The sequence below is a fragment of the Oryx dammah genome, unplaced genomic scaffold (assembly GCF_014754425.2).
Source record: "Oryx dammah isolate SB20612 unplaced genomic scaffold, SCBI_Odam_1.1 HiC_scaffold_26, whole genome shotgun sequence".
NCBI lineage: Eukaryota > Metazoa > Chordata > Mammalia > Artiodactyla > Bovidae > Oryx > Oryx dammah.
Genome location: NW_024070210.1, coordinates 44,634,802 through 44,881,281, shown reverse-complemented (window position 1 = coordinate 44,881,281; position 246,480 = coordinate 44,634,802). Strand labels below are relative to the sequence as shown.

At 39.7% G+C, this 246,480-nt stretch overlaps 2 protein-coding genes and 1 non-coding gene across 6 annotated transcripts in view; 2 read left to right on the top strand and 1 right to left on the bottom strand.

Moving 5' to 3' along the window:
* Nucleotides 1-9,177: 9,177 nt before the first annotated feature.
* MYO5A (myosin VA) lies at nt 9,178-207,858 on the top strand. Of its 4 annotated transcripts, XM_040226540.1 has the most exons (42): nt 9,178-9,283; nt 76,003-76,113; nt 79,077-79,248; nt 82,553-82,697; nt 99,149-99,305; nt 105,403-105,546; nt 108,621-108,702; nt 109,328-109,435; nt 111,477-111,583; nt 117,489-117,754; nt 118,376-118,457; nt 121,747-121,887; nt 124,559-124,684; nt 125,974-126,057; nt 131,740-131,901; nt 133,121-133,218; nt 135,274-135,360; nt 135,449-135,557; nt 137,774-137,985; nt 139,521-139,677; nt 145,617-145,856; nt 146,848-147,096; nt 149,909-150,002; nt 152,257-152,405; nt 158,482-158,595; nt 166,929-167,072; nt 167,299-167,352; nt 171,349-171,576; nt 173,958-173,966; nt 176,214-176,314; nt 179,066-179,146; nt 180,845-181,043; nt 183,348-183,422; nt 184,706-184,799; nt 190,125-190,271; nt 192,295-192,449; nt 194,432-194,521; nt 196,112-196,262; nt 197,408-197,690; nt 198,946-199,120; nt 201,147-201,227; nt 201,503-207,858. In XM_040226540.1, exons 1-42 carry the CDS (start codon nt 9,257-9,259, stop codon nt 201,653-201,655), a joined length of 5,643 nt encoding a protein of 1,880 aa, XP_040082474.1. In that variant the 5' UTR covers nt 9,178-9,256; the 3' UTR covers nt 201,656-207,858. The 4 variants fall into 4 exon arrangements, with proteins under 4 accessions (XP_040082474.1, XP_040082475.1, XP_040082476.1 ...); XM_040226541.1 differs by lacking the exon at nt 173,958-173,966 and having other exon boundaries at nt 201,503-202,803; XM_040226542.1 differs by lacking the exons at nt 173,958-173,966; nt 183,348-183,422 and having other exon boundaries at nt 201,503-202,803.
* Nucleotides 207,859-230,762: 22,904 nt separating this feature from the next.
* TRNAE-UUC lies at nt 230,763-230,835 on the bottom strand. The gene has a single exon. It is a non-coding gene; the product is annotated as a tRNA-Glu (tRNA).
* A 2,290-nt stretch (nt 230,836-233,125) lies between these two features.
* The window catches only part of MYO5C (myosin VC), a 100,742-nt gene continuing 87,387 nt past the window's right edge, over nt 233,126-246,480 (top strand). The window contains exons 1-7 of the mRNA XM_040227605.1: nt 233,126-233,287; nt 235,798-235,908; nt 238,593-238,758; nt 239,311-239,455; nt 242,790-242,946; nt 245,091-245,234; nt 245,940-246,021. Coding sequence (XP_040083539.1) covers nt 233,126-233,287; nt 235,798-235,908; nt 238,593-238,758; nt 239,311-239,455; nt 242,790-242,946; nt 245,091-245,234; nt 245,940-246,021 — 967 coding nt within the window. The remainder of the gene's footprint in view (nt 233,288-235,797; nt 235,909-238,592; nt 238,759-239,310; nt 239,456-242,789; nt 242,947-245,090; nt 245,235-245,939; nt 246,022-246,480) is intronic.

The window sequence follows — 246,480 nt, the reverse complement described above, 5'->3', positions numbered from 1 at the left end:
GCAGATTGAGTCTTTTCTACCTCATGTATAAAACACTCAAGTACTGTCAGGAAGGTTTAGGAGACAACCTGAGAAATTCTGTGTACACAGACTTCACCGCCAACTCTGGGATTGGTTGAAAATTTGTATATAACTTTACACTCTGCCCCCCTTATCCGTTGTTATACATCCACAGATTCAACCAACCTCGCGTGTGTAGTAGTATAGTACATATTTAGTGAAAAATACCACCTAGAGCTGGTCCTGTGCAATTCAAACCCACGTTGTTTAAGGGTCAACTTTTTTTTTTTTTAATGTGTGTGTGTGTGTGTGTGTGTGTGTGAGTCGCTCAATCATGTCTGACTCTGCGACCCCATGGACTGGAGCCCACCAGCCTGTTGTCCATGGGATTCTCCAGGCAAGGATACTGGAGTGGGTTGCCATTTCCTTCTCCAAAAGTTAATACAAGGTAGAAGTATTAACATTCCTTAAGAGAAGTAGAAATAATGTTCTGGGAAGTCTAGAGGAATACATTATTCAGTCTAGGGGATAAATGGGATGGGTAGTAATCGGGAATTTTAGAGGCAGTTTTGAGAGATAGGTTGCTGTAGTCATTGGTGGAAGAAAAGGGAGGAAGAAGAGCATTTTAAGTAGAGAGCTGTTATTTTCGAATAGTCAAGGAGCTAGGAAAATGTGGCTCTGTATAAGGAAGTTTGGTCGGAGATCATGACGTGTGAAGGTAACTTGATTTTTCCTTCCAGCCTTTAACTCAGTAAATGACACCTCTGTGCATTACTGAAGTACTCAAACCAACTTTGGAAGTTACCCTTCATTCCTCAGAGGCTGTGACCAACATCCACCAAACTACACACTGAATTTGTCGATTGCTCTTCACTGCTGGCACCATGCCCCGAGCCAGGATTTCTTACCTGGACAACTGCTGTAGTTCCTAACATGTCACTTTCCACTCCTGCTCCCTGTGCATGCTGCATCCCGCCCATTCCCCCTGCCCATCTCACTTTCATTCTTAAATCATATACCCAAGTTCTTTTTGCCTGTGTTGAATTCGGGTTTCTTTCCATTAAACAGCACTGGTTCATAGTTTGGCTAGCTCTTTTTCATTCTTAACTCAAATTTAACTTCCTTGGAGGAAGTCTTAATTTATTATTGCCTCCCTAGCACCTAGAAACAGCTTATACATACTCAGATGCTTGTTGAATAAAATGAATTGGAATATTTATTGGAAATTAAATGAGAAATCAGGTTAAGGATATGGATGCAGAGAGATTATGCTTGATTCTCCATCTTGGTCATGTCTAGTGTTTCCTTCCTTGCAGTAGGCCTTTATACCATAAAGTGGTTTTGTTGTTTGAACTCATAACTTTTTAGAAAAACTTTTTTTTTCATTTGAACTGAATGCAGCAAGTGCCTTCAGTGGGATGTCAATTGCTGGCATCAGAACGATAGAACCAAAACCTGGTTCTAAATTAATAATTAGATTTCTTTTCCTGCTCCTAGCTTTTTTAAAAGGTAAAACTATACTCGTAGTGATTCTGCAGTGAAGTACATAGTACATGGTACAAAGCTAGGGATCACAAAATACGCCTCCACCACCAAGCTCAGCTCCCTAGAGGGAGAACTACTGGGCACATTCAAGCTGTTTCACGTTTCTTCTGGTCATCGCCTCCATGGCTCTCACTGTTTCTTGATTTGTTAATTTTATACATAAATTAATAGTGTTCTGGACTGATAAAGGAGGATTAAGTTTACATTCCCTCCTCCTCCCTCCTTCTAAGATCATATCACTACTTCTGATTCCTTTATAGGCTTCTTTACAATGTCTAATAATATATTTTCAGCATTATTTCTTTACCTGTTGGCTGTCAACCATTTCTTGTCTCTAGTGTGTAAGAGGACAATTTTAACATCACTCTCCTTTCTTTGACTCTCTTTGCTTCTTGGCTTTTGTCATATGTTCTTACAATTCCCTTATTAAGGTCGGTAACTTGCCTTCTATTTTACAATCATTATTAATAGTCCTCTTAGGTTTATAGGTTGATAACAGTTCACTGCAGATCACAGGGCATACTCTGATTTTTAATTTCTTACATAGCTTTTTGTTTTTCTTGGTGTTTCTAATTATTTTTCCCCTCATCCTTTTGGCCTGTATCATAGCCACAATTATTTTAATGTCTTCCATCATATCAAGTATTCTGTAGAGTCATCCTTTTGGCTTCAATTCCTCTGTAGGCATGTCTCCTTGCTTCAGTCTGAACCTGTTGCTTTCTTATCCTAACACACAGTTGTCACCTTGGGACTTAGCTGCTCTCCCAAACTGAATCCATTATTTTCTAGGTTGTATGTATGGCAACATTGCCTTTTACCAGTATCTTGGGTCAGATTCCCCAGAAGTGGGAACTTCCCTAGAAGTTGAAGTTCTTTATTTTTTAAAAATGTCGTGGCTCTTTTGTTTATATATCACGAACATCTTTCTCCAGTCTGTGGCTTGCCTTGTTTTAGTTGGTGATATTTACTGATACATTCCTAGTTATATTTTAGAACTTAATTCAGACATACCTTTGAAATTAATTCAAACATCCCCTCTTGTACATCGTGTTAATTGTTTCATTTTCAGAGATAAAATAACCATTTCCACAGAACACTATTTTAGCCCTTAGACATGATACATTTTAATTGCCTTCATTCAGTTATCCTCTTTTCCAGGCAAAATATTTTATTTTGCTGTAGCACTTAGCCCAGAGTCTGGCTGTTTTAAGTGCCCAATAAATATTTTCTGAAAGAAAATTATACCCTTGGGATTGTAACCATTCCCACTCACCCCAATCACCCCATATACCACACTATAATGGTCAGTATTCTTAATCACAAATTCTTATTTCTGGCTTGTTTAAGGAAAGGGGGATTCATTGAAAGATACCAGGTCACTTACAAAATTGTTAGAAAGGCTGGAGAAACAGTCTTGATGTAAATCTAGGAACAACCCCAGAAACATGATACAACAATGGCCTGTTACAGAAGCTGCTGCCACCTCCACCGCAAGCCAGGAACTCAACGCTGATGTTTGTCGTCTCCCAAACTTAGCTCTCTCTGCTACTACCTTCACTGACCAATGGAAGTTCTGGGTAAGAGCCTATTTCTCACGTAATCTAAGTCTTGTCAAATGAAACTGATCTTTGTGGATAGGTCATACGACTGCATGCAAGATGCAAAAGAGGAGAGGATTTGCGACTATTGGGAGGCAGGACTAGTGTCGAAAATTTCCCCAAACAGAAAATAAGACAGACGAACACAAGTATGACAGATGCCGTTATACCTTCTGGTGTGTTGCTTCAATACAACATTTCAGTGTTTTCTACCTGAAGGTGTGAAAACTTCAGAGTTTATTTAATCTCCTTATTCATTTTGATCTGACATGCTTAGAAGCATTAAAAGAGGATCTTAAATATACAGCCAGGTAGTATACCCAAGAAGTCAATACATTTATACAGTCCTAAACTTTGAGTTATGTGTCCCTTCTGACTTGACTCCTAAGTTTGTTTCATTCTCATCAAAATTACTGTTTAAGAAGTCACTCAATTCTTGCTATATAAGTTCTATTTGATCTTGCTACATGGCAGAACCAGGCAGTCAAAGGCAGGGAGAGAATATGTGAGGACAGACAGGACTGAGAATTTGATTAATAATATCTTAAAATTCTATGGCACTATACAGTTTCCAGTCCATTTCCTCATTTATCTCACTGAACCCCTCAATGACAATACACACAGAAGTTGCTCTTTAAAAAAAAGAGGCTCAGGTTTTTCACTTTAGTAGAGTTTATAAGTAAGCTAGGGGATGAGGCAAGAGGGATCTAGGTGGTAACAGATATGGAGTTGGAAACGTCAGTATGAACTCTGGTTTAATATAGGGGGCTACATTACATACACAGGTTAGCATACACATAATTCCGTGCTCTGTTGTTGAGAAGGTCTAGAAGCAATAATACTCCTGTAGCAACAAGGCTGAGATCATAGCTTCTAATATTCTCCAATGAAATGTATCAGGACTTTTTGGAGAAGTGGCTGATTCTAGAACTGCAGCAGGGAGTTTACAAGATGAGTTTGTAGAATCTTGTAGTACTAGAAAGAAAGTGCTAAAAATATTACAAATAAAAACCCCAGACCTACACAGAATGATGGAGGGGGCGGGCTAGTATGTGAAAGGGATACAGGTATCAATTGAAATTTCCCAATAGCCAAAGCTTGAGCAATTTGAGCAGCAAAATAAAGTAGTATAACATTATAATGCAAAATGTAAAATAAATATACATGAGTCTGTATGTATAAGCAAATAAATGGTGATGAGAATCATCCATGTAGAAGAATTCCAGGTTTATGGAGATACTCTCTCCTCAAGGAGGTGGAGCATGACTCTCCCCTTCTTAAGTGTGGGCTGCATATGGTGACTTTATTCAAGTGTGTGGAAAGGGGGCCTGAATTACTTTGCTGGGGCTGACATAGGAAAATGCCATAGACTGTGGCTTAAACAAAAGAAGTTTATTTTCTCACAATCCTAGAGGCCTGGAACAAAAAAGGACACTAGGTAAAAACTAAGGAAACCTGAATAAAATACAGGTGTTTGTGGTTTCCAGGTGTCTTAACCTATTTAGGCTGCTATAACAAAATAGCATAAATTACTGGGTAGCTTTTAAACAATAGAAATTTATTTCTCACAGTTATAGAGGCTAGAAAGTCCGAGATTAAAGTGCCAGCACATTCAGTATATGGTGAGAGCTGACTTCCTCATATGTGGCTGTCTTTTCATTATATCCTTACATGGCAGAAGGGGTGTGGGATCTGTCATTTTCACTCCTGAGGGATTTCCACCATTACCACATGGGAGACGTGTGTCAGTGGTTATTAGAGGCATAGAATGAGAGTGGCTAATAAGTATTTGAAGTCAAGTAATTCAGGAAGATAAAGGCAATATAAAGCAGCTGAGTACTATGGATTTGAGCAGACAGTATTTCAAGATCTAGAACAAATAACTGCTAGAAGAAGCTAGGCTTAGAGAGGCAAAGGCTGCTTCAATAGCAGGTGGTCAGCACACAGGCTAGAAGACTGGGAACAAAAGGCCAGAGCTCAGAGATATTTTAGGAAACACAAGATTAGAATCTAGAATTAGAGTAATAGGTACTGGGAATAAAAATAATTGTACCTTTTGAGTTAAGTACGATCCTTTTTATCCTCCTTGCCTGGGGAGCCTTAAAGTGGGGCTAGGCCTAAGCTCCCAAGTGAGAGGAAGCTAGGATAACTGGCTGGAACTAGGGAAGTGCAGGGGTGGGCATTCAGGCACACCTGATATCTGCCTTCCAAATTTCAAGGCTTTTAGGTCAGTTTTTGTCTATTCTTCACTCTGCTTTTTCTGCTTCATAGCCTCATACCCCCTGGCTGTTCCTTTACATATCTTTTCAACGATAAATGACTCCCTCCCCAAGCAGGGTTGCAAAGACTTAGTGACTGAACACATAACACACACCCACACATGCACCCGAGTCCATATCATCTTTTGGATCTTTTAATTAACTGTATGAGGTTCCCACCCAAAGGTCACCTATGCCTATGCATAGTCCTCTGAAACATTAAAGATTAGGGTATGTAATTGCCAACAAAAGTACTGTAACCACTAACACTGTAATCTGCCTCTAGAGCTAGACCAATGTTACAGAATTAGAATTACTACTTTATGTGCCCATGCAGCATAGGCTGCCCCTTCCCATACCCCTTCAGCCACTTCTTCCAGTGAGCTCCCCCAGGCCAGGGACTATATTTCATTCATCTCTGTCTTTATGGTCTTCAGGGCTATTGTATGACAGGCCCTTAGTAGATTTTTTTTTTCCACTTTGAATAAAGCAATGACCACCCGACTAAAAAATGCTATTTAGTTGTTCTCTCTCTTCTCTATTTAGTTTTTCTCCATTGCACATGGTTAACTGTTGAATTGTGCCTCCTAAAAGATGTAGAAGTGAATGAGATTTTATTTGGAAATAGGGCCTGTGCCAATGATCAAGATGAAGGTACTAGTGTGGACCCTAATCCAGTACGACCATGTCCTTAGAAAAAGGGGAAATTTACAAAATACCACAAGAAGATGAAGACAGAGATTGATGCAACAGAAGCCAAGGAATGCCAAAGACTGCTAGGATGCCAAACCTTTAGGATGTAGGAGACAGGCATGGAACAGTCTCCCTTCCAGATCTCAAAAGGAACTGACACTGCCAACACCTTGTTCTGAGACTTCTAGCCTCCAGCTGACTCTGTCTAAAACCTCCAGGTTCTTTAATACGGCCCTAGCAAACTAATACACTTATCGTCTTCACTTTCTAACTTTATAATTGTCTGTCTTCCTAACTAAAATGTAAGCTCCATGGGGTCAGGGATTTTATTTGTTTTGTTTACTTTTTTTTGCCCCTTAGGCACCTGGGATCTTAGTTCCCCAACCAGGGATCAAATCCACACTCCCTGCAGTGGAAGCAAGGAGTCTTAACCACTGGACCACCAGGGAAGTCTCTGTTTTGTTTACCCTTGAAATCTTAGCGTGTAGAATATTTTCTGGTACAATGTAGCTCTCAGTGTCTGTTGAAACAAATACTTTGGAGGAAAGAGATTTTTCACAATAATTTGGACACTTCATTTGGAAAACAATCTACATGAAAAATTTCCCCCTTATAAAGCAATAATTGAATACTTTATCAATTTAAAATAGCATATAAAATATACTCTGGTTACTTCTTTGGGAGGGGGAAATCTTAAACCCTCAGAAGTTGTTCCTACTTCTGGTTTCCCCTGTTCGCTGATGGCAGAGTGCTTGGGACTATGAACATACATGGTTAAGGTAGGGAGGTCAGCCATCAGGACTTCCTGACTGCTTCTTCCAGCTTTTAAATCTATTCTCCTGAATGAATTAATGTAAGGTCCAGGGCAGAAAACCCTTCTCCTCTTCCTCAACCTCATTACCTTCCTCCTACAATGGGCCCAAATATTTGAGTGGTTCAACACCTGTGTTCAGGAATTAGAACATAATTCTAGTTTCTTCAGGGGAAACACAAAACAACCAGAAAACTTCACTGATGCCTACAACACTTAATTTTTTAGTTTTTTTTAGTTTAGGGGAAGAAAAAATTTTCCTCCACCCTCTGAGGGTCCCTGGCTGGGTCTGAAAATTAAACTGACAAGAATAGATTAATGCAAGAAAATCATTCTGATTCATATTTTACATGATACATGAGCCTTTACATGATACAAGAGCCTTCATAAGGAATTGAAGACCCACATAAGTGACAAAACTTACTAGCTTTTATACTGGGTTGAACAAAGAGAAGCAGTTGTGGGAAAGTGACTTAATCTGGGGAGGCTAAAGGAAGATAAGAATTATAACAAGGTCTTGCTCTTGATTTCTCGTCCTTGAAGATAAGAATGTTACTTTCCTTCTGGTACTAGGGAGAGTATCTTTCATATAGAAATTTCATTTTCTACTTTTGAGAAAAAGAAGGCAGGTCAGTATTTTTCTTGTATTTGATGTGTTCCAAGGTCCCCCAACTCAAAATAGCCATTATACCAAAGCAGCATATACCCTGAGGTGGTATACCCTGAACCCCTTCATTAGCACACTCCCTGGGAGGTAGGTTACTAGCTGCAGGGTGAGAAAACAGAGTGGTTACCCCCCTTATTCAAGGCATGGAGAACTGTGAGGGGTAGAATTCAAATCTCTTAAATCTCAATCCATTGCCCTTCCTGGTGTACTGCTCATAGCTGCACAGATATTCTCTTTTTTAAAGAAAGGGTGGGATCCAAAGATTTGGTTTCAGAACTGGAAGGTACAGAGAATTCTGCAAGTCTCTGTAGTTATTACCTCTGGCAGCTCCGAGCAGACTGTGGACAGACAGTGAGCAAGGGGAGGACTGGCTCCAAGTGTCCCCCCAACAGTGATCTTCCTTCAAATACACGTGCAGGAGACACACCACTACCAACGGCACCAGCCTTGAGAGATGCTTTCGATGGAAATCCCAGAGCCCCAGGATTGACACTAGGCACCACTTAAAGAGTTCAAAGAACTGAGGGAAGATGGCCACACTAAAAAAAGGTTGGGATGAAAAATAGGGAGATTAGCCAAGCTGGAATGAAAGTGTGGCTGGGTAAGAGGTAGGGGAAGAAGACGGCATGGCGGTGGAGTGGAAGGATCACATTCTTGTGCTTGAAGTGCAAGGATAACAGCGACTAGATAGAGAAAGAGGCTGGGACCAAAGGGTATTGTACCGCTATACAGGCGCAGGCCTAGGAGCGGAGGTTCCAGGGCTGCCCCATGGCGGCATCTTGGTACCAGGCGCACTTACAGTCTAAAAAAACCCTCTATGCTTTGGTTTCACGAAACAACCCTGTGGCAGATGCTGAAGTAGTCGGGGTGACCATGGTGATTATTTCTCTCGGATTCCCGGTTCTTGCTCACTCCCAGGCCTCTAAGGCTAACAAAGCTCTTCTGGAATTCTTGGTTATTCTGTGACCTTCCAAGAAGCCTCTCCCCAAATTCCTTTCTGTACAAATTCTGGGACGCACAGGAGAAGCACCCTGCAGACTCGCAATCATTTACCTGGCCACCCCTCAGTGACACAGCTATCACTTCCCCTCTCGTGGGCTGGGCTATTCTGCACCTTCCAGTGATTGCTTGGGGTCGGGGGCATCCAGGAGGCGACGCGCTCACGGGAAGGTTGTGCGAGCAGTGGGTGTCCTGGGGCGGGCTTCTGGGCTCTGCAGCGCGGGAGGAGGCGGCGGCGACCCTGGCTGGCAGGCAGATGATGCTCGGGGCCCGCAGCCGTTGGGAGGCAGCGTGAGCCCGAGAGAACCCGAAGCCGCCGCGGTGGCAGCAGCGCCGGAGCGCAGCCTCCTCCCGTTCCCATAATGCACAGGGAGGCGGCGGCGGCAGCATCACTGGCCGCCTGGGTGGCTGTGGCGGCGACCCGGAGGACCCCGGGCACGCCGCGCGCGCGCCACTGCTCGCGGCGAGCCCGGGAGTGATGGCGAGCCCCCCGCCGGCCGCCAGCTCCTGAGGCGCCCCGCCCCGCCCTACCCCGCCCCGCCCGGCGCGGCCCGCCCCGCCCGGCCCTGCCCTGCCCTCCTCCCCGCCAGAGGCTGCCGGGGCGCTTCCTAGTCGGCGCGGGCGGCCGCCCAGCAGAGGTGCGGCCTCCGCACAGGCGGGGGGCGTCGGCGCCCCGGGTCCCGCCATGGCCGCGTCCGAGCTCTACACAAAGGTAAGGCGCCCCGCGAGCCGCGCAGTGGGGAGGGGGCCGCGCCACCCGCCGCCGTCGGCTGTCAGGCCAGGAAGGGGCCGGGGCGCGGGGGCCCCGTGCGGCCCCGCCTGCACCATCCCCTTTCCGAGCCTTTCAAAATCCCGGTCCCTGCCCGTGGGTCAACTGCAGGGGCGCCTTCCTCTTTCGGGCGTTGATGGTTAAGGCGGCGGGGGCAGCCCTGCCTCGGGGTGCCTCTCTGGTCCCTGCCACGCTTCTGGGCCTGGAGCAGCGCGGGTCTCTAAGTGGAAAGAGGGCCCCTATGGATTTAGTAGGGCGGGCCTGGGTCAGGATTGCTCAGCTCTCAGTCTTGCTTTAGGAAAAATCCTGGCTGGTGGGAGATGCTAGATCTGGTAGATCTGGTAGATGCTAGATCTGGTCGGTCTCTCCCTTAGGAACACGCGCTTAAAATAACGTCTTGTGTTGGTATGCGGTGCCACTTGAACCGCCAGCCAACCTTTCTGTGAGATTTGGAATCCTGCAAACGGTCGCCAGTCGATTTTCGCCTTTAGTTGCCGGATTTCAGATTGCTTACCCTGGGGTGGAAAGCCTCTGGGGAAGATACGAATAAATGCAAGCTGATTTCACTGGGATGGTGGATACTCATTTGTCGCTGGGAATTTGCAATCTGCGTGTAATCCCTTAGAGCCTTGTTAGGCTCCATGTCTTCACCAGCCGCTGGGGCGAGCCTTCTCCTTCTGGGTTTAGTTCAAGGGAAGTGGCAGCCTTTCCTTTCTTATACTGACGCCAATATTCTCTGGTGCTGCTGATCTCTGAATGACATATTTTGGAGAACTTACCCGTCAAGACAGTGTGTGGTGCCCTTTGTGTGTGTAGTCATGGCATTTTATACTACCACTCCTGTATAGGTCAGTGTTTTGCCAGCTATTAATTACCTCTAATGCCAGTTAACAGAATTGCCTTAACTACTCAAGTTTGCTTTTGTGTCTTGCATTTCAAGTCTACATTTATGGTCTCAGAATAAATATGACCCAAGTACACACACACACACAGACACACACACAGACACACACAGACACAGACACACACACAGACACACACACGCAGACACACACACACAGACACATACACACACAGACAGAGACACACACACACAGACACACACACACAGACACATAGACACACACAGACACATAGACACACACAGACACACACACACAGAGACACACACACATAGACACACACAGACACAGACACACACACAGACACACAGACACACACACACAGACAGAGACACACACACAGAAACACACACACACAGACACATAGACACACACAGACACAGACACATAGACACACACAGACACAGACACACACACACACACACACACTCCGGCCCCCGTTCTTCTAGTCTGGGGCCTTTTCACCTACTGTGTGACCTTGGGCAAATCACTTAATCTCTCTGTACTTTAGTTTACACATCTGTAAATGGAGTTAATTTCACCTGCCCTGCCTCTCACAAGGCTGTTGTGAGTATCAAACTTAATAACAGATGGGATTGCTCTTGTAACCTGTGAATTTCTTTACAGGTATAAGGTATATTTCTTCAAGCATGAAATGAGTTTGCATGAAACATTTCCTGGGATCTCTTTGTTTCCAGCTGCAGATTTGAAAACTACACAATTGAAACTTCTCTAAACCTGGTCATTCTTAAGGCATTGTGGATTCTAACATATGATTGAATGCAATTGGAAATTGATCTGAATTTACTTCATTAAGAAACACTTATATAAAGCTAACTATGTGCCAGGTACTGTTTTAAGTGCTTTATACATATTAACTCATTTCTTAGAGGTAAGTGCTAAGAAATATCAGTCATTTTCACAAGAAGAGATAGGGTCTATAAATATTCCTCAATTACTTTGTATAGAGCCCATTCTTCACTGCCTGAGGAGTCTATCTTCAGCTGCCTGCCTATTTATAGCCTGCTTAACAAGACTGGTTGGATAATACGTTTCTCTTGGATTTTGGATCTGTATTCCCATCCCCTCCACACACACACCCCCAAATGATTGGCAAGAAAAAAAATTTTTAAGATCCTGGGATTTTTAAAATTGTAAGTTTCGGGGCTTTCATAGTAGCATCATCACAATCTTTTAAAATTCACCCTCTAGTCATTGTAAAAACAAACTGGTTTAGGCATCAATAAGGAAGTTGAGCTTAATTGTCTTCTCCTAAATATATTTGTATCTAAGAATAATCTGATCACTTGGCTTGTTGGCTTATTCTTTTTGTGAGTGGACCTTAGCTTAATGGCAGGCAGAACTATTTATTGAGCTCCTCCTGAATGCCAGGTACCCTGTGGAATGTTCAGGGGTTCTCACATGAACAAGACACAGTCCTTTTCCTCAAAGGACTCATAGCCTGCTTCTTTTATTTTTGGCCCAATTTGAATCTCCAAGGGCATAAATAACTTGCTGTTGCCTCAGGAGCAGGCAGACAGCTGGTATGATATTTATTTGTAGAAGTTAGGGAACAGGTTGGGACATAAGAAGGTCGGAATGATTCTAGAGATAGAGGCTTGGGTAGTGATTATTAGAGGAAGAGGGAAATCATTAGAAGTAATAGTGGATAAACACAAGGATTTTTCCCTTACAGAGAATTATAGGGAAGGAAGTTCTGGGGTAGTCTACAAAGAAAGACGTAATAGTGACATGCCATAATTATGATATTCAACATAAAGCAGTTAAATTTGTAAAGTGCCCTTTAAAAAAATGTCACTCAGAGCTTAAAGGCAGATTTAGATGTGTGATACAAATCAGCTCCTATTACAGTGAAAGACAAAAGATCATTCAGTTTATTCTTTTTAGCTACATTGATAATAGTTTTGTCACAGCAATTTAGCAGGGCTTCCTCTTTGTGAATTTTTCAAGCAGTATAAACATTTTCAAGGCAATAGCCTGGTTCCTAGGATACAACATTTCTGGAAACTAACATTTTGATTAAAACATGTTTGTTGTTGGTTAAAATAACAGCTTTATTGAGACAGAATTCACACACCATACAATTCACCAATTTAAAATGTACAGCTCAGGGCTTTAGTATAACCACACAGTTGTGTTGATTTGCTTTTAGATCCACCTGACTTCTTCCTGAAAGAATTACAGGTGGCTGTGACATCTTATTATATCTGGTTTTGAAAATATTTGCTAGTCATGACTTGCCAGTGGATATCTGAATCATGACATCACTTGTAACTACTTTCAGCAACTTCAAAGGATTCAGCATTTGTGGAACAGGGTTTATTAATTAGACCTGAATGGATCACCAACAGCAATACAATGGCATCCCAGTCTTCCTCTCATGAGGTTCCCAGACTCCACAGGCAGCACACAAATGCTGCAGAATAACCAGGATTACCTGAAGTTCAATTAGGAGTCCCATAGTTTGTCAGGATGCCGAATTTTCTAACAGTACAAAAGCTATCTATACCTCCAACTTGAGAAGCCAAGTAAACTTCCTTAGGTGAAACACCTGTTAGGCCAATAGATTGTATTCCGTAATCTTCCTTTCCCATTATATTTCTTCATACCTACCGAAGCCACATGGACTAGATATTTTCTGGGATAGTTCCAATTTTGTGTTCTATGCCATTGTCCCTTTAAGGCATCAATCCTGGAAATTCTAATACGTTGGTGTTGAAATTCCATTTCTCAGACTGCCTCCAACATCTTAAAGCAGAACAGAAATCGCTGCTATTGTGCCCTGATTTGGGGCTTTGGCAAGTATATTCGCCTTTCTAAAGTCTCCTGTCAGTCTCCTCTGTCTGTATTTCTTCCTAATGTTCTTTGGCCTGTTAATGGTTGGAAACCTCTGTAGCCTTTTCTTTGTCCAATTCTTCTCCTTTACTAATTGTAATTTCACTTGACATCCAGCTGACAGTTCTGTCTCGATGGCCTGACTTGTACACATTTTATCTTATTATAGCTATTTGTGTGTATGTAAGCCACTCCCATAATACTGTTAGCCCCCTGAGATGCTGATCAGGTTTGTTTACCTCCTATAGAGCCTAGCATAATGTCTTCCACACAGTAGGTGCTCATTAAGTATTTGTTAGATGCATGAAAGAATATTTTAACAGGAGAGAAACAGAAAATAATGGCTTGGGATGATTAGTCCACTTGTAGGACGGAAACAGAGTATAAAGAAATGGTTAAACAAGTCAGCACATTTTCAGGCATGTTGAACAGGGTGAGTAATAGAGAGGAGAGCTGGGCACCACGGAGACCAAGGAAACTGTTGGAAGAAACAGAATGGAAAGTGATGGACATCTACTAGACTGAGGTACAGGCAGAAGGTGTGAGAGCTCTCTGTGATGAAGCAGATTCAAGGTGGGAAGGAGAGAGAATAGTGTACGTTAACACCAGTGGCTCTAGCTTTAGAAACTGGCAGTTAATTCTCATTGTATCATGAAGTTTTGCTGACTCTGTGAAACTTGTAAGCTACTCAGAAATACTTCTTTAGGCTGCTTGAGCAAAGCAGAATAGTCTTGATTTCCTCTTGAAATTTGTTACTGTTTCTTGAAGTGTGACAGTTTGATGTATTGCCCAGTGGCTAAAAGGTTACCAAAAAGTTACAATTTTAATGAGAGTTGCTACTGCCAGATAAATAGTTTATATCTTCCTGGTGCTTTTTGAAGTAGGGGGGCATTAGGATGATCTGAATGGGGTTCCAGGGATTTAACTTCAGCTTCCAAAAGGTTGAGATGGGGTGGAGGGGGATAACGCTCCTATTGAGAGTGTGGAAGAGGCGGCAAAATTAGTCAGGAGACTCTAGAGGCACATGGCCCACTGGAGGATGGATTGGCTTTGTTTGTCCCCACTTTAGGTAGTTTTTAACAAAGTATGAGGTATTATCAGAAGTATAAACTCCTGGCTGATTTGCGGAATAAGACCTGACCCTAGGTGAAATACCAAGTGGGCAGCCCCACTCCACTCTGACGGGCCTATCCTCTCCTGTCCCACAGGGGTTTTCCCAGACTTTCTCCATTTGTCTACCTGGGAGGTGGTCTTCTTCCCTTCCCTCTGGCTCCTACCTCTGTGTCTGTCTTTCGCTAATCAACTTTATTTATGTATAATTTGTATGTAATAAAATTCATTTTAAGTGCACAGTTTGAGTTTTGATATGTACTCACCATGGTCATGTACTCACCATCACAAACAAGATATAGAACATTTCTGTCACTCTCAGAAGTTCTCAGGCTCTTGGGTTCTTCTCTTCCCCTGCTTATTCAAAGCATTTACTGGAATTGGCTCACCTGCAAGGGCAGAGGAAAGAGTTGTGTTTTGTTTTTTTTTTTTTTTTCAAAAGTATATTATAGTTCCACCTTGGAGCCCAACTGATACTGATAACAATACAGAGACCCACACTTCATCGACAGTGGGAGATGGGAGTAGATGGAAAGGAACTTAGGTGGTTTATTTAATCTTTCTTTCATTCCTCAGCTTTGCTAATGGTGTTTGCCTTTGATGCCTCATTTCCTTAGGTCATGAGTGTGCTAAAATGCCCTTTAGTCAATTCTGCCCTTTAACAGTTCTCTTGCCCCATCGACCTTGGTTGTAATGCCTGTCTGGGTTTGTACTGATAGAGATTTTTAACCTTTACAGAAACTTATCCCTGGCTTCTTCACACCTTAGATAGCCTCCACTTCTCTTTAAAGCCCTTTTCAGTTGAAAGTCTCTTTAACCAGCTTTCATTTGCATTAAATGTCTCCACAGAGGCCTTTTGCCAATTGTAGAACTTAGGGATAATGTGATTATGCTTTAATTTCAAAATAATAGCTGCAAACTTGATTGAAATCAAGGGAGAAGTACGTCATCCACTCCTAAGTGTTCATGAGGAACATTTATCTACCTCCTTTGGCCTGAAGTGCCACTGTGTTCATAAATGTGAGCACAGGGCTGGACTGGAGATGGGACATAAAAAAAACAGGTTTTGTCTCTCTGTTCACTCATACAAAAACGTACATTGTCTTGGCCAGGAATCCTGTGTCTATGGTTGGGGTTTTAACTTGATAAATATATTCTGAAGGAACTTCAGAATGGGAGAAATAAAATGATCAGGGAAGTGAAGAGGCTTGACAGAATAAAAAGACAGACTCTTCAAAAAGATGAAGGTAAACTGGGAAAATGGTGAATTATTTAATATCAAGATTAGAAGATTATAACATCAAACCCCAGTTTAGTAAGGATACTTGCTGGAGCTTGAAATAAACAGTCATTTAAAATGAATTTCTAATCTAACCATTGTTTTAGACATGTGAGACACATTGTCTCAGGTTATAATATCAGCTAAGATGTGTTAGATAATAGAAAGGGTCTGGTTAATTCATGGATCATAGTTCTGACACATAGACTTTCCAGATCTCTCTTTGACAGTTTATTAGCCAGAACTGTTTTAGTTGGAAGTGATGGAAACCCAGCTCAAAGCCAAAAGGGATTTTATTTGCTTAAATGTCCTAAAAGCCCAGGCATGGCTAGATTCAAGACTCAGACATGGTCTCTGGGATTCTCTGTCACTGGCTTTCATGTCAAACTGCTATTTGACATTGGTTTCATCCTCAGGACAGTTCTTTTCTGGATGAAAAAAGTGGTAAGTAGCACCCGCGAACCACATGGTGTAGCTCTGGGCCTGGAAGAAGACAGCCTGGTGGAGGATTTCTGATTGACCTTGCTTGTGGGCATGTGTCCTCTCCTGACACTGTGCTGAGGAGGTGATGGGGGAGGAAGGCAGTGAGCAGCCCAGTCTTGCTCATCTCAGAGGCCAGAGGGAGGATAGGACGTTGTGATTGATAGTCCCACTCAGACCTCGTGGTGTTGCTGAAAGCTGTTCCCCATCAGAAGGAATGGTGCTAGAGAGACAAAACAATATCCACTATGAATCAGTCACCAAAAGTGCCAAAGCGCCTAAGTTCTATCTCCTGTTCTGATTTTTGAGCAGATGAATGGGAGGGTTTTTGACTGGGAGGATATTGGCTATATTTCCCCTAGAGAATAACTTCCAATTAAAAGAAAAGCCGTGGCGAATCCATAACAGCAAATGTTGATAAAGCATATGAAGGGGGATAAGTAGGAGTATGAGAGTAATAGATGTATGCTACTATATATAAAGTAGATAAGTAGCAAGAATTTATTGCATAGCATGGAAACTATATTCAGTATACAACCTATAATGAAAAATAATCTGGAAAAAATATAAAATTGAATCACTTTGCTGTACTCCTGAAACTAACATAATATTGTAAATCAACTATACTTCAGTTTTTTTAAAAAAAGCATATTAGAGGTAGATGATTTTAAAATTATCTTTTATTCAGTCTTAATTAAAAGTAATTTTGTGTGAGTTTATATAAATCATTTTCTGCATATGTGTGTTTTAAACAAACACTATTGTGTTAGACTAATTTTAAATTAGGCTAGACTAGTTAGAACCTAATTTTTCATCTTACCATACTGGAGTGATTACAATAAGATAATCAGCTATTTCTTTAAGGATACACTGTCACTTTAAAATTTTTTTATAGCAGTACTTAAAACAACTTTTAAACAAGTTTGATCTCTCTATGCTCAAGCTGAAAAATATCTTCTAGTTTGCTAAGCATCATGCTCAGGTTGGAAGCAGAACTACTAGAGATATTTTCCATAAAATTAAGAAAAGTACTTCTTAATAATAAATTTGGGTCAAAACCTGGATTAAACTTTCATCAATTTAGAATGTGTATTCATTAAAATCTTATTTTGAAGATGGGAAGTTAAACCCACTAGAGCTAATATAACCCAGCCTTCCTGTTTATACTCATTTTGTTAATTCTAACAAACATTTCTCAGCTTCTGCACTATTCTGTTTTCTGGGAACATGTCCTGTGTGTTGTAGGATATTTAGCAGCATCTCTAACCTTTATCTGCCAGATCCAGTAGCATCCCCCACCCACAGTTGTGACAACCAATCCATGTTGTCGACAGACATTGCCTAATGTTCCCCAGGGAGCAACCCCTGCTCCCCTACCCCTGCTTGAGAACCGCTGCCCTAGATCTTGAGACTTAGATTAGGGTAGGAAAAGTGGGAAAGAGTTAAAAATAAAAATGGAGATTAATTGGAAAAACTTTTAAAATTTGACTTTTTAGTAATACCTCTTCTGCTTATAGGAATGTTGTATTATAGATAATTCAGAGAATATAGAAAAGCATAAAGGAAAATTTTGTAAAAACAAGTTATACCATCCAGAGATTATAATTTCCAACCATTAATTTACTTCTTTAAGTCTTTTATGTATTTATATTGGTATTTTTATGATTTTTAGGCTTAATATATATTGAGATAATTTTTATATTATAAATATTTATTCAAAAAATCTAAAGCAAAAATTTTTAGACTCTGCTGTGCAGCCTGTAGAATCTTAGTTCCCTAAGTAGGGATTGAACCCATGTCCCTACATTGGGAGCTTGGACTTTTAACCACTGGGAGTCCTATAACATATTCACTAAAAATGTTTTTTGTGGCTGCATAATATTCCATCACCCAGGTGTACCATAAATTGTTTACCATAATTTATTTTCACTGTGGGCTTCCCTGGTGGTTTTGTTGGTAAAGAACCCACCTGCCAGTATAGGAGACATGAGTTCAAACCCTAGGTTGGAAAGATTCCCCAGAGGAGAAAATGCCACCCACTCCCATATTCTTATCTGAGAAATCCCATGGATCAATGAACCTGGCAGTCTACAATCCATGGGTTGAAAAGAGTCTGACATGACTTAGTGTTTAAACACTACCACCACCACCACCACCAATTTTCACTGTAAAAAGAAATGTACTATGATGAACATTGTTGTACATAAATCTTTGCTTGGATTAGTAAGCTTTAGTCAATTTCAGACTCTACATCTCTCTGGCAAGGGTTGGCATTTATGATTTTTCAGTGTAGAGTATTGATAGTTATTTTATTTTAAAAATAGCACTTTTTATATATGTTGCTTCAGGGCTAGGATGGCCAGATGTCCCATTTCTGTGAGATGGCTTCTGCCATCTAGTACCTTTATTCTGTTTGGAAAAATCCTCTTAGAGTAGAATATATAAGTTTATTGAAAAAAACTAATCCTTTTGGAAATCTGAACTATTTACTTTTTCTGACAATTTTCCTTATTGTTGTTCTTATTCACTGTTTCTCCTTGATCTTGGGTGAATCTGGGTCAGAAAGCATAATAGAATTAGAAATATTTTTATTTTTATTTTTTTTATTTATTTATTTATTTTATTTATTTATTTTTTAATTTATTTATTTATTTTTAATTTTTACTTTACAATTCTGTATTGGTTTTGGCACAGATTGACATGAATCCACCACAGGTGTACAGATTAAAAAAAAAAAAACAATGAAGCTGCTGTCTTAAAGTATAAACAATTACATTGTAACTTGAAAATTACCTGAATATATGTTATTTCATTGTAAACAACATATCCTTCTAATTAGAGCAAACTACTATTTGTCTGGAGTGGTCAGAGGATGAGTTTTTCTTCAGTGAGCCATGAAGAACCTGAGAGACCTTCTGCACAATACCTGGGCTTCCCAGGCGACTCAGTGGTAAAGAACCTGCCTGCCAGTGCAGAAGACGCAAGAGGTGCAGGTTTGGCCTCTCGGTTGGGAAGATTCCCTGGAGTAGGAAATGGCAACCCACTCTAGTATTCTTGCCTGGAAAATTCCACGAACAGAGGAGCCTGGAGGGCTACAGTCCATGGGGTTGCAAGAGGTCAGACATCACTGAGTGACTGAGCACACACCTATTTTAAAGCAATTAGGATGGGACAAAACACACCAGTGATAAGGACATCACTGTAAAATGGACTCTTCAAACATAGAAGGTGTTTTGGGGTCTGTGAGGCCTGCTGGTATTGCTTGGTATAACAGCCCACTTTAAGGACTGGTAGCCACAAATGTGGTTGGAGGTCTACTGTGTGGAAATTTAGGTATTGAAGACATAGGAAACTTGAGTTGAAGCCTTAGCATCCTTGAAAGTTTTTTGCTCTTCTTCCTCCACTAAAACATAGAAATTTACCTTATTTAGTTTTCATTTTCTTTCTTCTAAAAACTGTGAATTGCATAAATGCATGATTCCAAGGCAGTACAGTTAACAAATCATAATGGTTAATATTTACTGAGGCCTTACTATGGACCAGAATGTTCAGAGGACTTTGTTACAACTGTTCCTTCCTTGGCTTCCACCTCTCCCAGTACCTGAAACTCAGGCAGTGCATCATAGCTGTCAAGGCACTCTACACTTGAATTCTGGTTTGAATCTTGGATTCACTATTCACTATCTCTGTGACCTTAACATTTCTGTGCCTCAATTTCATCATTTTTATAATGGGGATGACAATATCTACTTCATGAGATGGAGAAGCTCTATACAGTCAGCAAAAACAAGACCGGGAGTTGACTGTAGCTCAGATCATGAACTCCTTATTGCCAAATTCAGACTTAAATTGAAGAAAGTAGGGAAAACCACTAGACCATTCTGGTATGACCTAAACCAAATCCCTTATGATTATACAGTGGAAGTGAGAAATAGATTCAAGGGACTAGATGTGATAGAGTGCCTGATGAACTATGGACAGAGGTTCGTGACACTGTACAGGAGACAGGGATCAAGACTATCCCCAAGAAAAAGAAATGCAAAAAAGCAAACTGGCTGTTTGAGGAGGGCTTATAAATAGCTATGAAAAGAAGAGAAGCAAAAGCAAAGGAGAAAAGGAAAGATATACCCATTTGAATGCAGAGTTCCAAAGAATACCAAGGAGAGATAAGAAAGCCTTCCTCAGTGATGAGTGCAAAGAAATAGAGGAAAACAATACAATGGGAAAGACTAGAGATCTCTTCAAGAAAATTAGAGATACTCTTGAGAGTCTCTTAGACTGCAAGGCGATCCAACCAGTCCATCCTAAAGGAAATTAGTCCTGAATATTCATCGGAAGGACTGATGTTGAAGCTGAAACTTCAATACTTTGGCCACCGGATGCGAAGAACTGACTCATTTGAAAAGACCCTGATGCCGGGAAAGATTGAAGGCGGGAGGAGAAGGGGATGACAGAGGATGAGATGGTTGGATGGCATCACTGACTCAATGGGCATGAGTTTCAGTAAACTCGGGGAGTTGGTGATGGACAGGGAGTTCTGGCCTGCTGCAGTCCATGGGATCGCAAAAAGTCAGAGACGACTGAGCGACTGAACTGAATTAATGGACTTAAAAACGTTAGCGGTTATTATTGTTGCTGTTCAGTTACAGCTGTCATTCTCCTTTCTGTCATGCTGCTTTGTCTTCTTCATAAGCTCAGGTACCTCTTATTTCCCTTTGGAGACCGGGGCTCCTGGGCTCTGTCCTTGACCTTCCCTTCCTCCTACTGTGGCCTGATTGTCTCCTGATGAGTCAGGACCAGCCCTGTGCTGATGACTTCCAAATCTGTTTCTGACCTACTTGCTCTCCCTATAAACAACAGACAACTGCCTTATGGCCATCTTTAGAAGCATCTCAAACCTAAGGTATTTAAAATTGAACTTGTCATCTCCTCCCTCTTCATGCCACTGTAGCTACTTAACTTCTCCATTCTAGTTTTCTTATCTTTAGGATGGGATAATAGTAATGCTTACTTCATAGTGTTTTTTTGAGGATTAAATGAGATTGTTAATGCAGAGCACTTACAGGAATCCCTGGTACATATTTAAGCAATTTGAGCCACTCTGACTGTTGTTATTTGCATTCTTTATGTGGTGAATAGCATCAACATCTAATCCAAAACTCTAACCCAAAACTTAGAAATTATCTTGACTTTCTCCCCCCACCCCCACCATTCCCATCCTACTCTAACTGATCAGTTTCCATTTCCTGGTATTATTTTTACCTGTTTTCATCCTTTTTATTTCTTTCCTGAATCCCCAGATAGTGTCCTAAGCAATTTTTGGTATTACTTCCTGTGATCTGTTTTTCATTGCGCTACCAGAGTGATCTTTATGTAATGCACATATCTGATCCTATCACTCTGTGTCCTGAAATTCCTCAGTGATATCCCCATTAAATTTTGCCTTGAGAATAAATTTACTGATGTAGTGCTTCCTAAACTTTGGTGTCCATCTGAATCACTTGATCTCATTCAAGTTGAGATTCTGATGAAGATCGGGGGTGGGGTTGGGGGTGGGGCCAAGACAACTAACAGCTTCCCAGTGATGCCAGCGTTGCTGGGTTGAAGGCCATGCCTCCAGTAGTGAGGCTGTAATGCTCAGGGCTCTTCCTAACTTACCTTCACCCTGGGACTGCCTCTTCGCTCGTGTTTCCCTTGGGGCATTCAGGTCTTCACCTGAAGTCAGGAGCTTTCCAGGTGCCTTCTTGCTGCTTTGGAGCATTCCCCTTGCCTGGCTTTATCTACTCTTTGTGAGTTAGTTCCCCCAGACCCAGTCTGGCTAAGATGCCCCTGTGTCCTGACACCTACCACGCTGCATTACAGTTGTCTATCTCCTTGTATATTTCTGAGCATTGTAAGGACAAGGGAGATATCTTGTTTTGATTACAATTTTTATTGAGATATAATTTACATACAATGCAATTCATCTATTTAAAGCATGGAATTCAGTGGTTCTCACCTGTTTTTTGACCCAGCATCTAGACCAAGGCTTGGTCTAGTAACAAGCCCACAATTCAAAGAATACATTAATTAAATAACATTAAAGTACCACTGGCAATTTTTCTCTAAATCTTCCTCTCCATACCTGTATTTTTGGAATTGAACATTTTAGCATTCATATCATCTTACTTATTCACCAGTAACTCTTCATGAGGCTTTCCTGGTGGCTCAACAGTAAAGAATCCACTTGCAATGCAGGAAACTCAGTTTTGATTCCTGGGCTGGGAAGATTCCCCTGAAGAAGGATGGCAACCCACTCTAGTATTTTTGCCTGGGAAATCCTATGGACAGAAGAGCCTGGCAGGCTGCAGTCCATGGAGTCACAAAGAGTCAGACATGACTTAGTGATTAAACAACTATTAACTACTCTTACTGAGCTTCTTCCTCCCAGCCCACACTCCTCTTTTTGGCACCAGCAATGGGATCCACTTGATTTTTCTCTTGGTAAGTTTTGATGCATTGTTATAAATCACTGTCTCTTGTTCTCCAGTGCTTCCAGTTCTGTTTTCAGCTCATGCTGAAAACAAGCCGTACTGACCCAAAGCACAGATCTCAACATTCTGCTTTCTTGCTCAAGGCCCGTGCCTGGTCCCCAATCCACCCCCTCCCTCTCAAACTGCCTACTATTAGAATGAACTTATTCCTTAGCGTGACATTCAAGATTTTTTCTAGCTCTAATCTCTTATTTGGTGTTTTACAACACTGGAGTTCTTAGTCTGTCTTAGTTCTTATATGTACCAATCATCTGAAATACTTTTTAAAATGTAAATTTCTGGGTCTTGCCTCCAGAAATTGATACAGTGATTTTGAGAGTCCCGAGTATCTGTTTTTCACAAGTGTGCCAAAGGGATTCTGATGCAGGTGGTCTGTGGAAGCCCTCTCTCAGAAGCTGAAGCAAGCTTGCTGCTAGAGGCTGTGTTCCAGCTTTCCTTGACTTTGGATTTTGTTCACCATGTTTCCCTCTTGCGTGTACGTGTGTGTGCTCAGTTGCTCACTTGTGTCCGACTCTGCATGGGCTGTAGCCCGCCAGGCTCCTCTGCCCATGGAATTTTTCAGGCAGGAACACTGGAGCGGGTCTCTGTTTCCTCCTCCAGGGACCCTTCTCGCCCGGGATGGAGCCTGGGTCCCTTGTCTCCTGATTGGCGGGAAGACTGTGGACTGGCACCCGTGGGTAGCACGGGGTTTCCTGCTTGCCATAGCGAAGCTCAGTAAGAGTTAGTGGACTCGGCTCTTTGTTGAGTCGTGGTGATGAGCTTTTTTAAAAAGATGACATTACTGTTGACATATTTTCAGCCAATCCCCCCCCATGGCTATCCTTAATGTTTTACTTTTAATAGAATATGTGAGAAGACCTGGCACATAGTAGTGACCCAGTAAATCACTTTGCCGTTTTTAAAGGCAACGGGAAAAACTGCTTCACTTATGTTAAAACTTAATTGAGAGTCTTCTATGGTGAAAGACGTTCCATTACTTTTACTAATAATAGGTGTGAAATAGCATAAGAAATGACTTGCACAATTACTTTGGGAGCTTATTTATTTATAGTTTTTAAAATTTTAATTAAAAATTTTTATGGAAGCTTTTTAAAAAATATAACAAAAAAACTGTAAAAATAATGAATGTTCAGTGCAGAAGCTTTGAAAGTTCAGAAATACAAAAGAAAAAATTACATGTAATCCCACTATCCTTAGATGCTTTTAATATTTGATATAAGTGTAGTGGGTTTTTTTTGTGTGTGTGTGTGTGTGTGTATTTTCTTTAGCAAAACAATTTTGTGCAGACTATTTTGTAGCAAGATTTTTTTTCTCTAAAGAGTATGTTTTAAACATTTTCCTCTACCAATACTGTTTTGGTCTCCTTAGAGATCAATCCTAAAGGAAATCAACCCTGAATATTCATTGGAAGGACTGATTGCTGAATCTGAAGCTCCAACACTTTGGCCACCTGATGTGAAGAGCCGACTTATTGGAAAAAACCCTAATGCTGGGAAAAATTGAAGGCTGGAGGAGAAGGGGATGACAGAGGATGAGATGGTTGGATGGCATCACTGACTCAATAGATATGAGTTTGAGCAAACTCCAGGAGATGGTGAAGGACAGGGAAGCCTGGCGTGCTACAGTCCATGGGGTTGCAAAGAGCAACTGAACAACAGCAACAATACCAATGCATATTCTTAAATACTGTGTTTTTTAATGCTTCCGACTATTATGTTGCATGAATTAGTCATGTTATTCAACCAATCCCCCTATGATAAGTATGTTCAATTTTTTGACAATTTAACTAAAGAGAATCAAAAGCCTTTGTGTGTTCCTTTAAAAAGAAACCAATTGTAGTTGTCAATGAATCATCTGACTATAATTATAGAACATCCCATTTTTCTACAATAAAAATATTGGTGCAAAAACTTGATTATCATATCAATGTTAAGATTAATCCAGTTAGAGCTTAGAAGGACTAAAAAAAAAATGCAAGAGTATCAAAGCACTCAGGAATAAATCCTTAAATACAACTACATATTTGGTATATTAGAGTGTGTCAGCCACAACAGCCTGCTAGAAGGAAATTCTCCAGACTAGAGAGTTAGAAAGATCAAGGTTATTGATCAGTGTGCCAGGGGAATGAAGCTGTAGGTTAGCTCCAACCTAAGAGGACAGTGGGTCTCTTCCTTATCCAGGATTTTGGAAATCATATAGTGGAAGAAGGCAATGGCATCCCACTCCAGTAATTTTGCCTGGAGGATCCCATGGGCAGGAAAGCCTGGTAGGCTGCAGTGCATGGAATCGCTAAGAGTCAGACATGACTGAGTGACTCACTTTCTCTTTTCACTTTCATGCATTGGAGAAGGAAATGGCAACCCACTCCAGTTTCTTGCCTGGAGAATCCCAGGGACAGAGGAGCCTAGTGGGCTGCCATCTATGGAGTCACACAGAGTCGGACACGACTGAAGCAACTTAGCAGCAGCAGCATAGTGGGATAAGTTGTGTTGAAGTCAACACATTTCTGTACCTGCCTATTCTTGTTAGTCGAGGAGACTATCCTTGACTAATTAAAGCCATTTGAAATTTGCCAAGCTCCTGCATCCATATTTAATGATGGGACAGCCTGGTTGCTCTGAATATGTGGGATTTAGAAATAAAAAGTTGACTTAGGCTAAAGGAAAAAGAGTTATATAGCAGAGACAGCTATTTAAAACAAACAAACAAATCACATTTACTAAGTAACTTGGGAAATAATCTCTGAGACACGAGATCTTGAAAAGTCTGAAAAGGAGTCTTTTGTTAATGTATTTCAAATAGACCCCCTTGGTTTACAAATACTTTCTTATAATTTGCTTCCAACTGAAATATGTTGGGAAACTGGGCAAGGGTTCTTAGGGGCCAGCTTCTTCAGAAGACATTAAGTCCCTTTGGGGCAGAAGTGGTACTTCTTTGGGTCCTCTAGTTTTCTGAGTTGGTGTCAAGAACAAAGCCTTATCCTCAAGAAAGTTGGAATATTCTGTGGACCATGCAAAGTTGCCTCCTTGGTTATTGCCCAATGGAGTCTTCCAGGTCCAGTTTGTCCCTTGGAGCCAGGGCTCCCACTATGGTGTGTTTAATAAAGTGAAAGTAAAAGTCACTCAGTCATGTCCAACTCTTTGCAACCCCATAGGCTATACAGTCCATGGAATTCTCCAGGCCAGAATACTGGAGTGGGTAGCCTATTTCTTCTCCAGTGGATCTTCCCGACCCAGGGATTGAACCGGGGTTTCCTGCATTGCAGGCAGATTCTTTACCAGCTGAGCTATCAGGGAAGCCCCATGTTTAATAAGGATGTGCACAAAACACGCAGAGTGCAATTTAACTGGTTAAAGTAAGGATTGGGGTGTGTCATCTGAGTTTATGAAAACCTACATGGTGGGGTCATTTAGAAAAACATAGTACCAGTTAAAAAAATCTGTAAGAGTCCACTGTAATCTATATCATTCTGTATATTAAACCTAGATTCTTAAAATAATGTTTTTCTTAAGGTTGAGTATCTCCCATATTCTTATTTGGGCTGCATATCTGTTGGTTATTTTTCAGGATTTTCTAAGGTAACTATTATTATAGGCTGGTGAAATTTAATAAATCTGAATGGGTAGAGGCCGAATTAATTGTTATAAAATATATATGGATAAAATAGTGCCACTACACATGATTCTAGCTCGCAAATTTCTTCTTTTGGGTGGCAATTAAGATTTTGTAAGTCTGAAATTATATAGTTTGATTTTATTCAGAATGTGATCAGTATATAGACACAAAGTCACAGTCAGAGCACCAGAACTACCTCTGTGCATGCTTTTCACTTTGGTCAATTTAATTCCTTAAGTAGCCAGTTGTCCTTTGGTTTTCATTCTTCACTGTCACAGCGCAGTGACATCAGATGCAGCTGGAGCTTAAAGAAGAAGGGTCGTGTTAATTAATTCCAGTGAAACAAAAACTGCCTCAAATAATTAATAGAATGTAGTCTCATTAAAGACTTTAGAACTTTTTTTCCCCAAGGACTAGAGAAGGAGAATGGCACAGATTGTTCACTTGAGACCATTTTAAGCTATTGATGCATCTTACAGTTCTCATCTAGTGGTTCTGATTTCAACATGAATCATTCAGGCCATGTAGTTATTTTCTCTTGAGGCTCTCTCTTTGCCTTCAGTGACAGTTTTCAAGAAAGAAGTTCATGAACTTAGGCTTTGTCACAATCTAAAAATGGCCTCTATTTTATTGTTTTATTTATAGCTGTCATATTTTAGTTTAAATACACTTGACCTAGCAAGCAAACATTTGTGTGTACAAGTAGGCTGGCAAATACCGGGTCAGGTTGCCTGCTGGGTTATTGGAGGGAAGAAGAGGCTATGTATATTCCCATCACTGTTTCTGTCAGCTGATCTTGCTATTATAAGTTTTTTTTTTTTTTTTTGTCTTCCAAATAGTTAAGGAAAATGGGATTATTGGACTGAAAAGCCAGAGTTAGGGAAAACTGGGTTGATTAATAAGTAGGAAGATCTTTTTCCCATGTGATTAATTATCTTTGTTTTCCAACTCAATGTTTTATAATCAGTAAAAGCTTGCATTCTGTGACCTATCCTTTGAGGACACTGCCTTTGAGCAAACTAGAAAGTTTAATCTACTTTTAGTTTTAATAATAGTTAAAAGGGGGCTTCCATGGTGGCTCAGAGGATAAAGCATCTGCCTGCAGTGTGGGAGACCTGGGTTTGATCCCCAGGTTGGGAAGATCCCCTGGAGAAGGAAATGGCAACCCACTCCAGTACTCTCCCCTGCAAAATTCCACAGATGGAGGAGCCTGGTAGGCTATGGTAGGATTGCAGTGATCCTACATGACTGAACAACTTCACTTCTCAATAGTTAAAAGGGGAATAAGAGGAAATTAACACATAACATGTAGTTTACAGATTTTTTCTTTAACAGATAAAAAAGGTCTACGTTTTGTTGTGTTGTTGAAAACATGTTCAAAAGAGAATGGACTTATAGATGCACAGGGGAAGAAGAGGGTAGGACAAATCGAGAAACTTGCATTGACATATATATTCTTTGCTCTTGTTCAGTTATTAAGTTGTGTCTGACTCTTTGTGATCCCGTGCACTGTAGCACACCAGGCTTTACACTATCATGTGTAAGATAGATCGCTAGTGGAAGGCTACTATATATAACACAGGGAGCTCAGCCTAGCGCTCTATGACAACCTGGAGGGATGGGATGGGAGAAGGGAGGGAGGCTTCAGAAGGAGGGGATATATGTATAATTATGACTGATTCACATTGTATGACAGAAACCAACACAACAGTGTAAAGCAATTATCCTCCAATTAAAAAAATTTTTTAAAGATTTTATGTATGTTCCAGAGCTGCATTTTTGGTAGCATAATAATGAAGATATAAAGAAAAATACATGTAAACATATATACATATCATAAAAATGTATTTTAAAAAAGGCTGAAAAGGATGGTTTGAGACTGGGAGATTTGGGTATGATTGCCCACATATGTGTTACCATGTGTGGGGCAGACAGTGTTATGTCTGGGAAGGGAACCACCTCAGTAACTCAAGGAACCAATGACTTGCTTACAAGTAATATTGGCCCTTGTGCTGTAGAGATGGTACACTCAGAGTAGATGACACAGAGGAGGGGTCAGAACAAACAGGGCTAACAGAGGTATACAGCTCTGTTTCCACTTTTGTTTGTATGCTGTATTGGGATGTCTTTTTTTGTTTGATGCTTTGTTAGGTTAGTTGTAATTTTTATCTAAGCTTCTCTTGAATTATTTGTCTAGGTTTTGGAAAGGTGTGATATGATTGAAACAGCTCTGCCACTTTAGGATTTGTGTGAATCAGATACACTATGAAAAGTAGAGAAAAGACTATTTAAGTATGTAAACGAGAGTTAAGCTTTATAAAGCTGGATGCATTGAATAACAAATACATAAAACGAATGGGAAATACTGAGAACAAATAAGGTAACAGTAACGTGACGTGTTTAACAGTATGGTGTCCAGTATTAGGTTGAGTTTCTCCCAGTGTGACTGTAGGCAAATAGTGAAGGGACTCACGCATAGGGCAGCTCAGAGGCTTTATATATAAGTATGGATGTAAAGCCTTGGCCCAGCACTTGTTGCATCATGTTGTTGTTGCCCAGTTGTGTCCAACATTTTGGGACCCCATGGACTGCAGGACGCCAGGCCTCCCTGTCCCTCACCATCTCCCGAAGTTTGGGCTTCCCTGCTGGCTCAGATGGTGCATCATAATGGAGTCCATAATGTTAACTCTCCAGCTGATTTTATTGGCTTATGTATTTTAAATGATTTGTAAAAATTCATTTCCTTAAAAGAGAAATCATAACTCTAGATAGTTCTCTACTTACCATATTCTTAAAGCTTCTCGATGGTTTCAGGCATGAGTTATGTACCCTAATATAATTCTCCCTTCATTCTAGATGGTGTTTGACTAGAAATACTCTTTCAGTTATGTCTACAATTCAACACTGTCAGCATTTGACATAGCTGTAGCTTTCATCGCAGCCCCTTTATTAATGTTTCCTTCATCAGCATTCTCAACCTTTCTTTTTCTGCCAGAAAAAGGAACTTATTCTAAACCAGGGCTCTTGCAGGTCCTGCCCCCAGCTGAAATTAACCAATATAACTCACACTTTATGAATTATATAGATATGTGGCATAAGCTTAAATTTCAAAATAATAATGGTTAAATTTCAAAAACTAGACCCAACTCTATTTTTCTTGCCAGTATAAAGGATTGACAGGCAGATATTCCTTTTTCTAACTTTCGTTATAGTTAGAGCTAGCTGTGTGGTTCAGTTTTGGTCAATGTGATGTAACAAGAAATCTTCTAGAGGGCCTCTATGGGGTGGGCCTGGGTGGAAATTGCTTTTCAGATAAAAGGTACAGAAGCATAAAAATGGTTTGGCTGCATATCTTCTTTCTTTCATTCATAAGTGTGGAATATGATGTATGGGATTGTGGCAGCAAAATTGCAGTCGTGAGATAACAAGGTGGAGAATGGAAAGTTAACAAGCGGAAGTGGTAGAGCAGAAAGATAAAGAGTCTGGGTTCTCAGTGATATTTCTGAGCTCTCAGAAGAACTTTGAGGTAGCCTTTCCTGGACTTCTTGTTCATATATTATTAAAGTCCTAGTAGTTTAAGCTATTTAGTCAGACTTTTCTGTTCCTTGCAGCTGAAAGTATTCCTAACTTAAACAAGATATAGCAACTTTAATGTGAATAAAATTAATATAAATTTGTGAATTTTTTTCAATTTGTACAGTGATATTTATGCACAAATAACATGGGAATATGAAAGAATCCATGAACTGAAAGGGTGAATTCTAGTCACGCTTTTGACATTGCAAAATATGAGCAGTAATGTGAAATAAATTAGCCGTAGTCATAATTTGTAGGTATTCTGGCCGCTTTGGGAGTCTTTCCCATATTACCTATGACTTTGTGAAGTCTTGCTTTCCTGGGGCTTCACGACGTGAACATGACAGACGCACAGACTGAAGGTTTGATAAGGGAAAAGCTGGGCATGTGAGAACATGAATGGGTGGAAGACGCCAGTTAAAAGATGAATGTGTACGGACCACACCAGTCTTCCAGTCTTCCAGCCACGGTTGTCCCCAGGCTGTCGTGGAGTTCCATGTCCTGAATTCCAGTGGGGGAGGAAGAGAACAAGATATTTAAAAGGCAAAGAAGCAACAGCAGCAGCCATTGAAGGCCTGGAAGAATTCCTGGCAGATACTAAAAGCTCCTTCAACTTTGAGGTTCATTTCCACTTGGTCTCTCAGTCCTTATGTGAAGTTTATGGTGACACCATACCAACCATGTGCTTAATTTGATCCTTTCAGATTTTCTAATGGTGTTAAGATGTTTGGTAAGTGTGTCCATTTGGTATGAAACTTTAGAGGTAGGCAAGGAAAGGAGTACAGGTGGGAAAATATAGAGAACTCTTAAGGAGAAGAGTAGTTAGAAAATTAAGAAAATTTGACCGTATCATGAGATGAACATGGTGGTAGCATTTTTCACTGAGGAACTGCTCTCACTTAAATTTTGTCCTTTGCTGAGACTCCCAAGGAAATGCCTCTTTTGAGCATCTTTTAAAAGTTAATCATAAAGAAGACTAGTTTTTTGTGTGTGTAATTAAAGAAAAAAACAAAAATATTTTTTGCCAGTGGCACAAAGAAAGAATTATACTTTAAATGAAGGCTGGCACTTGCAAACTCCTATACATGTTCATTTGTTGGTCATCAAGCTTGACAGCCTCTCTGTTCTCTCACTATATGTTTGGGTCTTGACTGGCCTTACTGATCATGCGTTTCTGTAGATGCAGCCTTGTTTCTGGTACAGAGTGAGTGAGTGATAGTTGCTCAGTCTTTCCAACTCTTTGTGGCCCCATGGACTTTAGCCTGCCCCAGGCTCCTCTGTCTGTGGAATTCTCCAGGCAAGAATACTGGAGTGGGTTTGTAAAAGCACTCACTGTGGGCAGATGCTGAAGGGCTGCAACTGCAGCACTGTTAGATTTAGATCTTATGTATGAGTGATACAGTGTGATCACAGGCTCCACTTTCCATTTCCTCCTCACTCTGTTCTTAACAGACTCTTAAGTGCTTTTGATCTTATTAGAGTCTATTTGTCTTGTGAATTTTTTAAAATTCACTTTTTGTTTACATATATGGATACTTTCTTGACTGCTATTAAAAAGGTAATTAACATTTCATAATGATATAGATGGATGTCCAGGATGTATTAAGTAACAAAAACCAAATTGTAGTCTGTATATATGTGTGTGCACATATGCCTGTGTTCTGGAAGAATTTGTACTAACCTCTTTAAATTATTGAAAACAGTTATTTCTAGAGGTATGATTATGGGAGACCTTTGCTTTTTAATTTATCTATTTCTATAATATTTGGATTTTTATAATCAGCATACTTTTTTGTAATCAGAAAAAAATAAATACTTTCTGTCTCTAAGTAGTGGAAATGAAGATGTTTCATAGAAACTTTTTTCAAGTTAAGAAAAGTTTCTTGACAGTGTATACATGCATATATATTAATATACATATTAAAATAATTTATAATATATCTGACATGTTTGATGCTTTCAGAACTGAGAAGTCTCACTCCTTATACTTTTTAAGCCTTGGAATAAGCATCTTGGATTAGGCATGAACTAAGAACATTTTTAGGGAATAGGGGGAAAAGAGGAAGGCTGCCTGTTCAGTGTGACTTGAAGAATTCTGAGAGATGCTACAGATAAAGGAAAATCCATAAAGATCTCCCACAGCTCAACAACAAACAATCTGATTTTAAAATGGCCATATGACTTGAATAGACATTTCTCCAGATGTACAAATGGCTAGTAAGCCCATGAAAAGAGGTTCAATGTCATTAATCGTTGGGGAAATACAAATCAAAACCACAGTGAGATACTGCCTCACACTTGCCAGGATGCCTACTCTCAAAAAACGAAAAATAAAAGAACAAGTGTTGGAGACGATGTGGAGAAACTGGAACGCTTGTACACTGTTGGTGAGGATATAAAATAGTGTGTCCACTGTGGAAGGCTGTAAGACAGTTGCTCAAAAAATTAGCATAGAATTGCCATCCAATCCAGCAATTCTGCTTATGGGTTTATACCCAAAGAATTGAAAGCAGGGTCTAACAGAGATATTTGTACACCTATGTCCAACCACCACCACCATATTCCTGGCAGCATTATTCATGATATCCAAAATGTGACACTCCAGGTGTCCAGCAACAGATAGTTGTGTGTATATATATAAACACAGACACACACAACAGAACATCATTCAGCCTTAAAAAGGAAAGAAATTCTGACACAAGTTATAATGCAGATGAACCTTGGGGGTATTAGACCAAAAATAAATAGATCAGTTACAAAGTGATAAATACTATATGATTCCACTTAGATGAGGTATGAGGAGTCAGATTAATAGAGACAAAGTAAAATGGTGGTTGACAGCCCTGAGGGAAAGGAGGAACAGAGAATTACTGTTTAATAGGCACAGAATTTCAGTTTTGGAAGATGAAAAAGTTGTGTGAATGGATGGTAGTGATGCTATCACTGCAATGTGAATGTGCATAACCCTACCGAACTGTGTGCTTTTAAATGGTGAAGATGGTACATTTTACATTATGTGTGCTTTACCACACCTAAAAATAATAATAGTAGTAAATAAAACTCATTAATGCTTTAGAAGCTATTCTTTTCCTACTGTTCATGGGGTTCTCAAGGCAAGAACACTGAAGTGGCTTGCCATTCCCTTCTCCAGTGGACCACAATCTGTCAGACCTCTCCACCATGACCCGCCCATCCTGGGTTGCCCCACAGGCATGGCTTGGGTTCATTGAGTTAGACAAGGCTGTGGTCCTAGTGTGATTAGATTGACTAGTTTTCTGTCAGTATGGTTTCAGTGTGTCTGCCCTCTGATGCCCTCTTGCAACACTTACCGTCTTCTTTGGGTTTCTCTTACCTTGGCGTGGGGTATCTCTTCACGGCTGCTCCAGCAAAGCACAGCCGCTGCTCCTTACCTTGGACGAGGGGTATCTCCTTACCGCCGCCGTTCCTGACCTTCAACGTGGGATAGCTCCTCTAGGCCCTCCTGTGCCTGCGCAGCCACCGCTCCTGAACTGAACTGAACTGAATAATATTCTTAGATATTCTCTTTGCAAGTTGTTCTTTTATGAGCATAAATATTTATGATGTCTTATTGTGAGCAAGTATTAGTCCTTTCTTGAATGATAATGAGACAGGTAGTGGGAGGACATATCTGGATGGAGCTAGGGTTGAAGGTAAAAGGGCAAAAGTGAAAGTGTTAATTGCTCAGTTGTGTCCAACTTTTTCAGTTCAGTTCAGTCGCTCAGTCGTGTCTGGCTCTTTGCGACCCCATGGATTGCAGCACGTCAGGCCTCCCTGTCAATCACCAACTCCCGGAGTTCACTCAAACTCACGTCCATTGAGTGGGTGATGCCATCTAACCATCTCATCCTCTGTCATTCCCTTCTCCCACTTTCAATCTTTCCCAGCATCAGGGTCTTTTCCATTCAGTCAGTTTTTCACATCAGGTGGCCAAAGTATTGGAGTTCCAGCTTCAACATCCGTCCTTCCAATGAATATTCAGGATGGATTTCCTGTAGGATGGACTCTCAAGAGTCTTCTCCAACACCACAGTTCAAAAGCATCAATTCTTTAGCACTCACCTTTCTTTATAGTCCAACTCTCACATCCATACATGACCACAGGAAAAACCATAGCCTTGACTAGACGGACCTTTGTTGGCAAAGTAATGTCTCTATTTTTGAATATGCTGTCTAGGTTGGTCATAACTTTCCTTTCAAGGAGTAAGCATCTTTTTCATGGCTGCAGTCACCATCTGCAGTGATTTTGGAGCCCCCCAAAATAAAGTCTGCTACTGTTTCCGCTGTTTCTCCATCTATTTGCCATGAAGTGATGGGACCAGATGCCATGATCTTAGTTTTCTGAATGTTGAGTTTTAAGCCAACTTTTTCACTCACTTTCATCAACAGGCTCTTTAGTTCCTCTTCACTTTCTGCCATAAGGGTGGTGTCATCTGCATATCTGAGGTTATTGATATTTCCAACTTTTTGCAACCCCATTAACTGTAGCCCACCAGGCTCCTCTGTCCATGAGATTTCCCAGGCAAGAATACTGGAATGGGTTGCTGTTTCTTTCTCCTGGAGATCTTCCCAACCCAGGGATCAAACCCAGGTCTTCTGCATTGCAGGCATATTCTTTACCATCTGAGCTACCAGAGAAACCCAAAAAGGGCAAAGGAAGGAAGAAATACTTTGAGCCACTAAAAATAATTTAAGTTGCATTACAATTTTGCCTTCACCTGTCCTAGCCCCACAAAGCCTTGATACAACAGTATCAAGGAGATACAATAGTATCTCCGGTGTAAGTAAGAATCTAAAGTGGTATTTTATCTTTGATATGCTTTATAGAATTTTAGACTGCATTCCTGGACCAGCAAGTCATTTATAGAGATTCATCAAATATTTACTCATGTTTTTCCATTAGAAGTTAAAGCAGTTTATTTTTTTAGATAGTAATCTTGGTATTGGGCTGATTTTTCTTTATTAGATATATGCTTTGACATTGAATTTTTCAGCCTTCCTCCTTTTGTAATGTATAATTTGAAGGCTTAAATTTCCCTCAAAGCACAATTTTGGTGATAGTCTTCTGTTTGTTTGTTTGTTTGTTTGTTTTTTGGTTGAATTTTTATTATCATTCAGTTTTAAATAGTTGTATTTACCTTGAGAGTTTCTCTCTGACCCTTGGGTATTTAGAAATTTATTGTTTTATTTCCAAAAATGTGGAAATTTTCTAGTTATCTTCTGCTATTGATTTGTAGCATAGTTCCACTGTTGACCGTGAACATATCCTGATATCTGTGTAAGTGCTTTGAAATTTGTTGAGACTTGCCATCCTAACCCCCAATTCCATCTGCCACCAGCTGCTTTTAAGGCTTTTGTTTGGTTTTGGTTATCAGCAGTTGTACTATGATCATATCCACATATGGTATCCATATATATGATTTTCTTTTCATTTTTTCTATTATGGGTTGTTAAAGCTTTTTCGTATGGCGTAGTGTTTTTAATCAGTTTTGGAAAATGTTTGGCTGGTGTCTCTTCAACTAGTTCTGCCCTATATTCTCTGTCCTTCTAGAACTCAGCTGCATATAAGTTAGACTGTTTCACTTCATTCCTTATGTCTCTGATCTTTTATCTATTACTTTATCTTTTCTATTTTTGGTTCAATATGATTATTTTATACTGACCTATCTTTTAACTCACAAATCCTCTCTTCTGCTGTGTCTCATCCACCTACTGAATTCTTGATTTCAGTTATATTTTTCAGTTCTAAAGCTTCCACATGTCTTTTTTTTTTTTTTTTTAGAGCACAGTTGCTTTGCAATGTTGTGTTAGTTGCTGCTGTACAGCAAAGTGAGTCAGTTATACATATGCATATATCCACTCCTTTTTAGGTTTCCTTCCCATTTAGGTCACCATAGATCACTGAGTAGAGTTCCCTGTGCTATACAGTAGGTTCTTGTTAGTTATCTATTTTATACATAGAAATTATACAGGTTCTACTTGCCTTTTAAAAACTATTCAAGCTCTCTGGTAAAATTGCCAGCTATTTGTATTTTTAAAATGTATTAATCATTTATTGAGGTATAATTGACAGATAGCATTTGGTACTTTCAGGTATACAACATGATTTGATATTTGTATGTATTGCAGAATGATCACCACAATAAGTCTAGTTAACATCCATCACCATACATAGTTAAATTTTTTTTTTCTTGTGATGAAGACTTTTAAGATTTCTTAGCAACTTTCACATATGCAGGATAGTATTAACTCTAGTCACCATGCTATACATTACATCCCATGGCTGATTTATTTTATAACTGGAAGTTTGTACTGTTTGACCCCCTTCATCTATTTTGCCACTTCCTACCCCTCTGCCCGTGGTAGCTGCCAGTCTGTTCTCTATCTGTGAGCTTGGTTTTCAATCATAGTTTTTTGAAAAAAGTGTGTGCTTGATCACTCCAATATCTGAGTCACCTGTGTCTTCTTTCTTGGATTTTTGTCATTTAGTCCTTTTTTCTGTCGTGCCTGCTAATTTTTTTATTAAATGGAGCACATTCTATATGAAAAATTATAGAGGCTCTGGATGGCAACTTCCAGAAATGATTCAATTTTCTTCTGGCAGCCAGACTGATAGCCTTGCCCACTTAGAGACTGAGTTGTTTCACTGTGTTTCAGGCTTTGTAAGGGCAGTCGGTTTCCAGGGGCCATATCTTATATAGGATGTTTTAAGGATCTCAGCTGTTGATAAAAGCTGGAATGTATTCACAGACCTTTATTTCTAAACCTGAGCTCTAATTTTTGTTTCTTCACCTCTTGAGTTGCCAGAATTTCTCCTTAGCTGTTGAGCTTCTTAATGGTTGCTTTCTGCTTGGTTTTTCAGCCACTATCCCTTCACAACTCTAGCTTGTGTGCTTAGTTGCTTAGTCCTGTCCTTGTAGAAACTGACAAAATACTACAAAGGGAAATCATGAGCAATTGACACCATTTGTTTTTTTCTAAGATCCTGCCCCTGCCCCCCCACCCCCAGTCTTGGAGTTCAAGGCTGATTCAAGGTCCAGCTAGTTTTTGTCTTGTTAGACCAGTGAGACTATTAAGTTCCATGCTAATCCTCTCTGCTCAGCTTCCATACCCCATAAAGTGAATGGGCAAATGACCTGAGGGTAAAAAGTAGTAGTAACTGTAGGACTCACCTCAGTCTATTTCCCTTCTTTATCAGAACTTTGCCCTTAATATCATGATTTTTTGGTTTCTCCCAACACTTTTAATCAGCTGTTTTGTTTTCATTTGCTTTTGCATTTTATCCATCTTTATTAATTGTTCTCATTGAGAATACTAGTCTGATATAAGTTATCATATCTAGAACCAAAAGTCCTTTGTTAAGCTATTTTATAAGTGTATATTCTAAATACTTTTGTTATGGATATGAGGAATTACTCAGATGGTTTGATAAAAAATTTTTTTGAGTCATTTTAAAGAAACTTTCTGGTAGGTAAAGTCACAGTTTATGAAAATTTTGTTTTGGGTATCTTATCAATCATTCGAAAGATGTATATAACCCAGCATATGTGCATGTGGGTGTGAAGTAAGTCCTAAAATAGCTTTCTACTTTTAGAGACAGATTAGTTTTTCCTAATATTTTTAGAATCTTCACATTTTTGTTCATTGTATAGTGTACAAAGTGAAGACCTAATTTTGACTGGTATTGACTTATGATCTATTTATGAAAAGGTTGTTTGTATATATATATATTTATAAAAACCTTATATTTATTTATTTATTTTGGGTTGCACTGGGCCTTTGTTGCTATGCATGGGCTTTTTCTAGTTGCAGCGAGTGGGGGCTGCTCTCATTGTGGTGTGCAGGTTTCTCATTGCGGGGGCTTCTCTTCTTGTGGAGCAAGACTCCAGGGCATGAGAGCTTCAGCAGCCGCAGCAGGTAGGATCAGAAGTTAATGGTGCCAGGGCTTAGTTGCTCCATGGCATGTGGAATTTACCTGGACCAGAGATTAAACCTATGTCCCCTGCTTTGGCAGGTGGATTTTTATCTACTGCGCCACCAGGGACGTCCTATATTTTTTAATAATGTTTCTTAGAGGTAAATTTGGATGATTTGTTTAAATTTTTAAAATAATCAAACCTTAGCTATACATACTACATACATACTAATTTTATAATTAAAATTTCTCCATACTAATAATTACTTCTGTCAAGCAAGTTTATTTTTCTATTATATTAGTTATAACTTTTTCTAAAATCCATTATTAAAAATAGGGTGTAATTTATTTTTTATTTGGAAAAGACAGAAGACCCTGGTGAAGAATTTTTTTAAAAAATTAAAAACTACCCTTCAAAGACAACCAATGCTAATTTTTGAATATAGTCTCTGTTGTAGATACTGTGCTGTCCTGCCTAGATCTGTCTTTGAGAACTTCCCAACCCTTGTGGCTCAGCTGGTAAAGAATCTGCCTGCAATGCAGGAGACCTGGGTTCAATCCCTGGGTTGGGAAGATCCCCTGGAGAAGGGAACAGCTGCCCATTCCAGTATTGTGGCCTGGAGAATTCCATGGACTGTATAGTCCATGGGGTCACAAAGAGTCAGACACAACTGACTGACTTTCACTTTATGTGACTTCAACTCCCTCTTCCCAGCTGCTGTGAGGTGCCTGGGAATTTTCTCAGTGTAGGAGAGACATTTTGCCCAAGGTCATACTCTTCTAAGGCAGCCTATATCTGAAGACCGGTTGATGCAGGCGTGCCTGCGTTGCAGGTCAACTTCTCCTCTGTCCAGTGCTTCCTTCCCTTCCTCCTATAGCAATAGGTCCAGGAGCGCTCCCCAAAAACTACCTGCACACTAGACTCCATCTCACACTGTGCTTCCTAGGGAACACAAACTCTAACAGTCCCTTTCTAGCTGTTTTCATTCAGTTTTTAAATATATATAATATATATTTTATATATTTATATATATTATATATATTTCAAATATGTATGTATACACACACATCATCTGTATTTCTGTGCAGTTTTTTCCCCTATTTATGACATGAGCATTTCCCTTGTTATTTAAGTTAATTTTTCAGATTATTGTATGAATTGGACATAGTTTATTTAACCTTTGCTCTATTGCTAGCATTTGGGTTATTTCCATAGGTTGGGTATTATAAATAATGCTGTTATGAATATTTGTAAAATACATTTTTATGTGTGTTTTAGAATATTTTCATAGAATTGATTCCTAAAGATAGTTACTGAATATTTTAAGACACTGTGTATATAATGCTAAACTGCTTTCCAGAAAGACTGTACCAGCTTATACTTCCATCAGTAGTATGTTAATGACTGTCACCAAGTGTCCCATTTGTATAAGTATTCTCTCCCTTCTAAAGAGAGGCTATTGAATATAATTTAAGCTTTTCTGAGTGATGGGGCAATGAGATATCATAATAGAGGTAACAAGTAATGCAGTGGTACAATGAAGCTCTCATAGGCTACTAAGCTAATATACAGGATATTTTCCCATTTTAGAGGGCCTGCCGTCTTGATTATGAGGCTATAAAATCTCACTTTTTACTATTTTCTAAATACCTGAATTTTTCCAGCTTCTCTTCCTTTGCAATGCATACTCTTTTGAGCATCTTCCTGGATTGTGACGGACCTTCTTTAATCCTCAACCAGTTTGCTTAACTTGACATCCTTTTTCACCTTAGCCACCAGGGGTGACTAGACTAGAAGTGGCAACCTCTTCTATGTTGACCCTTCCATATCCATTTCCTGGGACTTTCTCAGAGGAGGGAATCTCACCCCCTGTGGTGAGACCTGTAGACTGGACACTCAGGATGTGTGTTGGGCATCTTTCACCAGTCATGGGACCCAGAAAGCAGTGGTTGCAGATACACACAAAGGGGCAGAGATGAGAAACTTGAGAAGGACTGGTTAGCTGTCCAAGTCCTGTTTCCAGTTCTGTCTAAAGCACTCTTCCTATTGTTAAGGCTTCATGAAGAGCCCTGTATCCTTAAAATCCTCCTTACCTGCCTAAATTAACTCAATCCTATTAGGACAGCATTACTTTTCCATCTTTAAACTGACATGAACGTGGGACAGATAAAATTATAAAATAAAACTAGAGGAAGAGTCTTTCAATGAAAACTTGAGCAATTCTCCTTCAAGTAAAGCTTAATAAAACCTCAGTCTTTTCTTTTGAATACTCAGAGCCATTAATGCCTTTTATTCTTAGTAGTATTCTGTTTTTTAAAAAACAGTATTCTGGATAGTTGAATTTTAGCCACTTTGTAAGTCAATTTAATTTTTTAAATACTTTAGGCCAAGATATATTTTTCATTGCTCTCAGGAGTGACTCATCACTGGCTAACATTGGGTTTTCTAAATAGCATGAGGAAGACTTATTATTTATTGGATGTTGTTGAGAACTATGTAATTGTCAACCTTTAACATTTATTTAAAAGTCTCTACAGTAGTTGGTTTTCTTGGTATTGAAGTGCTCAGGTAGATAAATTCGGCAGACTCATTAATATTTGCCCAGAACTTGGCATTTAGATAACATATTACAAGACATACATTCTACCTCTTGTTTAATCAGAATAACTTGCGTTTTGATAACAGGTATCTGGAGGGAACTCTAACTAAATACTGGAGTGTATTTGTTACCCACTGCTAAGTGTTGATCATAGGCTTTATGGAGTTGATATGCTTTTCCATTGGAAGGACAGATCTGTGGGTTTTAGTACAGGGTCAACCTAGACAGCATGTTAAAAAGCAGAGACATTACTTTGTCAACAAAGGTCCATCTAGTCAAAGTTTTGGTTTTTCCAGTAGTCATGTATGATATGACAGTTGGACTATAAAACAAGCTGAGCACTGAAGAATTGATGCTTTTGAACTGTGGTGTTGGAGAAGACTCTTGAGAATCCCTTGGACAGCAAGGATATCCAACCAGTCCATCCTAAAGGAAATCAGTCCTGAATATTCATTGGAAGGACTGATGTTGAAGCTGAAACTCCAATACCTTGGCCACCTGATGCAAAGAATTTATTTGAAAAGACCCTGATGCTGGAAATGATTGATCGTGGTAGCAGAAGGGGATGACAGAGGATAAGATGGTTGGATGGCATCACCGACTCAATGGACATGAGTTTGGGTAAGCTCTGGGAGTTGGTGATGGACAGGGAAGCCTGGCATACTGCAGTCCATGGGGTCACAAAGAGTTGGACATGGCTGAGCAACTGAAGTGAAGTGAAGGAGACCCTTTGCCCCTGTTCCATCTGTAAGTATTTTTCTGGTTTCCAGTCCAGAGATTTCATCTTATGTTTCAGTCATATTGGCAGTTGCATAATGTGTAGGTGGATTAGTGGAAAGCCATCCACAACAGTAGGGAATGTTTTATTGATGATGAGTCATTGATGATGAGTCAAAAATGCTCTTTGTTTGGAAACCAAGGATGGCACTGCTCAGTGACTAACACCTGTTTGCTTCATATAAAACAGGAAAAATGTGTGAGTCTGTATTCCTGGTTTGGGCTGGTCCTCCCTGCATCATTCTTTTTCATCCATTATGGGTTGAGCTGTCATATTGTAGGGCTGTTAGAGCCGGGGCCAGGCCGTGAAGCTTGTTACGCTGATAGTTCATCCTTGGGCTTTTAGTTGTTTTTTTCACCTTTATATTATTATTAAAATCAGATTGCTTTGTTTCAGAGTAAAAAAGTATATACTTTTACTCATATTTCCCCCTACCTCCTATATACCCGCCTAAGTAAACCAAAATTCAGTGGTGTCTGTGGAGACTGTGTAGCTGTGAGTCAGAATGCTCAGAATGTCTGGAGTTTAGAACTCGTTACCAAGGTGATAGATGCTCTGAGTCTAGTGTTTTCCTGAGTACAGTATTATATGAGTAACATGTTTTAGTGCTAAAGAGCACATTTTTAAAATGGAAGCATTTTCCAGTCTTTGTTATTATGCTTTGGGAAAGAGTGGCTTCATGTCTATTTTATGGCTCAGCAATTAATGACTCAAAATATAATACACCTGATTTGCAAAACTCTCTAAATTAAGATCATTTGTCAGCCACTTAATCTGTAGCTATAGTTAAGTTGCTCTTAAACTTTTGCTTTGATACATAGTTTGCCTTGGACAAAAGACTACTTTTTCTGTCCCTTCCCCCTAGAAAGAGACATGTTAACTGATTCTTGAATACCAGGGTTCACAGTCTGTTCACGTGGTCTGGGACAACCACACTCCTTGAAAAGTGGTAGCAGCCCAAGGGTTCTACAAGCTTCAGTTCTTATCCCCACAAGCCCATATAGCTCTGTTGATTCACAGCCTAAGCACTGCTTCTGAGTTTTCTCCTATGATTAAAAACAAACAAGGCATTTCATAATGGAAAAATCTAACACATGCTCTAAAGTAGAAAAAAAAAACAGTAAGTTCCCATGTACCTATTCTCCATCTTCAACAATATCAACTCTATCCCCACTCACTTCTGCTCTTCCATATTATTTCATAGAAAATCACAGACCTACTGTCATTTCATCCCAAATGTTTCAGTATATGCAGAAAGGAATTATATTAGGCATGGCTGTTATCCATTGAAAGACTTGCTTACAAGTTTGACCCTTGGTTAGCATCTGGGAACGTGGATTTCAGGAGGGTTCTCATTGTCTTAACTCACAGTGATGCACTATGCCTAAGCTTTGTGTACAAACAATATCAGTTTTGCTCAACACTTGCTTTCCTTCTGGGAGTCTGGAATCTTGGTATGTGCTGGAGAGAGTGGGCCTCTATAATCAACCTCCAGTGAAACTGTGGGTAGGCAATATTGTACAAGTCGTTGCTGGGGGGAATTAAGCACATTCTCTGTGACTGCACTGGGAGAAGACTCTTGGAAGCTCAAACTTGGTTTCCTGTAGACGTCACCCCATGTATCTTTTCCTTTTGCTGATTTTGTTTGGTATTCTGTTGTTGTAATAAATCTTAGCTATGAGTACGGTGTATACTGACCCTTATGAACTGTCCTAGGGTATCACTGAATCTGGAGATCTCTTAACTCAGCATCACTAACACAAGCACTTAAAAAATATGGATATACATGTGATAAACATATAATCTTTACAATATCTTTATATATTAATATAAATAAATATATTAATATAATATCTTTATATATTAATATAACTAAATTATATCTTTATAATTTATTTATGAAATATTCATAACTTTTAATGACATCAAATGTGAAATTGATATTTGCACTTCCTGTTGTATCATAAACTGAATCAAGGTTCTGACACTACACTTGGTTGGTATTACTTTTAGTTCAGTTCAATTGCTCAGTCGTGTCTGACTCTTTGAGACCCCATGAATTGCAGCACACCAGGCTTCCCTGTCCATCACTAACTCCCGGAGTTCACTCAAACTCACGTCCATTGAGTCTCTCATCCTCTGTCATCCCCTTCTCCTCCTACCTCCAATCCCTCCCAGCATCAGAATCTTTTCCAATGAGTCAACTCTTCCCAACAGGTGGCCAAAGTACTGGAGTTTCAGCTTTAGCATCAGTCCTTCCAATGAACACCCAGGAGTGATCTCCTTTAGAATGGACTGATTGGATCTCCTTGCAGTCCAAGTGACTCTCAAGAGTCTTCTCCAACACCACAGTTCAAAAGCATCAATTCTCCATTGCTGCTTTCTTCACAGTCCAACTCTCACATCCATACATGACTACTGGAAAAACCATAGCCTTGACTAGACGGACCTTTGTTGGCAAAGTAATGTCTCTGCTTTTGAATATCCTGTCTAGGTTGGTCATAACTTTCCTTCCAAGGAGTAAGCGTCTTTTTATTTCATGGCTGCAATCACCATCTACAGTGATTTTGGAGCCCCCCCAAAATAAAGTCAGCCACTGTTTCCACTGTTTCCCCATCTATTTGCCATGAAGTGAAGGGACCAGATGCCATGATCTTAGTTTTCTGAATGTTGAGCTTTAAGCCAACTTTTTCGCTCTCCTCTTTTACTTTCATCAAGAGGCTCTTTAGTTCCTCTTCACTTTCTGCCATAAGGGTGGTGTCATCTGCATAGCTGAAGTTATTGATATTTCTCTCGGCAATCTTGATTCCAGCTTGTGTTTCTTCCAGCCCAGCGTTTCTCATGATGTACTCTGCATAGAAGTTAAATAAGCAGGGTAACAATATACAGCCTTGACATGCTCCTTTCCCCATTTGGAACCAGTCTGTTGTTCCATGTCCAGTTCTAACTGTTGCTTCCTGACCTGCATACAGGTTTCTCAAGAGGCAAGTCAGGTGGTCTGCTATTCCCATCTCCTTCAGAATTTTCCACAATTTATTGTGATCCACATAGTCAAAGGCTTTGGCATAGTCAATAAAGCAGAAATAGATGTTTTTCTGGAACTCTCTTGCTTTTTCCATGATCCAGCGGATGTTGGCAATTTAATCTCTGGTTCCTCTGCCTTTTCTAAAACCAGCTTGAACATCTGGAAGTTCATGGTTCACATATTGCTGAAGCCTGGCTTGGAGAATTTTGAGCATTACTTTACTAGTGTGTGAGATGAGTACAATTGTGCGGTAGTTTGAGCATTCTTTGTCATTGCCTTTCTTTGGGATTGGAATGAAAACTGACCTTTTCCAGTCCCGTGGCCACTGCTGAGTTTTCTGAATTTGCTGGCATATTGAGTGCAGCACTTTCACAGCATCATCTTTGAGGATTTGAAATAGCTCAATTGGAATACCATCACCTCCACTAGCTTTGTTTGTAGTGATGCTTTCTAAGTCTTAATCTACATGTTCCCTTTCTTTCCTTCTCTTTTTCCTTTTTCTCTTTTTTAAATTTATTTGTTGAAGAAACTGGGTCATTTGTCCTGTAGACTATCCTACAGTCAGTTTCTTCTGATTATTGTATTGCCATAGTGTAGTTTACCGTGTTCCTCTTTAAGTTGGTAATTGGATCTAGAGGCTTTTTGTGTGTTTTTGAAAGCCCATGCCTTCATATGTCTTGAGGCTATGCCTTAATTTCTATTTGATTAATGTTTGCCAACCACTTTGAGGTTCTTGGATTAAAGGGGTTTTAACAGTAAATATCTTTGTTTTCATTAGCATGAGACTATATCTTCTGACACTTGGATCCTGACTCATTGCTCTTTACAGAATCCAATCAAAAGTGCATGTCGCAGTGTTCACTGCTTGTCTTAGGGTACTAGCCATGGCAGAGTTCCCTGGGCTAAAGCTGGCTTTAGTTATTTAGGGTTGGTATAGTGCCATGGGGAACAGATATTATGATGTAAGTGGAAATGTAGTTTTTTCTTAAAGTCTATCTTACTATTCTTGAAGATCCTAAAATTTAAAATAGAAAGTGTCAGAAGCCGACTAAAATCTGTAAACCCAGCATTAAATTTGCTATTTGACAGAATCCTTTAGTATCTCAGTAACAAAGTTCTAATTAACATTACTAAGTTGTTCTTACTTCAACTCAGTAGGTAGGAATAGTCGGACAACAGGATCTAATGTAGGTTTCATAGGCCAACTTTAGCGATGTTTTTTTTTTTTGAAATGACCATGTATTAGGGCATTTAATAAACATTTAAAATACAGATGTACACTTTAATTTAAAAATTTTTAACAATACACACAAAGATTCCCATTTTAACCATTTGTACATATATAGTTCAATGGTATTAAGTATATTCGTATTGTGCAACTATCTTTAGAACACTTTTCATCTTGCAAAATTGGATCTCTGTACACATTAAACAAGAGCTCCCACTTCTCCTCCCTCCAGCCCCATGGCAACCACTTTTCTACTTACTATCTATGAATTTGGCTACTCTAGATGTCTCATATAAGTGGAATTATACATATAAGTGAAATATATTTCTGTTTTTTTGTGACTGACTTATTTCACTTAGCATGATATCCTCAGCCATCCTTACGGTAGCATGTCAGAATTTTGTTCCTTTCCAGAGCTGAATAATACTGCACTATATGTATACATTGTAGTCCCCCCTTATCTGTAATTTCACTTTCACAGTTTCAGTTACCTGTGATCAACCAAAGTCCAAAAATATTACATGGAAAATTTCTGACAGCAGATTTGGCAATCATTTCTTGGATATGAAAATGTTTCATAAGTTTTAAATTGCATATTGTTCTGAATAGTGTGATAAAATCTCACACCATCAGGCTCCTTCCTGCTGAGGACATGAATCATCCCTTTGTCTAGCATACCCCGCCTGTTAGTTACTTAGTTAGCCATCTTGGTTCAGATCTGCAGTCCTAGTACCTTGGTGCTTGTGTTCAAGTCCCCCTTCTTTAATAATGGCCCAAAGCACAGAAGCAGTGATGCTGGCAACTCAGATAGTCTCTTACTGTATCTTATTTATAAATTACTTTATGATAGATATGTGTGCATAGGAAAAAATTAGTGTATATGCATTCAGTTCAGTTGCTCAGTCATGTCCAACTCTTTGCGACCCCATGAACTGCAGCACGCCAGGCTTCCCTGTCCATCATAAACTCCTGGAGTTTACCCAAACTTATGTCCATTTAGTCGGTGATGCCATCCAACCATCTCGTTCTCTGTCGTCCCCTTCTCTTCCCGCCTTCAATCTTTCCCAGCATCAGGGTCTTTTCAAATGAGCCAGCTCTTCACATCAGGTGGCCAAAGTACTGGAGTTTCAGCTTTAGCATCAGTCCTTCCAATGAACACCCAGGACTGATCTCCTTTAGGATGGACTTTAGAGTCCAAGGGACTCTCAAGAGTCTTCTCCAACACCACAGTTCAAAAGCATCAATTCTTTGGCACTCAGCTTTCTTTATGGTTCAAATCTCACATCCATACATGACTACTGGAAAAACCATAGCCCTGACTAGATGGACCTTTGTTGACAAAGTAATGTCTCTGCTTTTTAATATACTGTCTAGATTGGTCATAACTTCTCTTCCAAGGAGTAAGCATCTTTTAGTTTCATGGTTGCAATCACCATCTGCAGTGATTTTGGAGGCCCCCAAAATAAAGTCAGCCACTGTTTCCACATCTGTTTGCCATGAAGTGATGGGACCAGATGCCATGGTCTTAGTTTTCTGAATGTTGAGCTTTAAGCCAACTTTTTCACTCTCCTCTTTCACTTTCATCAAGAGGCTCTTTAGTTCCTCTTCACTTTCTGCCATAAGGGTGGTGTCATCTGCATAGCTGAGGTTATTGATATTTCTCCCGGCAATCTTGATTCCAGCTTGTGTTTCTTCCAGCCCAGCGTTTCTCATGATGTACTGTGCATAGAAGTTAAATAAGCAGGGTGACAATATACAGCCTTGACATACTCCTTTTCCCATTTGGAACCAGTCTGTTGTTCCATGTCCAGTTCTAACTGTTGCTTCCTGACCTGCATACAGGTTTCTCAGGAGGCAGGTCAGGTGGTCTGCTATTCCCATCTCCTTCAGAATTTTCCACAGTTTATTGTGATCCACACAGTCAAAGGCTTTGGCATAGTCAATAAAGCAGAAATAGATGTTTTTCTGGAACTCTCTTGCTTTTTCCATGATCCAGCGGATGTTGGCAATTTGATCTCTGGTTCCCCTGCCTTTTCTAAAACCAGCTTGAACATCTGGAAGTTCACGGTTCACGTATTGCTGAAACCTGGCTTGGAGAATTTTGAGCATTACTTTACTAGTGTGTGAGATGAGTACAGTTGTGCGGTAGTTTGAGTATTCTTTGGCATTGCCTTTCTTTGGGATTGGAATGAAAACTGACTTTTTCCAGTCCTGTGGCCACTGCTGAGTTTTCCAAATTTGCTGGCATATTGAGTGCAGCACTTTCACAGCATCATCTTTGAGGATTTGAAATAGCTCAACTGGAATACCATCACCTCCACTAGCTTTATTTGTAGTGATGCTTTCTAAGGCGCACTTGACTTCACATTCCAGGATGTCTGGCTCTAGGTGAGTGTATATGAAAGTTTGGTACTATTCACAGTTTTATGCATCCTCTGTGGGTCTTGTAATGTATGTACTAAATTTTGTTTACTTTCATCTGTTAATGGATACTTGGATTGGTTTTACCTTTTTGAATATTATGTATAATGCTGCTCTGAACATAGGTATACAAATATCTCTAAGCCAGCTTTCAGTTCTTTTGGGTATACACCAAGAAGTGAAATTACTGGATTGGGTGTTGATTTTATGGTTTTTTTTTTTTTTTTTTTAAGAACTGCCAAAAAAAAAAAGAACTGCCATATTGTTTTCCACAGCAGGTGTACCATTTTACATTCCCAACAACAGTGTGCAAGGATTCCAGTTTCTTCACGTCCTCTTTAACATTCGCTATTTTCTTTTTTTTTTTTTTGAGAGTAGACATCCTAGTGGGCATGAGGTAGTATCTCATTGTGATTTTCATTTACATTTCCCTCTTTTGGAGAAAAATCCATTGCCCATTTTTAATCAGATTGGTTGTTTTTGTTGTTGTTATTGTTGAATTGTAGGGGTTCCTTATATAGTCTGAATATTAGCCCCTTGTCAGATATATGATTGGCAAATATTTTCTCCCATTCTCTGGCTTGACTTTTCACTCTTGGCTGCATCTCAAGACATGTGGGATCGAATTGAACCCATGCCCCCTGCATTGGAAGCACGGAGTCTTTACCATTGGGTCACCATAGAAGTCCTTGCCTTTTCACTCTTGATTGTGTACTTTAATGCAAAAATTTTTAATTTTGTGGTAGTCCAGTTTATTTTTATTTTTCTCTTGCTGCCTGTGGTTTTTAGTGCAAGAGCCAAGAAATCATTGCCAAATCTAATGTCAGGAAGCTTTTCCCATTTGTTTTCTTCCAAAAGTTTTATGGTTGTAGGTTTTACATTTAGATCTTTGGCCTGTTTTGAGTTAGTTTTTATATGCAATGTAAAGTTAGAGTCTAACTTCATTCTCTGCAGTTACACTTTTAAACTTTGGCTTAGTAATGCATGGACAATGCCATCTCAAAGGCTGGGAGAGGACTCTTGAGTCAGCTGCTTGCTGTAGGAAACTTGCCTTAGTTCCTCTCCCCATGGGCAGTCTTACTAATCTATCTCATTTTTCTCCAAAGTAAGATTTTTGTAAGTTTTAATAAAGTAAGAGAAATTGTTAAATAATATTTATTAATTATAAGTAGTGGTTAATTTATAACTTATAGGTTAGATTCTTAAAGCTTTTTCTTATGAAAAATTTAAAATATACAGAATATAAAGAGAGTAGTAAAACAAATTTCCCAGCACAGAGCTTCATCAGATATCAGCATTTTGCATATGTTGTATCTTCTCTTTTTCACTTTCATGCATTGGAGAAGGAAATGGCAACCCACTCCAGTGTTCTTCCCTGGAGAATCCCAGGGACAGAGGAGCCTGGTAGGAGGCCATCTATGGGGCTGCACAGAGTCGGACATGACTGAAGCGACTTAGCAGCAGCAGCAGCTTCCCTCTCTCAACATTTTTTGTTTCTAGAGTATTTTAAGGGAAACCTCAGTCATTGTTATCATTTTGCTAATATTTCTATGTTTAATGTAAACATGCAAAGTTCAAATCAAGCATGTATTGTGTTATAGTGTGGTTTTTCTATGTGCTTTATAGTAGAATACTTGTATAATCAATTTATATTGTTTTAAAACCTAGGACTTAGACCCGTCTCATGGAAACAGTGAGAGACTTTATTTTATTTTTTTGAGCTCCAAAATCACTGCAGATGGTGACTGTAGCCATGAAATTAAAAGATGCTTGCTCCTTGGAGGAAAAGCTATGACCAACCTAGACAGCATATTAAAAAGCAGAGACATTACTTTGTCAACAAAGGTCCATCTAGTCAAGGCTATGGTTTTTCCAGTAGTCATGTATGAATGTGAGAGTTGGACTATAAAGAAAGCCGAATGCCTTAGAATTGATGCTTTTGAACTGTGGTGTTGGAGAAAACTCTTGTAAATCCTTTGGGCTGCAAGGAGAATCAAACCAGTCAATCCTAAAGAAAATCAGTCTTGAATATTCATTGGAAGGACTGGTGCTGAAGCTGAAACTCCAATACTTTGGCCACCTGATGCAAAGAACTGACTCACTAGAAAAGACCCTGATTCTGGGAAAGATTGAAGAGAGGAGAAGAGGATGACAGAGGATGAGATGGTTAGATGGCATCACTGACTCGATGAACATGAGTTGAGTAAGCTCCAGGAATTTGTGATGGACGTGGAGGCCTGATGTGCTTCAGTCCATGGGATCGCAGAGTTGGACACAACTGAGCAAATGAACTGAGGACCAGCAGCATACTTTTGACATTTGAAATCACTTCACAATTTTATAATTTTGCATATTGCTTTATGCCATTTCTTTGATCATATCTGCAACTAATATGCCACTTTAGCCTCGGGAACCCAAACCTCAGTAGAAACATTGCTCTTTTAGGAAAATATGAACTGCTTTACAGCTCTCCACATTAGAGTGTGATTTCCAAGAACTCATTATTTACAGTTATCAGCTACATAGATTTCTAAACTGCTCATTTCTAATGAGAACTCACAGGAAAGATTACAAAAATTTGCTTCTCTTTTTTTCACCTTCTCTTCTGATGTCTTAAATCCTGGTGAATATCATATAACGAGTTCACCCACCTGATTCATTATTCTTTCAACCTCTTACTTTTTTTCTTATTAAACTGGAGAATTTAATAGGTTCAATAAAGTGGAAAACTTTTTGCTCTAGAAGTTCTGTGTGGAAGTTAAGAATTCAGAAACACATGACCATTGAATTGAGAGATAATTAAGGGTCTTCCATTGTTATAGAACCCAAAGATGGACTCTGGATAGGTCACCTCAGTAGGCTGTTTGAAGCAGGGCTGTATCGAACTGGGGAGGAGGGATGAGGGGGTCAAATAAAAAAATAGGCAAACATTGCTCAATTGTGTCTGACTCTTTGTGACCCCACGGACTGTAGCCCACCAGGCTCCTCCAGGCAAGAATACTGCAGTGAGTAGCCACTCCCTTCTCCAGGGGGATCTTCCCAGCCCAGGGATCAAACCTGGGTCTCCTACATTGCAGGCGGATTCTTTACCACTTGAGCCACCAGGGAGGTATTTAATATACAAGTTAATTCCTTTAATCAAAGGAATAAAGACCTTATACAGAGTCTGAAAAGTCAAGAATGATGATCAAGAATAAAGCAAAATTGAAACCAACGAAAGCCCTAAGTGTGAAGCCCATTTTTAACACACTCTTCCATATACACCTCAGATAGTTTTGTGTCATATAATACATTTCTTCTCTTTGAGAGCCACCGTATTTTGAACATCAAGGTTAAAAATGCCTGTCACAGAGTCTTCTGAAAAGATAGTTAAGAAGCATTCATTCATAACACAAATACTAATTCGTTACTTTCTTAAGAAAGCCCACATTCCCCACACTGATATTTCAAACTCTGAGTGTCTGCTTCACCCATGTGCCTAAAGGGGTGTGTATTTGTGGGGACACTTGCACAGAGACTTGATTGTGAGCATCTAATGACTCCAGGAAGCAAGACAGTGTGACCCCCACTCCTCTTGGCGTTTCTGTGAATGACAGGGGCAAGGTATAATGCTGTTTTATTTCTTTCTCTTCTTTTTCCCCTCCTGTTTTAGAAGAATTTCACCTAAGTTATAATTTGAAAAAAATGGCAAAAGACTTTTTTTTCCCCAACTGGAAAAGCCTCTCACTATTTATTAATGGATTCAGTCTCTTTAAAAATGTGAAGAAAAAAAAAAAACACTAATATAAAATGATGGCCTCTCTGAGATGGTGACATTTGAACTGAGGTTTGAATAAGAAAGCTCCTATTAGCACAGTATAATGTGTGCTAAGTTGCTTCAGTCCTGTCTGCCTCTTTTCGACCCTATGGACAGTAGCCCACTAGGCTCCTCTGTCCATGCAATTCTCCAGGCAAGAATATGGGAATGGGTTGCCATGCCCTCCTCCAGGGGATCTTCCAGACTCTGGGATCAAACCTGTCTCTTGTGGCTCCTACATTGCAAGCAGATTTTTTACCACTGAGCCCTAGCTCAGTATCATGTGAAGTGAAGTGAAGTGAAGTCACTCAGTCATGTCTGACTCTTTGCTACCCCATGGACTATAGCCTGACAGGCTCCTCTGTCCATGGGATTTTCCAGGCATGAGTACTGGAGTGGGTTGCCATTTCCTTCTCCAGGGGATCTTCCCGATCCAGGGATCAAACGCAGGTCTCCCACATTGTAGGCAGACGCTTTACCGTCTCAGCTGCCAGGGAAGCCCCAGTATAATGTAGAGGGGTCAAATCCTGACTGCACCATTTAACTAGACATGTTATCTTGGCTACCTTACCTCACCTCAGTTCAGCCTAAAAGATTTGCTGTAGTGTTTTCAAAAGAATAACATTCAGAGCAGACAGATAGGTTTGATTGTTGTTTATAGGTATGACTTAAGAAGTTTAATTATTTAACATTACCATAATGTTAAAAAAAAGGAGTGGGGTGAACCTAACAGTCTTTATTCTTGTCTTCTCTGTTAAAGTTCCAGTACTTTTTCTACCAAAAGTGTTTTGTTGTTTTTGTTTTAAAAGTAGTCTACTCACTTCACCTGTATAGTTAGTATCCATGGACAAGAATACTTAATAAATCTAAAAAAAAAGAGAGAGAGAGAAAGATTATGCTAATTTATGTTTTCCTTGTTATTTCATTTCAATAGCATTGATCAGTACAACCCAGGGTAAGAATTTCTAAAAGGAGACTTTGTTATGTGGAGAATTCAGTATCTCATGATCTCATCAGAGGTTTCATGGAGAGATCAACTGACTTCTTTTAAACCAGCTTCTTAACTCATGTGACGGAAAACTTGACCTCTCCAGAGTCCCCTTAATTCCAGTAGTGATTGTGAATCTACTTTACTTTGTTCAAATCCCATACCCAAAACATTTTTTGACATTGAAATGATTCATCATCTAACAATCCTTTTTCACATAACAAATGCATATTTTACTCTCTTTTAAAGATTAGTGTTCTATCATTGACAGATCATTAGTAGAGGGGAAGTAATTTAAAGTATTGGGAGCTTCTGTGTCCATTGAAGACTGATTAGAAATGAAGATAATTTTTAGTGACAGATACTTAAGTATGAGAGTTCTGTAATTATTCAACTCAGTCTCTTTGCTTGTTATGCTCACTCAAAAGAACAGTTTATTCAATTTTTAAAAGACCATATTGAGTCAGGAAATGAGATTGCTGCAATTTTTTATTTTGTCTACAAAATTGTTTTATTACTTTAGAAATATAAAAATACAGTGTATATTCTATGGCATCTCATGTAATGGTTACTTAGAAATATTTATGTCTGCAAAAGCCTGTGAAAAGTGAACAAGTGGTTAGGGTTAAAGTTCATCTCCTGCTCTGTCTTTTTCTGGTAATAAAAAGAATTTAAAAGGTACAGTGTTTTCCCCCTAAATATCTACTTCCTCCCTTCCTGGCTATTGGAATAGTTTACATTCTTATGTTTTTTAAGGGGTATGTGTGTATGTGTGTGTGTGTGCGCACGCATTTGTGTGTGTCTTCTGTTGTAGCTACCCAACTAGCCAGGGCCTCTTGTGTTCCAATTCTTTGCATCTAATTCAGCTAAACTTTTGAGAAAAATGTCATGTGTAAAAGCAAGACACAGCTATAAAGTGTTCAACTTTCAGAGTACCTTTGATTCTTCTTGTATAGTCACATTTGTTCATTTAGTGAATGAAACTAATCAACTTATTTTTCCTTAAAATGGAGCTTCAAAGGCCACTGCCTTCTACCTGACCCAGAGCTCAAAATTCCCACGTTCACTAACAAATCTTTGAGGAGGGATAAAGAAAGTGGTTTCTCTAGTGCTGACTGATTTCTTAGGGAGACTTTCAGAGCTCTGGTGTGGTTTACTCATTTAGTCGTGTCCTGCTCTCTGCAATCCCATGGACTGTGGCCCTCTAGGCTCTTCTGTGCATGGGATTTTCCAGGCAAGAATACTGGAATGGATAGTCATTTCCTTCTCCATGGCATCTTCCCGACCCAGGGATCGAACCTGGGTCTCTTGCATTGAGGGCAGACTCTACCAACTGAGCCACCAGGGAAGCCCCTCCAGAGCTCTAGCTACCGTAAATGCTTGGGAGACATCTGCTTGCAGCTGCTTTAAGAAAGGATTAGCACCACCAGCAGCAAGGCTTTTGGTCAGAACTACTCATTTTTGTAGTGTGATATTAGCCATATAGACCTGTTTTTTTTTTAATTTATTTTTTTTAATTGGAGGCTAATTACTTTACAAAGTCCTGTTTTTCCAAATTACTGTAATGATAAAAGTTGAAGAACCATAGTTAGGGCTTTGATAAAGATGTGGACACAACCATAAACTAAGGAAAGTTCATTTAGGAATGGACCTTCAAATCCTTGCCATTGTGTCTTTTAAGATCATTTGCTCAATTAAAATGTGTGCAGGACCTAGGATGCTGGGGAGAGGGGTCAGATGTTTTTCTAAATTATGGGATGGGAGTGGGTGGGGAAGGATGATTCAGGAGTGTCTAGGTGTGTCCTGACTGCTAAAGGCCTCATATACAAACTTTTTTTATTGCTAAGTCTCTACTAACCACCCCGACGTCACTTTTTCCTTCTTCTACGACTGAGACTTCTGCCAGAGCATTGCCATCATCAGTGGATCATAAATGAATTCACAGTGCTTGCCATACCCACAGTTCCTTCTGAGGGCAACTGTCCTCCCCTGCTAGGACTCCTGCTGAGGAAACACATGACCCAGCCTCTCTGGCTGAGTGACTGGACCAGAGGAGGACCTGACCCAAGGATAGCTCACTCATAGGCCAACTAAGCTCGTGTGATGTTGCTTGATCTCAAAAATTCAGTCTAAATAGAGACAGTAGTATTTAACCAAGCCCTTCAGATATTCTGCTTTGGGAATCACAACTGAGATAAAAAAGATAAACTAGAGAAGAATGATATAGACATATGGGCTAAAATGACCCCATTAACAGTGGTGCATAAGAAAGACCACAAATCCCTACCACTGAGCTTCCTGAGGCTGCCTTGGAATCAGCACTGTATATCACTGTCAGTTTTGGCCTCTGTGAGGCCCAGCCCTTCTCTAGGTCCTTATCCTTTTGCTTTTCCATGTGTTCTTTGTACTCTGTGCTCTTCCTGTTCTTCACTTGAATGAGTTTAAGTGAGTCTCAGCTTCTTGTAACCTCCAGAGCCCAATTATAGGCCCTTCGGTACACAGAGGAATAAAAACAGGTAGGTGGTCCAGGGGTGTCAGGGGTCAGAGTTTCAGTTCAGGGCCAGGGATTAGGAACCTGACCTCAGGCTCCCAGCTTTAAGCTGCTTTAAAATCTATGCTAATGGACTTGTCATATTTTATTTTGTTTTGTTTTTAACAGATTTTATGTTTTAGAGCACTTTTAGATTCACAGCAATATTGAGCAGAAAGGACAGAGATATACCTACCCCTCCCGACCCCGCCACACAGACACATATACAGCCCCCTTTTTAAAATATGCACTGTGAACAGAAAATCAGTGTTATAGATATCAAAAGGTTCAATTTCACCTTGTTGAATTGTTTTTGATGTTTATGTTGAAAGATTTTTAGAATTTATGACCAGTAGTTACAGTATCTGCCACCCTTATTAACCTCAGTGCTTCTGTTTTCTTATCGAAAATGTGTTCTGACCCAGAGTTCCTATATTTCTCAATATGGAATTCTTAGAGTATAGAATGTATTAACATCCTCTTCTACCAGCTCTGGATGTTCTCTTGCCTCTTCAATAGCAACAAACAATTCAAGCCCACTCAAAAAACAACCATGAGGGATATGAATTCTATTCCTTCCCAGTTCAGGGTTTCCTCTGTGTGAGGCCTTGAGGAAACACAGGTACTGTTACAGACAATTGATTTATTTATATGGGCTGTTCCTAGGCCAGTGGGAGAAAAAAGACATGGTTGCTATATCCAAGAAGCTCTCAAGCTCACAGATCCTAAGCGTACCCTTCTTACCTTTTTACATATGATCTCAGCCTATGTCTTCTGTACAGACTCCACCCCAGCTCTTCCCTCTCTTGTGGTCATAATATCAACACTGCCCAGTCACTTCCTGTTTCTTATGCCTGCATCTCCAAGGACCATGCTGAGGGAGCCACATTCTTGCTGACTGCCTCATTTTCTTATAATTGTACTGATGCATTATATTCTGTTTCTGCTAACAATATGGATATACAAAATTTGCCCAAACATATATAACCATGTAACGATACCTTTTCCTTGATGAAAGCTCCAGCCAATTCTTTCATCAACCAGTAGTCATTGAATATTTACTATATGCCAGGTGTGAGCTCTGGGTATCTCTCTGGTTTCTTCTCATTTCCTGTTGTTCTGCAAACATATTTCATTATGTTTCACATCTTCATGCTGTCACTCATGTTGTTTCTGTCTGGAACACACTTCCCCCAGTTGCCTCGCTAATACCTTTTCATCTTTCTAGTCCCAATTCAGGTGTCCCCTCCTTCAGGAAGCCAGTGCCCACAATGGGTGATGTTTGCCTTCACTGGGCTCCCATGTCCCCTTGTGCATACCTACACCACCACCATTACCACATCAGGGTAACCATATCTGTGTCCATCTCATCAGCAGACCCTTGAGGGAAAGGCCAATATCTTACTGCTTTTTGTTTCTACAGTTCTTAGAACAGTACATGGAATAGAATATACACATAATAAATATTTGTGGAACCAGACCATATCAATCATGGAATAAAGCCAAACAGAAAATCTTGTAGAATCACTGGGTAGTCCATGGTTACAGTTAACTTTTTTTTGTCTTTATTGAATTTGTTACAATATTGCTTCTGTTTGTTTTTTTTGTTTTTTTTGTTTTTTTTTTTTTGGCCATGAGGCATGTGGGATCCCAGCTCCCCAACCAGGGGTTGAACCCACACTTCCTACATTGGTAGGTGAAGTCTCAACCACTGGACCACCAAGGAAGTCCCCTCAACATTATTTATTATTGCTTGAGACCATTTGCCCAAATCCTCAGCAAAGACAGCCCTGGTATTCGTTCTAGCAATATTGTCAAGCATGAGTAACATGCACACCACCTGGTTTTTACTGTACAAGAGCTGGCTAGGATTTGGGCAGTATGGATTAATGCTCTTGAATCCAGCACTGGTCTCAGCCTCCAAAGGCCATCAGTAGACATGATTATGAAGACTCTTAATATATGATGAATGTGTGCAGTATGGTCCATTGCACAAATGCCATGGCTCTTGCAGATCCTCTGGTACCCCCAAGTGGAGGACTATAAGGCAACCCAAGCATAAGCCTAGCTGCCAGTGCAGATGCTATATCCCTGGACCTAGATCTGAGCCTGGTGTAGAGTTGGTGTTCAGTAAATACTTGTTGAATAAATGAGTACTTTTGGATAAATGGATTTAGTTATATATACCTGTGAAGGGAGCTATGATTTTTCACTTTGTAGCTCTGTAGATTTTGCTGGAGGCACAGCTTAGGGTTAAAATTAAGAGGAGATGATGCAAAGAAAAAAGTTTTCTTATGGGACTTCTTATTCCACAGTTTTCAATAATTGTTTACTAGGGGGAAAGACTATAGGAAACCAAGTTGTGCAATAATGAAAGAATTTAGTTGAGTCTTGATTTTTCTTTCCTCTTGCCATCTGTGCTGCTGTACCATTTCTTACAGATCTGTTCGCTCTGACTCAGAGAGGGGGTTGAAGGGAGGGAGGCAGACAGAGGCAGAGGAAGCCAGAAAAGGACTTATGACATTCTGGGGCTGGATTGAGCCAGCTTTGCAGTTGAAATGAATTGCCCTTGGAACTTTACATTTCTTTGTGAATGAGATGTTTGTCCAAATCAGCTTTAACCTCTCTTCTGGTTCTGAAATTTCACACTCTGTGTCGTTTGAGAGAGTTAGGGGTTTTCCTAAATTCTGCAGATGTTTCCTGGGTGGATTAAAAGCTGAATATAAATAGATGTAGTGGAGGTTCTTTGAGTTTTAGCTAAAGACTTTGTAGTTGTTTAACAGTGAAGTTTCCATGGTGATTAGCATTTAGTTCTTATTCTCATATGCTGTACAAAATCAAAGGAATCAATTTCTTTCCTGTCATAATCCCTATTAGTTATTATTAGAGCCAACACTGCAATTGATATGAAAAGACAGACCTCATTTACGTATATAACGAATATGAACAAAGTGGGTAACCTTTTTTTTAAGACTAATTTTTTTTTTTAGAGCAGGTTAGAGTTCATAGTAAAATTGAGTGAAAGGTACAGAAATTTCTCATATACTTTTACGCAAGCATAGCCTCCTCCATTATCAACATCCCCCACTAGGGTGGTATATTATAGCTGAAGAACCTACATTGATACTTTATAATAACCCAAAGTTCACAGTTTACATTATAGTTCATTCTTAGTGTTGTACATTCTTTGGATTTATATAAATAAATAATCACATGTAGCTATCATTATGATATCATACAGAGTTTTTGTTTTTATTTTTTTCCTTGAAAGTGAAAGTGAAGTCGCTCAGTCCTATCCAGCTCTTTGCGACCCTGGGGACTCTAGCCCACCAGGCTCCTCTGTCCATGGGATTCTCCAGGCAAGAATACTGAAGTGGGTTGCCATTTCCTTCTCCAGGGGATCTTCCCAACCCAGGGATTGAACCCAGGTCTCCCACATTGCAGGCAGACACTTTAACCTCTAAGCCACCAGGGAAGCCTGTCATTTTTTTTTTTTTTTTTCCTTAAACTTCTCTAAATATCTTCTGTACTGTTGGTTCATCTCTTCCCATCTCCACCCCTGGCAACCTTTGATCTTGTTATTGTTTTCCTGTAGTTTTGCCTTTTCCAGAATGCCATTTAGTTGGAATCATATAATGTGTAGTTTTAAGATTCCTCCCTGTCTTTTCATGGCTTGATAGTCCTTTCTTTTTAGTGCTGAATAATATTCCATTATCTAGAGATATGCTAGTTTATTTACCCATTCACCTACTGAAGGACATCTTAGTTACTTTCAAATTTTAGCAATTATGAGTACAGCTGCAATAAACAGCTGTGTTTGTTTTTTTTTTTTTTAATATTTATTTGGCTCTGCTAGGTGTTAGTTGCAACACATGGTATCTTCCATCTCCAGTGTGGCATGTTGGATCTTTAGTCAGCATGTAAAGTCTTCGTTGCAGTATGTAAGATCTAGTTCCCTGACTAGGGATTGAACCCAGGCCCCCTGCATTGGGAGTGTGGAGTCTTAACCACTGGACCGCCAGGGGAGTCCCTGTGTATAGGTTTCTATGTGGCCATGACTTTTCAGTTCCTTTGGGTAAACGCCACGGACCACCAGACTGTATTCTGCAGTTGCTCTACCACCTTGATCCCTGCCAGCACTGAAGGAGAGCTCCCGTGGCTCCCCATCCTTGCTGACATTTGGTGCTGTCAAGTGTCCCAAATCTTGACCATTTCAGTGAGTGTGCAGTGGTGTCTGCTGCCTGCATGCTCAGTCGCTCAGTTGTGTCTAGCGCTTTGCAACCTCATGGACTGTACCACAACAGACTCCTCTGTCCATGGGATTCTCCAGGCAAGAATACTGGAGTGGGTTGCCATTTCCTCCTGCAGGGGATCTTCCTATCTAGGGATCAAACAGTCTCCTGCATTGGCAGGCAGATTCTTTATCACTGAGCCACCTGGGAAGCCCAGTGGTATCTCACTGATATCTTAATTTGCATTTCTGCCTTGATGCATGATGTGGAACATCTTTTCATATGCTTATTTGCCATTTTATATCTTCTGTAGTGGAGTGACTGTTAAGGCCCATTTTTTAGACAGTTTGCTTTTTCGTATTGTTACGTTTTAAGAGTTCTTTGCATATTTTGGATATTAGTCTTTTATCAGATATATCTTCCTGCAAATATTTTTCTCCAGTCTATGATCTGTGTTTTCATTCTCTTAACATTGTCTTTCACAGTGCAGAAGTTTTAATTTTAATGAAGTCCATTTTATTAGTTATTTCTTTCATGGATCATATGTTCGTTGTTTCACCATACCCAGGGTCATCTAGGTTTTCTTCTGTGTTATCTTCCAGGAGTTTTGTAGTTTGATATTTTACGTTTTAGGTCTATGATCTGTTTGAATTTATTTTTGTGAAAAGTGTAAGATCTGTGTGGGTTTCCTAGGTGACTCAGTGGTAAAGAATCCACCTGCGAATGCAGGCGATGCAGGAGACAGAGGAAGAAAATGGCAACCCACTCCCCTGTTCTTGCCTGGGAAATCCCATGGACAGAGGAGCCCAGCAGGCTACAGTTCGTGGGGTCACAAAGAGTCGAATCCAACTAAGCATGCATGCACACAAGATCTGTGTGGATTCATTTTTTGAGTTTGGATGTTCAGTTATTCCAGCACCATTTATCGAAGACTGTTTTTTCTCCATTGTGTTGTCTTTGTTCCTTTGCCAAAGGTTAGCTGACTACGTTTATGTGGATGTATTTCTAACCTCTCTGTTCTATTCCATTGATCCATTTGTCTTTTATTTCACCAGTTCTGGTCTCCTTTCCCCAGAGAGGTCTCACAGAGGGTGTCACTCATTCATGACTGGGCAAAAGGATGAATGTTTTGATGACACAGACTTTAAGTATTGTTCACAAGAGTGTAAACCATGAATGAAAACCTGTTGACTGTCAAGCCATTATTTTATAGGATATATGAAAGTGTATTAAACAAAAATAGAATCATAAAATGATGCCATTTTGCACTTGCCCTTTTCCAATCCGCAGTATCTTTCCACATCAGTACATGTAGACCTATCTTACTGTTTTTTTAGTATTCCATTATATAGATATACCATAAATTATTAATTATATATTATACTGTAAGTTCTATGTATTTCTGTAATTATATAAACCTTTATATTAATACAGGTACATATTAGCCTTTATATCATTGTATTGTTTCTAAATAGTCACTTTTACAAACAGTGCTACAGAACATTTTTGGAAATAATTATTTGTATTTTCTAGTATTTCATGACAAAAATTCCTAAAGACTTTCTGAATCAAGGATGTATATATTTTTAAAGCTTTTGGTTTTTATTATAAAACTAATACTTATCAAAAATGCAAAATATAGAAATACATAAAATACAAATCAGATGTCTACCTGCATCCCAGTTTGATATGCATCCCTGAAATATGCATTTCATATTGTAAAAGAAATTACCCAATTGCTATCTAAAAAGGTTGTACCTACTTATATCACCAGTATATGAAAATGCTTATTGTCCACTTTCTTCCCAACCTATGTTATTATCTACTCTAAGTCTTTTCAAATCCAGTACACATCATTTTAAATTGTGCTTTCAATTTGCATTTCTTTACTAGTGAATTGGACACCTTGTGTTTAATTTTTTTAAATGATGCTCCTGTGAGTTGCCTGTTTTGTTTTGCCTAATTTGCTATAGGGTTATCTTTTTCTTATTAATTTGTAAGAGCTCTTTATACAATAAGGGAATTAGTTTGCTACAAAATTTTGAGGAGCTGATTTTTTTTTTTTACTTTGTTTGTGATGTATTTTGCCACCCAGAAGTTTTACATTTTTCTAAAACATCTTTTGAGCCAGCCTTTTTTTTTTGTCCAAATATAAATCCTAGGACAACTTTTTCTGCTGTTCTTCTCAGCTAAAATTTAGTTAAAAGGACATTTCCCCCTCCCCCTTTTTTTAGAGAGGCGAATAGAATAGGAAAATGCCTGGAGCCCAGGGATCGTTGGTGCTTTCATTCAGAGGCAGGTCAGCAGGATTCTTTTCCTTAGGTGACTCAACCAGTCTGCAAGGTGTCTTGCTCAGTTGCCCTCTCAGAGCTGGCTTATTCAAGTGTCCTTCCCTTTATCCCTGCTGTTGAACTCACTCCCAAGGTTCTTGTTTTCAGGGTAAGAATCTCTCCTCTAGCTCCCAACATTCATAAGGCAATACCAACTGAACTGCCCTCCCAGCCCCTGCCCTTTGGCAAAAGTGACTCTTTCTCCCTCCAATGCAAACCCCATTTGCCTAATATGAATGGTATTCTGGAAGCAATTGTGTATATTAAATAAATTCTGTCTACATTCAGAATGTGAGGGACAGTAGTATACACACAACTTGGGGCAAGAACAACTAATCACAAGCAGAAGTTGTACAAGATGTGCTTTTGACTGTTTACAGAACTGCCTATTTAGGCTGTTAGAATATCTGGTCACTCATTACCCAGTTTTTAAAAAAGCCTTTGATGAATCCCTGTCTTCTGCAGTACAAAGACCAAACTACTTAACATGGAATGTGAGGTCTTCCACATCCTCGTCCTGACCTATTTCTTCAGCCATGTACATATATGCTAACCACCTTATCCAAATGTTTATCAGTTTTTTGCCAGGAATTGTTCTAGGCTCTAGAATTTGTGGTTGTCCCTGCTTTTACATGGCTTTCAGATTAGCTGGGGAGACAGACAATCCCAAGTAAACAAATTGATTTATAGGGTGGCCAGGGAGGAACTTTCCGAAAAGGAGACATCTAAAGTGAGACCTGAAGAATGGGAAGGAACCAGCTGTAACAAGAGTTGGGAGGTCGAGAGAAAGATGCTATCGGCAGAGGGCACAGCAACAGCCTTGAAGTTAGAAAGAGTTGGAGTGTTCTAGGAGTAAAAGAAGGCAGGCATAATCAGAGTTCAGACAAAGGGAGAAGACCACAGTGAGGTGATGTTAAACCCAAGGGCAGGGGCCAAGTTGCACGGTGCATTGTAGACTATAGTAAAGGAGTTCAGATTAAGCCAAATGAGGTGCTTAAATCTGGGGTTGGGATGAAATAAGGGTGATGACAACATAATGTAAAGGTCTTTAAAGTTTAGTTCATTTATCTGTTAACAACTCTCTGATGTGAGTATTATTAGTAACTAGTTTTATGGATGAGGTCCCTGAAGAAGGAAGTTGGGTAATTTACTCAAAGTCTTCCGATACAATTGAAGTATTGAGTCACTGGATCTGCTTGACTCCAAAGCCCACGTGCTTAACCTTGACTCTAAATTCTCATTTGTCTAATTGCTTTGTTTTGTGAGAAAATTAAAATTCAGAGATTAAAAATAAGCAAGAATGAAGCACTGTTCAAAAAAATCAGACCCTTCAATCTGAAAGGATTAAAGAATGAACTTTTTATCTGGCAGAAGCTCAGAAAGCTGGGAAACACAAGAAGAGGGCATCATAGACTTACTCACTGTGTACATGAGAACTCAGGGGCATCTTTTGAAGCTTCAAAGAAGTAATTATAGGTCAAATAAAAGAAAGTACTTTTTATACAGTGAGGAGTAAATAGAAGGAGCTGATTATCCCAGATACAGATTGAAAATAAAATAAATTTAGAGTAGCTTTTATGAAGGCTGTAGAGTGAGTTAGTAAAACAGAACCTCTTTTGTATGAAGCATGACAAAATTGTAACAGAAGCTTAAATGACTAAAAATATTTGGAAAAATTAGTAAGGGAAAACTAATTCTATGTACAATAATGAAAAAGGAAAACAATTTTAGGTGTGATAATTTTGCAGCATTTAAAAATTTTAGTTTTTTATGTATTGAGAAGAAATACATAAACTCATAAAATTTTGTTAAGAGTAGGAAGCCACTGTAAAGGGATAGAAAGACAGACTGTCTTCCTGGGTCATCACAGACAATAAAATGCTTATTTCCAGGGAAATCCATTTTGTTAGACTAGAAGGGTGTGGTCACATCAGTTCCAGGATCCCGACTTGACATCTGAGGAAAAAGCTGAGGCCCCAGTTCTTTTAGAACCTTTGCTTGCTTGTGCTGCATTTATCTTTCAAAATGTTTTTCCAGCTACATGCAGTTGAAGTTAACTCTTGCTTAAAAACAAATGTCCTTTATTCCATAAATTAGGAGATTTTTACAGCCTAAAACTGAGCAACAGTGGGACTTGAGCTCTGTCTTATCCCCACTGTCCTGTCAGTTCCTGTCAGTCCTGTCGAGACTCCCCAGCCTCTCGGTGCAGACGCTCTTGTCCTTTCAGTGCTGCCCTCTAGCCCCTTACAGCTGCCACAGTTGAGGGGAGAAGAGTGTACACTCGGTCTCTCTAGAAGTCTGGGAGCTGCTGAGTCAGAGTTTCATAACCTCAGTATCTAATGGTTTCTGCTTCTTGGTTTTCTAGTAATTGTCTCACCACAGTCAGGTTGCAAGCATGGCCAGAAGCTTCATGGGTCCAGCACCACTTCTGTGGTTCTCCTCTTCCTTCAGGAGATCTGTGGGGTTACCTGCCTCCTTGGTGTGCATCCCACGCCTAGTTGAGCCTTCAGCATATCAAGTGAACACTGCAACATTATATTGATAGCCTAGTCTGTTGTATATGCAATTTAAAATGTTAATGCTACGAAGTCAGATTGTGAATTTTGTTCAGACAGTTTTTATGGGAATTCTGCCATTAAAAAAAAGTCTACCCAAGCTTTGGAAAAAGGGATAGTTAGCACATAAGATATAAATATGGATATGTTCTTGTAACATAGAGGCTCTTCATGTTTATGCATGTTCTGTTCATTATCTTTAAAGTAATCTCCCGTTGAGAAATGCTGGGCATTTCATTTGGGCAAGCCAGGCTTGTATTTTTAAGTGTGTGTGACAGGACTGTTGTTTCCACTCATGTTTGTACTGGTAGCTAATGAAATTATTTTTGATTCTCTTCTGTGACTTCTACCATGATTGGTTTTCTGTTTTAGTATACTATTTCTTCAGATTTCAAATCCATGAAAGTTCTGTGGTTCCTAACAACTCATCATTCATTCATTTTTTATTTATTCATTCATTCAACTGATCTCTCCTGAACATCTACTTTGCTAAACACTGGGCCAGGTGTGAGGATGATGCCAATGGATATATCATAGATATTGTCCCCAAGGAGGTCACAATCTAGTTAAAGAGACAAACCTATGGGGAAATAATTACAATTAAGTTTAAGATGCCTATGAGACATTTAAATAGAGATCTTAGGAAGTTATATGAGTCTGGGTCTGGAGTTCAACAGAAAGGTCTGGGCTAGAGATTGATATTTGGGGAAAATTGGTATTCAAACTCACGAGGGTGGATACGATGCAGTGTAAAATCAAAACTAACAATAGTAATATCTAATCATAATAATAGTATTAATGAGGATGGCTAATATTAATTTAATCCTCATAGTAACTCTTTATCATAGGCATTATTATTACTTTTTTTGTAGATGAGGCTCAGAGAAGCCTCAGTGTTAGTAAACCACAAAACCCAGTCCAGTCCTACAGCCTGCCTCTTAATCCTGCACTAGAAGAGAGAAAAGGCTTCTCTGGTGGCCCAGATTGTAAACAATCTGCCTGCAATGCAAGAGACTTTGGTTCAGTCCCTGGGTTGGGAAGATTTCCTGGAGAAGGGAATAGCAACCCCCTCCAGTATTCTTGCCTGGAGAACTCCATGGACAGAGGAGTCTGAAAGGCTACAGTCCATGGGGTCACAAAGAATCAGACATGACTGAGCGACTTTCACTTTCAGAAGAGAGAAAAGACTCAGCTCAGAGGTCCAGGCAATTCCTGCATTTAGAGGTTGGACGGTAGAGGCAGACTTGTGAAAGGAGTGATGTGATGGGTAGGAGGGAACCAAGAGAATAGGGAGTCTCAGAAGCCAGGCAAAGAGCATTCCAGGTAGGTTGCCAAGGCCAGCAGTCAAATGCTGCTGAAAGGTGGGTACTTCTAAGACACAGGCATGAACTGGGTGATGAGGACAGGGAAAAGGTTTGCCAGGCTTGGAGTTTAACGTGAATAAAGAGATAGGTATGGAGGAACCAGATGTCATGAGAGGGTTAAACACAAGCAGGAATGGTGAAAGATGATACCGAAGACATTGTCAGAGGCCAGATCATGAAGGACCTGCAATACTCCAAGGTAGCTCCAGACCATTGATCTCTGCCAGAAATGTGCATCCCCAGAGCTGGGGGCAAACAAAAGTGAGCTGCCTGTTATAAACAAGAGGGAACTATATATCTATGTTATCCCATATAATATCTGTTTTGTCAGATTTCTTCAAAATTTAGTGTGTTGAATGTTGATCATTTTCAATTTATAGGCATATTGAGTCATTGTGTTGTGCACCAGGAGCTGTCTTAGTATTGTAGGTCAATTATACTTTAAAAATATACAGACTCATGGAAAAAGAGATCAGATTTGTAGTTACCAGAGGTGGGAGGTTGGGAAATCAGGAATTGGGTGAGGGTACAAACTTCCAGTTATAAGGTAAATAAATACTAGGGATGTAAGACACAGCATGATTAACATGATCATGTTAATAACATAACAAATAATATAATTAACACCATTGTGTGTTATAAATGAAAGTTGTTAAGAGAGTAAATCCTAAGGGTTATCATCACAAGGAAAAATATATTTAAATTTTTTCTTTAATTTTGTATCTATATGAGATGATGGGTATTCACTAAACTTGAGGTGTGGTAATCATTTCATAGTATATCCAAGTATATAAGCCAAATCATGATGATGTACACCTTAAACTTATACACTGCTGCATGTCAACTCAGAGAAGGCAATGGCACCCTACTCCAGTACTCTTGCCTGGAAAATCCCATGGACAGAGGAGCCTGGAGGGCTGCAGTCAATGGGGTCACTGAGGGTCAGACACGATTGAGTGACTTCACTTTCACTTTTCTCTTTCATGCATTGGAGAAGGAAATGGCAACCCACTCCAGTGTTCTTGCCTGGAGAATCCCAGGGACAGGGGAGCCTGGTGGGCTGCTGTCTATGGGGTCACACAGAGTCAGACATGACTGAAGTGACTTAGCAATAGCAGCAGCATGTCAACTACATCTCAAAAAAACCTGGAAGAAAAAAATTTACCATGTTGAGACATTATAATTTCAGATTTAAAAATTACCCATGACTTCTTTCAGCACCAAATCATTTATCAGACTGGTAGATGTTCTGTGTGGAAGGAAGACATCTATATACAAAGGTACATAATTAGCATGACTGTTTTTATACTTCTTTCTATATTGGGAGCAAGTGTTGAAAGTGGTAGGAAAGTGTGATTTGTTTTGCTTAATTGGGCAACCTTGATCACAATCAGGGGAAAGTGATTCATTGAGTTTCTGTCCTTCATTGTACATCCTGAACAGTTTTGAAGTCAGAGATTGTGCTGGGTTTGAATTCTGCCTCTGTCACTTATTAGCTAAGTGACTTTGGGGTCAGTTACTTAACCTTTCTCAAGCTGTTTGTTGAATGAGAGACTTCTTTAATAAACAATTATAAAGCATATTGCAAGAATTAAGTAAAGGATATGAATTAGGAATTTCCTTTATCCTAATCGAACAAAAAGCCTTACAGTGAAGATGATCAATAGGATTCCTTTCTTTGTTTTTGATTCTGTCTTGCCTTTGGTTATTTTGCCTATTTAGATTTTGTAATTTATCCTTAAATACCTGTAGCTAATTGTCGATAGAAATAGTAATTTTTTCTAGATGTGGATTTGAAGACTGTGCTTATAAAGTGAGACCTAGTTCCTAAAATAATCTTTACAGGAATCTTAAAGAACTGTAGTATCTAAAAATATTCATTCTGAAGCTCTACCATATCATATAGAATTCTAGAGAAGATTATTTAATTTTTGCTACTTGATGGTGACAAAATATATTCATTAATTTTCAAGGTTCTTGTTTTCTTCATGAAATTAAAATAATTTCATTGCCTGCTGGAAGCTGACTTCACAGTACATGCAGGGTAACTTTAAGAGTTACCAAAAAATTAAAAATCTTAAATTAACCCTGTCATTTTGTCATTTATAGAAGTAAATGAACTGGAATCATTCATTTATTAAAATCTCAGCTCTTGGCAGATTTATTTATTTATTTATTTATTTTGCTATTATTCCCTGAACTCATTTCTTGGCAGAGCTTCATTCTATGGTCACAACCAGTTGGAATGCTGAGGATGGATGCCTGGCTGACCACTGTGGCTTTGACAGATTGTCTTAGATGAGACATCCTTAAGTCTCATCTGATGAAATGGACCAGTTTAATAGCACTTTTCATTACAACACGAAGGGGATCAATTTTGGAGTAGGGGAGGGAAGTTTCTTTCTGGGATCTACTTTAATTAGGGAGAAGAGAGGTAGAGTGGAAAGGATGTCTGGCTTATAGAGTAGACATGGGTTTGGACTCAAGCTCTAACACTTTTAAGGTCTAAGCCTTGATGCAAGCATACCTTAGAGATGCTGTGAGTTTGGTTCTGGGCCACTGCAATAAAGTGATTATCACAATAAAATGAGTCACAATAATGTTCTGGTTTCCCAGTGCATAATGCAAGTTATGTTTACACTATATTGTAGTCTATTAAGTGTTCATAGCATTATGTCTAAAAAAAAAATGTAGACACCTTAATTAAAAATTACTTTATTGCTTCCCTGGTGGTTCAGTGGTAAAGAGCCTGCCAATGCAGGAGATGCATTTTCAATCCCTGGGTCAGGAACATCCCCTGGAGAAAGAAAGGGCAACCCACTCCAGTATTTTTGCCTGGAGAATCCCACTGACAGAGGAACCTGGCGGGCTACAGTCCATGGGGTTGCAAAAGAGTCAGGCACAACTTAGTGACAAAAAAAAAAAAAAAAAAAGCTAATCATCATCTTTGCCTTCAGCAAGTTGTAATCTTTTTTTTGGTGGAGGGTCTTGCCTCCACGTTGATCTTTGCTTACTGATCAGGATAATGTGGCTATGGCAGTTTCATTAAATAAGACAACAATGAAATTTGCTGCATTAATTGACTTGCCCTTTCATAAACTATTTCTCTGTATCGTGCAGTACTGTTTGATAGCACTTTACCCGCAAGAAATTCTTTCAAAATGGGAGTCAATCCTCTCAAACCCTGCTGCTTTGTTAACCAAGTTTAAATCCTTTGTTGTCATTTCAACCATCTTTGCCAGGAGTAGATTCCCTCTCCAAAAAATACTTTCTTTGCACCTCCACAAGAAGCAACTCCTCATTTAGGTTTTATTGCGAGATTGCCCTAATTCAGTCACATCTTTAGGCTCCACTTCTAATGCTTGCTATTTCTATCACATCTGCAGTTATTTCCTCCACTAAAATCTTAAACTCCTCAAAGTCATCCATGAGGATCGGAATCAACTTCTTCCAAACTCCTGTTAATGTTGGTATTTGACCTCTTCCCATGAATTACGATTAATGGCATCTAGAATGGTGACCAGAGAAGGCGATGGCACCCCACTCCAGTGCTCTTGCCTGGAGGATCCCATGGATGGGGGAGCCTGGTGGGCTGCAATCCATGGGGTCGTTAAGAGTCGGACATGACTGAGTGACTTCACTTTCGCTTTTCACTTCCATGCATTGGAGAAGGAAATGGCAACCCACTCCAGTATTCTTGCCTGGAGAATCCCAGGGACGAGGGAGCCTGGTGGGCTGCCATCTATGGGGTTGCACAGAGTCGGACACGACTAAAGCAACTTAGCAGCAACAGCAGAATGGTGACTCCTTTCCAAAATGGTTCAATTACTTTGCCCAGTTCCATTAGAGGAATCACTGTCTATAGCAGTGAAAAGTGTTTCTTAAAGAATTTTTTTTTAAGTATTTCTTAAATAAAAGACTTGAAAGTCAGAATGACTCCTGATCTGTGAGCTGCAGAATGAATGCTCTGTTAACAGACATGAAAACCACATCAATCTTGTTTTATATCTCCATCAGAGCCCTTGCGTGGTCAGGTGCATTGTCAATGAACAGTAATGTTTTGAGAGGAATCTTTTTTCCTTTGAGCAATTGGTCTCAACAGTGGGGTTAAAACATTCAGTAAACCATGTTGTCAACAGATGTGCTGTCATCCAAGCTTTGTTGTTCCATTTATAGAGCACAAGCAGAGTAGTTTTAGCATAATTTTTAAGGGCCCTTAGGATTTGGGGTATAGTATATGAGCATTGCCTTCAGTTTCAAACTACCAGCTCCATTGGCCTCTAACAAGAGAGTCAGCCTGTCCTTTGAAGCTGTGAAACCAGGCATTAACTTCTCTCCAGCTATGAGAGTCCTAGAGGGCATCTTCTTCCAAAATAAGGCTGTTTTGTCTACACTGAAAATCTGTTGTTCAGGGTAGCCACCTTCAGTATTTTAACTAGACCATCTGGATGACTTGCTGCAGTCTACATCAGCAGTTGCTGCTTCACCTTGCACTTCTTTGTTATGGAAATGACTTCTTTCCTTCAACCTTCACATTCTTCTTCTGCAGCTTCCTTACCTCTCAGCCTTTATGTAATTGAAGAGTTAGAGCCTTGCTCTAGATTTGGCTTTGGCTTAAGGGAATGTTGTGGCTGGTTTGATCTTCCTTCCAGACCACTCCAACTTTTTCCATATCAATGATTTGTGTGTTCTTTGGAGTAGCACTTTTAATTTCCTTTAAGAACTTTTTCTTTGGATTCACAACTTGACTATTTGGTGTCAGTGTTTCTGGTCTAGCTCAACCTTCAATGCACCGTCCTCACTAAGCTTAATCATTTCTAGCTTTTGACCTAAAGTAAAAACCTGTAACTCTTCCTTTCACATGAAGACTTAGAGGCCATTATAAAGTTATTAATTTGCCTAATATCAGTATTGTTGTGTCCTAAAGAATAGGAAGGCCCAAGGAGAGGAAGAGCCAGGGAAATAACCAGTAGTTAGAGCAGTCAGAACACACACAGCATTATCAATTAAGTTCACCATCTTACGTGGATGTGGTTCGATGCACCACGAAACAATTACAATAATAATATCAAAGGTCACAGATCACCATAACAAATATAACAGGAATGAAAAAGTTTTAAATTTTGTGAGAATTATCAAAATATGACACAGAGATGAAGTGAGCAAATCTTGTTGGAAAAATGGTGCCAGTAGACTTGCCTGACACAGGGTTGCCACAGACCCTCAATTTGTGAAAAAGACCCCATCTGCAAAGTACAGTAAAGCAGAGTGGAGTGCAGTAAAGTGAGGTATGCTTGTATCTGTTAAAAAGCCTCAGAGGGGCACAGGACACTTCTGCTCTTCACTTCCAGCCCCATCCAGAATGCCCCTTTTCTTCACCCCCAGCTGTTCTCTTCTCTTTCCCCCATTTTGGTGTGACCCTCTTTCCCTGCTCCAACACCTTGGCTTACCTTTCTTCCCATCCGTTCCCCACTTTGCTGCTGTAGGAGATGGTTGGTGGAAATGGTGGTCACATCACCTCTTTTCCTTCTGGGTGGTGGGATTGGGAGTGGGTCTCTCTGTTCTGGAAGTGAGGTGTAGCTTCCACTCTACATAAATTATGAAGGGATGGAGGTCTGTTTGGGGGAGGAAGGGGTGTTTCATTACTTCTCTGCTCCGTTCCTGTCTGGCTGTTTTTCCTTCTTTCAAACCAAAATTTCCTATATAACTCAGCTCTCCAAAGTCACTTTCATCTTTCTCTACTTCTATAAATTAGAGACCCTTTATAAGATTCTGAGAGCCTCTTTCTGATACTTCTTTTAAGCTACCTTCTTAGAGTATAATGAGTAAGGCCAGGAACATTCATGTAATAAAGATTTATTAAGAAATTATTAGATGGGCCCTGTGTTAAGTGCTGAAGAGACGAAGGTGAATGAGATGCACTCTTCCTCTCAAGGAACCAACAGTCTATAGAGGGAGATAGGCAAGCAGAGTCATCGTTTAGTGGGATGAAAATTGCATGAGGTAATGGGGACATTGAGAGTAGAGTGCCAAATGATGGTGGGAAGTCAGGAAGTTCTTCTTAGAGAAGGCAGTACTTTAACACAGATGTGAAGGATAAATAGGAGTCTGCTGTTTGAAAGCAAGGGCTTGTTTACGATACAGCAAACCCATAGTTTGGCATGACCAGACAGTGGCAGTGATGATTGAAAATGGAGGGAAAATGAAATGTTTAAGAATATATTCCACTGAGAGGTAAGGTTCTAATCCTGAACCTAGGTGTGTAGATGGGAATTTATTATGTCAACAGATACTGTGTGTGTGCGCGTGTGTGTAGTTTCTTGAAAGTCCATCATGTGCTTTAACATAGTAGTTCCTAAATTTTCTACCTGAAAAACATGCCTTTAGGGTTATTTGAATTACTTAGTAGCCATTTGGCTATCAGTGTTAATGTGAGGGATCGGAGGAAAGGGTATTGATGCTTCAGGATTTCTCTTCTGCTTCAGTTCATAGCCTAGAGGAGCACGTAGTTATTATAGGCTTATTTGAATTGTCACCTAAAACATTCATTTTTGTGAATGTTTTCAATGGGGTATTAACATTGAACCAAGTAGATTCCTTGTTGCCAAACTGCTATGACTTAATAGGGGAACTAGAAAGATGTGCAGATGTGCTGTCTGTAAGCAAATAGCATGCATGGGGGTTTGGGGAAGGGAGAGCATAACATGGATCAGATTTTGGGGATTTAGGGACTAGCCATTTACTGTCAGGCTTATTCCCAAGGTGTCTGAGGCCTCAGACACTATTATTCTGAGTACTCAAACTTTTGGGTTCCTTGACTGACAAAATGCAAGTTCACAAAACTTCCAGTGAGTCACCTGCATTAATCAAGGACCTCTTGAGTGTTGTCATTGTGGTAGAATACAATGAGAATGATGACTGCTGCCTCCTTCAGCACACAGGGCTGGGTGTAACCCCTGAGAAGCCATGCTGTTTGGTGCCCCTCTCTGCAGGGACCAGTGCAGGCATGTCCCCTGAACCCGCCTTTCCAGGGCTCTCCCATTAGACTCAGTCAGCTGTACCTCATCATAAATTATGCTGTATGACAGATGGTTTTTATTTTCCTTGCAAGCTACTAATCTTTGTGTATTTATATTTCAGTGTTTTCTGTTTTAAGCCTTTTTCTCTTTTCTTCATGTCCTACAGTTTTTGTGGCTTTAGTCACAAAATATCCCAAATCCTTGTTTTCCCTTCTTCTACAGTTTCTGCATCAGTGTTCACTCTTTCTTTGCCTACTGTTCCACGAGTCTCTTCTCTGAGTCTCTGACTCCTACCCCATCTCAGCTGTGCTTTGTGGCTTCAGGAAAAATCCTGAGGTGGGTCTGTGAAGTTTGCCTTTGCTACTTCTCTTCACCATTCTCCTAACTTTTTCACCTTCCCTTGCCCTACCTCTGCCTTAAATAGAATCAGCACAAATGTCCCACTAACTGTGGTCGAGGAGGTGAGCCAATCTAGATGGGTTCAAAGACGGCTTAAGGAGCATGCAGTCTAGTGTAGGAGGCCTGAGGTATCGTAAGGGAGGCATTTGAAGGACTCACAAGGTAATGAGGGATAGAGTAGTGTGAGTTAAAAATGGAATGGGGAGCACTGCAGGAAAGCTTCACCTTTTATTAGCTAATGGAGACAGCTGGTGACAGAGTTGTTACAAGACATTGGACCTTCCCTTGTCTTGTCTTGCTGGGAACTCTGTCAGGGCTGGTTCACTTTGGCTAGGATTGTCTTTCACTAACTGCTTCGGTTTCACCAGGTACCTGGGCAGACTTAGTGGGTAGGCATATCCACTCCTATTTCTGATTCCTCCCTGACTGTTGCTAACACATCTCTCTTTTAGGTTCTTGTGTGATGTCGGGACCTTGCCTTCTTGTCTTCCCCTTCAGTCTTCACATTGGATGTAGCTGAACAAGCTTAGTCATCTTCATCAGGGCTACCATGTGTATTTTCTGTGGGGGCCTAAGGGGACTGTGGAAAGTAGGGTTGGAGGTGATAGAGGCAATAGGAAGGGGCATTTTCAGGTTGAGATTCCTCTCTGTTTCAGCATCTAAGGTATATATATTTCCCAACTGACCTAGTTCTGTATAGTTGTTTCTGCAGAGTCACTGATCCTCACTGATTAAGATGGAAAAGAATAATAAAGAGACAGTGGTAATAATAGACTGACTTCTGACCTATTTCTCCTTGGATACTTTCCCCAGAGATAGAGATAAAATAAAGGGGAAGTTGGTTGTCAGAGTGATGTTTGGTATTTCAATATCTTGCCTCTGCTGAGTGTAAGGGCCTTAGCCTCTGTCTTCTATCTGTAAGTGTTGTTAACATCTGGCTCTTGGAAATCAAACCTTTGGCAAAGTACCAGCTCGTTACTGCTTCCAAAATACTTGTAGAAATCTGAGCTAGAGCTTGCTATGGACAAAACACAAAGGCACGTCTTTCTAGAGTTAGTTGAAAACTCATGTTTAGAGCAGGTCAGCCCTGATTCTACACACTCACTTGGACCCATTTTGCTTTTTGTGTTGTCATCAGTCAAGGTAGTAGGTTATTTCATGACTCTGAATCTCATGTTTTAGACATCTTTTTTGGAACTAGTATATCCTTTCAGAAAAAGTTATAGAAATACTGGCTTTCTAAAGTAGGCTTCAGAGTGGAAGCAGTTAGTAAACAGAAATGTTCAATTTTTTTAACTTATTTTTTAATTGGTGGAAAAGCTCTTTGCAATTTTGTGATGGTTTCTGCCGTACAACAGTTATGGCAAATCGGCCATGATTATACATGTACCACCTCCCTTTTGAGCCTCCCAGAAATCTTTATTGAATGAATAAGATTTTGATAATGTATATGGATGTTACTCAGTTTAAGGGGCTGTATAACTGAAGGAAAAGTTATGAAATAAATTGTAGTAACATATTTGATATATAACATTAATAATCACTTCTTATGGAAAAAACATTTAGTAACAATCTCAGCCTATACTTAGATATTGGTTTACGCTTTCACAGAGTTTCTGTGTGTATAAACCTTGGAGATGGACTAGATGAGTCTTGCTGTCATCCCCCATCTTGCAGATGCCTGCAGTAAAAGCTAAAAGACCAATATGGTAGTCCTGCGATTGGAGCCCATAACTCGGCTTGGTACTCTTTTCTCTACAAACTATTCAGACCAAAAATCTGCATAAATCTATGGTAATAAGAGATAAATAAAGCAAGGGGTGAGGTTTTGTTCTGTTTTTTCTTTTTTTTATGTTCACTTTTATTCAATTTAAGGATTGGCATTCTTTTAGCAAATACTCAGGGCCCAGCTGTGAACCAGATACACAAGCACTTGATACAGTGTTGAACAAGACAAATATGGAACTTATATTCTAACAAACTAAGAAAAATAGTAAATACGTAAACAAGAAATAACATAAGTAAATTCAGGTAGTAATAAAAGCTCTGAAGAAAATAGAGAAAGACTGGTGTTGGTGATATTTTCATATGTGATATAATTCCTAAAAATGGGCACCAAGGTTTAGTGTACATATATATGTTTTAAAGGGAGATTCCTTTCTAGACAATCCATATAGTCATAAAACACCTCTTCATTGTGGTGTTTGGAGGACCCAATCAAAATTGATCTGAAGTTCAAAATTGGCTTAAGTCCAGAGGGTGTAGTTAAGGCTAAAGATTTGCTGTTTTAGAAACTCCTCTTGATACCTCTTTCATGATATTGAGGCTAGGATGAATATTCCATTTTACCATTTTCACTCATCTTTATAAAATAATGAGGACAAAATATAGACAGCACTGCCTTTTTATTTTTTAAAAATTAGCAACAGAACTTTCTCCAAAGCAAATTCCAGACGTCCAGTATGTAAAACAGCTGTGGCTTCTCTGCTCATACCATAATGATCCCCCACGAATACTGAGAAATCACTAAGGGTTTGCAGAACACAAGATGAAAACTACAATAAAAAATTCAAATTTTAAATCTTATGATTGAAAAAAATAGCTGTGCTGCTGAAACTGGCACAGCCGCCACACCAGAGCTTCCAAATCTTGTTCTTAGACCCATGAAAGTCTGCATTCAGTGAAAAAAATAGGTTTATACATACATTTTAATCTAAAGTTAAATTTTTGGGTAGCATTCTTAATATAAGGCAAAGTCAAATTTTAATCAAGGCTATTTCTTCAGAGCATAGTTCCCCCCACTTCCGTGGTGTTCTTGAGATAGAATTGACATACTGCACTGTATAAATTTAACATGTATGGCATAATGATTTGAACTACACATATTGTGAAATTATTACCACAGTACAGAGCATGCCTTTTAATAATGTGGGTTTGATGGTACTACTGAGGCTAAAGTACTTTTCATCTGCTAATTTTAAAGTTAAATTTCATATTTGCTGGGTTTTATTTTGTTCATAAACTGTTTAATTATAAATACATCCATGATTTTTTAATATCATTATAAAGTAATTGAATTGCTGGTTTAAATATTCTTTTCTTCATGTCTTCTAGTTTGCCAGGGTTTGGATACCTGATCCTGAAGAAGTTTGGAAGTCAGCAGAGCTGCTCAAAGATTATAAGCCAGGAGATAAAGTTCTCCTGCTTCAACTTGAGGATGGAAAGGTAGGAATTCTGCTTTTATTTGTTGTTATTGGCATAAAGTAAAGGAAATTCAAAAGGGTAAATTTGCTGTGAGATACTTAACTTCACTTGGAAGTTAAATTTTTAATTAATCTAATATTTTCACTTAACTGATAAAAATGGCAAACAATTTTCCATCCCAAAGGGTTAGTGAAAATAGCAGTTACTTTAAAAAATCCATTATTTTGGCTTATGAATTTATTATGACCTGATTTAGATTCATATCTAATCCTCCCATAGATATTCCTGTTTATCTGTATTTTGTTTAGGATATCACTTAAATAATTTATATTAACTAAGAAAACAACATTTCAAGAGCCAGCTTGAGATAGGATATTTGCTGGAAATAGGTATTTGAAAAATATTTACTTAGAAGCTATTATCTATAAAACCCTTTGCTAGTGGCCAGGAAAACCTATAACCAGTTGTGTCTCTGTACTTTCCATCTGCATTCACTGCAGAATAGACTCTTAGTTCCACCCTTTTTATTCTCGCCACTGCATTTGGCAGGACATGTCACACTTTTAGCGTGACATTAATTTCCTCTAAACAATTTATAATCTAGCCAGGAGAATGCAGGATGTAAAAAGTAGTTCAATACTGCAATACTAAAAATGTCAAAAGATGAGCTTATGATTAATTGCCAAGTGAGTAATACTGTCCTGACAGTTAATATGTATTGAACACTTACTATGTACCAGATGTAGTTCTAAGTCCTTTATATCCTATAACTCACTTAATCCTCACAACAATCCTATGAGGTGGGCCTGTTATTATTACCACTTTATGGATGAAGTACTGAGGCTCAGAAAGTTTGGGACTTGCTCAGAGTTATGCAGGCATTAAGCCAGTAGATTGTCTTTATGGTCTGTGCTCATGACCACTGTGCTGTACTGTAAAGACAGTGAGGACTTTAGGGTCCCAAGAGAGGCACTGTGGGGTGCTTCAGGGAAGGCTCCCAAGAGAAGAAAGAGTTTTGACTAGACAGAATTTGGATTAACAAAGAGAAAGAGGATAGACTTTGTGAGGCTTGGAATATATTTTGCAGATAGTGAATATCACAAGTTGACTGAATAGAGATTTAAAAAGGTATGTATTCTAGTTCAAGGCTAGTATGTTAAGGTACCTGCTATGTATCATGTTAAGAAGAGGCAAAAAATATGTTCTCTGACATTAATGTCAAATAAGAAAGTACATATACTTATGAATAGTGTGACATATGATATAATAAATATAAATAAGAAACAAAAATAGAACAGAGTGGAGACTGGTCAGAGGAACATGAAGGCTAAGAGTCAGAGAGGTATCATCTAAAGAATGAATAAACAAGGAGGATTGCGTTTCGGGGATCTGGAGGAGCCTCGGCAAGAGCAGGGAGGCATGCACAGTATTGTGCATTTGGGGAACTGTACAAGTTTCGTGTTGTTGGGATTTGACGGGAGAGGACTGGCAGGAATATGGGGGGTGGGGACCAGATCATAGAGAGCCTCGTGTTCATGCTGCAACTCTTAAACTTCAACTGGTATATCTGGGAAGTGATTGTAGTGTTTTTAAACAGAAGAAGAGTGCCAGGTTTTCTGTTTTAGAAAAGAGTCACTGGTGGTGGAGTGGAGAATGAATTTCAGGAGATCAAAACAGAGGCAAGGCAATTATTCAGAAAGAAGGCAGGGAAGAATTAGACCAGATTAGAAGGGCCTTGACTATCAAATAAGGAATTAACTTATTCAATATTCATTGATCATCCACTCTGTGAGGCACGTTAGGTACTTTAGGCTATATTTTCTTATGATAATTCTCACAGCAAACCTGTGCGTTCGCATGTGGTATTGTAACTATTTACCAAATAAGGAAGCCCGGACTCAGAGACATTAACCAGTCTGCCTGAGATCACACAGCCAATTTTTGTATGGCAGGAGCCAATGCAAAGACTAGTCAGCTTTGGTAAAGGACATTAGACCCTAATAAACAGACAAAGAGAAGTTGAGGGTCAGACTGTAAAAATTTCCTCATTTTGCAGAATTCATTCCAACCTCATTTGAACATTTGACCACTATATATCTCTTTAGTATTAACAAAAATATTAACAAAAGTCTTTTTACAAAACTAACTTGTCCGTCTCTGTGATTATATTGCTGTTTTTTTCCTTTTCGTGTGTTGTATGTTGTTTCCCCTTAATACATAATTGAGTGACAGTCTCCATGCTTGACTTTGCCTTAAAGCCATATTCCTTAAAATGAGTAGTACTTCTTAATTTGGAGGGCCAAGCACTTCATTAAAAGTCTGATAAAAACTATGGACTGTATTTTAAAGAAATACACATATGTGTATGTACTTACACATACATGCATAGATGCAAAGTGTTAACATCTAATTTTAAGGGATTCTTGGGCCTCTCTGGGTTCAGGAGTTCCCAAGTACTTACCACATACCAAACATTGTCTCCTCTAATTTTTACCATACGCCTGTGAGCTATTTCCATTATGCCCTTTTTACAAATGAAAGATTAAGGTTAAATAATATTCACAAGACCACACAAGGAGTAAATAACAGTTTCAGGACTTGAACCTGTGTTGATCTGGCTCTAGAGCCAAGCTTTTACCACTCTCTTATCTTGTCTGTCACTTATACCAGGTAAAGAGGATAAAACAAAGAATTATTCTCCCATAGAAAATGATCTGGCCTAGTAACTAGGTAGAAAAAATATTCTTGACTTTGACTTTTCAAACTGTATTAGCAAAAAATGTTGCTGTGAGTTAATACATCTAGTGAAGATAGACTCTCCTTATTTTTTGCTGTTTCCACCAATTTCTGTGGTTTTGGGGGGTACCAGGAAAAAATGTATTTAATAACTGAGGAACAAATCAAGAATAGGAAATGTATTAATACATGCCTGTATCTGGTTTTTGCCATGGTTTATCCAGATGCTGTATCTTGTGCCTTTTCAGGATTTGGAATATCGTCTAGATCCAAAGACCAAGGAACTGCCTCATTTAAGAAACCCTGACATACTTGTGGGTGAAAATGACCTCACAGCCCTCAGTTATCTTCACGAGCCTGCTGTACTCCATAATCTCAGAGTCCGCTTTATTGATTCCAAACTTATTTATACATATTGTGGTGAGTGTGCATTGCTGTCTGAGTGAACTGTGAATTCTTTTTTGCTAATGGACATAACCATGGAAATAATGTGCATGAGAAAGAAGGCTGGGGTGGATCTTTTCTTAGAAACATATTAACAAGATTTCAGTTCAGTTGCTCAGTCGTGTCTGACTTTGCACGTGACTCTTTGCACGCCAGGCCTCCCTGTCCATCACCAACTCCCAGATTTACCCAAACTCATGTTCATTGAGTCGGTGATGCCATCCAACCATCTCATCCTGTGTCGTCCCCTTCTCCTCCTGCCTTCAATCTTTCCCAGCATCAGGGTCTTTTCAAATGAGTCAGTTCTTCGCATCAGGTGGCCAAAGTATTGGAGCTTCAGCTTCAGCATCAGTCCTTCCAATGAATATTTAGGACTGATTTCCTTTAGGATGGACTGGTTGGATCTCCTTGCAGTCCAAGGGACTCTCAAGAGTTTTCTCCAACACCACAGTTCAAAAGCATCAATTCTTTGTTGCTTTCTATATAGTCCGACTCTCACATCCATACATGACCACTGGAAAAACCATAGCTTTGACTAGACGGACCTTTGTTGACAAAGTAATGTCTCTGCTTTTTAATACGCTGTCTAGGTTGGTCATAACTTTCCTTCCAAGGAGTAAGCATCTTTTAATTTCATGGCTGCAGTCACCATCTGCAGTGATTTTGGAGCCCCCCAAAATAAAGTCAGCCACTGTTTCCACTGTTTCCCTATCTATTTGCCATGAAGTGATGGGACTGGATACTATGATCTTAGTTTTCTGAATGTTGAGCTTGAAGACAACTTTTTCACTCTCCTCTTTCACTTTCATCAAGAGGCTTTTTAGTTCCTCTTCACTTTCTGCCATAACAGTGGTGTCATCTGCATATCTGAGGTTATTGATATTTCTCCCGGCAAATCTTGATTCCAGCTTGTGTTTCTTCCAGCCCAGCGTTTCTCATGATGTACTCTGCATAGAAGTTAAATAAGCAGGGTGACAATATACAGCCTTGACGTACTCCTTTTCCTATTTGGAACCAGTCTGTTGGTCCATGTCCAGTTCTAACTGTTGCTTCCTGACCTGCATACAGATTCTCAAAAGATTTACCAGTGTTCATTAGCTAGTTGCATTTTATGTTGAATAAACTCTTTTATGAACTTACATAATATTACTCAGAATACAAAGAACTGGGTCCATCTTTTGCTTTTTCTCTGCATGGAAGTCGTATGCCATATTCGATACTGATTTACAAGTTATATTCATCTCTTACAAAAACCAATACTTGAAGAGTAGACATCCAAACACTTAGCTCTGGGGTGGGTTCAAGATGGTTTTTTCTTTTTCTCAGTTGCTTAGCAGTGAAGGACTGACTTGAGTTGCAGTAACACTTCTTGCTTGATCTGCTTGGCTGGGCCCCTGCTCATTCCAGTACTAGCTGCCAGTGACCCGGCCCAGGATTATTTTTTTCCCTCTCCTAGCAGTTAAGCATACATGTGTATGTTCCCCCTTTCCTTCTTTTTCTTCTTTCTCTGTTTCCTTCTTATTCTTCATTTTCTCTAGCTCTTTTTTCTCTACTGACTTTTTATCCTTCTTTCACTAAGTATTATCTGCTGAGTCTCAGGTCTGGGATTTCCATCCCTTTCCTTCTAAGTCTCTGCTGCATGGACCCAACTTGGTGCTCAACATTTCTTCACTGGGCTCCAGTTTGGGGCAGGGACAGCTATCTTCTCTTCTTAAAAGAATTTATATTTTTTATATCCTTGATATTTCTTCTTTTTCTTTCCTACCTATTAAGTCTTTTGCTCAATTTTCATTTTTTCTTCAGTTTATATTTCTTGCTCATATGCTACCTTCTCAGTGAAGCCTTTCCTGTCTACCCTATATTTTCTTCTCCTAGGCAACAATATTCCTTCTCTGTTTATCCCCCATTTTCCTTACTATCTGTCCTGTAATATATATATATATTTTTTTTTCCTTATTTATTGTCTGAATTTCCCTCTAGATTACAAGGTCCAGGAGGACAAAGATTTTTCCTCTTTTAAAAAAAATTTTTTTTTTGAAATATAGTTGATGTGGTGGCTCAGACGGTAAAAAATCCACCTGCAATGCGGGAGACCTGAGTTTGATCCCTGGGTAGGGAAGATCCCCTGGAGAAGGGAACAGCTACACACTCCAGTATTCTTTCCTGGAGAATTCCATGGACAGAGGAGCCTGGTGGGCCCCAGTCCGTGGGATCACAAAGAGTTGGATATGACTGAGCGACTTTGACTTTCACTTTACAATGTTATATAACTTACAGGTGTACAGTATAGTGATACACAGTTTTTAAAGGTTATACTCAATTTAAATTAGTCTTTTTTTTTTTACTGCTATAAATATAGCACTTAGAAAAGACTCAAAACTTAATTGTAGTCAAATATTTGTTGAATGAATGACTAAAGTTAACATATATCTGCTATAAAATTTAAGGAAATACCAAGAAAAATATTAAAAAGGAAAAATAATTACATGTAATTCACCACTGAAAAATAACCAATATTAAGTTGTCTTATATCCTGTGTGTAAATGTAAAAGAGTATAAATAAATATAAAATTGGAATCTATAAAATTGGAATCAGTCTATAAAATTGGAATCAGTCTATATATAGTTGTGTGTCGTTTTTTCCTATGGCACTTAATATTTGTCACAAACATGATCTGGATCACATGGATATAATAATACATATTAAACCACTCTCCCTTTTTTAAAAAAATTATTGAAATATAATTGATTCACAATGTCATGTTTAGTTTCTGTTATATAGCACATGACTCAGTTATACATATGTGTATTCTTTTTCTTGTTCTTTTCCATTGTGGTTTATCACAGGATATAGAATATAGTTTCCTGTGCTATACATAAACCACTGTCCCTCTGTTATGTATTTTGTTTTTACTTTTCACTGTTATGAATAACATTATAATAAACATCTTTATTTTTTTTAATCCCTTTACATGAATATATGTTTATTTCATTTGGATACATTTCTAGAAGTAGAATTTTTGGTTTAAATATTATAAAAATATTTGAAGTTCTTCCAGTATTGCCACAATTTTTACTACTTTAAATAACCTAGTCTTGTTTGTAAATGGTGTTTTAGTTAGGACTTAATGGTTCACAGGCAAATGCTATGGTATATTTTGACTCTTAACAATTTGTTAGTTTGATATTAATTGAATTTTAACTGTTTCTCACTTTACCAAGTTTGATATGCCCATTAGAATATTATTGACTTCTTTTGTTTTTTTACCTTTCTTCCCAGGTATAGTCCTAGTAGCTATAAATCCTTATGAACAGCTGCCTATTTATGGAGAAGATATTATTAATGCATATAGTGGTCAAAACATGGGTGATATGGATCCACATATCTTTGCAGTAGCTGAAGAAGCTTACAAGCAAATGGCCAGGTTGGTGGAAGCTCTATTACTATTTCATTACTTTTATTGGATGTGATCATTTCTTCTTTACTGAGTCACAGATATTTTAAAATACAGTGAATAACAACTTGTAAATTATTAAATAAACAGCCTCAATTAATTTGTTTCAGGTGGCCTGAATTATTATCCAAATAAACTAACATTTGTAAAAGGATATAAGTTTTTAAAAATTACCTTTGTTATCTCACTATAATCATGTGACTATTCAAGGACAGATGTCATGTTTTATAGATGAATGGGTCAAAGTTTGGAAGTATTAAGTGACTTGCCCAATGTTATTCATCTAGTCAGTGGCAGACCAGAACTAAAAGGCCTAAATGCTGATAGAAATCTGTCTGTACCTGGGGTAATTAAAACAGGAAACTGTGAGTTTTAAGTTAGTGAATTTTAGGGCATCAGTGATCCTGAACAACGTCAGGAAAATGTCTTTGATGATAACTGTGGAACCCTAATAATATTTTTAGAGTGGAGAGTGAGAGAAAAATCTACTTTCAAGACTAGATTATGCTCTTGGTAATATAATTTAATGCAAAATTATGCATGCATTGAAGAATAGTCTATTTTTAACCTATTTCTCCAGTCTATAGGTAAGGATGTGGCATCTTATAAATATGATATTGGAAACCCTCAAGCAGTTTATGGAGAGAAAACTAATACTGAAGAGTTTTTTATTTTCTCCTTTCCAACAAGAGAGAATGTTTGTACATAATTGGACCAGTATGTGACAGAATTTTAGAATTATTTCAATGACAGAATCCATAGAAGTCATTATACCCTTTTGTTAGTAAAATAGTATTGATACTTCTAATGGCAGTTCAGTTCAGTTCAGTCACTCAGTCGTGTCCAACTCTTTGAGACCCCATGAATTGCTGCAGCTCTCCACGCCTCCCTGTCCATCACCAGCTCCCGGAGTTCACTCAAACTCAAGTCCATCGAGTCGGTGATGCCATCCGGCCATCTCATCCTCTGTCATCCCCTTCTCCTCCTGCCCCCAATCCCTCCCAGCATCAGAGTCTTTTCCAATGAGTCAACTCTTCACATGAGGTGGCCAAAGTACTGGAGTTTCAGCTTTAGCATCATTCCTTCCAAAGAACACCCAGGGCTGATCTCCTTCAGAATGGACTGGTTGGATCTCCTTGCAGTCCAAGGAACTCTCAAGAGTCTTCTCTGACACCACAGTTCAAAAGCATCAGTTCTTCGGCACTCAGCTTTCTTCACAGTCCAACTCTTGCATCCATACATGACTACTGGAAAAACCATAGCCTTGACTAAACGGACCTTTGTTGGCAAAGTTGCTTTTGAATATGCTCTCTAGGTTGGTCATAACTTTCCTTCCAAGGAGTAAGCGTCTTTTTATTTCATGGCTGCAGTCACCATCTGCAGTGATTTTGGAGCGCCCCCAAATAAAGTCTGACACTGTTTCCACTGTTTCCCCATCTGTTTGCCATGAAGTGAAGGGACCAGATGCCATGATCTTCGTTTTCTCAATGTTGAGCTTAAAGCCAACTTTTTCACTCTCCTCTTTCACTTTCATCAAGAGGCTTTTTAGTTCCTCTTCACTTTCTGCCATAAGGGTGGTGTCATCTGCATATCTGAGGTTATTGATATTTCTCCCAGCAATCTTGATTCCAGCTTGTGCTTCTTCCAGCCCAGCGTTTCTCATGATGTACTCTGCATATAAGTTAAATAGGCAGTGTGACAATATACATCTAATGACAGGTAACAGCTATTAAGTACTCTTTCTCTGCAAGGCACTGTTTAATTGCCTACCATTTACTAAGTAGTTTTATCCTTATAGGACTCATCTAAGGTTGGTATTATCATTTTATAGATGAGAAAGCTAATGATAGAAATGAACTTTTACAAATCAGAAACAGAGTCGCAAACATAGAGAACAGATTTGTTTCCAGGGGTGAGGCAGAGTAGAAGAGGGATGGACTGGGAGTTAGGATTAGCAGATGCAAACTATTATATACAGAATGAATAAACAATAAGGTCCTATGTATAGCATAAGAAACTACATTCAGTATTCTGTGATAAACCATAATGAAAAAGAACATTAAAAAATAAATTTTATTCGTAAAATGATTTCAAAATCAATTAGTCTGACACTATGAAATATTGACATATTAAATATAAAATGACAAAACATGGTTTTGTTCTACATGTCATATTATTTCAGATTCTGCTTTAGAATAGTAACCAAAAGTTTACTTTTAAGTTTAAAAGTGAGAAAATTCCATTAATTGATATAATGTTTTCCCCCTGAAATATTGGACTGGCCAGAGTTCATTTGGGTTTTTCCACTACATCTTATGGAAAAACAAACTTGAATGAACTTTTTGGCCAGCCCAGTAGAAAAGCCTGCCAGTATTTTATTTGTTTGGTATTGAGCTCTGCAAAACTATGTTAGCACCTTACAAGTTGAACCTGAGAGCTACTGGGCAGAGAGGGGATTGCATGGTATTCCCTACCAAAAAATAAATCCCTGAAAAATTTTTTACTGTTCATAGAGAATTATATGACTTTTTTGAAAATACTATTTTTAAACCTTGTTACTGGTAATCTGCAGTTTTAGGTTTATATGAATATTTCTAGCTTTTTACCCTTTGATTTGCTTTGGTTTCTTAATATTACCTCCTTAATATTTTCCCTGTGACTCCAACATGACTTCTTAATGGCAAGTTTGTTTTCCCTTTGTTCAGTTTTGTTTTTAGATAGTTTTAAAATATGTATCAGTCAACGATGGTATTATGTTTGCCGCTTATATGAATTAATCTACACCCATAAAATGTGCCACAAGCCCATGCATTGGGAGCGTGGAGTCTTAACCACTGGACCACTGGACCCTAAGGTGATTATTTTAAACTTTGAAATTAGTAAGTACCTTGTGGGAAAATACTTTGAGACTATGCAAATATCCTATTTCTCATAATATACTTTCACCACTAATTTTAACATCCATCAGCGGTTCTTACCTGCAGTAGTTATTACTGAGTGATTGTTTGCTATTTCCATCATTCCTTCTGCAGGTATGAATAGGAAGTCTCATCTAAGGAAAAGCTATTTCTTTCCTCCCCAACTTACTTATTATTTATTTTGTATTTGTATCAGTATGAACTCATGAACATGTATTTCATACTATGGATTATTCTGCATTCACGTGTGTGTACTTAGTTGCTCAGTCATGTCCAACTCTTTGCAACCCCATGGACTACAGCCCGCCAGGCTCCTCTGTCCATGGGTATTCTCCAGGCAAGAATACTGGAGTGGGTTGCCATGTCCTCCTCCAGGGGATCTTCCCAACCCAGGGATCGAAGCCAGGTGTCCTGCATTGTAGACGGATTCTTCACCTACTCTACATTGCTATCATTATTTATTTTGTTCAAACTGTCTCAGATTTGGCCATTGAGAGCTCTTTCCAGTGTCCTTTCACATTCTCCATCATCTTTTGAGCATTTCCTTACTTTCTAGCAGCACCTGACTCATTTTCTAATTTTCTTGCCCCAACCCCCAATGAATTCAGCCATTTCTTCAAGGACCTTGTACTAAAGAAATGGTACTTAGGAACTAAGATCTGGGTGCTAGATGCATTCACTACTTGGGTATCCTTGCCTATAAACCTTCTCAGTGCTCACAGCTAAGAAATATGTTGCCCCCCACACCTTCACCAACAGAAGGTGTTGTCATAATTTAAAATTTCCACCAAACTGACAGGTGAGAAATGGTATCCTAGTGTTGTTTTAATTTACTTTTCTCTAAGTAGCACCTTTCTCTAATGGCAACCCACTCCAGTACTCTTGCCTGGAAAATCCCATGGGTGGAGGAGCCTGATAGGCGACAGTCCATGGGGTCTCAAAGAGTCGGACATGACTGAGCAACTTCACCTTCACTTTTCACTTTCACGCACTGGAGAAGGAAATGGTAACCCACTCCAGTATTCTTGCCTGGAGAATCCCAGGGACGGGGAAGTTTGGTGGGAGGCCGTTTATGGGGTTGCACAGAGTCGGACACGACTGAAGTGACTTAGCAGCAGCAGCAGCAGCAGCAAGTAGCACAGACTTTGCACATCTTTACACACACACACACATGCCTATATCTATATAATGTATATATATTTAAAACATAAAACCATTAAAATTACTGATTCCTCTAATTTAAGTTCAACATCACAGTTTTTATTTAATTTACATTTCATCTTTATTTTTTAAATTTTTATTGATGTTTATTCTTGCTTTGACTGGTGTTGGGGTACCATATGGTGATCTTCTGTTTTGTTTTTATTTATTTATTTATTTTTTGGTTAAATTGGGTCTTCGTTGCTGTATGCGGGCTTTGTCTGGTTGCAGTGAGTGGGCTTCTCGTTGTGGTGGCTTCTCTTATGGTGAAGCATGGGCTCTAGGTACACAGGCTTCAATTGCTGAGGCTCGTGGGCTCTCGTTGTGGCGTGTTGACTCAGTTGCCCTATGGCATGTGGAATCTTCCTGGATCAGAGATTGAACTCAGGTCACCTGCATTGGCAGCTGATTCTTAACCACTGGACTACCAGGGAAGTCCCAAAATCATAGTTTTTATTCTTGATTTATTTTTTCTTCTTTTAACTTCTTTCTTTGATCTTGAGAAACCTGACTGTCCTTATCCATAGTATATTTACTTGTTTGCTCATTCCTAGAATATTCTTAGTTGTAGAAATGCTAACCCATAGCCCTGCGAAAAGCAAATTTACCACTCAAGTGCAGTATTGTGTCCAGGTCATTTTGTCTTTAGTCTTACATGATATGAAGAACCAATTTCCAAAGTTACCTAGGTTGATTCATTTTTTCCCCACTTATTTTATTAATTTGTTGAACCACTCTCCCATATATGATCACTTAGATTATTTGCAACATTTTGCAATTACAAACAGTGCTACAATAAATAAGTTTGTATATTTATTATTTATTATATACATTTTTATATTTGTATTTCTTTATTTGTTTCTCTTCCAAGTTGCTTTTAATGAAGTCTTGGGAACAAAATATACAGTCTGACTCAGATACACCATGGAGCAAGGCCTAGATAAAGAGATAATTTTGCCCACATCTTGGAGATAAGGGTGATATATATGTCTTTATGAAAACTATTTTTTTTTTAAGTGTAAACTCTGTACAACATTCTCCAGGAGCTAGAGCCCAAGAGAACCCACTGGCAGTCTATTATCGGTAGGACCTCAGAGGCATCTCAGGGATTGAAGGAGAGGTAGGCAGTTTTTCCACAGCTGGAGGAGGCTGCAGCTGTCCTCATCTCTGCCAGGAATACCAGGCAGTGGCAAGCAGCATTGGAAGAACGGAGTGGGGCAGTGGTATTGGGCAGCCCTCAATATCTTGATCATAAATATTTGGAACAATCCATTTGGTGATATTTATTGCCAATGGGGCCAGAGCTGGAGGGAGATTTCTCATCCAAAAGGGGCAGAGAGTGCACCTCAGGAGAGGTGATGGGAGCAAAGAGATAGAGCAAGGGACTCTCACATTCTTGGCTACCTCAACTGGACAACTGCCACAGGGCCATGAGCAGCTTAAACCACCCAACTGCTTTTGGGAGGAGGGTGCAGAATCTAATCACTGACAGGCTTTGGTAGTTTAGGTTCATACCTGTTTCAGAGCTTTTCTCTACCAACTTGTTATTACAGGAATTCCTCAGCTGGGGTAGAAGGTCTGGTTGAATGTGTCTTCATGTCCAACATTGGTGCTTTTGCTCCAAGCCAGGACCAGTTGCTCTTAGAATCTATGGCTCCCATGTCTAGCACAGTGCTGTTTGAACTGAACACCATGGCCTTGGTGACTTGTGACACAATGGTTTGAAAATCAAGATCGCTGTGTAAGCAGATGGAGGCATTGCTGGGTTTGGGGCCTATCAGCTAGTACATAGCAGAAGTGGGGTTTGACTTCACATTGTACACGGTCTTACCCGCAAATCCTAATTGCTTGCATTGGGTTACACAGTGTTCAGTGCTAATGCAGTAACCTTGACCAGCCTTTAAGAAGACAAGTTAGAGGTGGAGCACATTTTTGTATTTTTAAAAGTGGCATTGGTAGGTCAAAAGGTAGGTATAAATATATTGCCAGATTCCCTCTAAAAGAGTTGTTCTGGTTTGCATTTTTGCCTAAATTGTTCAAGAGTGTCTATTTCCCCATAGCTTTATCAACAAAATATGTAATCTTTGTGTGTGTGTGTGTGTGTATGTGTGCGCGTGTGCGTGCTTAGTCACATATGACTCTTTGCGATCCCATGGACCATAGCCCGCCAGGTTCCTCTATCCCGGAACTGTCCAGGCAAGAATACTGGAGTGCGTTGCCATTTACTACTCTGGGGGATCTTCCCCACTCGGGGATCAAACCTGCATCTCTTGTGTCTGCTGAGTTGGCAGGGGATTCTTTACCACTGTGTCATGTTCTTGCCAGTTTAGTGGTATGTTAATGTTGTTTTCATCTGCATTTCTTTAAATATGAGTAAGTTTGAATATCTTTTCATATGTTTAAGAGCACTTTCATTTTTTTTTTTTTTTTTTTTGTTTATGGGCTGAATTGTTGATTCAACTTTTTCCATTTTTCTGTTGCTTTTGGTTTTTTGATCCTCAATTTTAATAGTTATATATATATATATATATTAGCCCTTTATCTGTGTTATATTGCAAATACTTCCTCTCAATTTTATTTTGCTTGTAATGTCCTTTTCCAAGCAAATTTATTCATCTTTTTTATTTCTTTGAATTTTAAGTCACTGTTAGAAAACCTTTCTCTACACCAAAGTAAAAAAGATTTAATTCTCTTTTCTTCTAGTGTTTGTATTGTTTTTATAGCTTACCTTTAGATCACTGATCCCATTGGAGTTTATACATTTATATGATGAGAGATATATGGATCTAAATTTGTCTTTTTTCCAAATGGCTACACAGTTATCTCAGTGTCACTTATTAAGAAGCCCATCTTTGGCCCAGTTATTTGAGATGCCACCTAAAATTTATCATGCCCTCAATTTTCTTATGTTCTTGGTTTAATTTCTTGGCTATATTCTTTCCTCTTTCTTTATTCATGTCCCAGTACCACACTTTGATTATAGTGATTTTATAGTATGTTTTATGTTTGTGTGTCTGATACCATTAACCACCCCTCCCCTGACACAGTGTCTTTTTCGTTATTTTCCTGGTTATCCTTAGGCATTTGCTTTTATATGTAGATTTTGATATTAACTTATCCAACTCCATAAAAAATAAAGCTAACTTTTGAGTAATAAATAACATGAAGGAAAGGAGGAAGCAAGCCATTCAGATATTGGAGAAAGAATATTCCAAGCAGAGAGATTAGCAATTGCAAGGACCATACAAAGCCTTGAGGACTTTTGTAGCATATTTGACTTTTTCTCTGAGTGTGGGTTTTGAGCAGGGGAATGACATGATCTGGCAGCTGTGTTAAAAATTCATGATAGATTCCGACCAAAAATGTATATCCTGAATCTAATCATAAGAAAAACTAAATGAGGTGTATACTGAAAAATAGCTCTATATACTCTTCAAAATTATCAAGATCAAGATAGTCAAAGAAAGGCTGAGGAACCATTCCTGATTAAAGGAGAGGGTGGAAACATGCCAGTAAAATGCAGTGAATATTTAGAATTGAATCCTTGATGATGAGGGAGACAGGGTAACTTTGTAAGGGGCAACACTGGATGATTGTAAAATAGGAATATAGACTGTAGATTAAATAATAGTTTTTTGTCAATTTTACATTTCCTGATTTTGATCACAGTACATACATAAGAGCAATGTCATTGTTCTTAGGAAGTGTACTCTAAAATATGTAGGAGTCATCAAGTCTATAATCTACTCGCAGATGTTTCAGAAAATATCAAAATAAGAGAAACAGAGACATTTATGAAACAAATGAGCAAAATCTAAACAATTGGTGAATCTGAGTAAAGCATGTACAGGAATTCAGTTTACTCTTTTTGCCATTTTCTGTAAGTTTGAAATCATCTCAAAGGTAAAAATACAAACAAAACAAAAGGACTGAATGTAATGAAATAAGGGTCAATTCCAGGTAACTAGTTAGGAGGATTTTGTATTGATCCAAGCAAGAGCTAATGATAACCTAATAGAGAAGAATACAGTCAGAGATGGTGAGAAGTGGATAGGCTCTGGATAAATTTTTAAGGTAGAACATAAGATGGCTTGCTTATATGGGGGTATGAGAGAAAAAGAGAAGTCAGGGATAGGGGCAAAGTGTTTGGTCGGAGCACCTAAAAGGTTGGAGTTGCTGTTTACTGAGATGGAGGAAATTCAGACAGAGCAGGTTGTGCATATAGGGGTGGAAGAGTTGGAAGAAGAAGGGGGTGGAGTTCCATTTTAGATATTTAAGACTGAAATGGCATTTTTGACATCTGTCCTCAAAGCAGAGTTGACACAAGTGATTCTTGCCCCGTAGATACATGTCCAGTGATAGCAACATAACTAGGATCTGTGGCTCATTACTTCCTTCTCAGCATGACGCTTACAGAGAATAGTGTCCTCATAGAAGATTTTCATAGACTAGCCTCTTAATTTTAACTGTCCTGTCAGCTTACAGAAGAGAAGAACTCAGTGGGGTGCTATGTCTCATATTTTTGTTTCACATTCTTATCAGTCTTTTCTGATCCTGAAACTGATTGCTCTCTGATAATTAAAGCACAGTATTATTTTCCTTAAAACATCAGGGCTTTTTTTTTTTAATCTCTTTTTTCTCTTTAAAACCAAGTAATATTGATTGCTTGATTTGGTATTGTTTTCCTCCACTGTGAATGGTAGAGCAAATAAATTTTATTGTTTCATTTATGGGCTTTCTTAAAATAAATTTGAGAGTTACATGCATAAAGTGTAAGGGAAACAATATCCATACTAGCCAAAGCTACATAAACAAATAACTATATAAGCTTAAGTCTTCTGGTCTCCCTGGACCTCGGCTTTATTATCTGAAATAGAAAACTTGCACTAGATGACGTAGCTTTACACTGAAGGCATTCTTTGGTGTGCATTTGTTTTCATTTGGTTCATGGAGATTAATGCAGAAATCTTTTACTCTTTCCAGTGAAGGGCAAACCATGGTGAGGAGCCTGCAGAGACACAGAAGGAGCATAGTATAGACTTTTCATCTGGAAACTAAGAGATGTGGAGTGTACAACTTACCGCTGCTTTAACCTTGGATAAGCAGACCTCTCTGCATCTGACCTCTCTGCATCATTGTTTCCCCCAACCAAGAAAAGAGAATATTTATCATGCTTACATCAGAGATGAAAATTACCTTAGATGATAAACATAAAAAGCATTTTGAAAGATACTATTTAAATCTAAGCTGTTACCATCATCACAGTCTTCATCATCCTGGAGTCTCACAACTCTATTGCTAGGCCTTTGCTTAGGGTGGGCCCTTTCTGCATTTGTTTAGGCAGTCTCTGAAGCTTCACTCTGAGTTTCATTGGCCAAGTGGATGCTGGCTGTTATAGATCATAAAATCTCTCCTGTTACTGCCTGTGACTCACCAGCCATGTGGTATCAATTATTTCTACTTATGCAGATATGAAGTAGCACATGCTATGTGATAAGGAATTTTATATATGATATATCTATATATATATATACATGTGTATGTATATATATATATATATATAGGGACTAACTTCTATTAGTAATTAGGAGCTACCATGTTTAGAAATATACTGTGTGCCAAGCATAAGGTCAGGCATGTTACCTCTAATTTCATTATACCCCTGGAAGCAAACATCATTAGCCCTGCTTTACAAATGAGGAAACTGAGGAAAGTAACTTTCAGACCATTGTGCTAATAGTATCTGGGAACTGAGGTTTGAATCCAGCTCTGAGTCTCCAAAGCCTATCTTCTTTGTTGTTTAATTTTCTTACTTCCAATTACATGACCCTATTTATATATATCCATTACTGGACAAAACAGGCTATTTCTTTTGTGGCATCTTTACATTAATTTCACAGCCTCTATAGAAATGGCAACCCACTCCAGTACTCTTGCCTGGAAAATTCCATGGACTGATGAGCCTGGTAGACTATAGTCCATGGGGTCACAAAGAGTTGGACACGACTGAGCGACTTCACTTCACATCCTGATGAAGGGCTTCCCTGCTGGCTCATTGGTCATCTGCCTGCCAGTGCAGGATACATAAGTTCAACCCCTGGGTTGGGAAGATCCCCTGGAGAAGGAAATGGCAACACACTCCAGTATTCTTGCCTGGGAAATTCCATGGACAGAGGAGCCTGGAGGGCTACAGTCCATAGGGTCACAAAAGAGTTGGACATGACTTGACGACTACACAGTAACAACACACTGATGAAACAGGGAAGTCAAATTGACATGAGAAGAACTGACAGTCATATGACAGACTTCTCAGCAGGAATTGGGTGTATCTCTAAGGAACACTTGTTCTCATTTCCTGAGTAATCTTTCTGCCTCTGTAGCCCAGCTTTCATTGGTGCACCAGCACAGTCTTATAGCAAATATTTCTACTTAAAAACTAATAGGATGTATTGTCTTATTTACTTATTATCTAGTAAGTTTTAGAGTTTAAATCTTTTCTTCTTGGGATTAATCAAAAGCAGAAATCTTGGAGAAACAGAGCAGAGCCTATCTTAATGCTTGGCAACAATAAAAATGTAGAAAAAACCTTGTACCTTCTAACAAGAGAAACAGAGACTACAGTCTCAAGTAAAAGCCATATCACAGTAAATATATAACTTTGGAAGAAAGCATTTTATTACACTAGCTTAATATTTTTCTTTTTTTTTTAATCAAGGGATTGAATAAGGGAGAAGCAATTAGATTGAGTGCCTGTAAAAAAATAAACCTCTAGATTTTGTTAGATTTTGTTTCATGAGAATATGTTCACTTATAAGGTAAAAGTTAGACCATGGCAACACCTGAGAGTTAATACTGAGGTGAGTGGGTATAGTAAATTGTATTCTGTGTGAGTCAGGCTGGCATTATTTAGTTTCCTCATTAATGACTTGGATATGAATGGAAGGTATGCTCATTAAGTTTGCAGAGAACAAGATGATGGTCTTGGAAATATGAATAGTATTCAGCATGAGCACAACAAACTAGAGAGATTATGTTTTTAAACAGTAAAGTTCAGAGGAAAATGTGTAAAATAATACACCTGATACAAAATGAAATCTTGATAGATGTAATCTAAGGAAAGGCTGGACAGACCAAACAGATACAGATTGAAGGAAAACAGACTAAAGTATAACATCTCTCTCTTTCATCAACCCAGAGTGGACATTCTATCCTTGAATAATTTAGTTCCTGGGGTTTCAGGTGCTTCTCCATAGTTTAATTCTATTGCCTTTTCCCGTACAACCTTGTTTCTCATTATTATTATATATGAGTCAATTCAGGCATCACCTTCTCTAGAAAGCATTTCCTGGCATCTCCTCCTCATGTCTCCCTCTCCTTCTCCATGCTTTCATAAGATCCTGGGTAGACCTCTTTTCTTGTAATTGTTGTTGTTGTTTAGTCGCTAAGTCATGTCTGACTCTTTGCGACCTCATGGATGTGTAACCCGCCAGACTGCTCTATCCATTGGATTTCCCAGGCAAGAATACTGGCATGGGTTGCCATTTCCTCTCCAGGGGATCCTCCCAATCCAGGAATCTAAACTGCATCTCCTGCACCAGCAGGCAGATTCTTTAGCACTGAGCCACCAGGTCCACTATATTTTGACTGTACTTTTCAGTCTGTCTCAATACGCCCTGACCATAGAGTCTTTTATCTTCATAAAGTGTTTGGCATATTGTGACTACTCATTTCATTGTTTAATGAATGAATGAAGCAGTATTTTGGGGTGGTAGCTTTTGATTCACATTCTAGACTCTGGAAGTACCATTGACTAAACAGATCACAAGAGTTCACTTTTACTTCAGGGCACCCAGTACCCAGGCCATTTAGGATCATTGCAGAGACACTTGAGAGGACTGGCTAAGCCAGAAATCATAAGTTCTCAGTTCCTGCAGCCTTAGGATGCTCCAGATTGATTTGTCCTTGATGAAGAATGGTAAATCTGTATTCCTTAATTTGGTTTTATCAGGTCCTTGAAATGATATCTACACCCCAGTAGTAAATGAAGGGTCTTATAAGGATGCGAGTGCCTTAAGGATCAGCTAATCAAAATTTGGAAGAACAATAAATTATTATTTACATATTTGCACACTTTCAACATTCTAAAACTTAGAGATCAAATAAGTAGAGTAGGATAGACTCTGATATTCACCTTAAAACCATAAAATTTTTTGTCCCTTATGTTTTTGGCTGTTTTCTCCCTATCTCTATTATACTTTTCCTATTTTTCCCTTTTCATGTCTTTATTATGTATTACCCTTCTTCCTTTTATGTCTCTAGTTGTCTTTCTTACTTCTACCTATCTCTGCTTTTGTCTCTTTTTGACATTTCATCCTGTGGTCACATATAGCTGAACAACATTTTAAAGATGACTGTATCACTGCAGATGGTGACTGCAGCCATGAAATTAAAAGACGCTTACTCCTTGGAAGAAAAGTTGTGACCAACCTAGATACCATATTGAAAAGCAGAGACATTACTTTGCCAACAAAGGTCCATCTAGTCAAAGCTATGGTTTTTCCAGTGGTCATGTATGGATGCGAGAGTTGGACTGTGAAGAAGGCTGAGTGCTAAAGAATTGATGCTTTTGAAGTGTGGTGTTGGAGAAGACTCTTGAGAGTCCCTTGGACTGCAAGGAGATCCAACCAGTCCATTCTGAAGGAGATCAGCCCTGGGATTTCTTTGGAAGGAATGATTCTAAAGCTGAAACTCCAGTACTTTGGCCACCTCATGAGAAGAGTTGTTGACTCATTGGAAAAGACTCTGATGCTGGGAGGGATTAGGGGCAGGAGGAGAAGGGGACAGCAGAGGATGAGATGGCTGGATGGCATCACCAACTCAATGGACATGAGTTTGAGTAAACTCCAGGAGTTGGTGATGGACAGGGAGGCCTGGCGTGCTGCGATTCATGGGGTTGCAGAGTCAGAAATGACTGAGCAACTGAACTGAACTGAACTGTACATATTTTATACACATTTCTATTTCCTGTTCTTCATTTAAAAGCAGGTAGAAAGAGCTTACATTTTTTTCTCTTTGTAGCCCTGTGTTGATTTTGACCATCTCAGATTCAAGGGTCCTACAGAGAAGAAATGTTTGGCCATGTCAAACATAGCCCTTTAAGACCATCTGAGCATCTGTCGGCCTGTCCTATTCCAATTGTACTTGGTCCCAAGAGTTTACTTGGCTTAGAGTACAGGTTGTGGCATATCCAACATCTTAAAAATCAACTCTGGAGTTAAACTTTTAGTTTATAAGTATTAATAGTTTAGAATTAAGAAGGACTTTGGGTGCTATTTAATCATTAAAATGAGGGAAACTGTGACCCAGAGAGGGTATGCAGTTGCTCAAAGTCATGAAATTGGTAAATGACAGGTCAAAGATCAGAGCCTGATTCAGAGAAATTTCTATAATGGAAGAGTGGTGCTTACTTATATATTGGAGTGCTCTTCTAGGCTTGGGGAAGAAGAGAAGCCTTTGCCCAGAAGCAGGGGGATATAATAAATATTGGAGTCCCTTAAAAACTGCTGGTCATGTGGATCCTGGATCCCAAATCTCCTGGAAAAGAAAATGTATCTGGTGTGTGCTTGATATCACTGTGTGTATGTGTGTATTTGTACAAATATGTGTGATCCATCTGATCAATCCTCAACCGTATCTCCTTTCAGAGTTCTCTTTTTCCCCATGGTATAGGAAAGGGCTTCTACATAATGAAGTTTAAATTTTTTGGTATAACATTTTATCACACATGCGGGCATGCTCAGTTGCTCAGTCATGTCTGACTCTTTGCAATGCCATGAACTGTAGCCCACCAGGCTCCTTTGTCCATGGGATTTTCCAGGCAAGAATACTGCAGTGGGGGTGCCATTTCTTTCTCCAGGGGATCTTCCCAACTCAAGGATCAAACCTGCATCTTATGCATTGGCAGGTGGATTCTTTACCACTGAGCCACTTGGGAAGCCCCAACTTTTTATCATAAAGACTTGAAATAGTATTTTAAAGGCAGTACAGTTTAGGATAAGAGTTCCCACTAATATTTCCTTTTCATCAGACTAGTGGAAGCCTCTTCACCTTGTTTATTGTTGGAAAGCATGCTGGGAAAATTTGGTCAAGGTAGCTGTCACACAGGGGATAGTGACAGAACTGATCATGCAGGAATTAAGAAGAGATAATTTGTCTAAATATATTATAGAAAGGAATCCAAAGACTGCCGATACTGTCCTTTGATTAATGTATCTGAGAACATTAAAATGTTCTAAATGACTGAAAAAGAGAAAGGTGGTACTGGTCCTACAACGAGAACTGGTTAAGAGTGATTTATCTTGAAATCATTTGTATAGAGGCAGTGAGAGTATCTGAGTCTAGAAATTCAAATAAAAGGGAATGAATTGATGACTGTAAGATTCAAGGATTTTTTTTAGAAATGAGAATTATATGCAAGCTTTTACTGTTAAGTATTAAATATTCCTTAGTGACACCCTCGGTCCTAATTTTCCCCATAGTATGGGAGTCAAAGTGTCAAAACAGGCTGTTTACCTGCCCTGGTAGTGTGATGTGAACTACTTAATCAGGCCTGAGTTGGATATTCCCATTGTACTTTTCAAATTTTCTAAAATAATGTGGTAACTCCCATTTCTCAATGAAAAAACAGCCTTTATCATAGAAAAATCTTCGTACTTTGGAAACTTATTATGAGTACTTTTGATTCTACCACTTTGGTGTCTCTTAAACCCACCTGCCTGTCTCAGTCAAGACCACCACAGTCTTTGTTCAGACTTTCATACCTTTTCATCTGGACCCCCTGCCACTCATATCCACATTGCTGCCAGGGTGATTTTGCTGATTGGATTGTTTATTTTCTGTTTAAAACCCTGAAGTAGCACTCTGTGACCTGTAGGTAAACTTCAAATTCCTTAACATCTCATGTAAGATCTTTGTGATCCACTTCTTACTAACCTCTGTGGCCTTATCTGTCATTACTTCATGTTCTAGCCAAATGTTCTCCTTTCCCTGGAATGTTTCTTTCCTAACTTCTTCCCTTGTTTTCTCTTACTCATCTTTCTAGACTTTGCTGGATCATCTCTAGGGAGCCTTCCTTGATCACCTCTTCTTCTCAGTACCTCATTACACTTATTATAGTCTTTAATTATTAGTTTGTCTTTCCTCTCAGACCATCAGCCACTGGAGGATACAGATCATAGCTTTTTAAACTTGTATCCCTTGTATCTAGCACTGTGTTTTGTGTATAGTAGGTGTTTGCTAAATGCTTGTTGGATAAGTAAATCTCTTTTAAAAGATGAAAAGGTCATCTTCTGTAGTGAAATAACTTCCCAATCTTGTGGTGTGTAGGATAGTTCCACTAAAAACCCCTGAAGTCATCTTGTCTCTCTGTAAATTAAGGGCACAAAGGATACCACCTTTATGAACTTGTTCAGTTAATTTGATGGGTTGTAGCTGATTGCTAGTTTCATCTCAGGAAGTTTTAGTTCCTGCTTCTGTCCCAGTCAAAGTCATAGCCGAGGCAGATTTATTCCTAGACTCACTTTCACTCAGTGCACATTTACAGCATTTGTGATGTGTAGACTCTGGACTAGGTGCTGGATATTAACAGTATGGTAACATAGGTCCTTATCCTCAAAGAAATGTTAGTCTTATGAGCAAGTTCATCACCTAGAGTTTTGAGTCACTGTATGAGTGAATTAAAGATGTATGTAATAATAGATAGTCTTTGAGTTCTAACATATTTGAATAAATCAGCCAGCAAATGAACTGTTTATTCTCTGGTAATGAGGGTACTTTAGTAAGAACTGGAATTTGTGAGAGATACTACTTTATGGACTGTTAGCCAGTAGACAATTTGTCTTTTTAATTAAGTAGTATTTTCTTCTAGGTTCACTTGCTGTAACTCCTGTCTCTTCTGAAGGTGGTTGACAACAGTGCTGTAATATACAAAAATCATTTTGTTTATTAATAAAGTAATATATTTGAGATATGTACCCACAAAAAATTCAGACTGTTACAGATTCATTCTTAGATGCAATGCTCTCAAATTTAATGCTTGATATCTTCTTCTCCTTCTCTATTCATTGTTACTTGGTAAGTTATTATTTTTATTAGGAAATGTTGTTCCTTGGGTTCCTCCTCACAATTTTGCATATGTAAACCAGCAAGAACACACCTTGGCTCATTGATGAGAACACAGAGAAACTGATGTTAATCACATTTAGAAGTGGGCAGTAATGTCAGTTACTCTTCTTTGTTTTACAGAGATGAACGAAATCAGTCCATCATTGTAAGTGGAGAGTCTGGGGCAGGAAAAACAGTCTCAGCTAAGTATGCCATGAGATACTTTGCAACAGTCAGTGGTTCTGCCAGTGAAGCCAATGTTGAGGAAAAGGTATTGGCTTCCAACCCCATCATGGAGGTAAGACAGTAGCAGCCACGGCCTTCCAACTGTATCCTCTCCATAATAACCACACTGAAGAATTTGATTGAAACAGCCCATGTCAGAAAGTTTGGGACCTCCCAACCACTAAGAGTAGGAAAATACTGTTCCAGATATTAGTAAGAGATCTAGGAAAAGTAAAAATTCAGTAAAGTAGACATTTTAAGTAAAGTCCAGCTATAAAGGATTCCACTATATTCCATATCCTGTGTTTTTAACCTGCCACTACATTGTTGCCTCCAAGTAGCTGGCAATAGCACTTCTTTTCCTCAATTAATGGAGTTGTATCTATTGCTGCTTGTACTGGAAGTATAAGCTACTCCTTTCCCCCCAATCCTGAGCTTATTTAAGCTCCTTCTAAAACGTAGGATTCACTATGCTCAAGCATGAATGAGTTTTATTCTTCCTTTACCCACATTTCATTTTCTGTATGTAGTCTAATGTGTTTAGCTGTAAGTTTTTATATTTTTCCAGGTAGAATTATAAACATAAATCATGATCTTGGAAACATTTTTCTGCATGTTTCTTTCAAGCATATCACACAGTTTTAGATTAGAAAAAGAAATTTACTAATATAAATTATTGAAAAAAGGAAGATCTGTGAAAAGATGTCCTTTTCCCCCCCTTTTGTTTATTTAACTTAAAATTTTTTTTATAATGTTGTGTTGGTTTCTTCCATTCGGCAACACAAATCAGCCATAATTATATAGACATCCTCTCCCTCCCTAGCCTCCATCCCATCCCCGCCTCCATCCCATCCTTCCAGGTCATCACAGAGCTCCAGACTGGGTTTCCTGTGCTACACAGCAACTTCTCACCAGCTATCCATCTTACACCCAATTGTGTATATATGTTGATGCTACTTTCTCCATTTGTCTCACTCTCTCTCGCCCCCAAGACCATTCTCTAATGGAGTCCGTCTGTATCTCCATTCCTTCCTGCCAATAAGTTCATCAATACCATTTTTTCAGATTCCCTGTGTATGTGTTAATATATTTGTTTTTCTCTTTCTGATTTACTTCACTCTGTATAACAGGCTCTAGGTTCACCCAACTCACTAGAACTGACTCAAACTCATTGAAAAGATATCCTTTCAAAAGTAGACCATATAGACAAAGTAGACATGCTCTGACCAAAGAAAACAGACCTTTTCATGTGAAAATTTGAGTATTTTAGGATTTGTAACTGGAGGATTATTTGTGTATTGATTTGATTTTAGGAAAGATACATTAAATGGAGAAAATAAGTCTCAGTAAATGGAGAGAAATGACTTTGGACATGCAGAAACAAACCTTTTCTTTTTCTTTTTTTTTACTGATAATCCTAGTCAGCATTCTCAGCATTATTTATTCCTGTTTCTTTCCTTTTGTCAAGTCTTATTTGTCACCCAAACACAGATGGCGTTTAGAACTGGCCTGGTGCACCAGTGATACAAGTGGTTTTTGCACTAATCAGTCCAGAGGTAATTGTGCCTGGTGTGCAGTGCTGTGTGTGACACTTTATTATAGTATGCTGTGACTCCTTGCCCACAGGGCTACCTTCTAGAGCAGCAGGACTTCTGTTCTTGGGGTTGACAAAATAAGAGATGCTGGGGACGTTAAGAGCCTCCTGGACTGGAGGAGCTATGGAAAGAGAACTGTTTTCTGAAATAGCATGTACAAGAGAAAACAGATGCTTATGTCAAAAGAAAGCAGTAAAGATCTTAAGAAAATATTAAGATTTTGAAAGAATTTAAACTATATAGATATAATGGTGGATCCTACTCATGTTACTATTGTGATAATATAGTCTGTATAGCCCATTTCTTGTTTTGGTTTAGATAACAGCAGGGATTTACTTTCTGTTGTTCTTTTTACTGTTTTTGATTGTAACAACAAATTCTTGGTGTTCAACAGTAGTTTAGTCCATTCTTAGTCCCTAACATTAGAAGATACCAAAGTCCTGATTATGATGGCATTAGGAAACCCCATCTCTTCTAGATTCAGACCATATAATAACGTATAAGTCTGGAATATGTCTAGTTGAATGAAATATTTTATGAAAATAACTACATTTTTTCCTACAACACAGATTTGTGTTATGTAGGAGTGATATTTAAAAATTTGAAATGGCTACAGATACTACTTTTTAAATACAATTATAAGGAATTTACCTCATTCGCTAGGAAGAACAAAAAAAGATAAAGACAGCAGTTATACATTTAAAAAAATTAATTTATTAAAATGTTTAATGACAGCAGTTATGCTTAGCTGCTTCATTCTATAATATTGTTTAATTTCTCTGCAGGAATTTGGATTAATAAAATTTATTAAAGAGATCACTACTTTTCAACAACTACAAATAAGGGCATCCCAGTTTGAAAGGTTAAAATGGAATATAGGGCTGAAAAATGGTGACAAAGAGTTTACAGTTACAGGAAGAAAACATAGGTAAAATATTGAATATGTGGCCTAGAAAATTTGTAGCTTTTAAGCCTGCCTCGGGATTATGTCTCTGTATCAGAGCCCTTTACAGTGATGTCAAGAAAGGCATGTCTATGTCTCCAGTGATTACAGTCATCCCACACCTTGAACATTGTAGCCCAGTGACTTATGAGATTTGCACATTATCCTTTGGAAAGCCAGCAGCTCCTCATCCTCAGCATAGACTCCTTTTGCAAAATACAAATGATGTACAGAGAAATAAATGATTCTTTTTTGCTCAATTTTATGATATTTGCTTTTTTGCCCTTCTTATTTCCTAGAAATTTTTATCCTAAGATAGGGACCAGGAAAGTGATGGGGGCACACTGGGTCTTAATAGTTCTTTTTACTCTTTAATAAATTGTAGTTGAAGATTTCCATCTCCATTTAGTAAAGAAGAATAATGCACTCAACATGTCATTGAAATCAGTAGTGAAATCAAGACCACAAAACTTCTTTCCTTTAACAATTTCTTGCTGATTGAAATGAAAACAGCATTAGGGAGGCTGTTATAAATACAGTACTTGTAAGGCTGATGAAACACTTAGGGGGAAAGGACAAAAGGCACTATTTATATCCAGAACCTTGTTTCCGTATTGGGTTAAAGGCTTAGAATCATATAGTTTTATTTTTGAAAGGGATGCTACTGCTCATCTATTCTAGAAGCTGAAGCTGAATGGTTCTATGAAGACCTGCAAGACCTTCTAGAACTAACACCCAAAAAAGATGTCCTTCTCATCATAGGAGACTGGAATGGAAAAGTAGGAAGTCAAGAGAGTACTCTGTTACCTGTACTCCAGTTACTTGGAGTAACAGGCAAGTTTGGCCTTGGAGTACAAAATGAAGCAGGGTAAAGGCTAACAGAGTTTTGCCAAGAGAATGCACTGATCTTAGCAAACACCCACTTCCAACAACGCAAAAGATGAGTCTACCCATAGACATTACCAGATGTTCAATATTGCAATCAAATTGATTATATTTTTTGCAGCTGAAGATGCAGAAGCTCTATACAGTCAGCAAAAACAAGACCTGGAGTTAACTGTGGCTCAGGTCATGAACCCCTTATTGCCAAATTCAGACTTAAATTGAAGAAAGTAGGGAAAACCACTAGGCCATTCAGGTATGACCTAAATCAAATCCCTTATAGTTATACAGTAGAAGTGACAAATAGATTCTAGGGATTAGATCTGATAGACAGAGTACTTGAATAACTATGGACGGAGGTTCATAACACTGTACAGGAGGTGGTGATCAAAACCATCCCCAAGAGAAAGAAATGCAAAAAGGCAAAATGGTTGTCTGAGAAGGCCTCACAAATAGCTGAGAAAAGAGAAGCGAAAGGCAAAGCAGCTCCTTGGGTTTTGAAATCACTGCAGATGGTGTCTGCAGCCATGAAATTAAAAGACACTTGCTTCTTGGAAGAAAAGCTATGACAAACCTAGACAGCATATTAAAAAGCAGATATGTTACTTTGCTGACAAATGTCTGTATAGTCAGAGCTATGGTTTTTCCAGTAGCCATGTAGAGATGTGAGAGTTGGACCATAAAGAAGGCTAAGCATCGAAGAATTGATGATTTTGAACCGTGGTCTTGGAGAAGACTCTTGAGAGTCCCTTGGACTGCAAGGAGACCAAACCAGTCAATCTTAAAGGAAATCAATCCTGAATATTCATTAGAAGGACTGATGCTGAAGCTAAATATCCAGTATTTTGGCCATCTGATGCAAAGAGCCGACTGATTAGAAAAGACCCTGATGCCGGGGAAAGATTGAAGGCAGGAGCAGAAGGGGATGACGGAGGATGAGATGGTTGGATGACATCACCAACTCAATGGACATGAGTTTGAGCAGGCTCTGGGGGATGGTGAAGGGCAGGGAAGTCTTCCGTGTTGCAGTCCATGGGGTCGCAAAGAGTCTTACACAACTGAGCCACTGAACGACTACTGCTTGTCTAGTCTAGTCAATTAACACATGAGGACACTAATGCTCTTCAGAGGATTAAATGATGCAAGTTGGTGGTAGGGCCTGCTCTGATACCCAGATCTTTAGACTTGTATTTCATTTACTCCTCTACCATTCTTTGCTACATGTTCATATACCTTATATTCAAAGACAAAAGGATCTGTTTCAACCCTGGCAACTCACTGCTCCTTCTCACAGAGTGTAGTGATCTTGGCAGGTCCACTCCACACTCTGAGGAGATCCAAGGGAGGTGACATGTGGAGGTCAGGATAGGAGTCGGGAGGGAGGAGAAGCTGTGGACCACCCTCTCCCAGCTTGCGCAGTTGCTGGGGAAGGTGCTGAGGTCAGCGCCCCAGAAGCACTCAGTGACTCTCACTGCTCTGCCGCTGCTACCACATGTAAGCTCATCTGCTCTTTGACAGAGTGTGTTGTGTTGAAAGAAAACTTTGCATTGATCCATTAGTTTCATTTTCTAAACAAAATAAAATAATAGGAATATATGGAGGCTTTTTGTTGTGTATTTTGTAGTGTCAAGTTTTGCTGGAAAAGTAGTTTCCAGCCATTCTTTCCATCTTTAATGTTAATCTTAAATTTAGCAGTGTTCTCATTGTCAGAACAGAATAGGATAATACCTGTCATATTTCAGAGACTAAACGTTTTCTTTGATTGATCAGAGATTCTAATGTGTTAACTTTTGTGGCTGTGCTACCACTGTTTTCATCACTTGTGCCTTTTTTTTCCTTATACTGCTTTCTTAATGCTGCAGAGCATTCTCATATCTTTCTGCTGTGGTTTCAGTGTACTAATCCTAGTAGTCACAGGCTTTGCATAGGGAAAGATGTTAATTATATGAAATTATCTAATTAAGCGTTTAATATATGCACTGTGTGAACCCTTGCTTTTCTAACTGTAGCATGCTTTTTGCTTTGCCTTGAAGGTAAAAATTATAGAAGCATGTCACCTAAATCAGAAGGCAGTGCATATGCCATTTAAGTGTTTAAGATTGTATTAAAAATTTAGCAGAAAGTTACATTCTCTACATTCTGTAGCAGATGTCTTGCAAGTTAGATACCACTATCAAATTCAAAGCCAAATTTTACTGTCTCTGGTTTCTGAAAATTGCTTTGAATTGAGGGGGTAATTACTAACACTCCACTAATAAGCAATTCAGCTGAAACAAAGAGACCCTGAACACCATGGCAATATTTCCAGGAAAATATTAATTTGTTTTAGCCAGTTTTTTACATGAAACAGACTACATTTCAAGAAATCAAAAACCTAGTTATTTAACCAGGATGACTTGTGCCTAGGCAGCCCCTGGTCCCATCCGTTCTTTTCCTTTGCTGACATGAATGAGTGTGTTCCATGCCTTCTTCCGTGGTGAAGACCTCCCAACCGCTGGCCTCCTGTCTGCTGTTTCTGAAAATCACTTGTGTGAAAATAACAAGGCCGATACCGACTGTTAGTATATACCTGTGTCATTGTGCAGTGACAAAGCATGCAGCCTGCAGGGGCAAAATTGGTTCTGTTTTTAAAAGAATCACTTTTAAAGGGTTGTGTTCACCTCTGTTCTGTCTCTCCCTGAACAAATCTGTTCATGTCAGGGCATGAATGGCACTTCTAAAACCGTATTTTTTTTCCCCTTGTTTTTCAGTCAATTGGAAATGCTAAAACAACCAGGAATGATAATAGTAGCCGTTTTGGGAAGTATATTGAGATTGGTTTTGATAAGAGATATCGAATCATCGGTGCCAATATGAGAACTTACCTTTTAGAGAAATCCAGAGTGGTGTTCCAGGTAAGCCAGGCCAGTATACATACAGATTGCTGTATCATTCCAGAGCTCACTTGATTCCCAGATTCTCTTGAGCGTGTTATGTCAGTATCACTACAAACTACACCTGGACGGAAACATGTGAAACAATGCCTGTCAGAGAATACCCCTTAGACTAATAGTCTTGGGACTGGACAGTGATTTAGGTTTAATGGTTTTTACCGTTTCCTCCAGACGCTTGTACGAAAAGATTAGTTAAGAAGAGGTGCTGATAGTTTAGTCTTGCCTGTCACATTTCCCAGTTGATAGGGAAGACACTGGTCTATGCTTCAGGGAGTTATGAACTCAGCTTGAACTCAGTTCAAAAAAAATGTTCTTGACCTTTCTCCTTCCTTCTTTTCTTTCAGAATATGGTATTGTTTAGATGGAATGTTGGGAGTTAATAGATCCTCATAACTCAGTTGTGAACCACTGTCAGAGAACACACTCAAGTCTACGTATTGGTATAAGACTTTCATTCACACATATGCTCTTAGTCCTTTTGAAGTGGGGAGTGGGGGTGGCTTCCAGGATCTCAGTTCCCCACCCTGGGATTGAACCCAGGCCTCGGCAGTGAAAATCTGGAATCCTTCCCATCCCCAGGGAACTCCTGCTCTTACTCCTTTTTTATTTGTAAGTGGGAAACACTATACATTACAACACTGACAGACATGTTTATGCTCAGGGAATGTGGACCTACCATTGGAAAACTCCTAGTATAGGACTCCTGGTGACCCACTGCAAACTGTGAGATGGGGTTCCTCTAGCTCCTTCACTGGATGCCTGCCTCATGGAGATTCCAATAGCCTTGGCACTGCCATATAGCTGAGTCTATAGTTTCCATCAACAAGTCTATTAAGGCTTAGAACGTGTATAGGAAAAACATACTGAAAGTCATGAGTTTGGGCAGCCTAGAACTATTCAGGCTTTGACTTTAGGGATGTGCCTGATTTGTGGCTACCTAAATGTAATACTGTGAACTGTGGTGTTGGAGAAGACTCTTGAGAGTCCCTTGGACTGCAAGGAGATCCAACCAGTCCATTCTAAAGGAGATCAGCCCTGGGTGTTCTTTGGAAGGAATGATGCTGAAGCTGAAACTCCAGTACTTTGGCCACCTCATGCGAAGAGTTGACTCATTGGAAAAGACTCTGATGCTGGGAGGGATTGGGGGCAGGAGAAGAAGGGGACAACAGAGGATGAGATGGCTGGATGGCATCACTGACTCGATGGACATGAGTCTGAATAAACTCCGGGAGTTGGTGATGGACAGGGAGGCCTGGCGTGCTGCAATTCATGGGGTTGCAAGGAGTCGGACACGACTGAGCAACTGAACTGAACTGAACTGAAATGTAATACCTGATTTGTATAGTAAAGCAATAGTTACCCTCCTCCATTGTTCTAATATCTAGATACACGCAGAACAGTGTTATTGTACACACATGTATGCTTGAATGGGTTAAAAAATATTTAGTAGCCAAAAGAAACAATGGGGGAAATATATATCTAAGAGAAGACTGAATCTAAATAGTACAAATTTGATTGATAGGTAGACAATGAAAGGGAAAATTGGTATGGTGACCAAACGCTAGTAGTGGGGCCTAACCCTTCTTGTCTAGAAACTGTGAAGCAGTTCTAGCTGTTCCCCAACCCTCAAGGCTATATAATATTGAGGATGTTTGGTTATATCAAAGTGAGTCAGAGAGTACATATTTGATATTCCTTCATGTACAAACATGATCAAATCATTTCTGTAGATTCTCCAGCTTTTCTAGTTGTCTGTGTACTGAATCCTCTAAAATATTGCCTGAAAAGTGAAAGTGGCTCAGTCATGTCCGACTCTTTGCGAGCCCATGGACTATACAGTTCATGGAATTCTTCAGGCTAGAATACTGGAATGGGTAGCCTTTCCCTTCTCCAGGGGATCTTCCCAACCCAGAGATCGAACCCAGGTCTCCTATGTTATGGGCAGATTCTTTACCAGCTGGGCCACAGGGAAGCCCAAGAATACTGGAGTGCATAGCCTATCCCTTTCCAGCGGATCTTCATGACCCAGGAATCAAACCAAGGTCTCCTGCATTGCAGGTGGATTCTTTACCAACTGAACTATGAGGGAAGCCCTCATATTGCCTATTCGTGCTTATAGTCATTGGTGTATTGTTTTTTTGTTTAGGGTCTTCTGTCCATGTAATAAGTTTTCTTTACCAGACACCAGCCCCCATTATGCAGGAAACCTGACCTTGGCCTTACTTGCTGTATTCTTCTGTCAACTGAGTTCAGCTGGTAGAGAATCTGCCTGCAGTGCTGGAGACCTGGGTTCAGTCCCTGGGTTGGGAAGATCCCCTGGAGAAGAGAAAGGCTACCCACTCCAGTATTCTGGCCTGGAGAATTCAATGTACTATATAATCCATGGGTTCACAAAGAGCGGACACAACTGAGTGACTTTTACTTTCACCTTCTGTCAACTGAATACACTGCAGAATTCAGGAATATGATGATAGAATATAAGAATTATGTTTTATATGAGCAGTATTATTACATTGTATTTTGAAAGTATATATGTGGAAGAAGGCAGTCAGAAAATACTAAGAAATGGTCTTAGAATTGTACACAATTTATTTTCTATCTGAAATATATTTTTATTGATTTTTAAATATATAATCTACATTGATATGGATGATGTAGTGCATTCATGGATTTCTTACAAACAAGTACAGTAGAGGGTCCAGTCTAAGATATGGGAAAGATGGGACTTTTTCCCCAGAGTGTTAGGAAGACCATGAACCTAAGAGGTACTGTGAGAAAATATGAGTATTGGGCCAACAGAGATTTTAGTTTCCCCAAAAGTCACTGATCTCTTATGACAGTGCCATATAGCAAGCTGTTTACTAGTTTAAAAAGCATTACTATCACATATATTATGTTGAATGTGACCAACAGATACACTCACACAGATGCACATAGTTAATAAATCACTTTTCAATAATCATAGATATTAAATATAAAACTTTTCTGAGTTTTAGATTAAAATTCTCTAATTGAAAACTCTTCTTATTTCAAAGGCAGAAGAGGAGAGAAACTATCATATCTTCTATCAACTTTGTGCCTCAGCAAACCTACCTGAATTTAAAGTGCTGCGATTAGGTATGAATATGACATTAGATTTATTGTGCTGGTATTATCTTCTGTTTATTTCCAAGTTCATAACTTTACTTCTTAAAAAGGAGATTATCTTGTACTGAAATATTTATGGATGAAATAAGAGGTCTACAATTGGCCTCAAGATAACCCATGGGATGGATAAGGGGTAAGTGGCTGTATAAATGGAACAAGATTAGTCTTGAGTTGATACTTGTTTAAGATGAGTGTGATGAGTACACAAGGGCTCATTATACTAGTTTCTCTACTTTTGTGTATGTTTGAAATTTGCCTTGTTTAAAAGGAAAGAAAATATAAAGGAGTTTATGTGGTAGAACCATATGAAGTCTCTGATGAAGTAAGCAGGAAAGTGTTTGAAGAAATTATTCTAGCATGTAGATTGAAATAAAACATTTAGGAAAGGACTGTTCACTTAAACTCTACAAACATTTTGCTCCATTATTTAATTTGAGTCTTGTATTAAAATGTAACTAAAAATACAGACAGTCAGACTCCAGACTCTATACAATTAATTATGCTTTCACTGCCTCTAAAGCAGAGTGGACATAAGGGCAGAAGTCAAGGCCTTTCCATAGACTGCAGATCTTTAAAATTTTTCCCTTACTTGCAGGAGATGCAAATAACTTTCATTACACGAATCAAGGTGGCAGTCCTGTGATTGAAGGAGTAGATGATGCCAAGGAGATGGCACATACCAGGCAGGCCTGCACTTTGCTAGGTATGTAATCTTATCCTTGAATTCTTGGAAGCAATAGCTCTCTGACTCAAGCAACCTTTGATTTGGAATCTTAGCTTAGCTTCATATTAAGTGGTGAAAATTTGGGGGAGATTTAGCACTTTTTTTTTCAGATTTAACATTCTTCATAAAAAACATTTAGACATCAAATGGGCATGGAGTTTCTCTTGGGGATGATGGGAACTATACTGAAAATAACATGGTAATGATTGTACAACTTTGTAAATTTACCCAAAACTTTTGAATTGCATACTTAAGATGGATGAGTTTTATGATATGCACATTATTCTTCAATAAAGCTATTTAAAACATACGTTCAGGGCTTCAGTGGAAAGATATGGGACTGTTTACTTAAATTTTTACAAAATCTGAAACGTAGAGCTGAATGAAATGGGTCTCTATTCAGAAACTCATGTTTTATAGGATTTTTTTGTGTATTTGTTTTTTTTCATTTTAGGTATGTTTTTGAGGCCTGGAAATGTGGTTGAGCTGGCTTGGTAACAAGATAATGTATTACATGTAGTTTATTTGTTTCTGAAATGGCTCAGGTCACTGTTTTGTTTCTAGATTTAAAAAATATATTGGATCTACATATAAATAAATTGACCTTTAGAAATGTAGTATACAACTTTTAGTGCTGAATTATTTATTTAAATCTTTCAGCATATGAATAACTCTAAAGTCATATATTGGTATTTTGAGGAGTAACCTGAGATGAGTTAATTTAATTTAAAAGTATTGCTAATCAGAGTACTCTTGCCTGGAAAATCCCTTGGACGGAGGAGCCTGGTAGGCTGCAGTCCATGGGGTCGCTAAGAGTTGGACACGACTGAGCGACTTCACTTTCACTTTTCACTTTCATGCATTGGAGAAGGAAATGGCAACCCATTCCAGTATTCTTGCCTGCAGAATCCAAGGGACAGGGGAGCCTGGTGGGCTTCTGTCTATGGGGTCGCACAGAGTAGGACACGATTGAAGTGATTTAGCAGCAGCAGCAGCAATCACAGTATGATCCAGGACCACTACGGAGCTTGTAAAAATTTAGACTCTCAGACTACTAAACTAGAATCTGCATTTTAACCAGATCCATTGGTGATTCACATATGCATATTATAGTTTGAGAAACATTGCTTTACTTCCAGTGCTAACTCTGTTTATAAACAGAAAATTGTGAATTTGAAAAAGCCATAACACAGGAGATGGTAGAAACATTCCTTGTAAAATGAACTCTGAATTACCTGTATGTGATTGCATTTTTGGAAATAATTTTAATTTTTTTATGTAAACATAATATATATCTAATATTCTGGAAAAATCTTACCTTACTGAAAAGTGAAGCCTCATCTGGTAAAACACCAACTGCATTCTCATCCTGCCTGAACTTTCAGGTCCTGCTCTAGTTCTTTGTTTAGGTACTCACTTGTCAGGCTGGGGCATAGCCCCAGCCTGAACATTTTTAATTGTGTGGTCTCTTTGAATTATGCTTGGTCTGTAGTTAAAAGAAGTGATTGAATAATTTGACTTAAAACAATCTTACTGAGCCACAACTTGCATTTAGAGTAGAGCTAAATAGTAGTGTTAGTGAGATACTTAAATCGTGTGATGAATTTGTTTAGCACTTACCATGTGTCACACAGTGTGTTAACTTTACTAAATGTATTTTCTCATTTAATGTTTACAAACTCCCTTTGAGATAGTCTCCAATGTCCCTGTGTCTCAAATCAGAAACTAGAAGGGTGAAGGTGTCTGCCTGTGTGAGATGGCAGGTCAGGAGCAGAGCCCGGCTTCCAGCTGAGGTCTGTCTTATGGCACAGCCCATGGTCTAAACCATAGTGCTAAAGTGCGTCATGTATTAAGGTCAACAAAGGTGAAAGTGTTGTTAACTATGGCACATTATAATGTGTACAACATCTGGCAGTATTCAAGTGTTAAAAATTAAACTCTTAAAAAGTTAAATTATCTGCTTTAATTGTTTAGTTCCTATTCTGAAATTAATCACTGTTCATTTACTCTGTTGTTTCAGGAATTAGTGAATCTTATCAGATGGGAATTTTCCGAATACTTGCTGGCATCCTACACTTAGGCAATGTTGTGTTTATGTCTCGAGATTCAGACAGCTGCACAATCCCTGTGAGTTCAGAGCAAGCTTCCTGTGATGACAGTTGATTTGTGTTTTAGTTTTGTTGATTCTTTATGGAAACAATGTGTTTGAAGTCTCTCTATTAACTAACATTAATAATTATCAGAGAGATAATTACTAGAAAGATACACTGTCTAGAGTAGAATTTTGAACCGTCTATAAAGAAATGTGGATTCAGATCCCTGGTTCACAGTGATTGCTTGTGTGTGTGGGAGGGATAGGGGAGGAAAGAACTTGGGTATATGTGTGAGCTGTATAAACAGAGGCGGGAAATATTAGATGTGAAAGTTGGATTGGTGAGTCTACAGTGAAGATCTTGTTTGGCCCATGACACACATACCAGAATTGATAAGTTTATTTGTCCTGTGGAATATGGATTAAAAGTTACTGAAGAAATTGTTAGCAGTGATTACTCCTGGGAAAAGGAATTAGATGACTGGAGAGATATGGTGTCTTCACTATGATTTACATATTCTTCCCCATGTAGAGATGACTACACACTGAGAATTAAAATCCAATTCATTTGTTTAAACTGTAATAAAACCTAATAGTCTCAGAATGTTCTCATTGGGCATTGTGATTTGCAGTATTTTCTGATCATCCCTATCGAAGATCACACACAATGCACACATTCACACATACATGTAGATAAATATTAGGTGTTTTTTAACTTTATTAAAATGGAGGCAGTTTTAATATTATTAACTCTTTTTCCATCTTGCTTCCTCAAGGATTATAATAGGAAACAATTCTGAGATTTATGTTTCACTCTTCAGACACCCAAATTGATATTTGCAAATCTACATGTAGATTAATTCATGTGACATAAATTTGGGTAAATTAGACTTTAGTTTTGAAATACATGTTTCAGCATCTCCGCCTGGGTCCAATCCCAGCTTTACTATTTATGTACTCTATGTTTTGGGGTGAGTTAGTTAGCTTCTCTGAACCTTAGTTTCCTCATTTTTAAAATGAAAGAGACTTTGTTTTTTACCAATTTTGGACTGGTTGCTCTGATCACACTTCATACTGGATAAATTATATTCTATAAATATTTGTAATTAATATATAAGAACTTTAATACATACATAAGAAATATTTTAATATATATATATAAACTGAGTGAAAATAGGAACTTGGAACAGAGCAGAACCCTGAAGCATGGACTCACCTGAGAGGCGTTTGCTGAACCCAGTGACGTTGAGCTATGGTTTTCATAGCCAAGTGAAGTGCGGAAGACAAAAAACAAAGCCTCAGACTCCTATAAACAGGGGAACAGGAAGGCAAACTTCTGCCTAAAGCTGAGACCCTAAATGAGGAACATACCACCTCCTCCAAGAGTACAAAGAAAAATCAAGTCTTTAAGCTAGGTGGGGGGTAAGGGGGAGGGCAGAAATAGTTCCCTAAAAATTTAGAGCAATGAGCTGCCCCTCATACTTATTTCCCAGTTTGTTTTCATAGTTCCTGGATGGTCCCCAACAGCAACATACACAAAACTTAGCTTAAATTGATCCTGGATTGGTAGTGCCCTGGATGCCTGACAGAAGCAAATGCAAATCCACCTTCAATCCAGGCCTCGACAGAGTCCCATGAGAAGAGTTACAAGAAATACTGACTCATAGTCAAAAATCTCAAATCTCATGATAAAACAAAATAGAAAGAGCTAGGCAAAACAACAGATAGCAGTCAAACCTACTAAGAATGCTGAAAGAAATGAATAGCAGATTTGACACAACTGAGTAGATAAATGATAAGCTGAAAGACAGACATGAAGAAATGATCCAAAATGCAAGATGGGACCCACAGATGGAGCCCTTAACAATAGTTAGAAGAGATGAAGAATGGAGTAATAGAATCTAATTTTAATATAATGAGAATTTCTAAGGGAAAGAAAGAAGAGAATGAGGCAGACAAAATGTTTGAAGAGGTAATTACTAACAAATTTCAGAACCTGTGAAAATGACACTACACCACAGATTTGGAAAGGAGAAAAAATCCCAGATAGAACAAATAAAAAGGAACCCACCTCTAGGCTCACCATAATGCTACCATAGGCAGAGAGAAAAATCTTGAAACAGAAAGAAAGATAAGACATACTAGTGTTGAAAAAGTAGCAATTAAACTGATTGCTCACTTCCCAACAGCAATAATAGAAGTCAGAAAACAGTGGACCATCTTCAGTGTTCTAGAGTAAATAATTACCAACTTAGAATCATATATCCAGTAAAGATATATTTTTAGAATGAGGAAAAGATAGATTTGTTTTTGGACAAATAGAAACTTGTGAGAATTTGTCACCAATAGGCCCTCACTAAAGGAAATATTAAAAGACATGGTTAAGACAGAAGGAAAGTGATCTGGATACAAGATCTAAAATTCCAGAGGGAATGGTGAATCAAAAAAAATGGGCAAAATTTGATTAATTGAAAGAATAATAATTATGAATTGAGCTTCCCAGGTGGCGCTAGTGGTAAAGAACCCACCTGCCAGTGCAGGAGATGAGATGTAGGAGATGCAGGTTCAGTCCCTGGGTCGGGAAGATCCCCTGGAGGAGGGCATGGCAACCCACTCCAGAATTCTTGCCTGGAGAATCCCATGGACAGAGGAGCCTAGCAGGCTACAGTCCATAGCGTTGCACAGAGTCAGACACAAATAGTGTATTGGGCCACAAAATACTTTTTACAAAAAACTCATTACAGAGGGAACGGTAGTAGAGAAACCTCACAGACATTTCTGTAACCAAGCAACCAGTCAGCATCACATGAGTTCTAATGCAGCCTCCTGAGGAGGGCGCCACACGCTTCCCTAGTATTCTCGCCAGAAAGGCATGCCGAACCTGACCATGAGGCAGCATCATACAGACCCACACTGAGGGGCACACGACCCTTCTAAAGTACCAAGTTCTCAAAAGACAAAACAAAACAAAAGAGTGAAGAGCTCCTCAAATTAACAGAGATTAATGAAATAAGATAACTAAATTCAATGTACGATCCTGGACATCGAAGTGCGATCCTGGTCCCTAACAACCTGATTCTCAGAGGACATTAATAGGGCAGTCAGTAAAATTTACTAGGTAATAGCGACTTAGCAGCAGCAGCAGGGTTGTATCACTGCTAATTTTCTGATTTCATTCATTGCACTATAATTACATAAGATAATTTTAGGAAAATACACAGTAGAGTATTCAGTACCAAAAGGGCATCATGCTTGCAACATGCTCTCAAAGACTCTGAAAAATAATATGTATGTAGACGTATGTGAAAGAGTGAGAGAGAAAGAGCAAACTCGGTAAAATGTTAATATTTAGGGAATCTGGATGAAGGAAATACTTTGTACTTTTTTTGCAACTTTTCTGTTAGTCTGAATTTAGTTTAAAATAAAAAGTTTAAAAAACTAAAGTAAAAAAAAACAAAAAACTAAAGTGCGTCACCAGCCCTTTCTTCCTCCCAAAAAGATAATAAAGTACTGGATAGCAAAGCTTATAGATTGGGATTGAGTGTTTGGAGTTCATGTTATTTAATTACATTAAGATAACTAATGTATCAATTCTTCTATCATAAAAACAGAAACAGAAAGTGAAGCTTTCAAACTAATAAAGAGGAAAACGAACTAAAAGAATAATGCAAATATAGCAAGAAAAGGAGAGAAATTTTTAGAAAAAGAGGGACAAGTAAAGGCACAAAAAGAATACTAATAGAAATAATTACAAACGAATGAATGTTTTAGTTAATATGGATTGTCAGACCAGTTTTAGAATTTAGGTATATACTTTTGAAAGAAGCATTCCTGAAAAATAAAGGTACAGGTAGTTTGAAAGTAAAAAGTTGAGAAAAGACACACCATAATAGCTAGAAAAAAACCTGGTAGAGCTGTATTGATACTGGACAAAATAGACTTTGAGGCCAAAAGCAGTACTAGAGATAGAGTCACTATGTACTGATAGAGACTTTTATTCACCAGGAAGATGTAATAGTTCTAAACTTGCATGTACTTAATGATGTAGTCTCAAAATATATAAAGCAAAAGATTACCACAAGAATAAAAAGAAAACCTGTCATAGTGGGATATTACTGACTTCTCTCAATTACTGATAGGTAAAGAAGTCTAAAAATTAGTTAAGTTATAGAAAATTTGAACCAAACAGTTAACAATGTTGACCTCATAGAACAAAATGGTAGAACCATTCAAATAAAATGTTTAGAGTGCTGATCCACTTCTAAATGATGTCACACAATTCATATATAAATGAATGAAATCAGCTCCTTATTCAAGGGAGTTGATCCATGTTGATGGTGATGGTGCTGATTTGTGTCTGAAGTGATTACTTGGGAGGAGGGAACATGAAAGAAAAAAGGGACTGCTTCAGTGGGAAGGGTCAGGGGAGGAAGGTGTCAAGAGACCTAGGGTTTAATGACAATTCTGACATAAACTGGTGGTGTGCTTTTTGCCAAACTAGTCTTTTGGATGTTATGTCCTAATTTGTCAATTAGAGATAGCAGTGTTCACCCTGCCAATGTTATCAGATGCAATTGAAACATGTGAGTGAAGATGTTAAAAAATATAATGTACTAACATGAGTTAAGTATTTTTAATTTATGAATACTTTGCATGCCTACTTATGCAAAACCTATGGAAGACATTGTAGGGGATACAGGGATCCCTATAGGTAAGGGGTTCCCAACCTCCAGGATCTAATGCCTGATGATCTGAGGTGGAGCTGATATGATAGTAACAGAAATAAAGTGCACAGTAAATATAATGAATGCTCTTGAAGCATCCCCAAACCATTCCTCCACTCCACAATCCATGGAAAACTTGTCTTCTACAGAGTCAGTCCTTGGTGCCAAAAAGGTTGGGGATCCCTGTCATAGATGATGCAGGGGATCCTTGGATTAGAAACACTAGTCTAAGAAGCCACACAAATAACTATTAAGTTGTCTGTTTATAACCTTTTAGTATCTCCACTTCACATCTCCCTGCCATTGGCCCTCATTGCTCTTAGAGGAAAACCAGCCATGGAACAGCCTCTGGCTTCATCCCCTACATTATCCCCCTCACGTAGCTTCAATCCCTCACATCTCTGGTTTCCCTCCCACCACATTTTATACCAGATGTCCCCTCTACTTGGAAGACCCTTTCACCAAGTTAACCCCTTCTTATTCTTCAGATCTCAACTCCATTTCTCAAGGCCACTGTCTCCTGTCTCCCTGAATAGGGCACATTCCTTACACATGGAATCTTAGTATAGTGTCCTCCTTTGTAGTAATTTTAATTTTAGGGAGCAATCATTTAGTTAATGTCCATTTCCCCTAGTGACTATAAGTTCTAGGAGGACAGGGTGAAAGTAAAAGTGTCAGTTGTTCAGTCGTATACGACTCTTTGTGACTCCATGGACTGTAGCCCACCTCAGTCCATGGGATTCTCCAGGCAAGAATACTGGAGTGGGTAGCCAGTCCCTTCTCCAGGGGATCTTCTTGACACAGGAATCAAACCCAGGTCTCCTGCATTGTAGATGAATCCTTTTACTCTCTGAGCCACCAAGGAAGCCAGTACATGTCTATTTTTTTCTGCTGGCATATAATATATTTGTAGACAAGCTGACTCATTTTCTGACTGACTAAATGAATGTGCCTGAAGATGGATGCAAATAAGTACAATAAAGAGACAAAGGAAGAGGTCATTTTTTGAAGTGAGTCCTAGAAGAGATTACAAAATGCTGCCTAGATTCTGGTTTGATGGATGGTTGTGATTATCACTGATCAGCTTCAGATGTTCTTGGTGTTTGTTGTAGCAGAGAAATTGTCAGGTTTAATTGTTACCTCTTTGTAATATTTTTTTAGTAAATTCTTACTTGATTGATCTGGTCCTAGGAAATAACCCATTCTCTTTTGTCAGCCCAAGCATGAACCCCTCAGCATCTTCTGTGACCTCATGGGTGTGGACTTTGAGGAGATGAGTCACTGGCTCTGCCATCGGAAGCTGGCCACTGCCACAGAGACGTACATCAAGCCCATCTCCAAGCTGCAGGCCACGAATGCCCGTGATGCACTGGCCAAGCACATCTATGCCAAGCTCTTTAACTGGATTGTAGATCATGTCAATCAGGCACTCCATTCTGCTGTCAAACAGCATTCTTTTATCGGTGTGCTGGATATTTATGGGTGAGTGTATTTGGCTTAGTGGTCTGAGCATTTCTTTCTAGACATTATCTAGTAACTCCAAGTAGGCATTTGATTATGTCTCCTACTGGTGAGCTAAAGGGAAAATTAGAAGATAATTTTTTAAAGTCTTGTTTCATTTGCTAGTTTGCCTTCTCTGGGTACCTTTCTTTAATGTTGAACCCCTTCCTATACATTTGTGCTTTTTGATGCCTAATTTTTCATCATCTGGTTCACTTTTCAAAAAAAACTATGATATTTCTATTCCCCTCCTTTCTGTGTTTATGTAAACATTGTGAATCTGTGAACTGACAAGAGCAGTAGCTTTATTGTAATTCTGATTGTTCCCTACTTGGGGATGAATATGCCCTCAAAAACTCATACTATTGAATATATTCACATACTGCAGCCTTGAAAAAAAATCTCTGCCACTTTGCTGATGTCTATCTGCTGGGTACATATTTCGTGTTACTAACTTAGAAAGCCTTATCTTCACTGATGTGGAAAGTAAGTTTTGCAATATTAGGGAATTTCCTATTTCTCTCTAATGTGCACATTTTAAATATTTTTTAAAAGCTATTTTTTCCTTTTTCTCCTCTTCCCATATTATTTTTGATTTTACAGATTTGAAACATTTGAGATAAATAGTTTTGAACAGTTTTGCATAAATTATGCAAATGAAAAACTACAGCAACAATTCAATATGGTAAGAATTTTCTTGCTTAAATAATGTTCTGCCAAAAATTATTCTTTGAATTCCTGGTATGTGTTTAAATACTGGCTCTTGAACTGAAGTTATGAATTTCAGTTATTATCTATGGTTTAAAGCAGTTAAACTGCTGAGGAACTTATGATTAATGAATGATGCAACCTTGGAAAGATGTTTATGGTCCAGATTGGATTCAAGGTCATCTGCTGTCTGAGAATAGTAAAAATTTGGTCCAAATAAATTGAGAAAAGGAAGCAGAAAATGTTTTAGATAGTGACATAGGGATGTGAAACTTTGACCCCAGGGATATCATTCAGTTGGTCGTCCCTAAGGCTAACTATATGTGGAGTTAATACTATCTTAGCCCTGGGTGTTCTTTGGAAGGAATGATGCTAAAGCTGAAACTCCAGTACTTTGGCCACCTCATGTGAAGAGTTGACTCCTTGGAAAGGACTCTGATGCTGAGAGGGATTGGGGGCAAGAGGAGAAGGGGACAACAGAGGATGAGATGGTTGGATGGCATAACTGACTTGATGGACATGAGTTTGAGTGAACTCCGGGAGTTGGTGATGGACAGGGAGGCCTGGTGTGCTGTGATTCATGGGGTTGCAAAGAATCGGACACGACTGAGCGACTGAACTGACTGACTGAACTCTTATTGCTGTATTAAAACCTTTAGACTATTTGATCTTTGTAAAATATTGCATAAAATATTGTACTTGGATAAAAATTTGGACCCTCTTTTTAGCAAATTAAGCCACTTAGTATAGGGAAATAATGTAGAAGTGATCTTAAATTTTTAAGCTGTTTCCATAAGAATGTGCCTAGTATATTTTGTGTCTCTGCATAAGGAATATTAATAAAAACCTGTCAGACACTAAGTGGAATATTATTTTTTCTCAAGGTTTTCCTGAGTTTCTCAATACTTTAATCAACAGTGGAGCCTTCTGCTCTTTCCCAGTATATTTTGGCACAAGGTGACTGGAAGTATTAAGGAACTAATGCCAGCCTCATTAGGGACTGGCTAATTTGTTTATTTCTTGAGGACCTCATGTCTCTGCATGTGTGTTTCTGACTTTCTTGTTTCCCTTTCCCTCTTTCTGTCTCTATCCATCTGTTTCTTCTCTCTTTCTCTTTGCTCACACACACACACACACTGCAGCTTAGCCTCTCTCTGGACGAGAGAGACGCTTCTCTCTTTCTCTTCTTTCTCTCTTCCCTCCCTCTTATTATCAGATGGCATATATTTTCCTTCAGATGGTATATATTTTGTCTAGGTTTTTGCTTTCTCACTTATCTCACACTTCCTGTGAACAAGCAGTGGTTGAGGTGCTTCTATCTTCTTAACTTGCTTAAATCCCATTCATCTTGACTTCTTGCAGCATCAGCTTTCACTGTTAATTGTTTCCCAGTTCTTATATCTGAGAAAAGAGAATGTGATTAACCCAGTTCATTTGTTCATCAGAGATCTCTGGCCCTTGACTAGCTATGTCTTGGAGCATGGGGTCTTACAGTAAAGAACTTGATGCTCAGGCTGCTCCCACAGCAGGGGCTGTGGGGTGGGCGGTGGGCAGGAGAAACATGGTGACTGGCAGGTTTAGAGCTTGGAGTCATTACCTTATCGAGTAAGCATCTCTTGTCATATTGAATCTCATGCCCTTAATTTTGCAATTAAGAATGGAAAATTTTTGAGGTCCCATGGATCTTGCCAAACTAGACATAGAGACTTGTATGAGAAACAGGCCCTGAAGTCTGGAGCAGTGTTTCTATTGTCAATGTGAAGACCACACTGCATATAGATTAATGAATTAAAGGAAGATAGGACTCATTTGTGAGGAATTATTGGTACCATCAGCCAGGGCATCTTGCTGACACATGGTGCTCCATTTGCCTTCTCATTAATCAAAAGAACAGAAGAAATTTGCTTTCTAATTAGCATTACATAAATATTCATATGTATGACAAGTTGTTTTTTTTTTTTAACTAAAGCTTTCACACCTGGTTAGACTATGAATGCTGCAAATGAGCCAAGAACAGCATTATAATAAGTATAGAATAAAGTGGGAAAGTTCCAGATGTGTGAGGAGAATAAAGTATCAGAAATCTTGGTAACCCTTAGGTTTCATGGGGGTTTGGGTTCTAGGAAGTACGTGTTGTCTGGTAATAGCCACAGAGGGATATTCTTCCCAGAAAAGTTGCAGGACATGTGAGAGAACCAGTGTGACAAAGGAGACAAGAAAGGAAAGCAGAACCCTGCAGGAAGAAATGGGTACAGGTCATTAGCACCTATAGAAACTAGAATTTGTGGGTTGGCGCCATTGGCTGATCAGCTTGATGCAGCGCTTCTATTGCCCTTCCTTCCTAGACCAACCTAACTACCTTTCACTGCAGACCTCGGGTCACACAGCCCTTCCTCAAGGAAGCCTTTTCTTGCTACCATGTTCCAAATTAGTTGGGGACTCCTGAGCTCATAGCTGGCCATTATTTTTCTCTGGAACATTATTACAGTTTGTAATTCTGTTTCTTGTGATTGATTTCTGTCTGTTTTTCTCACTAGTCTTCAGTGTCTATTTTGCTAATGGTGTGTAGTGACTGGGACATGGTAGACAGTCAATACATATTTGTGCTTAAGTGAGTGAATGGAGATGAGAAGCAGTGGCTGAAGCATTTAGCAGAAATAGTAATGTGTTTGTAGTGGTTGCAGCTGCTGGCAGAATTGGATGTAGAAGCCAGAAAAGTGAGCCATAGATTCCCTGACTGTGGAGGATAATCAAGGCAGACACAAAAGACCAACTGTTATCTAATTCTGAGGCACATGAACTTCAACAGCATGGTCCCTTAAAAGAATTACTTTGTCATGCTGTAAGCATCACCCAGAATGTTTCAGTAGTCTGGAGGGCATCCTCTCTGCAGGTTGTTCAAGGCCAGCTAAGGCATTTCTATGCCCATATGGTTAGCAACACTGTGTGATAATTTAAGGGGCCAAAAGTACATAGTGTGGTTTTAGATATGTACATATCAAAAAATCAAAAGCTGCCACACTTATCAGATATTTAAATATTCACATACCTAGATTTTCTTGTTTGCCAAAAATCCTGTGCAGCTGAGGTTTTTCCATGTGTGGTTTATATTTGCTTTCTTATATTGTTCTCTGCCTGTAAATCATGTTTCTCCAAGATTGCTGCTAGAAGCCATTGACCGTCTCCAATTTTGTTTTATACATGTTTATTGACTAACATTTATGACAGTAATGTAGTAATGCCAGTTTTTTTCTTTTTCATTTCAGCACGTTTTCAAATTAGAACAAGAAGAATATATGAAAGAACAAATTCCATGGACACTCATAGATTTTTATGATAATCAGCCTTGCATTAATCTTATAGAATCTAAACTGGGCATTCTAGATTTGCTGGATGAGGAATGCAAGGTAAGTATGATTTTCTGATGTATTTAATATATCAAAATTGTGCGTTGAGGTAAAATGGTAAATAGGTTTAAGCAGAGATTCACTAGTATACCATGAAGTGCCACAGTGGCAACAAGTGGGGGTTACCCTAACTTGCATTCTGAAGGATCACTAGCTCCAAAGGGTTCAAAATATAGTTGAAACTAGGAGAATCTCCCTTCCCTTTTCAGCTGATTCTAAGTTATGTGAAAAACTGGCATTAGATACAGCTACTACCAATTTTAGCCACTTTTGTTATTGATATGCTTATATTTGGTACTTTTGTTCAATGGTATGATATAGTTCAGGAAATATAAGAAATTGTACAAAAGGTATTTTGAATAATAGTTCTAAATATCTATAATTTTAAACTTGAGTAGTTGTTCTTTATTACTTATATGTATGGTAGGTAAAGAGTTTTAGTTTTAATATTTGAAGATGCAGCATGTGGAAAAAATATTGGATCCCTGGCTTCACTGATGAGTGATTCTAGACAACCTATCCTTTCCCTTAGTTGTTCTTTAGTTTATATGTCATAACTTACAAGTTCATGTACACTGATCCTCCTAAGCATCCAGATTTCCTACAACATTAAGAATGCAAAGACAAATACTGTATGTTTTCACTTATATGTAAAATCTAAAAAAATAAAATGGACAAATGAATGTAACAAAACAAAAAGAGCCTCCTGGATACTAGAGAACAAACTAGTGGTTACCATTGTGGAGATGGCTGGTGGGAAGGGCAAGATAGGTGAAGGCAGGACTAAGAGGAACAAACTACTAGGTATAGAATAAACAAGATACAAGGATGTAATGTACAGCACAGGGAATATAGTCAGAGTTTTATAGTAACTTCACATGGAGTATAATCTATAAAAATATTGAATCACTATGTTGTATTGAAACTAATATAATACTGTACATCAACTATACCTTCAATAAACAAAAAGAATACATGTAAAGGTGCTCAGTTTCACTTGAAATTAAATAAAACATAAATCAAAACAAAAATAAGACAGCTTTTTACCTATCAGGTGAGTTTAAATTTGATAATACCAAATTAGCATTTATTGCATATATAATCTTGATGAAGGACAAAAGTTAGTAGAACATATTTTTGAGGAATATTTATCAAGATTTTAAATACACATACCTTTTGAACCAGAAGTAGAAATGCTGAGAGTTTACCCTATACAACCTAGTAGTCATAAATACAAGAATGCTATTATTAAGAAGAAGAAAAATACAAGGATGGCTAAGTTGAGGATCCCTCTTGGCAAATGTCACATTGCACATGAAAATATGTGGGTTATTTTTAAATATCTTTTGATACTGATTTCTAACATAATTCCACAGTGATAAGAGAACAGACTCTGTTTAATTTCAATACCTTTAGACCTTGAAATTTTTGCAACTTGTTTATACCCCTGGATATGTCCCAGTGTCTCCTTGTTTACAGTCTATGGGAACTTGGATAGAATTTGTATCCTACTGTTATATAAAAATTGTATAAATCTTAATTATGTTGAATTGGTTCACAGTGCTTTTCAGATCTAGTAGATCCTTCTACTTCTCTGTATATTCATTCTATTAATTTTTGAAGATTTGATATTGAAACTCCAACTAAAAATCTTAATTTATCTACTTAAAAAATACTTGTAATATATAGTGAAACTATATGTAACCTGGTTTTATATTTTTCAAATCTCCTGTAAATGTGTTATCATACTTCCTTAATTTAAAAAAATAAAAATTTTTTAAAATGCAAGGAGTTAAAAAAAAAATGCAAGGAGTTTATAGAATGATACTATTTGTATCCATGCCTTTAAAGACAGATAAAGCAGTTTGTGGAAATGGTGAGAGGAGACTATTCTCTGTTTTATACCTTTCTGAATTATATAAATAATCTACTATGTGCAAATGTTGTCTTTATTTAACAAATTGTTTGAAATATATGATAATCATGGTGTGTCATCTTTCATTTGTGAGACTTTCATTGCTATAAAAGTATATTGAGTATTTATTTGATGACCCTTGGTCCAGGCAGACTGAGTTACTCAAAGCTTGGGCTGAGTCACCCATGGGCAGGTCTCAGTTGTTGCTTTTCGTTCCCAGGTGGCGCTAGTGGTAAAGAATCTGCCTGCCAGTGCAAGAGACCCAAGATCCCTGGGTCAGAAAGACCCCCTGGAGTAGGAAATGGCAACCCACTTTAGTATTCTCACCTGAAAAATTACATGGACAGAGGAAAACACACACACACACACACACCCCACCTCCCCCCTGCCCCCCACACACCCCAATCATTGATTTGGGACCTCTGAGAGAGAAATGTGAAAGGAATGAGTTCCTGAATTGGATGTTAAAGTTGTTGCTGTTGCTGCTGCTGCTGCTAAGTCGCTTCAGTTGTGTTCGACTCTGTGCGACCCCATAGACGGCAGCCCACCAGGCTCTGCCGTCCCTGGGATTCCCCAGGCAAGAATGCTGGAGTGGGTTGCCATTTCCTTCTCCAGTGCGTGAAAGTGAAAAGTGAAAGTGAAGTCACTCAGTCGTGTTAGGCAAAGCCAAAACACGGTCTCTTGGGGGATGCATCAGAAGAATCCCATAATAATATTCACCTTGTTTTCTTACTCTTTTTTTTCTCCTGAATGTAGATGCCTAAAGGTACAGATGACACTTGGGCCCAAAAATTGTACAACACACATTTGAACAAATGTGCACTATTTGAGAAGCCCCGCCTATCAAACAAGGCTTTCATCATCCAGCATTTTGCTGACAAAGTAAGGAAGCTTTATTATCTCTTTTCTATTTGAATACTTAAGTTCAAAGAGGAACAAAATCAAGAATTGATAGACAGCAGTTTTTTCTTTGCTGAGCTTTCATTCTTTAGCTCTTTTTAGGAAAAGTAAGCTTAATTGTTGGCTTATTGGTTTAACCTAAATGGAATTATATTATGAAATGAGTGTTTACAGTCCTGTATCTATAATTCTGAAATCCAAGAAACTCTGAAATACGCAAGTATTTTCATAATTCATTTAGTGGCTAAACCTGATCTTTGACCTGAAGTAACATGAGGTTATTTATAGTCTTTATTTATGCCAGTTAGGTGGCTATTTATATATTTCAGTGTAGAAATATTAATATGTTTGATTATAGATTGCTGCTTCAGATCTACTTAAAGATTCTACTTAAAGATTCTGGATAGTGACCCCAGAGGTTTCAGAAAAGAAATTATAGATGAGTGTGGCCCTCTGAGATTGATGGGGTGGGTCCCTGCTAATAAGGCTTGCAGGCCTGCTGCTTCACAGGTTCTAGAGTCTACTCAGAACATCTGGAGCTGCGACACTAGTTTATATTTCAAGGAGGTTGTGGGAGTAGGCTTCTGGTAAGCATCCCCTGGTCCCTGCCAGCAATTGAGGGTTTTCAGAGTCTGTCCTACGTCTAGCTGGAGATCTTTGGATGGCTTCAGGGCCATCTAAGGGCTTTGTTCTACAGTCTGGGGACCCTTGAGTGGTAGATAGCTGAAGTCTTTTAGAAACAGGGAGAGTCCAGTCTCATGTAGTCCTACTTACCAGCTCATACAGTATTTACCCAGCCTCCACCTCTGTCCATGATCATCACTTCAGCTTTCTGCCAGATAGCTGTTTGTTCCTTCTGACCCTCCCTTTCACTTCAGTCTCTTCTTCCCAAAGGAGACTTTCCCCTGCAGAAAGGTGAAGCAGGTTTGGAGGAGATACAGTGGTTGGCCTTGGGGGAGCTCTCTTTGGTTTACCTGAGAGAAGAGAACAGCTTCTTATGAGTCTGCTTACGCATGAATTGGGATCATCTTTTAGATCACAGTTAATCAGCACTGCCACTGTTCTCTAGAAAAAGCAGTATTTGAGAGTTTTACTCTAGAGTTAACATGCTTCTTACCAAGAATGATACTAGTTTCTTAGAATAAAACTACTAACACTTCACTGAGAGACCATCATATAGCCTGGGCCCAATACTTATTTTTGTTGTTGATGATAAATTGTATCTATTCAAAGCTTTTATTAGCTAAGGAAATTTTCCAATGTGTTTTCAGGTGGAATACCAGTGTGAAGGCTTTCTGGAAAAGAATAAAGACACCGTTTTTGAAGAACAAATTAAAGTTCTTAAATCAAGCAAGGTAACCTTGTATAGGCTTTCTCCAATTAGGATATATTCATTAAAATGTTTATGACTCAAGCATTAGCTTTTTAACATATTATAATAATAATTTTTCTAACAAAATCAGCCCTACTGTTGATTTAATTTATCAAATAGATGTGTCATGTAGCATTTTAAATGCCTTACAAATGTTAATTCATCTAATCCTATGATGAGGTGATATTATCACTGCTCCCATTTTACAGAGGAGGGAACTGAGGTACAGAAACTTTGTAGCTAGTCAGTTTCCAAGCCAAATTAAAATTCAGGCTGTTGAGCTGAGAGTCTGCATTTTTAACCACGATGGAGTGGTATTTTATGTGAAATTATTGCCTCACAGCAATTCTAGGCTCTTTTGTGCCTTTGTGAGACACCATGAGAGAAAATTGATGGGTTTTGGTTTTTGCTATGTCATTTTGAAGGGATGTACCAGAAACATGGCCTTAAGCACTCCATCCAGGTAAAAACTGACTTCTAGATCACTGAGGGCAATTTCAGATGTGGTCCGAAGCACTTTGAAATTATTCTTCTTAGGCTTACATACCAGAAACACTGCATTTTAGTAGGAAAACAATATTCCAGATTGTAACAAACTGTGATGTGTATCTGAGGTTGATTATGAGGTTGATCCCAACCTCCACCCTCTGACTCTCATCAGAAAAGCATTGGGAGGGGAGCACGGCTCATGTCCATCCTACAGGGAGCAAACCAGGAAGTTAGTTACTTGGTTACTTAGTTTAACAAAGTAGATATTCAAGTATTCAGTGAAAGATTAAAAATATTCATGTGAATTCTTACAGATTTCTGACCAGCACTTTCTGTTTTTTTCTAAGAAAGTCCTTTAACTTCAATGGAATGTTATATGAACATTTTGATTCTTGTTTTTGAAATAAAAACTTTTACTTTCAATAGAAAGATCACATAAGTACCAAATTCTAGTTTTAACCCTCAGAAAATAATGAGTCTATAGTCTTAACTATCTGTAGGAAAAGTCAGTTTTTCACTTATCCTTGTAAGCCCTGAATATTAGTGCTTTATAACTCATAGGAATGATGTGTAAGAGAAAATACTCTCACAGTGCCAATCATTGATGTTGTTTAGTTTTTGTTGTTCAAAAACAGTCAGGTCCAACTCTTCACGACCCCATGGACTGCAGCACCCTGGCCTCCCTGGCCTTCACTATGTCCTGGAGTTTGCTCAAACTCATGTCTGTTGAGTTGATGATGACATCCAACCATCTCATCCTCTGTCACCCCCTCTCCTTCTGCCCTCAATCTTTTCCAGCATCAGAGTCTTTTCCAACAAGTCAGCTCTTTGCATCAGGTAGTCAGAGTATCAGAGCTTTAGCTTCAGTGTCAGTTCTTCCAATGAATATTCAGGGTTGATTTTCTTTAGGATTGACTGGTTTGATCTCCTTGCAGTCCAAGAGACTCTCAAGAGTCTTCTACAGCTCCATTTTTCAAAAGCATCAATTCTTTGGTGCTCAGCCTTCTTTATGGTCCAACTCTCATATCCATAAATGACTACAGGAAAAACCATAGCTTTGACTATACGGATCTTTGTTGGCAAAGTGAAAAATCATGGAATTCTAATGGTACTGCTCTAAATAATTTAGCTTACACAGAGCATTCACCAATTCTTATTCCCCAGGCACCTATAATCTTTTGTGACTTTATTCTGAACTTTTCTGATTGGCTAGTGAATCCTTAATTTCCAGAAAGTAGCTCTGCATTCTGAGGAATCATTTGGAGTGACTTCCAGTCTCTATGGGGCTTCCCAGGTGGCACTAGGGGTAAAGAACCCTCCAGCCAGTGCAGGAGACATAAGAGACATGGGTTCGATCCCTGGGTTGGGAAGATCCCCTGGAGAAGGGCATCTTCTCAGTATTTTTGCCTAGAGAACTCCTGGATAGAGAAACCTGGTGGGCTGTAGTCCACAGGGTTGCAAAGAGTTGGACACAATTGAAGCGACTTAGCACAGCACAGCCAGTCTCTACAGCATTGTCGCAGTTGGGATAGAGGTGGTGTGAGATGTACATCCACTGCTCCCAGTCAGCAGGAAAAACCCAGCCCAAGGGTATGAACTTTATATTTTAATTTTTCTGTATCTGATAAGAAGTAAGTGTAACCTACTGTTGATTTGTACTCTTGGAAGTACTAACTTTAGAAGATCAATATTTGTGTTATGTGCTTTATTTTTGTGGTAATACAGTGTGGGGTTCTGTTTGTATGTTTATGTGTTTTGTCTTCTTTTTTTTCCTGTAATTTTGCAGCTTCTGGCCAAAATTGTCAACTTAAAAAAGAATTAAGGTATTAAAAAACTTAACAGAAGGTGTCTTAATTTATATTTTCCCACCATAAAAATATCTTCTGTTGCCACATCAAGTATCAAGAAACGCATAAATTGGGACTGGACTAAATACTATTAAATTGCAACTCTACCAAATACCATGAAAAAGAATTGTAACCTCTGCTCTCAGTGTTGCTAATTGATAAGGGAAAGCACAGTTCATCTACTGAGTTTATGCTGCAAATCTCTCACCTGTAAAATAGAATCATGGTAGTATCTTCTTTCAAGTGTTGTTACGAAGATTAAATAGGTTGTATTAAACTTTCAGAGCAGTGCTTCATGTATAAAAAGCTTAGTGAATAATGGTGCTGTCACTGAGATGATTTCCCACATCTTCATGAAGCAGTCACTTGGATGCTTCTGTCTTTTTTAATACTATTTCATAGACACATAAGTTCAGCCTTAAACTATTCAGATTCCTGTCTTAAGTATAGACAGATCAAAGAAACCAGACAGAATGTCCAGGCATATCTACTTACTTATATATCTGACTCTCTGTTTCTCTGCTTTTCTCTCTTCAAATAAAGTTGGAATCCTCAGTCAATAGGGTGAGGAGTGCTGAGACTGTATAAACTGGTTGGTTTGAAATCCATGAGGAAGGCCAGTGTGGCTGGAGTGAGTAGGTGATGGTAGGTGAGTAGAATGTGTAGGATGGGTAGAGAGAGGCCACTTTTTGGAGGAAAGTATAGTAAAGAGGGCAACCCACTCCAATATGCTTGCCTGGAGAACCCCATGGAGCCTGTGGTGTGCTACAGTTCATGGGATCGCAAAGAGTTGGACACAACTTAGCAACAACAACAATGGTAAACAGTATGGATTTTATTCCTGTTGCTTTGGAAAGTTTGGACAGTTTTCATGTGGGGGATGATATGCTATTGTGTGGAGATATGGGGGAGGCTGGAAGTGGGGAGTAATAATCCAGGGGAAAGACAGTGGATTAAGATACTGAAGTTATAGCAGTGGAAATAGCTTATCATTTATTTGTGGGGAGAGTTGACAGGTCTTGTTGATGGTTTGAGTATGGAGAGTGAGAAAAGGGGAGAAATTGAAGATTATTTCTGTGTTTTGGGTCTCAATGCTGGATGAATAATGGTGCCACTTACTGAGATGAAGACATAAAAGGTCAGGCTCTGAGAGAAAGAATCGGAAGAGTTCTGTCTTGGATTCATTGAGATGGAAAACAGACTTGCGGTTGCCCAGGGGAAATGGGTTGGGGGAGGGGTGGGGTGGGAGGTTGGAGTTAGCAGATATAAGCTATTATATATAGAGTGGATTAGCAACAAGGTCCTACTGTTGCAGCACAGGGAACTATATTCAATATCCTATGATAAACCATAATGGGAGAGAATATGAAAAAAGAACAACATATATCTATGTATAACTGAGTCACTTTGCTTTTAGTGGAAATTAGCATAACATTGTAGATCAGCTATGTTTCAATTAAAATAAAAGTTCTGTCTTGGACATGTTTTGCCTGAGATGGCAATTAAGTAGTCAAGTGGACATATCATATAGGAAGTTGGAAATGTAAGTCAGCAGGTCAGAAGGAAAGTCAGAGTAGGTCATATAAATTCATAATCTTTAGAGCAAGATGGCACTTAAAGCAACAGTACTGGATAAGATTGCTTAGGGAGAACAAGTAGGTAAAAATAGTAGAGAATAAGGCTTTCAACTTCTGGAGACTGGCCTGAGGAAGAACCAGGAGAGAAGTCTGAGAAAAATGGCCATGAGGAAGCAGGAACGCTGCCTAAAGAGGAAATCATAGAGTAGTTTCTAATATGACAATGTAAAACGCACTTTTTAGAAATGGAAACTCAACGTAGAGAATTTTAAATTCATAATTTGTATAAAGAGGACACAAAACTCATACATGTGTGTGTGTGTATTCTGAACTCTCAACATTGAGCAGTTTTCTGGTAGATATTGTAGAGATTTGTTAAATTGTAGCACCACTGGTGAATATGATATTTCAAACCAGCTCTATTAACCATTGTACACAGACAAAAACAAATTTAGGTAGGTAGTGCTAATGTAGAGCTAGCAAATTACTTGTGAATGATAGAACAGTATAGATAGATTCCAGAGTACTTGGCCTATTATCAAGTAACTTAACATCTTAACTCCATGCTGAGTTTTCAGATCAAATCTATTAGGAACTCTTATTTTTCCCCTTTGTAATACAATATAATGGTAAAACATTCCCCCCTCCCCTACTTTGTAGCCAACCAAGCTCTATGAACTCTGTAAATCAAAGGATATATTTATTTGTGTAGCAAACAGCCATTATTGGTATGTCATGTATAACAATTTGTTATATACATCATGAATTATATCCTAAATTATCCTTATAGTTAATATACACATTGTAGCAAACAAAATTAACTGATTTTGTTGTGTAATGAAAGATTTCTCTTAAGAAAATTATTTCTTCTGGAGATTCTCTGAGATTATTAGATAAATAATTGGTTGTTGCAGTTATAGTTTGACTTATAAGAAGGATTTATTTTATTTTTATGGAATGCATCACTATTGTAAAGATATGTACATATATCAAAATGTTCCTGTTGACTAGTTTGAAGTCTCTTTTGTTCCATAAATTTTTTTTCCAACCACTTTAACTTATACTATCCATCCATTTATTAACTATCAGATCTTTTAATAGTCTTTCTTTTTGCTATCCTGGTAGAACACAAAATTGATTACAGGAATTATGCAGTTAAGTTATAAATCCTTTGAAAACAAATGCAAAGCTTTACTCTTTTTCCTATAATCCAAACTACTTTCTAAAAATTACTGTTAATTCATGATTTTTTAAAATCTTATATTGTAGAACTAGTTCTTGACACCCTTCCCAATTGTAATGTTTTTTAGCTGGTGCTCATCATTTGAATTGGTGTGTAGATAAATGAAGCACGATGATGGAATATTTTATGGAACTGAGGTGATAAGATAGGACTTTCAGTTAGTCTTTTGCTCATAAAATAGTTATCATTTAAAACCAGTAAAATGTTTAGAGTGGGCATTTCCCATGGATTAAGATTTCAGATCTCAGAGGAGCAGTTTTGATTTCATTTTCCCCCCAAAAGGTTGTAGAATTATTGCATTTTCCACCTATATTTCTGTAGCACTTATGTCCCTTCTGCTCATATTTTTGGCTCCTACCACAGATATTGATTATTTCTGGAATGTGACTCTGAAAGGAGTAACTTAAGGAAGGGGATCACTATAGATTGCAAATCATCCTAATGTTTCTGTAAAGATTTCCATTTGAGTTTGGGTTTAGAGTGATTTCCTTTTACTGTTTCTGACTCAGTTTAAGATGCTACCAGAATTATTTCAAGACGATGAGAAGGTCATCAGCCCAACCTCAGCCACCTCCTCAGGGCGCACGCCTCTCACCCGCACCCCTTCAAAGCCCACCAAAGGCAGACCAGGCCAGACGGCCAAAGAGCACAAGAAAACAGTGGGGCACCAGGTGAGTTCAGGGAGCCGCTGCTGCGGGGCTGCTTCCCTTAGGGCTCAGCTGCACTGCAGGGCTGCTTCCTTTAGGGCTCAACTGGAGCCCCAGGTCTTCTTTTGTCAGCCTCCCAGGTGGGGTCCTCAGGTGACAAGAGGCTGGAGTGCTCACCCTGAGAATGTGGAACTCTGTCCATTCATGCTTCCATACTTCTCCTCTCATATCATAGAACCGTGACTGCAGAAGCTTTGCCCCAAATCATTTTTTCTGCATTTTAATTCTTCTAGTGCTTATCTTCCCTCTCAAACCACTGCTGCCTTTGTTTTGGTCTCTGGCTGTTTCCTCTCTAGAGCTGCAACTGCTTCAGCCCAGGAACCCTGCCCCCTCATTTCTGATGTCTTGTGCACTCAGGGGGTGGGGGTGGGGGGAGGCCTGGGAAACATGACACACAAGCTTTGTGCCTGAACAAGGGCTCGGGCTTGGGCAGGGGACTGAGCGCTAGTCAGTCTGTTTGCCTGAGGAGACAAGAAGCAGGGCCTGACACGGGCCCACAGCCCTGTCTCATCCCGTGTCCCGAAAGGGAACCCCGGCCTGGCTGTACTCTCAGATTCTTCCCCTCATTTCCTATCCTTTTTTGAAGTCAACTGCTACTTTTTCCAGTATTGATCAGCAAGATTTCCACTGTACATGATTAAATGACCTTAATATCCTTAAAGCAAGGTTGTGTTTTTAGTCAAAGTTTTGAGTGTACAACAGAAAACCACAGAAATCTATATTAAAAGTGGTGGGGGGATGTATGTGGAAGAGTGAACTCTAATATAATAATAATGATGATGTGTCCAAATAGGTTCATCAACTGTAACAAATGTACCACTGTGGTGGGGAAAGTTGATAATGGGGAGGCCATGCCTGTGCCAGGGCAGAGGGTATGTAGGAAGTTACTGTGTCTTCTGTCTGACTTTGCTGTAAACCTTAAACCACTCTAAGAAAATAAAGTCTATATTTTAAAGGGTCTGGGGGAGAGGGAAAATTAAGAATGTCACAGAGTAAGCATGTGAATGGTAGAGTTTAAGGAAATTTGAACCGAAAGCCCTAGCAGCTCCACTACTGGGGGCTGGCCAGGTTCACAGGTGGCCAAGTCATCTCCACTAGCACCATTAGAAGAAAAGTTTAGTTGTTTTATGTCATCTTTGACTTTGACAAACCTTGATGCGCCTTTCTGCTCTTTTTCATGCAGTTCCGAAACTCCCTCCACCTGCTTATGGAGACCCTGAACGCCACTACACCTCACTATGTGCGCTGTATCAAGCCTAATGACTTCAAGTTCCCATTCACGTAAGTATTTCTCAACTGCTGAATTTAAAAGAATCCATATCTCATAAGGATTGTCAAACCAGCAGCTGGGAAAAAAATACGTGAGTAAATCTTCATGTCTTGTAGAAGGAACAGTTAATAGAATTTTTTTCAGTTTTTGTTCTCTTTTAAGAGTTTGAGAACAGGGACTTCCCTGGTGGTCCAGTGGCCAAGACTCCATGCTCCCACTTGTTGGGGCCCAGATTCAATTCTTGGTCAGGGAACTAAGATCCACAGGCCATGCAGTGTAGACGCCCCCCGCCCCCAAAAAAGTGAGAACAAATTAGCAGGTGGCCTTATGACAATTTTAAACATTTGAGGTCAACCACACATTTCTAGTTCTACTTTCTATTTTGAATTTACTTCCGTTTAAGACCTTTTTGGTTAATTTGGGCTTCAGTTAAAACCAGAGCTGGATGAGATAAGATTGCTTTAGCAAAGGCTTACAGTCATCCCTGCTGCTTTTCAACTGTTGAAAACATCAGAGGAGTCTGCTTTTTACCATGCATCTTATCCTCCATCAATATCATACGTGAGAAGAAGTTTTTTCCAAAACAGAAATATTTCTCTAATTTTGAAGGTAATGCATGCACATTGTAAAAACAATTTTCAGGAAATATAGAATAGTATAAAAGTAAATGAAAAAGCATTTCATTATACCTAGAGAGGTAATAAGTATTAACTGACATAGATCCTTCTTGATCAGTCCTTCCCTGCTCTGTGTGTGTATCTGTGAAAGAGAGAGAGAGACATTAATAAGAGAGAAGAAATCGTGCTGTAATTGCTGTTTTACTTCGCTTTCAACTTAATAAATTGTGTTTTCCATGTTCGTAAATACAAATCATTATCTCCATTTTAATGGCTACATCATATCCCATTATAGAGTCATACCATCATTCATTTAAGTTATTCCCTGTTGATGGCCATTTGGGTTATTCCTTGGCTATGATAAACATCTTTTGCCAAACATTTCTGTATATTCGCCTGCCTGAATATCTCCTTAGACTACTGTATTCCTAGGACAGGAATTTGTGGGTCAACGACAGGCGCCTTCCCAAACACTGTAATAACTCCCACTCTGTACGGTGTGCGTGCCTTCCCGAACACTGTAGTAACTCCCACTCTGTATCGTGTGCGCGCTCCTTTACCTACGCCCCTGCTACTCCTGCCCGCGGGAGATTCTGTCTTAGACTGCAGGGCACTTCTCAAAGACTGCTGTATTCTTCTCATTCCCAAGAAGCCTTTCTGGAGGAGGTGAGAAGCAGGAAGAAGCTTTCATGCCCTGGGCAACTCTCCTGGACAGCCCCAGGGCCCAGTATCTTGGGTCAACCAACCCCATCTCCCATCACCAACAAAACACTGAGAAGATGGCACCACAGAAACCTCAGATAGGTCATTCAGGGCACAACTAGGGAGTAAGGGGAGTGATCATCCTGTAAGAAGCAGGCCTTGCTACTTCCTCTTTTAGTGTCAATTGAACATTAAGGTGCTGTTTATCTAGAGTGAACTGCAGGTAAGATATAAAATAGTTTTCACTGATGTGGACACTGTTAATGATTAGTATGTATACACTGAGTTAAATAGCTTTTAGAACACCAGTAATTAACAACAACAACAACAAAAACCGAATGGGGCATGTTTAATTTGTTCTTCTTGTTAAAGAAATCTCCAGAGCTGGCCAGTCTTTATTCTGGGGTAGCTCTGGATGGTGAACTAAAGAATTATGAGACCAGCTAGTCAGGCCAAGGCATGTAATGAGCTAATGAGCATTGCACAGTACAGAGGAGCTTGGGCTTTTTAAATATGCTCAGTGGTATTTCTTACGAGTTTTTGGTGTATGTTCTTACTGCTGGTGATCTTACCCACTCTCAAAATGGAGTTTTCAATTTTGAATCAGTACTCCAACATTTGAATTTTTTTTTCTAATTTATTCATTCGGCTCCTTTACAAAAGAATTTAGTCTCTGGATTGAGGACAGTAGTTTGTGGCTAGAACCAGACTTTTTTGTGTACTAATGATTTCCACCTTTACTCATAGGTTTGATGAGAAGAGGGCAGTGCAGCAGCTGAGAGCATGTGGTGTCCTGGAAACCATTCGGATCAGCGCAGCAGGTTTCCCCTCTCGGTGGGCCTGGCAGTTTTCAAATACAAGGGATCCTCATGGGGGAGGTTCCTGCTCCTTTAGATAAGCTGACATGAGTCTCTTTTCATAGGTGGACTTACCAAGAATTTTTCAGCCGCTATCGGGTCCTAATGAGGCAAAAAGATGTGCTAAGTGACAGAAAGCAAACATGCAAGAATGTTTTAGAGAAACTGATAGTGGTAAGAAAGATTTTCACTCATCTGTATCTGAACAGATATTTGCCAAAGGCCTTGTGATTATAACCTGTACAAGTCCTAGGGGTGTCCAAATAGCACTAATTCAATGAAGTCAGGAGTAGGAGGGTGGAGAGGCACACTGTCTTGGAGTTTGAGGCTCCCAGGCTCTACGATGGAAGGACTAGTGAGGACAACAGCCCAGTGTCAAGAAACAGGATGGTGAGGCCTGAACCCAGACTTCAGATGCATTCTTTTTAGAACTGGATCATTTTCAATAAAAATTTACCGAGTACTTACTTATGAAAGACACCAGGCCAAATGCTGTGTGATTAAGAAAAAATAAGTCTTATCCTCAGGTAACATAGTATGTCTTTGAAATCAATGCATTTTAAAGACAAGTATAATATACCTTAGTGTCTATGAAATGCTGAGTGAATGAGACAAGAAATCAGAGGAAGGCAAAGCCACTTCTGCTGTGGGGAGGAGGAACAATTCATGGGAGACATGTATTTTGAGTCAGGCCCTGAAAGGTGGGTAAGACTGTGTAAAACTGGAAGGAGACTATCCTAGTAGGGAGCAAAGAACGTGGAAGCAGGAAAGCATAGTTTTCTCAAAAAAATAGTACAGTAGGATTTATGTTTTTGCAGTAAAAAATTGGTGCCTGGGAAGTAAGGAATTTGTTAGGAAATTGGGGTTGGTGTTTGAAGGGTCTTGCCTACCAAGCTAAGGCGTTTGTAGACCTTAGAATGCATCAGAGTCACCTACAGGACTTGTTACACTACAGATTGCCAGGCCCCACCTCCAGAATTTCTGATTTGGTCGTCTGGGATGTGCCCAGTAATTTGCATTTTTATCAAGTTCCCAGTGATGGTGATGGTGGTTTGGGGACTACACTTGGACAGTCACTGATGGACGCTGTGGAGAGCTTAAGATTCATGAAATGTTTTTTAAAGAATATTACATTTTCATTTATTTGACATTAGGTTGGATGGATTAACTCACTTTGAAGTAATTAGTAATAATTACTAGCTATTAATTAGATGTAGTATCTCTTCTCTGGTAATAGGTTTTTTTTTTCCTTGAAATAGCTTAGGCCACTTTCCTGGTCATGTGTAAAAGAATTGGGTCCATTTTGAATTTGGCCCAAGTCTTTTCTAGGGAATGAAGAGCAGAAAGTAGGGACAGTCATCCCACACCAGCTTTCTCCCCTAGACCTCTCCCGGCTGAGCTTTGGGACCACAAGGCAGAGGAGGGCAGGCTTGGGGAGCAAGGAGAGGGGAGCTGAGATGAGATGGGGCTGCGAAAGGAAACTACTTGCTAGCTTTTCCAGCTAGCTTCCTTTGTAAGATTCATTGATTTAAATTGAAGTAGTTTTAGATGTATGTGATTTCCTATTTTCTCTTTTCATGTACAAGATAGGAAATATTTGCTTACAGTGAAAAGTTATTTTCTGTTTTCACTTTGAATTTTAGATCACAATATTGATTGTTACAAATAAACTCTACTCTTTCAATGTGAGATGCTTAATAAATCACATGCTTTTGAATACGTTGGATCAGAATGTAATAGACCGAAAATAGCATGCCTATCTATCTGTGTTTACTCCTCAACTTTGCTTATAATCAGAAGTCAGTGAGCATTATAAATGATTATATTTTTGAAATTTGTAGACAGACTTACTATTGATAAAACCAAGAGATAACTGTTGAGAAACTTAACTCTTAATATGAATATGCAGCATTTTTAATCTTTTTGTTTTTATTTTGTATGTGTTACTTCCTGCCTTTTTCTTCACACTGGTGTTTTTGTCCCTTCAGCTTTCTCATGGAACTTACAGCCCGATGTAATCCTTACAGCCCGGGTCAGTCAGAGGGAGTGTCAGCATCTCCATTTCCTTGAGATATTTAAAATACAAACAAGCAAATAGTAGCTGCCTATAACCCACAACCAAGTTTTGGGCTTCAGATAATAATTCCAGGTAGACTAATTCTGGAAAATAACTCTTAAACTGCAGTTTTCCTTAAAGTCCCTTCTATTCGCTCAACTTGCCTAGGATCAAAAAGCTGGCTCCATTAGATATTTGTGATGTAGCCCAAGTTTTAGCTAATAGTTTCATCCCTTTACTGATATTGCTTTTAGACATATTTTTTTTTCTCTTTAAAATTCACTTATTTGGTCATCATTTCTACTTCTGAGTATACAGTTTCTTCCAAATACAGGACAAGGACAAATACCAGTTTGGGAAGACAAAGATCTTTTTCCGGGCTGGTCAAGTGGCCTACCTAGAAAAATTGAGGGCAGACAAGCTGAGGGCTGCCTGCATCCGGATCCAGAAGACGATCCGAGGGTGGCTGCTGCGGAAGAAGTACCTGCGCATGCGCAAGGCTGCCATCACTGTGCAGAGATATGTGCGAGGCCACCAGGCCCGATGGTAGGTGTCCTGGTGGCATGTACACGCTGGCTCAGGGGCAGCCAAGATTGGAGAGTGCATCTGACTTATTGTCTAAGCTAGGATATAGTTTGGGGTGGGGTGGTCACCCTACCACTCAAGGCAGTTCAGTTCAGTCACTCATTCATGTCCAACTATTTGCAACCCCATGAACCGCAGCACACCAGGCCTCCCTGTCCATCACCAACTCCCAGAGTTTACCCAAACTCATGTCCACTGAGTCGGTGATGCCATCCAACCATCTCATCCTCTGTTGTCCCTTCTCCTCCTGCCTTCATTCTTTCCCAGCATCAGGGTCTTTTCCAATGAGTCAGCTCTTTGCATCAGGTGCCCAAAGTATTGGAGTTTCAGCTTCAACATCAGTCCTTCCAATGAACACTCAGGACTGATCTCCTTTAGGATAGACTGGTTTGATCTCCTTGCAGTCCAAAGGACTCTCAAGAGGCTTCTCCAACACCATAGTTCAAAAGCATCAGTTCTTTGGTGCTCAGCTTTCTTTATAGTCCAACTCTCACATCCACTCAAGGCAACACCTTATCTTTTCTTAGTTCCAAGGAATTAACTTATAAGACAGTTAAATAGAATATAATTTTACTTACCTTTAGGAATCAGATTGAACCTCAAAAAAAATTACATATTACTGTCTACTCATGTCCTCAGTATTTATTTTTTATACATTTATATTGGGCTTCCCTGGTGGCTCAGCTGGTAAAGAATCTGCCTGCAGTGTGGGAGACCTGGGTTTGATCCCTGGGTTGGGAAATCCCCTGGAGAAGGGAAGGGCTACCCACTCCAGTATTCTGGCCTGGAGAATTCCATGGACTGTATAGTCCATGGGGTTGCAAAGAGTCAGACACTAAGTGACTTTCACTTTCACTTTTAATGGACTTGAAGAAATCATCTGTAAATTAGGACAACAATCATGAATATAACCTGTTAAAAATGATTCCATTGAGGTAGTTTTAGGAGCAATAAGCTGAGAACTATAGAAAAGAATTAACTTACATGTGATTACATATTAGGATAATTTTAATTTAGAGCTATCAGAAGACATGAATTAATGATAAAAAAAACTTATGCCCAAGTAAATAGATTGAGGAAAAACATCATGCATTCACAATGGATAGAGCTCAGGAAGCTGGTGATAAGTAGGTATGGTATTACTGTGTAAACTGGTCTGCTGTGTAAAGGGGACATAGCCTGGGATAATGAGCACAGTCCTAAAAGGAATAAACCTTTATGACCTTTAGCTTCTTTATTGTAAAATCGAGTAATATGGGACAGCCCACATTTTAGGGTTAGGTAAGGTTCATCTAAGATAACAGATGGACAGATATTCGGGGATCATAAAATAACTACAAATATAAGAAATATAAATGTTGGTTTAACGTGTATGTTATTAGAATAATCAATGGAAGTACTACTTATTACGGCAAGATATTGGTGCTCTCATCCTCTACAAAATGTGTTCCCGGGTTTTTCTGACTACTGACAACTCGCCACTCTTTCTCTACCAGCTATGCTAAGTTCCTGCGCAGAACCAAGGCAGCCACTATCATTCAGAAGTACTGGCGCATGTATGTGGCTCGCCGGAGATACAAGATCATGCGAACTGCCACAATTGTCCTTCAGTCTTATTTGCGAGGCTACTTGGCCAGAAATAGGTATCACAAGGTGAGGCATTGTTTTCAACTTTTTTATTCATCCCATTAATGTTAATCAAGTTCCATGTCTATGTAGGACTTGTGTGGAAACAAGGAAGAGCCCCTGGAGAAGGGATAGGCTACTCACTCCAATGTTCTTGGGCTTCCCTTGGGGCTCAGCTGGTAAAGAATTCACTTGCAGTGTGGGAGACCTGGATTTGATCCCTGGTTTGGGAAGATTCCCTGGAGAAGGGAAAGGCTACCCACTCCAGTATTCTGGCCTGGAGATTTCCATGTGGTTGCAAAGAGTCAGACATGACTAAGCAACTTTCACTTTCCCTTTCAACCAACAATTGAAATATATTTTAAAATATTAAATAATAAATACATATTTATTTATTTATTAACATGACTTAGAAAAAGAAAGCTTACCTTTTTATTCCCTTTGCGTATGTAATTTGGGGGGGGGGGAGTGACATTTTTGTTTCCTGTGGCTGCTGTAATACATTACCACCAACTTGGTAGCTAGAAACAAGAGAAATTTCTCATTGAACTTTCTCACAGTTCTAGGGGCAAGAACTGTGAAAACAAGATGTCAGCAGAGCTACACTCCCTCCAGAAGCTATGGGGGGAGGATCCATTCCTTGCCTCTTCTAGTGCTGGAGGCCACCACTCTTCCTTATACTTTTGTGTCCATATCACTCTAAGCCCTGCCTCCATCTTCATTTGCATCATCTTCTCTCTGTGTCTAACTTTACTTCCTTTTGTCTGTCTTGTGAGAACACTTGTGATGGATTTGGGTCCCACCTAGATAATCTAGGATAATCTCTCCATCTCAAGATCCTTAACTTAATTATACCTTCAAAGACCCTTTCCCCAAATAAGGTAACATTTACAGATTCATGGAGGAATCTAGGGGTCTTTATTCAGCTAATTATGGTGAGCTTTGAATAGCTAAAGTATATAACAGATGAGCAGAAGATTAAGAGTAAAACGAATTTGGAAGAATTTACCATGATAAAGTGAAATCAAATGTAATATCAATGTAGTTAAAGTTGTGTTAACTGGAGTATGATCCTATAGAAATATTTGACAAGTAAGCTTTATGTCTAGCACTAATCATTATGACTAGAGATAGTGGATCACCAGATTAGTCTTACCTAATCATCACCTCTAACAATATATGGTCTGGTTGATGAACACTTTTTCTCTCTTTTATTTCAGCAAGGTTTTGAGTCTGTTCTTTAGGTTCATCCACCTTATTAGAGGCTTCCCTGGTGGCTCAGACAGTAAAGCATCTGCTTGCAGTACAGGAGACCCGGGTTCAATTCCTGGGTTGGGAAGATCCCTGGAGAAGGAAATAGCAATCCACTCCAGCACTCTTGCCTGGAAAATCCCATGGACGGAGGAGCCTGATAAGCTACAGTCCATGGGGTCGCAAAGAGTCGGACACGACTGAGCAACTTCACTTTCACCATATGAGAACTGACTGAAATGTGTTCCTTTTCATGGCTGAGTAGTATTCCATTGTGTATATGTACCACAGCTTCTTTATCCACTCATCTGTTGATGGACATATAGGTTGCTTCCATGTTCTAGCTATTGTAAATAGTGCTGCAATGAACATTGGAGTACATGTGTCTTTTTCAACTTTGGTTTCCTTAGGGTATATGCCTAGTAGTGGGATTGCTGGGTCATATGATGGTTTTATTCCTAGTTTTTTAAGGAATTTCCATACCATCTTCCATAGTGGCTGTATCAGTTTACATTTCCACCAGAAATGCAAGAGAGTTCCCTTTTCTCTACACCCTCTCCAGCACGCTCTCCAGCATTTATTGTTTGTAGACTTTTTGATGATGACCATTCTAACCTGTGTGCGGTGATATCTTATTGTAGTTTTGATTTGCATTTCTCTAATAATGAGCAATGTTGAATGTCTTTTCATGTGTTTGTTAGCCATCTGTGTGTCTTCTTTGGAGAAATGTCTGTTGAGGTCTTTTTCCTACTTTTTGATTGGGTTGTTTGTTTTTCTGGTATTGACTTATATGAGCTGCTTGTATATTTTTGAAATTAATCCTTTGTTAGTTGTCATTTCCTATTTTTTTTCCATTCTGAGGGTTGTCTTTTCTTCTTGCTTATAGTTTCCTTTGCTGTGCAAAAGCCTTTACATTTAATTAGGTCCTGCTTGTTTATTTTGTTTTTATTTCTATTACTCTAGGAGGTGGGTCATAAAGGATCTTGCTGTGATTTGTCACGGAGTGTTCTGCCTATGTTTTCCTCTAAGAGTCTTATAGTTTCTGGTCTTACATTTAAGTCTTTACTCCCTTTTGATTTTATCTTGGTGTGTGGTATTAGGAAGTTTTCTAATTTCATTCTTTCACTCATAGCTGTCCAGTTTTCCCAGTACCACTTATTGAACATGCTGTCTTTGCCTCATTGTATATTCTTGCCTCCTTTATTAAAAATAAGGTACCCATAGATATGTGAGTTTATCTCTGGGCTTTCTATCTTGTTCCATTGGTCTACGTTTCTGTTTTTGTGCCAGTACCATACTGTCTTGATGACTGTAGCTTTGTAGTTTAGTCTGGAGACTGTTCTTTAGAACATATTCCTAATAAGCCAGGAATACCCTGATGCTGGGAGAGATTGAAGGCGGGAGGAGAAGAGGATGACAGAGGATGAGATGGTTGGATGGCATCATGGACTCAATGGACATGAGCTTGAGTAAACTCCAGGAGTTGGTGATGGACAGGGAGGCCTGGTGTGCTGCAGTCCATGGGGTCACAAAGAGTTGGATACAACTGAGCGACTGAACTGAACTGAACAGTCTAGATCTTGGAGCCCTTTAGGCATCGTTAGGAGAGTCAGTTGAGTGATATAGGACACTTCTCTAATCATAGGCAGTATGTGGGCATGCCCTGGACCTTATTCATGTATGTATTTTACTTTCTTAATTTAAATTAATTTTAGACAACAAAGAAACATGGAAAGCTAATGAGGCTTGAATGAGCATATTTAAATAGCTGTGCTTTGAAGAAAATTTGAAGACAGTTTCTCCAGGTGTTTCTGCTCATGCCTGCTTTATGGTTAGGTGTTTCTTTTCAAGCATGAGCTTTCAAGGGAAGGTAAAACCTTATTAAACTTGACCTATTAGATACGCCAAACCAGTTACTCCCCTGTTTTCCTCAGTACTCTCTTTGGGAACATCTGAACTGGGGTTTGAGGCTATTGGTTAGCAACAGAAGTCTCTAGCCAGCTTAGCTCCCACTGTGACTGGACCTAGTGAGGGTCCCAGCTTAGAGACTAGTTTATATGTAGGCCGGTGGCACCCCCTTAGTGGTCCTTCTAGCTGTGATTCCAATCTGAGCCTCCCCTTCTCCAGCTTTGGGAGGTCTTAAAGTGAAAGCAAGTGTTATTTAATGTCTCTGACTCACCAGTGGAAATGAGATTGAGAATGGAAGCTCTAATTACATACCGTTTCCATTTGGCTGAAATTATAGAAATGAACCAATGTCTGAAGTTACATGGGAGAAGGAAATTAAATAGGAAAATTGGCATTAATAGCTTTGCCACTCTGTGCTGCTTGAGTTTTTTTTAATTCTGAAAGCCTTCAGTTTGCCATCGCTGAGTTTTACCCAGTTTGTCACTAGTCGTCCAGATAGACAGGGGCTTCCCTCAGGATTCTGATGTTGAGTGAGAGCAAAGGATGCCCTGCTTCACTGCAGCCTGATGCATGGTGACTGCACTTAGTGGGGACTGAAGGCTACCTTGGCATTAGGAAAACAGCCCAAAGGTGCAGTCTTGAGTTAGCTGAAGACACTATATAGGTCTCTGAAACACCTATGTTTATTTTGCTGTTGTTTAGTTGCTAAGTCATATCTGACTCTTTTGGGGACCCCATAGACTGTAGCCTGCAAGGCTCCTCTGTCCAGGAGAATTTTTAGGCAATAATATTGGAATGGGTTGCCATTTCCTACGCCAGAGGATCTTCCTGACACAGGGATCGAACCCATATCTCCTGCTTAGCAGGCTGATTCTTTACCACGGAGCCACCAGGAAAACCCATATTTATTTTTTATTTGATGACTTTAAACACAACCACTTATTTCTTTTGTATCATCTGGGATGGCATATGATTTCATTATTTTTCTCAGCTACATAACCTAAAAATAGGAACTGTTTATTCAATGATCTTACCAAATTGCTACTATCTGAATAGACGGTTTCAGAGATTTTTTACACATTTTTAAAAAGTTTCATAAAAGATATATTGTATCCCTTTATCATAATCACTAGTGAGTACTTAAGTGAATATATTGTAACATTCATGTCACACAAGTTCAGTTCAGTTCAGTCACTCAGTCATGTCCAACTCTTTAGGACCCCATGAACCACAGCACTCCAAGCCTCCGTGTCCATCACCAACTGCCAGAGTCTACCCAAACCCATGTCCATTGAGTCGGTGATACCATCCAACCATCTCATCCTCTGTCGTTCCCTTCTCCTCCTGCCCTCAATCCTTCCAGCATCAGGGTCTTTTCAAATGAGTCAGCTCTTTGCATCAGGTGGCCAAAGTATTGGAGTTTCAGCTTCAACATCAGTCCTTCCAAAGAACACCCAGGACTGATCTCCTTTAAGATGAACTGGTTAGATCTCCTTGCAGTCCAGAGGACTCTCAAGAGTCTTCTCCAACACCACAGTTCAAAAGCATCAATTATTTGGCACTCAGCTTTCTTTATACTCCAACTCTCACATCCACTGGAAAAACCATAGCCTTGGCTAGACGGACCTTGGTTGACAAACTAATGTCTGCTTTTTAATATGCTGTCTAGGTTGTTCATAACTTTCCTTCAAAGGAATAAGCGTCTTTTCATTTCATGGCTGCAGTCACCATCTGCAGTGATTTTGGAGCCCCCCAAAATAAAGTCAGCCACTGTTTCCACTGTTTCCTCATCTATTTGCCATTTTATAAAATCATAGTCTTGAAAGGACTTCAAAGTCTTGCTAGTTCAACCCTTCCTAAAATTTAAGAATATTCCCATCATTCCTGGAAATTATTTGCACAGTCTCTGCTTGATGGTCATTGTGACAAGAGATTTATCTCATAAGGATGAATGAGTGTTTATCAGTTTAGGGGAATATCTTTTTTTAAGAAAACACAAAATAAAATTAAGATCTGTTTACTTTATCTTCCTTTTAGCTTTCCTTTTAAAGTTCTATCCCTACTACCTTTGAACCCCATGAGCGGATCTGTGCTACATTTGTAAAGCAATGGGAAATCCTCACTAGAGTGGTATTCCTCAAAAATGGCAAATGAGAGAATCATTTTTTTTGTTTGTTTGTTTCTGGGGGGGAATCAATAAATTAATAATAAACTTTGCAGTACCCTAAGTGTTGGCTTCTATAGCCTGCTTACCAACCATACCCTATGTCCTCAAGCCAGAGACCTAATGCACAGTGATATGGAACCAGCAGTAAGGGTAGTGGGTAAATCTATTTTACTAGCACATGATTCACAGGGTATCAAGTTCTGTTTGTTTTCTGAAGGATAACTGGTTGCTTTTGAAATCATGTAGTCATAAGAAACCTAATGCGTTTTTCTTTCTTTTTAGATTAGTTTTCTATTTAGTAATCTGGTGCCTTTAATTTTGATGGCTCTTATGTGTATACTCTGTTTATCATCATACATAGACATGTAATCCCACATAGGACATGTGGATATAATACATGTTTTATATATGTTTCTCAAATTGCCTTTTAAAGATTACATTTCAATCATCTTTCAAAATAATTTGTGCCTCCATATATTTGTGATAAGTACACTCCACATAATACCTTGTTGCCTCAGCTTTTCCAGCGTCTTTCCCTTTAGTTAATGTGTGGTTCTCAGACTGCATCCATAGGTTGATAGAGTTGAACATTGAGTGTAGTCCAGGATCTGACATTACTGGCACCTACCCTTCTCTCCAGATACTCCGTGAGCACAAAGCAATCATCATTCAGAAGTGGGTCCGTGGCTGGCTGGCTCGCACCTACTATAGCAGGAGCATCCACGCCATCATCTACCTTCAGTGCTGCTTCCGACGGATGATGGCCAAGCGTGAGCTGAAGAAACTTAAGATTGAGGCCCGCTCCGTGGAGCGCTATAAGAAGCTCCACATTGGCATGGAGAACAAGATCATGCAGCTGCAGCGCAAAGTTGATGAGCAGGTGTGTTTTGAACAGCAGCCCTAAAAATGCAGCATGCCTAATGAAATACACTGGGATTATCTTCAGCATTGTCTCCTCTTGACTTTACCTTTCAGTCTCAGCAAAAAAAAAGTAAAACAGTAGTGACATTAATGAGCATGGAAATAGTGACAAGCTCATAGGTAAGATTATAATTGCGAGGACCAAGGCAGGAAATTGTTTTTGAGAACACGGACAGGTTTACTAACAGTCCCAAAGGTTAGGACTGAAAGTCATATTTTACACACCTCTTTCATCATTATCATTCAGTTATGTGTAGTGTATTGTTCCTTTTATAGATGAGTTGTTTAGCACTGGGATGGCAAAAGAAGCAGGAAGATGTCCATGCTTCTGAGGAATCTGCAGTCTATTTGCAGAGATAACAGTTTGATTTCTTACAGATAGTTATTACCAAGTAATATTTTAGCACCTGCAAATTATATAGGTAGTTAGTGACATATAAATACTAATGATGACAAAGAAAAACAGAAAACAGAATGAAATAAAATTCATCAGAAAGGTTTTCTGAATGGGAGGAGTTTCCAGATGTTAAGCAAAGAGATTTCTAAGACGTGATTTTGAGGCTGTTTTACCATTCCTGTACATCACTAGCCAGCACATGGCTTTCAGTAGCACACTGATTTGTTTCTAAAAACAAATCTAGATTTTCCTATTCCTGGATTGAGAATCAGGAAAGATAATTTAGTATGGTAACTCTCCTTGTGACTATGAGAGAATCACATCTATGTTGCTCATCTCATGTAAAACATAAGTAATTGTGTCTGTTCTCTTTTGGTATCACTAAGAGGGTACTGGTAGTGTTACTTTAAATGTTGTCACTAGTATTTTGGTTAGAGGCTATATCAGTGCTGCAGTGACATAGCATGAATATGATGAATAGGCATGGTTTTCTCACTAAGTACAATTCATGGTGTGTATATTTACTTACTGTCACTCATGTGTGTGTTTAAAGAACAAAGACTACAAATGCCTCATGGAGAAACTGACCAATCTAGAAGGAACATACAACTCGGAGACCGAGAAACTACGAAGTGATTTAGAACGTCTTCAGCTAAGTGAAGAAGAAGCTAAGATTGCTACTGGACGGGTCCTCAGTCTGCAGGAAGAAATTGCCAAGCTACGGAAAGACCTGGAACAAACTCAGTCTGAGAAAAAATCCATTGAGGAACATGCTGATAGATACAAACAAGAAACGGAGCAAGTAAGAGCTAATGTTCATATCCTCATCTACTTCTTTCACAAAGATGTGCTGTCATATTGACTTGGTTGGCCATTGTAGCTCAAGGTAGTTCTTGGTTGAAGGTAAAACACACATTTCAGTCGGTTGACTGTTCACTATTAGTGTTTTTCCCCAAGGAGTTCTTCTGTATGCTGGATGAGTAGCTATAGGTCTTTTAGTAGAACGTTTTACTCTACTAAGAAGAGAAGGAAAGCAGTATTATAAGAAGAAAATTGATGGCAAATTACCTATTATACACTTTTTTTTGAATGTATAGATCTGTGTGGAGTCAGCCAGCTTAAGGTGATTAAGAAGTAAATTAAACAATAAACTGTCAATAGCTAGGAATTTTTATGGAAACCTACAGTAAGGCTGTTTTGAGAAGTCCACCAGAAATCCAAATGTCTGCACACTGGCCATAGTCAAGAACTGCTATGCAAAAAATAACAACAAAACTACTTACAGATTGATGAATGTTTCCACACTACAAATTTTTATTAACTTATATCAAAACTTTATTAAGTATAGAAAACACGAAGGCTCTCAAGAAGTAATGAGGAGTATTGTTTAAACATAAAAAAAATACCTCAACATAAGGCTTACTTGGAAAAAGTAATAGATTTTTAGAGATCCTACTAGTATTACCATCTTTAAATGAAAACAGAGTTGACTCTGTTGGCTGTATCTACTTCTGAACCTTAACAGCAGCTCATGCAATAATAACCTCTGAAGGAGCTTAGACAGTTCAGGTAAGATAGTGTCACTAATAAGATGGCAATCCTTCCATGATATTCAGGATCCTGTTTAAAATAAACCTGTCTATATCTTCAAGTTGACTCTGTGTCTGGAAATAGTTTCCCTGGTAGCCTAGTTCATAAAGAATCTGCCTGCAGTGCAGGAGACCTGGGTTCAATCCCTGGGTCGGGAACATCCCCTGGAGAAGGATTCAGTATTCTTCAGTATTCTTGCCTAGAAAATCATATGGAGAGAGGAACTTAGCAGGCTACTGCCCCTGAGGTCGCAAGAGTTAGACATGACTTAGCAACTAAACCACCATCAATATATGTTATTTTGACATGGCAAGCTTGTTCTATTGAATATATATCCAATGAGATACTATTGAGGTTTAGGATCTGTCTCTCTCATTTTCTCTCTTTCTCAATCTCTTTTTTCCCCATTTCTTGAGTCCCTGAAAGCTTCCAAAATTCCTTAGAAACTATAGAGTATTAACTTGGTAGGGGTATTCTCTTTTCCTTTTCACAGTCAAATTCATACCTTTTTAGTTAGATAGAATAGTATACCCAAACATATTCAGATTTCTCCTTTCTTCTTGCTTTATTATCTGCGGCTTTCACAGGGATATCTATAGGCACTGCCATTAAGTCTTTTAGATGGAGTGTGGTAATGAAGAATGGAAACATTTCCCTGGGAGAGCTAGCCTTGTGGTCAGGAAAGCTGCATTGCCAGTCCACCTGATCGAGGAGCCTAGAAGGTCCAGAGAGCTGTGCTTCTTAACCAGGAATGTGTATCAGAATTGGCTGGAGAGTTTTTAAAAAGATACCTGCCCAAGCTCTGGGAGTGTGAGTCGGACACATTTATTTTGAAAAAGCACAACAGGTGATTGGTTGCATAGCCCTGACAAAGAGCGGCTTCTCTCAAGAGCACCCAAAGAACCCAGCCTTTGTACTGAGAGCACACCTTCTCAGGACAGAAGGAAGAGAGTGGACAGTCAGAAAGAGCACCTCCTGGCCTGATGTCTGCCCTGGCTCAGTGCTGTAACTTCAGTTCTCTGTTCTTCAGGGATCCTTTGTCACAACCCGTTGTCTCCATCGCTGAACTCTTCATACGTTCTCATTATTACTAAAGCTGTACCTTTAAGAGTTCTATAAACTTACACTTACAGAAAGGAATTCACATTTCACTTATTCAGGTTTCACTTCAGCACACATTCTATTACAAAGCTAAACTATATAAATTATCAACTTTGCAAAGTTACCTTTGGTTTTGATTTTTGCCTCCTGAGAATCCTTATCTAACCAGGAACCAGAAAGTTAAAAGGTCAACATTTTTTTTTATTGTGGTAAAATATGCTTATATGTAACTTTAAATTTACTATTTTAATTGTTTTGAGTGTAAAGTTCTATGACATTAGTTATAGTCACATAGTTGTAAGGCCAATGCTTAAATGTGGAATAAGTTTATAACCTTGCAAAACTCTTAAAAGGAGATGAAAGTAGAATTCAAAACAGAGAGCAGGGAGCTTTAGAAGGTCTTCAGTGAATTTCATACTTTTCTTGTCCTCTGTAATCTCTCTGTTGAATCTTGGGTACACATAAGCATTGTGTTAGACTGTTGGGGTGAAAGGGCATTATCATTACTTTAAGAGCAAATGTTTACTAGGTGTCAGGCAATTGGTAAATGCTCAAGGTACAAAGTAAAACAACAACAGCAAATCATCTTTGTCCTCCAATAATTTCTAGTCAATCAGGGAAGTAAAAGTAAATCATTTATAAGGGCTATAAAGAGTCATTTACAGAGTTCTGTAGCAGTCCAATGGGGAGACATATAATTGGAAGAAGTTTCTGGGAAAGCTTTCTGGGGGGTAATGCCTGAACCAAGTGCTTTCTGGGAGGTAATGCTTGAACCAAGTTTAAAGGATGACTGAATATAACTCAGCAAAGAAGTGAGACAATGAGACATGGAAGTAAGGAGTGACTACTGTGTGGTCTTTGTATTTAGTATCGGGTTTCCTCTGTCTGTTGCAGCCATATCAGTTTATTGTTTCATTTTATAGCTGGTGTCAAATCTGAAGGAAGAAAATACTTTGCTGAAGCAGGAAAAAGAGGCCCTCAATCACCGTATCGTGGAGCAGGCTAAGGAGATGACAGGTAAGGCTCATGTGGGCCCAGCCTACTGCACTCCAAACAACCTGAGACCAAGGGTTTATAAGTTACAACTTTGCTTGTTTAGGCTGGCATCAATAAGGTTTCAGAGTTCCAGAGGCAGGCACTCTAAATAACTGATTGAATTAGTTGGTGAATTTCTAAATCATATCTCCCTATGTACAAATATGAATTCATGCTTAGCCAATATTGTATATAACTTAAAAAATAATTGTATGTATGATTTATAGCTTATAGGAGTCCTCTTGATTTAAGACAAATTCTTAAGCTAAAATGTATATTATAGGAATATATGTATCTGTGTATATTATTGATTTTGCTAAATGAGTGAATACTAATTTCCTAAGATCACCCACTCTTTGCCATCTTAAAAAAAAAAAAAAAGACACTGACTAGAGGTAGACATTTATTTGCTATTGGTAAGATAAATTAAAATGGTGATAATTTACAAGAAATCCATACATAAACATGAGATAAGAAGATGTATATCTAAACTACAGCAATTGGTGGTAGAAATAAAAAGGAAGATGTAGGTTAGAGTGAAAATACATGAAAAGAATGAACAGATTATCCTCATTTTTGATATGGTATTCAAAAGAGGAGCAAAAATTTTCTAAAGTGTTGCAATGAATTATTAAGACAATAATGTGTTATTAGTAATGAGGAAATTGAGGAAAACAAGTCTCTGTTTATGAGGCAAATCAGTTAAAATTTGGATGTTAGCTAGGGTCTCCAGATAGAGATGATCTGAAAGCAAATTGAGATTAAAGTGAGAACCCTCAGGGGTTTTCCCCACACCATACCCTTCTTCCCAATTGAAGGGAATACTGTATAGAAAAGAAGAAAATCTGGAATTTATAGGATAATCATAAAAAAAGGATAAGGTGAAGAAAAAGAGTCATGAAAGAAAGTTAAGACGGAAGGAGAAAACAGCCATTGAAGACATGGAAAGAAGGTTGCTAGGATGCAGAATATAGTAGGAAAATCCAGAATGATGAGAATTCTTCTAGGAAAATAGGAAATGTTATTTGATACTAAAGAGAACAAAACAAATAGCAGTGGATTTGCCTAGGGAAAATTTGTTGGTAGCCTTGAGCAGCTTTCCACAAACTTGTGAGAATAAAAGGCAATTTATAGAATGTTATCGGAGAAGGCAATGGCACCCCACTCCAGTACTCTTGCCTGGAAAATCCCATGGATGGAGGAGCCTGGTAGGCTGCAGTCCATGAGGTCGCCAAGAGTCGGACACGACTGAGCGACTTCACTTTCACTTTTATAGAATGCTGTATAGAGAAAAAATTCTTTCATTCATTTATTTGCAAATTATTAAAGCTCTAGGACAGGGGAACACTGTGGAGGCAGTCATGACAGGACACTGGGAAGTCCTCGCCCTCGTGGAGCTGACAGATAAAGAGATGGTGAGCAACAGAAGCAGGCAGGACAGATTAAGATACAGCCACAAAATATGAGGTAGGAAGCCCAATATTTATAAACGTGGCTGGTTCAGCTCATTGAGAGAAAGCACATGGCTGAGATTTAAGGCTTTTTTATTGATACTTTGATCTGCAATCAAGGGCTAGTCTCCAGTCTCCAAATGATATCCTATCTACATGCCAGCCACTAGTGATAGAGAGGGTAGAGTGAGATGAGTAAATGGAAAAGTCCAGTCCCCGGCAGCACATAGGAGCGGTAACAACAGAGAACCAGGTGTGGCAAGTTACCTGAATAGAATGGAAGGAGTGACAGGACAAGGGCCTTCGCAGTACTGGGAAATTGTAAGACCAAAGCCAGGGGCTGAGATGAGTAGAGAGACTCTGGAGAGCAGGACAGCTAGGTCCTCTGAGAAGTCACTGTCCCCCTAGAGGCCTGAGGAATGTCTCTAACTTTTTCAACAAAAGAATTTTATGAGTAGCCTGAAACAGAATACTATTGGAATAAAAAAGTATATTCTAGTTACTAAACGCTGATTAGAGGAAGCTATCAAGAATGTGCTATAACCAATGAATAAACTAGTTCTGTTCATGGAAGAACATGATAGATGATTGTTGTTATTAATAAATTATTTTAGTCTTTGGTCATGATATTTTCTCTTTCCCTGCCTCCACTAAGATACTCTTCATAGGTCATAGTGCTGCTAAAAGTAGAACCCCTCCCAAAGACTGTAAGGCAGTGCCCATGTTTTTCTTCTTACATTTTGTGAAGCTGTCTTTGGTATGTTTTTCTCTCTCTCTTCTTTCAGAGACTATGGAGAAGAAGTTAGTAGAAGAAACAAAACAACTGGAACTCGATCTTAATGATGAAAGGCTGAGATATCAGAACCTTCTGAATGAGTTTAGTCGCTTGGAAGAACGCTATGATGACCTCAAGGAAGAGATGACTTTGATGGTGGTGAGTCAAATACTTTTGCCCATTTTTTATAAAAAATTTCCCTGGTGGCTCAGAGGATAAAGCGTCTGCCTGCAATGCAGAAGACCTGCGTTCGATCCCTGGGTTGGGAAGATCCCCTGGAGAAGGGAAATGGCAACCCACTCCAGTATTCTTGCCTGGAGAATCCCATGGACAGAGAAGCCTGGCAGGCTGCAGTACACGGGGTCACAAAGAGTCGGACACGACTGAGTGACTTCACTTCACTTCACTTCACTTCAAATGTGTGCAAAACTAGACAGATAGTAGCATAAACCCCCATGTACTCCATGTACTCATCACTCAATTCCAAAATAGTCATCACGTTTCTATCTCCCATTCTAACCTATATCACACTCCATCCAATGGATTGGATTGTCTTAAAGAAAATCCCAGGAATCACATCACTGTATTCATAAACAGTTTTATAAACTCAAACACTTTGAAGACTAGACTATAAGTCACTATTGCTGGACTTTGTTTATGTACTGAATGACAATGTAAAATTTGCTTATAAAGCAAATATTTATAAGGTCAAGTATTTTCTCAGTAGTTTTTGTAATTTCAAAGGCATATTCCTAAACAAAGAAAATTCATCTGCTATTTGTAATAAATTGTCTTACCTATTTCATGGACTCTTCTGCATCTGGACGAGTACTTTTTGTACTTTTGATAGTGCTACACACCATCCCTGGTCTACTTATCTGATATCAGGAAACAGAGTTCCCTGACACTCTTGTTCCTGCAACTATCAGCCTTAAATGTAACCTAATAGCTGACACATTATTTTGCCAACAAAGGTCTGTCTAGTCAAGGCTATGGTTTTTCCAGTGGTCATGTATGGATGTGAGAGTTGGACTGTGAAGAAAGCTGAGTGCTGAAGAATTGATGCATTAGAACTGTGGTGTTGGAGAAGACTCTTGAGAGTCCCTTGGACTGAAAGGAGGTCCAACCAGTCCATTCTGCAGGAGATCAGTCCTGGGTGTTCTTTGGAAGGACTGATGCTAAAGCTGAAACTCCAATACTTTGGCCACCTGATGTGATGAGCTGACTCATTGGAAAAGGCTCTGATGCTAGGAGGGATTGGGGTCAGGAGGAGAAGGGGATGACAGAGGATGAGATGGCTGGATGGCATCACTGACTCAATGGACATGAGTTTGAGTGAACTCCTTGAGTTGGTGATGGACAGGGAGGCCTGGCGTGCTGCAATTCATGGGGTCTCAAAGAGTCGAACACGACTGAGCAACTGAACTGAACTGAATGGCACAAATGGCCAGAAATGCCCTGAAATATTTGCTATAAACACAAGATAATTTGGATGGGTGTGGTCAAGATGGCAGAAGAGGAAGACCCTGTGCTCAACTCTTCCCACAGGCATACCAAAATTATAACTATTTTCAGAACAATTGTGTATAAGAATGACCTGAAGACTAGCAGTGTTAACTGTTAAACTGCTGCTCTCTATATTCCAGCAAATTTGGAAAACTCAGCAGTGGCCATAGGACTGGAAAAGGTCAGTTTTCTGTCCAATCCCAAAGACAGGCAAATGCCAGAGACTGTTCAAACTACCAGATAATTACATTCATCTCACATGCTAGCAAAGTAATGCTTAAAATTCTCCAATCTAGACTTCACCAGCACCTGAACTGAGAATTTCCAGATGTTCAAGCTGGATTTAGAAAAGACAGGGGAACCAGAGATCAAGTTGCCAACATCTGTTGGATCATAGAAAAAGCAAGAGAATTCCAGAGAAGCATCTACTTCTGCTTCATTGACTACACTAAAAACTTTGTGTGGATCACAACCAACTGTGGAAAACTGTTCAAGAGATAGGAATACCAGACCATCTGACCTGCCTCCTGAGAAATCTATATGCCAGTCAAGAAGCAACAGTTAGAACTGGACATGGAACAACAGACTGGTATTAAATTAGGAAAGGAGTATGTCACGGCTGTATATTGTCACCCCACTTATTTAATTTCTATGTAGAGTACATCATGCAAAATCCTAGGCTGGGTGAAGCACAAGCTAGAATCAAGATTGCCAGGAGAAATATCAATAACCTCAGACACGCAGATGACACCACCTTTATGTCAGAAAGCAAAGAACTAAAGAGCCTCTTGATGAAAGTGAAAGAGGACAGTGAAAAAGCTGGTTTAAAACTCAAATTCAAAAAACTGAGATCATGACACCTGGTCCCATCATTTCATGGCAAATAGATGGGGAAACAATGGAAACAGTGACAGACTTTACTTTCTTGGGCCCCCAAATCACTGCAGATGGTGACTGCAACCATGAAATTAAAAAATTCTTGTTCCTTGGGAGAAAAGTTATGACAAACCTAGACAGCATATTAAAAAGCAGAAACATTACTTTGTATACAAAGGTCTGTCTAGTCAAAGCTATGGTTTTTCCAGTAGTCATGTATGGATGTTAGAGTTTCATAAAGTAAGCTGAGCACCAAAGAATTGATGCTTTTGAACTGTGGTGTTGGAGAAGACTCTTGAGAGTCCCTTGGACTGCAAGGCGATCAAACCAGTCAATCCTAAAGGAAATCAGTCCTGAATATTTATTGGAAGGACTGATGCTGAAGCTCCAATACTTTGGCTACCTGAAGTGAAGAACTGACTCATTAGAAAAGACCCTGATGCTGGGAAAGATTGAAGGTAGGAGGAGAAGGAGATGACAAAGAATGAGATGGTTGGTTGGTATCACCAATTCAATGGACATGAGTTTGAGCAAGCTCTGAGAGTTGGTGATAGATGGGAAAGCCTGGTGTGCTGCAGTCCATGGGGTTGCAAAGACTTGGACACTACTGAATGAGTGAACTGAAGACTAGCAGAAATTATTTCATGCAACTAAAGATATAAAAAAGGAACCTTAACAAAATAGGTAGAAGATTAAAGGATACACGAAACAAAAAGATGTAAAATATGATGACAAAAACACTAATAGTGGAAGAGGAACTAAAAATGCATGGTTGTTATAAAGTTTTGAACTTGAGATCATATTTAAATAATTATATATGTGTGTGTATGTATATGCAAATGATTGAACCTCCTTTATTATTGCTTATATGATCCTTGTCGTAACCACAAACATATTATAGATATACACACATATAAAAAGAGAATAATCTAAATATAATAGTAAAGATAGTCATCAAATCACAAGGGAAGAAAGAAAGGAACCAAAAGGAGCTATACCAACCAGAAAACAGCTAACAAAATGGCAATACGTACATACCTATCAATAATTACTTTCAGTGTATTAGACTAACTGCTATAATCAAAAGACATAGAGTGGCAGAATGGATAATGGAAACAAGACATAAAGACACACACACACACACACACACACACACCTGTGAGAGAGTCACTTCAGTTATAAAGACACACACAGACTAAAAGGGAGAGAATGGAAAAAAGATATTCCATGGAAATGAAAAGACAGCTGGGATGGCAAGAGTCAGACGAAATAGACTAAGACAAAGACTGTAACAAGAGACAAAAAAGGACATTACATAATAACAAAAGGATCAGTCCAACAAGAGGATATAATAGTGGTAAATATATGTTCACCCATCATAGGTGCATCTGAATACATACAGAAAATATTAACAAATGTAAAGGGAGAGATTGACAGTAACGCAATAATACTAAGGGACTTTAACACCCCACTTACATCAAAGGACAGATCATCCGGAAGATTGAGATCATATCAATCATCTTCTTCCACCACAGTGCTATGAGAATAGAAATCAACTACAAGAAAAAAACCTGAAAAAACAAATACATGGAGCTCAGTATACACTATTAAACAACCAATGGGTCACTGAAGAAACCAAAGAGGAAATTTTGAAAATACCTGGAGATAAACGAAAGTGGAAACACAATGATTAACATCTGTGGAATGCGACAAAAACAGTTCAAGAAGGGAATTTTAATGGCAAATAAATAAGCAGTCTAGCCTTATACCTAAAGGAAGTATTGTCGAAAAAGAAGACCAAACAAAATTCAACATTGGTAGGAGAAAAAAAAAAGATTAGAGTGGAAAGGAAATAGAAACTAAGAACCAGTTAAAAAGATGCACAAAACTAAAGAGCTGGTCCTGTGAGAAGAGAAACAAAATTGACAAACTATTAGCCATAATCATCAAGACAAAAAGAGAGCCCAGATAATAAAATCAGAAGTGAAAGAGTAGTTATACCACAGAAATATAAGAGGCTACTAGACAATTCAGTTCAGTTCAGTTCAGTCGCTCAGTCGTGTCTGACTCTTTGCGACCCCATGAATCGCAGCACGCCAGGCCTCCCTGTCCATCACCAACTCCTGGAGTTCATTCAAACTCATGTCCATCAAGTCGGTGATGCCATCCAGCCATCTCATCCTCTGTCGTCCCCTGCTCCTCCTGCCCCCAATCCCTCCCAGCATCAGGGTCTTTTCCAATGAGTCAACTCTTCGCATGAGGTGGCCAAAGTATTGGAGTTTCAGCTTTAGCATCAGTCCTTCCAATGAACACCCAGGACTGATCTCCTGTAGGATGGGCTGGTTGGACCTCCTTGCAGTCCAAGGGACTCTCAAGAGTCTTCTCTATGTGCCAAAAAAATGAGCAATCTAGAAGAAATAGATAAATTCCTAGAAACATACAATCTCCCAATGCTGAATCAGGAAGAAACAGAAAATATGAACAGGTCAAATATCAGTAATGAAATTGAATCAGCAGTTCAAACACTTCCAACAAAAGTCCAAGGCCAGATGGCTTCACAGGTGAATTCTGTCAAACATTTAAAGAAAAGTTAACACCTTTGCTTCTCAATCTATTCCAGAAAACTTCCAAACTCATTCTATGAGGCATCACACTGATACCAGAATCAGACAAAGAAATCATACACACACACACACACACAGAAAATTGCAGGCCTATGCTTCTCGATCTATTCCGGAAAGCTTCCAAACTCCTTGTGTGCAGCATCACACTAATACCAAAATCAGACAGAGAAATCACACACACACACACAAAGAAAATTGCAGGCCAAAATTACTAATAAACATAGAACATACAAAGTGGTCTGGCTTGAGACACCCAACTACTCCTGAGGGCTTGTTTCCCTGTGGTCGCACAGATGGGTCTGCTTTGTATAAGCCTGGATGTTGGAAGGAACGAGGCAAAAAGCTCTTTGTGGCTTCTGGCTCTTTTCCTGCACCTTGGAAGGAGTAAAGGAAATTGGACAGATCACAAAGCTTTCAGAGGCTTTTCTGAAGCTCTCAGGATTTGTAACCCTAAAAGATCCAGGCCACTGAACCTCCACCTCTTCTGCAGGGGGCACCCTCAGAGCAAGGGGCCCAAACCCCACCTTTTTATTTCCTCTTCCTTCAAGTCATTCTTTAACCACTTCTCCAGAAAGGAAGGGACTGCAAATACCTAATTTTTCTATTCCCCAAAGGCTTGCTGAATACTAGTTCATTAGTTACCACATGTCATGAAACTATCACTTGGACTCCCTGAATTAATAACCCAGGGATCTTCCCAGAGCAGCTTCCTGTTCTGCTCACTCATCCTTGCCACTGCTGACTCCAGAGCTTCAGTTGCCTGCATAAAACTGACAGAAGTTGTAGTTGCCTTTGTGAAAACCCCCCTCCTGTGACCTATTAATATGGTGCAGTAAAATGATTATGCTGTCACTGAGTATATCCTGTGGACTTTGGGGAGATTTTGTTTGATTATAATATGAAAGTCATCATACTTATGCCTCCCCTAGTGCGACTAGCCACTCACAGCTTTAAGAGGTGATCTGCCGATAATCAGAGATGATTTTTATTTGAGTGTTTAGTTTTGCGACTGCACTCTTCACACCCTCCTGGTTCATCTTTCTGTGTCTTTGAGGAGCTCAGGAGGTGACCCCTTGTAAGAGTTTGTTAAGACAACATGGAATAGATTGTTTGGGTATGAGAGCATTAGGTCATGAAGATTAGAACCAAGTTAAGGTGGATGCTTAACTATGCCAAGTTCAATTATTTAATTACGTTGTGTTAACTGTAGCTGCTTATTTGTGTTGCAGAATGTGCCTAAGCCTGGACACAAGAGAACAGACTCTACCCACAGCAGCAATGAGTCTGAATACACCTTTAGCTCTGAAATTGCAGAAACTGAAGATATTCCATCAAGGACAGAGGTATATTTTAGACACCTATCAATAAAAGTAAGATATGCCCATCCTGTTATTAACAGAGAACATTTCCATTGCAGGGAGGATCCCATTTGTTCATAAATGTAACATTTGTTTTATATTCTTTATAATAACTTGAAGGTGCTTAATTAGCTATGTATATACATACCTATTACATATTCTTGTCAATCGATATTTAAATTTTTAATGTGATTTTGAGGACCAGATTTTCCCTTTTGTAATTCCCTTTTATACCTTAACATGTTCTGTGTGTAAAAAGTATAGCCTATCATGAATTTATTTTAGACTGAGGTCATTTTTTAAAAAGTAAGCTTTTATCCTAGAATATTATAATATAAATACCAATGCCCTAGAGTTTAGCAAAATTGCTGCCTGTTTGGTGACAGTTTGTACCAATGTAATTCTCTTCTACAAAAATGCATGGAAAACAGCTTATGAATCTGTCTTAGTGTTTTGTATTACATGGTTTGAAATCAAAATGACATATTACTGTAACTCCAAGAGTACAGTGACTTTAAGTTAGATTGTTCCCAAACCAATTCTCATATCTTCTTCAAATATGATATTAGTTTCTGTAATGGGTAATTCAGGCACATTATTTTCTATTTTTGTCTCATATTCTGAGAAAATGGCCAAGTCAGAAATAGATTGCTTCTGGCAGAACAGCTGAAAAAAATTGAATGATTCTTTCCTTTCTTAGTTCTACTTGGGAATGAAAAGTTTCTCCATCTCATTCTGCTCATTTTAAAGAAATTGTCACATAGTTGGAATGTGATATAGTTGGACTCATACATACAAGGGGGCCAAGTAACTGGTCCAAGGTCACAGCTTGTAAGTGGCAGAGCCAGTATTCTAACTGAGGCTTGTCTGTTCCGAGCTGCACACTTCACCTCCTCCCACTCAGGGGTTCTACACTACAGTTCTCCAGTCCCCTTTCTACCTACACACAAACAGATAACATTAGTCTGGGGACATTGATACAGCAGTACGGCCAGTATGTAATAGCAGAGGTTGTTCAAGTTATCTGTTGTGCAACAAACCATCCCTGACTTTAGTGGTTTCAAACTACAGCAGTTTATTATTGCTCACAGTTCTTTGGGTTTTGACTGGGTGGTACTTCTGTCCCTTATGGTGTGGGTTGAAGTATCTCCCTGCATTCAGCTGGAGTGAGAAGGTCTCCTCCTTGGGTCTCTCCATGTTGCTTCTCTCTTCAATAATGCAGTGAGTGGGTTCTAGGAATGCAAGGGCAAAAGATGTCAGGCTGTTAGGGCCAGACCCAGAACTGGCATGGCAGCTGGTTCTGCCACATTTTATGGTCAAAGCAAAGTATGAGGCCAGCCCAGATTCAAGGGGAGAAATGGACTCCATCTCTTAATGGAAAGAAAGTTATTTTTGTTGGGTGATCGTTGGTAGCCATCTTTGGAGATTACCCCAGAGTTAGACTTTGAAGATTTTAAAATTACAGCTTCTGAGCCTTTAGTGGATATAAAGATGTTTTCTCCAAATTCTTACAGATTTGAGGGGAGAGGTAACCTTTTTCATTTCTCATTCTCACTTGTTTTATGTCAAGTGACTAAACTGAACTGAATTGAACAGTGGGATTTGGTACAGTTTTCATCTTTTTTGAAAAATGAAGTATGAGTTGTGCTTCAGAAACCACCAGCAGATCTTGGGGTATTGATACTGTCTGTCACGTGCATTGACCACCAGCAGTGGGTCATACACAGGAAGTCTCCTCTCGGTAACGAGGCAGGGTATTGACTGAACTAGTCATGCTTGTTGCTTGTGACTGAGTGCGTGCATCTGAGATGTGGCTGGCTTTGGTTAGTGCTGTCTTCATCATGCGGCAGACTGCAATAACTCTCCTCCTTAGGACTGAGTCCATAACCTTAGCTTCAGTCTCTCTGCATTTCAGTTTCCTCCTCTATAAAGTGGCACTGCTATTATTATCTTACTTTATAGTGATGTTTTGAAGATTAAGTGAGTTAATTTTTACACACTTGCAACAGTGTTAGATACATAATAAGTGTTCAATAAATAAAGGTTTTTGCCCTAATAAACAGGCTTCACACCCAGTATAATAAACAGACTGGGTGTGGCCAGGATCAGAAAGATGGGAATCTGTACAACTGATAATAGAAAAAGAGGGACTGATCACCAAGGGAAGCTGGGCAGGAGACATGGCAGTCTAAGGCTGTGGCTGCCACTTTGCTCTTCAAGTCACTTACGACCTTCAGGTTTGCGTTTCTTCCTGCTGCTTCCTCTATAATGGCCAGGTTTACAAATCACCTCTGAACAAACTAAAGGAAACCTTTCAACTCGTATATGTAGTGTTCCCAAGTAACTGCTTTAGAATCCAGGGGCCGAGGGCAATAATGGGATCACTCTTGCTTATAAATTGATTTTTTAAATTAAAATAGATTGTTTTGAAACACAGAATTCTGACCTCAGTCATGTATTAATAGCAAAATTTAATGTAAAAATAAAGGATTAATGTCTCTTTAGTCACAAATCACAGACGTGTGATTTGCTGTTCACAAGTCACAGTGGCACCTCCACTGCTGTTTCTCTGTGGAGAACTCACCAGCTAGCTCCGCTTGCCTTGTAGCCCGCCCACACTTCTGGTATCTTTGTGGTCTGGGGTTGCAAAGACCATGTAACAGTTTTGGGAACCATTGCTTTCCCTGCTGTGTCATGCACCTTTCTTAGTAACCTTTGACTAATCATCTCAGTTCTGCTTCTGCTCTCAAGCTTCCTCACACTTGTCAAATCCAGGGAAAGCGTCACTGTAACTTTCTCAGCTACTGTTAGCAATAATTCCAGGATGACTGCCAGGCCTATCATGCTAAATTTGTGAAGAAATTCTGTTATTTTCCTGATTTTCCTCTAATGAGAGATTGTTGTTATTTTTTAGATTAGTTTTTAAAGCTTCACTTTCTTGGAAAAGCCCTAGATGACAAAGTCTTTACAAAGGAAAGAAAGCAAAAACAAAACCCTAGACACCTTCCTGAGCTAGATGGTCCAGTCATCCTCCTTGCTCATGTGGTATGAGGAGGACAATATCTCTTCGATTATACATGTCATTAGAGATAAGAATGGGCACCATTTGGAGCACTCTTAGTTCCTAATCATTATGTCTCAAACAGTTTTGCACTTGTCTAGTGTTCCTATCCATAAAATTTTGTTCTTATCTATACCAATTAGTTAATTTTTTGTGTAATATTAGCTGGTATCTAAAGAATTATCCTACCCTATTTTAATAAAAGGATTCCTTTTCAACAAAAATGACCATTCAAGGCTGGAGAGGAATTATTCCCAAATGATGACGTTTTAAGTACAGTGAATGAAATATTATATTCACTCATAGGATGAAGGCTTCAGTTATAGTATGAAAAAAGGATTAAGTAATTAAAATTTTCAGGGATGTATACATCATTAATGGGCTTCCCCAGTGATTCAGTAAAGAATCCTCCTGCAGTGCACAAGAGACAGGAGCCACAAGAGACAGGAGCCACAAGAGACACAGGTTCAATCCCTGGGTTGGAAAGATCCCCTGGAAGGGAGGGAATGGCAAGCCACTCCATCATTCTTGCCTGGAGAATCCCCATGGACAGAAGAGTCAGGTGGGCTACAGACCATAGTGTCTCAAAGAGTGGGACACGACTGAAGCAACTTTGCACATATATGTACATCATTAATAATATGAACAAACATTAAAATACATAAGATGGAATGTTTATATTATAAATAAGCTAAAATATCAGTATTTGTGGGGTGTATAGAAATAAGTATTTATATGAATGAAATTCTGTAGTGATTTTATGTTCAGGGAATATGTTATCTCTATTCTACTAAGTCAGGACAGACTATATACCCAGACTTTTTCTTACTCTGAGTATGATAAAATGGACAGTAAGAAAAAGTCCAGGTCTAACTAGCTTGTAGATAAATGACGCTGATAGCCTATAAGTGCCCCACTTCTTGGTTTAGTTGATTCTTCTTAGGTGTTTGCTTTTTTAAGAACTAGAATGATGCTGAACTTGGCACTACTAGGAATTCACAAATGATCAAAGATAGCTAATGAATATAAAAATTATTCAACCTCATTAAATGGCAAAGAAATATAAGTTAAAACAATAATGAAATACCACTATTGGTATGTCAATTGAGCCAATTTTTTTTTAATGATATAACAGCCATTGCTGCTCCAGGCAAGGTGGTGGTTACTGATGGAAGTATAAACAGACCTAATAGACTTTAAAACATTAATGTTTAGATATTTATGTACTGTCCTTGGGGCTTCCCTGGTAGCTCAGAGTTAAAGCATCTGCCTGTAATGCAGGAGACCTGGGTTCGATCCCTGGGTCAGGAAGATCCCCTGGAGAAGGAAATGGCAACCCACTCCAGTATTCTTGCCTGGAGAATCCCATGGACGGAGGAGCCTGGTGGGCTACAGTCCATGGGGTCGCAAAGAGTTGGACACGACTGAGTGACTTCACTTTCACTTTCATTTATGTACTGGGATGTTTATTTTAGTATATTTCAATACAAAAGTTAGAAATAACTTCAGTGCTCATCTGTAACATGATGATGAAGCAAATGATGGGTATACATTTTAATACAGCCATCAAAAATAATGCTTTCAATATCATATATAAATTTGGAAAACATTTATAATAAATGCCAAGTTTTTAAGATGGTACAAAATTATGATGAAATGTTTTTCCTCTTCTTTAAATTTATAGAAAAAAGATTGGACAAAAATTATGAGTTTTCTCTGGATATGAGGTTATACTTACAGTTCTCATTCTTGTACTTTTCTTATTTCCTAAATTTTCTATGAAAACTTATTTAGCTTTTATATCAAGAAAAACCTTTTATTTTTAAATTGACATTTGGAAATATAAGATTTGCTGATCAGTTAAGAGGGCTTCCCTTGTAGCTCAGTTGGTAAAGAATCCACCTGCAATGTGGGAGATCTGGGTTCAGTCCCTGGGTTGAGAAAATCCCCTGGAGACAGGAAAGATAGATAATTATGCTTATTAATTATTATTAATTATAACCATTATTTATATTTATTATAATTAATAATTATACTTTGATCATTTAATTAAATAAATAAATTGTTGTTACCATTCTTTTTCTCTCTGACAAAAAGAGACTCTTTATCCTCTCCATTGAGTCTAATGATACAATTCTTTCTCTTCAGTTCAGTTCAGTTCAGTCGCTCAGTCGTGTCCGACTCTTTGTGACCCCATGAATTGCAGCACGCCAGGCCTCCCTGTCCATCACCATCTCCCAGAGCTCACCCAGACTCATGTCCATCGAGTCCGTGATGCCATCCAGCCATCCCATCCTCTGTCATCCCCTTCTCCTACTGCCCCCAATCCCTCCCAGCATCAGTCTTTTCCAATGAGTCAACTCTTCGCATGAGGTGGCCAAAGTACTGGAGTTTCAGCTTCAGCATCATTCCCTCCAAAGAAATCCCAGGGCTGATCTCCTTCAGAATGGACTTTGGATCTCCTTGCAGTCCAAGGGACTCTCAAGAGTCTTCTCCAACACCACAGTTCAAAAGCATCAATTCTTCGGCGCTCAGCCTTCTTCACAGTCCAACTCTCACATCCATACATGACCACAGGAAAAACCATTGCCTTGACTAGACAGACCTTAGTTGGCAAAGTAATGTCTCTGCTTTTGAATATGCTATCTAGGTTGGTCATAACTTTTCTTCCAAGGAGTAAGCATCTTTTAATTTCATGGCTGCAGTCACCATCTGCGGTGATTTTGGAGCCCAAAAAAATAAAGTCTGACACTGTTTCCACTGTTTCCCCATCTATTTCCCATGAAGTGATGGGACCAGATGCCATGATCTTCATTTTCTGAATGTTGAGCTTTAAGCCAACTTTTTCACTCTCCTCTTTCACTTTCATCAAGAGGCTTTTTAGCTCCTCTTCACTTTCTGCCATAAGGGTGGTGTCATCTGCATATCTGAGGTTATTGATATTTCTCCCGGCAGTCTTGATTCCAGCTTGTGTTTCATCCAGTCCAGCATTTCTCATGATGTACTCTGCATATAAGTTAAATAAGCAGGGTGACAATATACAGCCTTGACGTACACCCTTTGCTATTTGGAACCAGTCTGTTGTTCCATGTCCAGTTCTAACTGTTGCTTCCTGACCTGCATACAGATTTCCCAAGAGGCAGGTCAGGTGGTCTGGTATTCCCATCTCTTTCAGAACTTTCCACAGTTTCTTGTGATCCACACAGTCAAAAGCTTTGGCATAGTCAATAAAGCAGAAATAGATGTTTTTCTGGAACTCTCTTCCTTTTTCGGTGATCCAGCAGATGTTGGCAATTTGATCTCTGCTTCCTCTGCCTTTTCTAAAACCAGCTTGAACATCAGGAAGTTCACGGTTCATATATTGCTGAAGCCTGACTTGGAGAATTTTGAGCATTACTTTACTAGCATGTGAGATGAGTGGAATTGTGCGGTAGTTTGAGCATTCTTTGGCATTGCCTTTCTTTGGGATTGGAATGAAAACTGCCCTTTTCCAGTCCTGTGGCCACTGCTGAGTTTTCCAAATTTGCTGGCATATTGAGTGCAGCACTTTCACAGCATCATCTTTCAGGATTTGAAGTAGCTCAACTGGAATTCCATCACCTCCACTAGCTTTGTTTGTAGTGATGCTTTCTAAGGCCCACTTGACTTCACATTCCAGGATGTCTGGCTCTAGATGAGTGATCACAATATCATGATTATCTGGGTCGTGAAGATCTTTTTTGTACAGTTCTTCTGTGTATTCTTGCCACCTCTTCTTAATATCTTCTGCTTCTGTTAGGTCCATACCATTTCTGTCCTTTATCGAGCCCATCTTTGCATGAAATGTTCCCTTGGTATCTCTAATTTTCTTGAAGAGATCTCTAGTCTTTCCCATTCTGTTGTTTTCCTCTATTTCTTTGCATTGATCGCTGAAGAAGGCTTTCTTATCTCTTCTTGCTATTCTTTGGAACTCTGCATTCAGATGCTTGTATCTTTCCTTTTCTCCTTTGCTTTTTGCCTCTCTCCTTTTCACAGCTATTTGTAAGGCCTCCCCAGACAGCCATTTTGCTTTTTTGCATTTCTTTTCCATGGGGATGGTCTTGATCCCTGTATCTTGTACAATGTCACGAACCTCATTCCATAGTTCATCAGGCACTCTATCTATCAGATCTAGGCCCTTAAATCTATTTCTCTTAACTCATTAAAAATTCAAACACAAAGTAAATGAGGTAAAACAATTATGACATTCTCAGAATTTCCATGATGGTTAATTAGTTCCTTTTGCTTAGCTTGAATTAGTGTATCTTTATTTATCCTGATAGTTCTTGCTGTGATTCTGTTTTGGAACAAGTTGACATACTTTTAAATGCTACTAGGTTATCTTTTAGTTTATTAAGGGCTATATATGTTTTGATTTTTTTGTTTTCTGTCTGTATGACCTCAATATATTTATACTAGCATTTCACCTTTTCAAAAATCATTTTTCCTAATTACAAAAGTAGTACATGCTTATTGTACACAATTCAAATATAGCAATGTATGAAACTGAAAATGAAACTTTCCCACAGTACCTCCCATTCTCTAAGATAACCCTGATGGCCTTCTAGATTTTTGTATGCCATGGGCTTGGCATATTTAAAAGTCACGTGTATTTTTTTTTTTAAGAAAAATTAGATCACAATATAGATACTATCCTGCAAGCTGTATATTTCACTTAGTACTTTTATCTAGAACATATTTATCTACTTGTGTAGATCTACTTCATTCTTTTTAACAGCTGTAAATATTTCATAGTTTGATTATACCAGAATTTATTTAAGTAGGTCTCCTATTGACCAGTATTTGGAGTCTTTTCAGGTTTTATGATTACAAAAATACTACAGTGAACATCTTTTGTATTGATATTATTGTGTACTTGTGTAAGTATTTTTGTAGAATTAATTCTTAAACATAGATTGCTAGTTTAATGGATATACAGATTTAGATTTTAATGAATGCAGCTCACTTTCTCTTCTAAAGGGCCTACTTACACTTCCACCAACATCATGTAAGACACTGTTAGTCTTTGTCAATATGATGAGGGAAAGTGGTACCTCACTGTTGTTTAATTTGTACTTCTCCATTTATTAGCTGGTTGGATGTGCTCTTCATATACTCTTTGCCCATTTATATTTTTCCTATAAGTTTGCCTATTTTTCTATCTAGCTGCTCATCATTTTCTCATCAGGTCTTACATCTTATGAATCATCTTGACCATCTTATAATTTCTGGAGTTTAGGAGCCAAGTGAGAAGAAAGTGCCTCTGGACATGTCATTGTTCCTCAAGCTCCAGAAGCGGGTCACAGAGCTGGAGCAGGAGAAGCAGGTGATGCAGGATGAGCTGGACCGCAAGGAGGAGCAGGTGCTCCGCAGCAAGGCAAAGGTGAGCAGTGCTCTCCCAGCCTAGGGCCATGGCAAACTGGGTTCTGTGGGCTCTTCTTTAAAGGTAACTCAGGCCAGAAGTACTTTAATCAAGTAGGATTTCCTTCAAGTGAGGACTGAACTCTCCTTACTGTTTTATGCAGAGCTAGGTAATATTCTGAGTAAAAATTAACAATTAAAATATAACTACTTATTTATAAAGTTCTTAACTTTATGTTTTTCCCTAGGAAGAAGAAAGACCACAGATTAGAGGTGCAGAACTGGAATATGAGTCACTCAAGGTAATGGGGAGTGTCTGGTCAAGACTTTGAATATCTTGTTTTGGCAAGAAACTCATTCAGAGCCTCTTTCTCTCAGAGTACATCCTTAATGGTACCTGAGGCCCTAGCTTAAGCTCTTTTCAGGCATTATTTCTAGCCTTGTGTTGTTATCTGTTTAAAATTCTCTTTCACATAAGCTAGATTTCAGCCTAAGCAGTAGCTGCCTTTGGAGGCTGTAGAAAGTAGTAAAGGACATGGACCCTAGTGTCAGACTGCCTGGGTTCAAACGCTAGATCCACCACTATATGGCGGTATGCAAATAATCCTTTCTGTGCCTCAGTTTTCTCATCTATACAGTGGGAATAATGATAATATTTGTCTTATAGGACTTTCATGAGGATTATATGAAGTAATTCATGTAAACTATGTAGAATAGTGCTAAGCACATAGTAAAGACATGTTAGCTGCTGTCATTATCTTCATTGTTTTAAAATACATCAGCCTTAATTTTTAACAACAATCCTGCAAGTAAGCATTTTAATTCCCATTTTATAGATGAAGAAATCAACACTAAGAAGTATAAGTAACTTCCTAAGATAACCCCACTAGAAACTGACAGGAGCCGACTTTGAATGTTGGTGTCTCTGACTCCAAACCCCATGCTCTAACCATCAGATCCCACTGAAACTATGTGTTTGTAGAGAAAGACAGATATTTGTTTACAGAGAAGAAACATATACCAACATATTTTAAAGAATAGTTGGAGGGAAGGGGATGGAGGTGGAGAACTATATCTTCTTAGTGGTTCAAGGCAGAGTCTCACTAGATGGAGATAAGTTGCCACTGTGTGTTCTAGAGCACACGAATGCAGGAAAAGGCACTGGTTAGGAACATTAGTTCCTAAAATGCAGAGCATCTTGGGTAACACAGAGATGAAGCCCAGAGGGGAGACTGTCCCATTGCTTGATTCCGAGCTGGCTGTGCACCACCTGGCTCCTTCCTTTGCTTTCCAGAATCAAAATCTTGAGCCCCTAGAAGTCTGAGCTATCAGATTGTCAGCTGTCAAGTCACCCCCAGCTCCGAAAGTTCCCTGGGCTATTAATTAATTTATTAGCCTTAAATTTATTATTCTCGATATTTTCTAATTATGCCAGTTTTTAAACTTTTTTTCTGCTTTTGAAAATTGTGGTTTTAAATAGCTGGAAAATCGCAATAATGTTCGTAATTATAACCAAACAAAACTGAAAATTAGAAAAGCCACAAAATATTTAACAGTAGGCATTTATATATACTTGAGAACTCCTGAGGTCTCTCTAAATGATCATGAATTTTTTTTGGTTTGTTTTTAGTAATATTATGCAAGTCTAGTCCTGATAAATTATTTCCTAATTCTGTGATTTAGAACATAATCTATGCACATTTAGAGGCCCCTGTTCTGTGTAGATTGCTACTTCCCACAGTCCAGAGCCGCTGACACGTGCCTCCTCTCCAGGCCGTACAGCATCTTGGTGTGGAGAGTGCCTGTCCTCTACCCACCCAAACCCACAATGCCTTGTTCAGCTCCTTCCCCTGAAGACAGTAAGAGCGATTCTAAACACTTGACTGATAATACCTTATATTTACCTTACAATTTGAAATGTTTTTCCTTCACCTTACCTTCTTTAGTCATTGTCACACTTCTGAGATAATTTTTTATTTCCTTTATAAGATCAATTAACTGAGGCCTTGGAAGAGTGAAGAGACTTACTATTAGTTGGTAAAGTCTGATCTTGAATCCAGATCACCAAACAACAGGAAACATGCTACGTTTCCATCACAACTTGCTTGAAAACTAATTTTCACCCCCAAAATATGATATTTACTTTTAAAATCCCCTGCAGGACCTTTCCCTTTCTAAATTATAATTAAATATTTTGCTTCCCCAGTGAAAGTACTACTGGGGTAGTACATTTTTATGTTTGTGGAAAAAGAAAAGGGTGGCAGCAAAGGGTCATCTCCATTATTCTCCTTTGTCTTTTATACTCTTTGCCTAGAAAACCAAATCATGATATGGGTTATGCAAGACAGGAATCAGATGGGATGGGTTGGGACAGGCCAAAGGAACAGGGATAGGAATCTCATCTCCAGATCTTCTGCTTCTGCCTGCCTTTCACAAAAAAGTGGACAAAGAGAGACATTCTCATGTAAAAATGAAGCCCGGATCACAGAGTTCCAAAGTGTTAGCACAGTGTTTCTTGAAATGTGGTTCCTGGGCCATCTGTGTCAACATCACCTGGAAACTTGATGGAAAAGCGAATCTGTGGGCGTCACATCAAATCTAAAGCCCTCCACCCTCTAGGTGATTCTGATGCACGTTAAAGTTTGGGAAACATGGCATCAGAGCTTAGGTGTTGAAGTAGAGACATTCATATGTTTTCTGTTGCAGAAACAGAAATATGAATCTGATTACTTTGGTGGGATACTGAAGATAGGAAGGAGCATTCATTTACACATCAGTTCAGTTCAGTCGCTCAGTCGTGTCCGACTCTTTGCGACCCCATGAATTGCAGCACGCCAGGCCTCCCTGTCCATCACCAACTCCCGGAGTTCACTCAAACTTACGTCCTTCGAGTTGGTGATGCCATCCAGCCATCTCATCCTCTGTCATCCCCTTTTCCTCCTGCCCCCAGTCCCTCCCAGCATCAGAGTCTTTTCCAATGAGTCAACTCTTCACATGAGGTGGCCAAAGTACTGGAGCTTCAGCTTTAGCATCATTCCCTCCAAAGAACACCCAGGGCTGATCTCCTTTAGGATGGACTGGTTGGATCTCCTTGCAGTCCAAGGGACTCTCAAGAGTCTTCTCCAACACCACAGTTCAAAAGCATCAATACTTTGGCACTCAGCTTTCTTCACAGTCCAACTCTCACATCCATACATAACCACTGGAAAAACTATAGCCTAAGAATGAACTAATCCATGAAAGAAAAGATTATAAATTCTTAAACCAGAAAAAAAAACTGTCTTCAGATAGTCTTAGTATGACATATTAAAAGGTCTAATTTGGTACTACAAACCTAAAATTGCTTCTCTGGAAGAAACAATAAAATGTTTTATGTTTGTATGGAAGGGTCTCACTTTCATTATTGTAAAATCTTAGCACCATCTGCTAAATAAATCAGCATGGTACTTTTAATGCCTGTCTGCTTCACTATTTCCCACCCAGTATCCTATGATCTTTGTATTTTAGTGTCAGTAAACAGAGTTTAGCATCAGAACTCTATTCTGGGTTCCTGTTGCCATTGTTTGAGCAGAGCGTGCCGAGGGCAGCGCTAACTGGTGACGTGAGGATGGCTGGTGATATGTGATAGTATGGAGATGGTGAAGGATGTGTGTGTCCATCTGGATGGATGAAGGAGGAGGTGGCCCATCCTCTCCTTCCACTTCTCAAGGTTTCTGCCAGCACCTTCACAAGACTGTCACACAGGATAAAGTTTCAAAAATATATTGTTTGTTGTTATTGAAGCATTATAGAGAATTGTATTAGCTTAAATGTCATATAATTTCTTAATTAGAGATTAGAAGCCTAAAATTTCAGTGGTTTTTCTCGTCTGCTTTACAAAGGAGATAAGAGGATGCTACTCACCATTTCAGGGATCTGCTCATCTGAACCATTCATTAGAAGTAACCTGACAGTTGGGCCCTCATACTTGCTCTTATATTTACACATAAAGAAAACCTGAGCTTCTTAGTACTTATCCAAACTCATACCTGAGGACTTAGCATTCTCTCTAGGCCTGTGAACACACCTGGGCAGATTCTAAAACCTGCGTTGATGAAGCAAACTATCACTCATCTTGCTCAGTTCCACTTGATGTTGACTTTCTGAATTGCAGAGCTGAGTTCCCAGGGGAGCCATTCCCTAGGGTGGCTCTGGCGGTCTTTTCCAGCAGAATTCTTCTGCTCTCCTGGGGAAAGGTAAGTAATCCTATGTAAAGCTGAGGAAGACGGCGATGAACCATTCTTTGTCTCATCCTACAGCGTCAAGAACTAGAGTCAGAAAACAAAAAACTGAAAAATGAGCTAAATGAGTTACGAAAGGCCCTCAGTGAGAAAAGTGCCCCTGAGGTGACTGCCCCAGGCGCGCCAGCCTACCGTGTCCTCATGGAGCAGCTGACCTCTGTGAGTGAGGAGCTCGATGTCCGCAAGGAGGAAGTCCTCATCCTGAGGTCTCAGCTGGTGAGCCAGAAGGAAGCCATCCAACCCAAGGTGAGCATGAGCAAGTGGCGAAGGTGGGTGCTGGGGACTGGCCTCTTCCTGTTCTTTCCCTCCAATTTATGTGACAGAAACGTAAGTGTATTTAGTCTAATTGAGGATATCATTTGAAAAAAAGAAACTCAACATTGTTTAAAAACTGTTGCAAACACCAATTAGACTGAGCAAGAAGCAAGTGAAATCCCAACTGCTTCTCAAAGTTTCACCTCTCATTCATTAAGAAAGGGCTTTTAAAATGAATATTTTTATAGTAATCTGACCACGATAAATTTTGATCAGAAATACAATTAAGTACAAAAATCCATAAATTACCTTGCTGTGGGAAGCCATTAAATACAATTTTAAATTATTTGTTGAAAATAGCCTGTTTAACTGGGAAGATAACACATGTAAAGATTATACATGAGATCAGTGAAGAGAAGTGACATGGAGATGATTTCTGCTGACCTCAGGGAATTCTGTTTAATGTGGGAGTGGGCCCAGATGGAAGGGGCTATATTTAGTGATTCCACAGAAGGGACCTAGGATGGAGATATAGATGGTTCTTTGAAGTCCTTCCCTGCCCTCAGGTAACTTCAGATCCACCACTGCTGTGTGTTGGTGAGAAGTGGGCTTTTTGTCATTTGATACCAGAGAGAATTCGAGTAATCATCATAAAACGTGGCCTGCGTTCCTCCTTGCCCATGTTCATGCAGCAAAGTGTTACCAAGAATTAGGCAATCAAGTATCCCAGCTGCGTGACATGTCATGTGAAAAGTGACTGTAAGTCAGACAGAGACCAGTATATGCCATACAGTATCATTACACATGAAACCTAAAGACAGAAGCAGATTCATAGAACAAACCAGTGATTGCAGGGTAGGAGGCATGTAGGGTGTTGGGTAAAATCAGTGAAGGCAGTCAAGAGGTACAATCCTCCAGTTATAAATAAGTCATAGGGATGTAATTTATGGTGAGATGAGGTGAAGTCGCTCAGTCGTGTCCGACTCTTTGCGACCCCATGGGCTGTAGCCTACCAGGCTCCTCCCTCCATGGGATTCTCCAGGCAAGAGTACTGGAGTGGGTTGCCATTTCCTTCTCCAGGGGATCTTCCCAATCCAGGGATTGAACCCAGGTCTCCCACATTCCAGGCAGACGCTTTAACCTCTAAGCCACCAGGAAGTAATTTATAGCATAAGGAATATAGTCAATAGTACTGTAATAACTCTGGTGACAGATGGTAATTAGACATTTTAATGATCATGATCATTTTGTAGTGTATAAAAATATCTACTCACTTTGTTGCATAAATGAAATTAATATAATATTGTATATCAATACAACTCAATTTTTAGAAGGCTATAGTATATAATGAATGGGATGCCTAGAAGGTTCAAGAGCACTTCTCTTAGAAATGGTAGTTCTGCACGTGGTTAAGATACCAGACCTGGCACATGACGTACTTGATAACAACTCACACAGAGGACTGAGCCTCTGAGAAACCAGCCTCCCTCTGCATGCTAGCTGGAGTAGCGTCCAAAATGAGGATCCCTTTGCCTGGTTTCCTGTGGCAATCTGATATTCTATAATAACCAAAAACTTCAGTAAAAGTTAATGGAAAGAAAAATGAGCCAAGGAACATAAACACAGCTCAGCTCACAAGAGCATGTAGTTCTGGTATCACACACTCTCACCTACCTGCCTCACATATTCCACGTGACGACTTCTCTCCAGCCCCTGTTGGGCTGGACCTATCTAACCAAGGTCCCTGCTCTCCAGGTTCTCAGCCCACAGACAGCATCAGCTTGTTCTCTCACACGAAAAACGCACAGGACACTGACTGAGACCTTTCCATCCCAGGGTTGTTTGTCCCACTCCGTTTCTAGTCAAGAGACATTTCACAGCTCCTTTGCAGGCAGTGACATCCCATGAGCCAGGGGATGATAGAGCCCAGCCACATCTAGTTTACCTGCTCTACCTCTGAAAGTATTCTGGGAGGCTTCACTTGGACTAATGCATGACCTGCTGTCAAGGCATTACGGAAACTCTCACAAACCTAAGATAAGAATTTCACCCCAATACATGAGCAGAAGGCTTGTTTTCTCACATCCTCACAAATACTGTACAATTAGAAAAATCAAAACAACTCAAAAAGAATTCAACTGAGAATTAAGAGTTGCCATTCCATAAATATATGTTAATGTCCACCACATGCCAGTTCCATGGATACTAATTTATATATAGAGTTGGTTTTAGGAGAAACCAGTCATGGTTGTTTTCACAGTTAGCTTTTTTCTGTTTTGATGGGGACTCATTGATGGAATTTATTTATGGAACTAAGAGTTTGTTTTTTTTTTCCATTTGTTTTTCTTGCTTGCTGACTTGTGATTTTTCAGGATGACAAGGTAATTCTGATTTTTTAATAAGTATCCCCCAATATACACAGCTGATCCTTTCTGGCCACCAAATCTACTTTGGTATTTACAAATTAATTTCTTGTTTGACCTCTTCCTATTTGAGAAGTCAGTGGTAAAATTATGGATGTCATAGGTTCTTGTCTGGATCACAGAGAGGCCTCCATGACTTTTGAACTCATAGTCAGCTCTGTGACCCTCAGTGGTGGTAATGGTGGGCCCCCACAAGCAGGGAGGAAAGCCCTTAACTCAGAAGCACAAGCTCTCACTTCTGCCAGCTGTGGGTTTGTTAGCCAAGGGTGAGGAGGAGCCTGAGGAGCTGAGCATCCCCTTCTTGGGAAGGGTGGAATTTTCCTACAAGGCGCAGCCCTTTCAGAACTTCTGGTTCCTGTCTTGGCAGAAACTCTTTGAGCAGTGAGTAAGGAACTTCATGGTTGCTGGTAGTCTGAGTCTGATCCCATACTTACCTGTTTCTTAGCTGAGGTAGAACAGAGGAGGGAAGGACTGGCTACTTTATACCATCTTTCCTTTGGACTGGCTCACTAGATCAGGTTACCTAATTTACTACAAGTTCAAAACCACATCATATAGGTTCTCAGATGTCAGAGAATACATGTAGCATTATTTAATATAGAAATTGGTTCTTTGAGTTATTTCTTAACACTAAAATTCTGAGTGTGAGGAATTCCCTGGCAGTCTAGTTGTTAGGACTCCATGCTTCCAAGCTGCCGGGGGCATGGGTTCAATCCATGGTTGGGCAACTAAGAGCCCACAAGCCATGCAGCACCGGCAAATTGAAAAAAAAATCTGAGTATGGCTTTTTAAGAACAGAAAGATTTTATGCCTTAATAAAAGAGAAAAAAAGAAATTTCCTATCAAATGTATAGTAAAATATTTATAAAACATAGCTAAAATACTTTTTAAATGCTATATGTAGTGTTTATGTGAAAGATTTTTAAAGTTCAGTAGAATATAAATTCTTTATAGCCTTTATCATATTTTAAGTATGAATTTGTAAACTCACAAAAGGACAGCATTAGCATATAAGTAAGATTTTTTTTTAAAATAAATACTGGAATTCAATAGCAAGTATTTATGGGCCTCTTGTTGGCATTAAAGTTATCTTGGTCTCTAAGATCACAATATTTGAAGTGTATTCTATTATCTCCACTTTACTGTGAGACCTGGGTTTAGAGCAAGCATTGACTAAAGGATTAGGCATATACTATTTAGACAAATAGAGTGGGCCCATGGATTCTAAAGGGTGTTATGCTTTAGAGACTATTAGAACAGTTGTTCTTATTGTCTATTTTTGCCCTGGTTTAGGAGGGATAGAGAGTGGCTGGAGTAGAAGCAAAATTTTGAAATTATATTGGTTGTCAAACAGATTAGACCAAAAAAGAAAAAAAAAAGGAAGTAAAAATGTTAGCAGAAAAGTCCTTTCTATACAAAATCATTCGTTATTCTGACCTGCTAGATGTTTATTTCAAAAGCTTATATACTATTCCTATACCATAACAGAGTAAAAAATATTAAATAACAGCAGATGGTAGATATTTCCAAGGAGCTATATTCTTCCCATTTATATCTCTCTAAAGATGTGAGAAAAAACTTTAGTTTTGCTGAAACATATAATCTAAACACCACTTTTTTTTTGTACTGAGTTTTTAACGGAAAAATGAGTTTTGTGTCAAACTTTTCATATTTCTTAGGGCATTTGTTTTGTTATAATCAGTCCAGAAGTAAAAGAAAGAACAGCTTTGTACATTCCATTGAATACTTTCTTGGTGTTCTTGCCTAGTTATTGTTTTAAAGCTATATATGCTGGATGGATAGATGGATGGATAGACAGACAGATAGAAATAAGTATATTTAAAAGTATATATACAGCATTAGAATAGTAACCAGGCAAGAACACTGATATTTATGTATGTATTTCACACAGCATAAAACACACATGGCCCATCAGTGATTTTGTTTTCTCTGGAATCACACCATCTTTGTAGTAGAGTGTTAGGGATTCTCAAGAGAGGGACAGAAGTGCCTCGAGAGGTGCCTCGTTCTCTTGACTGCCTGTGCCCCACTCTCTGTAGTCACCCTGGGGCTAGCGTAGATCTCTGGTGGGGCAGGTGTGTTGTGGAACACATAAACCCCCTATTCTGTTGGAAAGAAAAATGTTACATGTGGTCCACAGCTTTTGAGTTAACACTTAATGTGGAAATGTCTTTTCCCCTTTAGAACACAATGACAGATTCCACAATACTTTTAGAAGATGTACAAAAAATGAAAGATAAAGGTGAAATAGCACAAGCATATATTGGTTTGAAAGAAACCAACAGGTAAGTTGATCTTTCTTTATTCATTTTGGTTTAATCATGTTGATCTTTAGTCTTCAAGCCAGCCTCTTGTACAGTGAGTACAAATGTTTTTGCATTGTTTTGTTAGACATCAGCTGACCTTCAAAAGAGATCCAACGTTTCCAATATATTCCCAGTTAAAATCACATTTATAAGACAGTAGCATTACTGATAAGAAATTGAAAGGAAAATGTTCTTTACATCAAGGGAGTATATTTCTGTGTTTTTACGGCCTTAGCCTTGAGAAAGAAAATCAATTGCTTACTCTGTAGCATGGACTTTCTTGGGTAGTCACTTCCATTTGTTATTCAGGATGGTTATTTGTGAAGGTTTGTAGGGGCAGCTGCAGCTTTCAGTAATTGAAATTTAATGTAAAGAGAAGTGATGAAATAGCTGAATCACATCCATGTTGGCCGTATAATTCTCGAAGGGTACCATGACTTCCCAGGATGTGACCTTGATATTTGAGACCAAGTTTTTGTCATGTTTCCTAAGGTGTTCTGAGAAAATCCTAACACTGGTTTTTATCTCATTTACTCTAAACATGAATGAAGTTGTGGATGGCACTTAGCTCAGTCTTAAGAGTCTTGGGTGGGCTGAGAGTGCAGATTTGCACAGACACTAAATGACTGAACTTTCCCCAAAGCTTTCCCTGTAGCTAAGATTATCACTGCTCATTTCTGACATTCCTCAGCCTTTCTGCCACTCCTGCTTCCCAAAGAACCTTCATGCTATTAAACTCTGAACTTAAAAGACTACATACTTAAAAGAACTTGGCCAGTGATGATAACAGAGATTATCAGTGTACATCTAGATCTCCTGATGCATAATATCAGAATTGGTATACAGAAATACTTCACAGACTAAAAAATACTGCCATGCAAGATATAAGGTATTTACTACCTTCTTTTATGGACAAGAGTAGAGAATGCTTATTGAAGTATTTGGTTAAACTTAAATTTTAATTTATGAATGTAAGTTGTAAGCATACCTTATAGCTGAGAATGTGTTAATGTAAAAAGAGCTATATTAAATTGTTCATCCATCTACTCAGCTATTCAGTCACCAGATATATATTGTATACCTGTTTCATCCCAGACCATGCACCAAATACTGGCAATAGAGCATTAAGCAAGGTAAATGCAGTCCTTCCCTTCACAGAGTTTGTAGAGTGTTGGGGAGATAGCCAAGAGAATTTGGACTTCCCTCCAATGACAGTGGAAGCTGTTGAAAGATTTTTAATAGGAGAATGGTATGATGAGATTGGAAAGCTAGCCTTTGCTTTTATGTTAGAGCATAGACTGTAATGGAACAAGATTAAAATCATAAAGACCAGTTAAGAGGTTACTCCCATAATTGAATGACTGGTTATAGTGACTTTGACTTAGTTGGTAGCCATTGGGATTGAAAGAAGTGGGACACTGAGAAAGATACTTAAGAAGATGAGGTGAGCAGCCTTGCAGTTTACTGGATGTGTGATCGGGGAGAGGGGTCATGAAGAGCAACTCCGCAGCATCTGTTGTACAGAGATGCCACTTCACGACGCTGGGTCTGGGATGTAGGGAAGTACAGGAAATAATCAATAGATTTACAAATATTTAAGGAAGTAGGAAGACATCCAAGAAGAGAACTTCATTCAGAGATTGAAAATATAGATCTGGAACAGGAGAGACGTGTGGGCTGAGATGTAAATATTGAAGTCATCGGCATGTAATAATACAGTCGAGACCATGCAAATAGACCAACTCTCCAGGGAAAGATGGTAAATGGAAAGTAAAAGAGCAATCTATGAAATTCGTTTTATGTAAACATGGTATCAACAACAAAAGTCTAGTAAGAGGAGTAAGATCCTGGGCTCTGTAGTCAGATAGTACCTGCCAGGTATCTAACTTCTAAACTTTGGTGTCTTCTTCTGCAATATGGCAAATGATATATATTGTTACTAGGGGAACTAAATGAAATAATGCCTGTGGAAGGATGTAAAACAGTGTCTGATACTTGGCAAACACTCAAAATATTATTTTTATATACTCTAATCAGTTTCATCAGTTTTGTTAATTATACATTCTTTTAATAAAATGTGTGACTTTTCTAGTAAAAAAGCACTTTCCCCGGGTCTTAAAATTAATTTTTGACACACAAATTTTTTTTTAAGTTGTGTCATAAAAGCTGGGAACTTTGGACATATTTATCAGTTACTCCTATAAGAACTTTTAAAAGCAATTTTAAAAATACAAAACTAGATTTTATCAAGCTAAAACAAATTCCTACCCAGAAGACTTAAAACTTTATTTTGAAGTGAATTATAAAGATTGCCACATGAAGACAATAGCTTAAATTTTCATTCTATATGTATATGACTGTTGTGGTTAGTCTCTAACATAATGTGTGACATAAGATCACTCTGCTAGCTGAACAGAATGTTAAAAACAGATGTCTTTCTCACCTCCTGAGTCATTTATTATTTTGCAGGAAAAGTAGCCCTGGATCCTTGATTATTTTGTTTTAAATTCTCCACCTTTACATGTGATGTTACATATTACTCATTAAAAAAAAAGAATATTAACCAAAAATAATTTCTGTGGTAATGTCTTGAAGTCATCTGTAATTAATAAAGGCAGTCCTAGTGATTTAATAACATGTTGAATACCATGTGCTCCTGTTGACCATCGTCATCTCATTACCGCCCTGTATCCCTTCCTGTTTTGCATTGTTGTTCCTTTTGCATGGAAGATCATCTGCCATGGACTGCCATGAGTTGAATGAGGATGGAGAGCTGTTGCTGGTTTATGAAGGGTTAAAACAAGCCAACAGGTTTTACTTGTCTCCTCAAAATGGAATGTTATTAATTTGTTGTTTTTCTTACTAACAGTGGCCTCCTGACTTTAACTTCTATATCTTTTATACATTGTCTTCCTGGGTAAATTTCCGACACTAAAATTCGTGAATGTCTCACTAAGAGTGGAAGAAAACCCAAACCTCTCAACTAGATCCCAAACAACTGTAGGAAAGATTAATACATATTACTTAGCTGTTTCTTGTTTGGAATCATGATCAGTTCAAAGGATACCTGTGCCTGGGCAACATAGCTACATTCTCATATATTATCATCATGCTGCCTAACAGCAGTATTCAGTACATGACTTGGCATTCAGTGTGGTTATTGTGAAATTCAGATTTGTGAAACAGCAAACCAGGAGGGTTTCCTGCACAGCTGTAGTTCAAAATCATTACCCAAACTCATCATGTTAAACATGTTTAGGAGAAAGCAAATAAAATTGAAACAGCAACAATTTTCTAACATAGACACTCATCTCCTCTAGTGATACTTGTGTCTTAAAATCTTAAAAATACTGGGGTTTTTTGGTCCTAAAAATACTGTTTTTATGTCTTAAAAATACTGTTTCAGTGATTAATTTTTAAACTACTTAATAGACTGTTTTGTTCAAGGAGCTTCTACTTATTCTGCTTTTTTCTTATCACATACTGTTGTCATTAACTTTGTGGTGTTATTGGTTCAGATCCTTTGGAAATTTCATAATCCCCAAAATATTTTTAGTCTGTTGTTTACTCTTTGCTTATAATAGTATCCGTAAGTTTGCCCAGCATTTGCTAACCAAGGGGATTGGAATGAAAACATCTTTCTTTCTTCCTGTTAGTTAATTCCTATCTATAACTTTGTCTTGTCTTTGGGAAAGGGAGTAAATGTAGAATGGGGGTGCCTGTTAGAGGGAGGTTGCCAGTTGGCTCTGCTATTCTCTGGCCAGTGCCCTAGTCCATGGCACAGCTGACCTGTATGTTTGCTCAAAGCTCAAGAACAAATCTGTTGGTCCCACTAACAGCGATCTTCCAAAACCATATCTTGTTAGGATTCTCTTACTGATAAGGAAGTTATAGGGGAAAAGAAGATGACAAATTTAAAATATAAACAAAATTTCAGAACTCTGCATTTGGGTAAATCTGTATTTCAGAATAGCACTCTAGCCTTTCTCCCCTTCAGAGATAAAAGTGGGACCCTGGTCACAAACCCCCGCCTGGAATTAGTAATGCTGAAGATCTTCAAGGCAGATTTAATTAAAGTGAGCATTTGTAATCTTGCCCTCCATAGTGATTGTTTTGTGGCAAAGGCATTATAGTAATACTAATTTTGCCAACTTAAATGCTACTTTAAATTAATGCTACTGCAAATGTAGTAAGCCAGGTTAAAGTTATGTCTTTTAATTGTTTTAATTTCCTATGAAGCTTTCAAAGGAGTAAAATTCTCCTGTCTTTCAGGGCCTCTGAGAACTTTGTATTTGTAGCAGGGTCCTCAGTTCAGAAAGACACGTATGTGAGTGCATTCATTTCGTTTCTGGCTCCATTTGAGTTTCTAGACTCTAATCAAGTCAGAAGCTACACAGACACTACAGAGTCTCCATTTTTCTGCCCTTGCAAGTGAACACAAAGCCTCACACCCACCAGGTAGGGACTCAGATGTCACCTCTCTTTCCTCCCTGTGTGGCTTCTCCACAGGCTCCTGGAGTCCCAGCTGCAGTCTCAGAAGAGGAGCCATGAGAATGAGGCTGAAGCTCTCCGTGGGGAAATCCAGAGCCTGAAGGAGGAGAACAACCGGCAGCAGCAGCTGCTGGCCCAGAACCTACAGCTGCCCCCAGAGGCCCGCATTGAGGCCAGCCTGCAGCACGAGATCACTCGGCTCACCAATGAGAACCTGGTAAGGACAGCAGAGCAGCCCTCCATGCTTTTGGAGCAAAACCTCCTTCTGGCTGGGGAAGATGCCATTCATTGCCCCACGCTTATGACCCTCTTTCTCTAGGCCAGACACAGTAAGGAAAATACAACTACGTTGGTAGAAGTGAAAAACGCGTGTCCTCGGGTAGTTTGTCACAGAAGGCTCAGGCGCCTCTCAGCACCTCAGCCCTCGCTTGGCGGGTGTGGAAGATGCTGGCCGGCTGTGTGCTGGGGTCTTGATACCTTGAGAGCTCAGCTTCTCCGCTGCAGCTGCACAGTCTGTGCCATCCAGGAGGTTGTGTGGTTGCCACAACCTTTGGTCCCCAGGCACCACTGAGGCCCTCCCAGCCCCTTCTCAGGCAGACAGCAGGGTTAGAATTAATCAGCGAGCAGATGGCAGAACCAAAGAGGGCTGTAGGTTGACCTTGGTTGGGATTCCAGGGTCAAGGAGAAACATCAGGATTCAAGTTTCTACATTCTTGATTCTTTTTAATAGAATTCAGACAGTGAATGGAGAGATTTATTTTTTCCTTGCCAGCTAGATTCTGAGTAATGGCACAAAGTCCAAGTTTTGTTTGTTTTTTTTTTCCTCTTTCTGTCCTTCTTTCTTTTATAGAAAACATTTTCCAAAATATTTCTTTCTCAGCCACAAAATAACTTTTATTACAGATTTCTACTTAGGTTTGATGAACATATTTATTAAATTAAAAGTCACTGAAAAGTTATATTTCCTTTTTTTTTTATTTTTTTGGCGGATGGTGGTGGGGCTTTGCCACATGGCTTACAGGGTTTCAGTTCTCTGACCAGGGAACTCCTAATTCCACATTTCTATATAAAATCTATACTGAAGTGTCAGATTGGTTTTGAGAAAAGCTGTTTAGGGCTAGTGGTAATTGTTTCTTTAATTCAGAATTTTAATAACTTGTGATAAAATAGTTTGGATTTTCTCTGAAGATTTAGCAACCTGAATTATCCATTAGTGATCATTTGCATTACAGGTAGTTTTCTAGTGTCACCTGTTCAACCAATTTTTATATTAGTTGGAAGCAAAACCCAAAGGTATTCTTCTCCCAGCCTGTCCTTCCTTCTGAGGACAGCATGCTGGTGAGACTGTGGCAATGGGAGAGATGGGTGAGGGACTTGAAGTCCAGACTCTTTCCAAAGTGCCTGAAATATCACTGATTTGTGGAGGAAGATCTGAATCATGATGTCATTTTATTACTCACAAGTATATTGTTGCTTAAACTAACAGTGCTTCAGTGCCTAAGAATTGATAAATAAACTCAATAACATAATAATTATTTATTAGCATATAAATTCTGTGCTTTTAAATCATTATCTTAAAATACAAGGTGAAACCATGAAATAAAGATGCTTCTGGGTGGTAGATTCTCAGAGTTGTTTTGCTAAGTTGGTTAAGCATTTCCCTTGCAATCATGTGTGCATTATTACTTTTCTTTTTGATTTTGTATAGCTGATACAAAAATAAATCAATCCCTTCCATATTCTAAGCTGGTGAAACCTAGTTTGAATTTTAGGAAAACTCTTTGTAGGTTCATAGGCTTCTCCTGCCTCACTGATTGCTAATTCAGGAGAATGGATTCAAACGTACCTACAGGGGATGATGCAGTTTTTCACTGTCATTAGGATGTCTTACTTTTGCATTTCTGTTGGAAGCACTTGGGCAGAATATTAAAGCACCGGTGGGCCTGGGCTTTGTGTTCTTTGAAACTCTACCCTGAAAACCCTTCCCACAAACCCTCCCCTACAAACGCAAACACAGAGATGAGTGTTCTGCCTCCTCTAGTGAGCAAACTTCACAGGTTGCCCCAAGCTGCCCTTCAGAGAAGGAAGGCACACAGCTTCTGCCCAGTCCTTCCAACATCAAACAAGAGCTCCAACTTTGCCATTATTCTCACTTTTGTTTGAATTCCCTTCCCCACTCTTGCTGCTGCTGCTGGCAGCAGAGAAAGTGCAGCAGCCTGGGAGCAGGTCAGAGGAGTGAAATAACAGCCTTGTCTGGGGAATATGGACCACAGCTCTGTTTACCTGCTAATATCGCCTATTTCCTCCAAGCATGTGAAAATGTATTTGTGGATATAGAATCAGAATCATCTGTACTAGAAAAGTTAGAGGGCAATGACAGATGTCAAATCAGAGCCGTTTGAGTCTATATATGTAGATTCCTTATCTGTGTTTTTAAATATTTTAAAATTGATTTTGCTGAGATACCATTCCCCTCAAAGACACAGAGAAAAACAAATGTCCATTGTGCCTGTTTTTTCAGTATTTTGAGGAATTATATGCAGATGACCCTAAGAAGTATCAATCATATCGGATTTCACTTTACAAACGGATGATTGTATGTAAAAGAGTGCTTCTCTGTCGTCTTCCTCACTGTTTCTAGCCCTCTATAAGCGAAGAGCACTCTGCCTGCCCTTCCTGGGAGGTCTCTTGAGGAACTTTCACAACACCTGTTTCTACCCACAGCTGTCCTTTAGCCAGTGATGTCGCCTCTCTCCGTGTCCTGCGTCCACTGTCACCTTTGGTTTGTTATTAACACTAGGCTTACAGTGTGATGGAAGCAAAATATGATTTGAAAGGTAAAGTAAAAATCCAAGAAGCACGACTGAACACTGTGAAATGTTAGCAACTGTTCCTTTTGAATCATTGGTCGAATACCTAAATCAGCCCTGTCTAAACTGGAAAAAGAATGAATACTTGTATTTATAAACGCCTTTTAAAATCCATAACCTGAATAACAACCACAAACCTCTTAAATCATTGCTTTATTTCTGCTTGAAGCTCCTGGTTTGCTGTTGCCCACTTTTCTTCTTAAATATTGATTGTTTGTCTCTGCCTGTCATTTGAAAGAATTCTTGATTAGGGAGCCAAGTATCACACCTTTTTTTTTTAACCCCTGCCCATGAATGTACTGCTTTTGTTTTCTCTTTTTGCACAAATTATATGGAATTATCCTCTTTTTTCCCTATAAGCAAAATTATATTACCCAGGAGATTTCTATGGGTGTGTTTTCTAACTGCCACTTAGTCTGTCAACCACTCTGTACTGTTCTCTGTGGTTATTTTTTAACTTACCTTTTAATTCCCGAAACCTCTTAACTTTTCTTAAGTTACAGGACTAGTTTTAGCCTCTCCAAAGGGTGGAACTCATAGAGACAGTGCTTCACACACATAGGTGTCAGTTAAAAACCCCTAAGTGCAACCATCCTTAAAACTTCACACAAAAGTGTGTTCATTCATCAAAATTTACCTTGCTTATTCCCCCTTTAAATGAAAAACTTTCTACTGAAATAGCAGTACGTTTTATGAGCATTTAATTGTTTTGCCCCATGGAGTCTACTGGAGTCTACTCACTCCATAGTGAGCCTGCTGTCCATCACGCTGTAAAGGAGTTATTGCACTGTATATTTTAACATTTGCTTTCATTATAGCTGCCTTTCCTATTGCCTGCCAGTTTTAGCCAGGTGGGGCTCCACCAATGAGCTTTTATGGAGCTTTTATGTAAAACTAACTTTTTATGTAAAACTAAGTACTGTTTCTGTAACTTTGTGTCTGCTTTCCTTCCTGCATTTTAGATGGTTTATTTTGATCTTTCTGTTATATTTCTTATTTTGATCTTTAGGATTTGATGGAACAACTTGAAAAACAAGATAAGACTGTCCGGAAACTGAAGAAACAACTGAAAGTATTTGCCAAAAAAATTGGTGAACTAGAAGGTATTTAAATATGTTTTTATGACAGTTGCTGAACCTTGGTTTTATATACTATACTCGTGGCTTAAGAGTGTGGCTCAATTTGTGTGTGAATATTAGGGACAATAACAAAAATGACTTTAGCAAACCTGGCCTCCGTGGAGTAGAAATTTTCATTGCTGAGTGGGGAAAAAATGGTCTTTTCATGATAGTACTAACTTACAAAGAGAGAATTCATTGAATAAACATCTAATGGCTGTCTTTTGTATGCCAGGCACTGTGCTAGGCAATGTTGGATGTCAGTTAAGGGCATGGATTCTGTAGCCAAGTTTCTTGGGTTTAAATACTGGCTCTTCCACTATTAATCATCTGATACTGGGCAAGTTACTGAACCTGTCTATTCCTCACTATTCCCACCTGTTAAATGGGAATGATAATGATATCTACCTGACATGGTTTGTAATGATTAAATTAATTAATATGTGGAATGAATTTAGTATGGTTCCTGACACATAGTAAATGCTATCTACAACTTATTTTTATTACTGTTATTCTTAGTATTAGGGATACTAAGATGAGTAAGACAGAGTCTGTGTCCTCAAAGAATTTACCATCAAATGGAGAACAAAAAGAGAAGTAAATAAGAAAAAATGAGTTGTAGTTATAAAGGAGATTCTATAAAACAAGATTTATATATGATGATGATGGGAAAACACCTTGAGAAAGAATCAGATATCAGTTTTTATTATATACAAATGATTCTTGTGGGTGAGCGTTTGTTCCTTCAGTAAGTAGGTGCCAGGGATGTAGTAGTGAACAGGGCGAAAGCCACATTGTAAGCTTATCCCAGCAACGATCTCATTGTTCTAGAGATTTGGAGCCCCTCTTTGGAATTGCCTTCAGACCTACGCAAGCTATTACCATTTTGACCAGAAATGACACTGTGCAGTCTGACTACCTATCTATTCTGTCATTGTCACTGAATAATTTTTGCTCTACTCAAAGGGTGAACATTCCCCATCACTGGGAATGTTCAAAAGAATCTGCCATGATTGACTGTCTGGCTTTCATTCCTCCAACATGCCAGGCCTGCCATAACTCTCCCACCTGTTTGATCTTCCTGCTTCTCTTAGTCGAGGCCTGCTTATCCTTTGAGACCAGAGTTATATGTCACATGCTCAAGAGAAGCCTTTCCTGATCATCCAGACCGACCCTACGGCTGTACCCTCTGTGGCACCACAGTTCATCTCCCACCTTTATGGTCTTCACTGTCATGTTTTTAGTAAATTTGCTGTCTGATACTGGCTTCCTCAATGGATTGTGATCTTTTTGAGCATGGTGACCATCTGTTATTTCCCCTTGTTTTCACAGCACCTAGCATATTGTCTGACCTGTCATAATCATTCCATTAGTGTTTGTTGAATGTGTAAATAAGTGTCAGAAATATTTAGAACAGCAATATGGATATTTACTTTGAAGAGGATAATATTCCCTCCCATGTTCAAATACTGAAATATTTGTTTAGATATCAGATAGATTACTGATAGATTAAATCTATAATATTATATATTATATTATTATTATATAATCCTTTAGCATTATGTGATTCATCTATTAAAATTTTGAACCTCCAAATCACATACATGGGCTATAATGTCTATTGGCAGAACTTTAAAAAACCTTTATTCAGAGAACCTTTCTGCACTTAACTCTGCATTAATTATATCATGAGATGATAATTAGACAGCAGAGTATCTGCTTAAAAGAAACTGATTTTAAGGGTATTAACTTATAAAATTATTTTTTAAGCTCCTAATGATTCATTTACCATATGTTAGTAACTTTTGATAAATAGAAAAATCACTTATTTTACATTTTTACTTAGCTTTTTTTGATATGTATATTTTTACTTAAAGGGATACCTGAGAATATTTCATGATGTTAATGATTTTGAGCCATTATCAGTCAGAATTCAACCTCATCAGTTAAACTATCCTGCCAACTGTATTCTTAAATCTATAACGACATTTGAGAAGGCAATTCATAGTTTAAACAAAAAAGACATGATAGTCTTAAAAACTGAGCTCAGTGATACACAGTCTACAGAATAAGATGAAATTGGCTTATGCGTCTTGAGTACTTACTGAGTGCAGTGTCCTTCCCCTCCCCAACGCAGAGCATAAAGGCTACAAGCTCTTCTCACACCTTTGTCTCCTGTTGTCTTATCCCCACGGTGTGTAGAAAACACTGATAACTTTGTATAGCAAAGCACCTTCTAATAGCTAAAAGTTTTCTTCTTTTTTCTAAATATATAATAATGTACTTAAATTCTTCAGGTTGAAAATAGCAAGACTTACCTCCTCCTATGGGCTACACTTAATTAAAGAGACATTTTTAGATACCATCTAAAACTGTTTTTAATGCCAACATGCCTAATTTTAGCAGAAATTATAAATTTAAATCAAGAGTGTTTCAAAGTTTGATGTGCTTTGTGCTATATTTTAATCTAGGAGTGGGTGTTCCATCTCAATTTTCATAAAGTCAGTGAATTTAGACCTAAAAGAATTCTATAAATCAGTTAATTACTTCATAGGAGAACAGAGCTGAGACCCAGAAACGGTTAATTCCAAAGTCTCAGCCACTTAGTGGCCAAAGTGGAACTAGAATCCATGCCTCCTGAGAACCACTGACTTCTCTCCTTTGTGTTGTATTTCTCAACAGAGTCTTTCTTCTTATAGTAATTCATTTGACTGTCTCAGTTAAACCTGAGATCAAGGTCTTCCCTGTACCAAAAGTGAGGGGGGCGGAATCTTCCAATTTCCTTTCTTTCTCTAGGATAAAAAGGTCCAGGAATGTTTTTCTCTCAAGTATAAATAATCTAGATGATAGAAATAGGTCTTGCTTCAGATCTTTCTAGAAAGATGTCTGTATTAGATGGAGCATTGGGCTAAATGACCCCCAGCATCCCTTGAGTCTTTAAAAACTGTGTGGTATTCTGGCTTCTCTCAGGCTTTATATTTTCCTGATACTACATAAGGGTTGACATTTTAATTAATATATGATTTGTTAAATAAATCAAGGTTATGTTGAGCTGATACCTATATTTTATCTGTGAATTTTTGTAAAGACTCTAATCTCTGACAAGAATTCAAAGACAGAGAAAATTTTAATGAAAATGTAGCAAATTTTATCTCTGGCATTTTTGTACAGAACCGAAAATATCTTCTTTAGAGATATATGAAAGGAAAGTGAAGGTTTCTTTTAAAACATGTAATCTCTTAGTTAAAATATTCACTATATTTCATAAATTCTGAGGCGGACAATTTTTCACATTTTAACATCTGAAATTATGATGTTCATTATCGCAGTTGTTAGATTGTAGTTTAATTGGCAATATTTTTCCTTCCTTGGTGTTATATAAAATAATACTATATATCATAATCAAATATGATAAAATTGGTAGGTTTAAAACGTTTTGAGTTATTCAGAGTCCACATATGTGCATTGTTCATAAACTTAATATCAATACGTTGAATCTGTTTCCTTCGTTTCCCCTCCTAGAATTGTTCCTGTGGCTCAAAGCAACTAGTTCATAGATGGCAGGGGTTCTATTGTTTTACATACAGAACATATTCAGGAGCTGTGAGGGCCACTGTATGCTGATTCTGAGATCCCCCTGGTGTTGTGTTTAAACTGTCTCCAGAAGTAATTTATGTAAAACTAAATAGCTTGAATCTCATATCTCTTGTGAAGATGCATGCATTTCCCGCTAGTCCTGTGGTTCCAGACTGTATCATACATCTGAAACACTAGGTTACGGAAGGTGGCCACAGCCCTGAGCTGTCCAGTTACAGTATGATGGTTCTCTAGGTATCATAATATTGATAGACGGTGGTGCTTTTCAGCGCTGATAGCCCCGATGTGTGATGCTGCAGCGTGAGGTGGACGAGGAGTCACCAGGCCCTCTGCCACATGAGCAAGAGCGCTGGCAGGTACTGGTGTTCTCTTTGATAACCTTGTGCTGTCAAACTGGCTTCCCAGAGCTAACACAGGAAATTGCCCAGAGTGACTGGAGAAGCACTACTCAGCAAGATAGAACTTTCTAATGCATCTGATCTGCATTTTGTTTGCCTACAGTCTCTGAACTCAAACTTAATCTGCACTTAAATAGATGTCTTAACTGCTGCTCTTCCTATAGATAAGAGAATTAAAAATGTGCTTGCTAGCATTTAGCTCCACAAACACTGTTGTAGCTCGTGTTCCCTTGCATTTCCCAGATGAGATGAAATTGGAGACTTTTAACCCCGAGTTCTTTTCTCACAGCTGCCATCAACAATGGTGATTAGTTTTAACATCTGAAAGGGTTGTTCACCAGTGGCTGTACATTTTTGGTTGCAACTTTGTGGTAGGATTTTTAACACTTTACTACAAACAAACAAACAAAATGAATAAATTTAGGAAATTATTTTAATATTAAATACAGAGACTTCCCCAGGTGGCCCAATGGTAAAGAATCCTCCTAGTAGTGCGGGAGATATGGGTTCAGTCCCTGGGTCTGGAAGATCCCTTGGAAAAGGAAATGGAAACCCACTCCAGTATTCTTGCCTGGAAAATTCCACAAACAGAGGAGCCTGGCAGACTATAGTCCGTGGGATCACAAAGAGTCAAACACAACTGAACACACACAGACACAAACATATTAAATACAGGTTGTTTTATCTGCTCATGGTTTCTTCAAGGAATGAGGGGTGCCTCTATAGAATATTGAATTTCCTTCTATGAATTAAAATCTAAATATATTTAGACATTTATGATTGATACTGATTAGTTAACTAAGAAGTGAAGTGACGTAAAGTGAAGTAGCTCAGTTGTGTCCGACTCTTTGCGACCCCGTGGACTGTAGCCTACCAGGCTCCTCTGTCCATGGGGATTCTCCAGGCAAGAATACTGGAGTAGGTTGCCATTTCCTTCTCCAGGGGATCTTCCCGACCCAGGGATAAAACCTGGGTCTCCCACGTTGCAGGCAGACTGTAACCTCTGAGCCAGTTAAGCCACTTACTTTGGGGACATTTAATCTTATTACAAAATAAAATGTATTCCAAAGAGATACTTTTGAATCAAGTAAGATTCTTGATGTTGATAGTAATAAGTACTAGTTGTCAGAGTGACAATAACATGTAATTTTACCATCTATCCATCCAGTTTTACCAAAAAAAATTATTTAAAGAAGGGGCAATTAAGTGGCAAATATGGCAAGTTTCTGTTGTTACAGAGTTCACTTAATAGGAACATGAAACCGCTCATCTTTTCTACCTGGAACACATTTTTCTTCTTTTATTTCTAATGAAGTGGGCCAGATGGAGAACATATCGCCAGGACAGATTATTGATGAACCCATTCGTCCAGTCAACATTCCCAGGAAGGAAAAGGATTTCCAAGGAATGCTGGAATACAAGAAGGAGGATGAGCAAAAACTTGTGAAGAACCTGATTCTTGGCAAGTATTTCCTGTGTGACATGAAGGGTCTTTCTGGTACGCGTCAGTGGTGGGAGAGATTAGTCACTCATTTATTACATATTCACACCGGTTTCTTTGGTCAACCTTGCATGCTGTGTGCATTCTGACCCCATCATGGCTGTCAGTCACCCTGCAAGGCCACCAGCGAGGACTGCCTATTAGGGTCACATGAGGTCTTCTCAGCTCCTGTTGCCCGTTATAATAACCCAGGAAGCTTTTGAAAAGTGTTGATGTATGTTCCCCCCTGCAGACCAATTGCATCAGAATGTCTAGAGGAAAGAACCGGGCCATGTCCCTAGATCTTTTTTTTTTTTCCTGTCTCTCAATGGATTCTGACGTGTAGCTAGCTGCAGTTGAACACCACTGCCCTGGGCCATTTAAGTCCCTGAATTTCTCTTGTTCCTTACTTCCCTAGGAAGGTATATGGCTAAATATGTCAGGAAAAACAGTTTAATAGTAGGAAAGGAACAGAATTAAGGAAAAGATTCCAGCAGTGGGAAGAGAGGACTGACTGGACGATGGAGACGGGAATAGAAGAAGCCCGTCAGAGCAGCAGAAGGCCTTTGAGTCTGAGTCTGAGCCCACTGGCTCTGCAAGAAGGCTTTTTAGGGGAGCATGGGAGATAGTTCAGGAGTGTATGCAGCCCATAAGTTGTGAGCTCAAAACACTACAAGCCTCTCCTTTCGGCTTTTGCAGAGCATTCCTCCCCCCAGGTGCCCGGGTGGCAGCAGTGTGATCGGCAGTCGTTTAATGTTCCTAGAGTTCGCAGTGTTAAACTTAGAACTATATATAGGTGCAGAGGCGCTTAGGTTTCAGTGTGATCTTCATTTTGAAAAAATGGTAAGAAGCCACTGATTTTTAAGCATAGAATTTAAAAAATTCATCAATTCAATAAACGTTTGGGGCATTCCTACTGTGTGCTAAGCATTTTCTAGGTATTGGGTAGTGAACAAATTCTCTCTTCTCAAAGAGTATATTCCATGGGGGGGGGAGGAGGTAGATAAAAACAAATAAGGGGGTGAGAAAGATAAACGGTGAAGGCAGGTGTGCAAATTTATATAAAGTTGTTAGGAAGGGCCTCTTTGACGAGGTGATCTCCTTTGGACAGAGACCAAAGGAAGTAAGGAAGCAAGTCCTGCTGATAGCTGAGAAAAGAACATTCCAGACAGAAAGCCTAGGGGTGGGCACATGCCTGGCGTCTTCATCCAGCAACAAGGAGACCCATTTAATGGGGGAGCACAGTGAGCTGGAAAGGGGAGCAGGCCAGATCACACAGCCACGGTGAGGATTTCGGGTTTTACAAATGAGTGAGATGAGAAGCTACTTGGAAGCTTTTCAGAACAAGAGTGACATGATCCGATTACATTTTCTTATAGAATTACTCTGGTTGTTATGTGGAAAGTGTACTACTGAGGAGCAAGGCAGGAGTCAGGGAGACCAGTCGGGAAGCTCTCACTGGGATCCCGGAGAAGATGGTGGCGGCCTAGACTAGGGGAGCTGGTAGAGAAGTAGCAGGATTATTATGGACATGTCTTATGTGTAGAGCCAACAGGATTTGTTAATAGATTAGATGTGTGATGTGAGAAAAGGAAAGAAGACAAAGATGATGACAAGATTTATATCCTGAGAAACTAGAAGGCAGAGACTGCCACTTACTGAGATGGGACAACTCCTGGAAGAGCAGGTTCCATGGGGGATGGGCTTTGTGGGACAGGCCTGAGCAGAGATGTCAAAAGCCACTTGTTACATGAGCCTAGATTCAAAGGAAAAGTCAGGGCAGAAGATAGACATTTGAGAGTTGTCATTGTGTAAGCAACTAAGATTCTCATGTCCCTACAGTCAAGAAATCCTCTACTCTAAAATATGCTTTTTTAAAAACATGACCTATTTACCCTGAATGATTGAACTGTTACATGAGAACTGTGCTTTTATATCTCAAAAAGCATTCCTTATGAAGACTTTCAAAGTTATGTAAGACTGTTTTTCCTCTTTTCTGTTTTAGAGCTGAAGCCACGTGGTGTGGCAGTCAATTTGATTCCAGGGTTACCAGCGTATATCCTGTTTATGTGTGTTCGGCATGCTGACTACCTGAATGATGACCAGAAAGTAAGGTCGTTGCTAACATCGACAATTAACAGCATCAAGAAAGTACTGAAGGTTAGTTCGTGTTCAACAAATCTCTCATAATGAATATTAATGATGACAGGGTATCTACAGAGGTATTTTTCCATCCTTAGACATGAGCTAAGTTGCCAGTTATGGCCACATTTTAGTCTTAACTGATACCTTCCATTATAGGAAATATCCATTATGTAATGTGTCTGTGTGCATTCTTTCAAAACAGGGCTCAGATTGAACAATAATCAAAATTAATTCAATATACTTACATTTAGCTGTGAAGTAAACCAAGTTTCTTCATAGAAATAGTCTGCTTTGAGGTCTGTCTTAGAACTAAATTAAAAATACTTAGTGAAGTTCATATATACAGGGAATATGATGCTATAGTTAAAATAGGTGTTTAAAATATTTAGTGACCGAAGCGACTTAGCAGGAGCAGCACCATTCCATTCATATAAAAAGCTGTCTGATAAAATATTTAAAATTCTCTTCTGACTTTTCTTCCCATTATTCTTCAGCTCACTCCGTAATTTTCCTTGTTACCTGAAATGCCTGGTTTCATGTGAGCAGCAACACATAGATACTAATCAGAGAGGAAACTTGGAAAAGGCAGCGAAGTTACATAATAGAACAGAAAGCCCTACATAACTCAGTAATCACTGAGTCACGTTGCATAATCATCCTTTTGACAACCTAGAAAAACGGTGAACGTTATTCTTAGTTTGAACCATTTTTCAGTGCACAGTTCTGTGGCATTAAGTACATTCATATTGTTGTATAACCGTCACCATCATCATCTCCAGAACTTTTTCATCTTCCCCAGCTGAAACTCTGCACCCATTAAACACTCTCCCCCAGCCCCTAGTCATAACTTTTAATGCCAGTTCTCAGTCCCTACTGCACAGATACTCTATGTGGTTACATTCTGCAGTGGTTACTAAAGTGTGGAGTTTCTAAATATGTTAACATTCAAAAACTGATGAATGTCTTCTGAATGGAGCTCATGTAATTTTTGGTATATTGATGGTATACTGCATTTATTAGACTATGAATTTTACTACTTCTTAAGTTAACGCCTATGAAGACAGCAAAACCAAGTCATGAAGTTTTCTCCCTCTCATCTTAATTACAAGAAGAAGTTTATCTAATTTGACTAATTATTGTACCAGATTGTTTAAAGATTTAAAATGAGTAGCTACTTGGGACTTCCCTGGTGGTTAAGACTTCCACTTTCCAATGGTTAAGAGTTCACCTTCCAATGCAGAGGGTGTGGGTTTGATTCCTGGTCAGGGACCAAAGATCCCACATGCCTTATAGTAGAAAAACCAAAACATAAAACAGAAGCAATATTGTAATGAATTCAATAAAGACTTCAGAAAAAAATAAAATAATTTAAAAATGTAAAAAGTGTAGATTCTTGAACATAGCACTCTTTTGGAATATCCTTCTTTTAAATTGAAGTACATTTGTCTTGTGTCCTGTTTTGATTTAGAGCTGTTGTTTGACATGTGGCCCAGGACTGATGAAAAGCCAGACTGTCCAGTGCTCTGCACAGGACTCCCTCCATCCCATGTCTGATTCGCTCCTCAGAAATTGTATCTTAATCACTGACAAGATTTTTAACCTAATCTGGGTTTTAGTGCTTCACAGTGCTTGTGATTCTCTTTTGTACCTTTAGTCCTTTCTTATTCCCTTCAGTAACCCCCAGGGAAGTAAGTTTGGGTAAGCTAGACTTGGTAAATTGTTTTCTGCCTAAAGGGACTAGTAAGCTAATATCAACGGAATGAATGGGCATCACTTTCTAATGGCAAGAAAACAGGTGCCAAGCAAGGTAACAACTAATGAATTCAGTGGTTGAATTCTGTAGCAGCAACATGAGGCTTTACAACGGTAATGTGACTGATTTTTATAATTGTTGTTAATGGTAAGTGAACGAAACGGGCCTTCTAGTAGCGATTCAGTTTTTTCAGGCTTTTGTTTCCATAAGGAAAATACTAATTTAGGCTTATTCTCTCTTTTAGAAAAGAGGTGATGATTTTGAAACCGTCTCCTTTTGGCTTTCCAACACATGCCGATTTTTGCACTGTTTAAAGCAGTACAGTGGAGAAGAGGTGAGAAAACCTTGGTTATAAAACTGGCATGCTATACTTTGTCTGAACTTTTTAAGGAAAAAATTTAAAGCACAAAATGTTTAGTCACTTGTTAATTTAGAAACCTGAATTCAGAAGTGGCTTGACAGCTTATAGGTCTATTTGACATTCATTATTTATGAAACTGACTTGGGAAGTGGTGTAGTTTCTTCTCTCTGAGAGTTTGTATTATGAGAAAGCACAGCAGAAATAAAATGAGCATTGGTCATTGAATAGTTATCGCACTGAAACTTTTTGTTAAGATGTGAAAATGGGGTTTTCAAGGATTGATATATGGAGCTGTTTAAAGAAATGAATCAACTTTAGCTTTCTATAATACATTAAAAGTGATCATGTTAAAAGATATCTCAAGACTTTTTCAAAAATATATTTTGCTTTTGCTTATAGTGATGTGTTCATCAGTTAGTTAATAGACTTCCTGTTTCAAAACTACATATTTATAATTATTATTTATTAATGGCTACATAGTATATATCAGACAGCACCCACTATATATTATGTTGTTTAATTCTTACATCTCTTTGAGGTCGGAATTCTAACCCAGTTTTACAGAGGAAGAAACTAAGGCTCAAGCAGTTCATCACTTTGCCTATGTCCTCTCAGCCATAAGGAGCTGAGCTAGGATTTTAGGTCTGCCCACCTTCAAGAGCTTGTGCTCGTAAATGCTGCCCTTCATGCCTCCCCATCCTTTGCTGTCAGGACAGGCAGAGAAGCTGAGTAGTGGCCACTTTCTGAGCACTCACAGGCTTGGAGCAGAAGACTATCCTGGCAAATGATGGGAAATACAGTATGAATAAGACATGGCCCCTGAGCAGGTGGGACTGACAGACCAGAATCCCCCAGAGGGCCTGTTAACTGCCCTGTCAGTCCCCAGTTCTAGACCATGTTGTCAAGTAAGTTGTAGAGAGGCAGATGCTTGAGTGTGGCCAGAATCCATCACTTAGGCAAAAGTACCTGCCTGTACAGTTGGCTTTCCATGTTAACCACATACCATCAAAAGATTCCGTTCTAAGCTTGGACTGAGAAGCCTGTATGAATACCATAAAATACAATTAAGGAAAATTTTTTATTTATTCACCAAGTCTCTGTAGAAATGACCAGTTTTAAGAAAATTATATATGTCTTTCAGGTTCGGAATTTATAAATAAGACTCTATTTAGTGAACTGAAGTTAAGAAATTGGTGTTTTACATAATTTAGTGTTTGGCAGTAAACCAGCTGTTTCATAAGTGAAAACACTCATTATTATTTTTTTTTTTTCAAATTGAGTTCCCCTATCTCATTTCATTGACATTGCTGGTGGAAAGGCTTAAATGCTAGACTGCCAAGTTTAGATATTATTCAAACGCTAGTAAGAAGTGGAAGCAGGGATGTGATAGAAACAAACACGCAGAATTTGGGAAGGATTATCCTGGCACTTATATGGAGGTTGGATGGGAACTCTTAGGAGAAAGGTAAAAAAGAGCATGAGGATGTTGATCAAATGAGAGAGTTAAACAGACAGGAGACATTTTATTTCATGTATGTCATTAACTCTGCATTATGGCTCTAGGGCTTTATGAAACACAACACCTCTCGCCAGAATGAACACTGCCTCACCAATTTTGACTTGGCTGAGTACCGGCAGGTGCTCAGTGACTTAGCAATTCAGATCTACCAGCAGCTCGTGCGGGTGTTAGAGAACATCCTTCAGCCAATGATCGGTAAGTCCAGGGCATTGCTGACACCCAGGTCTGTCTTGTGGCACGTGTGTCAGAGCATGTATTCACGTGGAGAAGGTAAAGTAGTAAGACGCAGTCTCAAAATTAGCTGAGGAATCTCAGAACCGCAGCCATGACTAACTGGGGCACATCAAAATCCCTGCTTCTACGTGATGGAAATGGCAGGATCTATTAACAGTTTCCCTCTCTAATGTGTAATGCCTCTCACTTAAGATTGGGTTATGCTTTATATCCAGCAACAGACCTCAGACCTTGTCCAGTTTGCAAAAACAAAAATACTTGAAATTTTCATCAAGGGCACTACTGCAGAGAACTTTCTAGGGACCCAACTAAAACTAAAGAGTCTAAGAAGGGTTTGCAGATTACCTGATAGGCTATAGTAACAGGGCTGGAAAGGTACCACGGCAACAAAAACAGGTCTCAGACACTCCATGCTGAGTCGTTCATCTCATGGCCCCAGTAGAATTATTAAAGGCAATTTGGTTTAAAGTTGCAGTTTCTCTTGGATGAGCAACTGATCAGCATGTGTGTCTATGTATATGAGATTCCATGTACCTCTCTTTATATGTGTGCATTCACTCTGGGTATGTATGTACGTATTATGCTACCTATATTCCTTTGGAAAGTGTAGCAGGTGTGAAATTGGAATTAGAGGGCATGTAAAAATTGCAGGCTGCTGATTTTGTGCGAAAACTCAGGGCAAGGAAGGGCCCAGCTCTCCAGCCCCATGTGGCTGCTCTCTCCCAAGACCACTGCCTGGTCTCCTGCTTTTCTTACTACTTGATTTGTTTGCTTCTGAGGCTCGATACTACTGGAGAATACTTATCTTCTCCCTAATTGCCTCTCTCTTAAAAACCTCTCTCTCAAAAATCCTCCCAAGAAACTTTACACATGTGCTATTAAGACTACTGTTTCATATTCTTGAAAATAATCCATTAAAATTTGATGGTAAATTTTTACATTTAAGGATAATTATTTTATTAAATTTAAAATCCAGATGCCTTTTTACTTGTAGTTCCTCTCCCCTCTAGTTTGATGCTCAAATCATTTTCCTAAGTTGTGTGTGTGTGCGTGTGCGTGTGTTTCCATCAGAATCTTCTTCTCTGACGTATGAACTTCTCCCTTAGTCTCCGGAATGCTGGAGCATGAAACCATTCAGGGTGTCTCTGGGGTGAAGCCCACAGGGCTAAGAAAGCGAACCTCCAGCATCGCTGACGAGGGCACCTACACACTGGACTCCATCCTGCGGCAGCTCAACGCCTTCCACTCGGTCATGTGTCAGCACGGCATGGACCCCGAACTGGTCAAGCAGGTGGTCAAGCAGACATTCTACATCGTGGGGGCCGTCACCCTGAACAACCTCCTCTTGCGGAAAGACATGTGCTCCTGGAGTAAAGGCATGCAGATCAGGTGAGCGCGCTCCAACGCCCGCCATGGCCCTCTCGGGCTGCCTAACTGTGTGCTGGGCCGCACGGGAGGCCCGGGCCCCTGACGTCTGAAACCCCCCAGGTGAGCAGGAAGGGCAGACGAGGCATGGAGCCGCTTCCTCCTGCCTGCCTGAACTTCCTCCACTGTCACTCGTGGTTGCTCCCAGCATGCCTTCAGCCACTGCTTGTTGGAACCCAGCTCCATGTAAAGTTAACCCATTTGAGGGAGTAAATCTTTTACTGATATTTGAAGTATACCCCTCTCAGTTTTAAGAAAAGCTCCACTCAGTTCTGTCCAACTGCTCCTTAGCATTACCTTATTAACATAATAGAATTATTTTTTGGCAAATAATTCATTTTAAAACAGCTAGAAAATTCACCAAGAGAGGGGGAAAATATTTCTCCTTATAAAAGTCTATAGTTACTCAATCTTAGGAAATTTGACCTTCTTTCCAAATTTTCCATTCTGACTCATGTTCACTGTAGACAGCAGTCAGAAGGTAATGCCTTCCACTCAAGTCATTGAATTTATTTCTCTGCAAGCTCTGTTCATACCTATGAAGCCCCTCTTTGCCTGATTACGAAGTCCTGACTGTGGATGCATTTATCTGACTCCTGTTTTGCAAACCACTGTCACTTGATTGGCCACCTCTTAAAAACTCAGCATCTGCCTAGTTTCTGTGTCTCTCTCCATATTTTCTGTTTGCCTGTTCCTCTGCCCCCACTTGCCCTTCTTGCCTACATCCCTAAACTTCCTCAGGCCACTACCTCCATCATCCAGGCTCTTCTCTGAAAAGGGTCAGAGCACAGGGTCTAGATGGGGATCTTATTATGTCCACTAGCTTGGAGTTTGACGTAGAAACAGAGTAATTAGAGGATTATCAATTCTCTCCTCTCAAGTTGTAAAAAGCTGGAAGATGTTTTCTGCTCTGCTGTTTAATAAGGACACAACCATACTATGTGTTCTATTTTTTTTAAGCACACTTTATTTTATAACTTGCTATTATGGCTTCATTTCTGTCTTCCATTAAAGAGAATTATAGTCTCTAGAATAATACTCACTCATATAATTATGATTATAAACCTAATTATTTATAGTGATAAATTTTTAAGCACAGCTAATGATTTAAAAAACAGAATTCAACTGAAATTCCTAACAAAGCCATGCACAGAAAAATTAAGACATTTATGATAACATTCGGTAAATTTGCATCCCCCTCAACCCTTTTTTGACATAGGTACAATGTCAGTCAACTAGAAGAATGGCTGCGTGACAAGAATTTGATGAACAGTGGGGCTAAGGAAACCCTGGAGCCTCTCATTCAGGCTGCTCAGCTTTTGCAAGTGAAAAAGAAAACAGATGATGACGCAGAAGCCATTTGTTCCATGTGCAATGCTTTAACTACTGCCCAGGTAAGGCAACTTTCCCTAATATAAAATTCATCAAAGGTAACATTTAGGGAAGTCACAAAGGCTTCTAGCTATTGCTCTTGTCTCTGAGCTAACTTCATCTGTGTCAGAGATGATATATATCAATACTGTAGATTTTGAAGACAGGTGATTTTACCACAAGGTATATTTCAGTATTGTCACACTCATGCACATACAACATTCAGTAAATATTTATCCATTCTCTACACTGTTCTGTGTAACGTTCCAGCCACTCAGATAAAACCAGGAACAAGGCAAGTTTCTGTTTTTATGGGGTATACATTCTATATATCCTATGGACCTTGAACTCCAAAGAGTCTTGTATATTATTTGATAATTGAATGATTTTTTAGACTTATCTATTTAAGACAGATAATTCTTTTTTAATTGAAATGTAGTTGATGTATAATATGATGTTAGTCTCAGGTATACTACTCAGCAGTTTGACATTTGTATACATTATGAAATGATAACCATGAAAAGTCTAGCAACTATATGTCCCCATATAAGATTATTATATTATAAATCATATTTCTTATATTGTAGATTGTATCCTCATGCTTTATTTACTTTATAACTAGAGGTTTGTACCTCTTAATCCCTTCATCTATTTTGAACACCCCATGTCCCTCGCCTCTGGCAACCAACTGTTTGTTCTCAGTATCACTTAAGTTGTCCCAGAGGTCTCTTAAAACCATCCTTATTTCATTTTTTTTTTCTATAAAGTTTCAGTGATTTGATTTACACTACTGTCTTCCATCTCACATTCCCTCCCTTGTATCATTTAGTCTACTGTTGATGCCTTCCAGTCTTTTTTTATTTCAGTTATTGTATTATTCAGCTTTTTCTGGTTCTGTATATTTTCTAACTCTTTGTGAATTCATCCCTATTTCCCCTGAGTACAGTGAGCATCTTTATGATCATAAGCTTGTACTCTTTATCAGGTAGATTGCTCATCTCCACTTCATTTAGTACTTCTGAGGTTATGTCTCATCCCTTTGGTTGAAACATATTCCTGTCTTCTCATTCCCCGCCCCCCTTTCTTCTTCTTTTGTTCTATGCATTAAGTGAGCTGGTTATATTTCCCAATCTTAAAGAAGCGGCCTTATGTAGGAAGCATCCTGTGGAGCTCAGAAGCATGCTGCCCTCTGGTCGCCAGAGTTCTGTGCCCATGGGTACCCCCTGTGTGGGCTGTATAGGCCCTTCTGTTGTGATAGGGCCACAGTCGTTCTACTGTGGGCTCCCTAGTGGGCAGGGTTGGCCCCTGGCCTGGTCGGCTGCCCCACCCTGCTCCCTTTGGTTTCTGCTGGTCCCTTTGGTGGGACCAGCTCCTAGCACAGCTGGCCACAGGGCTAGGGAAACCCAGGGCTGGTGCTAGCCCCTTGGTAGGTGGTTAAGCCCTGAGCACTAATAAGCTAGTGGGAGGACTCCAGATGTTGCTGAGGATCAATAGTTAACCATTCAGGGAAAGTCTTGAATTTGAGGCAGTGAAAGATGGGAAGGGCATTGGAGGACAGTGGCCACAGCATGAGGCAAGGCATAGGCATAAACATGCCCGCTTTTCTTTTGCCTAGTTATTTTTGTGCTGACTTTTGGATTTTTTAAAAATGTTCATCACTTATCTCAAAACACAGAAATCTTACATAGGCCTTACACATAGAATATATATAGAAAGTAATTAGCTGAATACTCAGGACACTGATAACTGTTGTTACTTTGAGAGAATGAGAGCATGAGAGTGGGAGTACTTTTACTTTTCATGATTTTTCAAATTTATATTGCTTCTTAAAATGTACAGATATTATATAATACGCTCTTATTATAAAAATTTAAATAATAAAGATAAATGTGCCTTCAGAACAGCTCCCTCTCCCATCTTGTCCTAACCAAGCCCTGAGTAGAATTGAAAGCAATAGGCAAAGATCCTTCTCTTTTTCCTGATTAGAAGTACCTGGAATGTATGTATTTGATAATATGGTAAAAATTTTGATCATTTTATTTCTCCCAGATTGTCAAAGTGTTGAATTTGTATACACCGGTTAATGAGTTTGAAGAAAGAGTTTCTGTGTCATTTATTCGTACTATACAGGTAAGATCTCCTAGGCTTCCTTTTGCTTCAGTTTACCAACACAGTTATTTGGATGGAAATTTTATAATTTATTGAAGGATAATGCAGTTTTTGTTATATTATTGTATCATTTTCATAGTGCATTAATTTTTTGATAATAACTTATTGAGGAAATGAAGTGATTTTAAAACAAATATAAACATTTGTCATTCACTGAGGGTTTTTGGTAGAATTTTGTCTAAAAAAATAAGTTTATAGATTCAAAGATTGATGTTCTGGTTTTTTTTTTTCCTCAGATGCGTTTACGAGACAGGAAAGACTCTCCTCAACTACTCATGGATGCAAAACACATCTTTCCTGTCACCTTTCCTTTTAACCCCTCTTCCCTTGCGCTAGAAACCATCCAGATTCCAGCCAGCCTGGGCCTGGGATTCATATCACGGGTCTGAAAGTGATATCAAGGCAAATATTGACAATACATTTCTTGCCTGAAATAAGAACCCATTATTTCAAGTGAGCTACTAAAAACACATTTTAAACGATAGTACTTATTATCTCCCAAATAAGGGATTATTGACTAGAACTGCCCCTAGAATACTTTTCATCATCTTGGAAAGAAAGATAGGTTCCTTTGTGCCGTGTTACCTTCATAACAACACTTGTCCTTGGTCAGTTAGGTGTCTGCCATTGACGTGCAGGTGAATGATGGAAGAAAAGAAAAAAAAATGTGTCTTCAGCTGCCAGCATTTATTTTAAATCCTTATCACTGCATCTAAATGATATAAAAAACCTGAATTCCAGATATGAATATGAGCTGTTGTTAAGAAGGCACCATCAAGGAACCTCCTGTGTGCTAACCAGAAGAACTGAAAGAAAAATCACCACTGAGTACATATCATACCAGCTTAGGAATCAATTATGTTGATAATGTCAGACTGGAACAAACAAATAAACTGACATTATGTAAAGTAACTGGATAAGTAGCTCCCTTCTATGTGTCACTATGATGTAGAGATATTAAGAGAATGTTGGTTTGCTTAGAGCATGGAAGTCCATTTGTACTGTAGTTTACTGAGCATTTTAAATTGCTGCTACATACTATGTTCTTTAAAATGTAAGCGATATTCATATTAGGCACTACAACAATAAGCTTCTCTTTTATCAACTCTGTTTACAGTCCAATCAGATTAGTTTTAACTGGATTACATGCACATATTTACAGATTCACCTGCACAGGTAGCAGACACTGGGAAGTCATGTAGTAATATGACACAACGTTTGACATTTAGGGATAGGACTAGGCAAAGTGGTTATTGTTGGTGTCATTTATTCAGGATGTGTTATATTGATGTGCTCATTAACTTTCCCTGCGTGATATCACATCAGGGTACAGTGTTCTGTGAAGTGACTTATTTTTGGTTACCAGATCTGATTCCTGCAGTGCATATTTTCAACCCTGACAGGTTTTCTTTCTTCTTAATTTATTAAGAATTAATCTCAGTATCTAGAGAGGATTGTCAGAATATTCATGATTCAGGTCTTGAAATCTTGATTCTTTTATAAATTATGCAAAAGAAAGTATGTAATAAATAATTGATTCCATTTTTTAGGCTTTGCAACTTCTATAAATGTTCTCAGTACCACTAGATATTTTAAAGAGCATCATATTAGAAATACTTTGACCTGTATAAAAATATAAGGAGATTGCTGAATTTTACAGATGACTTGGTTTAATAAGACCCAGATTCTATAAGTTTTCATTCATACATTCTAAGTAAACATATTCTCCATTTGTCCCACAAATCTTAAACAATAAATGTTTCAGATTGTACAAAAGCAAATTCTTAGCTTTCTCTAGAAACTCTGGTTCAGAATTACAATCGTAGATTTGTATAAATTAACTGTTAGATAATCTATAAAATATGTGCAATATTATTAATGGAAGTAAAACATTTTCAAATCAATGATAAAGATTGTTATTAAAAGATAAATACTGTCTGTTAACTTATTTGAGCCTCAAATTCCTCATTTATACAGTAAGAGTGTTAGACAGCCAGTTCCTAAGGTCCCTTCCACTTCTGAAGTTCTCTCCTTGGAGTGCTTGGACCACAGAGAAGTGAGCTTCAGGTATTCGGTAAGGTTAGCCTAGTGTTTGGAGCATGTTAATTTTGAGGGATTAATAAAATGTAAAATCATAGGTTTATGAAGCTATAATTTTCCTTAAATGTGCATGATTTATATTCATGCTTTTAGAAATTTAGTTCAGGTAATTTTTATTGAATTGTGTACTGCTGTATTCAGATTGGATACATTTATTCATTTGCAAAATCAAGCAAAAATGCTACTTCGGATTCTCTCAATTTTCCCGGATGTCAATGTGGTTTTCAATAACTTGTTAGTACTGAATGTGTCAGAGTCTAAGAACATAGATGGGACTTGGGTGGGAGAGATGTCCCCTCAAATGCCACTGTGATTGTAGGCTCCCCTGCTGAAACCTGGAAATCCTCCCAGGTCCTTTCCCAGGTCAGTCCTGTGTAGCATGTTCCATGCACACCCTGAGTCATGTCGGGTCTTCAGGCTCACGCTCTAGCTTCCACTGCCACTGAAGCCCTTGTCTTTCCCACAGACAGCTTGTATCCTGAGGCATGTCTAGTCTGGGCCTTTCTCTCTCTCCTGTCTCCCATCTTTCTGCTACAAAGAGCCTCTATTCTACACCCAAGCCACAGGCTCTCCTGTTCAGGGATGGCCGCACAAAGATTATGCTGTTTCAGGGCTCCAGCTTCCTCCAGGGCCTCTCCAGAACCCCAGATGGGGCTCTGAATTAATTTCTCTTAGTGGCCTGAAGATCTTTAGTCACAACAGAAATACCTTACAACCACAGAACTCCAAATCCTGGTAAGTCATTCTGTGTCCTAGTTTCTTGGACATTCAACAATATTCTGCTGACTGTGGATATCCTTGGCCTCTCTGAGGGCTTCTCACCTTTCCGTCTGTCCATTCACACTTTATTACCCAGCCTCGAACCTCTGCCAGCCCTCCCCACCATCCATCCGCTCACCTATCCGTTCATTCTTTCCCTTCCTTCAGCCATGTCAGGTACCCCCTCAACTGTCTGCTCACCTGCTCTGACTATGTTGAAGGCTGTGGGCGGAGTCAGTCTTAAGTTGTTCCGTCGACCTGCCTGAGGACTTCCCTTCAGGCCAATTTTTACATGAGTTCTTACTGTTCTCGCTTCCCTGCAGTACTTCTTAGTATTACCATTAATACGCTTATTCATAATTCCAACATGACACACTATAGGAACTCAAAGAAAGAATTCGTTGAGAAAACAATTCACTGACTCAATAGCCACTTCTCAATAGTCTCTCCCCCTACTCACCTTACATGGAGACTGAGCTCACACCTTGGAAAGCAAACCTGAAAACGTAGAAGCAGTCCCCCTTCTTGAACCTTCTCTCAGGTTAAGGTTTTGCTCTGCCTGAGAGAAACTATAATGAAGGGGAAAGATGAGCATGGGGTGAAATCCATGACGTGTAGCTTCATGGTTCCTTCCCAAGTTGTGGAAATTCCCCGTGCACCTGATACTTCTTTCCTCGATTGCAAAAGTACAAAAATATGTATTCCAAAGCCAGCTGAGAGGAGATTTGGGGGTTTGGGTCAGTTTGTCTTGTTTGCTTTATTTCATTCCTTTCAATGGATAATTGAAAGTTGCCTCTTTCTGGGTAAGTGATTATGTATAATATAGATCAAAGCTTTTAGTAACAGTTTAATAATTTATTTGATTAGAATTTCAGTATAGTGGTGGTTGTGAGAAATGTCTTCCCTGGTAAACCCTAGGTGAAGGGGCGCTTGGCACCATCCTGAGATGTCCTCATATTCTCTGTCTCTCTCTTTTTCTCTTCCACACATACACAGCCTTCAGTAACTTCAACTGTTTAACATAAAACAAAGGAAAAATGTCACCCTTGAAGGTGGCCCTTCAGCCCTCCTAGTGAAAGGGCATGTAGAAACAGCACCTTGTGTCTGGCCATGCTTGACTCCAGCTCACGTGCTCTGGTACCTCATTGTGTCCTCACAGCAGCCCTGGAAGGTAGGAGGGGCGCTACGGCCATCCTTGTGTGTATGAACACTTGAGACAGAGATAAGGCCAGTGGCTTGCCTAACTGAGGCTGCCTAGGTTGCCTAAGCTGTGCCATCATCCCACACTCAGCAGTGGCAGTGAGAGCACTTGTGGGGCGGGAGACTTGAGAAAGTCCCCAGGTTCCATTTTGTCCCTCCTGGTACCCGTGGGCTGCCCTGGCCCAGCACAAGGTGCTCTTTTTCTCTATCAGAGTTGGCTACTGCCTATGGGAGGTGAATAAACGCTGAGAACCAAGTTCTTGATGCTGATCACGGGGGGTGCCTTGTGCTTTCCTTCTTGTCATAGTTACCAGCTGTAACTGGGCTTCCCTTGTGGCCCAGCTGGTAAAGAATCTGCCTGCAGTGTGGGAGACCTGGTTTGGGTAGATCCCCTGGATAAGAGAAAGGGTACCCACTCCAGTATTCTGGCCTGGAGAATTCCATGGACTGTATAGTCCATGGGGTTGCAAAAAGTCGGACATGATTGAGTGACTTTCACTTTCACCAACTATAACTATGTTTGGCTTTTGTAATAGATCAGTGCCCCACCCCCACCCCCCAGAGGGTGCAGGACTCTGTTCTGGTCATTATTTAGTAGCAGGCTTTCCCAGCCTGACAGGAAATGGAGAGAGCCTCCCAACAGTTAAAAAGAAGGTCACTGTCAACACACAGCCCTCAAAGTCACTATGAGAGCCACCAGGTAAGCTAGCTGAGCAGCCTGGAGAGAACCTGTGGGGACAGGCCAAGTTCCTGGGTCCCTTCTGAGGGAGGGCTGTCTACCAGGCAGGCCATACACAAGCCTTTGTGTGTTTGAACATGGCAGTGTGTGCATGCTGCCAGTGTTGGCTTTGGAGCCAAGAGGTTAGGGAGGCACTGTGCATGCACAAGGGCATTGATTTCTTCTCAGGCTGTGCTGTGAGGGCCACCTTAACCCCCACTCCTTTCCCTCCTAGAGCTGCCTTAAGTTCTCCGGAACTCCTCCTCTGTAAGGGGAAGTCTTGCCTGGAAAGGTATCTTGCCCTGTTTCTCAAGGTGTGAGGGTGTGGGTGGGCGTGGCCTCCTTTCTTCCGTCCCATTTTGCATGACTCTCCCCTTCCGTTCCTTCTTCCTTTGCTCTCATTTCCAAACAGGTATTGGAACTCTGAGGCAGCAACAACCTCAGAGCCAATGAAATGTAATCTTAGAGAGTGTTTCCTGAGTTTGGGGGGCTCTGTGTTACAAGTAAGCAAATGAACATATGAAAGAAATACAGAGATAATTTAGATTCTTGGTAATTCTTAAATGGCTTGTTTCCCACTGAAGTGACATTTTCTTAGGCTAAAGGGTATAATTGTAAAACCTTTCATGGACATTCATTAAAAATTTTTTTAAGAACTCTTTACCCATATCAAAACTGGAGTGAAAATAGGAAACAGTGCTATAATTCTAATTCATTGTATTACCCTAAATTAAGTCAAACTGAGGTTACAATAGATGTCTCAATAGATCAGAAACTGGAAAGCACTATGTAAAATATCTGCCAAAATACATTTTATACATTTTTTATTTTATAATTTGGTCTAGTTAAAATGCTCATTAGCTCAATTTAATGGGTGTTACTAGATTCATTAAGATGTCTAAATATGAATACCATTTCCTTAGTATTGTAATGTTGCTTGAAATATTTAACAGAAAACATTTCTTTTTAGAAAAATGTTTTTTGAATTGAAGTTTGTATGTACAATTCAATGCTTAGTAGGTCAGTATACATTTTCATGACATTTTTCAGAGTCAATAGTTTTAAATATCTTATTGTTATTATATGTTATAAAAACTTAGCCTACATTTCAGGCTCTCTACAACACTTGAGGCATTTAATTTTTCCAACATATGCTGAATTTTTCCTTCAAATGTGGATATATGTGTTATAATTTATGATCCCAATTGTGAATTTTTGTGGAACCCAGGAGTTATGTTGATTTTCTTATGTCCTTGGAGAATTTAAGTTGCTCTAACAGTGTTGCATAGAAATGAGCTTATGACATTTAATATATTGTATTTTAATTACTAACTTCAATTGTCAACTTACTGTGAAATGGATAACTACCATGGCATTGAACATTGCAGTTTTTCTTTTTCCTTGTTGGTCTAGAAAAGGAATTCTACTTTGACCTACATGGAAAAACATGATCTAGTTAATCTTTGAAAAGTTCTTAGGTGAAATATTCCTCCATGAAAAAGGAAGCAAAAGTGCTGAGAAGTGAAAGGCATTATCAAACAACACTAGTTTTAAACTAAACCCACCCCAGCATATCTCACATGAAGTTTTTAAAAATAAGTTAATAATGCACCTCATGTCAACAAAAGCCTTTGAAACATGGGTTTTCACTAGATATCACCTAGTGCTAAGATGAAAACCAAAACAATATCAGATAGACATTTATGCTCTAAATTTGTAGTTGTCTGATGTTGTACTTAGTAAATATGTGTCATTAATGCTGTATTCGCCTAGCTATTAAAAAAATTGTTCAAATAAAGATATGGATGTAAAGGATTTTTGTTAGTGTCATAAATAAACCCACATCACATATACCAACATAGATCACATTTGGGGCCATGAAACACACCTTTAAAATTTAAAAGACTAACACTAAAAATCAATGACAGAAAGACAGCTGGAAAATCCCCAAATACCTGGAGATTAAACAACTTCTAAATAAAACATGGGTCAAAGAAGAAATCTAGAGAAATTTTAAAATATTTTGAACTAAATATTAGTGAAAATACAGGTTAAAAATAAATCTATATACAAAAACAGAAACAGACTCATAGACAAAGAAAACAAACTTCAAGAAAAGAAAAATTTCTGTTTCAGTTCAGTTCAGTAGCTCAGTCATGTTCAACTCTTCGTGACCCCATGAACCGCTGCATGCCAGGACTGCCTGTCCATCATCAGCTCCCGGAGTTCACTCAAACTCATGTCCATTGAGTCAGTGATGCCATCCAACCATCTCATCCTCTGTTGTCCCCTTCTCCTCTTGCCCTCAATCTTCCCAGCATCAGGGTCTTTTCAGATGAGTCAGTTCTTTGCATCAGGTGGCCAAGTATTGGAGTTTCAGCCTCAGCATCAGTACTTTCAATGAACACCCAGGACTGATCTCCTTTAGGATGGACTGGTTGGATCTCCTTGCAGTCCAATGGACTCTCAAGAGTCTTCTCCAACACCACAGTTCTAAAGCATCAGTTCTTCAGTACTCAGCTTTCTTTATAGTCCAACTCTCACATCCATACGTGACCACTGGAAAAACCATAGCCTTGACTAGACGGTCATGGAAAAAGCAACAGAGTTCCAGAAAAACATCTATTTCTGCTTTATTGACTATGCCAAAGCCTTTGACTGTGTGGATCACAATAAACTGTGGAAAATTCTGAAAGAGATGGGAATACCAGACCACCTGACCTGCCTCTTGAGAAACCTGTATGCAGGTCAGGAAGCAACAGTTAGAACTGGACATGGAACAACGGACTGGTTCCAAATAGGAAAAGGAGTACGTCACGGCTGTATATTGTCATCCTGCTTATTTAAATTATATGCAGAGTACATCATGAGAAACGCTGGGCTGGAAGAAACAAGCTGGAATCAAGATTGCCGGGAAAAATCTCAATAACCTCAGATATGCAGATGACACCACCGTTATGGCAGAAAGTGAAGAGGAGCTAAAAAGTCTCTTGATGAAAGTGAAAGAGGAGAGTGAAAAAGTTGGCTTAAAGCTCAACATTCAGAAAACCATCATGGCATCCGGTCCCATCACTTCATGGGAAATAGATGGGGAAACAGTGGAAACAGTGTCAGACTTTATTATTTTGGGCTCCAAAATCACTGCAGATGGTGATTGCAGCCATGAAATTAAAAGATGCTTACTCCTTGGAAGAAAAGTTATGACCAACCTAGATAGCATATTCAAAAGCAGAGACATTACTGTGCCGACTAAGGTCCATCTAGTCAAGGCTATGCTTTTTCCTGTGGTCATGTATGGATGTGAGAGTTGGACCGTGAAGAAGACTGAGCGCCGAAGAATTGATGCTTTTGAACTGTGGTGTTGGAGAAGACTCTTGAGAGTCCCTTGGACTGCAAGGAGATCCAACCAGTCCATTCTAAAGGAGATCAGCCCTGGGATTTCTTTGGAAGGAATGATGCTAAAGCTGAAACTCCAGTACTTTGGCCACCTCATGAGAAGAGTTGACTCATTGGAAAAGACTCTGGTGCTGGGAGGGATTGGGGGCAGGAGGAGAAGGGGACGACCAAGGATGAGATGGCTGGATGGCATCACGGACTCGATGGACGTGAGTCTGAGTGAACTCCAGGAGATGATGATGGACAGGGAGGCCTGGCGTGCTGCGATTCATGGGGTCGCAAAGAGTTAGACACGACTGAGCGACTGAACTGAACTGAACTGACTAGATGGACCTTTGTTGACAAAGTAATGTCTCTGCTTTTGAATATGCTATCTAGGTTGGTCATAACTTTCCTTAGTGGTAAGCAACTTTTAATTTCATGGCTGCAATCACCATCTGCAGTGGTTATGGAGCCCAAAACAATAAAGTCAGCCACTGTTTCCACTGTTTCCCCATCTATTTGCCATGAAGTGATAGGACCAGATGCCATGATCTTAGTTTTGTGAACGTTGAGTTTTAAGCCAACTTTTTCACTCTCCACTTTCACTTTCATCAAGAGGCTTTTTAGTTCCTCTTCACTTTCTGCCATAAGGGTGGTGTCATCTGCATATCTGAGGTTATTGACATTTCTCCCAGCAATCTTGATTCCAGCTTGTGCTTCTTCTAGCCCAGCATTTCTCATGATGTACTCTGCATAGAAGTTAAATAAGCAGGGTGACAATATACAGCCTTGACATACTCCTTTTCCTATTTGGAACCAGTCTGTTGTTCCATGTCCAGTTCTAACTGTTGCTTCCTAACCTGCATATATGTTTCTCAAGAGGCAGGTCAGGTGGTCTGGTATTCCCATCTCTTTCAGAATTTTCCATAGTCTGTCGTGATCCACAGACTTAAAGGCTTTGGTATAGCTGATAAAGCAGAAATAGATGTTTTTCAGGAACTCTTGCTTTTTCGATGATCCAGCAGATGTTGGAAATTTGATCTCTGGTTCCTCTGCCTTTTCTAAAACTAGCTTGGACATCTGAAAGTTCACAGTTCACATATTGCTGAAGCCTGGCTTGGAGAATTTTGAACATTACTTTACTAGCATGTGAGATGAGTGGAATTGTGTGGTACTTTGAACATTCTTTGGCATTGCCTTTCTTTGAGATTGGAATGAAAACTGACCTTTTCCAGTCCTGTGACCACTGCTGAGTTGTCCAAATTTGCTGGCATATTGAGTGCACCACTTTCACAGCATCATCTTTCAGGATTTGAAATAGCTCAACTGGAATTCCATCACCTCCACTAGCTTTGTTCATAGTGATGCTTCCTAAGGGCCACTTGACTTCACATTCTAGGATGTCTGGCTCTAGGTGAGTGATCACACCATCGTGATTATCTGAGTCGTGAAGACGTTTTTTGTATAGTTCTTCTGTGTATTCTTGCCACCTCTTCTTAATATCTTCTGCTTCTGTTAGGTCCATACCATTTCTGTCCTTTATTGAGCCCATCTTTGCATGAAATGTTCCCTTGGTATCTCTAATTTTCCCAAAGAGATCTCTAGTCTTTCCCATTCTATTGTTTTCCTCTATTTCTTTGCACGGATCACTGAGGAAGGCTTTCTTATCTCTCCTTGCTATTCTTTGGAATTCTGCATTCAAATGGGTATGTCTCTCCTTTTCTCCTTTGCTTTTCACTTCTGTTCTTTTCACAGCTATGTGTAAGGCCTCCCCAGACAGCCATTTTGCTTTTTTGCATTTCTTTTTCTTGGGGAAGGTCTTGATCCCTGTCTCCTGTACAATGTCAGGAACCTCCGTCCATAGTTCATCAGGCACTCTGTCTATCAGATCTAGTCCCTTAAATCTATTTCTCACTTCTACTGTATGATCATAAGGGATTTGATTTAGGTTGTACCTGAATGGCCCAGTGGTTTTCCCCACTTTCTTCAATTTAAGTCTGAATTTGGCAATAAGGAGTTCATGATCTGAGCCACAGTCAGCTCCCTGTCTTGTTTTTGCTGACTATATAGAGCTTCTCCATCTTTGGCTGCAAAGAATATAATCAATCTGATTTCAGTGTTGGCCATCTGGTGATGTCCACATGTAGAATCTTCTCTTGTGTGCTGGAAGAGGGTGTTTGCTATGACCAGTGCGTTCTCTTGGCAAAACTCTATTAGCCTTTGCCCTCCTTCATTCTGTACTCCAAGGCCAAATTTGCTTGTTACTCAAAGGTGTAACAAGCTGTTTCTTGACTTCCTACTTTTGCATTCCAGTCCCCTATAACAAAAAGGACATCTTTTCAGGTGTTAGTTCTAAAAGGTCTTGTGGGTCTTCATAGAACCGTTCAACTTCAGCTTCTTCAGCATTACTGTCAGGGCATAGACTTGGCTTACTGTGATATTGAATGGTTTACCTTGGAAATGAACAGAGATCATTTTGTCATTTTTGAGTTTGCATCCAAGTACTGCATTTCAAAATTTCTGTTTACCAAAGGGGAAAGGAAGTATGGGTAAATTGAGATTATGGGATTAATAGATACAAACTATTGCTATAAATAAAACAGATAAACAACAGGATTTACTGTAGCTGTTCCTGTATAGCACAAGGCACTATATTCAATCTTATAATAATCTATAATGGAAAATAATCTAAAATATATACATATATGAGAAAGAAATAAGCCTTGCCTGAGTCCTTGTTTTTGTTTTTTCTGTTTTTAAAAATTATATACACCTAACAGAACCCCAAGGTACATGAAGTAAAATTTGGCAAAATTGAAAGGATAAATTGACAGGAATAATAATTGCAGCCATCAATATCATATTCTCTGTAATTAGCAGAAGTAGACAAAATCAGCAAGAATATATAAGACTTGAAAACAATATTAACCACCTTGATCTAACTGACATTTATAGAACCCTTTACCTATATTCTTTTGAAGTACATACTGATCATTCTTTAGAATAAATTTACATGCAAGACAATGAAAAGAGTTTAATACATTGAACAATATTGAGATCACATAAAAAATGTTCTCTGACCACAGTAGAGAATGGAAGCAAATTAGAAATCAACAGAATCAAATGAGAAGAAAATAGAAGGAAATTTGCAAAATATGCAAATATTTGTAAATTAAATAAGACACTTCTAATAACAAAGAAGAAATCACAAGGGAAATTAGAAAATATTTTGAACTCTTCATTTTCTTTCAAAATGAAAATGCAACAAAGTCAAAGTATATGAGATGTCGCCAAAGCTGATCACAGAAGGAAACTGATAATTTTAAATTCCCTTGTTAAAAAAGAAGCATTATTCGTAACAGCCACTTTGGGAGGAGCGTACCACCCCCCTCCCTTGGTGCTTTTCGCTGGTAATTAAAATTCTGCTTTATTGACTATGCCAAAGCCTTTGACTGTGTGGATCACAATAAACTATGGAAAATTGAAAGAGATGGGAATACCAGACCACCTGACCTGCCTCTTGAGAAACCTATATGCAGGTCAGGAAGCAACAGTTAGAACTAGACATGGAACAACAGACTGGTTCCAAATAGGAAAAGGAGTATGTCAAGGCTGTATATTGTCACCCTGCTTATTTAACTTATATGCAGAGTACATCATGAGAAACGCTGGGCTGGAAGAAACACAAGCTGGAATCAAGATTGCCGGGAAAAATCTCAATAACCTCAGATATGCAGATGACACCACCCTTATGGCAGAAAGTGAAGAGGAACTAAAAAGCCTCTTGATGAAAGTGAAAAAGGAGAGTGAAAAAGTTGGCTTTAAGCTCAACATTTAGAAAACTAAGATCATGGCATCTGGTCCCATCACTTCGTGGGAAATAGATGGGGAAACAGTGGAAACTGTGTGTCAGACTTTATTTTTTTGGGCTCCATAATCACTGCAGATGGTGATTGCAGCCATGAAATTAAAAGACGCTTACTCATTGGAAGAAAAGTTATGACCAACCTAGATAGCATATTCAAAAGCAGAGATATTACTTTGTCAACAAAGATCCATCTAGTCAAGGTTATGGTTTTTCCAGTGGTCATGTATGGATGTGAGAGTTGGACTATAAAGAAAGCTGAGCGCCAAAGAATTGATGCTTTAGAACTGTGGTGCTGGAGAAGACTCTTGAGAGTCCCTTGGACTGCAAGGAGATCCAACCAGTCCATTCTAAAGGAGATCAGTCCTGGGTGTTCTATGGAAGGAATGATGCTACAGCTGAAACTCCAGTACTTTGGCCACCTCATGCTAAGAGTTGACTCATTGGAAAAGACTTTGATGCTGGGAGGGATTGGGGGCAGGAGGAGAAGGGGATGACAGAGGATGAGATGGCTGGATGGCATCACCGACTCGATGCACATGAGTTTGGGTGAACTCTGGGAGTTGGTGATGGACAGGGAGGCCTGGCGTGCTGCAATTCATGGGGTTGCAAAGAGTCGGACACACTGAGCGACTGAACTGAACTGAACTAAAGGCTTTTAAATCAAATTTACTACATGTGCATGGGGAAAGCACATAAATATGAAGAATTTCAAGGAAGTATACATATATTCTAAAATAATGGCAAAGAGGTCATATATTCTGGGCTAAGTCTCAAAGTCCCTTTGATACTTCCAAGCGAAGTAAGGTAATTTCAGGAAGATAATAATGTTTGGTAAACAAATATTTGCTGGCAATGGGACACAGAGAAGACCCTGAGCCTGCTTGTTTTCAGCTGAAAATAATCCACATGCTAGAGTAAGCAAGCACATCTTGGAGTGGTGTGTGCCCTGAGCCTCATCATCGCAAAATGAAGCAACCCAAATACTTAGTAAGAGAATGAATCCGAGTCACAGCATTAGAGTTACACCTGGTGTCTGCCTTCCGTTTGGGCTTCCCTTGTGGCTCAGCTGGTAAAGAATCTGCCTGCAATGCAGGAGACCTGGGTTTGATCCCTGGGTTAGGAAGATCCCCTGGAGAAGGGAAAGGCTACCCACTCCAGTATTCTGGCCTGGAGAATTCCAATGGACTGTATATAGTCCATGGAGTTGCAAAGAGTTGGACATGACTGAGTGACTTTCACTTTCAAGAGAATGAATCAATAAACTGTAGAATATTTATACAATGGAATATTATACAGCAACAAAATAGTAAACTACAGCTACATGCAGCAGCATAAATAAATGTTATGTCAAAAGCCAAATGCAAAAAGTTACAAACATGATTCCACCTATAAAAAAAACATCTAAAATAGGTTAAACTAATCCATACTGATAGAGGTCATGAAAGTAGTTATCTGTAAGGGGTAATGGCTCGAAGTCACATGGAAGGTTTAGGGTGTAAGAAATGTTCTATGTCTGAGTTGAGTGGTGGTTACTTGAGTGTGTTGCTGTATTCCATGTATAAGAATATATTGAGATATACACTTATTATTTGTGTACTTTTCTATATATAATTTTATTCTTCAATAAAACTTTTTTACTTACAGAAAAAAGTAGGAATTCTCTGCTGATCCAATGGTTAGGACTCAGCACTTTCACCGTCATTGTCTGGTTTTAATCCTTGGTCGGGGAACTAAAGTTCTACAAGCTGTATGGTGTGGCTAATAATAATACTAAATTTAAAAGTCAAGAAAAAAGTAATTAGACCTTTAGATTCCTCTCTTAACTCTGAGGAACCACACAGCTGTCCCTACCCAAATTATGCCTTTTCTTTTTCTTTATGTTACTTTGGACAATAAGTGCACAGAATTGAATTTACCACAGTTTTCTTATTTTGGCTCCTATTGTGGTTGGTCCATGTAAAGCCCTTTTTAATATTTTTGGCTTTGCGTTTTGCTTTATCCCCAGTCCCACTTCCCTCAACCTAATAAATATCTACTTTTGTTTATTTAATGGATGACTTTATAATTTATCACCCACACTTTTATTTACACATGCTTATATCCATGGATAACATATAGTATTGCAGTTTTTGTGAGTTTAAAATATATATGACTTGTGCTAGCCATCTATTCAGCATTGTTTTTCATATCTCTCTAAGTGGTATAGGTAGCTCATGTCCACTCCTACTAGAAGCTGTACAGTTTTACATTGTAAGCATACATGATTTTACTTACTCATCCCCCCTTTTGATGGATAATTAAGTGTTTCCATTTCTTTGATATACAACTGTGTTGTGATGAACATCTACTTAACTGTCTCTCTGGGTAACAATGTGAGACTATGTGAGAAGCTTTTCTACCTGAATTTATTTTCACTAGATATTCTCAGATTGGTCTCTCGAATGGGAGTATCAGTACAGTCAGTTTTCCATGTCCACAGGTTCTGCATCCACAGATTCAACCACCCTCAGATCTAAAATATACATTTTTTTAAAAATTCCAGAAATTTCCAAAAAAGCAAAGCTTGAATTTCCAGCAGCTGTTTACATAGCATTTTCATTGTATTAGGTATTATAAATAATCTAGAGATGATTTAAAATATATAAGAAGAATATGTATAGGTTATATGAAAATACTATGCCATTATACACAAGGGACTTGAGCAATGGAAGAGTTTGGTATCTTTGCAGGTCCTGGGACCAGTCCCCTCTTGGATACCAAGGGATGACCGTGTAGTTCCCACAGCTGTGTGAGCAAAACAGTTCTTGTTTCCTCACATCCTAGGCAACATATGATGTTGTCCAACCTAAACATTGTTCCCAATCATATGGGAGCAAAGTGATATCTTCATTTGCATTTCTCTACTAATAAAGTTGACATGTCTTTATATGCTAACCAGCCATTTGAGTATCTCCATACACAAATTGCCTATTCATTTCCGCTACCAATTGTCCAATTTTTAAAACTGGAATTTCCATCTTTTCTTTAACCAATTTACAATAGTTTCTTATATATTCTAGATATTGTTTTTTTAATTGCAAATATATTTCCTAACCTGTTGCCTTTTTTGTGTGAATGGTGTTCTTTACTGAACAGAAATGTTTCATTTTGATGACCTCAAATCTATAATTTTTCTCTTTTATAGCTCTGCTACTTTGTATCTTAACTCATTCTTTCTTAATCCAACAGTTAAGATAGTGCCCCCCACCCCCCCCGCCCACGCCTTCCTTGGTTTAAGACAGTGCTTAAGACTCTGCCATTTCACTGCCAGGGGCACAGATTTCCACATGCCAAGCACTGCAGAGATACTACTCCTTTTTTTTTTTTTTTTCTGGTTTTGCTTTTAGGTTTTAATCATGAATCCATCTGGAGTTTATTTTTGGATGTACTGTTTGCCATGCACTTGCTTTTTCCCCCTCTATAATGACCCTTCCATTAAATAATCTCTTCCTTCCCCATCAGGTTCTCTAGGCCACTATATAATGTTGGAGGACTCCGTTCTGTTCCATTATTCATGTATTCATTCCCATCACAGTATCACACAGTTTTAATGGCTTTGTGATATCCCTTAATACAAGGTAGGGCTAATCTCTCCTCTTTGTTCCTTGAGGATTGTCTTAGTTATACACAGACTTTTATTCCATAAAAAATATAAAGTGAAGTTGCTCAGTCATGTCCAACTCAGCGATCCCATGGACTGTAGTCAACCAGGCTCCTCCATCCACGGAATTTTCCAGTTAAGAGTACTGATGTGGGTTGCCATTTCGTTCTCCAGGGGATCTTCCCAACCCAGAGATTGAACACATGTCTCCTGCATTGCAGGCAGACACTTTACCGTCTGAGCCACCAGAGAAGCCCCCCAAAATATAAAACCACTTTGCAATTCTGCAAAAGTCCTGCTTGGATTTTTATTCCAGTTATATTAGGCTTATATATTCATTTGGGTACAACTGACACCTGAAGAGTGGAAGTGAGAGATAGATTTAAGGGACTAGATCTGATACATAGAGTGCCTGACGAATTATGGATGGAGGTTTCTGACATTGTATAGGAGACAGGGAGCAAGACCATCCCCATGGAAAAGAAATGCAAAAAAGCAAAATGGCTGTCTGAGGAGGCCTTACAAATAGCTGTGAAAAGAAGAGAGGCGAAAAGCAAAGGAGAAAAGGAAAGATATAAGCATCTGAATGCAGAGTTCCAAACAATAGCAAGGAGAGATAAGAAAGCCTTCCTCAGTGATCAGTGCAAAGAAATAGAGGAAAACAATAGAATGGGAAAGACTAGAGATCTCTTTGGGAAAATTAGAGACACCAAGGGAACATTTTGTGCAAAGATAAAGGACAGAAATGGTATGGACCTAACAGAAGCAGAAGATATTAAGAAGAGGTGGCAAGAATACACAGAAGAACTGTACAAAAAAGATCTTCCCGACCCAGATAATCACGATGGTGTGATCACTCACCTAGAGCCAGACATCCTGGAATGTGAAGTCAAGTGGGCCTTAGAAAACATCACTACGAACAAAGCTAGTGGAGGTGATGGAATTCCAGTTGAGCTATTTCAAATCCTGAAAGATGATGCTGTGAAAGTGGTGCACTCAATATGCCAGCAAATTTGGACAACTCAGCAGTGGTCACAGGACTGGAAATTTCATTCCAATCCCAAAGAAAGGCAATGCCAAAGAATGCTCAAACTACCGCACAATTGCAATTATCTCACAGGCTAGTAAAGTAATGCTCAAAATTCTCCAAACAGGCTTCAGCAATATGTGAATCGTAAACTTCCAGATGTTCAAGCAGGTTTTAGAAAAGGCAGAGGAACCAGAGATCAAATTGCCAACATCCGCTGGATCATGGAAAAAGCAAGAGTTCCAGAAAAACATCTATTTCTGATTTATTGACTATGCCAAAGCCTTTGACTCTGTGGATCACAATAAACTGTGGAAAGTTCTGAAAGAGATGGGAATACCAGACCACCTGAACTGCCTCTTGAGAAACATATATGCAGGTCAGGAAGCAACAGTTAGAACTGGACATGGAACAGCAGACCTGGTTCCAAACAGGAAAAGGAGTATGTCAAGGCTGTAAATTGTCACCCTGCTTATTTAACTTATATGCAGAGTACATCATGAGAAACGCTGGGCTGGAAGAAACACAAGCTGAAATCAAGATTGCCCAGAGAAATCTCAATAACCTCAGATATGCAGATGACACCACCCTTATGGCAGAAAGTGAAGAGGAACTAAAAAGTCTCTTGATGAAAGTGAAAGAGGAGAGTGAAAAAGTTGGCTTAAAGCTCAACATTCAGAAAATGAAGATCATGGCATCTGGTCCCATCACTTCATGGGAAATAGATGGGGAAACAGTGGAAACAGTGTCAGACTTTATTATTTTGGGCTCCAAAATCACTGCAGATGGTGATTACAGCCATGAAATTAAAAGATGCTTACTCGTTGGAAGAAAAGTTATGACCAACCTAGATAGCATATTCAAAAGCAGAGACATTACTTTGCCAACAAAGGTCCGTCTAGTCAAGGTTATGGTTTTTCCAGTGGTCATGTATGGATGTGAGAGTTGGACCGTGAAGAAGGCTGAGTGCCGAAGAATTGATGCTTTTGAACTGTGGTATTGGAGAAGACTCTTGAGGGTCCCTTGGACTGCAAGGAGATCCAACCAGTCCATTCTGAAGGAGATCAACCCTGGGATTTCTTTGGAAGGAATGATGCTAAAGCTGAAACTCCAGTACTTTGGCCACCTCACGGGAAGAGTTGACTCATTGGAAGAGACTTTGATGCTGGGAGGGATTGGGGGCAGGAGGAAAAGGGGATGACAGAGGATGAGATGGCTGGATGGCATCACCGACTGGATGCACATGAGTTTGTGTGAACTCCAGGAGTTGGTGATGGTCAGGGAGGCCTGGCGTGCTGTGATTCATGGGGTCGCAAAGAGTCAGACACGACTGAGCGACTGAACTGAACTGAACTGACACCTGTACAATATTAAATATTCCTATCCATGAAAACAGCATGATTCCCCATTCCGACCTTCTCTTTGACCCTTGAAAAGAAATTCAAACATTTTCTCCACAAAGGCAAAGTGCGTTTTTGTCAGCGGATACTTCATTTTCGTTGATATTACAAATACTTTATTTTCTATCTATCATATTTTCTAACTGGCTATTGATCATACACAGGAGAATTATTCATTTTAACGTCTGATTTGAATATGGTTACCTGACTGAAGTCTTTAACAAGTTCTAATGGTTCTCCTGGATTTTCTATGCAAATAGTTTTATCCTGTGCTCTTTCCAGTAAGCACGCTGAGACCTAAAGAAGCTAAAACTTGGTCGGGAACGCTTTGGAACACACCTTTTTCCTGCTTTGAGAGCCAGCGAATTCCCAGCGGACCAGTTCTTGGCTGAGCGCTCTCTGACCCCGCCAGGTGGACCCACTTAACCGCGGGAACCTGCGGGGCGGCGGGGCGCCCCGCCTGCAGCCCCCGTCCCGCCAATCACAGCGAGGCCTCCCACGGGAAGGGCCAATCGGGGTCTCCTTTCCTCTCCCGCCGCCAGCACTCGGGAAAGTTTCTCGGCTGCTGGAAAACTTCTCCCACAGCATGACCCGGCTCTAATTTGTTGGGCCTGCAGGACGGTTACCTTCCGCTGCGCCGTGGAGCCGCCCGCCCAGCCCCCGAGCCTCTCATCTCCGCAGCCCTCGAGCTGCCCTGTCTGTCCATGGCGGTGGCCGAGCTATACACAAAGGTAGGCGGGAGGACCAGACCTAAGGGAGGGCGCGCGGGAGGGCAGCGGCCAGGCGCTAGTGCTGACTGTACCTGGCGGCCGGGCCAAACCTGTGCACCTGGCGTTCTCGCCTCGGGAAGGGGCTGCGGAGGAACTGCGGGTCCGGGGAGCGTCGCCCCCTCGAGAGCTCCGGCCCCTGACCGTGGAGAAGGCCCTCTCTTTCCCACCCCTCCCCCGGCAGCCAGAGTCCCCTCGGCCCGGGAAGACCGAGTCCGAGAGGCTGCTGCTCCGGACCCGAGCTTCTCGGTTTCCGGGGGGGGGGGGGGGGGGTCGCGTGTCGGTCCTGTTACTGCGCCTCTCGGCCCCTCCTCCTGAGCCACAGGTGGAATCAGACTTGTCCATGGAGACTTAGAAAGCTCAGACATGGGCGAATAAGAACATCCATAAATCTTTCCTCTTGGGAGCCCCTTTGAACACGTCGACACAGAAGCTCAAACTGCAGCATTCAAGATGTTTTCTAGAATTCCTACATTCTGACTCTGGGAATCACTCTAGAGCATTCCTCTGAAACCTCCTCTTCGCCACCGGAGGGCTGCCCTCTCCACCCCAGTCTAGGAAGGCCAACATTCCCACACGGTGCCCAGAATCTTCTGAGATGAGCTTGGTTAAATACTAGGATAAAAAGTGTGAAAGTGTTGGCCCTTCTGAAAAAAAAAAAAAATCCAATCTAATCGCTATAATGCCATCCTCTACCGCACTGGAGGAAATCTGTGGTCCGTGGTCCCCAGTATTCAAATGGAAAAGACTAGAATTCACCAATTTCCCCTGACATGTGCCCTAGATTTATAAAGATACTTTTGCTGTAGAAATAATAGCTGTAAACTTGTTTTAGTTTTTTAAGCAACTTTTTTTCTTCCACTTTGTTTAGTTAATAGTAAAAATACAAGTTAACCAAACTATTTCCCTCTTTAATGCATTTCCATTAACCAGAATTCTAAATGGCAATGTTGGAATAGTTTTACCTGGGAGAATGTGAGTCATCAGATATTCAACCATGCTACTTAAGGCTTCAATTTATTGAAGGTAAAAGAAAATTCTTGAACAAAACTATTCTTGGAAGCTACTTTGGAGGACAGAGAAAAAATTTTTTGATTAATCCATTTTAAGTAAGTTTTTCTTGAAGCAAAAATACAGGGATGTGAGGGCACTTGTCATCAAGTGCCTCACACTAGAAATATTTATTAAATACCATAGGTACCAGGAACAATGTAGAAAAACTACTATGGATGAGTTTTCTAGAGGTGAGCTTGGATGGACAAAGACTGAGACTCCCAGAGCCTAAAGGCGCCTTGATGACCATCTCCACCCATTTTGTGTCCAAGTAAGTCCTGTGTCCGTAAGCTGCTACCTTTCTTCCCGGTAGCCAGTCAGCCTCCACTTTGTCAGTTTCAGAGCTACCCATCTGTGAAGCTCCCTGTTTAGGTTTTAGTGAACTTGCTTTGTCAAAGAGTTCTTCTTTAAACTGAGACAAAATTTTGCCCTCTCTCCCTTGCTTCCCTATCACTCCCTCCCTCCCACCTTCCTGCTTGGCGGGTTGGGGGCGGGATTGGTAGAAAAAAACTTAAGTGATAGTCTTGCCTCGAGGAGTTTTCTTTTTTAATTTAATTTATTTATTTTTGGCTGCACTGGGTCTTCATTGCTGTGTGTGGGCTTTCTCTAGATGCGGCAAGCAGGGGCTATTCTTCACTGTGCTGCTCAGGCTTCTCACCGAGGTGGCTTCTCTTATTGCAGAGAAGAGGCTCTAGGCACTCAGGCTTCAGTAGCTGCAGCATACGGGCTCAGCAGTTGGGGCTCCCAGGCTCTAGAGCACAGGCTCAGTAGTTGGGGCACATGGGTTTAGTTGCTCCTTGGCATGTAGAATCTTCCCAGATCGGGGATCAAACCCATGTCCCCTGCATCACCAGACAGATTCTTATCCACTGCACCACCAGGAAATCCCAGAAATTTTCTGGTTAATGAGAAGTGAGTACTGTCAAGGAATTCAATTTGCTGAGGCCTGGAAAGCACAGAGGTGCCTGCTCAGGGATGGGGCTGAGAAGGGGAAAGTCTTGACTGCCAAAGAGTTAGGTCAGAGCTTCATACTCCAATGAAGATTTTGAATGGGGTGTTTTAGGAAGTCAGATATACCAGCAGTGACCATGGGACTCTGTGCTCGTGGGAGAGAGGCTGGAGTCGGGTAGCTGAGTTCTCAGGTCACCCTAAATGTCTGGGAAAGAATCAGGGCTGCAGTGTTAGAAGTGGAGGATGCAGGCTGAGCCCAGAGAGCGGAGCATGTAAAGGTAGATAAAGAAGAGAGACTGAGCTGGGGCCTCTGAGCCGGGAGGGATGAGCCAAGAACTGATGTGAGATTAGAGTCTGGATGATGGAAGCAGGATGGTGCTGTTAATGCAGGGACTTCAGGAGGAGGAGATGTTAGGAAAGTTACAAGCCAAGGTTTGCAGAGGCTGAGGTGTTTGAAATGGCTTCCTGGGGGCATTGCCCTGGCTGATTGGAGCCTGGTATAGAGGATGGGCCAGGAGTTTCTGCCCAGAGGTAGCCACTGAAGCCCAGGCAGTGAGGGCCTCAGCAAGAGGTAAAAGAGAGCCAAGACAGGACGCTAGGGCTGCATCCCCTCAGGAAGGGAGAGGAGGCTGAGGGGAGGCAGATGGAGCCACCGCAGGGAGGAGGAAACGGGAGGCCTGGCGTGGGAACCACAGGAAGAGGTTCTGAGAAAGGAGACTCCTGCGAAGTAGTGTGTTGAGAGTAGTTGCTGCCAGTTGGAGTGTAAAATGACCCACCCCTTTTCAAAATCTATTTGGCAATATGCCTTAGAAATGTTCAGAGCATTTGCTGTTCAGCAGCTCCACTATTTGAAATCTCTCTGAGAAAAACCGGTCTGGCCATCCTCTACTTGAGCCTCTCTGGGGCCCTTGTCACTTTCAGACTCACCAACCAGCCACAATCCCCCCTCCCCCCCCCCACCCCCACCATTGTCAGGAGCCACCTGCCAGCTCCTACCTTGGTTCATGCTTTGCCAGACTTCCTGCTGCCCTGCAGTGCATTCCTGCAGCTTCAACACTCTGTGCCCTGGTACAGAGCTGTGCCCACACACAGCTGTCTGTGCTGCTCACCAGAGCCTTACCTTTACAAATTCAATTTGAGCAGTGCCTCTGCACTCTCTCTCTTTTTAATCGAAGTACAGTTAATTTACAATATTGTATTTGTTTCAGGTGTACAGCAAAGTTACTCAGTTATGTATCTTTTTTCAGATTATTTTCCTTGATAGACTAGTGGAAGATATTGAATATTGTTCTCTGTGTTATACAGTAAACCCTTTTTGCGTATCTATCTTATGTATAGTAGTTTGGATCTGTTAATCCTGTACTCCTAGTTTATCTCTCCCTCTCCACTCCTTTCCCCCATTGGTAACCATAAGTTTGTTTCCCATGTGAGTCTGTTTTGTATACAGATCCCATTTGTATTATTTGTTTGATTATACATGTAAGTGGTATAATGTTTGTCTTTCTCCAACTTAAGGTGATATTCTCTAGGTCCACCCATGTTGCTGCAAATGGAAGTATTTCATTCTTTTTTATGGCTGAATATGTGTGTGTGTATGAGAAACACATCTTCTTAAGCCAGTCATCTGTTGATGGGCACTGGATTGTCTCCATGTCTTGGCTATTGTAAATAGTGCTGCTATGAACATTGCTGGGCATGTATCCTTTTGAATTAGAGCTTTCATCTTTTTCGGATATAGGCCCAGGATTGGGATTGCTGAATAATATGGTAGTGCTATTTTTAATTTTTTAGGGAACCTCCATACTGTTTTCCATAGTGACCATCAATTTATATTCCTACCAACAGTGTCAGAAGGTTTTTTTTTCCCACACCCACTCCTGCATTTATTAGTTGTAGACATTTTGATGATTGGCAGTATGGTCACTATGAGGCGATACCTCATTATGGTTTTAATTTGCATTTCTCTAATAATAATTTATTATTATTAATTGTTGTTTAGTAGCTAAGTTGTGTCTAACTCTTTTGTGACCCCATGGACTGTGGCCCGCCAGGCTCCTCTGTCCAAGGGATTTCCCAGGCAAGAATGCTAAAGTGAGTTGCCATTTCCTTCTCCAGGGCATCTTCCCAACCCAGGGATTGAAACCACATCTTCTCTGTCTCCTGCATTGGCAGACAGATTCTTTACCATTGAGCCAACCGGGGAAGCCCAATAATTATTAATTAATCGCTAATAATTAGCAGCATCAAGCATCTTTTCATGTGTCCATTGGCCATCTGTATGTATTCTTTGGACAAATGTCTATGGATGTCTTCTTCCCATTTTTTCATTGGGTTGTTTATTTTATTTTGAGTTGTATGGACTACTTGTGTATTTTGGATATTAACCTCTTGGTGAGGTTAACTCACATTGTTGAGCAGTGCCTCTTCTAAGAAATTTTTGCAGCCAGTCCCTGCATCCAGGCACATTTCATGATGATGTAGCAGCTCCTTAACGCTTTCTCCCCTGTTAACCAAGAGTTTCTAGAGAACAGGGACTCACTCAGTAAATGTTTGATGTGTGCGTGCATGAATGAGTTTTTCTGCTTTCAGAAAGAGCTATGGGCATGACAAAGATGGTGTGGATCATGGTTACTTTTATCTTATAGCACTGAGTACTTCTTATGTGCCAGATGCCATCCTCAGAGGTTTGTGAACTTTATCCTCAGAGCATCTTTCATTTAATCTGAATAAACAAGGCTATGTGTTAGATATTGCTATCCCATTTTTACAAATCAGTCAAGTAAGTTGCCTAAGGTTACATAGAAGCAATCAAGCTAGGATTAAAAGCCTGTCCTCTTAATACATCCTACTGTTACCACCTATTCAACCACCACCATCATCTTCCGTTTCTTCAAGGGATTTGACCTTTCTCCTGACAACACAGAGGAGTTTTGGAAAGTCCATCCATTTCGTAGCTACCTCCTCCAACATCTGGTTATTTATCAGATCAAATAACCTTCTAATAACTAATCAGTTATTCTCATTACTTCTAATAACTAAAATGGAACCAACACCAATGTCCAGCATAGGGCTAGAGTTAAGTGAATTACAGAAAAAAGAATAGTATGAAGCCATTGAAAATGCTATTTATGAAGAGTTCATAACAACATGGTAAAATGAGGACACAAGAATGTATCTGCTGTGTGATCCTAAACAAATAAAATATGTAAAGTATGAAGACCATGTATATCAATAACAATTTGGCAGTCAGTTCTATAGCTGCAGAGGAGTAAATGAAGGCTGAGGAAGCATCTTTATGTTTGGCCTCCAGGATGTCCTTGGCATTGCTTCTCTTTTAGTAAAACTGTGAGGGCAAGAGGGGACACCTGGCCATGATCACAGACTGAAGGTATGGAACTGGTAGAAGACTGAAATTTGAAGATATAGAAAGGCACCAGGCATGGAATAGCTTCAGAAGGGACTGGTCGACCTGAGGCTGGGTGGCGGAGTTAAGACATGGAGCTCTTTAGAATGAGGTGTGGCAGGACTGAGAAGCTTAAGGAGAGTGACAGTACTACCGAACTCTTTCTCACAGCATCATTCCAGACCCGTTACCATCAAGGCCACCTTCCTCTGGAAGAATCTCAATTCCTTGATGCCCGTCTTAGTGGCACTGTTCTCCAGGTTTGGTCTGCTCAGCCAGAGGACTGTGGAACTTGTGGGGCTGCAGCCTCCTATGAGCAGCCCTCTGTGCAGGCGAGCATTAAGTCGTGTTCTGTTTGTTTTAAGCAGAGCTGCTGTGTGCTGCTCCTGGAATGCACTGACATGGCGACTGGGTTAAGTCTTGGCTCTGCTGCTTCCTAACTGGATGACATTGAGCAAGTTACTTAACTTCTGAGTTTCCACACCATAGAATGGATTTAAGTCTTGCCAGTCATTTTCATTGATTTTTACACAAGTCATTAAATAACTTATGTAAAATCCCTAGCACAATACCTGACACATGCTTAATAGAGGTTAGTTGTAGCACAATACCTGACACATGCTTAATAGAGGTTAGTTGTTTTTTTAATATTGATCCTATTGTAATACAGTTAATTTTTGATACCCAACCATTGGATGTCACATTTATTCCTGTTTAATTTTCCATCTTGTTGTTCAGTGTTCTGCAGCTTATCAAAACCTTTTTGAATCTTTAAAAAAATTGTTTTTGTATCTTGATCATCTTTAGCTCATCATTTTATGTGAGTATTTGATACACATGTGTTCTGGTTTTTTTATCTAAGATATTGGTGACAGTGATGAATGCAGGGTGCAGCAGTAGAGCTCTATAGCATGCTTCTAAAGACCTTAAATTGCTCTTTCTAATTAATCAGGACTCAGGTCTTAGCCGCAGATTCACAAGTTATATTATCCTTTACCTATCTCTTTCTCTTTCTTGTGCTTGAGGAATTCACAAGGCATCTTCACAGAAGTTCTGCTGAGACTCAGATATGCAAGGTCAAGAGAAATGCAGTCCAGGGCCTCAATCTAAAATAAGGTCAAAGCTGAGTCGAGTAATTTCCATTTGGTTATTCTAAACAGCTTTTAGACGTCTATATATCACTAACCACTCTGGAAAATTAGATTTATCTATCATATTATATTTATCTATTGTATTATATATGAATAGGGATTTCCTTGGCAGTCCAGTGGTTAAGAGTCTGCGCTCCCAATGCAGGTGGTGTGGGTTCAACCCCTGGTTGGGAAACTAAGGTCCTGGATATTGCATGGCATGGCCAAAAAAGAAAAAAATTAAATTATATATGAGTAGTTCAAAAGAGTATAAAAACGGGGATGTAAAGACTAAAATACCAAGTTTATTTGTGCAAACTACTTGGAATTTGATTTTTTGTTCAGTAGGTATTTTTGTTTTATGCTAGCTATGGGGAATTCACTGTATTGAGTTCCAGGGCACAGAGACAAGGCCCTTGGAGCTCACATGCCAGTGGTGGAGAAGGGAAGCTACCTGAAACCCGGGGAAGGGGCAGAGAGAGCTCTAAATAGGAAGCATCCAGTCCTACCTGGGGTGGTGGGTATAGTGGGTGGGGTGGGGGGCAACTACCACATGTGGGAGTCTTGAACTGACTCCGACTGCTCAGAGCAGTTTGCTCACTGCGGGGGAGAGGATGGGTGACACTGTGGGTGGAGGAACAGAAAGCGCACAGCAAAGAGCCAGGAAGAGTTTGGCATGTTCCAGAAACTGCCAGTGGTTTGGGTGGCAACAAGCAGCGGATGGACTGAAAAAGAAGATGAGTGAGGCCTGAGTAGGAGAACTGGCTTGGACAGTGGTTCCCAGGCCTGGATGTTTACTACCATCCATCAGGGGTCACTTTTAGTTTTCATCTTGCTGGGCCCCACTCATGGAAATTCAGGTGTGGGTAAAGGACTCTGTGTGTCCACAGAAACCCTGCGTTCAGCCTGATTGAGGAAGCACTCAGCAGGCTGTGGGACCTGTCAGGAGATTGGTGGGGGCAGCCCAGGGGAACCTATTGGTGCCCATGGCACCGGGGGAGTGGATGGGGCACACAGGTGAGACCTGTTTAAGATGTAGGCATTCTAGCACCTGGTGTCCATTTGGTTCTTAGGGGTGAAGAGAAGGCAGGTGGGGGTGCCCAGCGGTGTCCCAGTTTCTGATTTGAGAAGTAAGAGAATTGAGGAGGAAGATCGCATTTGAGGCTGGCATAGTGATCACTTGAGCCTGGCATTTGTGTGTCAGAAGACATTTAAGGGGTGACACATGGGAGACAGGTGGAAATGTGGTCTAGACCCACTGAGAGATCTGGGCTGGAAGGCCTCCATGGTGCCTGGGGAGTGGTGGAAGCTGTGGGCATGGCTGAAAAGCTCCAGAAACAGTCTGTCATGAGGAGAGGCCACGAGGACCTTGGGAGACACGGGAGGAGGCTAGGGAGCAGAGAGGAGCCTGGAGGAATAGCTGAGGTGGAGGAGGAGGAGAGAGGGAGTGTGGGGCCACTGCTCTGGCCTGGCTGACCGAGAGTGTGCAGACCCCCTTCCAGTTCAGAGTGGCGAGGAAGAAGACCCCCAGTACCCTACACACCGTGTAAAGTCTCCAAGCCATTCAGTGCCTGATGCTGGTAGATCCCTTAAATAGGCAGGAGGCATGACCAGGTGCCACTCTCATCTCGTCTGAGCATGTTGGGGGGAAGGATGCGGCCTGTCCCTGGGGACGTGTCACTTCCTGAGGGTCAGGACTCCTGAAGCCTTTGCCTCCTTCCCCAGCCTCCTGGGCTGGCTGCTGCTAAGTCACTTCAGTCGTGTCCAACTCTGTGCGACCCCATAGACGGCAGCCCACCAGGCTCCCCCGTCCCTGGGATTCTCCAGGCAAGAACACTGGAGTGGGTTGCCATTTCCTTCTCCAATATATGAAAGTGAAAAGTGAAAGTGAAGTCACTCAGTTGTGTCTGACTCTTAGTGACCTCATGGACTGCAGCCCTCCAAGCTCCTCCATCCATGGGATTTTCCCGGTAAGAGTACTGGAGTGGGGTGCCATTGCCTTCTCTCTGGGCTGGGGCACACTGTGATTTCACTCTGTGGGAGTTGGGCCTCTCCTCTCTCCCAGCCCCACTGCAGGCGGCCCTGGAGGGCTTGGCAGGTGCCCAAGTCCAGGAGCACCTGCCCCAATAGGAAGGAGCCATCCTGGGGAGGTCATATGAGAGCTAGTCACATTGTTTGTCCAAACGCTGCAAAGGTAGCTCTCTCTCTGCTTTGAAGTGTGGCCTTGTGGGTCGAGGAATGTGCGGCAAGAGGGCAGGACCTAATGGGTGTAACTGAGGTGGAACTGGGTAAACTTGGGCATGTTTACTTACCAGGTTGGGTCTCAGCTGCGGGGCCCTAAACAGCTGACAGCCTTGCCGGCAGAGACACCAGGCTTGGTGGGTTGTGGGCAGCCTGGGGGTCCAGGCCTGAGGAGGAGATTTGTGTTCACACTGGAGAAAAACAGACTTTGGTTTCACATGACCTGTTACATTTCATGCTACTTTGAGCTGAAACAAACCAGCCTGTGCATTCTCAAGGAGACGGTTGCAGTTGAGAGTTCAGGATTATTTTCTAGGCAGGCTCATTTAATTAACAAGTAGTTCAAAGAAGGAGTCCCAAGCTTTGGCTCCCTGAAGTCCTGGCCTTTGAGATGCTCTGTGTGGTATTTGGTGAGTTACTGACCTCTCTGGGCTGGAGTTCGGGAATTAGTTAAACAAAGGGCTTGGGTTGGCTTAGTGATTTTTGCATCACTTCTCAGAGCCCAAGGATTCCATGGAAAGGCCTGGGGGACCTCAGCTGCAGAACATGGTCGGCTACCACCATTTCGTTTGAAGCGATCTCTAAAAAAAACTTTGACCGACAACTTGGAAAAGACAATCTCCCAGGACCCTTTCAGCTATAAAATTGTATAGTGGCCAACTCTTGATAAATGGGACAGTCTCAAATTATTTTTATCATAAAAAGATTAGTGATTTCAGTTTTATGAAGTTAGTAATAATGTTTTCGATAGCAGATCTGATGTGAAAAACAGTAGCCCATGGCTACAAGTATGTGTGGAGTGTGGGTGTGGGTGCTTGTGAGGCTTCTGTCCACCTGTTTGCATGGGTGTGTATTTCTAAGTGTGTGTCATCACCTGCCAGGTCATTCTTTTTAATATTTGTTTATTTATTTGTCTGTGCTGGGTCTTAGTTGCGGCATATGGTATCTAATTCCCTAACCAGGGATGGAGCCCCAGCCCCCTGTATTGGGTGCATGGAGTCTTAACCACTGGCCCACCAGGGAAGTCCCTGCCAAGTCATTCTTTTTTTTCTCTTTAATATTCAGTTATTTGTTTGGCTGCACTGCGTCTTAGCTGTGGCATATAGCATCTTCGATCTTTGTTGCAGCACATGGAATCTTTTAGCTTTGGCATGTGAACTCTTAGCTGTGGCATGTGGGATCTAGTTCCCTGACCCCCCAGCCCCCTGCATTGGGAGTGTGGAATTGCTAGCCACTGGCCCACCAGGCAAGTCCCTGCTGGGTCATTCTTCCATTTCCTCTCTCTCTCTGTTTCCCTCCCTCCCACCCCACCCCTCTCACAAATATTACTCACCCCATGCCACATTTCAGCAAGCTCCTACTCTTAGCTAGCTGTCAAGAATTAAAGCAACCCAGATAACTTAGGGAGTCATGATTGATAATCAAACCGATGATATACATACATTTTTGTTTGATAAGTGAGGTAGCTTATATTAACTAATAGATTAATAAATGTGCGTCTCAACCAACTTTGTCCTAGTCTAGTCCTGGTACCTGACTCTTTGTTTTATACTTATTCTTTATTTCCTTCAACAACTTATTATGAAGATTTAAAGTATACAAAAGAGTTGAAAGAACTTTACAGTCAGCATGTGTCCCACCACCTAGATTGCAGTATGAATATTTGACTGTATTTGTTGTATCGCATCTGTGGATCCTTCTAAGTCTTCTGTCCACTCCTCAGCCCATCTTATTTTTGGAAGCATTTTAGGGTAATTGCATACATCAATCCATGTCCTCCTAAATACAGTATGCATGTTGTTCAGAGTTCCATATTCGGTTTTTGGTTTTTGGCCACACCACATGATTTGCAGCATCTTAGTTCTCTGACCAGGAATTGAACCTGAGTGATGGCAATGAAAGTGCCAAGTCCTGGACCACTGGACCACCAGGGAATTTCCAAGAGTTCCATATTTGTGTAGTTCTTTGTGTAAAATTTCCAGACAACAAAATGTACAAATCTTAAGCATACATCCTCTGAGGTTTGAAAAGTGCTTAACACCTATTAACCAAAAACCCTTCAAGGTATAAAATGTTGCCATAGCCCACAAGAGTACCTCCCTGGATCCACCATACCTGGAGGTGACTATTGTTCTGAGTTTTTCTCCACATTGTATTTGTTTTACTTGTTCTAATACTACATTTAAAGGGCTTGTACAGAATGTACTCATTTGTGTACAGCTTCTTTAACCCAGTCTAACACTTGGAGATTCACTCATGTTCTTGCTTGTATCAGTAGTTAATTCTTTTTATTGGTTAGTAGTAGTCCATTGTATGAGGATACCACAGTTTTATGTTTTTTTATTCTCATGGACACAGAATCTAATTTTTAGCAATTATGAATAAAGTTACTATGAAATGTTCATGTACAAGTCTTTCTTGTAAACATATTTTTGATATTTGCCTTGTTTTCTTTCAGCCATGGTGCATACATGCGGGACCTTAGTTACTTGACCAGGGGTCAAACCTGTGCCCCTTGCAGAAGTCTTACACACTGCCAGGGAAGTCCCATATTTGCCTTTAAAGTTGGCTTAAAGCTCAGCATTCAGAAAACGAAGATCATGGCATCCGGTCCCATCAATTCATGGGAAATAGATGGGGAAACAGTAGAAACAGTGTCAGACTGTATCTTTTTGGGTTCCAAAATCACTGCCAATGGTGATTGCAGCCATGAAATTAAAAGACGCTTACTCCTTGGAAGAAAAGTTATGACCAACCTAGATAGCATATTCAAAAGCAGAGACATTACTTTACCAGTAAAGGTCCGTTTAGTCAAGGCTATGGTTTTTCCTGTGGTCATGTATGGATGCAAGAGTTGGACTGTGAAGAAGGATGAGTGCCAAAGAATTGATGCTTTTGAACTGTGGTGTTGGAGAAGACTCTTGAGAGTCCCTTGGACTGCAAGGAGATCCAACCAGTCCATTCTGAAGGAGATCAGCCCTGGGATTTCTTTGGAAGGAATGATGCTACAGCTGAAACTCCAGTACTTGGCCACCTCATGTGAAGAGTTAACTCATTCGAAAAGACTCTGATGCTGGGAGGGACTGGGGGCAGGAGGAAAAGGGGACGACAGAGGATGAGATGGCTGGATGGCATCACTGGCTCGATGGATGTGAGTCTGAGTGAACTCCGGGAGTTGGTGATGGACAGGGAGGCCTGGTGTGCTGGGATTCATGGGGTCTCAGAGTCAGACACAACTGAGCGACTGAACTGAACTGATTATGATTTACATTACTTATAAAAATAAAATAGGCAAAATATAGAGAATATATAAAATCATAGTGAAGAAGAATGAAAAGTCATAATTATTGCCCAGAATTTTATGTAACTGAGATAAGTATGATCTCTCAACCTAAAGAAATATTTCCCCATGGTGGAAAGGCACCAGCAGGCCACGGGCCACATGTCAGACCAGGCCGTCATTTGGCCATGACGTTTGCCTTCTCAGCCGTCCAGAAGCAGAGATTCACGGAGGACAGTGTCTTGTGCATGACTGTCCCCAGAGTCAAGGATGGTGCCAGTGCCAGTTCAGTGACCAGGGACTGTACTCAGCAGGATGGCAGGCACTTAGGCAAAAGTGCCTTGACTTTCTCTCCTAAAGGCGCAAACATTGCCTGTTACAAGAGTTTACACACTTGACAGTTACCTTCAGAAAGTCCATCTGTCCTGGTGAGGGACAATGCCAGAGGACAACATGCCTTTGGCCTGTGAATATAAGGAGGTAGAACAGAGGTGCCACTGTAGGCACCAGCCTACACTGGTTGCTCATCTCAGGTCTGCTTCTGGGGAACCTGGAGTCCCTGAGGCTAGTTTTCTCTGGAAATGAGGGTTAGATGCTAGATGGCCTCTTAGGCTTCATCTAGATCTGGGATGGGTTATGAGCTATCCAGCCTCTGGATTCAGGAATTTTTTTAAGTGCTGCTTCATTTCTCCATGTGAGTGCTTCCCAATTCTTGTTCCTTTTGGCCTGGTTATGTCTCAGGGCAGAGGGGTATCCTGTATCCCCATTGCTAGAAACCACCGATATGTGAGCAGAGAGATGCAAATATGCACATATGCACATACAGCTCTAGGTTAGAGATTGGCTGAGTTGGTAAAAAAGACCATGTTGACAAACCAGCACTGTGCCAAACACATACATGATAGATGCCTAGGTGTTGAATCTGTAAATTAATGGCTAGATGCATGAATGAACAAGAGAGTAAAGAGCAAATAAATGAATGGATGACCATAGAAGAATGTGAGATGTGGGGTCCTGGTCAAAGCAAGCGCAGTCAGTGTATGATGCTGACGGCACACATGCAGGAGAGAGAAGAACGGCTCACAGAGTCCTGTCACAGCTGCCTGGTAGGCACATGGCAGTCACTTTGTGTTTCTCTCAAGCAGCATTCAGGAACCACTGGTGAATTCTGGAGAGTGAGGCTGCCTGCTTCCCAGTGTATGAGTGTGAATTGTTACATTGCCATAACAACATATCATAGACTGAGTGTTTCAACAACAGAGGTGTATTAATATTTTCTCACAGTTCAGGAGGCTGGACAGCCCATGATCAAGGTATTGGCAGGGTTGGTGTCTGGTGAGGGTCTTCTGTTTGGTGCAGACAGCTGTCTTCTCACTGTGAACTCCCATAGCCTTTCTTTTTATGCATGCAGGTAGAGAGAGTGTGTTTGCAAGCCCTGTTGTATCTCTCTTCTTATGACATTAATCCTCTCGGACCAGGGCCTTGTTACCTCATTTAGCCTTAATTATACCTCTTAAAGACCCTATCTCCAACTGCATTCACATTGGGTTTAAGGCTTCAACATATGAAGTCTGGGGAGGTGGAACAATTCAGTACATAGCAGTGTGGTTCAAAAGCCTAAGGACTTGTACATCAGCACAGAGCCCGGTGGGAAAACTGAGCTTGGAACTTCTGTGCTTCCCATGGAGGGAATCCCTTGCTGCTGACCAGTGTGGTAAGACTGTGATAACACCACTGTAACAATACTTCCACAGCATTTTACAAAGTGCCATCAACTACACAGCTACACAGTCTTATTTAATTTTCCTGGCAAACCTATGAAGTAGGTCTTGTGCCCATTTTGCAGATGAGAAAAGTGAGCAGGAAAAGTGTCTGGCCCAGAGCCACATAGTCCATTAGTGGTGAAACAAATCCCTCTGCTTCAACTCATGTCACAGTGCTCAGATCTTCCCACTGAGGGACTCACAGATTTCCTTTCCCCTCGCAGGCTTTCCTTTTCTTTTCAAGATATATTCAGGAGGCTTTGGGAATTCTGTTACTTGTGACACGAAGCAGCTAGACCTGGTGCATTGCAGATAGATACACTAAAAATTACCTCAGGGGCTTTCCTGGTGGCTCAGTGGTGAAGAATCTGCCTGCCAATGCAGGAGACACGGGTTTGATCCCTGATCCGGGAAGATCCCGCATGCCGCAGAGCAGCTAGGCCCGTGCACCACACTTATTGTGCCTGTGCTTTAGTCCAGGAGCTGCAGCTGCTGCAGTGTGAGTGCCCTAGAGCCTGTGTCCTGCAACAAGAGAAACCACCACAGTGAGAAACCGTGCACTGCAGCTGGAGAGGAGCCCCTGCTCGCCACAGTTACAGAAAAGCCCACATGGCAAAGAAGACCTAGCACAGCCGATAAACAAATTTTAAAAATTATTAAAAATAAATTACCTCGGGCTTCCTTTGTGGTTCAGCTGGTGAAGAATCTGCCTGCAATGTGGGAGACCTGGGTTGGGAAGATCCCTTGGAGAAGGGAAAGGCTGCCCACTCCTGTATTCTGGCCAGGAGAATTCCATAGACTCTATAGTCCATGAGGTTGCAAAGAGTTGGACACAACTGAGCGACTTTCACTTTCAAAAATTACATCACAAGCAAAAATTAGGTAAAAGTATTTCTAGTGAACTTCAGTTCAATTCAGTTGCTCAGTCATGTCTGACTCTTTGCGACCCCATGGACTGCAGCATGCCAGGCTTTCCTGTCCATCACCAACTCTTGGAGTTTACTCAAACTCATGTTCATTGAGTCAGTGATGCCATCCAACCATTTCATCCTCTGTTGTCCCCTTCTCCTCTCGCCTTCAATCTTTCCCAGCATTAGGGTCTTTTCAAATGAGTCAGTTCTTCACATCAGGTGGCCAAAGTATTGGAGTTTCAGCTTCAGCATCAGTCCTTCCAATGAATATTCAGGACTGATTTCCTTTAGGATGGACTGGTTGGATCTCCTTGCAGTCCAAGGGACTCTCAAGAGCCTTCTCCAACACCACAGTTCAAAAGCATCAATTCTTTTGTGCTCAGCTTTCTTTATGGTCCAACTCTCATATCCATACATGACTACTGGAAAAACCATAGCTTTGACTAGACGGACCTTTGTTGGCAAAGTAATGTCTCTGCTTTTTAATATGCTGTCTAGGTTGGTCATAACTTTTCTTCCAAGGAGCAAATGTCTTTTAATTTCATGGTTGAAGTCGCCATCTGCAGTGATTTTGGAGCCCCCAAAATAAAGTCTGCCACTGTTTCCACTGTTTCCCAATCTATTTGCCATGAAGTGATGGGACCAGTTGCCATGATCTTCGTTTTCTGAATGTTGAGTTTTAAGCCAACTTTTTCGCTCTCCTCTTTCACTTTCATCAAGAGGCTCTTTAGTTCTTCACTTTCTGCCATAATGGTGGTGTCATCTCCATATCTGAGGTTATTGATATTTCTCCCAGCAATCTTGATTCCAGCTTGTGCTTCATCCAGCCCAATGTTACTGACCTAAGTGAGCAGAGAAAACTTTCCCTGAATCTAGTCATCTAACAATTTGTATTTTGCTTTTAAAGTGCTGATATTAAACCTGTCTTATTCTCTTGGTCAGTACAACAGGGTTTGGATTCCTGATTCTGAAGAAGTTTGGAAGTCTGCTGAAATAGCAAAGGACTATAGAGTTGGTGACAAAGTTTTGCAACTCCTGCTGGAGGATGGAACGGTGAGGGTCCTTGGTCCTGGCTGTGTATAAAAGAGGAACCGTGGGTGTGTACAGGAGGGACAGGCAAATGTTGCTGTGGGTGCAGCCCACGGGTGGGCACATGAGGGGCAGCTGCTGCTGTGGATCCAGCTGTGTTCTTATGCCCCTCCCACATGCCCTGCCCCCACCCCACACTGCCTTAAGATAAAGTTTCCTACATCAACTGAGTCTCTCTCTGGAGTGAGAAACAGTAGATAGGTCTGTGTTCTGTGTTGCCTTCCTGGGGATTCAGCAATGCTGGGAGGATGCTGAAATACGATTTTATTTTGGTTTTATGAGTCTCAGCACAGAGACTGGGTGAAGATGAGAAGCTTGGAGAAGAAGTTATTTGAGTCACTGAACTATAAAGACATCTTACTAGATCCACAGCTAGGCTGACCTTAGGTTTTTAGAATCAAGTCTTTGGGTGCAGAGCTGGACAAAGGATTTTCATGATCTGTCTGGATGTGGGAGTTAGTCTGGGGAATATCACGTGAATATTAAAGTGGATTTCCAAGGTATGGAAATATCTCTTAGAGACAGAACATGATATTGCCTATCAATCAGACTGTCCTGGATTCGGGGGTCATTTCCTGAGAGTCTGGGAAGGGAGACAAAGCAGTTTAAAAAGGGCACATGCTCTAGAATCAGACTATCTGGATTCAAGTCCTACCACAGCCACTCACTAAGTCTGTGCCCGTGAGTCCTCACCTTCTTCACATGTCAGGTGAAGTTAGCAGCAGCAGGACCTCACAGGGCTGCTGGAGATCAGGTGAGATCATGCTTGGGGGGATATGCAGATACAGGGGATGAGGCCGAGATGCTGTTCTTTCCACTTAGCCTTCCCATTCCCAGCGGATACTCCTTGGGGGCGGTGTGGGGGGGGGCAATTGTTGAGTCTCAGTTATCTGATTAGGGATCAGATGGCTTTGGAGAGAAAAATCTCAGGGCGGCAGCTGCAGTGGCAGTGTGCTGCTTTAGTAACATGAGCAGGGCTTCAGGTGGCCACATTCCTGGCCCTGAACCAGCTGCCCGGATGGAGGAGGAGGGGGAGAGGCAGGTAAGGGGATAGGCAGCAGCACTGGGCTTCAGTTAACCCATTGTCTCTGCCGTGAAGGACAGAGCCTGCTTTGTGTAAGAAAATGTCACCTCTGTCTCCAACAGCCAATCTCATGCTCTTCACAGTCACATTTCCCCCCTCCCCCAAAGACTGTCTACTCCGTTTGTCTTTCCCTCTCTGTTTCTTTTACACATAAAATGTACACGTGTGCACACACACACAGTGGCTGAACTGGAAAAGGAGGTTGTTAATTTTAAAAAGATAACAGAAAAACTCAGGAAAAATAAAAAATTATAAATGAGTAGAAATTTTCTTTATCTTATTCTTGAAAGTGTGTAGGTTAAGAATAGCCTGCTTGGGGCAGGTCCATAACATAACTGCATTGATAATGAGCAGGCAGCTGCTCTGGGGACCTGTGCCCAGTTGTCCTGGACTGCCCCGAGCTGCTCTCCTTATGGAAAACAGCCCAACAAATCAAACCCCCAGCCAGCACTGACTGGCAGCATCACGACACAGGTGTCAGAGTCAGCCAGACGCATGTTAACTGAGTGACCTTGGACAAGGATCTTAACTCCTCTGAATCTGTTTCCTTAAGTCTCAGTTTGGGATGCCATGCCCTCCTTGGAGAGCAGTTTTGAGAATCAAGTGGAAACCAATGCAGAGTACTTGGCCCAGGGGCTGCAGAGCAGGTTCTTGCTAAGGGGGAGCTGGCTCACCTTTTGCACCTTGTGCCTTCCTGGGAAGGAAAGCAGCCCAGGAAGGTGGAAGAGAAGCAAGCCTGCTGGGTGACGTTGCTCAAGTCACTTCTCAAAGCTGAGAAATGAAAGTACAGGAAGGTAGAACAGGTGGTAAAAAGGGCCCTTAATGCTCTAACACCTACAAGACCCACAAGACCTTTATTCTGCTCAGGCAGTTACTTCCAGAATATGCACTGGTGAAATCCCACAGAAGAGAGGCCATCCTGAGCCGGTTACTCAGCCCAGGGCTGAGGTTGATGGAAACAGGCAGCCCTGTAGCAGGAGACATGTGCCCCTGGGAACACAGGCAGCTGCAGACAGGAGTCACCTACACAGGGAGCTGCCCACAGACAGACTCACCCACATCGGCTCCTTTGGACACTCCTCACCACCAAGAAGGTCAACTTCATTCATACAGAGATACAGTAACTTTAGAGCTTCAGTGGACCTTAGATCACTGAGTCATTTAGCAACAGAACCTTGTTTTCAAATGAAAATTTTTATGGCTGAATCACATACAAATAGAGCCCCTGTGTCAGAAATTGGATGGGGTACCCAGGTCCCTGGCCATATGGCTTCCCGTCACCCCTCAGTGAGGGTTCTGTAGTTCTGAGGACCCCCGATCCAGTCCAGCCCATCTTTTCACAGATGAGAGAAGAGAGACCCAGAGAGGGTACGTGACACACCCTAGGGCACACAGTTAATACCTTGATCCCCTGGCTCCCAAAAGTCAGATTATTTTCTCACTGCTATACATACATTTGTTTTCCAGAGTGCCAAAGAGGGGTAGATAGGAAAGAGGACAGTGATTCAGCAGAAACACTCCAAATTTTTTACTTCCAGAACTTTAATTTCATCTTTGTCCAAAGGAGCTGGATTATTCCGTTGATCCTGAATGTCTGCCTCCACTTCGAAATCCTGACATCCTCGTGGGTGAGAACGACCTCACAGCCCTCAGCTACCTCCATGAGCCCGCGGTGCTCCACAATCTCAGAATCCGTTTTGCAGAATCCAAACTCATTTACACCTACAGCGGTAAGGAGAGCAATCTCAGGAGAGCAGGAATGACACTGAAATTTAACACTTGCTGTCTAGAGCATCCTTTAGATTATGTTTGTACTGGAAATGTTGACTTCTGCCAAAATGTGTAATCACACCTAAACATTTGCCCAGATTTCTATCTAAAAGTTACAGACATCTGAACTTAGAGAATCTGTTATAAAATGAACTATCTCGGTGGGAAGCGTCTTCAACAAAAACTAAGTTTGGACTACCAAGAAAAATGTATGTGGGTAAAGCTTGTGTTTGAGTTTCTATTGGATATAATAAGTTTACTACTGGAGCAATATTATCATTATGTTTACGCTGAGGATGGTAAGAGCCTCTCAGTTTTAGCGCATTGCCATCTGTCGTCTTGACTAACCTTAAGAGTGGCCTAGAAATATAGGTGACATCAGCAGGGAACTGAGACTCAGAGCATAAAGTGACCTACCCAGAGTCACACCGCAGGTTTAATAAGTGGCTGATCTGAAAGTTTCTCAAAAGACCTGAGGAGGTGACATCACTGCATCCAACATCTTTCCCCAGGAATCATCTTGGTGGCCATGAATCCTTACAAGCAGCTGCCGATATATGGAGATCCCATCATCCATGCCTACAGCGGGCAGAACATGGGCGACATGGACCCACACATATTTGCCGTGGCGGAAGAGGCATACAAGCAGATGGCCAGGTGGGGCTTCCTCTTATTCTCCCAATGCTCCTACATTTCCTGGGCCCTCATAGTGGCAGGGAGACAGCTGGCCCAGCCTCTAAAAGTGACCCTCAGGGACTTCCCTGATGGCCCAGTGGTTAAGAATCTACCTTGTAATGCAGGGGATGTGGGTATGATCCCTGGTCTAGGAACTAGACATGTTGCGGAACAACTAAGCCCGCTGCTACAACCGCCACAAAGTTCCTGCATGCTGTTCCTGAGACCAACAGCTAAAAAATAATTATTTTTAAGTGACCATCAGGCTGGAGGGGGTGCTTGGTAGGGCAGACTGACTTGTACTGAATAGCAAATGTTAGATATAGCTGACCTATCTCCACCAAGCCTCCTGCTTTTACTCCTTCAAGGTAGTCCTGTTGCTCCTACCAACCTGGGAATAGTCAATGCTTTTCTTGCAATGTGTTTGGTTGGAAGAAAACGGATTTTTTTCTCCACTATGAGATGTTTAGGCTTTTTTACCCAGCCAAGGCAGAAGACTCATGATAGATGAGCACCGGTGTTAGCTGTAGGATATTTGAAGTTTTATGCTAATTTTGCCTTTTCTTTCTTGTGTGGTATGTGAAGTTCTTATTTTGTTAGCCCAGAACGAGGCACTGTGCACACACTCCCACACATCACCCCGAGTGCCCTCAAAAGAACCCATGATGAGGATGCCGAGGCAGTGGTCAGATGACAGATTTGAAGCCACCCACCCAAGGTCACTCAGCAAGAGAAAAGCAGAGCTGGGATTTCCGCTCAGATTTCTAGATTCATGTGTAATTTCTTTTCCTCATAACTATTCTGTTTTGTCTTCAACATCCTTCCTAATCTGTAAAAGGATCTTTGTAGATCCTTACAGTTTGCAAAAGAACTTTCATAGACAGTGGTCTCATTTGAGTCTGGAAACACCTCTGTGAAGTCTTCTGAGCTGCCATCATTTCCTTATTTCTAGATCAAGACTTGAGACACAGGACCTGAATCTGCTACTATTTACTGCATAACCCTGGACACAGCCTTGAGCTCCCTCAGCTTCAGGGTCCTCATCTGTGAGCTGGATGCTCAGTGACTTAAGCAAGATAGAAATGCATGATTCTCTCATGCAGAAAAGTCTGATGGGTAGTCCAGGACTAGCATGCCACCTCTACCAAGTCATCGGGGACCCAGTACTTTCCAGCATCCTGATCCTTGGGGCAGGATCCACATCCTCAGAGCCAAGCTAGTGCTCAGCCCTCTTCTCTCTTTTCTAGGCTACAGAGTGTTCCAGGGAAAGGGTGTGTCCCTCCTGGTTAAGGAGCCCTCCCAGAAGCCCCACAGAGCACTTCTGCTCATAGCTTATTGGTCAGGATCTACTCACATGCCTGTGCCCAGCTGCAAGGGAGGCTGGGATATGTAGTCTTTTGTATGGGCAATAACATGCCCACTAAGAACTGGAGCTTAGACCCTAAGAAGCATGAGGAGGATAACTGTTGGGTCTAGAATTATCAATTAATAACCAGTCACCTGGGACACCTGAACCCCATGTCCTCCAGCTCGGCAGGTGTCCTCCAAGCTCCAGTCAGGCCATGAGGGACTCTGTGACTCCCTCTTCTCTGAAACACATCAGAGGCTGGGAGACAGGCCGGCTTTGCTCTTGAGGGCACCAACTGGCCCCGAACCTGCCATCCCTACTCAGGTGCTGTGACAAATGATGTAAATTCTCCCCCTTTCCTGAGCCCTGGTGGTAGCATGGAGACTCCTGAGCAGAGGGCAGCCAAGCCTGACAGTGCCAGAAAATAAAAGCTCTTGAAGGTTCCCCCCAAAGTTGCCAGTTACCTTGGCTTTTGCTGCAGCAAGTTTTCTTTCAATCCTCAGACACCATGGTTCTAGGATTTACCCTGGCCCCTGCAGGTCTCCAGGGCATCCGCAAGACTAGAATCTGTGTGCCTCAGAGCATACAGGACTACTCCTGGGTGTCAATAGCATGAGCTTATTGGAGCTTCCGAGCTGAGCCAGGTTCAAGCTTGAAGAGCCAGTTTCCTTTGGAGGCCTGTCTAACTGCAATAGCGGAATTGAACATAAAGCAGGCTCTTGTTGGACTTGTGGATACTACACTGGGAATCAGGAGAGCTGGCTTCAGTAACCCCAGGGTGTCATTCATGTCCTCAGCATCTTAGCGTCCTCTGTGGAACCAGGGACTGTCTCTCTAATGTCCTCTCCAGAGTTCCCAGGGAGGCTGTGTGTTCTGTGCATCACCAAGTCACTGTTATATTCATCTGTAAAATGGATATACAGTATGTGGTTTAGGACTTTTGTGAGGTTTAAATGAGAATCCTTGTAAATTATTCACCAAGGACCTGACACACAAGTGGTGCTAGGATGGCACTGTAATAAGTTTCTACCATCATCATCTTATGACATGAAAAGTTCAGTGCATTTTTTAAAGATCTCCATGTTATATAACAGAGTATGTTGGCTTATGGAGCACACGTTTCCAGGCACATCTCAAGTAATTGCTCTCAAATAATGTCTTAAAAATGTTTTTATATTTAAATGAAAGGAAAAAGGAGGTGACATAGGCCCGAGACTGCTGTCCTTAGAGACTTAGGTACAAGTTTGGCCCATGGTGAGCCTCTGGGAGCTTGGATTTCAGGAGGGTTCATAGAATTTCCTAATTGCTGAGTAACAATTATGAGTGGCTCACTATACCTAAACTGTTTGTGTGAACAAGGTGGTTTGGGCTGAACATCCACTTTCCTTCTGGGCATCTGGAATTTTGGTATGTGATTGGAGAAGATACCTGTGTGACTAGCCCCCAATAAAAACCCTGGACACTGGGTCTCTATTGAGCGTCCTGGGTAAACAGTGTTTCCCATGTATTGTCATAGTTCATTGCTGGAGGAAGTAAGTGCATCCTGCCTGACCCCCCGGGAGAGGACTCTTAGAAGTTCACACCTGGCCTCCTCTGGATTGGCCCATGTGCCACTGACCCTCGCTGATTTGCTCTGTCTCCTTCTGGAGTAGTAAGTCTTAACCATGAGTACAAACGTGTGCTGAGACCTGTGAGTCCTCCTAGTGGATCACTGGTCTGGGATTGCCCTTGGGAACTCTCAATACAGGGGACACAGCAGGAGACAGAGTTGTGTGTTCAGCAGGATCACAGAGAAAAAGACTAGAAGGAAATTCACTGGCATGTTAAAAAAGTTACTTTAGCATGATAAAACCAGGTCCTTTCTTCTGACTTATCTGCACTTTTAATAGTGTGTGTATATTGCCTTTTTAATGGGAATAAATGAACATTTTAAAAGAATTTTTTAAAAAATCCTTTTGTTTGCCTTAGAAACAATAAAAACCAGTCAATAATTGTAAGTGGGGAGTCGGGTGCTGGAAAGACAGTGTCTGCTCGCTATGCCATGAGGTACTTTGCCACCGTCAGCAAGTCCAGCAGTAACGCTCACGTGGAAGACAAGGTCCTAGCATCAAACCCCATAACTGAGGTGGGTACCCTGTGGGGATGGGGCGCGGGGGCAGAGGCGTGTATATGGAGAGGTGGGCTGGTTCATGTATATAGGTGGACCTTGTTTTATCATGCTTTGCTTGATTGTGCTTTACAGATATTTATTTTTGTTTGTTTTTTTTTTTTAAAACTAACTGAAGATTTATGGCAGCTCTGTCAAGCAAGTCTATCAGCTCATTTTTCCAACAGCCTTTGCTTATTTTTTGTCTCTAAGTCATGTTTTGATAACTCTCACGGTGTTTCAAACCCTCCACCAGCAAAAAGGTTATGGCTTGTTAAAGGGTCAAATGATGGTTAGCATTTTTTTTAGCAAAAAAAAAATTTTTATTAAAGGTGTGTACATTGTTTTTTAGATACAATGCTATTTCACAGTTAATACACTATATAGTGCAAACATAACTTTTATCTGCACTGGGAAACCAGAAAATTCATGTGACTTTTATTGTGACATTTGCTTTATTGCAGTGGTCTGGAACCAAACCCATAGTATCTTCAAGGTATGCCTGTATGTGGTCCTTTAAAGACCAAAGAAGTAAGGGCAGGAAAGAGCCAGGAAGTCTGTTCCCTGGTGGGATTTGTAGGAGACTGGAGCACGGATTGCTGGTTCCAAAGCGTCTCTGCTCTACCTACTGGGCTAGAAGTTCTACCATCAGGATTTTAGGAGTCCCCTGTTTACATTTATATCCCAGGGAAATTTCCTCAACCACAGACACAACTGGTACACCGAGACCAGCAGTGTTCTCTAGCCAACCAACACCAACTTTCATAAGTTGATTTTTAAATATTCAGGAATTTTTTTGCAAGTTTTTGTTAAAGCCTTGGTAGTTTGAAATCAGTCGTGGTGGAAGTAGTTACACCTTTCAAACTGGCAAATGTCACATATCCAGGCTCTTCCTCCTCCCTTCCCCAAGACTGACTCATTAGCACACCACTGACTTGGGCAGACATATGGGCAAGGCCACCTGTGATGGCACCAAGGAGTAAGGAGACAGCCCTCAAGGAAGAAAGAGCATCTGACAGCTCAGGGGAGAGGGAAATGAATTGATTTGGATTTATTTGGAAGTGTAGCAAATAGTTAAGACTGTTAGATTCTTAAACATTTTCTTTCTGCTCTCTCGAATCAAAATCCTCAATGAATATTTATCAGACCACCTATTTTGTTCAAGTCCCTATGCCTGATAATACAGGAAGTAAGGAAAAGATTAAGGTCCAATCCCCAAGTTTTAAGACTCCTCTAACATAGCATATTTTAAACTTAAATAGAAAGATAAATCACAACCCAAGATAGCTATAAAAAGGTTGTCAAGAAACACTACGCTGTTAAGTGCCCCCAGGATAACATTGTGTGGCTGTTTCTTTAGGGTTGGTCTCACCTGCAGTTATAAGCTCCATGAAGGAGGGACCATATTTACTTGGTTCATCTTCACCTACCGAGCTTGTGGCCCATGGCAGGTGCTGAGTGAACATATGTTGTCTGAAAGTATAATGACCTGGACAGGAGCGCAGTATTTGTGCATAGGAAAGGTACTTCGATATGGAGGGTGCCCAGGAAGGAAGAGGGCAAGAGGAGAGACAGAAGTCAAGAGTAGAAGTAAAAAGCAACAGTCATGCTCAGTGTGGGAAGGATGGGAGAGGGCTGTGTTTTGGTTGAGTAGAAAGTTTGAGTAGGGAAGTGATAAGGACAAAAATAAAGGTTGGATGAAGGAAGTGGACTTTAAGCATCTCCAATATTTTAGGCATAGATGAGTTGAGACACTTTATATTGATACTATCTCATTTAATCCTCCCAACTCTGTAAGATGCATCCTTATATTACAGATAGAGAAATTGAGACTCAGAAAGATGCTTGCTAGCATCACACAGATAGTAAAAATGAACCTGAGGCCATGAAACATCAGAACCCATGCTTTCCCTGATCCTGCTCAGTGTCTACCAGTAAGATTGAGGAGAGCCTTGAAGTAAGATTGAGGAGAGCTAAGGATATGTTTCATTCTTTGCGAGCCCCTGCCTTCCAGCCTCCCTCTCTAATCAGATCTTCCCCTAGCATACAGGATTGGATTTTACTATAACTGCTCCATGAATATGGATGCAGAGGTTTTTTAATGTTGTTGCTGTGTTTTGTAGGCTGTTGGAAATGCCAAGACCACCCGCAATGACAACAGCAGTCGGTTTGGGAAATACACAGAAATTAGTTTTGATGAGAGAAATCAAATTATAGGAGCGAACATGAGAACTTACCTGCTGGAGAAATCCAGAGTTGTCTTTCAAGTAAGGATAAAAATATTAGTTAAATTTCCTTTTTCCCGACTTTTATAGTGTGGCTCACATTTATGTATTCATTAGACAACCTATGTTGTTTGGTGACTTGAAGTAGAATTTTCCTCTTTCATTTGCAATGTGTGTTATTTTTTTCTGTTTCTTAAAAATGAAAATTCATGGTAAGTACAGTATCAGTAGAATTTCACAATCAAGGGGAAAGTTTATGACTTTCAATTTTAGGCACTTTAAAAATTCTTAGCATTTAAAGATCATTTGTCTTTCTAGAACACAAAAACTACTTAAAATAGACCAAGTTGTTAGTTTTTTTTTTGTATTAGGAAGAGAATGGGATCAGAGCTAGTGAGGTGGGGTTTAAGAGAAAGATTCTTCTGTCCATAAAATGGAGAAAATTGTCTTCATTTTGACGCAGAAGGAGAGAAAGTAAGCCTTGTATTGCAAGGAGTTTCTTTAAAATTTCAGCTAGTACAAATTACATTATTCCCGTTTCATAGAATGTTTTCGTTTAATATAATTTTCTCTGAGGTGGTTATTTGGAAGGCGATCTTGGACCACCAGGTTGGATCACAGCAAAAACACAGGTAGATGTCCATATCCGTGTGATCAGATTAGCCATCTAAGACCCTCTTATGGAAAACCTCACATTTTCATTTGTAAAGGTCTGGTGTGATTTCAGGATTCCTCTTTATTTTACAGTCAGAAAATGAACGAAATTACCACATTTTCTATCAGCTTTGTGCATCCGCCCAGCAGTCGGAATTTAAACATCTTAAATTAGGTACGTAATGCATGTTGTGTAGAAGAGTCTCTTTTTTGTGTGAGAATTTAAATTCTAGGTTAATCTCTTCTTCTTATAATAACATCACTTTTAAAAAGTATTCTGTCCAAAAACATAAGGTCCTTCAGTTCCAAGAGTGGAACTGATGGATTTAACTAAGAAGATTGATTAGTTAGGGGCAGGTTGGTCCAGGAATCAGGTACCCTTCAACTCCAGGGTTCTTTTCAAAGCTCCAGACCAATGGAGATCATCCATCTAGAATCACCTGAAGAAGGCTTCTGACCACTGGGACTTACTGATCTAAGTCCTCAAATTTTATTTTTTATCTGAATTTCCTTGGATGGTCATTTTTCTAAGGTATGACATATTTTCCCTAAGACAGAGTATCTACATCATAATTTGAACATCCTTGAAGATTCAAAATCATTATTAATTGTAATCATAATTAATGAGCCACTT

Excerpts from the sequence above, each read along its gene's own strand:
- MYO5A (XM_040226540.1), top strand. The coding sequence starts at position 9,257 with ATGGCCGCGTCCGAGCTCTACACAAAG. Across the intron at positions 192,450-194,431 it reads GCATCAAGAAAGTACTGAAG|AAAAGAGGTGATGATTTTGA; the intron begins GTTAGTTCGTGT and ends TCTCTCTTTTAG. Across the intron at positions 196,263-197,407 it reads CATCCTTCAGCCAATGATCG|TCTCCGGAATGCTGGAGCAT; the intron begins GTAAGTCCAGGG and ends CTTCTCCCTTAG.